The sequence below is a fragment of the Odontesthes bonariensis genome, chromosome 1, assembly GCF_027942865.1.
Source record: "Odontesthes bonariensis isolate fOdoBon6 chromosome 1, fOdoBon6.hap1, whole genome shotgun sequence".
Lineage (NCBI taxonomy): Eukaryota > Metazoa > Chordata > Actinopteri > Atheriniformes > Atherinopsidae > Odontesthes > Odontesthes bonariensis.
Genome location: NC_134506.1, coordinates 42,953,282 through 43,202,527, shown reverse-complemented (window position 1 = coordinate 43,202,527; position 249,246 = coordinate 42,953,282). Strand labels below are relative to the sequence as shown.

General features: G+C 42.1%; 12 protein-coding genes and 1 long non-coding RNA gene across 19 annotated transcripts; 5 read left to right on the top strand and 8 right to left on the bottom strand.

Moving 5' to 3' along the window:
- Window positions 1-19,128: 19,128 nt before the first annotated feature.
- LOC142382028 (uncharacterized) lies at window positions 19,129-34,834 on the bottom strand. The gene is made up of 13 exons (XM_075467466.1): window positions 34,530-34,834; window positions 32,697-32,887; window positions 32,412-32,576; window positions 28,764-28,911; window positions 25,310-26,720; window positions 25,081-25,225; window positions 24,776-24,919; window positions 24,463-24,521; window positions 24,162-24,349; window positions 22,293-22,687; window positions 22,102-22,198; window positions 20,858-21,032; window positions 19,129-19,966 (listed from the first exon to the last, which is right to left on the bottom strand). The coding sequence occupies exons 1-13, from the start codon at window positions 34,662-34,664 to the stop codon at window positions 19,827-19,829; spliced, it is 3,393 nt and encodes a 1,130-aa protein (XP_075323581.1). The 5' UTR covers window positions 34,665-34,834; the 3' UTR covers window positions 19,129-19,826.
- A 94-nt stretch (window positions 34,835-34,928) lies between these two features.
- Window positions 34,929-47,254, bottom strand: LOC142382035 (CUB and zona pellucida-like domain-containing protein 1). 3 transcript variants are annotated; one of them, XM_075467478.1, is made up of 9 exons: window positions 46,947-47,254; window positions 45,181-45,328; window positions 44,897-45,061; window positions 41,256-41,403; window positions 39,868-40,551; window positions 37,957-38,351; window positions 37,770-37,866; window positions 35,785-35,959; window positions 34,929-35,606 (listed from the first exon to the last, which is right to left on the bottom strand). In XM_075467478.1, exons 2-9 carry the CDS (start codon window positions 45,183-45,185, stop codon window positions 35,470-35,472), a joined length of 1,806 nt encoding a protein of 601 aa, XP_075323593.1. In that variant the 5' UTR covers window positions 45,186-45,328; window positions 46,947-47,254; the 3' UTR covers window positions 34,929-35,469. The 3 variants fall into 3 exon arrangements, with proteins under 3 accessions (XP_075323593.1, XP_075323601.1, XP_075323609.1); XM_075467486.1 differs by having other exon boundaries at window positions 44,897-45,031; XM_075467494.1 differs by lacking the exon at window positions 39,868-40,551.
- Window positions 47,255-47,348: 94 nt separating this feature from the next.
- Window positions 47,349-54,087, bottom strand: LOC142383872 (uncharacterized; the record flags this gene model as incomplete). The annotated part of the gene is made up of 9 exons (XM_075469669.1): window positions 47,349-48,029; window positions 48,208-48,382; window positions 49,572-49,668; window positions 49,763-50,157; window positions 51,036-51,223; window positions 51,703-51,761; window positions 52,008-52,151; window positions 52,258-52,402; window positions 52,497-54,087. Coding segments are annotated over 9 exons (2,931 nt in total), but the record flags the coding sequence as incomplete, so codon positions are not given.
- Window positions 54,088-54,965: 878 nt separating this feature from the next.
- On the bottom strand, window positions 54,966-57,867 carry LOC142382054 (uncharacterized). Of its 2 annotated transcripts, XR_012769920.1 has the most exons (5): window positions 57,741-57,867; window positions 56,955-57,144; window positions 56,263-56,385; window positions 55,383-55,524; window positions 54,966-55,117 (listed from the first exon to the last, which is right to left on the bottom strand). It is a non-coding gene; the product is annotated as an uncharacterized LOC142382054 (long non-coding RNA). The 2 variants fall into 2 exon arrangements; XR_012769919.1 differs by lacking the exon at window positions 57,741-57,867 and having other exon boundaries at window positions 56,955-57,237.
- A 12,690-nt stretch (window positions 57,868-70,557) lies between these two features.
- LOC142382021 (uncharacterized) lies at window positions 70,558-88,051 on the bottom strand. Its single transcript, XM_075467453.1, has 13 exons — window positions 87,913-88,051; window positions 86,957-87,168; window positions 82,348-82,488; window positions 81,993-82,110; window positions 79,078-79,264; window positions 77,650-77,791; window positions 77,387-77,542; window positions 77,101-77,156; window positions 75,541-75,716; window positions 75,060-75,460; window positions 74,870-74,966; window positions 72,218-72,437; window positions 70,558-72,133 (listed from the first exon to the last, which is right to left on the bottom strand). The coding sequence occupies exons 1-13, from the start codon at window positions 88,033-88,035 to the stop codon at window positions 71,925-71,927; spliced, it is 2,238 nt and encodes a 745-aa protein (XP_075323568.1). The 5' UTR covers window positions 88,036-88,051; the 3' UTR covers window positions 70,558-71,924.
- Window positions 88,052-90,788: 2,737 nt separating this feature from the next.
- arfgap2 (ADP-ribosylation factor GTPase activating protein 2) lies at window positions 90,789-114,506 on the top strand. Of its 2 annotated transcripts, XM_075467414.1 has the most exons (17): window positions 90,789-90,890; window positions 93,303-93,421; window positions 97,302-97,374; window positions 97,523-97,654; window positions 98,324-98,404; window positions 104,176-104,281; window positions 104,537-104,593; window positions 105,678-105,722; window positions 106,349-106,401; window positions 107,178-107,314; window positions 107,428-107,559; window positions 107,648-107,776; window positions 107,854-108,006; window positions 108,708-108,834; window positions 108,922-109,009; window positions 113,199-113,323; window positions 113,409-114,506. In XM_075467414.1, the coding sequence occupies exons 1-17, from the start codon at window positions 90,819-90,821 to the stop codon at window positions 113,427-113,429; spliced, it is 1,650 nt and encodes a 549-aa protein (XP_075323529.1). In that variant the 5' UTR covers window positions 90,789-90,818; the 3' UTR covers window positions 113,430-114,506. The 2 variants fall into 2 exon arrangements, with proteins under 2 accessions (XP_075323529.1, XP_075323538.1); XM_075467423.1 differs by lacking the exon at window positions 105,678-105,722.
- pex16 (peroxisomal biogenesis factor 16) lies at window positions 114,427-126,739 on the bottom strand. The gene is made up of 11 exons (XM_075467440.1): window positions 126,445-126,739; window positions 126,232-126,267; window positions 123,846-123,922; window positions 123,630-123,763; window positions 123,150-123,250; window positions 121,389-121,469; window positions 120,901-121,050; window positions 118,462-118,534; window positions 117,892-118,011; window positions 117,031-117,095; window positions 114,427-115,016 (listed from the first exon to the last, which is right to left on the bottom strand). The coding sequence occupies exons 1-11, from the start codon at window positions 126,575-126,577 to the stop codon at window positions 114,958-114,960; spliced, it is 1,029 nt and encodes a 342-aa protein (XP_075323555.1). The 5' UTR covers window positions 126,578-126,739; the 3' UTR covers window positions 114,427-114,957.
- A 9-nt stretch (window positions 126,740-126,748) lies between these two features.
- On the top strand, window positions 126,749-151,558 carry cars1 (cysteinyl-tRNA synthetase 1). Of its 3 annotated transcripts, none has more exons than XM_075467387.1 (23): window positions 126,749-126,865; window positions 129,549-129,776; window positions 132,820-132,911; window positions 133,614-133,702; window positions 133,782-133,878; window positions 134,377-134,475; window positions 135,569-135,718; window positions 135,810-135,950; window positions 137,162-137,250; window positions 137,334-137,455; window positions 137,906-138,018; window positions 138,323-138,451; window positions 139,508-139,637; window positions 139,736-139,839; window positions 139,929-140,026; window positions 142,439-142,628; window positions 144,619-144,684; window positions 144,869-144,950; window positions 145,046-145,126; window positions 145,319-145,386; window positions 147,015-147,074; window positions 147,148-147,231; window positions 149,673-151,558. In XM_075467387.1, exons 1-23 carry the CDS (start codon window positions 126,844-126,846, stop codon window positions 149,799-149,801), a joined length of 2,463 nt encoding a protein of 820 aa, XP_075323502.1. In that variant the 5' UTR covers window positions 126,749-126,843; the 3' UTR covers window positions 149,802-151,558. The 3 variants fall into 3 exon arrangements, with proteins under 3 accessions (XP_075323502.1, XP_075323511.1, XP_075323520.1); XM_075467405.1 differs by having other exon boundaries at window positions 126,834-126,865; window positions 129,575-129,776; XM_075467396.1 differs by lacking the exon at window positions 129,549-129,776.
- A 3,219-nt stretch (window positions 151,559-154,777) lies between these two features.
- LOC142383865 (G2/mitotic-specific cyclin-B2-like) lies at window positions 154,778-159,969 on the top strand. The gene is made up of 8 exons (XM_075469657.1): window positions 154,778-154,804; window positions 154,960-155,067; window positions 155,563-155,790; window positions 155,862-156,020; window positions 157,425-157,661; window positions 159,463-159,603; window positions 159,676-159,786; window positions 159,859-159,969. The coding sequence occupies exons 1-8, from the start codon at window positions 154,778-154,780 to the stop codon at window positions 159,967-159,969; spliced, it is 1,122 nt and encodes a 373-aa protein (XP_075325772.1).
- Window positions 159,970-161,836: 1,867 nt separating this feature from the next.
- On the bottom strand, window positions 161,837-168,760 carry crybgx (crystallin beta gamma X). Its single transcript, XM_075472554.1, has 6 exons — window positions 168,717-168,760; window positions 168,229-168,277; window positions 167,124-167,245; window positions 166,005-166,140; window positions 163,244-163,383; window positions 161,837-161,969 (listed from the first exon to the last, which is right to left on the bottom strand). The coding sequence occupies exons 1-6, from the start codon at window positions 168,758-168,760 to the stop codon at window positions 161,837-161,839; spliced, it is 624 nt and encodes a 207-aa protein (XP_075328669.1).
- A 6,743-nt stretch (window positions 168,761-175,503) lies between these two features.
- LOC142385820 (lactase-like protein) lies at window positions 175,504-188,665 on the top strand. Its single transcript, XM_075472542.1, has 13 exons — window positions 175,504-175,630; window positions 176,491-176,651; window positions 177,946-178,033; window positions 179,937-180,046; window positions 180,120-180,248; window positions 180,341-180,436; window positions 181,806-181,860; window positions 181,935-182,096; window positions 182,282-182,556; window positions 184,257-184,383; window positions 185,134-185,333; window positions 185,408-185,471; window positions 188,550-188,665. The coding sequence occupies exons 1-13, from the start codon at window positions 175,504-175,506 to the stop codon at window positions 188,663-188,665; spliced, it is 1,710 nt and encodes a 569-aa protein (XP_075328657.1).
- A 1,498-nt stretch (window positions 188,666-190,163) lies between these two features.
- On the top strand, window positions 190,164-201,398 carry tipin (timeless interacting protein). The gene is made up of 8 exons (XM_075467375.1): window positions 190,164-190,203; window positions 192,756-192,894; window positions 193,003-193,093; window positions 195,280-195,355; window positions 196,128-196,250; window positions 196,334-196,391; window positions 197,561-197,794; window positions 200,297-201,398. The coding sequence occupies exons 2-8, from the start codon at window positions 192,768-192,770 to the stop codon at window positions 200,752-200,754; spliced, it is 1,167 nt and encodes a 388-aa protein (XP_075323490.1). The 5' UTR covers window positions 190,164-190,203; window positions 192,756-192,767; the 3' UTR covers window positions 200,755-201,398.
- dis3l (DIS3 like exosome 3'-5' exoribonuclease) lies at window positions 201,216-225,644 on the bottom strand. Its single transcript, XM_075467362.1, has 18 exons — window positions 225,395-225,644; window positions 223,713-223,863; window positions 220,917-221,045; window positions 219,124-219,259; window positions 217,041-217,208; window positions 214,999-215,077; window positions 214,717-214,896; window positions 213,706-213,875; window positions 213,140-213,301; window positions 212,038-212,288; window positions 210,779-210,871; window positions 210,397-210,685; window positions 206,840-207,075; window positions 206,600-206,754; window positions 204,796-204,974; window positions 204,562-204,707; window positions 203,843-204,014; window positions 201,216-202,021 (listed from the first exon to the last, which is right to left on the bottom strand). Exons 1-18 carry the CDS (start codon window positions 225,522-225,524, stop codon window positions 201,707-201,709), a joined length of 3,141 nt encoding a protein of 1,046 aa, XP_075323477.1. The 5' UTR covers window positions 225,525-225,644; the 3' UTR covers window positions 201,216-201,706.
- Window positions 225,645-249,246: the final 23,602 nt, after the last annotated feature.

The following is a 249,246-nucleotide window of genomic DNA, read 5'->3' as shown; positions in this document are numbered from 1 at the left end:
CTGTGTATATTGTATAGGCTTGTTTAGGTAAGTATGTATAAATATAGACACATAATTCAATAAAACTTTCCGACTGCTTTCATGCAGCTGCATCATTGAAATGGTATCCAACCCAACACACCTTTTCAAAGAACAATGCAGTTGCTTCAGTAGGGCACAAGTATTTACCTTTTAGTTTCTCTTACAATTCTATGCAACGAAACCTGACCTGATCTGAATAAAATTTCGTTTTCTTGTTCTATGTGCACACAAGTGAAAAACTAAAAAACGTTTTTTACATCAGGAAAGATCGTAAAAAAATCATAAAAGAAAAAGAGCAAACGTCAGCGAAAGGTCAATCAAATTCATTGTCGTCACATTTTTTTTGTTCAGGCATAGAACCTTTGTCCTGGTAGTGGTTCTTTTATGTTCTTTTCTGTGCACATTGATGCACATGAATCAAGTAAATACATGCACATACCTACATACGTACCTTTACGCCTCAGCAGAGCAGAAACCATCACCAAGGACAGCTTCCACCCTGGGTTTGATCTGTTTGACCTGTTGCCCTCAGGGAGGCGTTACAGGTGCATCAGAACTAAGAGAAACGGACTCAAGAACAGCTTCTTCCCAAAAGCCATAAGCACTCTGAACTCACACATGCACTGATTTCTCAGCCGAACCCCCTCAACCCCCGGACTTCTTCTACCCACGTACTGTGCAATACTATACAATACCGCCATACAAACTGCATATTTCTCTGCACTGGCAGTTTTTATGTTGCACATATCTTTGCACTACTGATGTTGATATGTTGATTTATATATATTTTTTTAATACATTTTTTGCACTGAATGAGGAGTTGCTTTTAATCTCATTGTACTGTGTAAAGTGACTATAAAGGCTATTCTATTCTAAACATGCATGGAAGTGGAATCTAGCTATTTACTGATTAGATTAGATTAGATTAGATTATACTTTATTCATCCCACAACGGGGAAATTCGCTTGCCACAGTAGCAACACAGCAAGAAACGCAACAACAGATATGAACAAGAAATTAAAAAAAAGAGAAAAGTCCTTAGACATATGCAATAACACTGACATGTGACAAATGACCAACAAACAAGCAACAAACAAATACAATGTCAAGTCCATGGGGTTTTCCCCATGTTTCGAGTTATTAGTTTTGTGTTTTATCATGTTTTAGTTTATTTCATGCCTTAGTTTTCTTAGTTCAGGTCTTTAGTTTTGTCATTGTTTTCCCCACAGTTTCTGTTTTCTCAGTCCCCATGTTCAGGTTATTAGTTCATTCACTTCCCCTTTTTTTTTCTTGTGTCAGGTAAACATGCTCATTCACTCATTCTCAAAACCCTAAAAAGTTCTGTCAGAAGGAAGATTCAAAGGCGCGGATTCTGCATTTAAGAACATATTTAGTTCAGCTTTGTTGGTGTTGTTGTTGCCCATTGGACAGAATCAAATACTTCTTGTAGCCAACATCAAGCTTACCTGGTTGTGGCTCCCGAAACCTAAGTTTAGTCCCCTTTGAATAGTTTTAAAGACATGCCAAACTAATATGATTGTATTATGGCGTAAAAAGTAAATTCATGAGCAAACGTACACATATGTCTGAATATAGCTGTAAGCAATTTTAAAAGAATGCTTTAAATCTTGTTTGTTTGTTATGATAATATGTAAAAGGATATTTGCTTAAATATCAATGCAACATCAGTTAAAATGCTTTTGAATTATCTAATTTGGGCAAAATGTTTTAATCCTGACCCCACATGAACTGAAGAGAAACAAAAAGTAAAAAAATCTCCGTCTGGTTTGGACGGCATCATTGTTCTGTGGGGAGGTATGTGGTTCTTAGAAAAACAGGTGTTGTCCTTAATGCAGCATGAATGCTTTCACTTCTCTGTATTGTTAAAGGTGAGATATAGAAGATACTCGCCTGCTGTTCTACCGAGACACTGACCTAATCTACATAAATTACATAAATTTAGTTTCGTTGGCTTTAAGAGTTAAGGTGGACTGCACTATAAAAGAAGCTTGGTTTAACCAGCAGAGAGCCTGATCAGGTGCAGACACACGTCAGTACACCACACTGTCATCAACATAACTTTAAATGCACATTTTAGACATTTTAATCAATAGTATTTATATATACACCAATTAGCTGTAACATTATGACCATAGATTCGGTGAAAAACACTGATCATCTCATCATAGTGGCACACAGTACTGGGTGGATAGTTGGTCAACATCCTGTCCTTGAAGTTGATGTGTTCAGAGCAGAGAAAATGGACATCTGTGGAGATTCAAAGCTTTTCCACAGCTACAGCCCAACGTGATATAAAAGGAAGGAAAATGTGGCTTATTCATGTGAACGGGGCATAACCGTGTTGTCCCATCCACCCAGAATACATACGGTAGCTAAAACTGCTGAAGAAGCTCATTTTGGTTCACTGCCGAAGGAGCCAAAATGGACCGCAGAACACTGACAGATGGCCGCCTGGTTTAATGAATCACATCGTATTTTACATCACAAAGCTGGTCTCTACTGCTCAGAGAAAATGTCCCAACAGATTAAAGATTCTGGTTAAGATTGACCAGCTTTAGTGGCAACGTGGCCACTTTTTTTAATCAAACTGATGACAGAGAGCAACAGGTAACAGCTCCTGGAGGGATAACTGGTTTTTCTACCAACACGCTGGTCATACCTCTCACATTCTTCTCTTTGTTCACCACAGCAGCCTTCCCTGCTTTCAAAAGACATTTTTCATGTTTGTTGTTTTTATCTAATCTTGCGTGCCACCAACTCGGTTGTTTTCCATCCTGTGTGGCGTGAAGACTTCATTGTTCTCACAGAAGGAGGATGTGTGCTTTCTGCTTTCAGCGAAAGTCAGTCTTACATCGATTCAGATAAATCATTCACATCTTACAAAGAGAGCTACTCCAGCGACTTGTCCAGCGTGCACCCTGACTCTCTCCCAGCGGCAGCCGGGATTGGATCCAGGGCCTGTCGTTTTGTCCCGTCCGTCCATTTTCTATACCCGTTTAATCCAGTTCAAGGTCAAGGGGGGGCTGGAGCCTATCCCAGCCGTCATTGGGGCGAGAGGCAGGGTGCACCCTGTCAGGTTGAGGGTGTGGAAGGGTGGACACGGATGCGGACTTCAAAAATAAGGAAGATTTATTAATTCAAAAACAGAAAAGTCAAAACAAAGCGCGGCTGAGCCGGATTACTAAAACTAAACTGTGACAAGACAAAAACTTGACTATGAAAACCAAAAGACTTAGCTTGACATGACATGGAATAAATACTCAGTTTTTCTGGCTTCGTGGCACATGGATGGAACAAACAACAACAACATGCAACAACAAAGATCCGGCAAAAGTGAAAGGGGAGGCAGGAAACTAAATAGGGAGTGAGAGTGATTGGGGAGTGAGTGCAGCTGAGGGAAAAAACACAGGTGAAGTGAGTGAACTAATAAACAGAGTGCAGGGAAACTGAGGCATGACAAAAAACCTAAACCTGGACTGAAAAACAAACATAACCTAAACATGAAAACTAAAAACAAGAGTCTCTGGGCGTGACACACCCTGGACAGGTTGCCAGTCCATCACAGGACCACACAGAGACAAACGACCACACTCACTCCTAGGCACATTTTAAAGTCACCAATTAACCTGACATGCATGTTTTTGGACAGTGGGAGGAAGCCGGAGTACCCAACAGTGCTAACCCCACACCACCATGCAACCCCCTGTCGTTTTGTCAAGTAAAATAAACTAAAATGAATCTGTCTGGGTCCTATCTGTCTAGGACTGCATTTGAATCCTGGTCTGTGCAGCCATGTGATTGACCTCCTCCGGTTGAATTTAACAAAGTTAACAAAGAAAGATAGCTTTACAAAATGCTTCTTTATCCTCTTTGTGCTCAGGATCATAAAAAAAGAAGATAAATCTGCATATTTTATACCACAACTTAGCTTTGGTGCAACTAACTCGAAATGAACAAAGTTTGCAGTGAGACTGCAGCCAAAGAAAAAGCCTTCTTACGGCTGAGATTTGAAGTTTCTTTGGGGACCGACCGTCACCCATTTAAAACCTGACATGCATGTTTTTGGACAGTGGGAGGAAGCTGGGGTTGTGTTAGATGCATAAGGAAAAAATCTATCTACCCGGAGAGAACCTGGAACCCTCTTGCTGTGAGGCGACAGTGCTAAACCACCATGCAACCCCCTTTTGTCAAGTAAAATAAACTAAAATTAATTTATCATAAAAAAGAAGATAAATCGGCATATTCTATATCCCAACTTGTTCTTTGGTGCAACTAACTTTGAATGAACAAAATTTGCAGTGAGACTGCAGCCCAAGAAAAAGCCTTCTTACTGCTGAGATTTGAAGTTCCTTTGGGGAGGCAGAAGGACTTCAGGATTAAACCAACCATGCATTTATGCTGCACGGATAAGACAGAAGCTTTTCCTCAGTAAAAGGCACATGACAACCAGCAAAGGTTCGCTGGATTTAGGAGACCTCTGCGAAAGACTCAAAAAGAGCGTCTCTGGAGACATTAAATGATCGTGGAGAAATGTTCCCCATCCACCCTGATTGAGCTTGAAAGGTTTTGTGCTTTTGCTTTAATTTTTTTACCCCAAACATTAATTACCGGTAATTCCAAGGATTTAAAGTCTGTGTCTTTGTTGGAACCTGTACAGGAAAGTTCAAGGTGTCAAAACTAATCTTTGACTTGCATCATCGTAAGGCTTATCTCTCTGATCCACAAGGAAGTATTTGCACATGACACATACCACAGAGATGCGAAGGCTGATCAGGTGTCCCTGAGCGTATTGAAAGCTGAAAAAAAACTTCTGTGAATATACGGATAAATGTAGGGCGGATCAGGCGATATCACAGGAGTTATGATATGAGGAAGCTGAGTGATATTAATGAGGAAAAAAATTTGGGTTAGACTAAATTTTAAACCCGGTTGTTGATTCATATGGTTCAATATTGATAACAAAACATTATTTCCTCACAAAGTTCTTTATCTGGTTCAGAAATGTGAGCTGAAGCTGCACCACACCAGGAGGAAGCCATATATCAGCTCTGTGCAGGAGCACGGCCCAGTTCTGTGGACACCAGCTCGTCTCCTGGAGTTTTCTTGAGTTTTCTTGAGTTTTCTTTGAGTTTTCTGGAGTTTTCTGGAGTTTTCTTTGAGTTTTCTTTGAGTTTTCTTTGAGTTTTCTTTGAGTTTCTGGAACACAGCCCAGTTCTCTGGACACCAGCTCGTCTCAGATAGAAAGACAGTGGACACGTGTTCTGTGGGCAGAGGAGTCCACGTTTCAGCTGTTTCCTGGAGTTTTCTTGAGTTTTCTTTGAGTTTTCTTTGAGTTTTCTTGAGTTTTCTTGAGTTTTCTTTGAGTTTTCTTTGAGTTTTCTTTGAGTTTTCTGGAGTTTTCTGGAGTTTTCTTTGAGTTTTCTTTGAGTTTTCTTTGAGTTTCTGGAGTTTTCTTTGAGTTTCTGGAACACGGCCCAGTTCTCTGGACACCAGCTCGTCTCAGATGGACAGAAAGCCAGCGTCTGTGATGGTGTGGGGGGGCATCAGGGTCCATGGCAGGGAGGGCTTCATCTGTGTGAAGGCGCCCCTGATGCAGAGCTGGATGTTGGAGTTCTGGAGAGACAGATGCTGCCATCCAGGTGACGTCTTTTCCCGGGAGCTCCGTGGTTATTTCAGCAGGACGACGCCAGACCTCATTCTGCAGGACTTCCAGCAGCTTCATGCACACAGAGTGTGTGAGCTCCACCGGCCTGCCTGCAGCCCACATCTGACCACATCTGTCCACATCTGTCTCCTGCTGAACATGTACGGAGCATCATGAAGAGGAGAACCAGACAGCAACAACCAGGGACTGCTGAGCAGCTGAAATCTGGGATCAGCAGGAATGGACCCAGATTCCTCTGAAAAACTGCAACAATCAGCCTATCCCAGTGCTTGTGTTCAATAAAAGTTCAAACAAATGAACAAATAGCTTAGTAAAATGTGGGTGGAGGTACATCAGGAGCTGCACTTTCTGGAAGATCTTTCTCAGTAAATGTTTGTAATTTCACGTCTGAACCTTTTTCTTAAAGCATTCCCACAGGATCTGTTTTAGGCCCAGAGCTAAATGCCCTGTGCTTGCTTCCTTTAGGTCATATAATAAGTACATTTAAAGGCGTATCCTTACACTGTTGCACGGATGATATTCAGCTATATGTTTCTTTTAAGCCTCATGACATTTGTAAGATTTCTGTCTTTAGTCAAACCTACTTTTCTTAAACTTTGTGTTTTTATGAGCCAGGATTTCAGCCTTGATCAGTATTTAAACAACCTAGTTCCTTCATGTTTTTATCAGCTTAGGAATATTGCTAAAATCAGGTCTGTTTTATCCTTACGTGCTGCCTGCTGCCGACAGCCGCGCCTGTTACGGTGTTTGCTGCTCGGTCTGCACAGCAGGCAGTGATACGAAGGGAGAGAAAATAGGGCCAAGCGATTGTGAGGTCTGACTTTTTCCTGGAGAACCATTTTGTGATGCAAATGTATTACTCTGTTGAACGCATATTGTTTTGAGAAGCAAAACGCTTTATTTTTTAAACCCCAGCCACCTAGCCGGACTACCTTCATCAACACCAAAACGAGGCTGGAACTCTGCTCACAGGACGCAGCAGGGGGTAAGAAGATGTTCATAAATGATGTTGCTGACATGGGATGTCATACAGCTTCACGTCAAAAGAGGCGAACTATCCCTTTAAGGTGTGTGTGAGCGATGTAGACATTTCTAAAAAGCTTCTTAAAACACATCTATTTAACTTGGCTTTTAATTTAACTGTAATGTATGGTATGCTTTATATTGTGCTTTTATGTCGTACGTAGTTTCTTTATGTTCTTGAAAATTGCTATTTGAATAAAAATGTACTTGTTGAGGTCTTGTTGCTTTTGTAGTTTGGCTCGTAACGCTTCAGAGGTCCTTGGGCCAGTTTTTGTACTTCTCTGCACATTTGCTCTCAAAATGGCAGTTGAAGTACCAAAAAACTCAGGCATCTGTTCTCCGCTGGTTCAGCTCACAGCTTTGAGTTCAGCAAATAAAACGTGTAGTAATTAAAGTCTTGTGTACACAACATTTTGTTCAAGCTTTTGTTCTCCCGTCAGCGCGTCTTCTTTCATCGACTGACAGCCAACTGACTCATTTTGTAAACGTCTGTCTTGGAATGACTGTCGGTACGTCAAATAAAAGAGGAAACATGCAGAATTATAAACAATGCAGCTGTTTTCCATGCAACACTTACAATAATACAGATCTGGACTATAAGTAATCACATCAGGGAGCACATGGGAGAGATCTGAAAGTTTGCCCAGAGTTGGAAATATCAGGACAGCTTTAATGACTCCAAATGCATCGCCATGACCTCGTTCTTGTTGCTGCCTCTGTGTGCGTTTAACAAACAAACTGAATGAATTTCCCAGAACTTAAGACTGATTGTCTTGTTTTCATATCATATTTGTTTTTGTTGGCCTGCATTCTTCTTCTTTGCTTTTGTTTTCTTTTTCGTCGATCGTATCGCCAGTCATCAGTCAGCACATTAGTGTGGAACAGACAGCAGACTTTTTTAATGCCACTCCTTGGATTGTTGAACAGAAGCTGAGTCAAGGACAGACGACATGAAAGTTTGTTTGACACACAACACCAGAGTTGATCTATTATGACAGAATACATGCTGATAAGACTAAGAAGGCCAACAGAATACACAAGAAGAAATGCAGAAAGTTGCAGAAAGAGAAGATGATTATTTAAGAATGAAGGAGAGCTTTCTTCTCTAGGAGTGTGTCCTCTCATTGTTCGAGTTCCTGGAGGTTTGCTTGGGGATGTGGAGGATAAACGTGATTAAAGGGATAGTTCGCCTCTTTTGACATGAAGCTGTATGACATCCCATATCAGCAACATCATTTCTGAACATCTTCTTACCCCCTGCTGCGTCCTGTGAGCAGAGTTCCAGCCTCGTTTTGGTGTTGATGAAGGTAGTCCGGCTAGTTGGCTGGGGTTTAAAAAATAAAGCGTTTTGCTTCTCAAAACAATATGCGTTCAAAAGAGTAATACATTTGCATCACAAAATGGTTCTCCAGGAAAAAGTCAGACCTTACAATCGCTTGGCCCTATTTTCTCTCATAAACAACAAATAACACAATAACATAAAGCCCAGATCATCAGCCCTCCACCACCGTGCTTGACAGTTGGTGTGAGGTGTTTGTGAACACGTCACTGAGCTTTATAGTGTTCTGATGATGAAGCAGGAGAGTATGTAAATACTTCATCATCAGATCCTGCTGATCGGATCTCTGAGTTTTACAACAGGTCTAGTACACATGTTTATGTTCAAATAGCCTAAAACAGTCAATCACTGCTCTTTCGATATTTAGCATAGTTTTCTAATGTTTCATATAGTACACACACACACACATATTAGCCACCTATATATATATATATATATATATAGGTGGCTAACTGAGGCTTCATCTGTAAGAAAAGACATAACAATAAAGTTATTACTTACATTTAAATCTCTGATAAATAACAGGGATAAACACACTGCTGTTGTAATCTTGTTTAATATTCTGTTAGTGTGGCATGCAGAGGCATCGGTGGGTTTATATACCTACATCGTTATTATTTACACGTTTAATTTGATTTCCCATTCAGTACATCTCATGTTCAGAGTGTGGTGAAAATTGTCTGGGTGTTTTCTAATAAGGTAGGAGATTATTTAGGGTTTATTGAGTGAAAAATATCGTGTTATCTATCGGTATGCAGTGTCTGACCCTGACCAGCAGAGGGCGCGTCCGCTAGTTCTCTGAACTTATTCCCGCGGGACAAAGGAAGTCTCGCGGGAATAAGTTCAGAGAACGAGAACACACACGAGTGTGATTTTACGATGTGTGTGGCGAACTGTGATGAATAATATGACATGTTTTTGCTCTTTGCAGGTAAGAAGGGAGAGTTAGAATTGTGTGATTGATGGATGAATATTCTATGTGGTAGTTGATGATCCCGGTTTATGATTCCCTCCCTTGTGGCCCAATGATTTTAAGAGCTGGTAGATGATACCCTGCAGCCTATAGGGCTCGGGCACGTGACGTCACTACGTGAGCGGCGGCCATACTGGAGGCTCAGAACTGCTTTGTTTACATTGTTTTCCACTGCGCGCAGACGTACTCCCGCCTGGTCTCGGAACTTTCTTCGTTGGTTTATCTATTTTACTTATTGTCTTTGCCACTATGGTCGCACGTTGCTGTGTCGTGGGGTGCAATAGCGTAAGCCGTGACAGGAATGGGGGGGAAATCGTAAATGGTTTATCTTTTTACCGGTTTCCTGCTTGGAGGCGCACCCACGGAGCCCAAGTGTCTGAGATAACAAAGCGTCGTCGACTAGCATGGATCGCTGCTGTAAGACGACCAAGCATAACTTTCCACTCAATCCCGGTGTCGATGAGAGTGTGTTCTCTGCATTTTCATTCTGGTAAGTTACAGACTTTTGTGTGCTGAGGTAAAGATCCCCGCCTTCACAAGAGGACACTGTCAGTTGGAAGCAAGGGATGTCTCAATGGGTTAAAAGCGGAGGACAAATTTCGTGTGTATGCATGTATACATGACAATAAATCTGATCTTAATCTTAATTTAATGTGGAAAATACAAGGAAAATTGCCCATCTCCAAATTCACATGGAAAGGGCGATTGGAACTGTCAGAAACACCTTTTTGTCAGCAAAAGTACCTATCAACATAGTTTTGCCATGCGAAGGTGAAGACAAAACATTCTTTGACAAGATTGTGTCTGTATGTTGTACTCTGACCACCATGAGCAGGAGTGTTGTGCAAAGTTAAAGTTGTCTGAAATAAATATGCTTTGAGATACAGCCAAGTGTGTGTGTTTCATTATTTCTTTACAAGTAGAGTAACATGACAAAAGTGTAAAGTGTCATTAGAATTGAAACTGTTGCAAAGTATAAACACTGACACCACATACTATATACGCAATTATGTCCGAAAGGGTGAATTTAGGCAGTAAATCTTCGTCGACACTCCATTCCTTGCTCGTTATTTCATTGGGGTCCAGTCCGTTTATAACGCCAATCTTCTGTATGTACCGATCTCTGGCTTCCTTCTGTAATGTATCCCGGTATATCCCACATCCTTTCTTCGATTTTAACATGCTTTTCTCTCACTTTTCTCTCACTGTTTGGTCCTTGATCTCCGTCTTGCCTCAGGGTTTGTTTACGAGATTGAGCCTCCAATATGGCGACCATATCCCAGAATGCAACGCGTGTGCCCGAGCCCTATAATTAAACTTAAAGGGGAACTCCGGGGGATTTGAAGCGTGTTTCCATTGCTAGAGGTTGTCAAATACTGCTAGTAGGACACAGAGAGGTCCAGATCTGTGCTCCCTGTGTGAAGATCGCTCTGTCCGCACAGCATGTCATGCGAGGCTAATACGTGGTGGCTAAGGGGCAAGCGCTAACCCTTCCAGGTAAAACAACAACTTGCACACTGCAGAAACGTCACACCACTTTATAACCCATCCGACAATAAAGTCACAAGCCTTACCATCAAAACCATATGCATGGTTCTCACATTACTGGCATGGGGACGTTACAAAACAACTTTATAAACAGCATGTCACTCACCGGCTGGTTGTAGGCTCGCGCATGTGAAAGCCCAAAAGAGTCGATGGAGGATACTCCCATATACAAAACAATTATATTCTCTAGAAAAACTACGTTCAAGTATTTAAAACATTACAACAATATTACTGGGCATGTATTGTTGTAATGTTTTAAATACTTGAACGCAGTTTTTCTAGAGAATATAATTGTTTTGTATATGGGAGTATCCCATAGACTCTTTTGGGCTTTCACATGCGCGAGCCTACAACCAGCCGGTGAGTGAATTGCTGTTTATAAAGTTGTTTTGTAACGTCCCCATGCCAGTAATGTGAGAACCATGCATATGGTTTTGATGGTAAGGCTTGTGACTTTATTGTCGGATGGTTTATAAAGTGGTGTGACGTTTCTGCAGTGTGCAAGTTGTTGTTTTACCTGGAAGGGTTAGCGCTTGCCCCTTAGCCACCACGTATTAGCCTCGCATGACAGGGTGTGCGGACAGAGCGATCTCCACACAGGGAGCGCAGATTTGCACCTCTCTGTGTCCTACTGGCAGTATTTGACAACCTCTAGCAATGGAAACACGCTTCAAATGCCCCGGAGTTCCGCTTTAATACTCATCTAATCTTCCTTCTCTGTAGAAATCCCTTCATGTGCATCTGAGTTTCTCCAACAGCAGAAGTCGCCATTTCTTTTGTTTTTCTTTGACAAAACCTTTGATATTAACAGTTTTGAGGAAGACAGAAGAGTATTTAGGAGATTACTAACTCCTGCAGTGGGTATTTAAAAGAAAAAAACATAAATACAGCTTTGTGTATTGGTGGTTTTAATGAAACCATTTTTCTGTTATATTTTGTATTTATGTGACAGCACCTGTTGTTTTTGCATGTGCCGCGTTAATAAAAATAGCTTGAGTTCAGTAATTGTGTGCCACAATAATCTGAGCTGTGTGTGTGTTTACTTTATATGATTTATTTATTTTGATTTATTAAATCACATTAAATATTCAATTTCACAACTTGCAATAAGTCTTAATGTTTATTTTCAACAACGAAATAAACTCAAGTTAAATCTCTTCACAGTGTACACACAATGAACATGGAATCAGGATATATTTTGAATATGCATGGGTGTAAATTATTAACTTATCCAATAGGTAATGCTCAGATTTCGAACTGTTCAACCAGTGATTCAGTTGCAGCAGGGCAGTTCTTTTGCTCTGTGCACGAACAGCAGAGGTAAAACCAAACTGCTGGGCAGACTAACCCAGCATGTGGACATCAGCACCACACAGCCGCCACTGTAATTCAACAGATACGAGTGTTTCTACAGCAAGACCTGCAAACAGAACACCAGCAGAACTCCAAGTATGGCTGTGATGGTGATGAAAAGCTTTCGTTTCTCATTTGTTCTCTGCCTCTGATGAATCAAAACACAGAAAAGAGACGTGCTGCAGAAAGAAATAACCACTGAGGAGATGACCAGCAGGAAGAAATATAGGGACAAAATGAGAAGTTACACCTAGAGCTCCAACCAAACACACCCAACGCTGACGTTTCTGATCCTGACGCCACCTGAGTGTCTTAGTCCCAGGTGGGTGACGGGTGACCAGCAGCCAGGTGGGTGACGGGTGAACAGCAGCCAGGTAGGTGACGGGGGAACAGCAGCCAGGTAGGTGACGGGTGAACAGCAGCCAGGTGGGTGACGGGTGAACAGCAGCCAGGTAGGTGACGGGGGAACAGCAGCCAGGTAGGTGACGGGGGAACAGCAGCCAGGTAGGTGACGGGTGAACCACAGCCAGGTAGGTGACGGGTAAACAGCAGCCAGGTGGGTGACGGGGGAACAGCAGCCAGGTAGGTGACAGGTGAACAGCAGCCAGGTAGGCGACGGGTGAACAGCAGCCAGGTGGGTGACGGGTAAACAGCAGCCAGGTAGGCGACGGGTGAACAGCAGCCAGGTGGGTGACGGGTAAACAGCAGCCAGGTAGGCGACGGGTGAACCACAGCCAGGTAGGTGACGGGGGAACAGCAGCCAGGTAGGTGACGGGTGAACCACAGCCAGGTAGGCGACGGGTGAACCACAGCCAGGTAGGCGACGGGTGAACAGCAGCCAGGTAGGCGACGGGTGAACAGCAGCCAGGTGGGTGACGGGTAAACAGCAGCCAGGTGGGTGACGGGTAAACAGCAGCCAGGTGGGTGACGGGTAAACAGCAGCCAGGTGGGTGACGGGTAAACAGCAGCCAGGTGGGTGACGGGTAAACAGCAGCCAGGTAGGCGACGGGTGAACCACAGCCAGGTAGGTGACGGGGGAACAGCAGCCAGGTAGGTGACGGGTGAACCACAGCCAGGTAGGTGACGGGTAAACAGCAGCCAGGTAGGCGACGGGTGAACAGCAGCCAGGTGGGTGACGGGTGAACAGCAGCCAGGTGGGTGACGGGTGAACAGCAGCCAGGTAGGTGACGGGTGAACCACAGCAGCCAGGTGGGTGATGGGTGAACAGCAGCCAGGTGGGTGACGGGTGAACAGCAGCCAGGTAGGTGACGGGTGAACCACAGCAGCCAGGTAGGTGACGGGTGAACAGCAGCCAGGTAGGCGACGGGGGAACAGCAGCCAGGTAGGCGACGGGTGAACAGCAGCCAGGTAGGCGACGGGTGAACAGCAGCCAGGTAGGCGACGGGTGAACAGCAGCCAGGTGGGTGACGGGTGAACAGCAGCCAGGTAGGTGACGGGTGAACCACAGCAGCCAGGTGGGTGATGGGTGAACAGCAGCCAGGTGGGTGACGGGTGAACAGCAGCCAGGTAGGTGACGGGTGAACCACAGCAGCCAGGTAGGTGACGGGTGAACAGCAGCCAGGTAGGCGACGGGGGAACAGCAGCCAGGTAGGCGACGGGTGAACAGCAGCCAGGTAGGCGACGGGTGAACAGCAGCCAGGTAGGCGACGGGTGAACAGCAGCCAGGTAGGCGACGGGTGAACAGCAGCCAGGTAGGTGACGGGTGAACAGCAGCCAGGTAGGCGACGGGTGAACAGCAGCCAGGTAGGCGACGGGTGAACAGCAGCCAGGTGGGTGACGGGTGAACAGCAGCCAGGTAGGCGACGGGGGAACAGCAGCCAGGTAGGCGACGGGTGAACAGCAGCCAGGTAGGTGACGGGTGAACAGCAGCCAGGTAGGTGACGGGTGAACAGCAGCCAGGTAGGTGACCGGTGAACCACAGCAGCCAGGTAGGTGACGGGTGAACAGCAGCCAGGTGGGTGACGGGTGAACCACAGCAGCCAGGTGGGTGACGGGTGAACCACAGCAGCCAGGTAGGTGACGGGGGAACAGCAGCCAGGTAGGTGACGGGTGAACCACAGCCAGGTAGGTGACGGGGGAACAGCAGCCAGGTGGGTAACGGGGGAACAGCAGCCAGGTAGGCGACGGGTGAACAGCAGCCAGGTAGGTGACGGGTGAACCACAGCAGCCAGGTGGGTGATGGGTGAACAGCAGCCAGGTGGGTGACGGGTGAACAGCAGCCAGGTAGGTGACCGGTGAACCACAGCAGCCAGGTAGGTGACGGGTGAACAGCAGCCAGGTAGGTGACGGGTGAACAGCAGCCAGGTGGGTGACGGGTGAACCACAGCAGCCAGGTGGGTGATGGGTGAACAGCAGCCAGGTGGGTGACGGGTGAACAGCAGCCAGGTAGGTGACCGGTGAACCACAGCAGCCAGGTAGGTGACGGGTGAACAGCAGCCAGGTAGGTGACGGGTGAACAGCAGCCAGGTGGGTGACGGGTGAACCACAGCAGCCAGGTGGGTGACGGGTGAACCACAGCAGCCAGGTAGGCGACGGGTGAACAGCAGCCAGGTAGGTGACGGGGGAACAGCAGCCAGGTGGGTGACGGGTGAACAGCAGCCAGGTAGGCGACGGGTGAACAGCAGCCAGATGGGTGACGGGTAAACAGCAGCCAGGTGGGTGACAGGGGAACAGTAGCCAGGTGGGTGACGGGGGAACAGCAGCCAGGTGGGTGACGGGTGAACCACAGCCAGGTAGGTGACGGGTGAACCGCAGCCAGGTAGGTGACGGGGGAACAGCAGCCAGGTAGGTGACGGGTGAACCACAGCCAGGTAGGTGACGGGTGAACAGCAGCCAGGTAGGCGACGGGTGAACAGCAGCCAGGTAGGCGACGGGTGAACCGCAGCCAGGTAGGTGACGGGTGAACAGCAGCCAGGTAGGCGACGGGTGAACCGCAGCCAGGTAGGTGACGGGGGAACAGCAGCCAGGTAGGTGACGGGTGAACCACAGCCAGGTAGGTGACGGGGGAACAGCAGCCAGGTGGGCGACGGGTGAACAGCAGCCAGGTGGGTGACGGGTGAACCACAGCAGCCAGGTGGGTGATGGGTGAACAGTAGCCAGGTAGGCGACGGGGGAACAGCAGCCAGGTAGGTGACGGGTGAACCACAGCAGCCAGGTGGGTGATGGGTGAACAGTAGCCAGGTAGGCGACGGGGGAACAGCAGCCAGGTAGGTGACGGGTGAACCACAGCAGCCAGGTGGGTGACGGGTGAACCACAGCAGCCAGGTGGGTGACGGGTGAACCACAGCCAGGTAGGTGACGGGTGAACCACAGCCAGGTAGGTGACGGGTGAACAGCAGCCAGGTAGGCGACGGGTGAACAGCAGCCAGATAGGTGACGGGTGAACAGCAGCCAGATAGGTGACGGGTAAACAGCAGCCAGGTGGATGACAGGGGAACAGCAGCCAGGTGGGTGACGGGGGAACAGCAGCCAGGTAGGCGACGGGTGAACAGCAGCCAGGTGGGTGACGGGTGAACCACAGCCAGGTAGGTGACGGGGGAACAGCAGCCAGGTAGGTGACGGGTGAACAGCAGCCAGGTAGGTGACGGGGGAACAGCAGCCATGTGGGCGACGGGTGAACAGCAGCCAGGTGGGTGACGGGGGAACAGCAGCCAGGTAAGCGACGGGGGAACAGCAGCCAGGTAAGCGACGGGGGAACAGCAGCCAGGTAGGCGACGGGTGAACAGCAGCCAGGTAGGTGACGGGTGAACAGCAGCCAGGTAGGTGACGGGTGAACAGCAGCCAGGTAGGTGACGGGTGAACAGCAGCCAGGTGGGTGACGGGTGAACAGCAGCCAGGTAGGTGACGGGTGAACAGCAGCCAGGTAGGTGACGGGGGAACAGCAGCCAGATAGGTGACGGGTGAACCACAGCAGCCAGGTAGGTGACGGGTGAACTGCAGCCAGGTAGGTGACGGGTGAACCACAGCCAGGCAGGCGACGGGTGAACAGCAGCCAGGTAGGTGACGGGGGAACAGCAGCCAGGTGGGTGACGGGTGAACCGCAGCCAGGTAGGTGACGGGTGAACCGCAGCCAGGTAGGTGACGGGGGAACAGCAGCCAGGTAGCCGTCCACACGTCAGGATGGGAATCTCTGCAGGCAAAGTAAGGTTGGTCCTTGGTGGTTTATTATTTTTCCAATAGAATTTGCATGTTATAGACTCCAGTGATTGAAACCAGTTGGTTGTTGGTTGTGGTGGGATCATTGTAAAAAGATCATTGATTTTGGGTAATACTGACATTTTGACTGCAGCTATTCTACCAGTGAGAGTTCATCCAACAGTTGAGGCCATCTACAATTGTTTTGAGTAGTGGGGTGAAATTTACTTTGAACAACTCTGACAGCTTGTAGGAATGTTTATTCCGAAGTATTTAATGTTACCAACAGGTAAGGGAGGGGATGCAGCCATCTAACACCCCCCCACACACACACACTCAATGGGAGGATGGTTAATTTAGATATTGTGATTCTGGCGTATTGCAACTTAATGAATATGGCTAATAGGGATGGAGAGAGTGGGCATCCCTGCCTTGTTCCTCTATGTAAAGCTATTGGTTTTGATATTGTTCCATTATTATTTATATTTACATTATTATTATTATTATTATTACTGTTATTGTTATTGTCATAGACAGGAAACATATCAGGGGTTTCATAAAGGTGTAAAGTGTTGATTATTATTATTATCATTAATAATAATAATAATATTATTATTATTATTATCATAGACAGGAAACATATCAGGGGTTTCATTAAGGTGTAAAGTGTTGATTAGATTAGATTAGATTAGATTAAAAGACAAAATTTAAAAAAAGAAGAGAAAAAGCAAGTACTAAAATGTAAAGTCACCAAAAAGTAAAGTGACCTAGTATAAATAATTTTGCACATTATGAAGTTGACATGGAAAGGCAACAACATGATCAGTGGGTGCATGTGTTGATTTAACACCTCTAATAGAAAACACATAAAAAAAATGAGAAAACGGAAGAGGCGTGAATGAAACTGGCCATCTGATTGCGCAGGTGTGCGCAGCGGGAAGCTATATGAGCTGCGGCCCACTGCTGCTCAGCCTAACTGCGACACAAAGCCGCCGAGCAGAGTTGTGTTCGGCTGCTGAGGACTGGAATCTCATCCCAACAGGTCAGAAATAAGTTTTATTTGGACACGATGTCGCTTCCGGTTTATGTTGATTTTAAAAAAGCCGGTTTTTTTTAGGCTAAAGCTGGATGTTAACAGAACTTTAAAGCTAATGCTAGCCGACAGGTTTGAGGAAGCAGAGGGCTTTAATCCGCCTCTAATGCAATGCGGTTCATAGCAGAACGGCAGCTTTAAGGCCTCAATGTGCGTGAATACGCCTGTTTGTTACGGATAAGCCAATAAAGTATTAGTTTATGGAACTAATTGTTGCAGGTTACAAAGATAAACTTTTTCATTCACAAGGGAACCCGAGCTAAAACCTTTTCCCTCCAAAAACGAGTATTTTCCCGCGTGTTCCCAACAGAGTGTTGCTTGATTTCCAATGAGCTGCCAGGTGTGCCCCATCTTTCACCTATTTTCTCTTATAAGTCCAGTTTACAAGTAAACATTCTTAAAACGGTCATTTAAAAATGCAGCCTTGCCTTCTTAAAGGGACAGTTCGCCTCTTTTGACATGAAGCTGTATGACATCCCATATCAGCAACATCATTTATGAACATTTTCTGAGCAGAGTTCCAGCCTCGTTTTGGCGTTGATGAAGGTAGTCCGGCCAGTTGGCTGGGGTTTAAAAAATAAAGCGTTTTGCTTCTCAAAACAATATGCGTTCAACAGAGTAATACATTTGCATCACAAAATCGTTCTCCAGGAAAAAGTCAGACCTCACAATCTCTTGGTCCTATTTTCTCTCCCTTCGTATCACTGCCTGCTGCCGCCTGCCGACAGCCGTGCCTGTTACGGTGTTTGCTGCTCGGTCTGCACAGCAGGCAGTGATACGAAGGGAGAGAAAATAGGGCCTGACTTTTTTCCTGGAGAACCGAACAGTGGGCAGCCAATCACAGCGCCCAGGGAGCATGGGGGTACGGTGCCTTGCTCAAGGGAAGCTCGGCCATGGCAAGGAGGTGGACTGACACCCCTCCAGCTGTCAGTTCACCTTTCAATCTTTGAGTGGTGAGAAAGACCCAAAGACGCATTCTAACCACTGAGCCACGGCCGCCCAAGTCAACGTAAAAGGTTCAATGCTGCCATTGACCTACAGAAATGACAGGTACTGGTTCTTTTCGGTCTCCGTTTCCACCTTAGAATCTATGAAAATAAGATAAAAAGATTGTATATGTGTGCATGAACTCTGTGATATTGGTAATTTCTATCATTGATCCATGAGTTGTATCTGTTATTATAACAGATAATAAATATATAGGTTTATTTGGTGATAACAGAATTAAAGGTTTTCTCTCCCAAACAGACCAGGAGAAACTCATCCATGCATTCATCTCCAGCAGACTCCATCACTGTAACGCTCTTTTAACTGGACTTCCCAAAAAGAGCATTAAACATCTGCAGCTCATCCAGAACGCTGCTGCTGGAGTTTTAACCCGGACTCAGAGATCTGAACACATCACAGCAGCTTTAAAATCTTTACTCTGGCTTCCAGTCAGTCACAGAATAGATTTTAAAAGCCTGCTGAAGGTTCACAATCTGTGATCTGTTCAGAGAATATAAAGCCAGCAGAGCTCTTAGATCCAAGGACTCAGGTCAGCTGGTCCAGTCCAGAGTCCAGACTAAACATGGAGAAGCAGCATTTAGCTGTTATGCTGCAAACAAGTGGAACAAACTGCCAGTGGAGATTAAACTTTCACCACATGGAGACATTTTTAAATCCAGGTTAAAAACATTTCTGTTCTCATGTGTCTATGCATGAAATATCTTTTAACTTATCTAGACTGTTGCCTGTTTTTAAATTCATTTAAATGATTTTATTTGTTTCTCTTTATATGTATTTTTAATGCTTCTTGCACTCCCTGCTGCAATGCTTTTATTTTATGTAAAGCACTTTGAACTGTTTGTACATGAAATGTGCAACAAATAAATTTGATTTGATAACTAGATATGAATACTGATTTTTCTGAAGTATTTTCATTAAAGAGAGGAACATGCACTATAAAGCTTTATTCTTAAAAACATTTACAATAGTATATTCATTTCCGCACAACTTAGTAAAATCAGTAATACGTGTATCTAAAACATATATATTTTATATGAGGATAACATTCAGAAAATCTGAGAACATTTGGTGACATTACTTCAAATCTTGAAGAAAAATATCTGCAAAATCTTTTTTTGTCCTTCATTGTGAATTGTCTCATTATCAAAGCAGGCGCCTTGATTAATAAGACACAGCTACAGTTTTTAAGAGGCCTCATAATGCCCTTTGGTATCCCTTATCATCAGTGTGTTAGAGAAACGCCTGTAGATTTGCAGAACTCAGTGTCCTCAGCAGAGGGAGTTACTTTCCTGGAAAGAAGTCACTGAAGGGCCTCATTTGTTGCTCAGGCTCTGATTCGTTTACTCAGTGACATCACAAAGAAACACGTTTGTATAATCCCTCCCAGTTGGACAACTTGAGACATCTCAAACAACCAGCTGGCCTATCAGGGAGGCCTTTAAGAGACTGTGACTGTTTCAAACATGTGACAAGAGGTGCTGCAGCAATTTACAGAGAGAGATTACAAATGTGAAGCTATTCTATTAAACCCTTAAAATAAAATTAGGAAAGCACCGAAAGTTGTATAAATCTGTTAAACTAGATAAAGACTCTCCTCCTAATCAACTCAGTGGTTGATCAGAGTAGCTTATGAGTCAGAGGTTGGTAGGCGTTGGTATCCAGCTTTGGTCCTTCTGGATCGATAGATCACCACACCACATACCAGGAGGCAGCCGACCACAAAGATGAGGTTGGTGCCCAGATTCAGATTCAGGCTCGGGCCAGATGCTGAAATAGAGAGAAGACAATAAAAATCTATGTGTTTCACAAGGTGTTTATCCACATATCAGGTCAGAGAATCTAATTATAGTTGGTGACAGATGATCAGATTGTTTTATTATAAAACACACTAAAGCTTAATGAGTTTTAGGAGTTTAGACTATTCAGAATCATCCCCTTACGACACACTGTACACAAGGAAACATTTTACAATGAGCGTTTCTATCACTTTATTCAACCCATTTCTAATCACGAGCTCGTCTAAATAACACAAAGTCTCCGTGAGTCTTGCAAACAAACTACATCATCCAACAAAAACTGAACATTGAAACTCCATAAAGGGAACATCTGTGTCACAACCAATGATAAGGTCATTGGTATGACATCATAAGCCTCGTTTCCACTACGCAGTCCGGTACGGGTCGGGTCGCTTTGGGGTCAGCTTGCGTTCCCACTGTACAAAGGGGACCCTCAGCGGTGGGCGGAGTGCGTGCCGAAGCGTAAATAGCAAATAATAAAAAATAACAAATAACATCCATAATTTGGAACCACCTCCAAGCTTCTTCAGCTTAATGCCACACCGGCTCGCGGTCCGGTTGAAACCACTCTCGGCCATTTTTGCGGAAATCAGCTGTAAAACTTTTCGGTTTGGCACAGCGCCATCGAGCTCCCGCTGCACAGCCTCCTCACCAACACCGGAGAGAAGAGCCTGGAACCGGTCCTGTGTGCTCGGTACCCCAAGCAGAAGGGTTACAGACATGGTAACGGGTTCCATGGTAACGGGTTCCATGGTAACGGGTACCATGGGACCGGTACGCTTTCATGGGAGTGGAAACACTGAAAAAAGCGAACCGTTCCGACCCGAACCGGACTGTATACTGGACACGGGGCTATACTCACCTCTGCTGTCAGAGCTCTTAGCCAGGCGCAAAGGACCCTGGGAAATGGAGTGCCTGCTTGTCTGAGCTGCAGCTTCTCTTTTGCCGCGATGGTTTCCTGAGTCGAGGCATCCCTGAGAGCACCGGGTCCCAGTGACGCCGCTCTCACACAGGATGACGGAGCAGGTGACGTAGACCTGCAGACACATGGAGGCGGAGTCAGGCAGAATCATCACTAAAAATCAGACCTGCTCCTCTGCTTTTACGTTGCTCTGCTCCACTCTTGTGTGTTAGCACGTCTGTGCATCAGTGTTGACTTACAAAGGTGTTAACAGTCGGACCTCTGCCTCTGAAAGTTCTTAGACTGCAGGTATGTCAGATTAAAGATGGAAACGAGTTGACAAACTCTTTGACCACTTCTAAAAACTGTGTGTATTACGATTAACTGACTGAATCACGGAGTATCAGAGCCATCGGTTTGCTTGAGGCTGACCTGAGTAGAAGAAGAAGAAGCCAGCAGGGTGCAGTGTCCATCATTTTACAACATCTGCAGTGTAAACTGACTGAGATGGCAGTGATGCAGAGTCACCCTGGTCAGGTCATCCATGTGTGACTACTCGTCAGGATCAACAAACTGTCAACGGCAGCCTCTGACTGGAGGAAAAGTGGGAACATTTGTGGGATGCGCCTATACTGTCCAACCACGAGGCCCGTCTGCAAAGCCCTGAAAGACTCTGTCTGTTTCTGTTTCTGTTTATGCATTTGGCAGACTATTTTATCCAAAGCGACTTACAGGAAAGCAGGTAGGGTAAGGGGGTCTTGCCTAAGGACCACTGCTGGAGGGGAAGACTGAGTTGCTGTAGTGTCTCAGATGTGAGACAATGAATTGAATTCCAATTGGCTTGAATCGGACTTTATTATTTAAGTGCCTTGAGATGACATTTGTTGTATTTGGCGCTATATAAATAAAAATGAATTGAATTGATTGAATAATTGGGCTGATTGAGTTATCCCCGTGTTGTGGTGTAGGCTGCAACCATATCACTGCTGAACTGAAGTAATAGTCATGCACAGACATGAACAAATGAACTCGGTTGTTCCACCGTTTATCCAGCATTTAAGGAGAGTATCACCATGTCCAATGTCTGTTGCTTCATGAGGAGATGTGTAAGTCCCCTTATTGGTGACGCTCGCTGTAAATGTTTCATAAATATTCTGAGTTTTCTTTGTAAAATTCGGTATTCTTTAAAAAAAAAGTAACTTTACCTCCTCATGAGCTCCGATGAACTCAAAAGCCTCCATTCCAAACCTGAACTGAGACCTGGAGCTGGGGTAGATTTGCACAGTTTTGTCCCTCACACACCTGTACAATAATAGATAAATAAAACAAATGCTTTAGAAACAGATCATTTCTTCATTGTAATCAGTTACAACACAGAGGCATTTTCACTAAGTACCCGTTGTCAATGATGGTGTAGCTGATGCGGGAGTTGGGGTTGTCGTAAGGAGTTGCTTTGCAGGACTCCACAAACAGCTCTGTGTTGGGGATGGACGAGCTTTCCTCGATCTGCATGAAAATCATCTGCTTCAGGTAAACCTCCACTGGGTAGTTGCTGTCATTCACTTGTTTTCTGAAAAGTTGAGTCTCGAAGAACTCAAACTGGAAGGTGAAAGCACCAAAGCCCCTCTCTCTGAAGGCGTAAGGGTTTTTGTGTGTGAATCCCAGCGACAGGTTGGCTCGCTTCGGATAGACGCAGGAAAAGGCGATCTCAACATTATGAACCCTGGAAATGATTTCATTTGGGTCGGCAGATGTGATCACGTTACTGAAGATGATGTTATCGTCGTCCTCCTGATAATGACATGAAATAGAATAATTAAATGAAGCCATTAAGAAAGGAGACAACAGTTGTAATTGGAGAAATTTTGACATAAAAGCAAAAAGTCACTGGGACAAAATATCAAAGAATATTAATGTAAATAAGATGTAAATGTCTTACAAACATGACGCACGGACATTCTGCAACATTTCAAACGTACTGAATGAAATAAATGCTGATTTTTAAGACATTTTGAACCATTTTGAAACATTGCTTTATTGCTTTTTATGTTGCTTTTTATGTTACTGTACTTTATAGCCTGCCATATTACCATGTACCATACGAAATGAATAATTCAGAGGAGTTTGATAAAAGAAGAGAGAAATTGATGAAATCTGGTTCATTTTACTTTGTGTGAATTAATAAAACTGTGACGTAGAGTTATTTGTACTGTTAGGGCTGCACGTCTGCCAAATTTGTTGCAAAAGTAATGAAGCACAGCACATGCTATACCTGTTCTAATCTTAGAAGTACTAAGTAGTCTATTTAGTGGAGGGAATAGGTGAATGAGAGACTTTTCAAACCTTTAAACAATTGTGTTTTTACTTGCAAAATTACTTTGGTAGCATGTGACATTAAATGTTTTGAAACGTTTGAAAATAATGCCTCGTTTTAGATCACTCGTGGCAGCGTTAGAAAGAAAGGAGTAACAGCAACTATCATTAAACTGGTTCAATGTGCCACATTGTGTTTTACAGTAACTGAATGTCAGTGTTTATTGCTCCATAGTCTGGAAAACTGGGTTGTACTTTCTTAAATCTTACTTAAAAGACAGAAACTACTTCATATTTACAGGTAATCACTCATCTAAGTGGACAAAAAAGGCATGTGGAGTTCCTCAGGGTTCAATTCTGGGGCCTCTTTTATTCAACATCTATATGCTCCCACTGGCTCAGATTAGTCAAATAAACAAAACACGATACCACAGATATGCAGACAACACACATGTCTACATCACCACATTACCAAGGGATTATAATCTCTTACAAACACTCATTAAGTGCCTCGAACAAATAAACAACCGGATGATCCAGAATTTTTTCAGCAAAACAAATACCAAGCGCAGATTGTTGTCTTTTGAGCCGCGAAGAACGGTTAAAAATCTGAGCTCAGCTTCAGTCCGTAATGTTAAAAACCACAAACTCAACCAGAAATCTGGTATCAGTTATCAGTTTTATGGGCTCAGCAACCATATCAGGTCAGTTATGAAGTCAGTTGACTATTAACTGATTAAAGGACTAATGTGTCAGAGTGATTTAGCAAAGCTGCTCCATGCATTTATTTTCCGTAAACTTGATGACTGTAACAGTGTATTTCCTGGTCTGTCTAAAAGATTATCAGACGGCTGCAGCTGATTCAGCACGTTGAATCACCTTGTTGTTAAAATGTGCTATAGAAATACATTTGCCCTGATTTGTAGTGCATGCAATGTTTTGTGCGCTGTACCTCGATACGAGTCCCACAGCTGTTCAGCGGCATGACACCAATCAGGTGGGTTTCATTGGAATTTCTGGTCAGGTTGCAGGAAGAATCTGTGAATCTTTTCAGATGCAAACTGTCCTCGTTGCGTCTGATGAGGTAGGTCTTCTCCATCTCAATGGTTATTGTTGTTTCATTGCAGGTCACAGTGGCATCTACATAGTGTGAGATATGTAACAATCACCTCTTTCTTCACTCCAATTATGATGACATCAAATTTGGTATCAGGAATAAAACATGCTAAAATCTTGCTTCTACTTGTACTAACCATGGCGTTGAACATCAACAGTCACACAGCGCAGCTCTGATTGGAATACCTGGTAGGAACTATGGTGCAACAAATGAGTCCCCACAATATGAACAATTTTACAAAGAAATACAATAATTTGAGTAATTATTATTATTTAATTTTTTTTATTATTAATTTTTATAAATGTTATTTTATTAATTAAAATTATTAATAATTTTAATTATTATTATTAAATAAATAAATAATTCAATAATTAATATTTTGAGCTTTTTTAAATAGAATTCAATATGAAAAACATGAAACCCAGCTGGACAGTTTATCTAAAACTCACCTGTCGATTGCTTCAGACACGAAGCAAATAGGAAAATGACCATTTAGCTCAAATTCAGTTGGTGTCCATTTTATGATGTATGATTCTGTGGCGACTTTCTCCTTTGAAACGCCCGCTGGTCCTGTCACAATCAGGTCATCAATCCTAAAGATGAGCAAAGTTTGCAGTTGGGAAAATCGTAATCAGTTCAAAGAAGGAAGGAAAGTCGGTCTTTATTTCAAAACAAAAGAAGGAAAATCTTGATGAAAGTAAAATATGAAAGAAAAAAGGCTGCAGATTGTGATTGTAAAGTTAGATTTCCTTACTCTGCGTACTGAGCTGTGGATCTGACTTTGATTTCGAGGGTCTGGTTGATAAACGCAGGAAGATTTACAGCATTTGCCGGAGTTGGTGACAAAAAAATAGGAAAGTAATCACCGTCGATACATGAAGGGGCATCGTATTGGTCAACTGAAAATTAGATGAGGAGAGACAGACAGTGAGAAATCAATGAAATGCCAATAATTGATTATAATAATATAGATGTTACCATACCAAAAACAGTAAAATCCAATGGAAGGACGCTTAAAGGAGGAATCGATGATCTGTAAAATGGTGTGGGGGTAGTTGGAGGAGCTGTGGGGGTTGTTTGAGGAACTGTGGTGGTTGTCGTAGGAACTGCGGTGGTTGTCGTAGGAGCTGTGGTGGTTGTCGTACTAACTGTGGTGGTTGTCGGGGGAGCTGTGGTTGTCGAGGGAACTGTGGTTGTTGTTGTAGGAGCTGTGGTGGTTGTTGTAGGAGCTGTGGTGGTTGTCGTAGGAGCTGTGGTGGTTGTCGTAGGAGCTGTGGTGGTTGTCGTAGGAGCTGTGGTGGTTGTCGTAGGAGCTGTGGTGGTTGTCGTAGGAGCGTTGGTGGTTGTTGTAGGAGCGTTGGTGGTTGTTATAGGAGCGTTGGTGGTTGTTGTAGGAGCGTTGGTGGTTGTTGTAGGAGCGTTGGTGGTTGTTGTAGGAGCGTTGGTGGTTGTCGTAGGAGCTGTGGTGGTTGTCGTAGGAGCTGTGGTGGTTGTCGTAGGAGCGTTGGTGGTTGTTGTAGGAGCGTTGGTGGTTGTCGTAGGAGCTGTGGTGGTTGTCGTAGGAGCTGTGGTCGTTGTCGTAGGAGCGTTGGTGGTTGTCGTAGGAGCGTTGGTGGTTGTCGTAGGAGCTGTGGTGGTTGTTGTAGGAGTGTTGGTGGTTGTCGTAGGAGCTGTGGTGGTTGTCGTAGGAGCTGTGGTGGTTGTCGTAGGAGCTGTGGTTGTTGTTGTCGTAGGAGCTGTGGTTGTTGTTGTCGTAGGAGCTGTGGTTGTTGTTGTCGTAGGAGCTGTGGTTGTTGTTGTCGTAGGAGCTATGGTGGTTGTTGTTGTAGGAACTGTGGTGGTTGTCGGGGGAGCTGTGGTGGTCGGGGGAGCTGTGGTTGTCGGGGGAACTGTGGTGGTTGTCGGGGGAACTGTGGTGGTTGTCGGGGGAACTGTGGTGGTTGTCGTAGGAGCTGTGGTGGTTGTCGTACTAACTGTGGTGGTTGTCGGGGGAACTGTGGTGGTTGTCGGGGGAACTGTGGTGGTTGTCGTAGGAGCTGTGGTGGTTGTCGTACTAACTGTGGTGGTTGTCGGGGGAGCTGTGGTTGTCGGGGGAACTGTGGTGGTTGTTGTAGGAGCGTTTGTGGTGGTTGTTGTCGTAGGAACTGCGACGGTTGTCGGGGGAACTGCGACGGTTGTCGGAGGAACTGTGCTGGTTGTCGGAGGAACTGTGGCGGTTGTTGGAGGAATTATTATAATCGCACGTTTCTTCCGTTCCACTGACAGGGGTTTCTTTTTTGTGTAGGATCGATCAGAGTAGGATAGAGTGATCTCTTTGTTGGGAAAGTCCTCCATCAGAAGCTCGATGGGATGATGTCCAGAGATGCTGCTGTTTCTATATGTGAGGGTGCAATCCTGACAAAAATTAAGTAGTATGATCAGACAGTGTAAGAAGCTCAGGTGGTGTACATTTAGTTTACCTTTGTTTTAATGCTCACTAAAACACACTTTGACTAAAACTCAGCACATCATTTCCTGCCTTGTACTTAAAATTAAAAACTCTTGAGATGAAATAAAGTTTTAAAAGGAAATCAAACATTTTATACTTAAAGTTCAAATCTCTTTTTTGCGGTATTGTTGAGTCATTGTTGCTAAACTCATGGGGATCCTTTCGAAGTTTATTCAGATAAGTCAGCTATTATTAGCTATCAGTTATTATACTTTTTCAGTTATTAGATCCCTGCAGCTGTAGCACATATATTAACAAATCTATAAAGCTAAGTATTTAGTTCATATGTATATGTATGTGGTTTCTATGTTTATGACAGTGTTATCTCTTTTGTTTACATGAGAAGTTTAGTCTGGTTTGGTATGGCTGGGGCCAGATTTACCTCATTAGAAGCAGTCATACAATACGTGCCGCACTACATCTTTCTGTGTATGTTAGTGTTCACATTTCACCTGAATTGTCCCAGAGCGCAGAAGAATAACTCATTACCAAATGATGAGGAGGCAGAGCCTTCGTTTTCTAGCATCACATCTGTTTACAGATGTTTTACATAGGGCTGGGACTTTAGCGCGTTAAAAAAAATAACGCATTTTAATCGCACACTATAATTTTTTTTTTTTTTTTTTTTAAATACAGACGGATGGAAGCGTCGACAAGAGCATGGTTGTGTGCAGATTATGCAACAAGGAATTCGCGTATCACCGCAGCGCAGGGCTTAATTTGAGCCGGAACACGCCGGAACATGTTCCGGCACCTCTGAAATTGGATCCGGAACCTTTTTTATTGGATCCGCCACCTCCCGTGTCACTATGAAAAATAAATCGCCAAAATGAAAAAAAAAAACGACTGTTTGTGCGGTGTTCAATGTTGTTATATGTCTAGTTAGTCTTTATTCCCCATTGAAGTTCCTCAAAAATCTTGTGTTTGCCTTTTTGATGTGTTTCAATTTTCAGGGTAAGCGGGGGGAGAGGGGGGAGACGAGAGGTGTGACACATACGCTTGCGCTGGTTGAATAACAGTTAGCTTCGTGTCTACGATGTCAAAAAGACAACAAACTTTACTTAACTTTTTCAAAGTCAGTGACCAGTCTGGTCCAAAACGATCAAAAATAGTTTCTGAAAATCATGAGTGTGAAGACCACGGTGGAGAGAGCAGTAGTATGCAGCCTGCCATTGATGCTGCTAATGCACCTCTCGTTAGAGGGGATAGCGACTCACACGGGGAAGGAGATGAAGAGGACGAGACGGATGATGGGCACTTGGAATCTGAGAGAAATAGTGATGGCGATGAAGCAGGTATTGTCAGGGACACTCGCGATGGGCAAATCTGGACGGATGCCCAGTTTACACAGAAAAAAAAAAGTTATCCATGGCTGAGGAATATATTTTTCCATGCTGTGTTTGATTATTGGGTGGTCTATGGTTTAATTTGTCTGCAAATCTATATTGAAATCGAAACTTCGTAGAAATCGTAATTCCCACAAGGCAGTGTATTTTTTTTGTTCCCTTACCTATAACACCCATACTGAGCCGCCGGATCCACCCCCCCCTCTGCGTTCCGGCACCTCCCACTTTACAAATTAAGCACTGCCGCAGCGTATCAAGCCTCAAATATCACCTCAACGCTAAACATGTAGCAGCTAGCGTGGAAGCTAACGGGGGCCCAACGCAGCTTAACATCCAAGATTCTATATACTGTGTTTTCATGCATGCTACATTCAGATTTCAAATAGGGATATGTTCTGTGTTTGTTGAAATATTGTTGAAAATGTTAATTTTCTAAAGGATAAAGTATATGCGATTAAAATGCGATTAATTTCGATTAATTAATTTCAAAGCCTGTGGTTAACGCGATTAAAAATTTTAATCGAGTCACAGCCCTAGTTTTACAGTCTCTGCTCCAGCCTCATTTACGTCTCTATGTAACACCGTTTTTAGACAGTTTCTTACCTCATCCAAAGAGAAATCACTGTCGAGACCACACAGCGAACATCCCGTGTAATGGTTATATCTTCTTCTTTCTACTCTGCATCTCACACGGTCGCCATCAGGGTCAAACTTTGGGATCCTGAATGTTCGAGGGCAGTTCCTCGTCACTCTGCAACATCAGATAAAACTCAGTCGGGCACGCGTCATGTCACATAACACCACAGTGGAAAAATGTTATCGGTTACTTTACATAACACATCATAAGACACAGAACATTAGAAGTAACATGAGTATTTTCTGACAGCAATTGGAAGCCAATTTGAATAAATGAAAAACAAAACATCTGGCTTTAGCCTCCTGATTCCTGAGGAATTTCCCCTGAATCTCATGATCAAACTTTAAATGGCAACAACTGTATTTAAGGCTCATGGACACGAAATGTGCCTTTTTAACTGTGACAGCCTGCATGTATTTCACTGGGAGGTTTGTGTTCCAGTACCATTGGGAAGAACTCATGTCTGGGTAACTGTAACTTTTGGGGGTCTATGTTAAGGCAAATCGTGATGTTTTCTGAACCCAAACTGATTAGTTTTTAAATGTAAATGTATTTTATTTATACAGCCCTTTAGAGACAATCCTTACGATGTACCAAAGTGCTTTACAGCAGGTAATAAATAAAGAGAAGAATAAGTAAAAACAAATAAAAACAATAAAAGAACAGTGAAAGCAATAAAATACAACAAAATCAAATAAGATAAAATAAGATAAAAGTGTCATCGTACTACTGGGTATTAAAAGCCATCCTAAATAAGTAGGTTTTTAGCCTAGATCTGAAGACGGGCAGCAGCGTTCTGCACCAGCTGAAGGCGACTGAGAGAAGACTGGGAGAAGCCGACATAAAGCGCATTGCAATAGTCTGACCTTGAACTTATTAGGGCGTGGATGGCTTTCTCAAGGTCATGACGACTTAAAAACTTTTTAACTTTGACCAGGAGACGCAGCTGGAAAAAAATAGTCCTGACGACATTGTTAATTTGTTTGTCCGACCTCAGATCAAAGGTCAAAGGTCACTCCCAGACTTTGAAGACGAGGTGCCAAAGCCAGCCGTCACAGTGTCCCCAAACACAATGCATTCAGTTTTGTCATCATTTAAATGAAGAAAATTTTGGGCCAATCACTGCTTAATATCAGCAATACAATTAAACAAAGAACATTGTGCACTGTTACTATTCGGCTTCAATGGTAGATAAATTTGTAAGTCGTCTGCATAACACTGGAAAGAAAGGTTGTGCCTGGCTATAATTGACCCAAGTGGTACCATGTATAATGAGAAGAGGGTAGGGCCAAGAATAGATCCTTGAGGGACTCCACAGGAGTGAGGAGCACTGGAAGAGGAAAGGTCACCAACCATAACGGAGAAGGTTCTACTGGACGAGTAAGTCGTAGTCGTAAGTAAATGCCCATACCAATAAAAACGAAAATGATCAACGACTCGGTGGAGAAAAAATGAAGAAGCGATTGTAGCCCCGGGGTGATTGAGTGGAGATAAGCGAGAACGTAGAACAGGGAGACTGAGGATGAATAGGAGTAATGACCAGAAAAAGATTCTAAAGCAGGGGTGGCCAACCAGTCAGAGACTAAGAGCCGCACCATACACATGGGCACACATGAACATCACCAGAGGTGGGTAGTAACGAGTTACATTTACTTGAGTATGTTTTTGAAAAACTTGTACTTCTAGGAGTAGTTTTAAATCCCTATACTTTTTACTTTTACTTGAGTAGATGTGTGCAGCAGAAACTGTCCTCTTACTCCGCTACATTAGGCTACAATGAGCTGGTTACTTTTCTTCTTACCTCTTTGGTATTCTACGCCTCATTATTTTTATCCCCCCGCGTACGCCTCATTTTAATGTTTTATTCTGACAGAGAGAGAGACTTCCGCCAAAGGCTCTACCACCTGACTGTGTTCCACCAATCAGACGCAGCCGTGCGGTCTGCTCACGTGACTGTACTCGATCTCAGCGGCGGGACGGGTTAGCTTTAGCATTAGCAGTCGTAGCAAACAAACAAAGAAACAGATGAAAAATGTCAGAACCAACGGTGGGAAATGAAGACGCAGACGAGGCCTCATACTGAAAGCATGTTTACCTTACAAAGAGTGAGAAACAGCAGCTACATTATGTGTCTTCTGTGTCAACCAAAACAAACGCACATTTCAGCAGAAACTCAACATCTAGCTTGAGGAAACATGTAGCGCTAAGTTTCCTAAATTGTTTTTTTCTTTTCCCATGGATAGATGAATGTTTGTTTTTTAGGTTACATATGGGTTACAGATGTTTTAAACATTTCCTAAGTCTCTTTTATTTTTCATTGAAGAACTTGAATTTACCTGGATTATTTTAATTTAAGCTATTTTGTAATTAATTCATTCATTTTAATTTATTTTATCAATTGTATGAACTCTAATTGGCCTAAAGATGATTATTTAGTATTTTTGTCTGTCTGATTGAATGCTTGTGTTAACAAATAAATCAGACATTACTCAACAGTTACTCAGTACTTGAGTAGCTTTTTCACCGAGCACTTTTTTACTCTTACTCAAGTAATTATTTGGATGACTACTTTTTACTTTTACTTGAGTCATATTATTCTGAAGTAACAGTACTTTTACTTGAGTACAATTTTTGGCTGCTCTACCCACCTCTGAACATCATCCCATCCCTTCCTCTCTCACACACCTCTGCTCAGCCAATTTTTTGTCACTGTAAATAAAAAGAATAAATAACCTACATTATTGCCGTTTTATTTATTATCCGAGTCTGAACAATGTTTTATTTTGAAAAAATGACAGAATTCTCTCCGTTACATCCGTCTGTTCTTGACTCACTCTCGAGGCATCGATGCTGATATTAAACCCATGAACCGAGCAAAATGAGTAAAAAACAGGCGTGTTTGGAAAGCTTCCCTGTGAGGACACAGAAGAAGCGGCTGCGACCACTAAGAAAAAGAAAGCTGCATTTTTGAAGGCACGTTTAAGCGTTACCATAGCGACCAGAGAGCGTTAGGAGGCAGAGAGGACGTTATGTCAAGAGGACGCTGCTAATTAAGTTACATACAAGTACACAGTGGATTCAAGTTTATTATTATATTTACTGAATAACACATGTCTGTGTTGGCCGTATCATTTTATTTTGTTGTATTTATCGGCCACACCTGAAAGGCCGGTCCGTGAAAATATTGTCTTACATTAAACCGGTCCGTGGAGCAAAAAAAGGTTAAAGACCGCTGCCGTATTGAGCTCAAAACAAAGCGAACACCCACATTAAAAAAAACACAAACACACATTTTGATATGAACGTAAGAGCTGCATGAAACCAGACAAAGAGCCAACACAAGGTACAAGTTCAGACAAAATACCAACGAACATAAAACAGAGAGCAACCAAGGAACCAAGAAATAATTATACTATTAAAAAAAGACCAGAAACTCAAAAGTCAAGAGAATCAAAACACACATAAAAAACACGGATCATGACAGAACCATCCTAGAGTTTTTATGACAAGCATCGCCACACTCTGACGTCAAATTAAACTTTCCGCACCTTTGAAGCAACTTATGAACAAGTAAAAGGTTAAGAAACAAAAACCAGACCTTTTTTTTTCAGTACCTGATAACTGGCAGAATAGTAGTGATGGGTGGATGGTTTGGTTCTCCAGTATCAGATCGGGTTCCCAGGTCCACCTGTGTTGACATTATCCATCCAAATGGTGGGAGTTTGGGGTTATTTATCCAGTATCCCATACTGTAGAAGTAATTGCGGTAATTAGGGAATCTGTTTGGAGAAATATTTAAATGATAAAATAAAAATTAGCAAAGCAGATACAGTATATATTTATAAAATGTATCATCAAATCATGATAGAATTTCCAACATTTTTGTATATTTGTCTTACTGCATCGTGATGGGGAGGTTGGTCTGCAGTTGTCTTCTTGTTATGACCTCATATTGGTGCCAGGTGAGATTATTAGAATTACGGGCCACTGTTCTACTGTGGCCCAGGGTCACTGAACCACAGTCAGAATATTCGCAGCGATATGAATTCTCGTGGAAATCATATCCGGTTGGCCTGTAGCGAAGTTCCAACTGGATAGAATTACAATAATGTGATTATATTTACTTTTGATCATTTAGTGGACGCTTTTATCCAAAGTGACTTACAAATGAGGAACAAAATTCAAGCTTCAGAAGAGTTAAAATCATCCGGGCATAAAATAACGAAGGGCTAAAACTATTTAAATAAGCACAAATACAACAACCCCTGAATAAACCAAAGCACAGTTTATCTTAAATTAGCTGTAATTTGAAGGAGAATGCTGAAGATATTTTCTTTGACAGCCAAACTTAAAAAATTTACTGTATTACTGTAATAATATCATGTCTAAGCCTCCCTCGTCGACAGCAATAGGTATATATTAGGGCTGGGCGAGTTAACTCGTTATTATCGCGTTAACTTGTTGATTATTTAACGCCGATAAATATTTTATCGTGCATTAACGCAGGTTTTATTATTCATTTTATTATTGTAAAAGTCTGTTGCTCACATCACCGCTACAGGTGCTCCTCGGTCTCTGTGTGAAGCTCACGGAGCTAACCGGCGCTACTTCCTGTTTTACTTGTTTCAACATAAAAGCACGTATTTCAAAATAAATGTAAAAAAAAAAAAAACTGCATTAACGCAGGTTTTATTATTGTAAAAGTCTGTTGAATGCATCACATTCACACAGTTACAGCAAACACCACGAAGCATGGAGGAATAAAATAAAGATAAACTAGCAGGTAACATCACCGCTTCAGGTCAGGGAGCTAACCGGCGCTACTTCCTGTTTTACTTGTTTCAACATAAAAGCACGTATTTCAAAATAAATTTTAAAAAAAAACTCCTGCATTCACAGCCAAGTTGAATTGTCTTCTCAGCGTAGTAGTTCCAGTCTAAAATATCACTTAAAGGCAAAACACACAACTGATAGCAGCAAGTCATTCAAGGAAACAGACAGTGGAGCGAGGCTTCTACATAAAAACTACAGAAAGATGCTGATGTTAAAAGTGTGTTTGCACAACAAATGTTATGGCACTTTCATTCATATGGCAGCACATTTAAAATAAAGCTAAATGCTAAAGGCTATACGCTACTTTTGGATTCATTTTTGGATTTTGCGTACAAATGCGATTAATCGTGATTAATCAGGGAAATCATGTGATTAATTAGATTAAACATTTTAATCGTTGCCCAGCCCTAAAGATAACATGACTCGGACTCAGACTCGGGGGCAAAAAACCTGATCGGGACATCCCTAATCAACTAAACTATATTCCAGGATTAAATCTTTACTTTTTACTTCTTTGCCTGTATTCAACAGCCGTACACGCATACATACCTTTTCACATCCATGTAATTTCTGTTGAATCGCTATGAGAGGATTTAATTTACCCATATCAGGCCTGTGTAATTTGTACGATTTTAACCTTCAACAAGTACCCTAAAAAGGTTTAACTTGCTGCAAAGAAATTATTGGATAAAAAGAAATAGGCTCCAAAACTTGCATTTTTAGCTTGTGGGTTAATCATTGCTGTTAGCTGAATTATCAAAGACTCAATCAGGGAAATCCTGTGATTAATTAGATTAAAAATTTGAATCGTTGCCCAGCCCTAACATATATATTAACTGAATGCAATTATTGGTCTGTGTACTCTACATTCAGGTTATCCCAAAAGCTGTTGAACTCACCTCATAAGTCCCACTGATAGTCTTGCCTCTCGGGATGAACGTCAGCGATGCACCTAAGTGTCTGTAGGAGGGACGTGATTCAGATACAGCCGTGAGCATAGGCAGATGCAGCAGCAGCAGCGTGAGAGAAGCCATCCTGACGAATCTTCCATCCACAGCGAGATCGGTGCAGCTTAAATACTGTGCTACACGGAAGAAAATATTACTTTATCCCGTTTACTGGATGCATCGCGGGTCAAGGAGAACCTGTTTACCAGCATCCTTTTTCACTGCCAAGCAAAATGTTCCACCTTTGATCTCAGGAATGCCGAACTCAGTTACGAGAACAGTGAACCACAATGACAGACCAGAAATCTATAGTTGAGTTCTTGGGAAAGTACAGACTTGTTTGCAAAAAAAATAAATAAACCAGTTTATTGACTTTGTTTTTTTTTATCCACAAGTCAATTGAATTTGAACCACGATAAAAATGACTTTAAATAATGTTTGTTTGGAGCCCTTTTCATCGTTTAAGTATCAAAACTTGAACATTTTGCACAGCATTTAACCACGTTGGTGAGAAGATTCAAAGATTCAAAGTTTTTTATCAGTAGAAACACGTTTGCCTGTGCATAACATGAACATTTACACCAATAAAAATTTAATTTGCATGTCTCTTAGACCGTTAGTCACCAACATAAAAGTGAGACAACACGCTTTAATACACAAACGCTATGACAGGAAAATACTCAATTAGGTTATTCATTATTTTATCATTTACAAACAAACAATCAAACAAATTGCTACAACCATGACAGAAGCTTGGATTTAAAAAAAAATAAAACTTTAATAAAACTTAATCTCAATGATCACAAAGATTAAAATCAGTAAAAGCAGAAAATGTCGACCACAGCGAGAGCGAGGCTGTCAACTAAAAAAAAAAGAAGCAGTTTATCTGAATTTATTCCGTGTCAGAGGTTGGAAGGCGTTGGTATCCAGCTTTGGTCCTTCCGGATCGATAGATCACCGCTCCACATACCAGGAGGCAGCCGACAATAAAGATGAGGTTGGTGCCCAGATTCAGGCTCGGGCCAGAGGCTGAGATGGAGAAATAAAACACCAAAAAAACTTATTTATAAGGTTATATATGAATGAAGACTGATCAAAGTGTCCAGTTCTAAAAGAAAAAAACCCCATTAGCATCCATATATTCAACTAACTGCATTACATCGACCTTCACGTGCACATTATGACCTGACTCTACGTGCAAACTCACCTCTGCTGTCAGAGCTCTTAGCCAGGTGCAAAGGACCCTGGGAAATGGAGTGCCTGCTTGTCTGAGCTGCAGCTTCTCTTTTGCCGCGATGGTTTCCTGAGTCGAGGCATCCCTGAGAGCACCGGGTCCCAGTGACGCCGCTCTCACACAGCATGACGGAGCAGGTGACGTAGACCTGCAGGCAAACGGAGGCGGAGTCAGGCAGACGTGGAACTTTATTTTCTATTAGGCTGCAGACAAAATCATTCAGTTTCCACGGCTTATTTATAGCTGCTTTGACTTGATATTTTCTCTCCCCCACGACCTGCGTATGCCCCCCGAATCTCCAAAGATTTCTTGTTAAACTGCTGCTTTAGAGCATCAGATGCATTTAAAATGACCCACAACATCTGCATCTATAATCTGTTTCTAATACTCACTTTCAATGGAAACAATGAAACCTGGTTAAAGCCAGCGGGCCGAGGGGAGGGCATTTTTTTTAAATCGTTGCTCTTCTCTGATTGTAAATGTTCCAGAACAAAAGGGTTTTGCACAGTGGTGGGTTATCATGTATTTACACCGAGATGCTGTTCATGAAATTGAATTAGATTTATTTGTTGAAAAGGTTTGTGGTTTACTCATAGTTCACAGTCACAGTCATGTTTCTGCGACTGATTTTTGACTTTTCAGATCAAAGGCACGGAGGCTCAGACATTGGATTCAAAATCTGATTTTGACATAGGCTGTGTATGAAACCACATACTTTTCCTACTACTCATACTAACGTTTTGAGTTAGTATGTGAGTTTGAGTATGCGAGAAGTTCCCAGATGCATACTAGATTCTCCGAAATGTTGGGTATGCATCATGAGGTTACTACTCATACTCAAACTACCCAAGATGCAACGTTACGTGACGTCGCCGATCGTCATTTCCTGTCAAAAATGTCAGTTTCAAGCTAGCTACAACGAGGGTAGGTTCACTTCCTGTTTTCAAAACAAAAGGACCAATTGTATGGTAATGGCTTTCCCTATGATAAAAGGCAACGGGTATTTAATTTTGTGAAAATAACAGAAAGTGCGTTGCTCACTGCGGCTAGCTTTAGTAGCGCCGAATTCGTGGGAACAAAATTGTAAACAGCCGGTATTTTGTCCGGTTTTCAACACGTTGGGGATCTAAACGACTACTTTCTCGCCTGAAATGTTTCAAATGTTGCTAAAGTTTACAGAGTTTAGAGCTTAAGGGAAATCAGCTTCAGGCCGGCTGATTTCTGCTCGGGCAGGAGCGAAATGCATTGTGGGTAAACGCTCTGCATACTGTCTGATCGATGAGTATGCAGTATGGAAGTATGTAGTATGTGGTATGCGGTTTCGAACACAGCCCATGAGTGTGTGACCCTGTGCATGTTCAACAGCTGCCAACCTGGATGGGTTAAGAGCGGAGGAGCAATTTTGTGTATTTCTTGTATCTACATGACAATAAATCTGATCTTAAATCTTAATTAGACCATACTAAATACTTGAATTAGGTGATGATTATCAAGAGAGGTAAGTTTACCCTCGAAAAGTCTGGTTACATTTAAGGCAATTTCTTTGTTTTCTCCTTTACTTGCTCTTCTCTCGTCTAACTTATTGAGATTAAAATCAGATCAGATGTGCTTTGATCTATCAACACGCGTGAGAACATTCTGAGCAGCGAATAAGAATGTCAGGAATGATGCCGACAATCTGATTTACAGGAAGGTGATCTAAACAGGTACAACTGAGACTGTGACAATACAGATTCTAATGATCGCACGTTTGCCAAACATAACTTCATAAACAAGTTCCTGTGGTTGGTTGGCAGCAAACATTTTGCTGGATTTCCCACCATCGGGTCAGTGTGTTTAACACTGCCAGTGTTAACTTGTATTTTCCCTCTTTGTGTTTTACCCTTTTACCCTTTGACCCTGTATGCAGTTTGCAAGTATGTAGTATGCGGTTTCGAACATAGCCATAGTAACTTTACCTCCTCATGAGCTCCGATGAACTCAAAAGCCTCCATTCCAAACCTGAACTGAGACCTGGAGCTGGGGTAGATTTGCACAGTTTTGTCCCTCACACACCTGTACAATGATAGATATATGAAACAAATGCTTTAGAAACAGATCATTTCTCCATAGTAATCAGTTATAACACTCATTTTCACTAAGTACCCCTTGTCAATGATGGTGTAGCTGATGCGGGAGTTGGGGTTGTCGTAAGGAGTTGCTTTGCAGGACTCCACAAACAGCTCTGTGTTGGGGATGGACGAGCTTTCCTCGATCTGCATAAAGATCATCTGCTTCAGGTAAACCTCCACTGGGTAGTTGCTGTCATTCACTTGTTTTCTGAAAAGTTGAGTCTCGAAGAACTCAAACTGGAAGGTGAAAGCACCAAAGCCCCTCTCTCTGAAGGCGTAAGGGTTTTTGTGTGTGAATCCCAGCGACAGGTTGGCTCGCTTCAGATAGACGCAGGAAAAGGCGATCTCAACATTATGAACCCTGGAAATGATTTCATTTGGGTCGGCAGATGTGATCACGTTACTGAAGATGATGTTATCGTCGTCCTCCTGATAATGACATGAAATAGAATAATTAAATGAAGCCATTAAGAAAGGAGACAACAGTTGTAATTGGAGAAAAAAAAAGAAAATTAATGTAAATAAGATGTAAATGTCTTACAAACATGACACAAGGACCTTCTGCAACATTTTAAACGTACTGAATGAAATAAATGCTGATTTTTTAGACCTTTTAAACTATTTTTAACCATTTAAAATGGCTTTATTGCTTTTTATGTTGCTTTTTATGTTGCTGTACTTTATAGCCTGCCATATTACCATGTACCATACGAAATGAATAATTCAAAGGAGTTTGATAAAAGAAGAGAGACATTGATGAAATCTGGTTAATTTTACTTTGTGTGAATTTATAAAACTGTGACGTAGAGTTATTTGTACTGTTAGGTCTGCACATCTGCCAAATTTGTTGCAAAAGTAATGAAGCACAGCACATGCTATACCTGTTCTAATCTTAGAAGTACTAAGTAGTCTATTTAGTGGAGGGAATAGGTGAATGAGAGACTTTTCAAACCTTTAAACAATTGTGTTTTTACTTGCAAAATTACTTTGGTAGCATGTGACATTAAATGTTTTGAAACATTTGAAAATAATGCCTCTTTATAGATCACTCGTGGCAGCGTTAGAAAGAAAGGAGTAACAGCAACTATCATTAAACGGGTTCAATGTGCCACATTGTGTTTTACAGTAACTGAATGTCAGTGTTTATTGCGCCATAGTCTGGAAAACTGGGTTGTACTTTCTTAAATCTTACTTAAAAGACAGAAACTACTTCATATTTACAGGTAATCACTCATCTAAGTGGACAAAAAAGGCATGTGGAGTTCCTCAGGGTTCAATTCTGGGGCCTCTTTTATTCAACATCTATATGCTCCCACTGGCTCAGATTATTCAAATAAACAAAACACGATACCACAGATATGCAGACAACACACACGTCTACATCACCACATTACCAAGGGATTATAATCTCTTACAAACACTCATTAAGTGCCTCGAACAAATAAACAACCGGATGATCCAGAATTTTTTTAAGCAAAACAAATACCAAGCGCAGATCGTTGTCTTTTGAGCCGCAAAGAATGGTTAAAAATCTGAGCTCAGCTTCAGCCCGTAATGTTAAAAACCACAGACTCAACCAGAAATCTGGTATCAGTTATCAGTTTTATGGGCTCAGCAACCATATCAGGTCAGTTATGAAGTCAGTTAACTATTAACTGATTAAAGGACTAATGTGTCAGAGTGATTTAGCAAAGCTGCTCCATGCATTTATTTTCCGTAAACTTGATGACTGTAACAGTGTATTTCCTGGTCTGTCTAAAAGATTATCAGACGGCTGCAGCTGATTCAGCACGTTGAATCACCTTGTTGTTAAAATGTGCTATAGAAATACACTACATTTGCCCAGCTGTGGATCTGACTTTGATTTCGAGGGTCTGGTTGATAAACGCAGGAAGATTTACAGCATTTGCCGGAGTTGGTGACAAAAAAATAGGAAAGTAATCACCGTCGATACATCAAGGGGCATCGTATTGGTCAACTGAAAATGAGATGAGGAGAGACAGACAGTGAGAAATCGATGAAATGCCAATAATTGATTATAATAATATAGATGTTGTGAGCTGTGGTGGTTGTCGTGGGAACTATGGTGGTTGTCGGGGGAGCTGTGGTGGTTGTCGGGGGAACTGTGGTGGTTGTCGGGGGAACTGTGGTGGTTGTTGGGTGAACTGTGGTGGTTGTCGTAGGAACTGTGGTGGTTGTCGTAGGAACTGTGGTGGTTGTCGGGCGAGCTGTGGTGGTTGTCGTTGTATAAAACTGTGGTGGTTGTTGGGTGAACTGTGGTGGTTGTCGGGGGAGCTGTGGTGGTTGTCGTGGGAACTGTGGTGGTTGTCGGGGGAACTGTGGTGGTTGTCGGGGGAGCTGTGGTGGTTGTCGGGCGAGCTGGGGTGGTTGTTGTAGGAGTGGTGGTTGTTGTCGTAGGAACTGCGACGGTTGTCGGAGGAACTGTGCTGGTTGTCGGAGGAATTATTATAATCGCACGTTTCTTCCGTTCCACTGACAGGGGTTTCTTTTTTGTGTAGGATCGATCAGAGTAGGATAGAGTGATCTCTTTGTTGGGAAAGTCCTCCATCAGAAGCTCGATGGGATGATGTCCAGAGATGCTGCTGTTTCTATATTTGAAGGTGCAATCCTGACAAAAATTAAGTAGTATGATCAGACAGTGTAAGAAGCTCAGGTGGTGTACATTTAGTTAACCTTTGTTTTAATGCTCACTAAAACACACTTTGACTAAAACTCAGCACATCATTTCCTGCCTTGTACTTATAATTAAAAACTCTTGAGATGAAATAAAGTTTTAAAGGGAAATCAAACATTTTATACTTAAAGTTCAAATCTCTTTTTTGCGGTATTGTTGAGTCATTGTTGCTAAACTCATGGGGATCCTTTCGAAGTTAATTCAGATAAGTCAGCTATTATTAGCTATCAGTTATTATACTTTTTCAGTTATTAGATCCCTGCAGCCGTAGCACATATATTAACAAATCTATAAAGCTAAGTATTTAGTTCATATGTATATGTATGTGGTTTCTATGTTTATGACAGTGTTATCTCTTTTGTTTACATGAGAAGTTTAGTCTGGTTTGGTATGGCTGGGGCCAGATTTACCTCATTAGAAGCAGTCATACAATACGTGCCGCCCTAAATCTTTCTGTGTATGTTAGTGTTCACATTTCACCTGAATTGTCCCAGAGCGCAGAAGAATAACTCATTACCAAATGATGAGGAGGCAGAGCCTTCGTTTTCTAGCATCACATCTGTTTACAGATGTTTTACAGTCTCTGCTCCAGCCTCATTTGCTTCTCTATGTAACACCGTTTTTAGACAGTTTCTTACCTCATCCAAAGAGAAATCACTGTCGAGACCACACAGCGAACATCCCGTGTAATGGTTATATCTACTTCTTTCTACTCTGCATCTCACACGGTCGCCATCAGGGTCAAACTTTGGGATCCTGAATGTTCGAGGGCAGTTCCTCGTCACTCTGCAACATCAGATAAAACTCAGTCGGGCACGCGTCATGCCACATAACACAACAGTGGAAAAATGTTATCGGTTACTTTACAGAACACATCATGAGGACTGAGGATGAATAGGAGGAATGACCATAAAGAGATTCTAAAGCAGGGGTGGCCAACCAGTCAGAGACTAAGAGCCGCATCATACACATGGGCACACATGAACATCACCAGAGGTGGGTAGTAACGAGTTACATTTACTTGAGTATGTTTTTGAAAAAAATTGTACTTCTAGGAGCAGTTTTAAATCACTATACTTTTTACTTTTACTTGAGTAGATGTGTGCAGCAGAAACTGTCCTCTTACTCCGCTACATTAGGCTACAATGAGCTGGTTACTTTTCTTCTTACCTCTTTGGTATTCTACGCTAGCCTGGGAATTCCCATGCTGCTTTGCGCTCGATTTCATTCTCACTGCAAAGTCAGCCTGGAAACCACCGCCCTTATTTTTGCTAGAGTTTGGGAACCAATCACAGAACGGGGGGGGGGCCAGCAAGACGATGACGACGTCTATGCGCTACACCGAAGCTTGTAGAGCGTTAATCCAACATGACAGCGGACACAACGTTACCGTTCAATGCAGCCTTAGAAAGTGTTTCGGAGTAGATTCAACCTGGGGTCATTTGAACCGTGACATCCAGCCAAGTAGCCCACCCGAAGTTTTTCCGATATTGGCTGAACATCAGCTGAGTTACTGAGTTATCCCGAATAGCTTAGTACAAGCGCTAATGGACCCTGGCAGTATCTCCAAAATGACCACACTAAAATCACATGCCATGACACCAAACTTCTACAATAGTACAAATATGGTCTGTACTCACAAAACGATGCATTTGGAAGTTTGTACATAGTCCAGGAGTTTATTATTATCATCAACACAAGCCTGATAGCTTCTCTGCAGCTAAAGCTGCGTCGACGTCAGTTCTGGGAGCTTCAAAGTAAGATGAGGGTTGAGCTACTACTGTAGACAACAAAGCAAGGCTGCTCAATTTCTCCATTATTAAAATAAATTCACAACTCTACAACATAAAAATTCATGTAGAATATAGCATATAGGCCTACTTTGTTGTCAATTTAAGTAGCTTAGAGCGCAAGTTTACTTTTATTTTCCATTTTTTTTCTTCTTCCTCGTCGAATTTCTGTCGTCATCTGGTATAAGTGATACAATTGGCTATGAATCGCGCGCAAAGCAGCATGGGAAGAACCTGACGTCATTTGATAGACATTCGTAGCGCCCAATAAACGGCTCTAGGCATTCGTAAACCACGCCTCAAATACGAGGAAATGCACACCTAGTTCCCAGACCACCATCTCATCGAGATTGTGGAGGCGTCAACCAGGCTAATTCTACGCCTCATTATTTTTATCCCCCCGCGTACGCCTCATTTTCATGTTTTATTCTGACAGAGAGAGAGACTTCCGCCAAAGGCTCTACCACCTGACTGTGTTCCACCAATCAGACGCAGCCGTGCAGTCTGGTCACGTGACCGTACTCGATCTCAGCGGCGGGACGGGTTAGCTTTAGCATTAGCAGGCGTAGCAAACAAACAAAGAAACAGATGAAAAATGTCAGAACCAACGGTGGGAAATGAAGACGCAGACGAGGCCTCATACTGAAAGCATGTTTACCTTACAAAGAGTGAGAAACAGCAGCTACATTATGTGTCTTCTGTGGCAACCAAAACAAACGCACATTTCAGCAGAAACTCAACATCTAACTTGAGGAAACATGTAGCGCTAAGTTTCCTAAACTCGTTTTTTTCCCCCATGGATAGGTGAATGTTTGTTTTTTAGGTTCCATATGGGTTACATATGTTTTAAACATTTCCTAGTCTCTCTTATTTTTTATTGAAGAACTTGAATTTACCTGGATTATTTTAATTTAAGCTATTTTGTAATTAATTCATTCATTTTAATTTATTTTATCAATAGGATGAACTCTAATTTGCCTAAAGATGATTATTTAGTATTTCTGTCTGTCTGATTGAATGCTTGTGTTAATGAATAAATCAGACGTTAGATTAAGATTAAGATCAGATTTATTGTCATGCATACATGCATACATACACATGAAATTTGTCCTCCGCTTTTAACCCATCCAGGTTGGCACCTGTTTGACACACACATGCACATGCACAGGGTCACACACTCAGAGACAGAAACCAACTTGGTGGGCAGCCATGAAGCACCCGGGGAGCATGGGGGGTACGGTGCCTTGCTCAAGGGCACCTCAGCCGTGACAAGGAGGTGCACTGACACCCTTCCAGCTATCAGTTCCACCAGTCTTTTTTTTTTGAGTGGCGAGAGTGGGACCAACTCTAACCACTGAGCCAACAGTTACTCAGTACTTGAGTAGTTTTTTCACCAAGCACTTTTTTACTCTTACTCAAGTAATTATTTGGATGACTACTTTTCACTTTTACTTGAGTCCTATTATTCTAAAGTGACAGTAATTTTACTTGAGTACAATTTTTGGCTACTCTACCCACCTCTGAACATCACCCCATCCCTTCCTGTCTCTCACACACCTCTGCTCAGCCAATTTTTTGTCAATGTAAACAAAAAGAATAAATAACTTACATTATTACCGTTTTATTTATTATCCGAGTCTGAACAATGTTTTATTTTGAAAAGATTACCCAATTCTCTCCGTTCCATCCGCCTGTTCTTGACTCGCTCTCGTCTCGGTCACACGACGCATCGACACTGATATTAAACCCACAAACCAGGCAAAAATGAGTAAAAAACAGGCGTGTTTGGAAAGCTTCCCTGTGAGGACACAGAAGAAGAGGCTGCGACCACTAAGAAAAAGAAAGCTGCATTTTGAAGGCAAGCGTTACCATAGCGACCAGAGAGCGTTAGGAGGCAGAGAGGATGTTACGTCAGGAGGACGCTGCTAATAAAGTTACATACAAGTACACAGTGGATTCAAGTTTATTATTATATTTACTGAATAACACATGTCTGTGTTGGCCGTATCATTTTATTTTGTAGTATTTATCCGCCACACCTGAAGGGCCGGTCTGTGAAAATATTGTCTTGCATTAAACCGGTCCGTGGAGCAAAAAAAGGTTAAAGACCGCTGCCGTATTGAGCTCAAAACAAAGCGAACACGCACATTAAAAAAAACACAAACACACATTTTGATATGAACGTAAGAGCTGCATGAAACCAGACAAAGAGCCAACACGAGGTACAAGTTCAGACAAAAATACCAACGAACATAAAACAGAGAGCAACCAAGGAACCAAGAAATAATTATACTACCGGTATTAAAAAAAGACCAGAAATAAGAATCAAAACACACAAGAAAAACACGGATCATGACGGAACCATCCTAGAGTTTTTATGACAAGCATCGCCACACTCTGACGTCAAATTAAACTTTCCGCACCTTTGAAGCAACTTATGAACAAGTAAAAGGTTAAGAAACAAAAACCAGACCTTTTTTTTTCAGTACCTGATAACTGGCAGAATAGTAGTGATGGGTGGAAGGTTTGGTTCTCCAGTATCAGATCGGGTTCCCAGGTCCACCTGTGTTGACATTATCCATCCAAATGGTGGGAGTTTGGGGTTATTTATCCAGTATCCCATACTGTAGAAGTAATTGCGGTAATTAGGGAATCTGTGTGGAGAAATATTTAAATGATAAAGAAAAATTAGCAAAGCAGATACAGTATATATTTATAAAATGTATCATCAAATCATGATAGAATTTCCAACATTTTTGTATATTTGTCTTACTGCATCGTGATGGGGAGGTTGGTCTGCAGTTTTCTTCTTGGGCCACTATTCTACTGTGGCCCAGGGTCACTGAACCACAGTCAGAATATACGCAGCGATATGAATTCTCGTGGAAATCATATCCAGTTGGCCTGTATCGAAGTTCCAACTGGATAGAATTACAATAATGTGATTATATTTACTTTTGATCATTTAGTGGACGCTTTTATCCAAAGTGACCTACAAATGAGGAACAAAATTCAAGCTTCAGAAGAGTTAAAATCATCCGGGCATAAAATAACGAAGGGCATAAACTATTTAAATAAGCACAAATACAACAACCCCTGAATAAACCAAAGCACAGTTTATCTTAAATTAGCTGTAATTTGAAGGAGAATGCTGAAGATATTTTCTTTGACAGCCAAACTTAAAAAATTTACTGTATTACTGTAATAATATCATGTCTAAGCCTCCCTCGTCGACAGCAATAGGTATATATTAGGGCTGGGCGAGTTAACTCGTTATTATCGCGTTAACTTGTTGATTATTTAACGCCGATAAATATTTTATCGTGCATTAACGCAGGTTTTATTATTCATTTTATTATTGTAAAAGTCTGTTGCTCACATCACCGCTACAGGTGCTCCTCGGTCTCTGTGTGAAGCTCACGGAGCTAACCGGCGCTACTTCCTGTTTTACTTGTTTCAACATAAAAGCACGTATTTCAAAATAAATGTAAAAAAAAAAAAACTGCATTAACGCAGGTTTTATTATTGTAAAAGTCTGTTGAATACATCACATTCACACAGTTACAGCAAACACCACGAAGCATGGAGGAATAAAATAAAGATAAACTAGCAGGTAACATCACCGCTTCAGGTCAGGGAGCTAACCGGCGCTACTTCCTGTTTTACTTGTTTCAACATAAAAGCACGTATTTCAAAATACATTTTTTTTTAAAACTCCTGCATTTGCAGCCAAGTTGAATTGTCTTCTCAGCGTAGTAGTTCCAGTCTAAAATATCACTTAAAGGCAAAACACACAACTGATAGCAGCAAGTCATTCAAGGAAACAGACAGTGGAGCGAGGCTTCTACATAAAAACTACAGAAAGATGCTGATGTTAAAAGTGTGTTTGCACAACAAATGTTATGGCACTTTCATTCATATGGCAGCACATTTAAAATAAAGCTAAATGCTAAAGGCTATACGCTACTTTTGGATTCATTTTTGGATTTTGCGTACAAATGCGATTAATCGTGATTAATCAGGGAAATCATGTGATTAATTAGATTAAAAATTTTAATCGTTGCCCAGCCCTAAAGATAACATGACTCGGAGTATCGGGACATCCCTAATCAACTAAACTATATTCCAGGATTAAATCTTTACTTTTTACTTCTTTGCCTGTATTCAACAGCCGTACACGCATACATACCTTTTCACATACATGTAATTTCTGTTGAATCGCTATGAGAGGATTTAATTTACCCATATCAGGCCTGTGTAATTTGTACGATTTTAACCTTCAACAAGTACCCTAAAAAGGTTTAACTTGCTGCAAAGAAATTATTGGATAAAAAGAAATAGGCTCCAAAACTTGCATTTTTAGCTTGTGGGTTAATCATTGCTGTTAGCTGAATTATCAAAGACTCAATCAGGGAAATCCTGTGATTAATTAGATTAAAAATTTGAATCGTTGCCCAGCCCTAACATATATATTAACTGAATGCAATTATTGGTCTGTGTACTCTACATTCAGGTTATCCCAAAAGCTGTTGAACTCACCTCATAAGTCCCACTGATAGTCTTGCCTCTCGGGATGAACGTCAGCGATGCACCTAAGTGTCTGTAGGAGGGACGTGATTCAGATACAGCCGTGAGCATAGGCAGATGCAGCAGCAGCAGCGTGAGAGAAGCCATCCTGACGAATCTTCCATCCACAGCGAGATCGGTGCAGCTTAAATACTGTGCTACACGGAAGAAAATATTACTTTATCAGCCCGTTTACTGGATGCATCGCGGGTCAAGGAGAACCTGTTTACCAGCATCCTTTTTCACTGCCAAGCAAAATGTTCCACCTTTGATCTCAGGAATGCCGAACTCAGTTACGAGAACAGTGAACCACAATGACAGACCAGAAATCTATAGTTGAGTTCTTGGGAAAGTACAGACTTGTTTGCAAAAAAAATAAATAAACCAGTTTATTGACTTTGTTTTTTTTTATCCACAAGTCAATTGAATTTGAACCACGATAAAAATGACTTTAAATAATGTTTGTTTGGAGCCCTTTTCATCGTTTAAGTATCAAAACTTGAACATTTTGCACAGCATTTAACCACGTTGGTGAGAAGATTCAAAGATTCAAAGTTTTTTATCAGTAGAAACACGTTTGCCTGTGCATAACATGAACATTTACACCAATAAAAATTTAATTTGCATGTCTCTTAGACCGTTAGTCACCAACATAAAAGTGAGACAACACGCTTTAATACACAAACGCTATGACAGGAAAATACTCAATTAGGTTTAATTATTCATTATTTTATCATTTACAAACAAACAATAGAACAAATTGCTACAACCATGACAGAAGCTTGGATTTAAAAAAAAATAAAACTTTAATAAAACTTAATCTCAATGATCACAAAGATTAAAATCAGTAAAAGCAGAAAATGTCGACCACAGCGAGAGCGAGGCTGTCAACTAAAAAAAAGAAGCAGTTTATCTGAATTTATTCCGTGTCAGAGGTTGGAAGGCGTTGGCATCCAGCTTTGGTCCTTCCGGATCGATAGATCACCGCTCCACATACCAGGAGGCAGCCGACAATAAAGATGAGGTTGGTGCCCAGATTCAGGCTCGGGCCAGAGGCTGAGATGGAGAAATAAAACACCAAAAAAACTTATTTATAAGGTTATATATGAATGAAGACTGATCAAAGTGTCCAGTTCTAAAAGAAAAAAACCCCATTAGCATCCATATATTCAACTAACTGCATTACATCGACCTTCACGTGCACATTATGACCTGACTCTACGTGCAAACTCACCTCTGCTGTCAGAGCTCTTAGCCAGGTGCAAAGGACCCTGGGAAATGGAGTGCCTGCTTGTCTGAGCTGCAGCTTCTCTTTTGCCGCGATGGTTTCCTGAGTCGAGGCATCCCTGAGAGCACCGGGTCCCAGTGACGCCGCTCTCACACAGCATGACGGAGCAGGTGACGTAGACCTGCAGGCAAACGGAGGCGGAGTCAGGCAGACGTGGAACTTTATTTTCTATTAGGCTGCAGACAAAATCATTCAGTTTCCACGGCTTATTTATAGCTGCTTTGACTTGATATTTTCTCTCCCCCACGACCTGCGTATGCCCCCCGAATCTCCAAAGATTTCTTGTTAAACTGCTGCTTTAGAGCATCAGATGCATTTAAAATGACCCACAACATCAGCATCTATAATCTGTTTCTAATACTCACTTTCAATGGAAACAATGAAACCTGGTTAAAGCCAGTGGGCCGAGGGGAGGGCATTTTTTTTAAATCGTTGCTCTTCTCTGATTGTAAATGTTCCAGAACAAAAGGGTTTTGCACAGTGGTGGGTTATCATGTATTTACACCGAGATGCTGTTCATGAAATTGAATTAGATTTATTTGTTGAAAAGGTTTGTGGTTTACTCATAGTTGCAGTTACAGTCATGTTTCTTTGACTGATTTTTAACTTTTCAGATCAAAGGTACAGAGGCTCAGACATTGGATTCAAAATCTGATTTTGACATAAGCTGTGTTCGAAACCGCATACTTCTCCTACTACTCATACTAACGTTTTGAGTTAGTGAGTTTGAGTAAGCGAGAAGTTCCCGGATGCATACTAGATTCTCCGAAATGTTGAGTATGCATCATGAGGTTACTACTCATACTCACAGTACCCAAGATGCAACGTAACGTGACTTTGCCGATCGTCATTTACTGTTTCAAGCTAGCTACAACGAGGGTAGGTTCCCTTCCTGTTTTCAAAACAAAAGCACCAATTGTATCGTAATGGCTTTCCCTATGATAAAAGGCAACGGGTATTTTATTTTGTGAAAATAACCGGAAGTGCGTTGCTCACTGCGGCTAGCTTTAGTAGCGCCGAATTCGTGGGAACAAAATTGTAAACAGCCGGTATTTTGTCAGGTTTTCAACATGTTGGGGATCTAAACGACTACTTTCTCGCCTGAAAATGTTTCCAATGTTGCTAAAGTTTACAGAGTTTAGAGCTTAAGCGAAATCAGCTTCAGGCCGGCTGACTTCGGCTCGGGCAGGAGCGAAATGCATTGTGGGTAAACGCTCTGCATACTGTCTGATCGATGAGTATGGAAGTATGCAGTTTGCAAGTATGTAGTATGTAGTATGCGGTTTCGAACATAGCCATAGTAACTTTACCTCCTCATGAGCTCCGATGAACTCAAAAGCCTCCATTCCAAACCTGAACTGAGACCTGGAGCTGGGGTAGATTTGCACAGTTTTGTCCCTCACACACCTGTACAATAATAGATATATAAAACAAATACTTTAGAAACAGATCATTTCTTCATTGTAATCAGTTACAACACAGTGGCATTTTCACTAAGTACCCGTTGTCAATGATGGTGTAGCTGATGCGGGAGTTGGGGTTGTCGTAAGGAGTTGCTTTGCAGGACTCCACAAACAGCTCTGTGTTGGGGATGGACGAGCTTTCCTCGATCTGCATAAAGATCATCTGCTTCAGGTAAACCTCCACTGGGTAGTTGCTGTCATTCACTTGTTTTCTGAAAAGCTGAGTCTCGAAGAACTCAAACTGGAAGGTGAAAGTACCAAAGCCCCTCTCTCTGAAGGCGTAAGGGTTTTTGTGTGTGAATCCCAGCGACAGGTTGGCTCGCTTCGGATAGACGCAGGAAAAGGCGATCTCAACATCATGAACCCTGGAAATGATTTCATTTGGGTCGGCAGATGTGATCACGTTACTGAAGATGATGTTATCGTCGTCCTCCTGATAATGACATGAAATAGAATAATTAAATGAAGCCATTAAGAAAGGAGACAACAGTTAAAGAGACTGACATTTTTAATCAGTCACAAGACGTAAGACACGGATGTCCAAAGTCGGTCCTTAAGGGGCCTGTATGTTTGAGATGTTTCCCTGATTCAGATTAAAGGGATAGTTTGCCTCTTTTGACATGAAGCTGTAAGACATCCCATGCTAGCAACATCATTTATGAACATTTTCTTACCCCCTGCTGCGTCCTGTGAGCAGAGTTCCAGCCTCGTTTTGGCGTTGACGAAAGTAGTCCGGCTAGTTGGCTGGGGTTTAAAAAATAAAGCGTTTTGCTTCTCAAAACAATATGTGTTCAAAAGAGTAATACATTTGCATCACAAAATCGTTCTCCAGGAAAAAGTCAGACCTTGGCCCTATTTTCTCTCCCTTCGTATCACTGCCTGCTGCCGCCTGCCGACAGCCGTGCCTGTTACGGTGTTTGCTGCTCGGAAGCAGGGGTCTGCACTTCGGTCTGCACGGTCTACACAGCAGGCAGTGATACGAAGGGAGAGAAAATAGGGCCAACTACTTTCGTCAACACCAAAACGAGGCTGGAACTCCCAGTGCACACCAGTAACCACTCCGGTGAGTTGATTATTTTGAAAACGGACGTTTATTGTGCTTTTACGGACCTTTCTAGACATGCACATGACTTGCCATTCTGAAGCAGGTTGAGAAGAATCAAAATTAGGCAAATACCGGAGACAGCAGTAAACATCAAAAAAGCGGTGAGGGGGGTTCTAAAACATTGCAGACGACTCAGAAAAGAGGCTCAATGTTGAAAATATCGCAGTTTTCCTTTAAACTTCTTTTAAATGTTTAGTGTTCTGCACCTCAACACGAGTCCCACAGCAGTTCAGTGACATCACGGCCACCAGGTGGGAAGCGTTGGAACTTCTTGTGAGGTCGCAGGAATAATCCGTGAAATCGTTGAGATGCAAAATGTTCTCGTTGCGTCTGATGAGGTTAGTCTTCTCCACCTCCACAGTTATTGTTGTTTCATTGCAGGATACAGTGGCTTCTGCATAGAGGAAGAAACATTTGATCATCGATCGTTCATTTTTAAATACATTTAATCCTGATATCATGAGGGCACTCACACGGATACAGAGAATGAGATGGCACGCTTCTATCAGAAAGTAGTCCCTGTTTTTTGTTTCACCTGTGATTGCGTTTTTATCCTGTTTAAGCCTTTATCTTATGGTCAGTACTTTATAAAAGTGCTGTAAAAGTGCTGCACATGCACATGTATTATAATTATTTCTATCATTGTTATCATTATTTTAGTAGAATTAGTCATAGTTGTTGTTGTCGTGTCACCTAGTAGAGGTGACCTAAACGGAGCTATGAGGGATGGACATTTTTCAGTATTTCAACTCGGTAGAGGTGGACTGATGCACAAGTTTATCGAGGCCTGTTGAGGCAGCAACCCAATGACTCACTGGGAGACACCACAGGTAATAAAGAACATATTAAGAGGCTCAGTCAGCTTTGACTTACCATAGTACTCAACCTCAACGGTCACACAGCGCAGCTCTGAATGGTAGACTTGGTTGTGTCTGAAATGTAACAATTGCCTTTTAATTGTGATCCAACAGTCAATGGGTGAACATTTAGTGTTACTTAATGGAGTTATTTTCAAGTTTGGTAGCATGAAAAAATCTGCAAAAACGTTGTATTTTCTTACCAATGAAGACATTAAATTTATGTGGCTATATAACGCTCTGTTGTGAGACTGGGTTGAAGGAACACGATAAATGTGGAACAGACACCTGACCCCACTAGATAGTTTATTGAAAACTCACCTATCTCTTGCTTCAGACACAAAGCAAATGGGAAAATAATCATTCAGCTCATTTTCAATTGGTGTCCATTTGATAATGTACGTTCCTGTGGAGACTTTCTGCTTTGAAATGCCCCTTGGTCCTGTCACAATCAAGTCATGAATCCTACAAGATGACGCAAAAAGTTTATCAATTACAAAATAAGACAGAACATGAGTAGAAAGTATCATACGAATGCACATTATAATAACACACACAAATCACTGCTTACGTTGTGTTCCGAGCAGCAGACTTGACTTTGAATTCAAGAGTGTTGTTGACGTATGCGCTGAGATTTGCTCCATTTGCCGGAGTTGGTGACAAGAAAAGAGGAAAGTAATCACCGTCAAGACATGAAGGGGCATAGTGTGAATCCACTGAAAATCACATCAGGGGAGAGACAGACGGTGAGAAATAAAATACTCACCTAAAATACTCGCATGACTATTCGGATAAATGGTATTACCTTACCATAAACAGTGAACTGCAGAGAAAGCTTGCTTAAAGGAGCAATTGATGGCCTATAATACTGTGTGGTGGTTGGGGCAGTCGTTGTTCCGATGGTTGCAGATGTAGTGGAGGCAGTGGTTGGAGCGGCTGTGGTGGTGGTTTTAGATGTTGTGGATGCAGTGGTTGGAAGGAATGTGGTGGTGCTTCTAGATGTTGTGGATGTTGTGGTTGGAGGGGATGTGGTGGTGGTTTTAGATGTTGTGGAGGCAGTGGTTGGAGCAGCTGTCGTGGTGCTTCTAGAGGTTGTGGATGCAGTGGTTGGAGCGGCTGTGGTGGTGGTTTTAGATGTTGTGGAGGCAGTGGTTGGAGCGGCTGTGGTGGTGGTCTTAGATGTTGTGGAGGCAGTGGTTGGAGCAGCTGTCGTGGTGCTTCTAGAGGTTGTGGAGGCAGTGGTTGGAGCAGCTGTCGTGGTGCTTCTAGAGGTTGTGGAGGCAGTGGTTGGAGCGGCTGTGGTGGTGGTTTTAGATGTTGTGGAGGCAGTGGTTGGAGCAGCTGTGGTGGTGCTTCTAGATGTTGTGGAGGCAGTGGTTGGAGCGGCTGTGGTGGTGGTCTTAGATGTTGTGGAGGCAGTGGTTGGAGCGGCTGTGGTGGTGGTCTTAGATGTTGTGGAGGCAGTGGTTGGAGCAGCTGTGGTGGTGCTTCTAGATGTTGTGGAGGCAGTGGTTGGAGCGGCTGTGGTGGTGGTCTTAGATGTTGTGGAGGCAGTGGTTGGAGCAGCTGTGGTGGTGCTTCTAGATGTTGTGGAGGCAGTGGTTGGAGCGGCTGTGGTGGTGGTCTTAGATGTTGTGGAGGCAGTGGTTGGAGCGGCTGTGGTGGTGGTCTTAGATGTTGTGGATGCAGTGGTTGGAGCGGCTGTGGTCTTAGATGTTGTGGAGGCAGTGGTTGGAGCGGCTGTGGTGGTGGTCTTAGATGTTGTGGATGCAGTGGTTGGAGCGGCTGTGGTGGATGTGGTGGTGGTTTTAGATGTTGTGGATGTGGTGGTTGGAGGGGATGTGGTGGTAGTTTTAGATGTTGTGGAGGCAGTGGTTGGAGCGGCTGTGGTGGTGCTTCTAGATGTTGTGGATGCAGTGGTTGGAGCGGCTGTGGTGGTGGTCTTAGATGTTGTGGAGGCAGTGGTTGGAGCAGCTGTGGTGGTGCTTCTAGATGTTGTGGAGGCAGTGGTTGGAGCGGCTGTGGTGGTGGTCTTAGATGTTGTGGAGGCAGTGGTTGGAGCGGCTGTGGTGGTGGTCTTAGATGTTGTGGATGCAGTGGTTGGAGCGGCTGTGGTGGTGCTTCTAGATGTTGTGGAGGCTGTGGTTGGAGCGGCTGTGGTGGTGGTCTTAGATGTTGTGGATGCAGTGGTTGGAGCGGCTGTGGTGGATGTGGTGGTGGTTTTAGATGTTGTGGATGTGGTGGTTGGAGGGGATGTGGTGGTAGTTTTAGATGTTGTGGAGGCAGTGGTTGGAGCGGCTGTGGTGGTGCTTCTAGATGTTGTGGAGGCAGTGGTTGGAGCGGCTGTGGTGGTGGTCTTAGATGTTGTGGAGGCAGTGGTTGGAGCGGCTGTGGTGGTGTCTTAGATGTTGTGGATGCAGTGGTTGGAGCGGCTGTGGTGGATGTGGTGGTGGTTTTAGATGTTGTGGATGCGGTGGTTGGAGCGGCTGTGGTGATGGTTTTAGATGTTCTAGATGTTGTGGATGTAGTGGTTGGAGCGGCTGTGGTGTTGGTTTTAGATGTTGTGGATGTGGTGGTTGGAGCGACTGTGGTGGTGGTTTTAGATGTGATGGTTGGAGCGGCTGTGGTGGTGGTTTTAGATGCTGTGGATGTAGTGGTTGGAGCGGCTGTGGTGGTGGTTTTAGATGTGGTGGTTGGAGTGGATGTGGTGGTGGTTTTAGATGTTGTGGATGTGGTGGTTGGAGCGGCTGTGGTGATGGTTTTAGATGTTCTAGATGTTGTGGATGCGGTGGTTGGAGTGGATGTGGTGGTGGTTTTAGATGTTGTGGATGTGGTGGTTGGAGCGGCTGTGGTGGTGGTTTTAGATGTTGTGGATGCGGTGGTTGGAGCGGCTGTGGTGGTGGTTTTAGATGTGGTGGTTGGAGTGGATGTGGTGGTGGTTTTAGATGTTGTGGATGCGGTGGTTGGAGCGGCTGTGGTGTTGGTTTTAGATGTTGTGGATGTGGTGGTTGGAGCGACTGTGGTGGTGGTTTTAGATGTGGTGGTTGGAGTAGATGTGGTGGTGGTTTTAGATGCGGTGGTTGGAGCGGCTGTGGTGTTGGTTTTAGATGTTGTGGATGTGGTGGTTGGAGCGGCTGTGGTGGTGGTTTTAGATGTGGTGGTTGGAGTGGATGTGGTGGTGGTTTTAGATGTTCTAGATGTTGTGGATGTGGTGGTTGGAGCGGCTGTGGGGATGGTTTTAGATGTTGTGGATGTGGTGGTTGGAGCGGCTGTGGTGGTGGTTTTAGATGTGGTGGTTGGAGTGGATGTGGTGGTGGTTTTAGATGTTGTGGATGTGGTGAGATCTCTCTGTTGGGAAAGTCCTCCACTACCAGCTCAATGGGATGGTATCCAGTGTGTTGACTATATCTAAATGTAAGGGAGCAGGAGTTCTGACAAAAAGGAAATACTTTCATTAGACAAAAGGCTGCACATTACAAGTTCTTGAGCACTCAATATAGATTTGCTGCCCTCTATACAGTAGATGTCAGATTACTAATGAACCAAACCTAATGAATTTCAGTCTAACTTTCATGTTTTATTCTTGAAATGCCTTGTTGTACAATCACGCTGCAATATGAAGTACCTATGAATAAAAAGGCTTTAGATTGGTGGCATTGGTATCGTTTACATTTTAGTCTCTTTGTAGGTTCTCACCTGATCTAAAGAGAAACCATTGACGAGGCCGCACATCCAACCCTCGTATGTAGTTGAGGTGGTTGGAACTCTGCATCTCACACGGTCGCCATCAGGGTCAAACGTTGGGATCTCGAATGTTCGTGGGCAGTTCCTCGTCACTCTGTAACATCAGATGAAACTCAGTCAGAAATTATCTGTGCGGAACACCGCTTGCAATATGACTTTACTGTCTAATAGAGGGAAAAAATGTCAGTTATATCTTCGTAGAATACACCCCTGAGACACGTAACATTAGGAAAAACATATCACTTGAGAACAGTGAGCAAATTTAAACTAAAATAAATCTTCCAACTTTGTGCTTCTGACTCATTTTACAAGCAACCAAGCTTTGTTCTGCACATTCCCGGACCTGAAACTGCCCTGGAGAGGAGGCTCCACCACAACATTTTGCTTTACGGTTGCTTTAGGGTATCTTTGTTGCCTCGTCAATGTGACAAATAATTCAGGTGTACGGCTGTGCACGTGCAGGGTTCTTATATAACAGTGATTTTACATTCCACAGAGGAGGGGGAGCCAAAAGGTTTCTAGTGTTACTCTAAGACTCGTATTTATGGCAGAGATGAACATTCAGGCTAACATTAAGGATGTTTATGTAACTATATCTAAGATCATAACAGTGAATTTAATTCTAAGTGCATCTTATTTGTTTACAACCAAAACAAAACTTGTCATTCGAAGTCCAATTCAAGCTAGTTTTATAAGCCAATTAATTGTAATCAAATTATAATCCAATAAAATCCAACAAAATCAAATGTATTAAAAATCCAAAACTACTGAACACATCACCAACGGGACTGTCCTTCAATTACCAAAATAAAAAAAAAATTGATTTAATCACCTGAGAACCTGCGGTGTGGTAATGACAGGAGATCTGTTTGATTCAGCCGTATCAGATCGGGTTCCCAGATCAATATGAGTCATCATCCTCCATTTCATATGAGAGCCTTTGATGTTTGTCCACCTGCTGTAGGAGAAATGGTGAATGTAAGGGAATCCGTTTGGTGAAATGTTTGAATAATTAGGACAAAGAAGCAAAATAATTATCTTAATCGGCTCTAAACGACTTTTTTTGTGATACTCTTTGTCAATTTTACCCATGTTTTTTTTAAACCTTCCACACTTCAGAGGGTTTTTTTTCTTTCTTTTTTAGAATTTGATGTGATGTATTCAATATGAATGAAGCCACAGGGAAATTTTCTTCTCGATCAATGATTAAGTTAAGCGATGAAAGTTGTCTATAATTGATATAAATTTGTACTTCTCACTAATGTGAATGTGATGATTCAAAGAACAGCTGGGACATTTTTTAAATGTGCTTACTGCTCTGTGGTTTGAATGTGTGGAAGAAACTTGAATAACTCAGTTTTGAACGACTTCATTGGCCCACACACCTTGCAGTCAACCATATATGAATGCACAACTTTAACCGAAGCATGACACAGACGTTTTTAGAGCTCTGAAAATTGAGTCAGCTTGTGGAAAAAGGGCAGAATTTAAATTGTGGGGGATTTTGCTTGAGTCACGTCTCACCTCATCTCGAAGGGGAGTTTGGTTTTGAGTTTTCTTGTCGTTGTCACCTCATACTGCCTCCATGTAAAATTACCAGAACGCTTGGCTGTCGTTACACCAGCATGCTCAGTCTCAGTCCCACAGTTACCATTTAAGCAAACTCCCCGGTAGCGTAGCGTCTGTATCCAGTTTGCCTGTGGCGAAGTTCCACCTGCAAAGACATAGAAGGATTCATCAGCCATGCAGCATCGGGATCTATGAATATGCTCACTTGGATACACTGCCTGCCCTGTTTTCTCTTTGCTTAGCTTTTGAAATACTGGAAAAATTTGGCCTAAAGTCAGGAAGAGGAAGCTGATTCTTACAGTGGTGATCAGCCCTCTACTGCCCTCTACCAGATTAGTCTTTCCCCTCCGGCAGGTCTCCTAGGCTGCAGCTTTTTGGTCACTTTCATTCTCTACCTAAGCTGTGGTAACCTTTTCTCTAGCTTGTGCCAGCTTCTCATTTCAGCTGTTCCTTGTTTAAAGCCGGAAGGTAAGACAGTAAATTTGTCAATCAAAGATATTCTGTTTTGAGGCTGACAGACATCTTTGGTAATTGGGCGTTCCCTATACCCTGTGGAACATACCTTATCTATCTATCTATCCATCTATCTATTAAAGTTAAAAACCTTATTTTTAGTGGCACTTTATACAAAATATAAAGCAGCATTCCTTCAGTGACAGCAGTTAAACATGACATGGCATTTTTACCAGTTTGGATAACTTGGTTTTTGGAATAATTAACAGAACAAGGCAGTATACCCACCTCATAAGCCCCCTCAGAACTCTGTCCTTTTGGGTTGAAAGTCATTGATCCACCATGGAACAGATAGTTCTGGTTCCCTGTGGATGAAGCTGTGGACACGAGCAGCACATGCAGCAGCAGTGCAAGTGAAGCCATCCTGTCACGCACCCCATCCTGAGCCTGAGCGCTGCATCTTAAATACACCTCAACAAGGGAAAAAAAAACTCAACATCATTTACTGAAAAAGACACAAATGGAGCAGGACCTGTTTAGCCAGTCTGTATTTCTCAGTTCTTCACCTAAATTTCATGTTCCTCCTCTGATTTAAAGAATCCCGTGGATTCATTCTGTTGTATGTTTACAAGCAAAGGCAGTGTTAAACTCTCAAATTCACATTCTGGTTACTTGAATCCTTCACCAACAGGTGCATAAATAGAATTTAAAGACTCTTAAATAAGGTGTAACTGAACCCTGATGTTATTGTGCCCATTTAATGCTGGGTGACTCCTGAACTCAGAATGTGTTCTTCATCCAAGCAAAGCCACGTAAGAGCAAACAATAGCTGTTAATCCTTCTTATTTTCACATGCTGATTTACAGTAACTGGATATGTTAACCTTACATCTCGTCAGTAATGTGGGTGACGAGCACTTGTTGCAGACCAGCTTCTTCTTTTGGAGAATTGCTAACGCAACTGAAATAAGTTTCAGTCAAATGATCATTTTTGATGTTGTTTCAAAAGCTTTGTAGAATAGAAAAATACTTTATTCATCCCCCAAATGGGGGAAATTCAAATTAGTCAAGTAGCTCAAAAAATTTATATTTACAATGATTGTATATTAACAACAACAATAATAATACCAATTTGAATAAAATACTTCTATTAACTAATAATAATAATAATAATAAGTTTTATGAAATGCTGTCACAGATTCCTTCTGTGAGAACCTGATTTGAACTCCGGGAAGGCCTCTTCAATGACCATGAGGTGATGAAGTGAAGATGAGAGATTCAAGCTGTAACTCACGAGCAGTAACTGTTTAAATCAGAATCAGAAAATATTTTATCGCCAAGTAATTTTTACATCATGAGGAATTTGGCCTGCTCTGTTTGGTGCAATAAAAAAAAATAAATAATAATAATAATAATAATAAAATAAAGTGATAAAATGTAAAATAATAAGAAAATAAATGTATAAAGTATTAGCAAGTAAATGAACTTTAATTTTCATCATGACAGAAAAGCTACATTTTTAATGTGTCTGACTTGCCGTTGCTGAGTCGTGCATCTCAGCAGCCACATTGGAAGTGTTGCATGTGTGTTGCAGAAGGGCATGATGAGACGAAGTCAGAGATATTAATAATACAGATTACTTGTGATTGATTTTCAATTCATTTTGGCCGGTGAATATGACTGTACTTAAGTTACAGCGGGAAAACTTTTCAGTCATATCAACCATCGATTATACAAAACTCTGTATTTATGGTTATTACCAGAGGCATGCGGCATCAGTCAGTGGGGTCACATGGCACTGAAAGGATCGGATTATTGGTCTAAATCACAATCAGACTGAGTTATTAAGTGCATGTAGACACCTTAATCTAACTAAGAATTGGATCGGATGGGATTCAGACCCCGAGATAACTCAGTTGAAAGTCACTCTAAACCTGCTAGTAGACGCTGAAGCTCGTGGTGAATCAGACTTTGCGTTCTGCGCATGCTCCAGATGTTTTCCCGGGGTCGTGACCCGGAAGTCAAAGGAGACGATATTCCTGTTGTTGTCGCCGTCAGAAAGAAACAAACAACGCGATGGAGAATGCTCCGTTGGGCATCGAGTTTGTGCAACAAGCAGCTCATCACAGAGCAAATGTAGAGGGACGTAGCTTCATCTGGCTCTGCGTTCTCCATCTTTCTCCAATGCCTGAGTTTGTTGTTGTTGTTGGTGGTGAAGAGGTCAACAGGAAGTGGCTCTATTAGCAACAGCTGGAATGGGTACAGCGCCACCTATCATACCGGGGTATGACACGCTTTGTGCCTCTGATCCCATTCATTCACCGCCATATATCCAAGGAGAATTACCCTTGCTCAACTCAGTCTTATTGTAATTTAGCCAATAATCTGATCCTTTCAGGGCCATGTGACCCCACTGAGTGACTCTGCCATCAGACCCTCAAGTGGGACACAGCAGGAAGGTTCCTGGTTTGAATCTAGAGGCTGATTTATGGTCGCCTACGGAGACCCTCCCGAAGACGCTCTCCTATCTTTCCATCGAGGAGACGGAGACTCGCGGAGACCGCAAGGATTGTGATTGGTCGGCTAACAACATCATTTCCTGGAATCACTTTTCCGGTTTAGCTCCTTCCTCTCAGAACAACAACACCGCCATTTCTGAAAGAGTTTACTGTGTGCCGGTCAACATTTGGTCAAATTATTTGCATTTCAACATCAACGAGCTCCAACTCCAACAACAGCCTTTCTCTGTCGGTCACCATCGTTCGCTGTGAGGAGTGGAACGGAGCCGGAAGGTGAACCATCAGTCAACCACTTTCACCATAGACGTCGCCAGATTGAGTCGTCTAACGTAGCGCCGCCTACTGATCGGGAGGTGAACTGCCTTGCGTATCCGACATCCCGACGGAGAACTTCGAAAGATTTAACAGCCTCTGCATGACCACGGAGACAGATTGACGGATACAGTGGCGGTTCTAGGATTTTTCTGAAACAGGGGCCACAATGGGGCCAAATGTAACCTTCAGGGGCCAACAGTGTCACCACCATCTGATATCCAGTGATGACGCTGCTTAAATAAGCATCAATTGGCGACAAGGCAATACACACATTATCCAGCAGGTGGTGAGAAAACATCAAAGTCTTACTCAATTAATTTACCAATCATAGCCTCATGGTAAATAGGCTACCAACCTGATTTGGATATTTTGTTTAGTGTATTGCATACTGTAATACATTATACCTACATATTGCAATTTTTTTTAAACTTGCTTTTCTACAGTATACTGACAGTAAAGAACATCTACTTCTAGTCTACTATCCAAAAACAAAAAGGAATAATTCAGTATCCCTTTTGAAACTGAAATAAAAAAATCATTAATCAGTAACATTTGTAATAATTCTTTTTTTTAAAGCAATACAATGTAACTTCTCAAAAAGCCCACTATGGAGCTCCCCCTACAGGCTTGTAGGTAATGTACGGTTACACTGTCGTAAATACAACACCCTTTTGCTTTCACGTTTCACGTTTGTTGACGAACCGGCGAGGAGTCAGAAGGTGCAAGCTATGTCGACCGAGAAGGTAAGAGTGATCAAATGTACCTGGGAGCTTGAGAGGGGTCTATTTGTGTTTGCGGTAGGTGTGCCAGAAAGCAAGTCGAAGTACTCCGCTCAGCTCCCGGGCCGGTCCAGCAAAGTTACATAGCGCAGTTATTCCAACTCAGACCCCCGAAGGTTCAGGAGACAGGCCAATCGTAATGTTAAAACTCATTCTAGCCGCACAATTTTTTTCAAGCTGTTATTTTAAGGTAGAAATTGTTACATAGTATTGCTTTAATTCAGTGTGCATTAAGGGTACATAAAACACACAAAACATAAAAGCTTTTAACTGTATATACAACAACATATTCAATCTCATTCTCACACACACACACACACACACACCTTACTATATTTGTGAGCACCTTCCATTGACTCCAATGCATTTTACTAGCATTCAAAATTAGTGAATGCTGAACTGTGCCCTGACCAAAACAATCCCTAACCCTAACCTGTCAGTAAGCAAATGTTTTTGCACTTTTAGTACTTTCATTTCAATTTCCTTCATTTGACTTTCTTTTCATGCTGTCCGCTGCTATCTCTGCCAAAATCTTAATATTACACAAAACACAAAATCACATATCTTAATGTTAAGCGTTGAACAAGCAGGTCAAAGCTATTGCTATCCTACCAACAAAATAGCAACTTATGACACAAGTGCAGTGGATAACAACTTTAGAAGCCAACCGTTTTATGTAGTCACAGTTTAGTTTAATATAAACCTAAACTTAACAACAAACAAGAAGATTTGACTCACAAAATAACAAAGTCACCTTCTTAAGCTTCCAGCTCGAATTCAAGTAATGAACACTGAAGTAAAGTGCATCATTTGAGATTTAGTACTTTTCTTCTTCTATTCAGTTGTATTGACACAACCAGCGTACTGCCACCCACAGTTTGGGGGTGGAACTGCAGCAGTGATCATTTAATTCTCCACTTGTTTTTCTCGCCAGGTGATTGACAGGACAGGGGCACTTCAGGGGCCAATCAAATTAGAGGCGGGGCCTCGGCCCTTCTGGCCCCGCCTCTAGATCCGCCCGTGGACGGATAGCAACGGAGAAGCATACTGAGGCCTTAAAGCTGGGCTCTTCCCGCATGGCTTCTCTCCAGGCAGTCCAGCTTCCTCCGACTGGTCAGACACAGAAATGTCAGGTCAACTGGAGACTCTAAATTGGCTGTAGGAGTGTGAGCATGCATGGTTATTTGCAGAGATGGGGACTCAAGTCACTGTTACTTGGACTCGAGTCGACTCGAGTCGCTGTTTTGATGACTTGTGACTTGACTTGACAAAAAAATAAAAGACTCGAGACTCGACTCGGACTTGGAAGTTAAAGACTCGACACTTGACTTGAGACAACGTCACGTTTATAACCCATTCGTTACATTCAACTCTATCTAAATGGCAATTTCACACGTTGCCATGTCTATACTGGCTTATTTTAAACAAAATAAGGTTAAACCAGAGCCGCGTTACACTGGCTGTCATTCAGCTGACCGGGGATGATTCTCAAATCAATTCAGCCTGATTGGCGTGCGTGCCTGAAACATTTGGACATATTTGGGGACTAATGCGTATATTCCTTTTTTTTTTTTTTTTTTTTGGGGCCCCCCCCCCATTCCTGGGCCCGGGACAAAATACCCGTTTGTCCCCCCCTATCGGCGGGCCTGCCCTCTCTACATACCTTACGTGTTTATTGGAGAGAGTAAACTCATATCAGATATGCATCAACGTGTCAGCGGGACCGAGAGTCGTTGTCTTCGGCTTTCGTAATTACCATTTTGACGGCAGAAGACGAACAGCACAGTGCAAGACATGCGGCATCAACATCTCAGACAGCCAGACGACAACAAGATCCATTTTGACCAGTAAGTGCTTGTCAAATTAGCTAATATTCGTCTTCAGGTGCTCAAGGTAACCCCAATCGACCTTTTGCGCAGACGAAACCGGACGCCTCGAGTATGGATTTGGACGTGATAAAGTCGGACATCCTCTCTTCTCTGAGATCGGATATATCCATAGTGATACGACAGGAACTGAAAAACGCATTAGCTGAAGACTTTGACGCACTAAAATGTGAGTTACAAGCGGTAAAATCTGAAATTATGAACAACGCCACCGCCATCCGGACCGAAATGGAGCAGATGAAGGGAAACATCAGAGACATCGAAGGGGGACTCTCAACATGGTCGGATGAAGTTGTTTCTCTTCAAACCACAGTGAGCACTCTTAGAAGTGAAGTGGAAGATCTGAAAGGAAAATGTGAGGACCTAGAGGGGCGGATGAGATGAGGGAATATCCGGATCATGGGAGTCCCAGAACAACCGGGCTCCAGCTCCACCACAGCAGTTTCTAAACTCCTGAGAGAGATACTGCGGATGGACAAAGATATAAAAATTGATCGATCGCATCGCAGTCTTGGGTCTAGAAAGCCGGGAGACAAACCTAGTGCAATTATTGCAAAACTACATTACGACGGAGAGTGCATGGAGATCTTGAGAAGAGCTCGGGACCAGGCTCCGCTGAGGTACAACGGAAATCAGGTGGCCATCTACCCGGATTACACAGCCAGTGTGGCAAGAGCAAGAGCGGCCTTTACGGATGTCCGAAAATTACTCCGAGGACGACAGGGGGTCCGGTACGGTCTGCTTTTTCCTGCCAGATTCCGGATCACGCACAACGGAGAGGAGAAGGAATTTAAGGATGCGGCCGACGCGATGGATTGCGTGAAGAGGAAAATACTCTCAGAGACAGAGACTGACACCTGAGGATAAGAGCATCTCCAATAAGATGGGACTAGATGAACATCGCTGATAAGTATTTGAATGTTTGTTTCGTATTCATATACAGTTCTGATAACTTTATTATACAGGAGAAGTGATATGTTTGTAACTGTACATTGAGAATGTAACTAGAGTGTGTATGTGCAGACGGTTGTGTGTGCGTTGCCGGTGCTGGCGCGCACGTTTGATGAAAGGGTTATGAGCATATTTTATTTACAGTAAGTTGTTTAGGTTACTTCAAATTAAGATCACAGGATTTACTTAACACTTTTACTTTATTTATTTCGGTAAGCCCACAGTGTCCTCAGTTAAAGTCTCATCTTACATCCTGTGAGTCCTTTAGTTAAGATACTGAGAACATGATTGTGTTTTATATGCAGAAAATAGTCTGGGATGTGTATAACCTGTGGTGCCATTGTTATGCCTTACTTTTATCTTGTATTGTGTTTCTGCAGGGGCAGGTGTAGTGAACATCTGATCACCCCTGTCCATATCTGGAGCTGTAAGCACTAGCAGCTACTAACACGTACGGTGGCTTAATAGGTATTGATTGTAGTATAGAGAAGGGCCTACATAGCTGCTTGTTCGCCTGGTGCGACTTGGGACTAGGTCCCAAAGAACTAGCTCAATACCTATGTTCTTGAGTTCAAGAGAGTTTCCCATGGCTCTATTTGTTCTGATCCCAGTGTTCCCCTTGGATCTAGGTATGTTAGGAAAAGTGACAAGAGAAGCAAATCATTCCTAAACACAGACTCACCAATATCACAGTGCTTAGTATTAATATTATGGTTTTATGCTACAGCTGTTGATCACTTAACTACGGTATGTCCTTTTTTTTGTGTGTGTGTGTGTGTGTGTACACACCTCTACTATTTCCCCACTCCCAATGTAACCACACAGAATTTTGAATGGGGTTACTAAAGGTAATAAGTTATAACGTTAAAGGACTTCACAGCCCTCTTTAGAGGAAAAAGATCCTGTGTCAGCTGAAACAATCTCAGTGTCAAATAGCATTTTTACAAGAAACACATTTATCTGACGCGGAGCACGAAAAATTAAAGAAATCATGGGCTGATAAAGTGTACTTCTCTTCTCATCCGTCGGGGAGAAAAAAGGGTGTATCCATCTTGATCCATAAACAAGTCAATTTCAGTTTAGTCTCAGTTCATAAGGATGCAGAGGGGAGATTTATTTTGTTAAATGGTTCCATTGATGGTATAGATGTGTCCTTTATGAATGTATACGCTCCAAATGAAGACAACCCAGATTTCATTAGAAAAGTCTTCAGCGTGATAACACAGCATAGTTCGGGGATCCTGTTGATGGGTGGAGATTTTAATTGCGTTATGTCACAATTCATGGATAAACAACCAGTCTCCACTACTCCGTCCTCCCGAATGAGTAAAACATTAAAGTATCAATCCTCAGAATTGGGACTTGTCGATGTATGGAGAGGCATATACCCCAATTGTAGAGACTTTACATTTTATTCGCATAGACATGCATCCTATTCTAGAATTGACTATTTTTTCACCCCCAGAGCTGAACTGTACAGAATAACTGATTTGAAGATTTTACCAATGACAATCTCGGACCACTCGCCTATTGAACTCTTATGGAACATAGGACATAAGTCCACATCTAAACAATGGCGGTTAAATGCATCTCTCCTTAATGACAAAGAGTTCATCAACCTTATCACAACAGAACTTAAGTTCTACCTGGACACCAACTCCTCCCCAGAAATTTTACCAATTATACTATGGGACTGTGCAAAGGCTTACCTTAGGGGTCGTATTATCTCTTTCGCAAGTGCCAAAAAGAAAAAGAGGGATGCTAGACAACAGGAACTAGAACAAACAATTCTAAAATTGGAACAACAACACAAGCAAAGCTCAAATCCTACACTCCTAACAAATCTTAGAGATGCACGAAGGGAATATAACGGTCTGATTACTGAGAAAATTGAAGGCAATTTAAGGTTCACCAGTCAGAAGTATTATGAACATGGAAATAGAGCTAGTCGACTATTGGCTTTCAGACTGAGAAAACAACGGTCGTCGAATATAGTGCAGAAGCTAAAAAGTAATAACTCGCTTAACCCCATTACAAAGCCAGATAAAATAGCTGAGTGTTTTGCAGGATTTTATAAATCATTGTATGAAAATACTGACACCTGTTCTGATGCTAATACCTTATCATCCTTTCTGGAAAATATAAAATTAACTGAATTATCAGAGACAATGTCAAAAGATATGGATGGACCGATTAAGGAGGGGGAGATTAAAGAGATAATCGCATCCTTGAAAAATAATAAAAGTCCAGGACCAGATGGTTATATTAATGAATTCTATAAAAATTTTAAAGATATGTTGTCACCCCTTCTATTAAAAGCATATCATCATGCTTTACAGTCTGGAACATTGGCACCGTCTTGGAGAGAAGGGACTGTAGTAGTAATACACAAGGAAGGTAAAGACCCCACTGAATGCCAATCATACAGGCCCATTTCTTTATTGAATGGTGATATACGTATTCTGACAGCCATTTTAGCAAAGAGGCTGAATAAACATATTGCACAAATTATAAATCCAGACCAAACAGGTTTTATCACAGGGAGATACTATGGTGACAATCTTCGTAGATTATTAAACATAATGAGCTATTCTAAATCTAAAGGAGAGGAGGCGCTGTTATTATCACTGGACGCTTATAAAGCATTCGACCGGGTGTCCTGGCTGTATCTATTCCAGACCCTCAAGCGGTTCAGATTTGGGTCAGATTTCATAAAATGGATACAAATACTCTATTCATGTCCACTGGCCTCAGTCAAAGTTAATGGTCAGATATCAGCAAGTTTTCCATTGGAGCGGGGTTGCAGACAAGGATGCCCTCTCTCACCTTTGTTATTCAACATCAGTATAGAACCCCTAGCCCAGCTCATCAGGGATGATTGTAATATCAAAGGCATCTCTATTAATGGGGAAGAGCATAAACTATCATTGTATGCCGATGATGTAATGATGTTTTTAACGGAACCGGCTACAACATTACCATGTTTAAAAAATCTTCTCTTCCAGTACGGTTTTTACTCAGGATACAAGGTTAATATGGATAAGACTGAAGCTATGGATGTTAACGGCCAAATCTCTATGTCAGTTAAACTTAACAGTGGGTTTAAATGGACTAAGGATGGATTCAAGTATTTGGGTATTTTTATCCCCATATCTACAGAAAAACTACATGTGACGTGTGATTGTCCCTGTTGCGTTGTGGCGTGGGATTAACATAGCGCAGACAGCGCTTCAAGGCATAAATCAAAAATAACTGCGTCGTGTCTGCGACAAGCTCACTGCGACACACTGCTGCGAAGTATACACGAGCCTTAATGTGTCATCATGTGCTACTGTGTCATCGCCGATGTTAAGGGAAGAGCACGTGTGTCATAAACCTGCACTGATTCATAACTCTTTGAACTCACAATAATCCAGGGTCAAGTTATTGTGTGCTTGTTACTGAGCCTTTTTTGATAGATACGGCAGAAATTGTCTGGCCGCGCATCGCTGGAACAAAGCATAGGAAAAAAACGAGAATCCTAAAGTTGTTCAACAATACACAGAAGAGAAGGATCTTTTTTTAATCAAAACAAATGCATTTTTGATCTTTCAAAAAAAAAAATTCTCCAGAAACAGTCACATTTGTTCTAGTTATACATCAGAAAGTTAAAATTGGACTTCATGTGGCCGAGTGCTCCATGTCCCTACTGAATAACAGTTTATCAGTCAGGTGCTTTTGAAAGCAGAATGAACTAAATGTGCAGAGGAAATAACACCAAAGTCTCCAATACGACCCTAAAAGTAACAGCAGATATTCTGGTACACGGAAACAGCAACAAAACTATTTCTGCTGTAGTTTTCGTTTGTGGGGAACCAGTCAGAGACATTAGAGCTGCACAGAGGCACGCTGTGTTAGAGATTGTGACATCAGAGCAGCGGCTGGGAGTTTCATTCAGATTAAAGATATCCTCAGAACTGTTGATAAATGGCAGGATAGCCAATGTTTGCAGGGCTGTGACAGTTCTCACCCTGTAGCCAGTTTCTGTCCCATCCATGTTTTTAGTTTTGTGTTTTATCATGTGTTAGTTTATGTCATGTCTTAGTTTTTAAGTTCATGTTTAGTTAAGTCTCGCCATGTTTTAGTTTTGCCATTGTTTTTCCCTCAGTCCCCATGTTCGGGTCACTAGTTTCATTCACTTCACCTGTCCATCGTTTCTCAGCTGCACTCATTTACCAATCACCCTGTTCAGTATTTCATTTTTAGCAAAGTGGGCAGAGGTGGGTAGTAACGAGTTACATTTACTTGAGTATGTTCGGAAATGAAGACGCAGACGAGGCCTCATACTGAAAGCATGTTTACCTTACAAAGAGTGAGAAACAGCAGCTACATTATGTGTCTTCTGTGTCAACCAAAACAAACGCACATTTCAGCAGAAACTCAACATCTAACTTGAGGAAACATGTAGCGCTAAGTTTCCTAAACTCGTTTTTTCCCCCATGGATAGGTGAATGTTTGTTTTTTAGGTTACATATGGGTTACATATGTTTTAAACATTTCCTAAGTCTCTTTTAGTTTTTATTGAAGTTCTTGAATTTACCTGGATTATTTTTAATTTAAGCTATTTTGTAATTAATTCATTCATTTTAACTTATTTTAATGATTGGATGAACTCTAATTTGCCTAAAGATGATTATTTAGTATTTTTGTCTGTCTGATTGAATGCTTGTGTTAACAAAAAACTCAGACGTTACTCAACAGTTACTCAGTACTTGAGTAGTTTTTTCACCAAGCACTTTTTTACTCTTACTCAAGTAATTATTTGGATGAATACTTTTTACTTTTACTTGAGCACAATTTTTGGCTGCTCTACCCACCTCTGAAAGTGGGCTTTAAAGGGCGGATTATACTTCTACGTCTATCGTCTTAAAGTGTTGCTTTGCTCTGGTCGCGAACCACTTTTCATCTTATGGTTCTGCAACCTCGGTCTGGAATTTCTCGGGACGCACAGCAGTTTCCCCTCGCGAGAATTTCGGTGGGCGGTGACGAGAACTTTCGGCGGCGCCGGCGGAAGTGTTTATCTTTCAAAAAAAAAAAGTGTATGCAAGATATGGATCTGGAGTTGCTCGACATCGAAGAAGAACAGCTTCTTTTATTGGAGTTGGCGAAAATGCAAAGGAGGAAGCCACACAGACAACCGGAAAGGCACACCGAGGACCAATCACAGCCGCTTTTGTCTGCGCACTTCTGTTGGTGGTCTGCGTGCGTCCGACGTGTAGTCAGGATTTTTCACGACAACGCGCGCAGAGCCTCTGCGTGGGGGAGTGGTCAAGATTTTGACGCTCGCAGAGGCTCTGCGTCCGAGCGTCAGAGGCTTTGTGTCTGAAGCATAAATCAGGCTTTAGATGTTATCATTTGAATTCTCTCTCTCCCTGTTGGGGAGGATGGCGCCCTCTTGTGGCGCAATATGGCAGGAATTTGATCGAGAGCAAGAAGCTGTGCTGCACAGGAACATTTTGATCCATGCATCCATTTTTTATTCTGGAGCTGGAGCCTAGACCTAAAAGAACTTACTGTTCAACTCTCACCTGTTAGCCTCAGTGGTGGAAAATTAGGAATGATCTGATAATATATCTTATTATAATAATAAGGCAGGAAAAGGCTGGAATGCCCTCTCCGGGTCGGGAATGAGATCCTTCCCCAAGTGGAGGAGTTCAAGTATCTCGGGGTCTTGTTCACGAGTGAGGGACGAATGGAGCAGGAGATTGACAGACGGATCGGTGCGGCGTCTGCAGTGATGCGGGCTCTGCACCGGCCCGTCGTGGTGAAGAAGGAGCTGAGCCAGAAGGCGAAGCTCTCGATTTACCGGTCAATCTATGTTCCTACCCTCACCTATGGTCACGAGCTGTGGGTAGAGACCGAAAGAACGAGATCAAGAATACAAGCGGCCGAAATGAGTTTCCTCCGCAGGGTGTCTGGGCTCTCCCTTAGAGATAGGGTGAGAAGCTCGGTCGTCCGGGAGGGGCTCGGAGTAGAACCGCTGCTCCTCCGCATCGAGAGGAGTCAGATGAGGTGGCTCGGGGATCTGGTTAGGATGCCTCCTGGACGCCTCCCCGGTGAGGTGTTCCGGGCCCGTCCCACTGGGAGGAGGCCCCGGGGAAGACCCAGGACACGTTGGAGAGACTATGTCTCTCGGCTGGCCTGGGAACGCCTCGGGGTCCCCCCGGAAGAGCTGAAGGAAGTGGCCGGGGACAGGGACGTCTGGGTCTCTTTGCTCAAGCAGCTGCCCCCGCGACCCGATCCCCGGACCAGCGGAAGATGATGGATGGATGGATAATAATAAGGAACGACTCGCTGTGGCGACCTCTGATAAAGAAGTCAGCAGCCAGGTGACCGACAAAAAGCACAAATGGGGACAAAGGTTTCATCATCTTTGCATTTCGGTGCCCAGATCACCGACTTGTGGCCAGAGTCCGTGCACGCAGAGGAGTTTTAACGTCCCTAAAAAGCAAGTTTCACTTCCAGTTCGGAGACATTTTAAAAGATTATCTGTGAAGATCATCAGTCCAATCAGAGTTGGGATTTCCCTTCCCTCTAAAAGTCCGGTATTATCACTCATATGTTTTATATCTGGTATTGATTTAATTATAAAGTTCAAACAACATGCACACAAAACCTAAAGACAGAGATATTTTTTTATTATCCAAGTAGGACTTAAATACAGTGTGAAAACAGCCCATTTCCCTGTTTATTGTAATGCAAACACGGTGTTTCTTTCTTTGTCTAATTCTTTAAAACATGTGCTTTATATATTTAGAATAAGAGATTATATGACTTCTTAAAAAGCAAGAACCCAAACCAACAAAGTGTAAATATATATATATATATTTTAGTATTTCTTTCTGCACTTCCAAACCTTTAACACCTTCAGATGATTGACGGGAAGTGGATCATTTCTCTCATTTCGCTACATGTTGACACAATGAGGACAGTCACATGAGTAAAATCCAGCAGAACCGGTTTAAATGGAATTTGTTTTTAAAAATGAGCACCTGTTTCAAACTTCAACACGACCTTATTTATTGTAAACCGGTTGGATGAGCCCTTCAAACTTCAGCTTTTGTTCTCGTTAGTTAATTTTCAGAGAAGATTCCATCGGCTTTTTTTCCTTTTCTTACGCTCACAGTGCAGCTACAGCGAACCCCGGGTTAAAAAATATCAACCCGGTGTTTTATGTGATGATGGGAAATAAAAGATATGATGACATGCAGCTCCTGTCAGAAGCAACCCGAGAGTATTCCAGTACCTTAGAGCTGTCAACGCCCAATTCCAAAGACGTCTGCCAGCCTCAGAGCGGAATATCTTTGATTGACAGGTTTACTGTCTGTCTTTTAAACGCTCCTCCTGGGGTTTATTCACTTTAAACTCATTAAGTCCTCCTTCCTCACCTTGTTTCTCCTCTGACACATTCCTTCTCTCACCATCATTAGATTAAATAGCTGCAAAACTTCCATTATCGCCATTTACATAAAGTCCAGTACAATCCAATAAGTATAAATCTTTTTTTTTTTTTTACTTTTTCTTTCACACAGTGCTCAGTTATTCGTGTTTTTTTCTTGTTTTAATGCTGAATGCTGTCACATCAACCATGAGGATGATAAACGTATCCTGTCCCCGAAAAAAAGAAATAATCTGACACCTTCAGGCTGTTTGTGACGGTTGGGAAATGAACTTTACAAGCCTGGACTAACAGAATATTTCAACCCATTAAGCTTGTTATCACGAGATAATGACATAATAAACCCATTGCCACAAAAAAAAAAAACAGCTTTGTAGTCTAAAGACAATGATGGCCATCTTTAAAAGGATAAAAAGGGGATTACAATAACAGTGATGATAGTTACTTTGTTCTAATTTATCTTTCCCCAGCTGTGGATTATGACCGTCTCTTTACCTGAAAGCATATTATGTAGCTCGTATGAAAAAGGAGGAAGGATTAATGAATGCATACAAGCCGGAGGTGAGTATTTGAGATTAACTGGGTTTAGGTCTCGAGGTCTGGTTCTATGAGAACATTGCAATCTTCCATTTTTCTCCTCCTGTTGTAGTGACGAACGATCACGGCCATCAGCACGAGGGACACTATGAAGGCAGAGGCAAAGACCACAGTGGAGATGTTGGATGTTAAGACCTTCTTGAATCTCCATCCGTCTCCGCTCGGTCTGATGTCTGAAGATAGGGGTGGATAATTCACTGAAAGACAGCAAGGAAAAGATTAGTTTTTAGACGGACGGGCGGGCGGGAGGACAGCCAGAGGGGTCGTAGCGAGTAGCTTACCTGCAGCGAGTGTGTCGCCCTTCTTCTCTACGGCATCTTCAACTGCTCTGGGGGCAGCTGGCCCCACAAACCTCAGGGGACCCTGGGTAATGTAGTGGCCACCTGTTTCCATGCTCAGCCCTCGTCTGCGTCTGCGGGACGGATCCTTCAGGCATCCCTGAGCACATCTGGAAAAGGGACTCCCAGGTTCACACAGGATGACTGAGCAAGTGATGTACACCTGCAGGGTGGCACATAAAGAGTGTTTGGAACTGAGGAGTTTTTCACATGACACGTGGCATATGTAACCGTTCTTTTACTCTCATTCTGTAGCAACTTGTTGTGTCAAAGCCACGGAAATGGATGTGAACGGAAGTTGTTAATAACTTTGTAATAACAAGAGAGTCAGGAAAAGAAAGGGATTGGGAGAATGACAACCTTTGGTTTATTTAAGTTCCACCAAAAATCATCTGAGGGCTTTTTATAGAGAAAGAAAACAGGCTCAAGTTCAACTAAATACAGTCCAGTTTAGTCCGACTATATTCCAATTCATGCCATTTCAGTCTATGCTACTATACACTGTCGAGCTCAGAAAACGAAGAAATCATTTTTATTATTAGGGCTGGGCGAGTTAACTCGTTATTATCGCGTTAACTTGTTTATTATTTAACGCCGATAAATATTTTATCGCGCATTAACGCAGGTTTTATTATTGTAAAAGTCTGTTGAATGCATCACATTCACACAGTTACAGCAAACACCACGAAGCATGGAGGAATGAAATAAAGATAAACTAGCAGGTAACATCACCGCTACAGGTGCTCCTCGGTCTCTGTGTGAAGCTAACGGAGCTAACCGGCGCTACTTCCTGTTTTACTTTTTTCAACATAAAAGCACGTATTTCAAAATAATTTTTTTTGAAACTCCTGCATTTACAGCCAAGTTGAATTGTCTTCTCAGCGTAGTAGTTCCAGTCTAAAATATCACTTAAAGGTAGGAGATCCTAGATTTTGAGTCCAGCGAAGCTGCATTTTGAAAATACACCGGTAAAAACGTCCCAACCCTTTTCTTCACTTTCCCCCCAAAGCCACGCCTCTAGAGTACATGAGCGCTGTTCTGACAGCAAGCATCAATCGCTGCCGTATTTAGTATTTAGTATTTAGTATATGCTAACTATACGTTTAATAATGCTAGGTGCTAGCCAAGCTTGCTCTAGTTGAGCTTCCTGCCAAGCTTCTGGACGCGTAATTCGTTCACGGAGCAGGGTACGCGCACAGGGGGAAGGAGGGGAGGGGGGAGCAGATTGCAGTTTGATAGACGGCATCAGAATCCAATCATTGTGAACGGTCCGTTCAGTATGATTGGATACTGTTTTTCCTAGATTGTACGTTCTAGAGGCCACTAAAACTTTTCATATTTGTGTCAAAACTTTTAATTAATTGGTTGCAATGGGGGTGTGAAGAGTATTTCAAGCAATATGTAAAAAAATGCTCCAGAAAAAGATCCCCTACCCCGCCTTTAAAGGCAAAACACACAACTGATAGCAGCAAGTCATTCAAGGAAACAGACAGTGGAGCGAGGCTTCTACATAAAAACTACAGAAAGATGCTGATGTTAAAAGTGTGTTTGCACAACAAATGTTATGGCACTTTCATTCATATGGCAGCACATTTAAAATAAAGCTAAATGCTAAAAGCTATACACTACTTTTGGATTCATTTTTGGATTTTGCGTACAAATGCGATTAATCGTAATGAATCAGGGAAATCATTTGATTAATTAGATTAAACATTTTAATCGTTGCCCAGCCCTATTTATTATTTGATCTCCTATTTTGAGCATGCTCAGGGAGCTGGGTGAGAGTTGAGAGGAAGAGCTCCCTTTGAAAAGAGAGAGACGCCGAAGAAGGGCGGCCATTTGCGGTCCGGTTGGGGGAAAAATGGGCATCTTATGGACGAACCCATCTCAGGTCCTAGATGGCTATATCTTGATTGGAAATGACTGCATGGACTCAAAATAACGGATATCCAGGAAAAAGTCAGACCTCACAATCGCTTGGCCCTATTTTCTCTCCCTTCGTATCACTGCCTGCAGACCGTGCAGACCGAAGTGCAGACTGAGCAGTCCCCTGCTTCCGAGCAGCAAACACCGTAACAGGCGCGGCTGTCAGCAGGCGGCAGCAGGCAGTGATACGAAGGGAGAGAAAATAGGGCCAAGTGATTGTGAGGTCTGACTTTTTCCTGGAGAACCATTTTGTGATGCAAATGTATTACTCTTTTGAACGCATATTGTTTTGAGAAGCAAGACGCTTTATTTTCGGAACCCTAGCAAACTAGCCGGACTACCTTCATCAACACCAAAACGAGGCTGGAACTCTGCTCACAGGATGCAGCAGGGGGTAAGAAGATGTTCAGAAATGATGTTGCTGATATGGGATGTCACACAGCTTCATGTCAAAAGAGGCGAACTATCCCTTTAATTATCTTTGGTTAATCTAGACACGTGACAATGAATGATGTAATGTCTTAATTTATTGATATCTGTAAGGTAAACAACATGTGAGTCTTTGTTGTTTAAAGTAAGTTAATTAACACTTTAAGAAGTTCATATTCTGAGTTGGACTAACTCTCCATCCTCACGTTTTAGCATCAGCTCTCCATGACGCCAGTTTACCTGCTCGTAGTTTCCTGTGAATTTGAAGGCTTGAACTTCAAAGTTGAATGACGTCTGATCGGATGGGTGAATTTTAACTGTTTCATCCTCCAAACACCTGAAATAAAAGGAATGGCACAAGGTACGGTGAATGAAAGATGACGCCGGGCTCCTCAGAAACATTTTTAACAAAGAGAGCGTCACCACTGACCCGTTCTTAATGAGGTCATAAAAGAGGACGTTGTCAGGGTTGTCATCAGGAGTTGCTTTGCATGATTCCACAAACAGAGTCACATTTGGGAGTTCGGAAGTAGCTTGAATGCCCATATAAACCATTTCCAGCAGCTTGACTTGCACCGGGTAGGCGCTGGCCTCCACCTTACTCGTAAACTTCTTATCGCGGAATATCTCAAACGTGTAGCCGAAGCTGCCGAAGCTGGACTCGGTGAAGATGTAGTCGGACTTCTTGAGGTTGTAGTAGCTGGAGATGCTGATGGTTTTGGGAAAATCGCAAGAGAAGTCGATCTGAACCGACTTTCTGCGGATGATGATCTCCTCGGGCATTTCGAAGGAGTTGATTTCGTTCTTGAAGACGATGAAGTCACCTTTATCCTGAATTTGTGACAGATGAATTTGTTAGGAAACTAAGCGGAAGAGAGGAATATTTCCACCCTGATCTATTTTTTCTGTACCTCAAATATGGTGCCGCAGGCGCTGAAGGAGATGGTGCCGATGATGTGAGTGCTGTTGGAGGTGAGCGAGCACGAGGGGTCTCTCAGCTTGAGAAAGTTCTCGTCGATGTCAGGCATGGAAGCTTTCTCCAGAACCACCGTCATCTTGTTTGTTGAGCAGTGAACGGTGGCCTTGCCTGTAAAAGACAACCACAATCATTTTTAAGCTGTAAGATTGTAAAGAACTTTGGTCTTCATGAAGAGGAGAACCAGACAAAAACAACAATCAGGGACTGTTGAGCAGCTGAAATCTGGGATTCAGCAGGAATGGATCCAGATTCCTCTGAAAAACTGGTGTCCTCAGTTCCCAAAGCGTTAAAAACTGTCATAAAAAGGAAGCTGATGGAACACGATGGGAAACATTCAGATTCTACATTTGGTTCTGTTCAAATAAAATCGACAAGTGAATACACGGAGAATCTAATAAATGGGGTTACTTATTTTAATTTAATTTAATTTAATTTAATTTAATTTAATTTAATTTAATTTAATTTAATTTAATTTTATTTTATTTTAATTTTAATTTTAATTTAGTTTAATTTTAATTTAAATTTAAATTTTTTAAGATTTTATTCTTGATTTAGGGCAGTGTGGAAGCCCTGCAGAGAAAAGTGGCGCTTGGTCCAAAGAGGTTTTACGGGGATTGTGTCACAACCAGAGTGTGAAGCGATCTGTGGTGTTACTGCTACCGGGGAACTCCCCGGTGGGCCGCTGGCTTAAGCCTCGTTTCCACTATGCAGTCCGGTACGGGTCGGTTCAGAACGGTACTGGTCGAGTGGCTTTGGTGTCAGCTTACGTTCCCACTGTACAAAGAGGACCCTCAGGGGTGGGCGGACTACTAAAACAAACGGTGGCGCTTATTAAAAACCTAACATTCACAAAATAAAAAAGATGCCTTGTCCCTATTAGTGCCACATGAATTAAATCTCCGTTTGTCTCAGGCATCCAGCAGAAAATAAACGTCAAAGTTCAGCAAAAACAGGCTTGGGGCCTCTCTTTCACAACAGCACCTCGAGGCTTTCATGCTCTTGGCGACTCAGCCGGATGCACTAGATGCTGGAGAGTGATGAGATAATAGATGGTGTAGCAGCAAAGAGTCAGTTACTCATAGAGCAAACAATGTAGGTTCACAAAAGCAGAAGCTTAAAGTTTAAAGGTTACTTTGTTGATGGCAAAACAGTTTGTTATAGTTCACCATTTGGCTATATATCTATAGGCAAGGCAAGTTTATCTGTAAAGCACAATTCAACAACAAGGTGATTCAAAGTGCTTTACAGCTACATTAAAACAGTAGAAATAAAAAGCATGATTTAAATTTTAAACAAAAAAGAAAGAAATAAGAACAATAGATAAAATCAGATAAAATCAGTAGTTAAAATACAATCTATACATGTATGTTGTTGCATTAAATTGCATTGGTCATCTCAGAATAAATATATATGTATTTTTTATTAAATTATTTTATTATTTTCTCCCCAGTCCACCCCCTGCTGAATCCAGAGATAAATGATGATTACAAACCTTGTGTGATAGATGATTGGGTCACCAGGACAACAACACACCGCATCTCCGATTGGCTTTGAGACAAAACATAGAAAAGAAATGTCAGGTAAGCGCAAATGTGCAAAAATAAAGACAACACTGAGATTAACATCAATAAGAGAACCAAACAGTTTGAAGATAAATGCAGAAAAAGCTGTGTGACACATTTTAAAACCTTGGTTTCATGCCGTTTTAGAAAGAACGGTCCATTCTGCCAGCAGGAAATGATAATTCGGACTTGTGTGGGTACATAAAAGTCACTCACGTTTCCTTAGTTTCTGCGGTGAAGCAGACTGGGACGAATCTGTACGTGTCGCTGTGCTGTGGCGTCCAGCTCAGAGTCACCTCTGCCTTCCCAGACTCGCCATCTTTGAACACTTTGGTCATGTTCTGGGGGCCGCTGACTTGGAAGTCTTCGATCCTTCGGGGAAATAAAGGCAGAGATGAATAAACCACCCTGCATTAGCCAGGATGAGTGCGTCCGTATCACGGGGTAAATGTCTGACGGATGTAAAGAGAAGTCAGTACGTGGCGTGGTGGGCCTGTGCTTCTGCGTAGAGCTGGAACATCTGGCCCACAGTGGCGTGAAGAAGGTCCCCGTGTGAGGGCGTCCTGGACAGGAACATGGGCTGCACGTGACCGGCCACACAGTTTGGAATGGGAGGAAGGACTAAAGCACAAACACAGATTCAAATTTGGGGGGGATTTGGCATTTTATTCTTTTTCTTTTATTAATTTTTTTTAACAATATGTTCATTGATATTTGAAATTTTAACCCCTGCCCATATACAATCGGTATAAACAATACTGCAACACAACAGCTTTCACATCCATAATTTTATTTTATTTATTTATTTTAAATATTTTTGGGGGCTTTTTTTGTGCTTTTAATGGATAGGGCAGTTGGAGAGAGACAGGAAGCAGGGGGCAGAGAGAGGGCGAAGACATGCAGCACAGGGCCGTCCGGTGCGGGACTCGAACCGGGGCCAGCTGCAGCGAGGACTGTAGCCTCTGTACATGGGGCGGCTGCATTTTATTTTTTTTAATAACATTTATTTATTTAGTAACTTTTTTTCAGGCTTTTTTTTTTTGTAAAAGTCTGTCGCTCACAGGCTTTTATTTTGTAAAAGTCTGTTGCTCACAGGCTTTTATTTTGTAAAAGTCTGTCGCTCACAGGCTTTTATTTTGTAAAAGTCTGTCGCTCACAGGCTTTTATTTTGTAAAAGTCTGTTGCTCACAGGCTTTTATTTTGTAAAAGTCTGCTGCTGTCTGCTGTGGAACAGGAAAAGAAAGTAATCGGCGGATCCACCAAACATGGAGAAGGGTACGGAACTTTTACTCGGCCATTTTCATTTTAAAGTTCTTCCAGACGGCGGAGTCGACAGAACCAAAGTCATCTGTAAACACTGCCAAGTTGAATTGTCTTCTCAGCGTAGTAGTTCCAGTCTAAAATATCACTTAAAGGCAAAACACACAACTGATAGCAGCAAGTCATTCAAGGAAACAGACAGTGGAGCGAGGCTTCTACATAAAAACTACAGAAAGATGCTGATGTTAAAAGTGTGTTTGCACAACAAATGTTATGGCACTTTCATTCATATGGCAGCACATTTAAAATAAAACTAAATGCTAAAAGCTATACACTACTTTTGGATTCATTCTTGGATTTTGCATACAAATGCGATTAATCGTGATTAATCAGGGAAATCATGTGATTAATTAGATTAAACATTTTAATTGTTGCCCAGCCCTAGTTTAGATCTAATGGTTACAGTGGAAATAAATGCATCCAAACGGTGCACCATGGACCGTTTCAGAGTAGACGAGATGGGAATACTCATCGTAAAACATAAAATGTGATGAGACCATGGCTGTGGCCTCCATGAATGCCTGCTATCGGTCAGACAGTTTGTCTTTTTGAGTCTCTCAGTCTTATCAAACACTGAAATGACTCACCCTCCATTGAGAACTGCAGCTTCACTCCGCAGAGAGGAGGCAAGGTCTGGTTGGAGGCTTCCCGAAACACAGATGTTCCATCTGCGTAGGTCAGCGTGACGTTTTTGGTGGAGTGGTCCTCCAGCATCAGCTCAAACACGTGGACACCGGTTTGGACTGCGCCCGTGCTTTTCAGAGTGCACTCGGTCTGGAAGTGAAACGGAAACCCAGATGAGGAGGACGGACACATTCCTGCTTCCTTTAACACTGATCCTGGGAGAGATCGGCCTAAAGTAAGTCAAGCTCTCTTTTTCTGTTTGTTCTGGCTTACAGTAGGTCCTCAGAAAGTTTGGTAATATCGATAAACATACATTACTATTACGATATTATACTGTATAAAGGCAATCAGAACTATTCTGTGAATTTGCACAATGAAAGAGGAGTGATAAGAGCTTTATAACCAGAATTGCAGGTTCGTTGTTTGAATACTGGATGGTTGTGACAGCGCCATTGGCTCCCTTAATTTCATTGTCATCTTTTTGCAAGAAACCTTGGTGTTATCCTAGAAAGAAACTTTAGGTTCGATAAACATATGGGCTGGGCGAGTTAACTCGTCATTATCGCGTTAAAGGGATAGTTCGCCTCTTTTGACATGAAGCTGTATGACATCCCATATCAGCAACATCATTTATGAACATCTTCTTACCCCCTGCTGCGTCCTGTGAGCAGAATTCCAGCCTCGTTTTGGTGTTGACGATGGTAGTCCGGCTAGTTTGCTAGGGTCCCGAAAATAAAGCGTTTTGCTTCTCAAAACAATATGGGTTCTAAAGAGTAATACATTTGCATCACAAAATGGTTCTCCAGGAAAAAGTCAGACCTCTCTTGGCCCTATTTTCTCTCCCTTTGTATCACTGCCTGCTGTGCAGACCGAGCAGCAAACACCCTAACAGGCGCGGCTATCGCTAGGTGGCTGTACGCATTGATATGAAGGGAGAGAAAATAGGGCCAAGCGATTGTGAGGTCTGACTTTTTCCTGGAGAACCATTTTGTGATGCAAATGTATTACTCTGTTGAACGCATATTGTTTTGAGAAGCAAAACGCTTTATTTTTTAAACCCCAGCCAACTAGCCGGACTACCTTCGTCAACACCAAAACGAGGCTGGAACTCTGCTCACAGGACGCAGCAGGGGGTAAGAAGATGTTCATAAATGATGTTGCTGATATGGGATGTCATACAGCTTCATGTAAAAGTCTGTTGAATGCATCACATTCACACAGTTACAGCAAACACCACGAAGCATGGAGTAATAAAATAAAGATAAACTAGCAGGTAACATCACCGCTACAGGTGCTCCTCGGTCTCTGTGTGAAGCTAACGGAGCTAACCGGCGCTACTTCCTGTTTTACTTGTTTCAACATAAAAGCACGTATTTCAAAATAAATTTTAAAAAAAACTCCTGCATTTACAGCCAAGTTGAATTGTCTTCTCAGCGTAGTAGTTCCAGTCTAAAATATCACTTAAAGGCAAAACACACAACTGATAGCAGCAAGTCATTCAAGGAAACAGACAGTGGAGCGAGGCTTCTACATAAAAACTACAGAAAGATGCTGATGTTAAAAGTGTGTTTGCACAACAAATGTTATGGCACTTTCATTCATATGGCAGCACATTTAAAATAAAGCTAAATGCTAAAAGCTATACACTACTTTTGAATTCATTTTTGGATTTTGCGTACAAATGCGATTAATCGGGATTAATCAGGGAAATCATGTGATTAATTAGATTAAACAGTTTAATCGTTGCCCAGCCCTAATAAACAGATATCCCATATTGTCAAGACACGCTTCTTTCAACTTAGACTGTCGGCAAAAGCGAAAGCTTATCCTCCAAGGAAATGTCCTTGAAAGATTAATTCACACTTTCATTACGTCTGCTGACCACTTGCTGACTGGAAAGAAAAGGCGTGCAGCACATCACCCCCTGTCCTCGCCTCTTTTACACTGGCTGCCGGTTCATTTTAGGATCCAGTTTGGCCCCACCTTATTTATCAGAGCTAGGTCCCTCGGTCCAGGCTCGAGCCTTCTCAGTGGCTCCTAAGCTGTGGAACAGCCCACCTCTCCATGTTAGAGCTGCACAGTCTGCTGGGCATTTTAAAAGAGCATTTTAAAACACTCCTCAAAACGCATCTCTTCTCCTTGGAGTTCACTCCCAGCTGAGCTGGGAATCTTGGCTCTCTGGCCTTCTCTTTATCCCTCTCACTCTCTTTTTATTTTCACTTTTAATCTCAATTTGTTTTATATTGAATGATTAGTATCCCTTGTGTATCTCTAAGTAATTATGTTGGCATCCACAGCACTGCATTGAAGTGGTTTGCGTCTTACTTGTCCAGTAGAACCTCCTCTCTCCTGTGGAGTCCCTCAAGGATCTATTCTTGGCCCTGTCCTCTTCGCATTCTACATGGTACCACTTGGGTCAATTATAGCCAGGCACAACCTTTCTTTCCACTGTTATGCAGACGATTTGCACATTTATCTACCATTGAAGCCAAATAGTAACGGTGCACAACATTCTTTGTTTAATTGTGTTGCTGATATTAAGCAGCGATTGGCCCAAAGTTTTCTTCATTTGAATGATGACAAAACTGAATGCATTGTGTTTGGGGACACTGTGACGGCTGGCTTTGGCACCTCGTCTTCAAAGCTTAGTTCAACCGTCAGAAATCTGGGAGTGACCTTTGACCTTTGATCTGAGGTCGGACAAACAAATTAACAATGTCGTCAGGACTAGCTAAAATGTTTTTAACTCGTCATGACCTTGAGAAGTGCTTCTGTGCAGCACTTTGGTCGACTGAGGTTATTTTAAATGTGCTCTATAAATAAACTATGACTATGGTTACAGCCCCTGCTCTATAGATGCGTATTGATCGTGGATTACCTCATCCAGGTCAACGTTTGGAGGCACCGTGGCATCTGTAGCGAAGCGGCATCTGACTTTATCTCCATCTGGATCGTGAGCCAGAAGACGGACTTGTTTGAAACAGTTCTGAGGAACCCTGTGTGGGAGCACAGCACAGTTTATTATCTCACATCAACACAGCTCGGTAAAAAGTTTGGAGAATCGATAAATATAATCTGCTCAGTGAGTTCTTCCTTCTTTTAAATAATGTTTCAGTCAAAGCTGATACCAGGATCTATTAATTGGATTTTAACAGACAAATAATGTTTATTTCAGAAATGAAGCACAAAGCCAAAATCTTGTGATTTTATGTTGAAAAGGAGCAACTTTGTACCGTAAAGAAGACACTGTTGTGGTCACGGGACATCTGTTGATGGCGTGGGTGTCAGATCGAGTTCCCAGGTCCAGCTTGGCGTGAGTCGTCCAGTCTTTTTTGTTTCCTTCAACGTTAGAGACCCAGCAGCAGCCCGAACCCCTGGAAATAATGCAGGGAAACGTGTTCATGCTCATAAACTGACACCCGGCTGACCCCAGTCATCACCAAATAACTGAGATTATATAGAAGTAATAATAATAATTATTCAAACTCTGATGGATGAAAATACTTCAAACAAAGCAGCTGCTGTTTGGGTGAAGTGTTCCCTCTGAGCTGAGAGCCAGAAACGCATTTTTTTATTTGTGTGATTTATATACAAAGTCATGTTAAAAATCTATAGATAAAATCATATATTATTTATATTTGTGTTATTTATATCTTCTCTTCTGCAAGCAGTACTCTGTTGTTATAAAATGCATTATTATTATCATAATTACTATTATTAATATTATTATTAGGGCTGGGCAACTATTCATTTTTTTAAATCTAATTAATCACATTATTTCCCTGATTAATCACGATTAATTGCATTTGTACGTAAAATCCAAAAATGTCTCTCTGCCCCCTGCTTCCTGTCTCTCTGAACTATCCATTAAAGGCACAAAAGCCCCCCCAAAATAATAAAAAATAAATACATTTAAAAAAAAACTTAGATATTTAATGGCTATAAAATATTTATCACCGTTAAATAATTAACGAGTTAACTTGCCCAGCAAGTTATTAATATTATTGTATCTATATTTGGTGACAGTATTCGTACATTATGATAATAAAAACACTCACATTAATTTTAACAAAATAGAAATAGAATAGAATAAAATAGAAAAATACTTTATTCAAATTAGTCAAGTAGCTCAAAAAATTATTCATATTTACAATGATTGTATATTAACAACAATAATAATACCAATTCTAAAAAAAATACTACTAGTAACTAACAATAATAATAATAATAATAAATGAATAAATAAATAAATTATTATTTTTTTTTTTTAAAGAATGAAAAAAAAAAACAATAAATAACAACTCAAGACCTTTGAGCTTATTTTAGACTTTAGGGAAAGCTACATATTTATATCCGGTTCTAATGATAACAGACGTTAGAAGAAGCTCAAACCGTTCAACTGAAACTACAGAAAGTGGCAGAAAAACTGGAGAAAACTGTCTCCATGTGGATCAAAGATGGCAGCTGATCCTTTCTCAGCCATCTTTTTATTCTGTAAAAATATCCGTGACTGAACGATGAAGTGAAGCTTCATGTGAAAGTCAAATTTCTGCCATTTTCGCCTAAATCAGGTCTTTAGTTCAGGAACAACAAAGCAAATATCTTTACTGTCAGTGAGTTAAAAGAGGATGTTTAAAGGTATTTAAAGAAAGTTGAGTGTCTAACAGCAGAAACATGGAATTATTAAAGGTAGCTTCACCATCTTGATGAGGACAGGCAACAAAAGTTGAGTAAGACTTTCACCTCTCGACTGTTGACTTATCAGAAATATGAGGAAATGATGCGGCGTCGACTCTTATTATTGTCTTCTCGCTTTGTTCTTTTACATTTTTGGTTGTCACGGAGGCCATTAAGGCTTGTTGTAACAAAAACATTCCCACAACACGATCACGGCTGCGTTCTTTCACGGTTGCCAGAGTGTGACGGTAAGCCAGCCTACCAGCATCCTCACACCAGAGCAGCTCCCAGGAGGAATTCACCCGAACACCTGAGGTGGATGTCATATGAGCATGTAAAGAGTTTTATTTAAGATTTGTTTGTCCATCAGAGGATAGACTTTAAAGTTCTGATGCTGGTCTATAAAGCTCTGAATGGTCCAGGACCAGAATGCATCAGGGACCTCCTGACCCAGTATGAACCTTCCAGACCCCTCAGCTCATCTGGATCCGGTCTTCCATCAGTTCCCAGAGTCAGAACCAGACATGGAGGAGCTGCATTCAGCTTCTATGCTCCACATGTCTGGAACAAACTCCCAGAAAGCCTCAGATCAGCTGAAACACTCAGTGTGTTTAAGTCCAGGCTGAAGACACACCTGTTTTCAGCTGAATAAAACTCCAAATCTGAAGCTTGAGTTTCAAAACTTAATCACATTTTAACTCCTGATTTTATCTATTGTTCTTATATCTTTCTTTTTTTGTTCAAAATTTAAATCGTGCTTTTGATTTCTACTGTTTTAATGTCTCTGTAAAGCACTTTGAATCGCCTTGTTGTTCCAATCCAATCCAATTTTATTTATAAAGCACTTTACAAGTGCTGTACAGAAAAATAAAACCAAAAAATTTGAAGAATAAAATACAAGAATAAATTAAAAGACATACAACATCTATATAATTTAAAATTTTAATTGAAAAAATCAATTAAAATAATAATAATAATAATTATACATTCAACATCTCACATTGTTGTTGAAATGTGCTGTACAGGTAAACTTGCCTCGCCTTTGTTTAATAAGCTCAGAAACAGTCTTTAACAAGGACATGAAGTCACATGACAAAGCAAATTGTTTTCTTAAGTATTTGATTGACGGATAAGTTGTTTGACGGATAAAGTGTCCTCAGACTGTTCCGTAAGTATGTGGTCTGGTGGGCCGGTGTCTTTGCCTCCGGAGCTGCAGAGTTCATTTACCCCGAGGCAGAACTCCACCCCGTGTCAGAAATATTCACCATCCAAATTCTGGTTTAAAGAAGGAAAAACGCTCAGCGGCAGCTCTGCTTCTTGTCACTTTTTCACGAGCCAAACTCATCTTCCTTCGTCTATTTGTTCAATTCAAAATAATAATTTGAGAATGCGCGCCTTGTACTGAAGCTGAACGAGCCAATCACTGCTGCCACCGGACAGTTAATAAGGAAAGATCTGCAGCCTGATTTCAGACCATTTCTCTCCTCCTGCTGGGACACTTGTGAGGTCATCACGATCATTTATGTGGCGAACAGACGACGTATTCAGTCTGGAGTAACTTTTTATTTGAGCTGCATTAAAAATGACAGAAAAAAAATGAACTTTGACTCTTGAATAACTTGCTGAGTCGTATATTTTTGTTCTTCTTGCAGGAAGAACATTTTTATTCAGTCATTATTATATCGTTTGTACCGTAAATAACCGTAAAGTGCAGGATGTATGGAGTGTATCTGTTCGAAATCTGTTCTAATGAACATTAAAGTCAGTAATATGCTTCGAGTCCTCCTTTTCTTCTGTATCTGAGAGAAAAGTTGTTAAAACTTTTTTTGCTGGGCCTCTTAAAGAAATCTTATGTCTGCTCAACTCTCCAGACACCAACGCCTGCACTGGAAAAAATGCCCCTCCAAAAATAAGTAAGAAAACAACAAATACAAGACGTTTTTGCTTGAAATAAGCAAAAAAAAATCTGCCAATGGAACTAGTGAAAATTGGCTTGTCAAGATTTCTTGAAATAAGATGTGATATTTAGGACTTTTGAGATAAAAGTGATTTTGAAATTAGCACTCAAATGATTTAAGTAACATTTAATGCTGTAATATCAAGTAACACTCACTTGCCAGTATAAAGTAAATGTTACTTACCATAAAACATCACAGTTTTGAAGATATTAAGTAACATTTACTTAATTACATCTAAGTTTTAAGTTATATTTATTTAAACAAATTAAGTAAAGTCTACTTGTTTTTCATAGGCAGGAACATCATTTTACTCAAAATTTTAAGTAAATTTTATATATAATTCTCTGACGGTTAGATTGAGGAGAACCATCAAGAACATTTAGATCAGGGATGGGCAACTTCCATGATACAGAGGGCCAACATGGAGGGTCACATGACCACGCGCTTCCAATAATTGGATATGAAAGACGCCACAAATGATTCTCAATAAGAACACATTTTATATGAATTTATATCTGTATGTTTATTGCACCAACACACAACTATTTTTTGCATATAAATGCATTTTAACACGTCCTTAATAAGCAACAAAGACAAAACATTTGCTTAAAAAAAAGTGCAAAAAGGAATCTGAACTCCTTCATAACAAAGAACAAAACTGAAGAGGTGCTCTTCTTCCCATTTTGGCTGAAAAATGCGATTTTCTCGGTCCAGTTTTCTCTTTTTGCCACTGCTGGTGGCCATGGCTCTTGGCTTTCCTAGTCGCTGTTGCGGAAAGCAGCCCGGGCCCCGCTATTGTTTGCGTATGGCGCGCCCTCTATCGGTCAACAGTATAATTACAAGTTTTTAGTTTTTTTTTAAATTATTAAATTATTATTGATCTATTTGCGGGCCGTACTGAGTGAGGACGAGGGCCGTGTGCGGTCCCCGGGCCGCCAGTTGCCCATCCCTGATTTAGATAATGTTCGTAGCATTACATTTATTTCAGAAAATCTCAAAACAAACTTTCAGGGAACATTTCTGCAACTAACGAACAAGATTTCTTTTTCTGGGAACCAAACATCTGTTTGTGTTTTCATGAGGCTGCCTCGTGCTGCTCGTTCACCTCCACGCCTTCAGCACTTTGAGGGTCACCTGATCTGCATTTTATTCTTATTTAACCTTTAATTCACCCAGAAAAATTCCACTTCTCGTGTTCTGGACTCACCTCAGACTCAATGTGGTTCTGTTACTCGGGAATGTTGCTGTTGTGCGTCCCTCAGACTGGCACCACTTGTTCTGACCCGTGCCGCCCTCGTCCGTTTGCACAACAGCCGACTCGTCCACGTTTGTGCACACCCCGGCCTCGCATGACAGGGATTGGTTCTGGTTCTGGTTCTTACAAGCATTTCGACCGTTCTGTCTGTGATAGTACGTCACCTGTAGGATTTGGAATATAATCCAAAAATAATCATTAATACGTGCATGATTCCATATTTCAAGCACTTTGAATCGGATTTAAGTTGCAGTGGACGCAGTTTTGATGAAAAGTGTTGGATCTGGATGACACGGATCTACAAAACTGTTTTTTTTTTACATGACAGCGGGTTCTTAGATAGATAGATAGATAAGTACTTTATTCATCCCAATTTGGGAAATTGTTGTTGCAGCAGCATACAGTAAAAGATATGTAAACAATTAAAGTAGAAACAATCAAATAGAATAGAATAAAATAAATAGAATAAAATAAATATAAAATAAAATAAAATAATAGTGAATAAACATTAGCTATATACAATATGAAGTTTTTTTTTTTTTTTTTAGAGCAGGAAAACAATGCCTTGTCTCTGATTCTGCTCACAAACACAATGATTTCACATAAATATAAGAAGTTTAAGCTAAATCCAGGTTATTACACTTAACAAACTGTGAAGTATCCATGTAAATACCTGTGTAATGTAATGTTTCATAAGTTCCTGATAAGTCTAGATCAGAATCAGACTCAGAAAAGATTTTATTGACAAGTAATTTTCCTACATTAGAAGGAATTTGGCCAGGTCTGTATGGTGCAATAGAACAAAAAATATATATAATAATAATGAAACATAATAATAAAAATATGTGTACAAAGTATTAGTATTATTATTACTTTAGATGTTTAAAGAAGGGATTAAGGTACTGTACCGTAAATGTTTCATCTTTTGTCTTTCGTGGAGCCACGAAACTGACGCTATCGCCATAAAAGCTGAGAGCTGAACTCGTCCCCGATAAAGCGAACAGAAGTAGAAGAACTGCACCTGCCTCCATGATGCCTCACTGAATCTGCGCCTGCCAAACCCTGTACAGTCTGTTTTATAGTTGCACTATGAGGAGGCGGTTCCCTTTGAATCTTTACAACAGGTTTAACCAGATCTGGAGTGACGTATAACCATTCATGCTGCATGTTTCAAAGAATATGCAAATATTGGTGACACCTTCAAGCTGAAAACAATTAAAACAGACTGAGAAAAATAGATATGCAACGAGAGACTGTTTATCTGGTTGGTTCCATTTTGTCTTGAGTTTGAGCCACGTTTACCTAACACAGCTCTGTAGAACCACATGAAGGTTTCACAGCTGACAGAACAAGACAAGGGCGTAATAATGGTGTTGACATTGGTGGGGACATAATTTGCCATTCCACCACCACCTAAGGTTGAGGGACACCTCATTTGTGTGGGGGGTCTGGGGGTCCTCCCCCCGAAAATTTGGTATTTCTTAGATGCAATTTCCTGCATTTTAACCAATTCTGGGGTGAAAAATGGCAAATCCCATCTGATTCACAGCCCTCTGATTTTTTTTATGCAAGTCACTCAAGTTTCTGGTGACTTCAACATCATCACAGGCCCAGGCAGACATTGCCACAGTAAGATGTTTTATTATTACATGTGTTTTTGAAATTTCAGCATCTGTAAGTTGATGAGTTTGGTGCATTTTGCATAAAATATTAACTGATGACGTTTTGAAAGTGCACACTGCAAAGATAAGTGTGAAAAATAAAAGTGGAAATGTACAATTTTTGAAAAATGTAGGCGGATAACTGCTTAGCATTACCAACAGGCATTTATTAGCTCTGCACAGTTCCCACACAAATACAACACCAGTAGTCAAAAGATTAAGGTCCAGCAAACATTTATTAAAAATAAAGACATAAACTGTCACATGAAAAAAACGTTTCCACGGCTCACTTTTTCCTGAAAAACTATTAAGTTTGTAGCTTTGAGCCTATTAACTAGCCAAATCTTGTATGAATGAGCCAAATGCATGGCGACGCCGGTCATTGACGGAGACAAACTGCTGGCATATTTATTTAATGCTAATGCTATCCAACCTGTCCTGGTGGTTTTCTTTTCCTGCCCGAGTCAGACATGATGACTCCGAGCCAGTGAACAAAAGACCGGTCACCTCGTCAGCTGTTTTCCCGCTATCACCGCTTAGCAACCAACCTAGCAACAACAAGCCAGGCATAGCCCAGAGTGGTTACTCTATAGCTCTGGCATAGCCCAGAGTGGTGTAAAAATGTATTACTCTTTTGAACGCATATTGTTTTGAGAAGCAAAATGCTTTTTTTTTAAACCCCAGCCAACTACCTTCAGCAACACCAAAACGAGGCTGGATGTCATACAGCTTCATGTCAAAACTCCAAAACTTAGCTGATGATGTCGCACACAGCGGCAGCAGGTAACTCAGGTGAACTCTGTCAGGACACAACATGGACAGAAACTCAGAGATGTTCCTGCTGTGTCTCCAAGCTCGTCCATTTCATCTGCCGGTGATCTCACTCTTCCAATGATGATGAAGGGATGAAATGGTTTAAACTTCCTCCTACTTTTCCTCCATTTTACTCATGCTCTGCATCCTAGACGTCTCCTCTTCAACTCATCTTAATTTGGTGTCTTATTCCAGGCATTACTTGGGCTTTGCAAAGAGAGACACAGTACGTCCGGAACAGGGCCGTGTTATTCGGGGATGGTGCTGCCGTAGTGGCACAACCATATAAGGTAATTCATTTGGAAATATAAAAGAACATTTTTACAGAATAAAGTTACATAACTTTTTTAGGCTTGATATGGAGAAAGGAGGATGTTCAACATGATCTGATTTAGACGAGAGTTCATTAGTAAATGTATCCAAATTTTATCCTCAGTGTAGTGGCGATTGTTTGTCAAACCAAACATCCTAAAAGTTCAAACGAGCCACTAATGAACTGGGGTTGGGTTTCGTACGTAGGCAAAAGAAGTCCAATGTCCAAAACTTGAAGATTGCGTTTGACGGTTTATTTATCCAGCTGGCAAGCAAATAACACAGATCAAACTTTTCTTTGTCCTCTGCTGCTTCTCCTGCTCTGGTAAAAAAAAACAAAAAAAACATAGACCCCACCCCAATCCATACTGGCCCTATACCAGTCCCTCTACCTATAGGAAATGGACCCACAGTTCTTTCTGTCTAACAAAGAAACAAAAAACAAACAATTATTAACCTACAAAAAACCTCTGTAAATAACCCCCCAAAATATAAAGTAAACCAAGAATAAATTTGAACAAAATTCAAAGTAATGAAGATAAGGAATAAATAGCTCCAACAATCAGTTTTAATTAAGAACAACAATCTTCAAATGCACTAAAGCAACACACTTAATCTGCGTCCTATCATGGATTTGATGCTGATTAGTTGGGTGAACAAAGGCGTCAGCCAGTTAAGATCAAGATTAAGATCCGATTTATTGTCATGCATACACACGGAATTTTTTCTGCATTTTAAGTGCATGCAATAACACTTAATTGGATTTTCTTTGTTAGTTAGAAATTATGGAGTGTTGTGTCAGCTGAGAAAGTAAGTAAGTAAGTAAGTAAGTAAGTAAGTAAGTTATTTATTTATTTATTTATTTATTTATTTATTTATTTATTTATTTATTTATTTATTTCCCTGTAAAGTCAGGTTTATGTTTCACTGTGGAGTTTTCCGTAAACAAGAACTCTCGCTTTTGTAAAATTCGGCCCACACGACTTGCCGTAGTGACGTCAGCTTATGGAAATTGTCAGAGTGGCAAGATGGCTTCGGAACCAAATAAGACCGAAATCCTTACCATTTTCAAACGACTACGATCTATTGCTACAAACAAGGTAACCGAATGCGAGGCTGTCTCTGTTTTTGTGTCACCGTATGAGTTCGGTTCGGGCAGTTTGCTTCCCGTTGGCACCGAGCTCGGCCCGGCTCCACGGTCACTCAGCTAACCCGAGCTAACGACTGCTAGCCGCCGGTACAGCTGTAAAGCATAAAGGCCACGTAAACGTTCGTGTTTGACGAGGAAGCTAACCTGTTAGCTATGCCGCTTTCGGGAAATTGAAGTTGAAAGATTTAGCTAATCGCATCGAACCATGAATATATCCAGGATAAGGCACACAAAGCAGATAAAGCATCGCTAACATTCATGAAATTAAATTGATGATCCAAATGTTGTTAGCTAGTATTAGCATTTTCTGTCGTATAATAGCCACAGGTAACCTCTTAGAACCACATTGTCAGCATTTGATTGGACATATTTTACCAAACTGGTTAAATTAAAAACATGTTTTACCATTTTCCCTCAATTGCCTTTATATTTTCCTTCCAAGCAGTCAGACTCTCCTGTAATCTTTTTAAATGATCTTGAGCAACAGTTCTCCAGCTTTCTGAAGGTCTTTCAGAGTTTCTCTTTGGACATTTTCTGCTTTTTCACTCATTTCCAGTCCTTGTACCTGACCATTTTCAGAGGAATGTGTTTATTCTTCATTAAGCCACTTAACTCTGACCTGTGAACCATTCAGGCAGGAAAAAGGCTCCTAACTCAAGGGATGAACCAGTGTTGTGTCCACACACAACAGACAACTTAGCAAAGAAACCATTTTAAACTGGATCTTTAGGCACTTTGTTCCCAGCAGCCTGTCACAGAGACACGTCATTTGTTCCCATTTCTTTAGCTGCATGTGTGAAAAACAGCAAAGATAACACAGTGTGACAGACAGAAAACAGGATTTCTGCAGCAACAAGGTGATTCCCAAAGAGCTGTTAGCTGAAAACTTGGCATATCTCAGCATGGTGTGCAGTGTGTCCTTAAAACATTTGAGGAAACTGGACAAGTGGAGGACAGAAGAAGAAGTGTCAGGCCTAAAGAACTATCTCCAGCAGATGAACAGGATCTGAAAGTGATGTCCTTAAGAAAGAGGAAAACATCCAGCAAAGACCTGACACAGGAGCTGAGAGATGCATCTGGACCTTCAGCTGATCCATCTGCTGTTGGCCCAAGCCTCATCAGAAATGGGCTCCATGGAAGGGTGGCTGTCAAGAAGCCGTTCTTAAGGAAAGGAAGCCTTCTGGTTTCACACTCTTGCTTTCATTAGATACATGTGTAATGTAGTGTAGAGAAACAGAAAATGTGGGAAAGAATATCAGAGGAACGACTTGCTGTAATACTCTGACTCATCAGGCTGTGAGCCACTGACGACCTGTCAAAGGCAGTTCGGCGGTGTAAACGCTGGACTTTCTTCCTTTGTTTTATAGTAAAAATTGAGATTCATAAATTAGATTCAGAGCTACAGTAGAATTCACTGAACTGAACACAAACAAGGCTTAAAGCTGAAATCATCCAGGACTCTGTGTACATTTGCACAACACTCAGTGGGGTCACATGACCCTGAAAGGATCAGATTATTGGCTAAATTACAATAAGAATGAGCTGAGCAAGGGTAATTCTCCTTGGATATATGGCGGTGAATGAATGGGATCAGAGGCACAAAGCGTGTCATACCCCGGTATGATAGGTGGCGCTGTACCCATTCCAGCTGTTGCTAATAGAGCCACTTCCTGTTGACCTCTTCACCACCAACAACAACAACAAACTCAGGCATTGGAGAAAGATGGAGAACGCAGAGCCAGATGAAGCTACGTCCCTCTACATTTGGTCTGTGATGAGCTGCTTGTTGCACAAACTCGATGCCCAACGGAGCGTTCTCCATCGCGTTGTTTGTTTCTTTCTGACGGCGACAACAACAGGAATATCGTCTCCTTTGACTTCCGGGTCACGACCCCGGGAAAACATCTGGAGCATGCGCAGAACGCAAATTCTGATTCACCACGTGCTTCAGCGTCTACAAGCAGGTTTAGAGTGACTTTCAACCCAGTTATCTCGGGGTCTGAATCCGATCCAATTTATAGTCAGATTAAGGTGTCTACATGCACTTAATAACTCAGTCTGATTGTAATTTAGCCAATAATCCGATCCTTTCAGTGCCATGTGACCCCACTGAGCATTAAAGTTTTCTAACTGTGATTAAGATTGTAAGTTTTATCTGATAAATTAAACTGACGATATTCCGGTCAATGTCTTGTGAAACTGTGCTGTTCTCAAATGCATAAAGATGGTTTTACACCTCAACTTAAAGGGATAGTTCGCCTCTTTTGATATGAAGCTGTATGACATCCCATATTAGCAAGTATTAAGCCGTCTCATTCATGTTGCCCCGGTAAAAGTAGGTCAATGTGCCGTTTCCCCGCAGGCTTGTTTTGACTGTGCTGCCAAGAACCCGAGCTGGGCCAGCATTTCGCACGGCGTGTTCCTGTGCATCGACTGCTCCGGCATCCACCGCTCCCTGGGAGTCCATCTCAGCTTCATCAGGTGAGCTTCAACAACGGATCGGAGCTGTCAAATTTTATTATTATCACTTCTTGTTCTTTGACAGTCTAATGAGCTGGTTCAGATTAAGTATGAGGAATGTCACATACTCAGGAGTTCAGAGTGAAGTGGCATCTATGTAACATGCTGAATAGTTTCATTTTGATTACAGGTTGTGGTTCATTGTTGGGTGTTAGTTGTATAAGAAGGTTAAATTCCCTTTTCTTTTCTTTTTTTTAAATAAATTACATTAAGGCACTCTTCTGCCCTCAGCTCTTTATTTTACTAATACTTTGTAGATATATTTTTATTATTTTGTAATTTATTTGCCATTTTATAAGTATATTTCTGACCTGGGCCTCTTCAGATCTAGGCTAAAAACCTGCTTATTTAGGATTGCTTTTAATACCCAGTAGTATGATGACACTTTTATCTTATTTTATCTTATTACCTCCGCCAAGGAGGTTATGTGATCGCCCGAGTTTGTCTGTTGGTTCGTCTGGATGTTCGTCTGTTCGCTGCAATCTTGCGACCTGCCACAAGGTGGCTTGGCTTGGTTGTTTTGTTGTCGTTGAGGGAGGGGTAGGAGGGGGTGTGCAGGGGGAAAGCTTACACTAACTGCGCAGGAGGGAAGGTAAACACAAATGGAAGCCGTCTTTAGGCTGAGTTATACTTCTTTTAATTGCCCTTGCGCTTGGGTCTTGCACTTGTGTTAATGGCTCGAGAGGTTTATGCTTCATTTAGCTTTGTCGGCGCTTGCGTGTGCTGCGTGGCGATTCACCGCCAGGACAGTAGGTGGAGTAGCGGGTTTTTTCAATGACAAGCCTACTACGATGAAAGGAAATTCACCGCCAGGAGCTCTTCGAGTGGATTCATGCTTCTACTTCTTGTAAACAGCCGGTATTTTGTCAGATTTTCAACACCTTGGGGGTCTAAAAGACTACTTTCTCGCCTGAAAATGTTTCAAATGTTGCTAAAGTTATATATTTACAGAGTTTATAGCTTAAGCGAAATCAGCTTTTCAGGCTGGCTGATTTCGGCTCGGGCAGGAGTGAAGTGCACTGTGTGTAAACGCTCTGCATACTGTCAGATCGATGAGTATGCCGTTTGCAAGTAGTAGGCTTGCGTTGGGGTGGGCGATATGGGCAAAAAAAAATATCTCGATATTTTTTAGGATTTTCACGATAAAGATATTTTGACGATATTTAAAAAAAAAATTAAAACTTGCATTAAGATCACAATAAAATGAACACAAGCATGCAAGTCTAAGCACACACGGCCGGTAGGCTACAGTGAAACTGCGAATGGCTCATTAAATCAGTTATGGTTCCTTTGATCGCTCTACCGTTACTTGGATAACTGTGGAAATTCTAGAGCGAATACATGCAAAACGAGCGCTGACCTTCGGGGATGCGTGCATTTATCAGACCAAAAACCCATACGGGGTGCCTCTCGGGGTGCCGCGGCCGCTTTGGTGACTGATAACCTCGAGCCGTTTCTCAGGCTACTTCTCCCTCTGGAGAGGGAGCCTGAGAAACGGCTACCACATCCAAGGAAGGCAGCAGGCGCGCAAATTACCCACTCCCGACTCGGGGAGATAGTGACGAAAAATAACAACACAGGACACTTTAAATCCTTTAACGGGGATCAATTGAAGGGCAAGTCTGGTGCCAGCAGCCGCGGTAATTCCAGCTCCAATAGCGTATCTTAAAGTTGCTGCAGTTAAAAAGCTCGTTGTTGGATCTCGGGATCGAGCTGACGGACCGCCGCGAGGCGAGCTGCCGTCTGTCCCAGCCCCGGCCTCTCGGCGCCCCCTCCATGCTCTTAGATGAGTGTCCCGCGGGGTCCGAAGCGTTTACTTTGAAAAAATTAGAGTGTTCAAAGCAGGGCGTGGCGTGGCACTGTGGTAAGGGCAGAGGACCACTGGCGGCGCACTTTATTGGTTTTTGGCGATTGAAAAAATCGATATTGCAAAATTACTCATCGTCAAAACAACATTCACGATAATTTCGCAAACGATACATATCGCCCACCCCTAGGCTTGCGTCTCTTGCGTGCAGTTTAGAAAATTGAGGTGACGCAACCGCGCAAGGGCTTGCGTTTCTTCTTGCAGCTTGCTTTGCGTCTTGCATTACCAACTATAAACCAGGCTTTTGCCGTTTCTGACAAGTCGCATCTGAAAGATAGCATCTTAACTTTGTAAACCTTTTCAATAGGAACACGAGCCGGCTGAATCTATGCGCAAGTTTAAGCAGACGCATCGCTTTCTCTCGGACGTGGTGGATTACGACGTTAATCGTTTCAGACCATTCACTACAATATATGGGTGGATAATAAAAAAAGCGCTTATAAAACAAAGCTTCATTGGCGGAGGTCTGCACTCTCTGAGTGCATTTCTAGTTTGATTTTGTTGTATTTTATTGCTTTCACTGTTCTTTTATTGTTTTTATTTGTTTTTACTTATTCTTCTCTTTATTAATTACCTGATTTAAAGCACTTTGGTACATCGTAAGGATTGTCTGTAAAGGGCTTTATAAATAAAATAGATTTACATTTATTTAATATTATTATATTTTTTGTTTTATTGCACCAAACAGACCAGGCTAAATTCCTTGTGATGTGAAAATTACTTGGCAATAAGATCTTTTCTGATTCTGATTTTAAATAGGACCAGATTTAAGGCACAGGGTGATTGTAGCTCCTGGTCAGTATGGCCAGAACTGTTGGCGAAGCTGGATTTTTTTCTGTTGGTTGTTGCTTTTAGTGGCGGCAGAAGTTAAATGTGATTGGTTGGTAGGGATAAGTCCTGCAGGACGCTTGGTGCTTTTTGGAGACGGTGCGAGGTGAAGATGCCTTCCGAGGCAGGCAGGCTGGTTTGTTACTTTCTGCGCGGCGTTGATGCCTCTCTGCAGGGCCTTTTATCAGCCGCAGAGCTCTTTCTTCATGTTGTATTTGTAGTTTGTTGTTGTAATCATAGTGAGACATTCAGGATGAGCATGGTTTTTGTGCTGGTTTTTGCCCTTTTTTAATTAAAAACCGATCCATTGTGCCTCCATCTCACGCTGGCTAAAGGAGCTAGCGTGCTCTGCGGTGAAGTGTGACGGTGGTTTAAGCGCGCTGCGTTGCCAGGTTTAACAGAACCCCTTTTAGGAAACACCATTAAGCCTTAAGTAATACTTAATAAAAATACTTAATACTGTGCAGTATTCGCTGTGTGTTATTTGAAAAAAATTATTGTTATTGTTCCCATATTGTTATAAGCTACTATGCGAGTGCGCCAATTAAAGCTTGAGGAGCCGCACATTGAGTATCTCTGTTCTGAACAGAGCAGATGTTGTGACAGGCTGAGCTTCCTGAGAGCTGTCATGAAGTGTAGATGCTGTTTCTGGCCAGGCAGTTTGTGTTTTGTGTCCATGTAAGACACCCTCTCCACAGTCTTCCCATTTGCATCCAGAGGCAGGCAATGATCATCCTTCTTTTTCCTGAAGTGCACAATCATTTCTTTTGTTTCCTGGTGTTTGGGGTCAGCCTCTGAACCTGTTCGCTGATCAGGCCCACCGGTGTTGTGCCATCTGTGGATATGATGATGACGTTGGGGTTGTGGGTAGGCCAGCAGTAGCATGAATAGAGGCAATACAGGAAAGGGCTCAAGACGCAGCCTTGTGGGGCTCCAGTACTAAGAGACAGACGGGAGGAACGGTGGAGCCCGACCTCACAGACTCTGGCCAGTTGGTTAAAAAGCCCATCAGCAGGTGCTGTGATGGAGACCTTGTGCCTGTTAGGGAGTAAGGTGTTAAAATCAGACAAATAACCTGCATATTTTCCTATTTTTCCAGGTGAATATTGGTGTTAACCCCCAACGTGTTTCTCTCCTCTCCCTCAGATCCACCGAGTTAGACTCCAACTGGAACTGGTTTCAGCTCAGATGTATGCAGGTTGGAGGCAACGCCAATGCGGTGAGTTAAGTCATCAGAGGTTTGAAATCCAGACTTTCTAAAGTGAAGTCAGGATTTCTGATCTTTTACCTGAACAAGACGCGTTCTGGGTATTATTTCCATTTGGTTTCTGACTCGATGCCACAACGGTTTCTCCCTCCGCCGGCAGACGGCCTTCTTCCGTCAGCACGGATGCTCGACCAACGACACCAACGCCAAGTATAACAGTCGTGCGGCCCAGATGTACAGAGAGAAGATCCGGCAGCTGGCCAATGCTGCGCTGTCCAAATATGGAACAGACGTGAGTGGCATTCAGTGCAAAATAATGATGATATGAAGGAGTGTAAATCATTCGGAGCAGCCGGCTCCCACTGACTGTGTTGAGAAATCTGAAACTTTGTGGACTTTGTGGAGTATTTGAGTCAAGATAAAAGTTTAATTTAGGCTTCTTTAAACCCAAGTTAGTTCCTAAGTTATGTGACATCCAACTGGCGCTCATTTTAAAGCTAAAAAGATAAAGAACTCGGGCCTAATGACCTCTTACATCATCCTGGAACATTCGGTCCAACGTGTCCACGGTGACGTGGCCTCGCTCAGATCCTCGTGATTTGTTCATATTGATTAACACAAACATTTCAAATGAGTTGTTTTTAACTCGATCAAATCATTTTTGAACTATCAGAGCTTTCAGATGAAGCGATTTCTTCCCGGCTGCTGTGTCCTTATTCTAACTGACAGGAGGAGTAGTTCTGCCTCATTGTTCTGGCTGTGTGACTCGGTTTGTACCTCACAGATGCACCGATCACTCAGTCAAACAGTAAATAAGGACCTTTGGCACGTTATGTAAGACTTTTGAAGGGATTATCAGTGTCTCAGACAGTTCAGAATACACCGGGTGTGTGAAACCAACAGTATCTAATGTTAAATAAAGGCCGGACTGTGAATGTGTCTGTTTCTGTCCTCACTGCAGCTGTGGATCGACTCCTCTGCCGGAGGAACTCCAGCTGCTCCGGAGAAGAAAGAGGCCGACTTCTTTGCAGAACTCACACAGGTTTGTTTTCTCTGCAGGCTGAATAAAAACGGAATTTCATAAAATAACAGATTTGAAAGAAAAAAATTGAGAACATTTCCAGCGTTTGGGTGTTTTTCTACACCGGTTATGAGAATGTCACAGCTAGGCATGGGCCGGTTAGCGGTTTCAAGGTATACCACGGTATGAAAAAGTCAAGGTTTCAAAACAACTAAAACTTTCTGTCATACCGTCCCTGCGGTACGTGCGTTTTTTTTATTTTTATATTTTTTGTTTATGCGACGTCTCGTCAGAGAGAAAGTCCGTCCCCCCCCCCCCGCCGCACCTCTTCTTGCTGTGAGTGACAAGCAGGCAGCTCTGCAGCCTGTATGATGGCTGAACTTTCCCCTCCATCTGTTTTTTGGTTACCGCGGAGTCGACAGAACCAGAGTCATCTGTAAACTCTGCTAAGTTGAATTGTCTTCTCAGCGTAGTAGTTCCAGTCTAAAATATCACTTAAAGGCAAAACACACAACTGATAGCAGCAAGTCATTCAAGGAAACAGACAGTGGAGCGAGGCTTCTACATAAAAACTACAGAAAGATGCTGATGTTAAAAGTGTGTTTGCACAACAAATGTTATGGCCCTTTCATTCATATGGCAGCACATTTAAAATAAAGCTAAATGCTAAAAGCTATACGCTACTTTTGGATTCCGGGGACTAACACCTCACCGGGGAGGCGTCCAGGAGGCATCCTAACCAGATGCCCGAGCCACCTCATCTGACTCCTCTGGATGCGGAGGAGCAGCGGTTCTACTCCGAGCCTCTCCCGGATGACCGAGCTTCTCACCCTATCTCTAAGGGAGAGCCCAGACACCCTGCGGAGGAAACTCATTTCGGCCGCTTGTATTGGTGATCTCGTTCTTTCGGTCACTACCCACAGCTCGTGACCATAGGTGAGGGTAGGAACACAGACTGACCGGTAAATCGAGAGCTTGGCCTTCTGGCTCAGCTCCTTCTTCACCACGACGGGCCGGTGCAGAGCCCCAGTGTTTCCCATACATTGGCCGATTTTATTATTCTTTTCTTTCTTTTTTTTTTTTTTTTGAAACACAGCCATTTCCTCAAACCAACCAATATGACTATACAACAGGTGAATTACTAATTAAACATGTCCTAAAGTGTGCAATGTCAGTTTTGAAGTTTAGTGGCAAAAAAAAGGTTTATGTGTTATTAGTCGCTGTCGGGGCGATTGACACACGTTATAGATTAGTGGGTGCGCGTGCATAAAGATCAGCTGTAATCACCGTCATTTCGTTGACAAACATATTTTTTTGACCTATTTATATTATGAGAAATAATGTGAAATTTGAGCAATGACGAGTACACTAGTATGTTGCTTAAAAAAATAGCAAGCTCAATAGTTTCTGTTTAAAATAAGGTGTTTCATCCGTCCCGCATGTGTGGTTCAACCGTCCCGACTAGGCGGAGCGGGGTGAAGTTGGTTTTATATTCGACATTCGCCTATTTTCCAGCTTTGTAATTGTAATAGCGTCACGAAAACCGCACCAATTAGCCTCAGGATGGTATTAATATTTACAGAAAACTAAGACTAACATACCACAGGCTTTATCAACTCACCAAAGTAAGCAAGTCTGGCGAAAGATCAGAGTAACCGCGCCGAATATACTTCTAAGTGAACTACGGCAGCCGGAGCGCTTAGGGACCGTCGCAAAAGTGCAACGCCTTTTTTTGTTCTCACTGGATATTCAACCAATTAACACCAAACTACTTCTGATGGGTTTGTGAACTCACTATAAAGCCTTCACAGTCTTTTAGTTTCCAGAAAAATCATTTTAGGTAGAACATTTACTCAGTGTGCATAGTTAATTCCATTTTAGATTTTTATTTTGTAATAGCTCTCTTGTTTTTAAAGATATCAAAACCAAACCACTTCTGGTGTGTTCCTGAACTCATTGTGTACTTCCCACACCCTTTGTTATCAAGGAAAACCTTTTCAAGTTTCTCAAAAAGGCATAAGTCCTCACTGTATATGATCCATTCATATTTTTCATGAAGTTTAGTTTTAACCTGTAAATATTTTCTATTCCAATTGTTATCATTGGGTTTTAATGAAAAGATGAGGTTTCCTTATAAGCCCACAAGGGTTTCTGACATCTCCAGCACACATTCCTTTTTTTTAAAAAAATTTGTTGGGTTTTGTGTATTTTTTTATATATATTTGAATGAATGTGTGCAAATCAATCAAATAGAATCAAATCTGCAGTCGCACAAATTTACGCCGCATGAATTTACCCCCCTCCCCCCCATAGTTTCCAAAAATTCTGTGGGAAACACTGAGAGCCCGCATCACTGCAGACGCCGCACCGATCCGCCTGTCAACCTCCCGCTGCATTCGTCCCTCACTCGTGAACAAGACCCCGAGATACTTGAATTTCTCCACTTGGGGAAGGATCTCATTCTTCTTTTGATTGCATTTTTGGATTCTACGTATACATGTGATTAATTCGATTAAACATTTTAATCGTTGCCCAGCCCTAATAAAGACCTACAGAAGGCACCTTTAGGTCCGTTAAAGCTTCCCGGTGTTTCCGTGTCAGTCGCTGCCTGAATGTTGTGTTTACTGATGGAGAAAAACTCAAAATGATTTTGAAGCTTCACAGTTGGATCAATCGCTCAGTCAATTCAATTCAATTCATTTTTATTTATATAGCGCCAAATACAACAAATGTCATCTCAAGGCACTTAGATAGTAAGTCCAATTCAAGCCAATTGGAATTCAATTAATTAATAATAATCATAATTCATAAAATAATCCAATTCGTTCATATAGAGCCAATTCAAAAACAATTTCCTGGCTAAGAAAACCAACAGATTGCACTGAAAACTTTTTGTTTTTCGGTCCAATCTCCCGTCCTGAGCGTGCCTGAGGCGACTGTGGAGAGAAACGACTCCCTTTGAACAGGAAGAAACCTCTGGCAGAACCAGACTCAGGAAGGGTGGCCATCCGCCTCCACCAGCTGGGGTTTGAGAGGACAGAAGGGGGGGGGGGGGCGCGGCCGCGGCGGCACTGTAACACCATTCAAAGGATATCTGTTGGAACAGGGAAACACGAGTTAATGACCACAATAACATCACATATACATAAAGAGAGTAAAGTGAGGAAAGGTGTGACAGATGAGGCCCCCCTGCAGTCTAGGCCTATAGCAGCTTAACTATGGGATGTTTCAGGATCAGTCATGCTGGTATAGCTCACCCTCAGAGTTTGAATAAAGGCATGTGGGCTTTCTTTGTCTTGGTTCTTCGCCTCTCATCCAAAAGACCGTCTATTTCAGGCCTGTCGGCTGCAGCTGGGATGTTCAGGTCGTTCAGGTTGCAAAGTTCATACGAGAGTCATGGAGGTCACCTGCGAGTCGCACACCCACCTGCCCGTTTTTCTGCGTTTATTAATAGGTCATGGAGTTCACCTGTGGGTTGTTCCCAACATGTTTGTCACAGGAATCCAAGGTGTGAAAGCTTGTAGAGCTGCCCGAGGATGCGGCTGCCTCGTAAGAGCAGGGCAGGTGGTTCCAGGGACTCCCTTCACCGTTTCATCATGAACGGGTTCTTTAACTCGGCTCCGTTTCCCCCGATGTTGAGAAGCATTTTCTCCAAACACAATCTGAGAATAAGCCCGTAGCGGTGACAGATGTGCAGATGTTTAAGCTTTAAAGGGGAGTCCACAGTGTGGACGGGCCTGTCCCCAACAGGGGAAGCAACCACCACCCCCCCCTGTACTGTGGACGGTGGTCAGAAAGGGACAAAATAACAGCTGAAACTCTCCATCACTTGGTTTCCTCCATGTCAGAAGGTGGAATATGTTCCAGGCCTGATACCCTGTGATTCACCCTGTCTGTGATAAAGTAAAAGTCTAAATAAGTGTCAGAATTCTTTCCCTTTTTCTGATTTGACTTGTGCCCCACGGTTACCGTAACTTTGTTATGCATAAAGTGCAGCGTGAGCGTGTGAGGAGGCTCTCTGGCATTTTCCCGAGGCGCTTGTTGCTCAACAGATCTTTGTTGCAGCTCCTCTCTGCTGCTGGATTGAAGTTGGTCAACATACCACGGCAGGTGCCGGTTTTATGGTGGCGCTCTTTGAGCTGCTGTCACACACTCGTGTGTATATATAATCACCCGCCCACCTCCGTCTGAGCCCCATTTATTCCCAACATCTAGTTTGATGTTTGACTTCTGTGCTGAAGGTCAAACGGTTTCTTTCCCTGAGGTGGATGTAACCTGGTGCTCAGATCTCCTACGCTGCTTTCAGTCTTCAAACGACACCTTTCTCTTGCATGTGAAGCCTTTCCTGTTGGTTGTTTCAAACTTATTAAAATGACTAAGATCATGTGTGTAAGTGTGCCATGATGCTAAAATATCCACTATGGCTGTGTTCGAAACCACATACTACATACTTCCATTCTGCATACTCATCGATCAGACAGTATGCAGAGCGTTTACCCACAATGCATCTCGCTCCTGCCCGAGCCGAAATCAGCCGGCCTGAAGCTGATTTCTCTTAAGCTCTAAACTCTGTAAACTTGAGCAACATTTGAAACATTTCCAGGTGAGAAAGTAGTCGTTTAGATCCCCAACGTGTTGAAAACCTGACAAAATACCGGCTGTTTACAATTTTGTTCCCACGAATTCGGCGCTACTAAAGCTAGCCGCAGCGAGCAACGTACTTCTGGTTATTTTCACAAAATAAAATACCCGTTGCCTTTTATCATAGGGAAAGCCATTACCATACAATTGGTGCTTTTGTTTTGAAAACAGGAAGTGAACCTACCCTCGTTGTAGCTAGCTTGAAACTGCCGTTTTGACAGGAAATGACGATCGGCGACGTCACGTTACGTTGCATCTTGGGTAGTTTGAGTATGAGTAGTAACCTCATGATGCATACCCAACATTTCGGCGAATCTAGTATGCATCCGGGGAAAAAAAAGTCAGTATGAGTAGCAGGAGAAGTATGCGGTTTCGAACACAGCCGATGTCTTTCAGAATTTTGAGAATAGGCTAAAATTCTATTGAGCTTCTGAGCCTGTTGATCGCCAACTAAGCCTAGCAGTGAAATCATCACAGATCCAATGATTTTGGTTGGATTTTTTTATAATTTTTTTCTGTGGAATGAGTATACTGTTTAGTGAACAAAATGGCATGTTGGCTGATGTCATAATTTGGGGGAATCATTGATTGCCAATGAAGTAAAAATGAAAATATTGGGAAAAAAGTGAAAAAAAACGCCTGATTTCTTTGCATTAAATTGAGTCAAAATCATGTAGAAATGTATTTTTAAGGGTTATAATTTCATTGGATGTTGTCTCCACGTGTGTTCTGTGCATCTGGAATGCATTTATTGACAGCTTACCCAACCCACTGAGGATTTGTGGAAAATTGTAATTTCCCAACATTTTCTATCAAAAGACCACAATTTTTTTTCGCCATGTTTCCGGCAAAGCAGACCCTCTGATTATTGCTTCTTAGGGTCAAAGTGAACATAAAAAAACACAAATAAAAAAGTATGACAGACCATGTCAGGTTCAACCCATTTTATTGAGCTTTTGAGACTTTGGCTCCCCGACTGTGTGTGTTTCCACCATTAACTCTGTGGGAGTTTCCACTTTGGAGTCTCTTCTAATTTAATTTATTTAAAGCTGCCGAGGCCTTAAATACAAAACAAGAAGAGGAAGCAGTTTCATGGTTGTTTTATGGCTTCGCTCATATTATAAAGAACTGTTCTTGCTTCTTCCCTGCAGCCTGCTAACGACTGGAACATGGCGTCGCCGTCCGAGCCGGAGCTGAACGGAGCCGCCGTCACTCCGCAGCTGACAGACCTGATGGTGAAAAGCCAGGACGACAGCCGTGAGTAGAACAAAGCTTCCGCTCGTTTCAAAGAGTTTCACCTTTCACCGAGAAGTAGACATGTGTGTCTGAGGAGAGTATTCTGACAAACCAGTTAAATCCCCCGACTCGATCCATGCAGGTTCACCTGAAAGTTAGGAAAGTTGGGAAAAGACCGACGCTTTAGTCAAAGCTCTGAGTTATCTGACCAGATAAACGGGAGCCCAACGCTTCAGATGTGACAGATTCTGTGTGTTTCTGTCCGGTTGTGTTTAGAGCCAGAGGAAGGACCCAGCATCGATGGTCTGAGCACATCCCCCAAAGCCTCCATGGGTGAGTCAGTCGGCTCCATTCAGCCTCAGAGCAGAGGCCGAAGCATCTTCCTCCTCCCTCATGAGATAATTCTGTGTCTTTGTACCCTCAGAATGGCCCGAAAGTCTCTGTCTTTCTGTTTCTGCCTCCATATATCTCACCCTCATTATCTACATGCCAGCATTTCACTGCACGCAAGTCCAGGGTCGCGATTATCGGCCCAAAGACGACACGAGCATGTTTTGTTTTTTTTTATCATCGACAGCTCTGCTCTTACAGAAGAGCGTCTGATAGGATTAGTTTGAACTTTTATACCATACTGACGTTATTTGAAAGAGTTTTCACACAAATAGAATTGCGTTTGTAGGTTATAATGTATCAGCAGAAGGGATTTAGGTTAGAGCCTGAGGGGATTCTGTTCAAATCCAAAATATGCCTGTTTTCAATGCGTTTTGGTGTCCAGGATCTAAAGATGTACTTTGATATCAAACAGAAAGAACCCGCCGTCGGTTATGTCTTAAAACGGATGTTTAACAGGATTATTTAGTCTTTAAACATGTTTAACACGATTATTTAGTCTTTAAACAGATGTTTAACAGGATTTAGTGTTTAAACGGATGTTTAACAGGAGTTGGTGTTTAAACGGATGTTTAACACGATTATTTAGAGGTTTAACACGATTATTTAGTCTTTAAATGGATGTTTAACAGGATTATTTAGTCTTTAAACAGATGTTTAACACGATTATTTAGTCTTTAAACAGATGTTTAACAGGATTTAGTGTTTAAACGGATGTTTAACACGATTATTTAGAGGTTTAATAGGATTATTTAGTCTTTAAACATGTTTAACACGATTATTTAGTCTTTAAACAGATGTTTAACAGGATTATTTGGTCTTTAAACATCTGTTTAACACGATTATTTAGTCTTTAAACGGATGTTTAACAGGATTATTTGGTCTTTAAACATCTGTTTAACACGATTATAGGAGCATCAGCTGCTTTAGATTCGGATCTGTTGGAAAAAGGATGTTTTTCTCATGTTAAGTCACTTCCTTCTGTGTTTGGATTATGCTCGTGTTGGGTGACGGTCCGGTCCTGTAGAGGACTCCATGCGTTTGGCGTCCCAAGAAGGATGGACGCCTAAAGGTGAAAGCGTGGGCAGCCTTGTGGCTCGGATGCATGGCTGTGCTGCGTGCCTGGCGCTCCTTCAGCCGCCGCCCGTCCTCGCCTCTCCGCTCCTTACGCACTGGAAACAGCTGCCGGCGGAGGCTGCGACGGGCGTGCGCTGTTCCAGGTGTGCACCTGTCGCTCACAAAGACGCCTCCGGGCAAAGTAAAGCCAAATAAAGACTCCGGTCTTCGTGAGGATGTCTTGCATACCTGCCTAATCGGGGGCTGAATGAGTGTTTGTGCCCGCAGCGTTTCAGATGCAGCACAGCAACATTGTGCAAGCAAAACTCACAAAGTAACATCTGAAAAATAGCATCAAAGAATTCCAATAATGGCAGTCGGGCGTCACTGAAAGATGAATAGTTTCCTTAAATAGGTATAATTCTAGCTGTTTGTATGCTCTGTTTTAGTTTTCACATGGTCCAGATGTGCATACGTGTCCCTAACTGAGCATCCTGCTTTCGGCCTTCAGTGATTTGTTCGTTGCTGTTTGAGAATTAACCTTAAAAAGAGCTTTTTCCAACATTACCTGGTGTCTCTGAGCGGGTGTTTTTTTCCTGCTTTGATTTAACATTAAAGGAACTTGTGCCACTTGTGTTGCAGACGTCAAGCCCTCCATCATTGGGAAGAAGAAGCCCACAGCTGCCAGAAAAGGGGTGAGTCCGCCGAAGCTGCTGATTAAAGGGATAGTTCGCCTCTTTTGACATGAAGCTGTATGACATCCCATATCAGCAACATCATTTATGAACATCTTCTTACCCCCTGCTGCGTCCTGTGAGCAGAGTTCCAGCCTCGTTTTGGTGTTGATGAAGGTAGTCCAGCTAGTTGGCTGGGATTTAGAAAATAAAGCGTTTTGCTTCTCAAAACAATATGCGTTCAACAGAGTAATACATTTGCATCACAAAGTCGTTCTCCAGGAAAAATCAAATCAAATTTATTTGTATAGATATCGTGCAGATTTCATGCATAGACAAAAGTCAGACCTCACAATCGCTTGGCACTATTTTCTCTCCCTTCGTATCACTGCCTGCTGTGCAGACCGAGCAGCAAACACCGTAACAGGTGCGGCTGTCGGCAGGCGGCAGCAGGCAGTGATACGAAGGGAGAGAAAATAGGGCCAAGCGATTGTGAGGTCTGACTTTTTCCTGGAGAACGATTTTGTGATGCAAATGTATTATTCTGTTGAACGCATATTGTTTTGAGAAGCAAAACGCTTTATTTTTTAAACCCCAGCCAACTAGCCGGACTACCTTCATCAACACCAAAACGAGGCTGGAACTCTGCTCACAGGACGCAGCAGGGGGTAAGAAGATGTTCAGAAATGATGTTGCTGATATGGGATGTCATACCGCTTCATGTCAAAAGAGGCGAACTGTCCCTTTAACGTCTCTGTTTGTAACTGACTGGAACTAATCCGTCCACGTTGGTGCAGCTCGGAGCAAAGAAAGGCCTCGGTGCCCAGAAGGTGAGCAGCAAGAGTTTCTCGGAGGTGGAGAAGCAAGCACAAGTGGCCGAGAAGCTGAGAGAGGAGCAGGCGGCCGAGTCCAAGAAGCAGGCCGAGGAATCCATGTAAGGACCGGGAACATTCCCGCTTATGTTAGCACAAAGATCATCATGTCGGTTATTATGCTTCTGATAAAGAGTCTGTGACACTGACGTCGCTTCGCTGTCGGCTGTTGCAGTGTGACGTCGATGCGTTTGGCCTACAAGGAGCTGGAGATCGACCGGAAAATGGAGGAAAAGAAGCTCCAGAACCTGAAAGGCAAGAAGAAGGAGCAGGCCGACAGGCTGGGCATGGGCTTCGGCAACAGGAGGTGAGGGTCTGCTGCCGGCCTGGGACCAGGCGGCTAACCGCTAACCCTCAGCAGGTGTGTAAATGCGGCCCGCTGTTTCTCGTTTCAGTGCCGTGTCGCACTCGGTGATGTCAGAGATGCAGGTGATCGAGCAGGAAACGCCCGTCGGAGCCAAGTCGTCCTCTCGCTCCAAACTGGACATGTTCGATGAGCCTGGCTTCACCTCCGGACCCCCAAAGTACACCTCACACCTCGCACTCAAGCTCAGGATATGAAGCAGAGCCGCCTCCTCATCCTCTGTGCTCTGTGTTCCAGATATAAGGACAACCCGTTCACGGTGGGCGACACCTTCGGATCCCGGTGGGACACCGAGGGGGGGACCGCTTCTTTCACCACATCCTGGACTCTGGAGAAAGAGGACCCCAAAGAGGAGGTCACCATCTCTAGTATTCAGCCAATCGGAGAGAGGTATCTGCACACACACACACACTCATTATATCAGAGGCTGTGTTCGAAACCGCATACTACATACTTCCATTCTGCATACTCATCGATCAGACAGTATGCAGAGCGTTTACCCACAATGCATTTCGCTCCTGCCCGAGCCGAAATCAGCCGGCCTGAAGCTGATTTCTCTTAAGCTCTAAACTCTGTAAACTTTAGCAACATTTGAAACATTTTCAGGTGAGAAAGTAGTCGTTTAGATCCCCAACGTGTTGAAAACCTGACAAAATACCGGCTGTTTACAATTTTGTTTCCACGAATTCGGCGCTACTAAAGCTAGCCGCAGTGAGCAACGCACTTCCGGTTATTTTCACAAAATAAAATACCCGTTGCCTTTTATCATAGGGAAAGCCATTACGATACAATTGGTGCTTTTGTTTTGAAAACAGGAAGTGAACCTACCCTCGTTGTAGCTAGCTTGAAACTGCCGTTTTGACAGGAAATGAAGATCTGCAACGTCACGTTATGTTGCATCTTGGGTAGTTTGAGTATGAGTAGTAACCTCATGATGCATAACCAACATTTCAGAGAATCTAGTATGCATCCGGGAACTTCTCGCTTACTCAAACTCAAAAAGTTAGTATGAGAAGTAGGAGAAGTATGCGGTTTGGAACACAGCCAAAGTCTTTGGGCTTTTCTCACCTCTAGTTGTGCTTAAAATCCAGGCTCCCCAGCAGGAGGAAAGCGGAGGTGTCGGCTCCAGTGTCAGAGTCCAGCGAGGCCAGGCAGAAGTTCGCCAACGCCAAGGCCATCTCCTCGGACATGTTCTTTGGTCGGGAGAGCAGCGCCGAGGTGAGGAGCCCTCATCGCCTTCAGCCGGGTCGATGAGTCGTCTGTGAAACTGTGTTTTCCTGCTGCTGACTCTGCTCTGTTTCTCAGTATGAAGCAAAAACCAGGCTGGAGAGCATGTCGGGCAGCACCTCCATCAGTTCAGCCGACCTGTTCGGAGACGGCGGCGATGACAAAGGTAACGCCGGCTTTCATTCGACTTACCGTGAAAAGACCCGAATCATTAAAGTGACGCTGTTAAAGTTAGTCCCAGTCTTCCCCTTTTTATTTACTTATTAAACATTTTCCACTGTGCTCGCAAAAACTGCCAAAACCACGACCATCCAAACTTTCTGGGCACCTCTCTCCGGAACAACATTTTCCATCCGTTAAAACTAATGGTTTCCTTTAGCTCCTTTAGGTTTAAAGGAAGATTTCAGTTCTTTCCAAAGTAAAATGATGTGGAAATTCGTTGCTCTGCAGTTTGTGCACGAAGCTTTCGACTCTTCATGTTTGATTTGGGACTCTGGCCGTGTTCCAAACCGCATACTTCTCCTACTACTCATACTAACATTTTGAGTTAGTATGCGAGTTTGAGTAAGCGAGAAGTTCCCGGATGCATACTAGATTCTCTGAAATGTTGGGTATGCATCATGAGGTTACTACTCATACTCAAACTACCCAAGATGCAACGTAACGTGACGTCGCCGATCGTCATTTCCTGTCAAAAAGGCAGTTTCAAGCTAGCTACAACGAGGGTAGGTTCACATCCTGTTTTCAAAACAAAAGCACCAATTGTATCGTAAGGGCTTTCCCTATGATAAAAGGCAACGGGTATTTTATTTTGTGAAAATAACCGGAAGTGCGTTGCTCACTGCGGCTAGCATTAGTAGCGCCGAAATTGTGAGAACAAAATTGTAAACAGCAGGTATTTTGTCAGGTTTTCATCACGTTGGAGATCTAAACGACTACTTTCTCACCTGAAAATGTTTCAAATGTTGCTAAAGTTTACAGAGTTTAGAGCTTAAAGGAGAATTCCGGCATTTTTACAAACATATCCCATCTGTTGGAGACCAAGGAAAGTTTGCCAAAGGGAAAAACGCGAGAAATTTTCATGCCCGCTGCGCAAAGTTGTCCGATTGTGCTGATTTCCATGAAAGCGGGCTCTATCGGGCAAGCTGTTAACCTTTCCTGAGGCTCTTAACGTGTATCAAAATACTTTTTACCGAATTGGCCGTGGTGTCAGTAGCAATACAATTCAACCCAGGGGCTAACCATACCATTAGCTAGCACAGACATGATACATTTTGAGATTTCAAAAACAGCGCACTTACCTTTCTCAGCTTCCGTGTTCCACAGGCGTGCGCACAAACTAATCGATCGCCGAAGTCATACACTATAGTATTCCAAAGTACTGTCTTCCTCTGTGGTCAGTGCAATACAATGTCCACATCTGCACCACCATGTCTCCCCAATGCGTGACCTAGCAGCAGCTCCCGTATCTGGATCATCGGTTTGAGCCATCCTCGCTGCATCTTGTGCCAACAACTCTTCATCAGTGTATTCTGGTTCAAAAAGATAACCCCGACCATCAAACTCGTCAAACTCTTCCACTCCAACATCAGAACCTGACGAACTATCCATCTCTAAATTGCTTCCAATAAAATCCCGAGGGTTCTTATCTCCCGCAGCTGAATAATGGGCGAAGGTGCGCTCCTTCCAGCAGTCATGTGACACGTCATGACATCACGGCGAATATGGGTGTTGAAACGAGTCAGCTGTTCGATAGGAAACAATAACAAACATGGCAATGTGTAGTTCGGTTCCCGAGGGTCGTTTTTGGTGGACAAAAAGACAATTTTGGAATACTATATATACTATAGTGTATGACTTCGGCGATCGATTAATTTGTGCGCACGCCTGTGGAACACGGAAGCTGAGAGAGGTAGGTGCGCTGTTTTTGAAATCTCAAAATGTATCATGTCTGTGCTAGCTAATGGTATGGTTAGCCCCTGGGTTGAATTGTATTGCTACTGACACCACGGCCAATTCGGTAAAAAGTATTTTGATACACGTTAAGAGCCTCAGAATAGGTTAACAGCTTGCCCGATAGAGCCCGCTTTCATGGAAATCAGCGCAATCGGACAACTTTGCGCAGCGGGCATGAAAATGTCTCGCATTTTTCCCTTTGGCCAACTTTCCTGGGTCTCCAACAGATGGGATATGTTTGTAAAAATGCCGGAATTCTCCTTTAAGAGAAATCAGCTTCAGGACGGCTGATTTTGGCTCGGGCAGGAGCGAAATGCATTGTGGGTAAACGCTCTGCATACTGTCTGATCGATGAGTATGCAGTATGGAAGTATGTAGTAGGCGGTTTTGAACACAGCCTTTGTGTCCTTATTGTTCAGTGGTTTGAAGAACTGCTTCTTAGTTTAATACCTTTGTGTGTTTGGTAATCCTCTCTGAAAGTCTCATTTTACAACCTGCGGTGACATCTGAGCCGCTGCTGGAGAGGGAGACGGTTCCTATTCTGTCCTGATGTCCTCCGTCTGTTCTGTAAACGCCGCTGAAAGTATTCCAGCTGCAGATGTTAACGTCTGACGGTGTTTCTAGGTGTAACTCTGCCAAGTTGAATTGTCTTCTCAGCGTAGTAGTTCCAGTCTAAAATATCACTTAAAGGCAAAACACACAACTGATAGCAGCAAGTCATTCAAGGAAACAGACAGTGGAGCGAGGCTTCTACATAAAAACTACAGAAAGATGCTGATGTTAAAAGTGTGTTTGCACAACAAATGTTATGGCCCTTTCATTCATATGGCAGCACATTGAAAATAAAAAGAGGAAAGTTCCTGGTGGAAACGTGCCGGTGTAGGTGGTCCAACAGGAATGTGGCTCCTCCACCCCTTTGAATGCGGCCTGAGTATCGACACCTCCACGTCTGCCTGGGTCACCCTGGAGGAGACGTTAGTACCAGGTGTGGTCAGAGGTGTTTTCAGACGGCACCTTGGAGTCGAACCTCCTCCCTGTGTTTTATGAATGTTTTTATCTTTTGGTTGCTTTGGGATAACAGTGGCTGCAAAGAATGTCGTCAAACACGAAGCACTTGAGACCAATTTGTTCACAATGCGGGGCTGAAACACTTGAGGGTAAAAGTGACGATGTGCATGTTCATCCCAACTCGTCTGAAAACAAGTCGGAGAAAATTGGTTTAAAGGGACAGTTCGCCTCTTTTGACATGAAGCTGTATGACATCCCATATCAGCAACATCATTTCTGAACATCTTCTTCCCCCCTGCTGCGTCCTGTGAGCAGAGTTCCAGCCTCGTTTTGGTGTTGATGAAGGTAGTCCGGCTAGTTGGCTGGGGTTTAAAAAATAAAGTGTTTTGCTTCTCAGAACAATATGCGTTCAAAAGGCGAGGCATCTTTATTTATACAGCGCATTTCATACCACAGGCAACTCAATGTGCTTTACATAAAGACAAGGCAGTTAAAAGAACAGCATAAAGCAGCATAAAAACGAGCAATTTAACGAGTAAAAAGATCAAAATTAAAACAGTTAAAAGCAATCAAAGAAGAGGGGAAAAAGACAAATATAAACACACGGAAAGAGAAATGTTTTTAACCTGGATTTAAAAGTGCTCCAGTTGGAGCTGATTTCAGTTCTGCTGGTAGTTTGTTCCAGTTGTGTGCAGCATAACAGCTAAAAGCTGCTTCACCGGGTCCAGTACTACATTTGCATCACAAAATGGCTCTCCAGGAAAAAGTCAGAGCTCACAATCGCTTGGCCCTATTTTCTCTCCCTTCGTATCACTGCCTGCTGTGCAGACAGTGCAGTAAACACTGTAACAGGCGCGGCTGTCGGCAGGCGGCTTTATCCTTGATTTCAACTCGTGAATTGCCAGAGTGACCCATACTTAACATGCTGGTGGGTCATGTGACGGGTCATGTGATTTAGTCTTCCCATAATAACATTTCCAAGATGTCTGTGTGCCAGGTTACCACTACGGGCAGAGCTAGCTCAATTTAAATCGCTTGTTTTTGGTTGCTAAAGGAAAGATTCAAACCATTTAACACCCATTGACACATCTTTAACACTAGGGAGTGTTATTTTGAGAAAAATGTCAGGAATGTGTTCTATATAGTTTGTTTTATGTCCCCCATAATTTTCCTTGATGGAGAAATTATCCGGGTTCTTAACGCCCAATGTGACATATATGTCACATTTCAGATCTCGGACAGTGGGGGGTGGTATTTTGAGAAAAAAAATTCAGAAATGTGTTCTATGTGGTCTATTTAGTCTGTGTTACGACCCCCTTAATTTTCATTGAAGTAGAAATGGGTCGGGGTCCTCGTGGGTTAAACCTGAGTGACGGTTCTCCTCTCCTCAGGCAGGGCATCGGGCTTCGACGGCGTGCTTCCCTCCGGACCGGACATCGCACAATTCAAGCAGGGCGTGAAGACCGTGGCCGGAAAGATGGCCGTCCTGGCCAACGGCGTGATGAACACCATCCAGGTGAGACATCAGGGAGTCTAGCTCCACCTCGGTACGGCCTTCAGAAAGGTTCCCTCACAGCTCGGCTCTTCTTTCTCTCCGTCAGGATCGCTACGGCGCCTACTGAGCGGCGGCCCGGAGAAGCGTCGCCTGAGCGAGGCGGGACGGGAAGCAGAAAGATTGCATGGACAAAGGAAGCGTCCCTCCTGCCCGGCCTCCACCACAGACTATTTTTCCAGGAGTGACGCAGTATCCCCCCCCCCCACTTCGCTCGTTCTCATTAGCAGACTCCTGATTTTTATTTTCATAAATGAAAGCATCACGGAGTTAAAAGTCTTTTCTAAAAACCAGACTTTTGTTTTAATTTACTCTTCGGAACCTTTCGGTCTTAGCTTTTCAAAATGAATTCTTTATTTTAATTCTTCAGAGTTTTGATTCATATTATCAGAAAGTGTTTTGTTTGTGACATTAAAACAAGGTGCAGTATCTATTTTTTAGTTAATTTGAGGAAGAATCCATCATGTTTTCTTTCTTCGCTCGCTCTGATTTGGGATCGATGCGTTTCAGTCCAGCTCAAACGGGTTCACATACTTGACGTCTCAGCTGCTGTGGTTATTTACGGTTAAACACGGGGACTCTTACATCAAACACCTCCGGTTCAGTTAAACAAAGGAGTTTAAAGCCCTAACTGGAGAGTCACCTGGCGCCTGATGGGACCTGATGGGTCCCAGCTCGTGACACGAGGACACAGATTTGTCTATGCACCACAAGCTTTACAACCTCCACCCCGGTTTTACTTTGTTCCTGCTGGCTGGATCTCAAGCCTGCCGTCATTTACCTCGACTCTCGCATTAAAGACGTATTCCTGGTGACCCCGAGGCCACATCGTAAGGAGGTCTTTGCTTCTCCGCCATCTAAAACGAAGCATCCACATCCTGTTTGTGTTGCAGTTCATCTTTAAGCCCCGCCCCCTTTTCGCCTTATGTTCCGAGCAGACTTGACGTTCAGCGACCGATCTCTGGAAAGTGTTTTTTTTTTAGTTTTCTTTAAAACAGAGTGACATATTTTCCCCCTCTATGCCTGTGTACACCCCACCCATGAGAGCCTTCAAAAAAACAAACATGTGGACTGAAAGGATGAAAGTATTTATTTGTAGGCTACAAAAAGAAACTTATTCAATATGTTAATAAAGATCAAAACCCTCTGCCGGCTTCTCTTTGACTCCAGCACACACTCAGACTCACGGCTTTTAAAAAATGAGCTAACTTTTAATTGAAACGTGGCGTGTCGTTGTTGCCTTTTAAGTCGTCTCTGCAGCCAGCTGCCGACACAGATGTCGCACCACAAATCATACGAGAAGGGTCATCGTGTGAACGCCACGTAAATCACCGTCAGAAGGAAGTTGTTCGGCATGTCTGATGGGAGGCAAACGTTTCTGCAGCGCTCGAGATTCTTAAAAACAAGTGAAAAAAAAAGGTTACATTTCGCCGTCGGGGGAAAATCATTTTTAAATTGATTTTTTTTTTGGGGGGGGGGGGGGCCGACGAGACGCCGTCTCCGGAGGAGGAGTGCCGACAGCCTGGCGGCTCCGTCCCCACAGCTGCCCCGCGCTGACTTGAAGAAGAAAGTGGAAGATCCGAGCTCCTCCTGCAGGTTTAGCCCCAGTTATAGAAGTAGATCTTCTGCCAGGTGGGGAGGTACTCCATCAGAGGACCTGAAAACGCACAGAAAACAGATGAGTTCCTCTGGCTGCTGGGGATGTTTGAGCCTTAATCACATTCCTTAAAGGGACAGTTCGCCTCTTTTGACATGAAGCTGTGTGACATCTCATATCAGCAACATCATTTCTGAACATCTTCTTCCCCCCTGCTGCGTCCTGTGAGCAGAGTTCCAGCCTCGTTTTGGTGTTGATGAAGGTAGTCCGGCTAGTTTTGCTTCTCAAAACAATATGCGTTCAACAGAGTAATACATTTGCATCACAAAATGGTTCTCCAGGAAAAAGTCAGAGCTCACAATCGCTTGGCCCTATTTTCTCTCCCTTCGTATCACTGCCTGCTGTGCAGACCGAGCAGCAAACACCGTAACAGGCGTTTGAAGGGAGAGAAAATAGGGCCAAGCGATTGTGAGCTCTGACTTTTTCCTGGAGAACCATTTTGTGATGCAAATGTAGTACTGGACCCGGTGAAGCAGCTTTTAGCTGTTATGCTGCTCACAACTGGAACAAACTACCAGCAGAACTGAAATCAGCTCCAACTGGAGCACTTTTAAATCCAGGTTCAAAACATTTCTCTTTCCGTGTGTTTATATTTGTCTTTTTCCCCTCTTCTTTGATTGCTTTTAACTGTTTTAATTTTGATCTTTTTACTCGTTAAATTGCTCGTTTTTATGCTGCTTTATGCTGTTCTTTTAACTGCCTTGTCTTTATGTAAAGCACATTGAGTTGCCTGTGGTATGAAATGCGCTGTATAAATAAAGATGCCTTGCCCTTTGAACGCATATTGTTCTGAGAAGCAAAACGCTTTATTTTTTAAACCCCAGCCAACTAGCCGGACTACCTTCATCAACACCAAAACGAGGCTGGAACTCTGCTCACAGGACGCAGCAGGGGGGAAGAAGATGTTCAGAAATGATGTTGCTGATATGGGATGTCATACAGCTTCATGTCAAAAGAGGCGAACTATCCCTTTAAACCAATTTTCTCCGACTTGTTTTCAGACGAGTTGGGATGAACATGCACATCGTCACTTTTACCCTCAAGTGTTTCAGCCCCGCATTGTGAACAAATTGGTCTCAAGTGCTTCGTGTTTGACGACATTCTTTGCAGCCACTGTTATCCCAAAGCAACCAAAAGATAAAAACATTCATAAAACACAGGGAGGAGGTTCGACTCCAAGGTGCCGTCTGAAAACACCTCTGACCACACCTGGTACTAACGTCTCCTCCAGGGTGACCCAGGCAGACGTGGAGGTGTCGATACTCAGGCCGCATTCAAAGGGGTGGAGGAGCCACATTCCTGTTGGACCACCTACACCGGCACGTTTCCACCAGGAACTTTCCTCTTTTTATTTTCAATGTGCTGCCATATGAATGAAAGGGCCATAACATTTGTTGTGCAAACACACTTTTAACATCAGCATCTTTCTGTAGTTTTTATGTAGAAGCCTCGCTCCACTGTCTGTTTCCTTGAATGACTTGCTGCTATCAGTTGTGTGTTTTGCCTTTAAGTGATATTTTAGACTGGAACTACTACGCTGAGAAGACAATTCAACTTGGCAGTGTTTACAGATGACTTTGGTTCTGTCGACTCCGCCGTCTGGAAGAACTTTAACATGAAAATGGCCGAGTAAAAGTTCCGTACCCTTCTCCATGTTTGGTGGATCCGCCGATTACTTTCTTTTCCTGTTCCACAGCAGACAGCAGCAGACTTTTACAAAATAAAAGCCTGTGAGCGACAGACTTTTACAATAATAAAATAAATAATAAAACCTGCGCTGATGCGCAATAAAATATTTATCGCATTAAATAATTAACGAGTTAACGTGATAATAACGAGTTAACTCGCCCAGCCCTACAAATTTTATACCAAACTTCAAGTCTTGAGTTCCACAGCTGTCCTCTGGGGGGCGTTCGTGTGCACACAGACTGATTAAAGTGCACCTGCGCAGTCCTGTTGGAGCAGCTCGGCTCTTCCAAAGGTTCAAACCAGACAAACACACCGCGGTACTTACGTGCCACGAGTCCGATTCCTGGGACGTGATCCGCCAGAAGTCTGAGCAGGAAGACGATCTTCGCCCTGCGGGTGAAGCGGCGTCGTTAACACGGTGAAAACACAGCTCGGCACCAAGTACACCAACACTCACACAGGGAGCGGTTTTAGTGACCACACCCATGTCTTTGGGCAAGTAAATGACATTGATGTGAACATTTAAAATGGACGCTCTCATCCTGTAGATCTGCTGGGTTATTCCTTCATCAGCAGTGGAAAAAAATTCAACTTGCAATTTCCACTGGATTTTTTTCCATTGAATTTTTTGAAGTTGAATTTTTTTACACTGATTTTTGTTTTTAGAGATTGACTTTTTTTTTTTTTTGCACTGTTGGTTTTTCAAATTCAAAGTCTGATTTTGATGCTGTAAAAATTCAATATTGGAATTTCGTATTCAAACTGATGGCACACAAAAACTTCCGTATGAATGGTGTTCATGGATGTTCTGTTTGTTCCTTATTTTGGTGCAAAGAGCCTTAAAATCAAGCACTCGTGCTTTGTTCTGTCAGCTGTGACAGCGGCTGAGTCGGCTTTTAGTTTAGACCCGACTGCTCTGTTAAAGCCAACTTCGTCCATTTAACATGAACCCGGTTGTTGGTTAGTTAAAGCTGGTAACCAGAGGGATACACCGAGTCTGTTTCCCAGTTTTTCTAACCCAAAGGACCCCATTTCTGAAGGATGGTTTGTTTTCAGCTTGTCAGAAGTGATTTCATGTCTTTGATTTCTCCATAATTGGAGTATTTTGTGGTTTTAGAGGAAAACCGCGATTAAAACAACAACATCGCAGCCATCTTACATCACCTTAGTGTTCACAGATACGTACTCTGAGTATTTGTCATAGAAGGGTGAACGCAGAAGGTAGTAGGACAGAAGAAAGGCCCGCCTCCTCATCTCAGCCCTCTCCCATCGGTTCTGGAATTTGGCGTCCTTGAGGAGAGCGAAGCTGCAGGTAACCAGACAAATAAATGACAAAGAAATGTTTCTCCTCTGATTCACATGTCAGAGCCACACTGATTCAGATGTGGATGCATCTGAAAACCAGTCATTATGAGTGATGCAACAGGTTTAGCCTCAGGTAAATACCTGTCTGAGCTATGCGCTCATAAGTTTTGGAGAGTTTTTTTCCCTCTCTAACTGTTCAAAAAACAGATTTGTTAACACACAGGCAGAAACCTGAAAGAAAATATATTATTTAACTGGAATACTTTTTCTGTTGCTGCTTTTTTAAAGTTTTTTTTCACATAAAGTCACTTCATAATGTCCTCCAGAATCTGATAAACCTTAAACTCCATAAGAAAATACACCTAAAATCCATTTACTGATATGACTGAGAAAACACAGCAAAGATTTGGCACTGAATGATGTGATTTACCATGAATTCGTTTGGATTTACCTCGACAGTTCAAGGACTCCAGAGACGAGCCACGGCTTCCACGACCGCTTCCCACAAAGTCCGAGAGCGAGTACTGCAGTTAGGATGGACCGAGTTAAGAGAGACTGACATTAAAGGTCTCCTGTGGCACTAAACTACAGTAAAAAGTGAAGATGAAACTATAAACAAACACAGTGATTATGTTGTCATAAAGTGATGTGGCAGAACTGATCGCACACAGATCCCTCCACCATGTTTGGAACAGAGTCCCATCTTTCTCTGGTTCTTATTTCAGGGCTCCTTAATGACAGAGTGATGGTGGCTACATTAGAGCAGCCATGTTTGTCTCTTTAAGCTTCTTCTTCAGCACACAGAAGGCCCGCTCAGCTGGATTTAAATCAGCCGACCGGCTCGGCCGTTTCAGCTCTCAGAAACTCTGCTGCTGCCTCAGCAGGATGTTTGGGATCATCATCTTGTTGCAGGATGAAGCTTTGGAGGCTTTTACTGGAACTGGAGCAGATCAGATGTTTCTCTCCAGCTTCATTGTGCAGCTCCATCATCAGTGGATCACTTATTTGTTTCCTAAATTATCTTCCCATTTGTCTCGGTACCTAACTTACTGCACTTACTCTAGCACTAGTTATGCTCTTAATTTATTAACCAGTACTTGGGTGACTTGGGCCGGTCTGTTAAACCGAGCCTCAGAAACCTGGGTGTTGTGTTTGACAAAGACACTGCAAACAGCTGACCAAAAAGACCTTTTTTCAACTGAGGAAAATCTCCAAACTCAGGAAAATGGTGTCACAAAATGATTTGGAGCTGATTATTCATGCATTTGTGTCTTCGCGTTTGGACTATTGTAATAGTCTGTTTTCATGTCTGAACAAGGAGGAGCTGCAGTTAGTGCAAAACTGTGAACTCTCACCCGCTCTAATACTCACTCAACCCCTGTTCTTAAAGCTTTTCATTGGCTGCCAGTTTCCTCTAGGATCAATTTCAAAATGTTGGTTTTAACTCTCAGAGCATTGCCTGGTCAGGCTCCAGCTTACATCAGTGACCTGATCCAGTCTTACACCCCAGCTCGGGATCTGAGGTCTGTGGATCAGAAGCTACTGATGGTGCCACGCACTCGTTTCAGGACCAGAGGAGACCGATCCTTCCAGGCTGTTGCTCCCAGGCTGCTGCTCCCAGGCTTTGGAACGATCTTCCGCTCTCTCTGCGTTCGATGGAGTCTGTCGACGCCTTCAAAAGGCAACTTAAGACCTATTTATTTGTTCAGGTTTTTTTCTTAATCGTCTTAGGGCTGCTATGATTGTCACTGAGTTGCTTTGGCCTTTTAAACTTGTATTTTTATGTACTTCTTAACTGTGTGTTTCTATTGTAACTGTAAAGCGCTTTGTGACTGGTCTGTGAAAGGCGCCGTACAAATAAAGATTATTTACTTACTTACTCTTAACTGTTTGGTTTTTAAAGGAAATGCACTTATGATTTCTTGTGACCTGAAGTTCTTTTGCCTACCGATGTGGAACACACTTATTGTAAGTCGCTTTGGATAAAAGCGTCTGCAGAATGACTGTAATGTAATATATTTCAGCCTCATAACAGCTTCTTCTCCTCGTGTTGAACAGCTACAGAAACAAGCCGAGGTATCTTATCCCTGCACAGATGAAGCAGTGAAACACACCTGTCCCGGACATTATGGAGCCCTGAAATGAGGGAGACTGTGGATACAAAGGGTTGGAATTTCTACATGTTGGAACTGAAATGTAGGAAAATGACTTTAAATTAAAGTGCGAGTTGTTTGATTCAGAGTTTCACTGTGAGGAGCAGAGGGGGAACATCTGTATTTTCAGGAAAATCTCAGCTTTGTTCTCACTGCTGATACAGAACAAACAAAGGCTTCATTCCCATTGCTCACACACAGCCTCAGCCTGCAGCAGTTTGCCATCTAGAGTTCAGTTTCATCAACGCACCCATCGGTCCGAGCAATCCATCCAAAGCTGTGCTGATCCAGGACTCAGTTTACCTGCTAAAAATCTGCTCGAGCTTTTACCAACGCAGAAAACTCCTACTTCAGACTCAGTTTAGCTTCTAAACTTATTCCTGATATTTCCCCATCTGTATACCTGATGGAAACAAACTGCTTGTGCAACAGCTTACACTTCACAGCAATGAGGAAAGCTGCTTCAGATGTTTGCCTTCATGTGTCACCAAATCTGCCGTTCGGCAGCCCAAAAATAAAAGACTGAAGGGATGAATGCAGTCGTTCCATCAGACCGAAGACGTCTGAGGCTGCGCTGGCAACAGCTTTCCAACATTAAACTGTGACGTTACCGTTTTCCTCTACGACGCCACAGGACACGGGAGCAAGCAGCCCTGAGAGGATTATTACAGAACCCGAAGGAAATCACCAGAATCTACAAATCTGCGCAGACTGGACAGACGCTGGGAGAAGGATACGATGCACAAGCGGTCGTCCGATGTATGCGGACTCGGCGAGAGTCCCTTGGAGGCCCAGAGGTGTTGGTTTGCTGCTGAGCTTCTCCTTCAAGCTGCCCCTCCTCTTCCTCTGGCTCGGCGCCCCCCACAGCCGGGTCTGCAGGGAGGAAACTGCCACAAACGGACAGTTATTTGAAAACAGTTGAACCATTTTTTGCCCCTAAAACCTTGAATTGTGTGGACGTAACTTATGTTGTATCTACACTGTTCAAATCTAAGACTCAAGATGTGTAAAAGTTGGACAACTCGGTCACAATAGGTCATTTTTTCTTTAAGCCAAAGACAAAAAGTCGAGGCCGAGCAGCGTTCCAACCTGCCAATCAGCGGCCATTAAGAGCTGTTCCAGCATTTCTGGTCGGAATGCTTTTGTCCCGACACGAACCTGATATTTCTTTGTTTGCCGAGTCGCACAGAAGCTTAAGAAGCTCAAAGGGCTCCACTTTTCTCACCGCTGCCCAGCCCCCTGATGACTCGTCCCGACCTCTGACCCACAAAGCAGGCGTCGTCCTCCGGCTCGCCGCTGCCGTCGTCTGTGGAGGAAAGCACCGTCTCATTCATCACTGCGAATCACTGTCACCTTTTCCACTTCTTAATAACCGACTTATTAACTTTAATAACCGACGGCTTGCAGAGTGTGTGGAACATCATGAAACGTGCATCAGTCCCGCTTTGCTGCATTTATTGCTACAGTTGTGCACTTTCAACCCTTGGTGCAGATAATAATCGGTTTCTGTTTTACTCTCAGTGTGCTGTTGATCCTTTCACTTTCATCCTGAGTTGTGGTCAGATTAAGACAGCGATACTCACTGTTGTTTTCACAAGAGCCACATTGGCAGAGCAAAATCAAGGGAAGAGCCACTTTTACCACAACATACTAAAGTCCCCTTTTGCAAATATGCATTTCTACATATAAAACATCCCACAAAAAAAGAAACAACACAGCCAATACATTTTCAATTCAGACCACATTTACCTTAATACTGGGCTGAGAGGAAGCTGGCGTGCATGTCCTCGACTTTCTTCATGTTGTATTTGTAGTTTGTTGTTGTAATCATAGTGAGACATTCAGGATGAGCATGGTTTTTGTGCTGGTTTTTGCCTTTTTTAATTAAAAACCGATCCATTGCTGGTGGTCGGTAGCTCCGCCCCTTGTCATGTTGTCAGGCTGAAATGTTTCCTCATACGACACGGACACAACCTTGGCGTGTTTAATAAGTTAAACCTCCACGTGGTCTCCTTTGTCTGCGGCGCTCTGCTCTCCTTCCTTCATGAAACCAAGAAGTATGGCCTGCGCTCCATCCTGCGTCTCCTGACTCTCTCTGTGAGCTCTGCCAGCCTCCATGTTAGACGCCCCATGTGATCGTCCATGATTAATATCACCATCATGCAGACCATGAACATGGTGGCCTCCCCGCTCTCCATGTTAGCTTCTTGGTGGTGTTTTCTTCTTCTCTCCTTACTTTTACCGGTTTTGTTTTGTTCTGTTTTGTTGTTGAATGTGGCGCTAAAGTAACACGTCGCTGTCGCAGACGGCTGCGCTGCATCAGTCCCCATCAAGGTCCCGACTCATGTGGGAATGCAAACTGAAACAGTTCCCCTGGAGAAGGGCGGTTATTAGGACGAAACTCGAGGAGGACCGTTCTTAGAACGGCTCTGTCCGAATGCGGCTATTATGTAAGAGGGTTCCCTTCCCCAATCGCTTGTCCAGCCACCTAGCGATAGCCGCACATGTTACGGTGTTTACTGCTCGGAAGCAGGGGACTGCTCGGTCTGCTCTTCGGTCTGCACAGTTTACATTGGATGCATTGATATCAAGGGAGGCAAAAATAGCGCCAAGCGATGTGAGGTCTGATTTTTTTCCTGGACAACGATTTTGTGATGCAAATGTATTACTCTTTTGAACGCATATTGTTTTGAGAAGCAAGACGCTTTATTTTTGTGTCCCCAGCCAACTAGCCGGACTACCTTCATCAACGCCAAAACGAGGCTGGAACTCTGCTCACAGGACGCAGCAGGGGGTAAGAAGATGTTCATAAATGATGTTGCTGATATGGGATGTCATACAGCTTCATGTCAAAAGAGGCGAACTATCCCTTTAAAAAAACAAATCTATGAAAAAATGACCCAACTTGACTCCACTAGATGGAGGAAGAAATTACATAGTGTCCCTTTAAGGTGTTTAAGGCTGTGACTGACGACGGTTTACCGACCTTCACCGACGCATTCCGCACTTCTGTCCAGGGGGATTATGGGAGGTGAAGTCTGGAGGCCAGATTTGTACACCAGAAGAAGAACGAAGCGGAAAACTGCCCTGGAAAAGAAAACGTCAAAGAAAACACACACTTTAGAGCCTTCTATATTACACACGGATTCCAGACTGAATAACCAAAACTTTACGGACAAACGGTGAATAATGAAGCCAGGCTTTTAGTTTAGGTTCCAGTTTGTCGCAAAGCCGCAGCTGGAGCTTCAGCTCAGCTCAGTAAAGCGTCTGTTTCACACCAAACTGGGGAAATGAGTTCCTTATGTAGCTGGCTTTGAGCCTCGGGTGCTGGCTAAAACAATCAGATTCTGTCCACTGGATGATGATGTCCTGACTAATCTGATGACTGCTAAATCAATTGTTACTGTTAAATCTTACTTTTTTTTCACTTTTTATTTTTGAATCCCACTGAAGGAGGAGGGCATACTTAAAAATATGAATGAGTCCGACGACCAGCCAGCGGCCGACTTCCCCCCACAGCTTGCAGGCTCCTATCTCCAGGAAGACCTCCACGTACTCCAGCACCGACAGCCAGGTGAGGAGCCTCTGCTGAGACAGAGACTGAACACACAACGGCACTTTCATCAGCCGTTCAGACACCAACAGAGCAGGAATTCATTTCTGAACGATGCTCGGCGCTCACCTCAGGGAGGGCACATCGCAGCCCTTTGCGCAGGATGCTGTCGTTGAACAGAACCAGGAGGTTGGAGGCGGAGTACACTGAAAAGAAGAGAAACTAAGTCACCAGCAGAGCCATTTACAGTCATGAATAACTAGGGCTGGGCCAGTTAACTCATTATTAACTTGTTAATTATTTAACACATTTAACACAATTAGTTAACACAGTTTTTTGTTTTGTTTGTAATTATTTTTTGGGGCTTTTGTGCCTTTAATGGATAGGAAAGTTCAGAGAGACAGGAAGCAGGGGGCAGAGAGAGGGGGAACGACACGCAGCACAGAGCCGTCCGATGCGGGACTCGAACCGGGGCCAGCTGCAGCGAGGACTACAGCCTCTGTACATGGGGCGGCTGCTCAACCCACTACGCCACGGACCACCCCTGTTTTATTATTTATCTTATTTTGTAAAAGTCTGTTGCTCACAGGCTTTTATTTTGTAAAAGTCTGCTGCTGTCTGCTGTGGAACAGGAAAAGAAAGTAATCGGCGGATCCACCAAACATGGAGAAGGGTACGGAACTTTTACTTCAACCAATGAAAAAGCGTTGAGCACAGCACAGAACTCGTCCCAACAGTTTTGACTTCTTTTTTTTTTTTTTACTTTAACCCAGTTATGTTTAAATTAAAACAAATTCAGAGATCAGAGTCAGATTAGAGCTCCTTTTTGGGGGGGGGGTTGTTCAGTGAAGTGTTATTTAACTGGATTTAACCTTCAAAAGGCAACAGCATGTTAGATAATATCCTGCTTTTAGATTCCTGCTTTTTAATTTAAAACATATTATTCTATCATTAACAAACCTTCAGGCTGACTGAACTCATCTTTTCCACTTCTGTGTTGTTTAACAGTCATTAACTTTAATAACCGACTGCTTGCAGAGTGTGTGGAACATCATAAAACACGAATCAGTCCCGCTTCGCTGCATTTATTGTTACAGTTTTGTATTTTCAATCTCGGGTGGCGATAATAATCCGTTTCTGTTTTACTCTCAGTGTGTTGTTGTTCATTTCACTTTCACTCTGAGTTGTGGTCATTAGTGTGGGGGGAGGGGGCTTAACGATACACAGAAGTCATAGTTTGGTCTGTTTTCAATACAAATGGGCTAAAAAAAAAAGCACAAATTAAATATAATTTAATAAGATTCCAGCTTCATGTGAGTCCTGTGCAACACAATTATTATAAAAAGTCAAACTAAATCATTTATCAAAATGCACCTTTTAGAGAATTAACTGCTATTTAATTCAAATGAGCAGATTTTAGTTTCAATTTTCCAAGTTTTAACAAAGATTCTGTGTTTTTTAATTGATTTGTTTATCAGAAGAATTGATGTGAACATTTTGTGCATGAATCTGTTTGCACTAACAGTGTCCAACTAAGAGCAGAGGAAGCAGATCCAGCCTCCATCTGTTCCACAGCAGCAGCTGAACTCAAGAGACTCAGCTCATATCCTCAGTGTGTTTAAAACAAGCAGGAGACGGGTCTGCTCTCATGTTCAGCTTTTTAACCCGAGTATAATGGTCCCTTCTGCTTTAAAAGTCATTGGGAGGACTCTCCTGTAGGGGGCGTAGTATGTTTCTGTATGATGGCACTCAAACCGAAACTTGCTTTGAGGTTTATGAAGTTCTCCGAGAAATCACATGACTGATGAGAAGTGAAGCCCAGACAAACATCAATGATTACTTTCTTCTTCAAAGCCAATCTGTCACCTATAACCAGTGTTGCATTTAAATATTGACATTGGTTCAAATGACACAGGTGCAAAGAGTATTAACTAAATTAAATAAATTAAATATAAAAGGCTTCTTGAAGGACATCCCAAAGCTCTTCTGGGTGCAGAAGAACGTGCAAACCTAAATATAAACCCAGAATCTGTGGCAGAAAAAGAGTTTGTTCAGTTCTGAGCAGCTTTAAAGTGAATATCTGGTCTGTTCTGTGCATGAAATGCACGGTATATTTGAATTTATCTGGACTGTTGCTTGTTATGCACGAATTTGTGCATAATCCGCGATAGCGATGCCACCACAGGTGTGAATCTGTACATAATACGCGATAGAGAAGACACGACAGGTGTGAATTTGTACAAATCTGCGATAGCGATGCCACCTCAGGTGCACGGTATCTTTTACTGTTGCTTTTTTAAAATTATTTTATTTGTTTCTCTTTATATTCTTTTATGTATTTTTAATGCTTCTTCCACTCCCTGCTGCAATGCTTTTATTTTATGTAAAGCACTTTGAATTTTTTGTACATGAAATGTGCTACAAATAAACTTGACTTTGACTTAAATGTGTTAATGCAGGAAAACACAAGGCCTTGATATTTGTTTTTGATTAGTTTTTTTTTTTTTTTACTTACCCAGTTCAGACAATTCATGGGAATCAGCAAAGCGCCCTGAAAAACAAGAGTTATGACATGTTGTCATGAGCTGCTGCAGGTCATGTTTTGAATTTCCACATTTCTAGGACATTTCAGCTCTGATCTGGGACAAAGTTCTGGGTAGTTAGGAGTGTGCCTGAACTTTCACACGCACACGCACGTCTCTAAGGCTTCAGCCCCGCTGTCACTGACCTGCGATCAGGTAGGAGAGAGTCCGCACAATGCTCTCCAGCTGCGCCGTGGCAGCTGGGTTCCTCCGCACATACTCGGTGTAACGCTCATAAACACGGCTCACTTTGTGCATGTACTCCTTAAAGTGAGACATTTCAGCCTTAAAAGACACGGCCGCTCTTCATTTAGCCTCTCAGTTCAGAATATAACGGCCACGACGAGTTTTTCTCGGCTTCTTACAACTGTTTTTTTCAAAACTTGACATACTTCCGCTTGGATGAACCGACACTCATTAGCGTCCCCTTCGCCCTCAGGTCCAAACACATTGGTTCCGGTTCCTACCGTTAGCATATAGTGCGCAGGTTCTCCTTCCGGGCACGTTATTGTTGCATCAGCATCCAGCCATTCAGCACTGTGGAAATGTCGGGTTCAGGAGAGACAGGTACAGTGTTTATTTATGTCTGTTTCTCGTTTTATTGCGTGTTTATTTGGAGGACAGTAAGACGTTTGACCAGCTGTCACAGTGAATATGCTCAGTTAGCTATGTTAGCTCTCAGACTGTGACCCAGAGGGTGCAAACTGAGCTAAATGGAGCTCTGAATAACATGCCGAACTCCCTTTAAAAATCTGGCAATTTAAGACTAAACCTCCTGAAGCAGCATATCGGCAAAGACACACGAATCAACGAATGGGAGCTTTTTTGAGCTGAAAAAATGGTTTAAAATTCAGTCCACAGAGTCACCCAAACAGTTTTTTAATCAAAGAAATTCAAATGTAAATGTTTAAAGTTTCTCCTTTAGTTGAATAGTGTCACTGGTGCGTCTGCAGCTAAACTAAAATTACGTTCTTGTCTCTCTCATAAGAATAAAAAGCCAAATGTTTTCATTGAGTTCATTAAAACCTGCAGCCTGTGTCGCCCGCTGTGTTTATTTCGATTTCCATGATTTTTTTTTATTAAAAAAATCTGCTGCACATGAACGTGTGTGGTCCTCAACAGCTTATCAAAGCATCCCCGCATCTGTGCAGATGTTTTCCTGACTGCACACATTATTTGGAAATGTTAAGATCTCACTACACAGATTTATTTTTTATCCATTCATAACATAATAAATATGTTGGACTGCATTAATTCAGTTCTCATTTATTTAGTTCACTCTTTCTGTTCTGATTTGCTGTCTGCATCCTCTGTGATTCTAAAAAAGTTTCTTTTTTAATCATTTGAAGTAGTTTTATCCTCTTTACATTAATCATATTAGATTTATTATTACTGTTATTATTGTCCTATGATGGCTAACATTTCCACCTTTTAAATGTTGAATATATCCTCTTAGTTAATGCTGCTTTGAAATAAGTATTTTATTAAGTTGTTCATTTCACTTTCATTCTGAGTTTCTGCCCAAGCACCAAGTGTGTGTGTGTGTGTGTGTGGGGGGGGGGGGGGGGGGCTTAAAGATACACAGAAGTCTGAAGTTTGGTCTGTTTTCAGTACAAATGGGCTAAAAAAAAAAAGCACAAACAGTACATGTAATTTATTTACTGAACAAAGTGTTTCTAAATACTGATGAAAAAGAACAAATTTCTTAAAAGTGAATAAACAGATAAATAAATATCAATTGATGTGTATCAGCCTCCAGCTTCATGTGAGTCCTGTGCAACACAATTCAGCAAATTCAGCTTTTTTCAATGAATTTATTTAGTGCACAAAATGTTACTTTTATGCAGATCTCTTTATGAAATGTAGAACCCAGATGTTCTATACATCTAATTCCTGTAAGCTGTTTCACTGTTGCATCATTTCATTTTACAGTCCCCTTATTTTCTCCCTTTAAGGCTGTTTGTTTGCTTGTCCATTTTGTTTTTCTTTCATTTTCCCTCCTGCATGGGCGGAGACAGTCACAGGTTTCTTTTTGATTCTTTGTGGGTGCTGCTGGAAACTGTTACCGGTTAATTTCACTTTTCTTCTTCGTGGTCGTGATGTGTTCCAGGAGTGTTTGCATAATCTTCTCTGTCTGTGCATGGATAGGAAATCCTTATTTGTGGACAAAAACAAATGCCTGAGTTCACTTTTAGAGTTTGATGAGCATTTTGGATCATTATTTCTTTTTTTGCATTTGACTTTAGTTTGTTTGGTTTCTCTGTTTACATTTGGCTGATGTCGGCATCAGACGTTTCCAGCAGGGGAAGAGACGCCTTAACATCTGTAACTCGACAGCATTCCTCTTCTTTTTGCTGTTAGTCTGAAAGAAAACAAAAAGCCACTTCACTAAGTCCTCGTTAGCATTAATCTGCCCACGGCATGCAACAATATGCTCTTTTCTAAAGTTCTGTTAACATCACGTGTGAAACCAGAGTAACAATCTAACGTTGTTTTGTGAGCGATGGTTTGCTGGACTTGGAATGACAGAAGTGTCGTCAGTACGTGAATCGATCTGTGAAAGAACAAGAAAATAATGAGGAAATATAAAGACGAATTAATCAAAAAGCATTTTCATTGATTTAGTCATTTATATATATTTTTATTTTTAAATAAATCACTTTATTTATTATTTTATTCATAAATGACTCAATTCTTTTTTCCATTTAGCTTTTTTAAATTAATTTCTCATTATTTTCATTGATTTAGTCATTGATATATATTTTTATTTTTAAATAAATCACTTTTTTTATTATTTTATTCATAAATGACTCAATTCTTTTTTCCATTTAGCTTTTTTAAATTAATTTCTCATTATTTTCATTGATTTAGTCATTTATATATATTTTTATTTTTAAATAAATCACTTTATTTATTATTTTATTCATAAATGACTGAATTCTTTTTTCCATTTAGCTTTTTTTAATGAATTTCTCATTGTTTTTTTCTTTGCCTTTGCTTTTTGTTCCACAGATAAAAGATAGATGCATATTTAAATGGACAAAAAGCTTGAAAATAAGATTAAAATAGATTTACTTTGGCTTTTTCTTTCGGTCGTATATCTCCTCGTTTATTTTCCTAATCTTTCACAGACTTCCATCTTTCTGGTTCTGCTGTTCAGAGCAAACCTGCGCTGCTGTTCTTGTTTTTCTCAGGCTGTTGCTGCTCAGTCAGTAACCGTTTGCGAACATTTGCCCTCTTGTTTCTGCAGCCTTTGAGTTTGCCTTCTTGCTACAGATAAATGAGGAGGCCGCGCTGACAGCGGCCTTGAACGACTACCTAACCTCACGCAGCTACCTGGCGGGGTTCGGCCCCTCCCAGGCCGACCTGAAAGCCTTTAAGCTCCTCCGCAGACCCCCTGACCCGCGGCACGTCCACGCTCTGCGCTGGTTCAGACACATATCCGCCCTGCAGCAGGACCTCGCCTCACACAGCAGCAGTGAGTAGGCATGAGCAGGCCACGTGTGATTGTGATCTGGAGGCCGAGGCTTGCGTTGGGTCCCTTTGGTGCCTCTGAGGTCCACGTCTCTGCAGACATGCATGAACCAAAGCTCCCGCGCAGCCATTTGAATGACTCAGTTTAAGCTTTGACTTCAGTCCCAGCAGCTGTTGGCGTGTGAAGCCTGAGCTGAACCAGTTTATCGCTGTTTGAACAGCAGCCGGAACACACGGCGCTTCACTTTTATCCTGCAGGCGCGTTGCTTTGCATCTAAAGAGCACCTCGGGTTTGACAAAGCTCACAAAAGGGTGAACATTGTTGCATGCGCAGCTGCAGTAGGTGTGTGGAAAGACGTGTGAACGTTATGTGCCGTCACCTGCTGCGTGTTTGTGGTCACTGACGGCTGATTTTTACCAAGGTGTTTGATGTTCTGCAGGCCGCGGCATCCTGACGGATGTGAGAGTGGACGTTGAACCCTGAAGCTGACATTTCAGCCCAGATATCACAGTGAAATGGCAGCGATGGAATGAGGCAACATTCCTAATTAGAGGAAATTCTAACGAGCGGAATCATCGAATTAATTTCTTTTCAATTCATTTTTATTTATATAGCGCCAAATACAACAAATGTCATCTCAAGGCACTTAAAGGAATAGTTCGCCTCTTTTGACATGAAGCTGTATGACATCCCATATCAGCAACATCATTTATGAACATCTTCTTATCCCCTGCTGCGTCCTGTGAGCAGAGTTCCAGCCTCGTTTTGGCGTTAATGAAGGTATCACTGCCTGCTGCCGCCTGCCGACAGCCGCGTCTGTTACGGTGTTTGCTGCTCGGTCTGCGCTTCGGTCTGCACAGCAGGCAGTGATACGAAGGGAGAGAAAATAGGGCCAAGCGATTGTGAGGTCTGACTTTTTCCTGGAGAACCATTTTGTGATGCAAATGTATTACTCTGTTGAACGCATATTGTTTTGAGAAGCAAAACGCTTTATTTTTTAAACCCCAGCCAACCAGCCGGACTACCTTCATCAACACCAAAACTCAGCTGGAACTCTGCTCACAGGACGCAGCAGGGGGTAAGAAGATGTTCATAAATGATGTTGCTGATATGGGATGTCATACAGCTTCATGTCAAAAGAGGCGAACTGTCCCTTTAAATAATAAAGTCCAATTCAAGTCAATTGGAATTCAATTCATAGTAATCATAAAAAGAGCAACAAAAATAAAGACGTGAATAAGAATTCAGTTGAATAACATTTTTAAGTTTTATATGCGTATTTTAATGCTAAAATATATTTCTTTTATCCCTTATTTTTCCTTTTCTCAGATGCTTTTGCTGTTCTCATCTTCCACTTGCTTTCATGTTGTTCCTCAGTGTTTGTGCCTTTAGTCACTTTCACCACTCCCTCTAAACCCTTTGGCTGCTTCTACATTTTCCTTCCAAGCAGCCGGACTTTCCTGTTATCTTTTAAAGTGGTCTTGAGCAATAGTTCTCCAGGGTTTTTCTTTTAAATTTGGTCCTCTTACCTGAGCATTTTCAGAGGAATGTGTTTTTTTTCTTTGTTTAAGCCACTTAACTCTGACCTGTGAATCATTCAGGCAGGAAAAAGGCTCCTAACTCAAGGGATGAACCAGTGTTGTGTCCACACAGAACAGACAACTTAGCAAAGAAGCCGTTTTAAACTGGATCTTTAGGCACTTTGTTCCCAGCAGCCTGTCACAGAGACACATCATTTGTTCCCATTTCTTTAGCTGCATCTGTGAAAAACAGCTTCATAGTTTCAACTTTTTTCTACATTTACGTTAAAACTGCTTTCAGTTACCAAAAGAGTCAAATTAATATAAGAAATTCAGTTTAAAAAAAATCCTAATCCCAAAAATATTAATGTTATCACGTCTAAAAGTAGGAAAAAACTGAAAATAATAAGAATTATATGTTAAACAACATCAAGAAAAAGTAAATAAAATTCAATTTAAAGCTTAAAAAAGGAATATAAGATATAATCTAATGACTAATTATGGAACAATTAATATAAATGAAATGATTAAACTGTTTTATGCCAGCAGAAATGAATAATCTAGAAGCTCTTTGTGGGTTTTAGACTGGAATTAAGATTTGTTCCCATTTCTTTAGCTGCATGTGTGAAAAACAGCAAAGATAACACAGTGTGACAGACAGAAAACAGGATTTCTGCAGCAACAAGGTGATTCCCAAAGAGCTGTTAGCTGAAAACTTGGCATATCTCAGCATGGTGTGCAGTGTGTCCTTAAAACATTTGAGGAAACTGGACAAGTGGAGGACAGAAGAAGAAGTGTCAGGCCTAAAGAACTATCTCCAGCAGATGAACAGGATCTGAAAGTGATGTCCTTAAGAAAGAGGAAAACATCCAGGAAAGACCTGACACAGGAGCTGAGAGATGCATCTGGACCTTCAGCTGATCCATCTGCTGTTGGCCCAAGCCTCATCAGAAATAGGCTCCATGGAAGGGTGGCTGTCAGGAAGCCGTTCTTAAGGAAGGGAAACAGGGAGAAAAGGCTGAGCTGTGCCAAAGGACACAAGAAGTGGGCTGAAAATCAGTGGCAGCAGGTCTGATGGAGGGATGAATCCTCCCCAGAGCCCGGAGCTCAACATTACTGAAGCAGTGTGGGATCATGTTGGCAGAGAACGCAACAAAAGGCAGCCCACATCCAAAGAAGAGCTTTGGGATGTCCTTCAAGAAGCCTGGAGAACTGTTCCTGAAGACTCCTTAAAGAAAGGACAGAAAGCTCGTCTGAGAGGGTTCAGGCTGTGCTGGAGGAGAAAGGAGCTCAGAGCAGAAATTCACTTTAAAGCTGCTCAGAACTGAACTAACTCTGGTTCTAACTCAGATTCTGGGTTTAGATTCATGTTTGCATGTTCCAGGAAACATAAATAAATGAGGTTTGGATCAGGACTTTGTACAGGAAATGCATGTTTTTGTTCTAACTGGTCATCTTGACTTGTGCAGTGAGCAGCAGGTCGATCGGCTCGTAAATGAAAAACCTTTTTCTGCGTCTTCTCTCAGTGAAAGGGAAGCGGGTGCAGCCTCCGTGGTCTCCACCAGCAGGAACAAACGTTCCCCAGCTGCGGCTCTACAACAGCCTGACCAGAGCAAAGGTAATCAGAGAGCTCCTCGTTTTCTGTAGGGAAGGAAGTCTTCACCATATTCACAGAGGGGAAATAACTGCTTAGCGTGGTGCAGAACTAACATCCTGAACGCCTGCCGGCCTCGTGCAGCAGGTGGTTTCTGCAGAGGATGTGCAGGATGGGTAAAAAGTGACACTTTGGCTGGAAACTAAGACTCATCCTCGTCTGGAAGTCATGTTTAATAAAGCATATTCAGCAGAAATGATCAGAAAACGCTGAGATAAAAGACTTTGTTTGTCCTGATATTCTGAAACTAAAGAAAGATTTGAGCTAAACACCCACAGAGTTAAATAAATCACTTTATTTATTATTTTATTCATAAATGGCTGAATTATTTTTTTCCATTTAGCTTTTTGAATGAATTTCTCGTCTGAAAAGCTCAGTTTCTGCTTTGGAAGTCATGTTTAATAAAGCATATTCAGCAGAAATGATCAGAAAACGCTGAGATAAAAGACTTTGTTTTGTCCTGATATTCTGAAACTAAAGAACGATTTGAGCTAAACACCCACAGAGTTGTGCTTGTCGTGAACATTTTCCTCTTTTCATCGGTATCTCAGATCCTTTCAGTCGTATTCTGGCTCCACAGCTTTTGTTTGAAAGATTCGATGTATTTCACTTTACTGGGCTGATGTTTGGAAGGTTTATTAAACTCTACACATCGTGGTGTTTCAGGAGCCGTTTGTTCCCCAGAAGGGGAATAAAGTGACCTGGTACAGCTGCGGGCCGACGGTGTACGATGCCTCCCACATGGGCCACGCCCGGTAAACGCATCCCAATAACATAAGTGCAGCCATGGTTGTTTTCTGACTTTGATTCTAATGTGTCAGCATCTGTCTCCAGGTCCTACATTTCCTTTGATATCCTGCGAAGGATACTGAGGGACTACTTCAAGTACGACGTCCTCTACTGCATGAACATCACCGACATCGACGACAAAGTAAGTGGGGTTCGAGACCCTCACACACAGGTACAGAACTGTCTGACAAAATGCAGGCTGCAGTCGGGATTTTAACGGATTCATTTAAAAAAAAATAATAATAATAAAAAAATTAAAACAAATAAAATGATAACTAATAATAAAAATGAAAAATTATAACTAATAATAAAAATATGAATTAATTATTATTAATAATAATAAGTTACTGCACGAAACTAACACGTTACATTACTCGAAAAAAGTAATTACAGTACTCTAACGCGTTACTACCCACAGTCCTAAGTGCAACATCCTGGACCTGCAGAAACCTCATAAAGCTGTTTTCTCTGATCGGTCTTTGCTGATGTCAACACTTAGATTTAGACGAGCTGAGGTGTGAATCAGGCCGATCTGAGCTGTGATCACAGTATTAAGTTGCACTTAATGGGATTCTTTACAGCCGCACGTCTGCTTCTGCAGCTTCGGTTGATTTACGGTCGTGTTTTCTTTGCCTTCCAGATCATTAAGAGGGCCCGGCAGAACCACCTTCTGGACCAGTACAAGGAGAAGCAGCCGCAAGCTGCTCAAATACTGCAGGACGTCCTGAGTGCCAGAGGGGTGAGCGGGGAAACTTCAGCAGAATAACTCCAGTTGATGGACTTTTAAAGACTCGGTCCTGTTACAGGGTCGCTCTGGATCGGGTTTATTTCTGCCAGCAGCTCAGATTAAACAGATTTTATCTCTAATTTCCCTGTTTGGCAGCAGATTACGCTTCATTCTTTCATGCTGTAATTGTTTAAAAGTAGCTGAAAACCTGTTTCCTGCAGGCAGAAATAATCATTTGACCTCTTTTGAGTCTCTGGTGGAGAGACGGGCTACTTTGTGTGAGTTTTATGAAAAACAAGAAGAGGGATTATTACTGTTGATTGGAGAAAAAAATGACTTGAAATCAGGAGCCATGAGAAAAAGGTGCTCAACCTCAAACCAGAATAAGTTCAGGCAGGATGAAAAATGCAAAAGAAAAAAACGACAAAAACATTTTATATTCACTTTATCGGTACAAATTCAGGATAATTCCTGTTTTTTTTCGTTGTCAGCCTCATTTAATTTGTTAATAAACAGAAATTTTATGATGATTTCATGAAAGACTGAGTCAAAAATGGGCAGAGGATCTCCAGTTTGTTAAAGAATGTGGGAGAAGCTCATCGAAGTGTTTAAAAACAATGTTCCCCAAAGAAGGATTTGCATGTTATTATTTTATGTAAAGCACTTTGAACTGTTTGTACATGAAATGTGCTATATAAAGAGATTTGATTTGATTTGATGTTTCTGCCTCTGCAGAGCAGAATATTGGTAAAGTAGGGCCAGTTTAGGACGTTTCTGTTGGAAGAATGGGACTAAATATCTGCAAAAATGGAAGTTTATTATAAAATAATAATAGTTAGAATAAATTAATCTGACTGGATTTGTTATACAGGGTGTCCAAAAAGTCTCTTTACAATTTATAAAAAAAAAAAAAAAAAAAAATGCAAATGAACAGACAAATATGTGGAAATTGTCACAAAATGAGGAGTAGATCTTGCTTTAGGTCAGTGATGTCCCGTTTCTTTGTTCGATACACGATGTGTTTAACATAACCCCACAGAAAGAAGTCCAGGATTTTCCTTTAGCACAAGTTTCTTGTGTTTACCTTAAATCTGCCATTTTTCAGCCCTTTCAGGAACGTTTGGCTGCGACCACGGACGCAGATAAGAAGCAGATGATGGAGCGGCTGGACGCCGCCGTCACCGCCGCCCTGCAGCCTCTGCAGGCAGCGATGGAGCGCAAAGCGGCCGATGAGCTCCTGCTGCCTCTGGCCCAGGTGAGGCTGAACAGGCAGGATGTCTGACCCGACATGTATAAGAAGTTCATCTCTTCAGCATGCCATAAGAACACTGGCGTTTCTTTTCAAGGCTTTGTTGGAGAATTCTAAGGACTTGTTGGCTGACTGGTTGGACAAACAGTTTGGAAGTCAAGTCACAGAGAACTCCATCTTCTCCATCCTCCCCAGCTACTGGGAGGGAGAGTACCACAAAGACATGGAAGCTCTGAACGTAAGGAGAGAAAGTTATCCTCCCGTTCTGTTTTATTCTCATGATAAATCCTAAACATATCTGCCCACTTCAAGAGAAACTAACATGTTTTTAACATGGAGGATTCTAGTAGATCTACATAGGGCTGGGCAACGGTTAAAATGTTTAATCTAATTAATCACATGATTTCCCTGATTAATCACGATTAATCGCATTCGTACGCAAAATCCAAAAATGAATCCAAAAGTAGTGTATAGCTTTTAGCATTTAGTTTTATTTTAAATGTGCTGCCATATGAATGAAAGTGCCATAACATTTGTTGTGCAAACACACTTTTAACATCAGCATCTTTCTGTAGTTTTTATGTAGAAGCCTCGCTCCACTGTCTGTTTCCTTGAATGACTTGCTGCTATCAGTTGTGTGTTTTGCCTTTAAGTGATATTTTAGACTGGAACTACTACGCTGAGAAGACAATTCAACTTGGCTGTAAATGCAGGAGTTTTAAAAAAAAATTATTTTGAAATACGTGCTTTTATGTTGAAACAAGTGAAACAGGAAGTAGCGCCGGTTAGCTCTGTTAGCTTCACACAGAGACCGAGGAGCACCTGTAGCGGTGATGTTACCTGCTAGTTTATCTTTATTTTATTACTCCATGCTTCGTGGTGTTTGCTGTAACTGTGTGAATGTGATGCATTCAACAGACTTTTACAATAATAAAACCTGCGTTAATGCGCCATAAAATATTAACGCAAGTTAATGACAACAATGATGTCACATGGAGAGGAAAGAGAGCAGAGGGAGGAGGAGAAGTGCATCATGGGAGCTCCCCCAGCAGACTGGGCCTATAGCAGCTTAACTATGGGATGTTTCAGGGTCACCTGAGCCATCCCTAACTATAAGCTTTATCAGAAAGGAAAGTTTTAAGCCTGATCTTAAAGGTAGAGAGGGGCCTGATAACTGAAGGCTCTGCCTCCCAAACTGGGCAGCTGGTTCCACAGAGAGGGGCCTGATAACTGAAGGCTCTGCCTCCCAAACTGGGCAGCTGGTCCCACTGTTTTTGACTAACTTTAAAAAGAAAAGTTAACCAAGTAACCATGGTAACAGAGGCCAGCCTCACAGATCTGGAAGCACGCCGTTGGTTAGGAAATATCCCATTCGGTTGTCATGGCATCATTTAAAAGTGCTTTCGGACTTCCTTGTTCCCGTGAATGATCTGTGTTTCTGTCCTTCAGGTTCTTCCTCCTGATATCCTCACCCGAGTAAGCGAATATGTGCCCGAGATCGTGGAGTTCGTGAGGAAGATTGTGGCAAACGGTTACGGGTGAGGAATAAAATCCGGACGGTGGCAGAGTAGCAGCTGCACGGGTTTTATTAAAAAATAATCTGGTGCTCCGATGTCTGCAGGTACGAGTCGAACGGCTCGGCTTACTTCGACACCTCGAAGTTTGATGCCAGCTCGCTGCACTCTTACGCCAAACTGGTCCCAGAGGCAGTGGGAGACCAGAAAGCTCTGCAGGAGGGAGAAGGTACTCGTCACGGGAATATTCCAACTCAGAGAAAAATGCAAACCGGTGTGGTGTTGCTGTGAGCCACTACGAGGCGCCAAAGTCCCATCTCACTTTTATGGCTTAATATTCTGATCATGTAGGACTATTAAAAACTAGGGCTGGGCAACTATTAAAATGTTTAATCTAATTAATCACATGATTTCCCTGATTAATCACGATTAATCGCATTTGTACGCAAAATCCAAGTTCAAATTCAAAGTCTGATTTTGATGCTGTAAAAATTCAATATTAGAAATTCGTATTCAAACTCTGATGACACAGAAAAACTTCCATAGGGTAACGATGTCTAACCCCAACTGCACCCGCTTTAGTGGAAAAAGGTTTCTTTGATTAAGGTTTCTAACCTTTGAAAGTCCCGACGACCTTTTCTTTCTGAACTTTTTCCTCTTTTTTTCCGTGTCTCTGCAGGTGACCTGAGCATCTCGGCTGAAAGGCTGAGTGAGAAAAAGTCCCAGAACGACTTTGCCTTGTGGAAAGCCTCCAAACCCGGGGAGCCGTCATGGGACTCTCCGTGGGGCAAGGTGAGCATCTGGTCTTCCCTGAGTGGTGGGCTGAAGCCTGACGTTACTCTCAGAGACGCGATAATCCCGTTAAATGATGGTGTAGCTTCAGGAAGCAGGGAAGATGGATTGATGGCTGCTCTGTATTGATCGGGCAGATTAAGGTTAGGTTAGCTTTCCTCGGTTTGATCTTTAAAGTACAGATGAGTTTACACAGCGAAAGATGTTACAATTCCTTTTATGGCTTCTGTGTTTGATGGTAAACTTTGGATTGTTAGGCCAGCAAAGGTGACTTGTTTTCTCTACGGTTGGTTTGCTCTAACAGGGTCGGCCTGGGTGGCACATCGAATGTTCAGCCATGGCGGGTTCCATCTTGGGGGAGTCCATGGACATCCATGGCGGGGGGTTTGATCTCCGATTCCCTCATCATGACAACGAGCTGGCTCAGTCTGAGGTCAAATTTCTTCTCCGATCTGTTTATCGATGCAGAGAAACGCATCAAACCTTCACAGGTTAAAACTAGGGCTGGGCAACGATTGAAAATTATTATTATTTTTTTTAAAGACAAAAAAATCATTTAAAATCTTTAAAAAAAAACTTTTGTTAAAGTTTTTTTTTATTAATTTTATACTTTTTATTCTTATTTTTTTAATCTAAAAAAATCTAAACAGAATAACAAAATATAAATATAATGTGTAGATTGTTTTTCATGAAACAATGGTTAATATTTTTAATAGAATTGTTAATAAAAAAAAAGATTATAGTATCAAAAACACTTGTTTTCATTCAAAGTTTTATTCAATTTTTAAACTATTGAAGAAAAAAAACATTTATATAGTAGTATATATATTATAATACAAAATATATATATATTATATTTAGGGCTGGGCAACGATTAAGATGTTTAATCTAATTAATCACATGATTTCCCTGATTAATCACGATTAATCGCATTTGTACGCGAAATCCAAAAATTAATCTAAAAGTAGTGTATAGCATTTAGTTATTAGTAGTAGTAGATTACTTTCTTTTCCGGTTCCGCAGCAGACAGCAACGGACTTTTACACAATAAAAGCCTGTGAGCAACAGACTTACACAATAAAAGCCTGTGAGCAACAGACTTTTACAAAATAAAAGCCTGTGAGCAACAGACTTTTACAAAATAAAAGCCTGTGAGCAACAGACTTACAAAATAAAAGCCTGTGAGCAACAGACTTACACAATAAAAGCCTGTGAGCAACAGACTTACAAAATAAAAGCCTGTGAGCAACAGACTTACACAATAAAAGCCTGTGAGCAACAGACTTTTACAAAATAAAAGCCTGTGAGCAACAGACTTTTACAATAATAAAATAAACAATAAAACCTGCGTTAATGCGCGATTAAAAAAAAAAATAAATAATCGGCGTTAAATAGTTAACTCGATAATTAACGAGTTAACTCGCCCAGCCCTAATTTAAAAGTAATATCCAGTACGGACGAGCCGTTCATTCCTCTTTTCTTCCGACAGGCTTTCTTTGAGAACGATTACTGGGTGCGGTACTTCCTGCACACCGGTCACCTGACCATCGCAGGCTGCAAGATGTCAAAATCTCTCAAGAACTTCATCACCATTAAGGACGCTTTAGCCACGAACACAGGTGAGTCAGCTGCCCGAGGATTTTCCTCCCCGTCTGAACTGAATCGTCCGACTGACGCGGTGCGTCCTGCTCCGTTTATCTCGCATCCTCTCCTGCAGCTCGTCAGCTCCGCCTGGCTTTCCTGATGCATTCCTGGAAAGACACCCTCGACTACTCCCCCAACACGATGGAGTCGGCCGTCCAGTACGAGAAGTTCATGAATGTAGGCGAAAAACGAAGTCAAGCATTGGTCTAAATCCTGACCTCGGCTTCTGTTTCTACTGATCTGCCTTTTTTTTTTTAATCCAACAGGAGTTCTTCCTGACCGTGAAAGACATCCTGCGCGCTCCTGTTGACATCACCGGGCGCTTTGAGAAGTGGGAGGCCGAGGAGGTGGAGCTCAACAACAGGTGAGGCGCCGAAGACTGAAGGGCCGTGTATACTCTCGCAGCAGTGCGTCGCAGACATGACGCAGTTATTTTTGATTTATGCCCAATTTTGAAGCGCGGTCTGCGCTATGTTAATTCCACGCCACAACGCAAGAGGGACAATCACGAACAAGCTAGGATTGTGGGTGTGGTGGGTGGCGTGTTTCTCTTCCGGTTACGGAGGTCATTCAACAACAATGGCGACTGGACGAATGCGCACTTTGATTGAGATGCAGCTGATCGATCTAGAAATAGAAGAAATATTGCTACTACTGGAGCTGGCAGAGAGGCGAAAGAATCGTCACCGTTAGCACGGTTAGCGTCACCGTTAGCCGGTTAGCAAACCGGAAATACGCATAGTGTAGAGCGGATGTAGAGTTGACCAATCAGAGGCCTCCTTTCTCTCCTCCCTGCGGCGATGTCTGCGGTGAGTCACAATTTTGGGGAGGTGCACCAGAGTGTCTGCGGAAGGGGCGGGGGGGCATGTCTGCGTTAACTGCAACACACACACAGACCACCTGGTTTCCGACCATAAAATGCCCTTCAGAAGCAGCAGATTTATCCTCGAAAGTCTTCAAAGAAATTGAACTGAAGTTTTGGTAAAAGAACAGTTGGCTCCAGAAGACGGTTTCATGCATTTTAACCCTAATCCCTGATAGGGGACATTTTTGTCCACTTGGGGTGTACTTTCTCCTCTAATTTCACACTGGACATCATATTTGGTCCAGTTGGGCATTTTTGACTATTTTTTCGATTTTCAAACACACATCTTATACAATGCAATTTTTCATTGTGTAGAAAAAAAACTCCTTAATTTCTGAAAAGGGCCATTTTTGTCCCCTTCTAAAATGATCCCCAAATTACCATATGTTAATATTTTTTCCACTTTTTTTCACAAATCTTTTCTTCCACTTCAGTTCTGATCATAAACACCAAGTTTTAAATTATTTTCAAAAAATTAACCCTTTAAATACTAGTGTATATGAGGTAAACACCAATTTCTGTTAAAAAACACACACAAAAACTGCTGTATTTTCAATGTATGCAATGCAAAGTGAAATATTCTATGGGGGATTATTAGGTCTGGGATATGTCATTGATGAGCTACAACATCAGTTTTTATATCTTTTTAGTTTTTCTGCAATGGCAGATTACAGAAACGGCTCCCATAGACATCCATTATAATGAATACAGCATTATAAAAAGGGTTAATTTTTTGGAAAATAATTGAAAACTTGGTAGTTATGATAGAGGCCAAAGACATAGCTTGCACCTTCTGACTCCTCGCCGGTTCGTCAACAAACGTGAAAGTGAAAGGGTGTTGTATTTACGACAGTGTAACCGTACATTACCTCCAAGCCTGTAGGGGGAGCTCCATAATGTGTTTTTTGTGAAGTTACATAGTATTGCTTTATATATTTACAATGATTGAATTAACAACAGTAAAACTTCTACTAAGTTAAGTGACTTTATTTATACCCGAAGGTAGATTTGTTCTCCGCTTTTAACCCATCCAGGTTGGCACCTGTTGACACACACACACATGCACAGGGTCACACACTCATTGACAGATGCCAACCTGGAGCGGTGGGCAGCCATGAAAGCACCCGGGGAGCATGGGGGTACGGTGCCTTGCTCAAGGGAACCTCAGCCGTGACAAGGAGGTGGACTCACACCCCTCCAGCTATCAGTTCCACCAAGCGAGAGTGGGAATCGAACCGCCAACCGACTCTAACCACTGAGCCACAGCCGTCCCTGAACACTTCATCATAAATGACAAGATTGTTTTTTACTGGCATGATGGAGTTGGCCACAATCTTGCCGCTATAGCCATCTATGGCCACAACGTATGTAACTAACTAAATAATAATAAATGACTAAATGGCAAAATAAACAAATAAATAAAAATCAATCAATCAATTTGAGAAGAACTCAGCAGTCACTGTTATAAAGCCTTATGGCTGTGGGAACAAAGGACCTTCTGAACCTCTGTCCTGCAGCGCAGAGAGATGAGCCTCTCACTGCAGCTGCTCCTCTGTCCTGTCAGGATTATAAAGACTGCTGTAAATCAGTGGTCTCCAACCTTTTTAAGCCCAAGATGTAGTTTTGTTTGAGGGGTTCAGTTTGACCCAATGAATAAATTATACCAGTTAAAATAAATTGTGTGAGTTTATTAAAAGCTGCAGCTTCCTGACTGCAGAGGTGAGTTTGTATCTTTCACTGATGCCCAAACGGGGACAAAAGTCATCAGAAAGAAGTCCAATCCTTATAAAAGGACTCGTATTTGTGTCTTATTACTGTATTTGCACTAATGAGAACACACGCAGGGCATCTAAAGACCTCCGATGACTTCCTGCCAACTCCTCAAACCAACGGTCACTTTTTGTTGTTTAGCTTCTACGACAGGAAGGCGGCCGTCCACGAGGCTCTGTGCGACAACGTGGACACGCGCGCCGCCATGGAGGAGATGAGGGTGCTGGTCGGCCAGAGCAACAGTTACATCGCCGGCAGGAAGGGCGCCAAGCTGAGGCCGAACCGCATGCTGGTGGAAAGCGTGGCCACCTACCTCACCAACATGCTGAAGGTGAGCCGGGTTCCAGGCTCATGCAGCGACAGTTTAAAGCCACTGAAGTTTGATTTCAAAGAGCAGATTTTACATTTCTGTTCAGCCGTCAAAGTTTAAGTTGGTTTTGATTCTTCCAAAACCAAAGAAATAAGAAAACTTTGCTGCTTGCATTGATTGACATCAGGTCAGTATTTGGTCCAGAATGTCAAACAAATGTAAATGTACTTTATTTATACAGTCATTTACAGACAATCCTTACGATGTACCAAAGTGCTTTACAGCAGGTAATAAATAAAGAGAAGAAGAAGTAAAAACAATAAAAGAACAGTGAAAGCAATAAAATATAACAAGAATAAGATAAAATAAGATAACATAAAGCGCATTGCAATAGTCTGACCTTGAACTTATTAGGGCGTGGAGGGCTTTCTCAAGGTCATGACGACTTCAAAACATTTTAACTTTGGCCAGGAGACGCAGCTGGAAAAAACTAGTCCTGACGACATTGTTAATTTGTTTGTCTGACCTTAGATCAAAGGTCAAAGGTCACTCCCAGATTTCTGACCGTTGAACTGAGCTTTGAAGACGAGGTGCCAAAGCCAGCCATCAGTGTCCCCAAACACAATGCATTCAGTTTTATCATCATTTAAATTAAGAAAATTTTGGGCCAACCACTGCTTAATATCAGCAATACAATTAAACAAACATTGTGCACTGTTACTATTTGGCTTCAGTGGTAGATAAATGTGTGAATCGTCTGCATAACAGTGGACAGAAAGGTTGTGTATAAATGTAGTTAAAATGAAGTCAGAGCTCCTCTGAGAGGGTCCTGCGGATCTGAATCCATCCTTAGGTCTCACGTTAAAGCCAACGGTCCCGAACTGAACTACCCGCTTTGCAGACATGTAAATGTGTTTCATGGTGATTTCACTAATTAAAGCTGCAGTCGGCAGGTTTTCAAAATTGCGAGTCTAAAGTCGGAAAATTCGAACTGATACAACTTTCAGGTCCCTCCCCCAACCTCTAACAAGCTCCGAATCGCCCCCCAAACCCCTCCCCCTCTGTGGACGAGGTTGTGCACGTGAGTTCACACCAGTGTGAGCGCACACAAGCTGGGGCAGACTCACGCTCAGCAGCGTGTGCACAAGCTGTGATTGACAGGTAGGATTCCTCCACCCTAACTTGATTGGTTAAAAACAGCCGGGAGCGCTCGGTTTTTGTAAGCATGATTACAGGCTTCAGAGGGAGCTACAGATTTCGTTATTTTTTCCTAAACAGCCTATTTAATATTCTACTTCCAGAATCCCATGACAGTTCAAGCTAATATGACTAAAAAAAAGTTGCCGACCGCAGCTTTAAAGGCAGTAAAGTCGGAACTACAGATGAGGCGTTTCAGGCCACTCAAACAGACTTTTCGTTTGAACAGAAGGCTTTATGAGATAGGAAGTGGCTGCGAGTTCAAAGCTGGAGGGCTCTTTGTTTCCAGGGAGCTTAGATTCATGTTTGTTTGTTTTTATCACTGATTTAAAATGTGACTGTACACTGGAAAAAATCTAAATCTTACCAAGTATATTTTTTTCATTAAGTATCTCATTACACTTAATATAAGACACAATTGCCTAACAAGTACCATTCAGCCAGATATAGGGACTTGTTTGAAGACAATACATCTGGAATATCTTGTTAAATGAAAAAGTCTTGAAAACATCTTGTTTTGAGTCATATTTCACATGAAACAAGCTTCTTTTTTTTCATTTGAAGAGGTTTTTAAGCTAATTTCAAGATCACTTTTAACTCAAAAGTCCCAAATATCACATCTTATTTCAAGAAATCTTGACAAGCCGATTTTCACTAGTTCCATTGGCAGATTTTTTTGCTTATTTCAAGCAAAAACGTCTTTTATTTGTTGCTTTTTTTTTTTTTTACTTATTTTTTTAGGGGCATTTTTTCCAGAGTATATATCTATAGCCTGCATTAAATCCGCTGACATGAGGTTTTTATTGTCGTTTAGATATTCGGTGCAATTGAAGGATCTGACTCCATCGGTTTCCCGGTGGGAGGACGCGATGATATCGATGTAAGTAAACGAGTTTTCTCTGTTTTTATTGGAAAAGTTCATCTTTTTTCTGAGGATTTTACATGTGATGTCACAAACACTCGCAGATTAAATCGGTTCGGTTTAACGGCTCCTGCTTCTGCCTCGCTATTTATCCTTTAGAAGAAGGAAGTTTCATTCCGAATCTTTTCCTCCGTCTCTGCAGCTGGAGAGCACGGTGATGCCGTACCTCGCGGTGCTGTCGGACTTCAGAGCGAACGTCCGGAAAATTGCACGAGAGCAGAAAGGTCAGGATGAAGCGCCCCCTGCAGGTTAAATCGGGTAAAACTTGTGATTATCTGAGCACTGAGTGTAAGTAAAGCTTTTCATCCAACTCCTCCAGTGATGGAGCTGCTGCAGCTCTGTGACGTCATCCGTGATGACACCTTACCGGAGCTGGGGGTCCGACTGGAGGACCACGAAGGTGACGCAGCCTTTGAATATCTGTGTTTTTAAAGAAAAGGAAGTCCGCTTTAAAAAAAGTTCCAGCTCAGTTTTCACAAAACTTTACGTATAAAAGGGTTGTTTCATTCTTCAAAGACATTCGTGTAAAAGGTTAAAGATCTTTCTGATTTGAAAAAGGCGTCGGATGGAAAAACAAACTGATGTTTTGCAGGTCTGCCAACTGTGGTGAAACTGGTGGATAAGGAGACATTGCTGAAGGAGAGGGAGGAGAAGAAGAGGGTAAGGAGGACTGTCCTCAAACTTTGTTAACGATGGGTCGGGTCACACGACACAATTAGGGCCGGGCGAGTTAACTCGTTAATTATTTAACGCCGATAAATATACTTTTTTTCTTCCAAAAGTCTGTTTACCCTAAGTGCTCCCCCTGCTGGGCCCCCAGCTGCTATTACTTCTTTAATCCAAATCTACTGACTGGACTTTACTGCCTCATCTGACACTTCCTTCACTATTTTCCTCACACTCTGTCCACTTACACCCAGCTCCCTCAACAATGAGACAACAGACTTTGCAACAAATCCTCTACTTCCTCCTTCCACTGGACAGATTCTAACTTTCCATCCTCGCTTATATTTTTATTATGATTTTTCATTGATTTAAACATGAACATTATATCCCCATCTGGCAATAATAATAATAATAAAAATAAATAAATAAAATAGAATAAAAATAAATAAACAGATAAACATAGAATGAAAAAAAAAATACTAATGTAGATAAATAATAATTAATAAAACAAAATTACATTCCAATAGCAGTGCACAAATTGCAGAACTTGTACAGTTAATCACAATTCAAGGTTGTGAGTTTCCAAAAAGTCCATATAAGGTCTCCATAAGTGAGCAAAATTATTTTTCTTTTTTACAATATATGTTAGTCTCTCCAAAGCGAGACAGGACATCAGTTCTTTTGTCCACATTCCAATAGAAGGTGTGTCCATACCTTTCCACAATAATGCAATTATCCTCCTGGCTTGTAAGAGTCCAAAGTCAATGACACCACAAAGTTCTCTGAGTATATTCCCAGTAAAAATATTTTGGCTCGCAATGGAACTTCCCTTCCAACTATGAGGCCGATACGATGTAATACATTTTTCCAGAATTGGTGTATCTTTGAACATTCCCACAAGCAATGAATTAACGTACCCTTTTCTTCTCTGCCCCCAACTCCACATACCTAAGCTTTTTCCTTTCATATGCTTCTGCTACTAATTCCTCCTGAGGAACAGTCAGCTCTATGAAATATACTCTCATTCTACTCCTAGACCACAAGACTATATCAGGCCTTAGATTTGTGGAGGCTATCTCCTGGGGAACAACAAGCTTATTTCCTAAATCTACCTGCATCTCCCAATCACAAGCATCCTCCTTATCGTCTTTTTAACTTTCTCCTCCTCTTGAACAAACTGAATTGCCACTCTCTTCAGCTTAGACCCTCCTAAGTTTACCAGCCTTCGTTTATCTTCAATACCTGCAGCTAAGCTTCTTAATACTTGGTCATGTCGCCATGTATACTGGCCTTGTGACAGACTAACCTTACAACCTGACAAAATATGCCTTAGAGTTACAGTACCTGAACATAACGAACATAACGGGTCTCCATTTAAAGGAAGCTGATGGAACACGATGGGAAACACGACTCTGGAACAGCTTTCACTGAGTGTTGATGCTTCAGATTCTACATTTGGTTCTGTTTTTAAATACAAAGAAGCTGGTCAGAGAAGGCTTGTGTTTGATCAATAAAGGCTCGATCTGAGTAACTCCAGGTTCAGCTTTTTGTTGCAACTTTTCTGGAATTGGGCTATTTATCTCTTTCTTTCTGTAAAACGTTGTTTTTTTCCTCTTTCACAGATAGAAGAAGAGAAGAAAAGAAAGAAGGAGGAGGCTGCTCTGAAGAAACAGGAACAAGAGGTCAGTCCAACGTCTTCATTCGTTTGTCTGATCGTGAGCACGTTCCCTCATTTCCTTTTTCTTTCACTCTCAGATGGCTAAAGTCGCCAAAATGAAGATCCCTCCATGCGAGATGTTTCGCTCTGAAACCGACAAGTATTCCAAATTCGACGAAACGGTAAATCGCCCAAGAAATATATTGATCTTTGATAAAGGCGTGATCGCCACCTTCTGACTGTCGTCCTGGTCTTTGAGGCTTTAAAGCAGCGATCCCCAACGTTTGGTACCGGGCTGCACAGAAAGAATAAATAACTTACATTATTTCCGTTTTATTTATTCTCCGAGTCTGAAAAATGTTTTATTTTGAAAAAATTACCGAATTCTATCCTTTACATCCATCTATGACTCACTCTTGACACGTTTCAAGATGCTCGTCTCGATCACACAGAGGTGGGTAGAGCAGCCAAAAATTGTGCTCAAGTAAAAGTAAAAAGTAATCATCCAAATAATTACTTGAGTAAGAGTAAAAAAGTGCTCGGTGAAAAAACTACTCAAGTACTGAGTAACTGTTGAGTAACGTCTGATTTATTTGTTAACACAAGCATTCAATCAGACAGACAAAAATACTAAATAATCATCTTTAGGCAAATTAGAGTTCATCCAATTGATAAAATAAATTAAAATGAATCAATTAATTACAAAATAGCTTAAATTAAAATAATCCAGGTAAATTCAAGTACTTCAATAAAAAATAAAAGAGACTTAGGAAATGTTTAAAACATATGTAACCCATATGTAACCTAAAAAACAAACATTCACCTATCCATGGGGAAAAACGAGTTTAGGAAACTTAGCGCTACATGTTTCCTCAAGTTAGATGTTGAGTTTCTGCTGAAATGTACGTTTGTTTTGGTTGACACAGAAGACACATAATGTAGCTGCTGTTTCTCACTCTTTGTAAGGTAAACATGCTTTCAGTATGAGGCCTCGTCTGCGTCTTCATTTCCCACCGTTGGTTCTGACATTTTTCATCTGTTTCTTTGTTTGTTTGCTACGACTGCTAATGCTAAAGCTAACCCGTCCCGCCGCTGAGATCGAGTACGGTCACGTGACCAGACTGCACGGCTGCGTCTGATTGGTGGAACACAGTCAGGTGGTAGAGCCTTTGGCGGAAGTCTCTCTCTCTGTCAGAATAAAACATTAAAATGAGGCGTACGCGGGGGGATAAAAATAATGAGGCGTAGAATACCAAAGAGGTAAGAAGAGAAGTAACCAGCTCATTGTAGCCTAATGTAGCGGAGTAAGAGGACAGTTTCTGCTGCACACATCTACTCAAGTAAAAGTAAAAAGTATAGAGATTTAAAACTACTCCTAGAAGTAGAATGTTTTCAAAAGCTTACGAATGAGTAAATGTAACTCGTTACTACCCACCTCTGTGGTCACGTGATACATTGTCACTAATATTAAACCCACAAGCTAGCAGAATGAGTAAAAAAACAGACGTCTTTGTAAAGGGGAAAAGGCCCAGTGAGGAGACAGAAGAATAGCCTATGACCACTAAGAATAAGAAAGCTGCATTTAACAGACGATACCAGGAGACCTACTTAAAATATGGTTTTATGGCGGCAGGTGATTCCCACGCAGCCTGCTCTGCATCATATACCGGCTCTCACCTTAACCTTGTAGCACCCAAGCATATGAATAATCATTGGAAAAAATCATTTTGGCTCTTCTTGCATCTTTTTGGGTGGGAATAAACCAATATTTTTGGAATTGGGCTATTTTTGATCATTTTAGGCAATGTTGCATATTTGCAACTGTGGGCTTTCCTGATTACTTTTGTTCACAAAACCAAGTCATTCTCTGCAGATCGTTTGGCAAAAAAGGTATAGTGAAAGTTCACCAGTAACTGCTGCTACCACAATAAAAATGTATATAATAAACCTTTATTGAACATTCTTAATACAAAGTGCGGAACGCAACCATCATAAACTTTCCATTCAACAACAAATCAAACAGATTTCACAGATCTTTGTTGTGAAAAAGTGAAGCACATATAAAATGCAAAAAATGTAATGTAAATAAAAAATGTAATGTAAATAAAAAATGTGCTAATAGAAAAAAAAGCAAAAAAAATAATGATAATAATACAATTTGGAAAGCTGACCTCCCATTAGCGCTGTGAAAGGTCTACAAAGCAGAGCACACCAAACGAGAGCAGAACCAACTAGAACAGACCACCGCAGAGCAGAGTGTAATTCACTGAGCCAAGAAAATGATGCTGTGACACACTGTCGGCACATAAAATGTCATGTAAAAAAATATTACACATGAATGTAAATAATGTATGTAAATTTAAAAATCAAATAATGTAATATAAATAAAAATATAATGTAAATAAATAAAGAGCTTGTTGCATATCTGCAACTGTGGGTGCTACAAGGTTAAAGGCCGGTCCGTGAAAATATTGTCCGACATTAAACTGGTCCGTGGCGCAGAAACGGTTGGGGACCGCTGGTCTAAAGGACAGTCGTGTGATGACCTCATTAATCGCAGTAACTACCGTTTTCAGTAAGATTTGACGTCTGTAACCGGCTCTGTTCCTGTCGCTGTGAGCAGGGTTTCCCCACCCACGACGCTGAAGGGAAGGAGCTCAGCAAAGGACAAGCGAAGAAGCTGCGCAAGCTGTACGAGGCCCAGGAAAAGATGCATAACGAATACCTTCAGAAGAACCAAAGCAGCAACTGAGCGCGCTCACAAACTGTCCGCTCCACAGAAACATCCACAGAGTGAATCCAACAGACGCCGGGTCATCGCTTGTTTCCCATTTATCATGTTTTTTTGGAGTAGAAAACAACACCCAAGTGTTGTTTTTTTTTTTTTTTTATATTTTACTTTTGTCGCCGGTTTTCATAATAAGGATTAAAACTGTGTCATTTTTCAAATTGAGGGGTAGAAGGAGCTCCTGACTGTCTTTCACAGCAGAGGTCTCTGACTCTGTTCAGTCAAACAGTGTAAAACTCATTGAACAATTGAGTTCAATTAGTCTGATTGACAATCAAATTAAATTTAGATTGAAGATCCTGTCCAAAACAGGTGATAAAGGAGCGGGAAACCCAACATGAAGAGTCTCAGAGCAAACCAACTCTCACAGTTCCTGCAGCTAAGGAAGTTTTTCTGTGCCAAAAGTTTTAATACGAATTTCTAATATTGAATTTTTACAGCATCAAAATCAGACTTTGAATTTGAAAAACCAACAGTGTAAAAAAAAAATAATTCTAAATACAAAAACCAGTGGAAAAAAAAAACTTTCCACTGAATTTTTGTTTTTTAGATGTTGAATTTATTTACACTGATTTCTTGTATTTAGAAATTGATTTTTTTTTTTTTTTTTTTTTTTTTAACACTGTTCAAAGTCTGATTTTGATGCTGTAAAAAATCAATATTAGAAATTCGTATTCAAGCTGATGGCACAGAAAAACTTCCATATGCACCTGATATCAGTGATTTTTATCATGCACGAGCTGTAAAAACACCGTTTCTCACGCTGTATATCAGAAACACAGTGTTTCCTTTCATGCTTCACAGATGCAGCCGGTGCTTCTTTTTCATCCCAGAATAATTTAGTCTGACAGTTTCTCACTCTTCAGTTTGAAAAATGTTTCGGTCATTGTTGCAGCTCTATAATAAACCTTTGGGTCAGATTTACTGCTTTTAACTTAACTATGTGGTTGATTTATGGCATTTAACGTGTTCTTTTTCTACAACAGAAGTCACTTAATGTAATATTACGAACGTTTTTTCCAAAGATCACTTCCAGTTCAGATCATTTCAACCCGGTAAACGCACAGCGACCTGCAACAGCTGCTGGAAGTGCATAAAAAACGCAGCTCAGTGCTTCATTAGTTAAGTGTTAGAACTAAGTGTGTCATGATTTGATGACCTCACACTTTGAGCCGTGGTTTCCTGATAAATGTTACGACATGTTCTCCACATCCATCTGTGTTCATTCCGCATTTCAGCAACGTTTTTTGTTGAATTTACTGGGTTGGTGTTTGTTTTTTAAAAGGCTGATACCGTCAGAAACCAACGATGCAGCGGTCCATTTCTAATGACTTCCCTGTTCCATGTCTCTCAGCTCGGAGCCCACTGGCTCCCACAGACCGTCTTATCAGAGGCCCACTTTAAAAAACGCTGTAAAACAGCTGTGGTTTTAAACAAATGTCACCGAAACTAGAGAAAAATGTTGTTTGAGAACGATGCACATTTGGTTTTTTAGTGACAGAGGAGTGGATTTGTTGTAGGAATAATACCGAGTATGAGCAGACCAGTTCTCCTGAGGAAAGTACAACCTGTTAACTTCTCCATAAACGGGTGCTTGTTATCATCAGCCGTCCATCAGGGTTTTGTATTTTTGTACTGTTTTATTGCAAATCAATGATTATGTGATGGTGAGGCTGCAGCAATGCTTTCTGTAAAGATGCTCTAATAAAGAGGAAATGCTACCTGTGAGAGATGTCAGTGGCTGTGTTCGAAACCGCATACTACATACTGCATACTACATACTGCATACTGCATACTACATACTGCATACTACATACAGCACACTGCATACTGCATACTGCATACTACACACTGCATACTACATACTGCATACTACATACAGCACACTGCATACTTCCATACTGCATACTGATCGATCAGACAGTATGCAGAGCGTTTACCCACAATGCATTTCGCTCCTGCCCGAGCCGAAATCAGCCGGCCTGAAGCTGATTTCCCTTAAGCTCTAAACTCTGTAAACTTTAGCAACATTTGAAACATTTTCAGGTGAGAAAGTAGTCGTTTAGATCCCCAACGTGTTGAAAACCTGACAAAATACCGGCTGTTTACAATTTTGTTCCCACGAATTCGGCGCTACTAAAGCTAGCCGCAGTGAGCAACGCACTTCCGGTTATTTTCACAAAATAAAATACCCGTGACCTTTTATCATAGGGAAAGCCATTACCATACAATTGGTGCTTTTGTTTTGAAAACAGGAAGTGAACCTACCCTCGTTTTAGCTAGCTTGAAACTGCCGTTTTGACAGGAAATGACGATCGGCAACGTCACGTTACGTTGCATCTTGGGTAGTTTGAGTATGAGTAGTAACCTCATGATGCATACTCAACATTTCAGAGAATCTAGTATGCATCCGGGAACTTAAAAAAAGTTAAAGTTAGTAGGAGTAGTGCGAGAATTATGCGGTTTCGAGCACAGCCATTATTGGCAAGGCGAGGCATCTTTATTTATACAGCGTATTTCATACCACAGGCAACTCATTGTGCTTTACATAAAGACAAGGCATTTAAAAGAATAGCATAAAGCAGCATTAAAAGCAAGCAATTTAAAGAGAAAAAATATAATAAAAATTAAAAACACAGTTAAAAGCAATCAAAGAAGAGGGGAAAAGAAAGATATAAACTCAACCATAAGCACACGGAAAGAGAAATGTTTTTAACCTGGATTTAAAAGTGCTTACAGTTGGGTCTGATTTCAGTTCTGCTGGTAGTCTGTTCCAGTTGTGTGCAGCATAACAGCTAAAAGCTGATTCGCCGTGTCTAGTTTGAACTCTGGGCTCCACTATCTGACCTGAGTCAGCAGATGAAGCGTCAGAGGAACAAGTCATGCATCTGATTCTGTTACCTCTGGTGTCGAATTCACATGGTGTTGTTTTTTTATTATTATCTTGTGTTACAAACAAAAAAACGAGCTGGTATTTGATTCCCGACAGCATGTTTCAAAATAAAAACTTGGAATCGGAAAAAAACGAATTTTTTTTGATTTTTCAATATTTATTTATGGTCTGTGACTTTTTAGGTCGTGACCCGGAAGCGATTCTGTCCCCACTCATTACGCAGAGCTGTAGAGTAATACAGTAATAGTATTGTAATATGTAGGACTGGGCAAGTTAACTTGTTAATTATTTAACGCTAATGATTGTTTTTCGCGCATTGATGCAGGTTTTATTATTTATTTTATTTTTGTAAAAGTCTGTTGCTCACAGGCTTTTATTTTGTAAAAGTCTGTTGCTGTCTGCTGTGGAACAGGAAAAGAAAGTAATCGGCGGATCCACCAAACATGGAGAAGGGTACGGAACTTTTACTCGGCCATTTTCATTTTAAAGTTCTTCCAGACGGCAGAGTCGACAGAACCAAAGTCATCTGTAAACACTGCCAAGTTGAATTGTCTTCTCAGCGTAGTAGTTCCAGTCTAAAATATCACTTAAAGGCAAAACACACAACTGATAGCAGCAAGTCATTCAAGGAAACAGACAGTGGAGCGAGGCTTCTACATAAAAACTACAGAAAGATGCTGATGTTAAAAGTGTGTTTGCACAACAAATGTTATGGCACTTTCATTCATATGGCAGCACATTTAAAATAAAACTAAATGCTAAAAGCTATACACTACTTTTGAATTCATTTATGAATTTTGCGTACAAATGCGATTAATCGCGATTAATCAGGGAAATCATGTGATTAATTAGATTAAACATTTTAATCGTTGCCCAGCCCTAGTATTTACTCTAAAGCTCTCAGCACATCAATGGAAAGTTGCTCAATCGTGCTGAGGAATGGATGGGGAAAGTTTTGGCAGCGACATGTCAGTACACAATATACAGAATTTTCTGTCTGTCAGTCCCTGCTGAGGGCACCACCTCCCTATATTTCTCCACCTTGGCACTCCAAACTGATGAAATAAAGAGGTGGAAATATCACCACACGTCATCCCATTAGTTCACTTTTCCCTGATAAGACCAGCAATCTTGTGCAACATCATTGTTTTTGCCTAAATGTTTCATCCAAATTAAATTTGCTCGACAGGTAAGTCAAAATTTCTGATTTTCTTGTGTTTTACGGACAGCTTCCGGGTCACGACCAAAAAAAGTCACAGACTGTAAATAAATATTGAAAATCAAAAATTTCCCGAGGGGTCTATATTTTAAATATAAAATATAAAAATATAACGTTTACATTTTTTTTAAAATACGTGCTTCCGGTACACTCGCTTTTATTTTGAAAGGCTTCGAATCAACTTCCGGTCCTCACAGTGCAGGTCTGCAGCCAGACCAGAGAGTCTCTATTATAATATTATTATTATTATAATAAAAAATAAAAAATTAGTTGTTTCTCGTTTCTCCTTTTATTAGTATAGATTTATTAAAGACTCGTAGTCCAGATCACATAGAAAAACAATCAATGATAAAAGAACCTAAAAAAGAACAGTCATAAAAAAATAATAATAAAAAACAGTCCTAATCTTCTAGGAGGCAACCATACCAATGTTTCCAATATATAGATTAATATCTTACTGCATTATATTTAGTATATTTAATGTTAGTTGACAGTAGGATAATAATAATAATATTATTGGAAGGTTTTGTTTTATAAGGAGGATTTTGTTTTTTCAGTATCAAAAGGAAAACAATCGGTTGGCCGTTAAATACACTTAAAGCCGTTAAACCTGAACTTTTGACCTCAGTTTTTCAGCCAATCAATAGCCTTCTTTCCACAGTGGCATCCAATCAGATTCGCCGGAGCGCTATTTGAATGCTGCTGATCTTTGGTGTTTACCACCTGCAGAAGTCGGAGAACTGTGTTGTTGCTGCTGCTGCTGAAGAACTAACTATCTGGTTGTTTTTAAATTATAATTTTATCTTGTTGCCGGTATATACGTTGAAAATGTCGTCTGTGGAGGTTCGTGATGCGGTGAGTAAATGGACTTTCTGCTGTTTTGCTTCGTGCTTAGCATCGTTAGCCCGCAGGCTAACATTAGCTTAGCTTCTGCTGGTTGTCAGGGGTTCTGTTCGAAAAACGTCCCGGTTCTTCAAAAGAGTTCCAATTTGTCTGTTTTATCTTTGCAGCTGCTGCCAGCCGCAGAGAACCCTCTGAAGAAGGGGGAAAGCTGCGCAGCGGGTCCGAGGAGAGGTGTTCTCGGAGAGATTACCAACTTTAAAGCGGCTAACATAAAGGTAGCACAACACACCTGAGTTCTGTTTTTAATCCACTTCTGTTCACTCGGGTTGGTTCTGAACACACAAACTGCTTTTTGCTGTTTATTTATTTTTGTTTTAGTTTACTTTTATCTGTTCATCCATTATTTAAAATAAATATATATATTTTTTTATTATATGCTTATTTATCCCTTTTTTTTTTTTTTTTTTTCCTCATGGGGATCATGTGTGAAGTTTGGTTGTTGGGGTGATGTTGTGTGTGAGTTTATGCATGAATTGATTTGATTTTTTTTTTTAATTATGTAAAGCACTTTGTGCTGCTTTTTAATATAAAAAGTGGTATATAAATAAAGTTTAATTTAATATAGACAAGTTTCTAAAGCTTGATTAGTTGTGTTGAAACACTTAAGTGGTCTCATTCCAACATGACAGCCAGGTGTTGGTCTTCCATCCAGATTTGGACACACGGAGTCATCAAATGGCTCCTAAAATTTATTCTCATGTTTTCCGCAGATATTTGGACAATCGAAGTCGACCAAACCGTCATGTGCCCAAAAGGCTAAACCTGTTCAGGGGGAGGTTCCGGTCCAACTCCAGATCCAAGCAGCCTCCGAGCCGCTGTGCCAGGCATTCTCTGAGATGCTGCTGACGGTGCAGGACGTGGACGAGCAGGACGCAGACCTGCCGCAGCTCTGCTCAGAATACGTCAAAGACATCTACAGCTACCTGCACGTCCTGGAGGTAATCCACCCCCTCAGTCGGCCGCTGCGCTGCCTCCACCTGCTGTTACATCGGTGCTGTGTTCTCCTCAGGTGCAGCAGGCCGTGCGAGCCAAGTACATGCAGGGATATGAGATCAGCGAGCGCATGCGAGCGCTTCTCGTCGACTGGCTGGTCCAGGTTCACTCCAAGTTCCAGCTGCTGCAGGAGACTCTGTTCCTCACAGTCGCCACCATGGATCGTTTCCTCCAGGTGAGACCTGCCCGAACAACCTTTCTTCAGTGTTCGGCTGCATATAAAAACCCTTTAGCTCTGAATCCAGATCTACCGTTACAGATTAGGAGTATTGGTTTGATGGAGTGGGCTTCTAAGGGCTTATCTAACATTCTGGACCTGTTGGACTCCACTCTGTTTAATCATTTGAGCCAGTCAGGGCTGAATTTAATATTCCTCACAAAGATTTTTACAAATATCTTCAAATTCGTCATTTTATAGGGGTCCCATCTGAGGACTGGCAGGATTCACCTGGGATTGTCCAAATTGGAAAACATAATAATTTTGTTTCTCTCCCAAAAGACTCATTTCAAAGATTTGTTTCACTTTTATTTTGATTCTTCAAGCTATGACTCTTTGAAGCTGTTATGGGAACGCCATCTAGAGGTGACGTTTAATCCTGCTGACGGGGACAAGATCTGTAGCGGGGTTTTCCCTAAACGTACCTCAATCTCTATACATGAACAGAACTTTAAATTTGTTTTTTTTAGAACTTATTACACACCCGTTCGCCTCCAGAGAATGTTTCCTGGCATCTCTAACCTTTGTTTTAAATGTAAATTGCATAAAGGGACATTTATTCATTTGTTTTGGTCATGTGACCGTATCCAGTCTTTCTGGAAGGGGGTACACTCCGTAACCCAGGAGATCATTTGTCTCCTCAGTCACACCCCAGACAATCTCTTTGACGCAGATACCAAGTCTTTGTTAAATTCTTTTATTTCTGGCTAAAAAATGTATTTTGCTCAGGTGGTCGACTCCCCGGGTCCCTACCGTCGACATTAACACAGATTTCTGCTCTTATTCCTCTTGAGAAGTTGACTCATGACCTTAACCATAAATCAGACGAGTTTTGGAGGATCTGGAAACCATTGAACTCCTTTTTACAGAAACTAAGGCTGTGTTCGAAACTGCCTATTACTCCTAACTTTAAGTTCCCGGATGCATACTAGATTCTCTGAAATGTTGGGTATGCATCATGAGGTTACTACTCATACTCAAACTACCCAAGATGCAACGTAACGTGACGTCGCCAATCGTCTTTTCCTGTCAAAACGGCAGTTTCAAGCTAGCTACAACGAGGGTAGGTTCACTTCCTGTTTTCAAAACAAAAGCACCAATTGTATGGTAATGGCTTTCCCTATGATAAAAGGCAACGGGTATTTTATTTTGTGAAAATAACCGGAAGTGCGTTGCTCACTGCGGCTAGCTTTAGTAGCGCCGAATACGTGTCATCTTTCTGATGTGTGTATATTGGTGTATGCATGGATATATATGTAGAGATGTATATTGCAACGCTTGTGTTAGTTTGGGGTGGGACTTTTTTTCTAATGTTTGTACACTTACAACTGAAAAAAACAATCCTTTGCTGCTGCCCTGCAGGTCCACCCGGTGCCTCGCAGGAAGCTGCAGCTGGTGGGTGTGACGGCCATGATGGTGGCCTGTAAGTACGAGGAGATCTGCGCTCCGGAGGTGGGCGACTTCGCCTACATCACAGACCACGCCTTCACCAAGTCTCAGATCCTGGAGATGGAGCGGCTGATTCTGAGGAGCCTCAACTTCCAGCTGGGGCGTCCGCTCCCGCTGCACTTCCTCCGGCGAGCCTCCAAGGTGGCAGATGTGAGTTTGTTTGAAAATGCGGAGAAATGTTTGTACAGCAGGATGTGTTCATCAGTTTAATGAAAATGTGCTGCTGACTTACACATTTGGTTTAAAGCTGAGCGTGAAATGCAATCAAAATCACAAAAGGGTCAGGACGCCGTGTGAAATGGAAGAAAAAAAAAAAAGATAAACTAGCAATTATATGAAAGTCTCAAGAGATATATTTTAGTCACAACATAAAGTGACACATTTGACTATCAGGTAAAATATGAACTCATCTGAAACCTGATGGCAGCAACATGTCTCATAAATGTTGGGGCAGGTTTCCCACTGTAGCATCCCCTCTTCTTTTAACATCTGAGGACTGAGACTGAGCTGATAACAGCTGGATGCTCCCTCTCCTCTTTAGTCTGGAGGACGCAGCATCAGGTTCTGATCCATCTGACCACAGAACAGTTTCCCACTCTGCCTCGGTCCATTTTAAACAAGGTTTGGTCCAGAGAGGACGGCAGAGTTCCTGGACCATGTTCACATGTGGCTTCTTCTCTGCCTGATGGAGCTCTAACCTGCCTCTGTGGACGTTACGCTGAGCTGTGCTCAGACGGTGATTTCTGGAGGTGTTTCTGAACCCAGGCAGTGATCTCAGGACAGAATCAGGTCTGTTTTAATGAAGTGATTCAGCATCATGGAGAACGAGTCCCGTTTATCTGTGCAACCAATGGAAACCTGATTAGTTGCAACAACACTGCCTGCTGTGCAGACCGAGCAGTCCCCTGCTTCCGAGCAGCAAACACCGTAACAGGCGCGGCTGTCAGCAGGCGGCAGCAGGCAGTGATACGAAGGGAGAGAAAATAGGGCCAAGCGATTGTGAGGTCTGACTTTTTCCTGGAGAACCATTTTGTGATGCAAATGTATTACTCTGTTGAACGCATATTGTAGGAGCTAAATGTGTTGTGTTAGTGTCCTGAGTCAAGGGTGTAATGTACTCTGTATGTGTGGCGTCGCTGTGCTGTCACCAGGGGGTCTCAGGTGCATATAGGAGTCTCGTGCACTCTTTGTCAGGTGTTTTGACCCGGAAGGGCAAACGGTTTTTGACCGCTGTGGTGCGAGGCGCTCGTTGTGCCATTGTTTTAACATTTACGAAAGAATAAATCCACTGGTGGCAACTTCAAGGAACAGCGTGGAAATTAATTTAGACACGGTATGAGAGCAGCAAGCCAGGACAGGCAGCGCATCAACCAGCCATCCGACGTCAAATGCCTCAGTAGCTCTTGTAATAGACTGAGCTCCTTTAATGCATATTGTTTTGGGAAGCAAAACGCTTTATTTTTTTAAACCCTAGCCGGACTACCTTCATCACCCCCAAAACATTACATTTACATTGCATTACGGTCATTTTGCAGACGCTTTTAACCAAAGCGACTTACAATAAGTGCGTTCAACATCGGTAGGCAAAAGAACTTCAGGTGCATTTCCTTCCAAAACGAGGCTGGAACTCTGCTCACAGGACGCCGCAGGGGGTAAGAAGATGTTCATTAAAAAATGTTGCTGATATGGGATGTCATACAGCTTCATGTCAAAAGAGGCGAACTGTCCCTTTAATATTCAATTTAGACTGAATATCTGATTTTTATAAAGTGACACTAAAACCAAACCTCTGATCCCTGCACATGTGCAGCTATACACAAACGTGTTTAAAAAGCCACAAACTGCCATTTTAAATTTCCTGCGGCGTCCCAACTCTTTTGGAACTGGTTGCAGATTCCTCAGAACACAAAGAGCAGGCGGCTTGTTCAGAGTTGACTTTGGGATGTTTCAGTGTGACTTAAAGAAGCACACGCTGGCCAAGTACCTGATGGAGCTGACCCTGCTGGACTACAGCATGGTGCACCTGCGGCCCTCCGAGGTCGCCGCCGCCTCGCTGTGTCTCTCCCAGCTGCTGCTGGACGGGCTGCCGTGGGTGAGTTGAACCGGCGTCGGCCTCCCTCCGCCGCCCTTTCAGGCGGGTCGTAACCCATCTCCTCTTCCTCAGTCGCCCACGCAGCAGCACTACTCCACCTACGATGCGGCCCACCTGAAGCCCGTGATGCAGCACATCGCCAAGAACGTTGTGCTGGTAAACGACGGGAAAACCAAGTTTCAGGTGAGTCTGCTGGTTTTTAAAAACTTAACTCCTGATATGGCGTCAGTGAACTTTGAACTCTGCCCTCTGCAGGCTGTGAAGAACAAGTACTCGAGCAGCAAGCTGATGAGGATCAGCCTCATCCCGCAGCTGAGGTCCCCCATCACTTACAACATGGCGGCCGCTCCGCTCAGCAGCCCCTGACGCAGAACTCGGGACATCTTTGGGGGGCCTTTCACCTGCACTTTATTTATTAGATCACTTGTGAAGAAACTGTTTTAATGTTTTTAGAGTTTTTCATTCAATCGTTTTTTGTTTTTGTTGTTTTTAAGACGATCCTGCTGAACGTCCGAAGTTTCTTGTTATGCACCTTTAAACGTTTCCTCAAGCCTGAACACTGTTCTGGTTCCAGTCAGTTTGTCTGGAAGCAGCTTCTGAGGAACTTTCTGCACCTCAGTTCTGCTCTGCCTCAGTCTCAAAAGTGCCTTTTTTTTTTTTTTTTTTTTTTTTTTTTTTTTTGAGCTGTTTAACAGTTTTCATCAGGATTTTAGTTTCTTTAACATGTTGTGACCCTCCTGTTTGTTCGTGAATCTGAATAAAAGCTTCGGGAACCCGAATGACTCTAACCTTAAGATATCAACTCTAATCTTGACTTAATGGGGATCATTTTAAAGTGAAATTTCCAGCTGTAATTGCACTGTTATGGTAATAAATTGCTCCCTGACTTTAACTTTTTTTTTTTTTTTTTTTTTTTTCCTTCCTTCCATCCTGAGTTTAAAATGAAGTATTTATTTAATCAAGGTTTTTAAAGCCCACTGTCGGCTGATGTTGATATACTTGTATAGCTGATGGACTCCCTTCCTCAGACTGATGCCACGTCTAAATGGTTTAGGTAATTTCAGTCTTAGATCAGATGGGTTCTGTAGGATGCTGATATTTAAGATTAAAGGGATAGTTCGCCTCTTTTGACATGAAGCTGTATGACATCCCATATCAGCAACATCATTTCTGAACATCTTCTTACCCCCTGCTGCGTCCTGTGAGCAGAGTTCCAGCCTCGTTTTGGTGTTGATGAAGGTAGTCCGGCTAGTTGGCTGGGGTTTAAAAAATAAAGCGTTTTGCTTCTCAACAATATGCGTTCAACAGAGTAATACATTTGCATCACAAAATGGTTCTCCAGGAAAGTCAGACCTCACAATCGCTTGGCCCTATTTTCTCTCCCTTTGTATCACTGCCTGCTGTGTAGACCGAGCAGCAAACACTGTAACAGGCGCGGCTGTTGGCAGGCGCGCCAACTAGCCAGACTACCTTCATCAACACCAAAACGAGGCTGGAACTCTGCTCACAGGACGCAGCAGGGGGTAAGAAGATGTTCAGAAATGATGTTGCTGATATGGGATGTCATACAGCTTCATGTCAAAAGAGGCGAACTATCCCTTTAAGATGAGATTTGTCATGCATACAGTGATAAATGAAATTTCTCCTGTATTTAACCCATCCAGGTTGGCACAGGTTCACACACTCAGACAGATGCCATGCAGCCACTCACAGCACCCAGGGAGCATGGCACGGTGCCTTGCTCAAGAGCACCTCGGCCGTGGCGAGGTAGACCGATTCGTCAATCTTGAGTGTCGAGAGTGGGAATTGAACCCCCAACCTTCCTGTTATTGGACAACCCACTAACTGAAAGCCCCTTGTGTTAAATGCCAACAAAACATTTCATATAGAACAGTGATGATAGTTTGTATCAATGCATTTTATGTAATTTATCATAAGTTTGAAGCTTTGGAAAATCTTAAATAGTTAGAAGGTGCTTGAATTTGACTTTGAGAAAGGTATAAGAACCCTTCTTCTTAAGCCTTATGTCTTGTGACTCAGGATCAGTGTGCAGCTTCTTGTGTAAATCCTCTCGGTTCAACAGTTGTTCATACAGTTCAAAGCGTTAAATCCAACCAAAGAATAAAGATAAAAAAACATCTTCACCAATTTACTACCAAAAATAGGCTTTATTGTGTGTAAAGCTGACAGGTTCCATGAGTTGGGGGTCGTGGCGGCGGATCAGAGGCGGTGCTTAGTTGAAGCGGACTCTGCGGATGGAGCCCACGGTGCTGTTCTGGCTGCCCCAGTCAGAGAAGTTGTTGTAGTCCCGTTTCTCCAGGATATAATGAGGTCCTCTGTAGTTGGGCTCCTGATACACCACCCACCTGCGCAGAGAGGAACAGCCTGAGACTCCACTGAGGTTACAGTATCTGATCTGTGCTGCTGGCTCTGAGCGACACATATGTAGGTTTCGGGGAACTTTGCTTGAGGTCAATTATTGGACCGAAGTCCCAAATGCAGAAGCTTAAAGCCGTAAAAACCACAGATCAAGTTCAGCAGGTAGAATGTAAATTGTTTAGTTTCGAGAGATTATTCAACATTCAACAGTAACCTGATGTATTATTGATGATTTATTACAATCTGTGGCTACAATATGGGCAAAAAGAGGCCTTAAAGGGATTATTTCAGCGTTCATAAACAGCACATAAGGGTACATTAACTCATTATTTGTCTTCTTAGTATGTGGGGCTAAAATGGAGAGAGTACATTCATGATAACTAGGGCTGGGCAAATATTAAAATGTTTAATCTAATTAATTATTTCCCTGATTAATCACGATTAATCACATTTGTACGCAAAATCCAAAAATGAATTCAAAAGTAGCATATAGCTTTTAGCATTTAGCTTTATTTTAAATGTGCTGCCATATGAATGAAAGTGCCATAACATTTGTTGTGCAAACACACTTTTAACATCAGCATCTTTCTGTAGTTTTTATGTAGAAGCCTCGCTCCACTGTCTGTTTCCTTGAATGACTTGCTGCTATCAGTTGTGTGTTTTGCCTTTAAGTGATATTTTAGACTGGAACTACTACGCTGAGAAGACAATTCAACTTGGCAGAGTTTACAGATGACTTTGGTTCTGTCGACTCCGCCGTCTGGAAGAACTTTAAAATGAAAATGGCCGAGTAAAAGTTCCGTACCCTTCTCCATGTTTGGTGGATCCGCCGATTACTTTCTTTTCCTGTTCCACAGCAGACAGCAGCAGACTTTTACAAAATAAAAGCCTGTGAGCAACAGACTTTTACAAAATAAAAGCCTGTGATCAACAGACTTTTACAAAATAAAAGCCTGTGAGAAACAGACTTTTACAAAATAAAAGCCTGTGAGCGACAGACTTTTACAAAATAAAAGCCTGTGAGCAACAGACTTTTACAATAATAAAATAAATAATAAAACCTGCGTTATTGCGCGATTAAAAAAAAAAGATCGGCTTTAAATAATTAACGAGTTAACGCAACAATAACGAGTTAACTCGCCCAGCCCTAATGATAACATGATGATGTTGAACATGATGGTGAGTTAATGCAGTGAGAAGCACGAGAACAACGCGAAAGAGGCCCAGAAGCACCAGACGGCTGAGTGGTGCACAAACTTACGCTCCTCCGAGCACACGGATGGAGGTGATTCTGTTGAGGCTGTAGCGGCTCATCAGGTTGGGGATGTCGTCCTGGAGCTCCATCTTCTTTCCGGAGAAGCCGGCTCGCTCGAACAGCTGAGCTCTGGCGGCGTTGTTGTCCTGAGAATCAGAAACAGGCAGAGCTGCTGTGTGAGGGTGTGTTTCTGGATCAGCTAATCTGACACAGTCCTTCAAACAGATATATGTAATAAAACCTCACAGAATTACAGTACTCTGTTACTTTATGTCACAGTAACTGTGTTCAGTTCCCTGTTTTATTTTGAAAGGCAGCTTCCAGTTCACTTCTTTTAGAGGTCCGCACGTGTTTCCAGTCGCTTGATGATTTTCTGGAGTTTTTGGCCAAGCAAGCAGCTTCGTTTTGTGGGTAAAATAAATCCTCTTTGGTGAACTCACATTCTTACTTAAACTCACTTAAATATCCCAATTTTTTAATTTATTTGAACCTTTAAAAACTAAATATTTGATTTTCTCCACACGTGTGAAACTCATTTACACTCGACATGTTTTAGGTGTATCCGCTCTCGTGTGCTAACGTTACATTATCGGCATGTTTCTGATAAAGATGTCAGAAAAAGGTCTCCGAGTACAATTGTTTAACGAGGTTAATATATACTAAATCAGTGGTTCTCAAACTGTGGTACGCGGAGGTACTGCAGGGGGTACGCGGCGCATGGGGAGTTTTTTTTAATTTTATTTATTTATTAAGGTGTCACACTTTTATGGAGGACTGTTTAAAAAGGAGACTCCAGTTTTGTGATGAATGTTACATGAGTTAGGCCTGTTAATGTATTCTTAAAAAGAGAGAGAAATGAGTTATGTTCATGTATTCTGAAAAAAAAGAGAAATGTTACTGGTTTAAGTTAGATAACAAAGGAAGATTATTTTGATTTAGTATTTATGCTATTTTGGTTAATTATTTATATTTCAAGAAAATATTTTTTATTCTTATGTTGAATTCAACTGAAGTTAAAAAAAGAGAGAGAAAGCCTGAGAATTTTATGTTGAAGTTAAGGATATTAGATAAAATGATTTTCATGTAATAACCACTGTGTTGCTCTACTTTTGGAGAATCATCGCACGTGTTGTATGTGAGGGGGTACTCAGGCCAAAAAGGTTGGGAAACACTGCACTAAATGTTTAATACTAATCTTGTGGATGGCGGCTAAAATGTCTAAAATTATTTTTTTTAATTTAGTCATTTATTATTATTATTATTATTATTATTATTATTTAGTAGTAGTACTTTTATTATAATTTGTATTATTAGTGTTATTGTTAATATACAATCATTGTAAATATTGATAATTTTTTGAGCTACTTGACTAATTTGAATTTCCCCCATTGGGGGATGAATAAAGTATTTTTCTATTTCTATTCTATTCTATTTTTTAAGATAGACAAAGGAAAGGGCCCTTCGAAACACCCGGTCAGATGGTTCTCTGGATAAGACCAAAGTTATGTGTCGTTACTGTCGATGTGACCTGAATTATCCCAATATCGGTCTTGGTCTCGAGTACTACAACACTCAGTGGGGTCACATGGCTCTGAAAGGATCGGATTATTGGCTAAATTACAATAAGAATGAGCTGAGCGAGGGTAATTCTCCTTGGATATATGGCGGTGAATGAATGGGATCAGAGGAACAAAGCGTGACATACCCCGGTATGATAGGTGGCGCTGTACCCATTCCAGCTGTTGCTAATAGAGCCACTTCCTGTTGACCTCTTCACCACCAACAACAACAACAAACTCAGGCATTGGAGAAAGATGGAGAACGCAGAGCAAGATGAAGCTACGTCCCTCTACATTTGGTCTGTGATGAGCTGCTTGTTGCACAAACTCGATGCCCAACGGAGCATTCTCCATCGCGTTGTTTGTTTCTTTCTGACGGCGACAACAACAGGAATATCGTCTCCTTTGACTTCCGGGTCACGACCCCGGGAAAACATCTGGAGCATGCGCAGAACGCAAAGTCTGATTCACCACGTGCTTCAGCGTCTACAAGCAGGTTTAGAGTGACTTTCAACCCAGTTATCTCGGGGTCTGAATCCCATCCGATCCAGTTCTTAGTCAGATTAAGGTGTCTACATGAAATTAACTCTTTCGGTGCCATTGACGTCTATAGACGTCAATTTAAAAAAAAACGTTCACTGCCAAAGACGTCTATAGACGTCAATTGCGTTTTTTAACGGAGCGGGCTGGGGGACAATCTAGCGGAGTTCGTCACTAAATCTTAGGCTTGTAAACACTAAACAGAGAACATACTGGCAAAATTACCCGCAAGGTGGCAGCAGTGCCACTTTGCACAAAAAAAAAGAGCTGGTTTTCTCCATTTTTTGGGTCAAACAGCTGTTTTTGGTGAAACCAACCTATGTTCTACTGTCTATTACTAAAGGACTGAAAATGGTAGAAACAAACTTTTTTTTCCTGATGAAAGAAGAGAGTCTACTCTTTCTTTTGGTAATTTCGGTGTGTACATAGTCATAAGACACACTTTTCTGTGGGTCTTGGAAAATCAGTCAAAATACTGAAAAACACTTGGCAGTATGGGTGTCTCTGCACTGAAAATGGCTGGCAGCCAATGAGTTAATAACTCAGTCTGGTTGTAATTTAGCCAATAATCCGATCCTTTCAGTGCCATGTGACCCCGCTGTGATTCTGAACAGTTCTGAAGGAGTTTCCCTGAACCTGCACAGACTGCGGGCTAACCTGCGTCTCACCTGTTTGACGGAGCGGACAGAGGACACGTGGTCCACCTGAGCGCACCACTTGTCGTAGCAGTTGTACTCCCCCCGCTCAGCCATGTCCCACAGGTACTGACGACCCCGGTAGTTGTCATGCTCGAAGCCGACCCATCTTCATGTGAGGAGAAAATAAAGAGAGAGAATTAGAAAACCACTAAAATCCTACAATTTGACTCGCTGTCTGGTCTAAAAACAGACGAAGCGACTGAGGAAATTCTTTCCGTATCTGCTGATTCTGTTCCTTTCCAGAAAATTAAAAAAAAAAGGTTACGGTCATGGACTCATTCCCAAGTTTAAGTTTGGTGCATGGATTGAATTTGCAGAATTACCAACAGCTCCAAACTTCAAGTTGAAACCCAAATGCTGTCTGAGATCCAAGTGACCCGAGGATTAGTTCCACCAGTATTCAGAGAAGAACTTAAGCAGCTATTTTTTGTTCAAATACAGCTCAAATGGATCCCACACTGGAAAAAATCTGAATCTCACCAAGTATATTTGTCTCATTGAGTATCTCATTACACTTAATATAAGACACAACTGCCTAACAAGCACCATTTCAGAAAGATATAGGGACTTGTTTTAATATAATACATCTTCTAACAAGACTTCTTGTTAAGTGAAAAAGTCTTGAAAACAAATTGTTTTGAGTCACATATCATATGAAATAAGCTTTTTTTTTCATTTGAAGAGGTTTTTAAGCTAATTTCAAGATCACTTTTAACTCAAAAGTCCCAAATATCACATCTTATTTCAAGAAATCTTGACAAGCCGATTTTCACTAGTTCCATTGGCAGATTTTTTTGCTTATTTCAAGCTAAAAACCTTTCGTATTTGTTGTTTTTTTTACTTATTTTTGGAGGGGCATTTTTTCCAGTGCAGACAGCATTAAAAAAAGATTTTCCTTTCGGGATAAGAACCGTCTCTTTGGTCTGGGCTCATCTTTCTGTAAATAACAGGGTGAATATCTGTAAATCCCCCTCTGGACCACCGGGTTTGGGTGTCTTCTCTGATGCCTTTAACACATCTGTAAAAACGGGGGTCTACATAAGGACCGCGGCCTCTCGCAGGCTTCGGACGGACTCGCTGTGAACTTACGCTCCGCTCTCCACCTGCACAGAGTTGCATCTCTCTGGGAAGTTCTTGTCGCTGATCCTCGGGCAGTCGGAGTTCAGGTCCAGCCGCCTGCCAGCGAAGTTTCGCTGCTCGAAAAGGGTCACCTGAAAGCATCAGAGCGGGATGTTACAGCTTCAGCTCTGAGGGGTTTCCCAACAACTTATTTCACAGATATTTATCAAAGTATTTTAGCAGATTTAAATCGGGGTCCAACTTTTCCTGACAGTTTCAGACAAACATGAACTCTATATGTCTTTCATAGTCTTTTCTTCCATTTGTTCAACCTTTTTTTTATCCAAAAAACAGTCATTCTCTCAGATATTAGTGATACAGGAAGTGTGAGTCTCTTAGAATATCTGGCTCATAATAAAACAGATTTAAAGCAGAATTTAGTCACTTTCATTTAAAATAACTTTTGGCCATTTTTGCTGAAACATTTTCTCCAAACTGACGCGAGGAAGACGATCTGTGAACCTCCTTGTTCCTTAAAAGAAAAGATCCATGGTAAACTAAACCTTTCTTATCTAACAGAATCATCCTGAACAAAATACAGGAAACTCATGAATCCACCGTCTTTCTTTGATAAAGTGCAATCCCTTTAATCAGTCACATATCTCCTTTTTTTTAGTCTTTCAGTGTCTAAATCCTGGCGTCTGAGTGTTTAAATGGTATTTTTGGGGTTTGTAATATACTATAAAAAGATGTTATGAATGCTGATAACTCATCCTGCACTCAGGGGGGGGGGGGTGTTATGTTCCTAATTGACGACTATGATGGAGAATTCTGTTGAATTCCTCGAGGAAAAATCATCTGGATTAGGGATCGGCCTCCTGGGATTCTGTTTTTACGACAGCTCTCTGTTAGCAATCACACGATAACTCATCAAACTAAGCGTCTCAATGCACCGAAGCGTGTCTCTAAAAGTCTAATTTGATCAAATCGACAGCAAAAGTCCACGTTAAACTGGATCACATGACACCGCCTTTACGGAAATGTGCGTTTGACTGCGGCTCGGATCACAATTCAACCACAGAAGCAGCTCATTTTCCAACTCGCTCTGAATCTAAACACGTTTGCTTTGACTCACCCTCCCACTGGACCCGTAGAAGGCACGTTGGAGCACAGACCCCAGCTTGCTGCAGATATAGAAGCATTTTTTAGCAAAAAAAACCCCAACAGCAGTCAGTTAAAGTCTCCAGTCTGTAATGATATTAGAAAACTTGTCCCTTTTTATGTCCCCCTTTTTTGTCAACAAACGGCACACTTTTCATTCTGCTCCCAGTTCCCCACAGATCACAGAAGATAATTACAAGGTTTTTGTTTCATTTTAAAATGTGCAGAACGTGTGCGTGTCTCCCACAACAACCACCACCACCATCACTCTACAAGTGATTTCTGGGAAACTGGTGTTGAAGGCGTTAACAGAGCAGAACCCCCAGAAGGAGGCGGGCTGGCTGGCTGGCTGTGGAGGCCCTGGCCCACCCACCTCCACCCACCTCCACCTCTGACCGATGGGAGGGGGGGGTGCGGTCACGCTCCAAGGGCCCTGGTGGGAACGCAGCACTCTGAACATACCTGGTTTGTTGGGCTAATCCTGTGACCTTAGTAAAGATGTTCATGTCAGCTCTGCGAGGCGACAAGAAAGGCCCTTAAATATGTGGAGCTGAGGCGAGCGGAGCGCTGCTAGAACGCTCAGAGTGTTTCTCCAACAGTCACCGGGGCCCTGGGCGCCATTGATATGCTAAACACACAACTCCTGTTCCGCAGCGCACACACCGGTGGCAACAGTGCAACCGCACGCGGGGCAGAAATGTACATACAAACACACACAGGGGGGGCAATTGAAACAGTGGAGTGAATGCTGATACACGGAGTGCACGGAGAGTGCAGCGCCGACAGTTTTGGCTTTGAACATTTCAGCGTTTTCTCTGCAACAAAGCATGTTCTGATAATGGTTGCATTCATGCTGTGAGCGGGGGGGCCGCTGCAGCTCACTGTATTCACTGAGGAGGTCGAGGCCCTGAGCCGAGCTGACAGCAGAGGAAACGGCACGAGAGCTTCAGCCTCTGTGAACCCGCCTGTACAGATTACAGTTTAACCGTCCGATTGTTGTTCAACTCCACGGGATCGCGGAGACGTATTACCACACGAACAACACGTAATGGAGCTTATTAAAAAGGCTTTTTACTGCAGGAGCACAGCTGCTCCAGAGAAATGTGTCAAAGTCAAAAGTCAAATTTATTTGTTGCACATTTCATGTACAAAACAGTTCAAAGTGCTTCACATAAAATAAAAGCATTGCAGCAGGGAGTGGAAGAAGCATTAAAAATACATAAAAGAATATAAAGAGAAACAAATAAAATCATTTAAATGATTAAAAACAGGCAACAGTCTAGATAAGTTCAAAGATAGCGTGCAGATTTCATGCATAGACACATGAGAACAGAAATGTTTTTAACCTGGATTTAAAAATGTCTCCATGTGGTGAAAGTTTAATCTCCACTGGCAGTTTGTTCCACTTGTTTGCAGCATAACAGCTAAATGCTGCTTCTCCATGTTTAGTCTGGACTCTGGACTGGACCAGCTGACCTGAGTCCTTGGATCTAAGAGCTCTGCTGGCTTTATATTCTCTGAACAGATCACAGATGTAAACCATCAGCAGGCTTTTAAAATCTATTCTGTGACTGACTGGAAGCCAGAGTAAAGATTTTAAAGCTGCTGTGATGTGTTCAGATCTCTTAGTCCGGGTTAAAACTCCAGCAGCAGCGTTCTGGATGAGCTGCAGATGTTTAATGATCTTTTTGGGAAGTCCAGTTAAAAGAGCGTTACAGTGATGGAGTCTGCTGGAGATGAATGCATGGATGAGTTTCTCCTGGTCTGTTTGGGAGAGGAAACCTTTAATTCTGTTGATGTTTCTGATGGTAAAAAGCTGCCTTGGTGACAGCTTTGATGTGGCTGCTGAAAGTCAGATCTGAGTCTATCAACACTCCGAGGTTACCAATGGGGTCAGTGATTGTAAGGGCCCGAGTCCCAAGATATTTACCAACGCTGACCCTCTTCTCTTTGCTCCCAAACAGAATGATCTCAGTTTGGTCTTCATTTAATTGTAGAAAATTCTCTCTCATCCAGGTGTTTACTTCCTCCAGACACTGACACAGTACGTCTGCTGGGCTGCAGTCGTCCGGTGACAGAGACACATAAAGTTGTGTATCGTCTGCATAACTGTGATAATTGATGTTAAAATTCTGCAATATCTGCCCCAAAGGGAACATATACAAGTTAAACAGAAGAGGTCCAAGAATTGACCCCTGGGGGACTCCAGTCATGGCCACTCGCTCAGATTCATAGCTGCCAATTGGAACAAAATAACTCTGGCCTTCTAAGTGTTCATCTCTTTTGCCCTAAAACCTACAGACTGAAGGACACATTATATTTGCTGTTCACATTACATTTTAAATGTTGTATTTGTCTTTATTTAAGGATGAATCACCCATTTAAAATATCATCACAATTTTATAATCAGTTACTAGTGAGATGCTCTAATGCACAGATGTTTCTCTCAACCAGAATAAGAATTTAGATCATCCAGTTGCAGCACGTCGTATCAAACCCGATGAAAATAACAGTGTAACTTAAGCTATACTCTTCATGACCATGTTTATTCTTCTTGTAAATGTTGTGGGCTGCAGGCAGGCCGGTGGAGCTCACACACTCTGTGTGCATGAAGCTGCTGGAAGTCCTGCAGAATGAGGGCTGGCGTCGTCCTGCTGAAATAACCACGGAGCTCCCGGGAAAAGACGTCACCTGGATGGCAGCATCTGTCTCTCCAGAACTCCAACATCCAGCTCTGCATCAGGGGCACCTTCACACAGATGAAGCCCTCCCTGCCATGGACCCTGATGCCCCCCCACACCTTCACACAGATGAAGCCCTCCCTGCCATGGACCCTGATGCCCCCCCACACCTTCACACAGATGAAGCCCTCCCTGCCATGGACCCTGATGCCCCCCCACACCTTCACACAGATGAAGCCCTCCCTGCCATGGACCCTGATGCCCCCCCCCACACCTTCACACAGATGAAGCCCTCCCTGCCATGGACCCTGATGCCCCCCCACACCTTCACACAGATGAAGCCCTCCCTGCCATGGACCCTGATGCCCCCCCACACCTTCACACAGATGAAGCCCTCCCTGCCATGGACCCTGATGCCCCCCCACACCTTCACACAGATGAAGCCCTCCCTGCCATGGACCCTGATGCCCCCCCACACCTTCACAGACGCTGGCTTTAAACCTTTCTCTTTCTCAGCAGTTTGTCCCAGAAGCAGCTGAAACGTGGACTCATCTGCCCACAGAACACGTGTCCACTGTCTTTCTGTCCATCTGAGACGAGCTGGTGTCCACAGAACTGGGCCGTGCTCCTGCACAGAGCTGATATATGGCTTCCTCCTGGTGTGGTGCAGCTTCAGCTCACATTTCTGGACCGTGTTGAGTGGAAATGGTTCTCCCAGCTCCTCCTGAGCCCATGTGGCTGTATGGATCATGGTGGCGTGATGACGCTTTCTCCTGCAGTGCTGCCTGAGGGCTCCCAGCTCATCCAGCAGGGCTTTCTGTCCTCGGCCTTTCCACGCTGAGGTTTCCCCAGACTCCCTGAATCTGTCCTCAATATTCTGCTCTGTAGATGCTGAAAGACCAAAGTTCTTTACAGTCTGACTCTGAGGAACATTTGCTGAACTTATTGATGATTCTCTGATGGAGTTTGGCCCAAAGCGGTGAGCCACGACCCGTCCTTGTTGGAGAGACTGAACCTTTGGTGGAAGCTGCTGTTATACCCGATCCTGACACCCTCACCTGTCAGCAGCTAACCTGCTGGTTGGAGAATCTGTTCTATAAACTTTTCTATCTTTATTTGACTCCAGAACAACTTTCATTTGATGTGTTGCAGCATCAGACTCTAGATATGATCAGTTGGTTGGGTTTGTACACAACTCTTAGACTTTGCAGTTTGGAAAAAGTACAAACTGCTGCTAAAGAGAGCAGCCCTGAAACCTAATCAATGCAGCAGACTGGAGCCTCTTTGGTTCATGAAAGACCCTCCAAGATTTGAGTAAAAAGCCCACAGAAACAACTTATCTTTGAAAAGCTTAAATGATTTGAGACTTTAGATAAACTTATACACACTGTTCAGCAATGAGGATGACTCAATAGCAAAGATCCTCTGGCCTGATCAGATGATGCACATGATGGTTTATTTATGGTCCCGCTAAGTGTGGTGAACATCTTGTGGATGGATGGTTTGTTGTATGATTTTATTTACAGGTAGACCAAGATGTGAAATGAGTAAATGCTGTAATTTGATTCTATAGAGGTCCTATCCGTATGATATCAAAGTCTGGAGTAAAAAACCAATTCAGAGAGCAAATGTTTGGATGTTATGCATCCATAACATGACCGCACTGGAAAAAAATCAAAGTCTTACCAAGTATATTTGTCTCATTTCTGGTCAAAATATCTCATTCAGACACAACTGCCTAACAAGTTCTATTTCAGCCAGATATAGGGACTTATTTTAAGACAATACATCTGGAATATCTTGTTAGATGAAAATGTCTTGAAAACAAATTGTTTTGAGTCACATATCATATGAAACAAGCTTTTTTTACATTTGAAGAGGTTTTTAAGCTAATTTCAAGATCACTTTTATCTCAAAAGTCCCAAATATCACATCTGATTTCAAGAAATCTTGACAAGCCGATTTTCACTAGTTCCATTAGCAGATTTTTTTGCTTATTTCAAGCAAAAACGTCTTGTATTTGCTGTTTTTCTTACTTATTTTTGGAGGGGCATTTTTTCCAGTGCGTGTGCAAGTGTGTTCAACAGGTGCCAACCTGGTTGGGTCAAATGCAGAGGCGTAAATTTTAAGATTTAATCTTAAATGTTTGGATGTTGTGCGTCTGTCTAAAGTGGGTCAGAATCTGCCGACTTCTTCCTTTAGTGTGAACCTGTCCTTAGTCTTAAAGGGGTGCGTAATCACAGCCATGAGACACTCAGAGGGGTCACATGGCACTGAAAGGATCGGATTATTGGCCAAATTACAATCAGACTGAGTTATTAAGTGCATGTAGACACCTTAATCTGACTAAGAATTGGATCGGATCCGAGATAACTGGGTTGAAAGTCACTCTAAACCTGCTTGTAGACAGTGCTAATATTGTGTTAAAATACATTAGAATACAGGAAATGGCATCTACTTAATGAAGACCCCCAGACCGCCTAGGGATTTATTTTCTTCCTTTTTTTTCTTTCCGCCCCTGCCCTTCAAAAAGTCTGTGCACGCCACTGCATGTAATATCTCTCAGCAGATTTACTGATGACCTTTTCGTGTGGGCCCACAGTCACTGAAACAGGTGTACGAGTTGCGTATTTGGAGGTTACGTCTGTGATGTTGAGAAAGTCGGTCAAAGTTTGCTGGATGTTCGGGTTTGAGAAAGACACTCAGTGGGGTCACATGGCACTGAAAGGATCGGATTATTGGCTAAATTACAATCAGACTGAGTTATTAAGTGCATGTAGACACCTTAATCTGACTAAGAACTGGATCGGATGGGATTCAGACCCCGAGATAACTGGGTTGAAAGTCACTCTAAACCTGCTTGTAGACGCTGAAGCACGTGGTGAATCAGACTTTGCGTTCTGCGCATGCTCCAGATGTTTTCCCGGGGTCGTGACCCGGAAGTCAAAGGAGACGATATTCCTGTTGTTGTCGCCGTCAGAAAGAAACAAACAACGCGATGGAGAATGCTCCGTTGGGCATCGAGTTTGTGCAACAAGCAGCTCATCACAGAGCAAATGTAGAGGGACGTAGCTTCATCTGGCTCTGCGTTCTCCATCTTTCTCCAATGCCTGAGTTTGTTGTTGTTGTTGGTGGTGCAGAGGTCAACAGGAAGTGGCTCTATTAGCAACAGCTGGAATGGGTACAGCGCCACCTATCATACCGGGGTATGACACACTTTGTGCCTCTGATCCCATTCATTCACCGCCACATATCCAAGGAGAATTACCCTCGCTCAGCTCATTCTTATTGTAATTTAGCCAATAATCCGATCCTTTCAGGGCCATGTGACCCCACTGAGAGACAGATTCTGGAAGTGACGGTTAGTGAGTGTTAAACGAGCCATCGCTCAAGTAAAGCAGGAAAAAAATGAACCTACTTTGGGAAATCCCACGAATATGAATGCTGTGAATGTTTTATTAGTGCATTAAGTAAGTTTGTGATGTTATCACATCACACAGGGTTCACTCTGGGTTTCTTCTTACCCCTTCTGATCCATCTGGGGATATTTTCGGTTCTGTTTCGAAGCTAAATACTGAAAAAAAGTCATCCCAACAGTATGATGAGCTTCAAACGAGCCCCGTTCCCCAACAGAAACTTTGCTTACAGTGTTGAAATCCATCCTTTTTCCAAAAGATCTGTTTGCCCCAGCAAATTCACCCTCACACTTCACTGACTTCCAATGGTGGGCATTCAGTTAGCGTACGGGTGGGGGGGGGTGTTGCTGTATGCGAGCTGATGAATAGCAGAAAATGTCCTGGATGTTTCACTCTGTTTTGTTTTCTGAACATTGGCAGTGAACCAGCTGCGGACGCCGCTGAGCTCCGACCCTCGTCCAGAAGCTTGGAGATTTTTCCTGCATTTTGGAGCAGTTTCCAGCAGAGACAAATGCAGCAGGTCAGACATCTATATGTGGTTCTGAGTGAGGCAGCCGGGGCTGAGACAGAGGCACAGACGGCACAGACGGCAGGGAAAGAAACAGCACAGGCTGTGGCAGAAGGACTCCTCAGGCTTCTTCGCATCTTTCCCCCACTTCTCTTTTTTTAATTGTGGTTTATCTTTGGCCACCGAAGGGGATCCGGCAGCTTGAAATGTCTCTCATCCTGACTGTGCTGGACAAGTTGTCTTACTTTCTGTCTCTGATAGCGTTCTGTGTCAGTGTGTCTCACAGCTGGCTGAAATGAAAGCAGACTCCCTCTGTGATATCATGACGTTTGATAACGACCGGGTGTTTTTTTTTGGTGGATTTTTGAGAAACGATGCTGAGGTTTGGAGGTTTAATTATGATGGTTTTATTGAAAGCTTGTGGACAGCTGACACCTGAGTGTGAGTTTCTGAGTTCGCCCTTTCTGCATATTGTATATCTGTGATGTTTCTAAACCCGTCGAGCTCGGGGTGACCGGCAGGAGATGGAGCCCTGCTGTGATTCTGGATGCCTGATGAATGGCTGCGTGTGCGAGCTTAAAACACCTGACTTACCTGCTCTGTAGGTGTGACTGAAGACGGAGAGCTCTGGGCCGACGATCACGATGCTGCAGTGGGGAATCCTGAGGCCGTACCATTTGCTTGCACTGGTGCTGTGTGTTTCAGCAAGTGAGGACTTTGACTGGACGAAGAATGAGAAAACGTCTTTCTACTACGGCACCTTCCCGATTGGTAGGCTCGTGTAAAGTAATCTGTCGAACAGCCTATTATTTAGAGAAGATAAGCTATTATCTACATTTAAAAAAAAATAAAAAATGTATTTATCAAATGCAAGACAAAAATATGAAGTGTATACAGGAATACAAGTAATTTTCTTTTTTTCTTTTTCCAAACAACTTAAGAACTTGTGTACAACCCACCCTCCCCTCCCCTAGGTCTTTTACATGTTGTAGGATTTCACAGATAAGTAGATAGCTAAATAAAGACAGAAACAACAACAATTAGCAGCACTAAGGATAATTAAAATAAATAAAAAAAATAAAAAAAGAGGTAGACAAATAAATACTATAATAATAATAATAATAATACATAGAAATAATACTAATAATAATAACAAACAAATACAAACGACTAAATAAATGATACAACGTGCTAGTACTGATCTTTTATTATCTACATTTCTTATACATTTCTTTTCTCATGTGTCTATGCATGAAATCTGCACGAAATATCTTTTAATATATCTGGACTGTTGCTTGTTTTTAAATTCATTTAAATGATTTTATTTGTTTCTCTTTATATTCTTTTATGTATTGTTAATGCTTCTTACACTCCCTGCTGCAATGCTTTTATTTTATGTGAAGCACTTTGAACTGTTTGTACATGAAATGTGCTACAAATAAATTTGATTTGATTTTGATGTGATAAGCTAACATCCTTCTGGAGCTTCTGTTCGTGTGACATGATCCGTCTGAGCAGGAAGAGTTTCATCATTTGGTTCACATTCCCATTTTATTTAAAGTTTCCGATCACAAAGTCGTGATTAAAAGTTATTTTTCGCTTAAATGGCTGGAGTTTGTGTTCCTCTGCAGGTTTTTCATGGGGATCCGGCAGCTCTGCCTATCAGACTGAAGGAGCGTGGAACATAGATGGAAAAGGAATGAGCATCTGGGATGCGTTTGCCCACAAAAAGGGGAAAATATACTCAAATGATACGGGCGACTCCTCGTGTGAAAGCTACTACAGATTCAAGGTGAATGAGGAACCCACATTTACAGAGTTTACTCCTCCAGAACTGTGTGCTGATAGGTCCAAAGAGCTCATGCTTACAGCACAACGATGCTGGAGCCTATTTATTTGTGAGTGTTTGTCAGAGTCAAATACTTTTAAAGGGATAGTTCGCCTCTTTTGACATGAAGCTGTATGACATCCCATATCAGCAACATCATTTCTGAACATCTTCTTACCCCCTGCTGTGTCCTGTGAGAATAGTTCCAGCCTCGTTTTGGTGTTGATGAAGGTAGTCCGGCTAGTTGGCTGGGGTTTAAAAAATAAAGCGTTTTGCTTCTCAAAACAGAATGCATTCAACAGAGTAATACATTTGCATCACAAAATCGTTCTCAAGGAAAAAGTCAGACCTCACAATCGCTTGGCCCTATTTTCTCTCCCTTAGCATCACTGCCTGCTGTGTAGACCGTGCAGACCGAAGTGCAGACCGAGCAGCAAACACCGTAACAGGCGTGGGTGTCGGCAGGCGGCAGCAGGCAGTGATACGAAGGGAGAGAAAATAGGGCCAAGAGATTGTGAGGTCTGACTTTTTCCTGGAGAACCATTTTGTGATGCAAATGTATTACTCTTTTGAACGCATATTGTTTTGAGAAGCAAAACGCTTTACTTTTTAAACCCCAGCCAACTAGCCGGACTACCTTCATCAACACCAAAACGAGGCTGGAACTCTGCTCACAGGACGCAGCAGGGGGTAAGAAGATGTTCAGAAATGATGTTGCTGATATGGGATGTTACACAGCTTCATGTCAAAAGAGGCGAACTATCCCTTTAAGATCAATTTTACGCTTTTAAAATGTTAAATTCTGTAACTTTACAATCATATACAAGTCATCTTTTTTAACAGCTGGCAGTCAATTCAGCGTCAGCACATTAATGAGGTATTTATTTATTTAAAGTCTTGTTTTTAAATTTAGATTTTAAAGGTTCAGTCATTCAGGAATGATGGCATCTTTGCATAATCTGATATCGCGCTCATGTCTGTGCAGTAAATGTGAATTTAGCTCAGCATAAAGACTGCCTCCTGGATTTGTGCTGCACAGCATCAGCTCACAATGATCCCCAGAAACTAATGAAACACTCAGTTTAATGAATTGATGGAAAAGACGTGTGACAGCGAAATGCAAACAACTGGTTCTGGGAAACTCTTGATCTGTGCAATAACTTCTACTCTGTTTCACACGTGGAAGCAGCTTTACAATGAGCGAATTGTCTGAAAAAATGCACGATTTTAAAATGTTTTCTGCTTTTTTTTCTTTAAGGATGATATCAACTTGATGAAGGACATGAAGGTGAATCATTATCGATTCTCCATCTCCTGGCCGAGGATTTTACCGAGTGGACTGAGAAGTAAACAAACACCAGATCGCTTTATTTTTCAGTTTTACTGCATGTTAGTGTGAGATGGGAAAAAAGAATTAAAAATTTAGATCTGTAGTTTGTTAATTGATAAAGAAACCTTTATTTAACAGACACAAGTCAAAAGAAATTATTTATGTAAGCAAACAATCAGTAAAAGTTGTTCTGGAGTCGAATAAAGACAGAAAGGTTTATAGAACAGATTCTCCAACCAGCAGGTTAGCTGCTGACAGGTGAGGGTGTCAGGATCGGGTATAATAGCAGCTTCCACCAAAGGTTCAGGCTCTCCAACAAGGACGGGTCGTGGCTCACCGCTTTGGGCCAAACTCCATCAGAGAATCATCAATAAGTTCAGCAAATGTTCCTCAGAGTCAGACTGTAAAGAACTTTGGTCTTTCAGCATCTACAGAGCAGAATATTGAGGACAGATTCAGGGAGTCTGGGGAAACCTCAGCGTGGAAAGGCCGAGGACAGAAAGCCCTGCTGGATGAGCTGGGAGCCCTCAGGCAGCACTGCAGGAGAAAGCGTCATCACGCCACCATGATCCATACAGCCACATGGGCTCAGGAGGAGCTGGGAGAACCATTTCCACTCAACACGGTCCAGAAATGTGAGCTGAAGCTGCACCACACCAGGACGAAGCCATATATCAGCTCTGTGCAGGAGCACGGCCCAGTTCTGTGGACACCAGCTCGTCTCAGACGGACAGAAAGACAGTGGACACGTGTTCTGTGGGCAGATGAGTCCACGTTTCGGCTGCTTCTGGAGTTTTCTTTGACTTTTCTGGAGTTTTCTTTGAGTTTTCTGGAGTTTTCTTTGAGTTTCTGGAGCACGGCCCAGTTCTGTGGGCACCAGCTCGTCTCAGATGGACAGAAAGACAGTGGACACGTGTTCTGTGGGCAGATGAGTCCACGTTTCAGCTGCTTCTGGGAAAAACTGAGAAAGAGCATCCAGGCTGTTGTCAGAGAAAGGTTTAAAGCCAGCGTCTGTGAAGGTGTGGGGGGGCATCAGGGTCCATGGCAGGGAGGGCTTCATCTGTGTGAAGGTGCCCCTGATGCAGAGCTGGATGTTGGAGTTCTGGAGAGACAGATGCTGCCATCCAGGTGACGTCTTTTCCCGGGAGCTCCGTGGTTATTTCAGCAGGACGACGCCAGCCCTCATTCTGCAGGACTTCCAGCAGCTTCATGCACACAGAGTGTGTGAGCTCCACCGGCCTGCCTGCAGCCCACATCTGTCCACATCTGTCCACATCTGTGCACATCTGTCTCCTGCTGAACATGGACGGAGCATCATGAAGAGGAGAACCAGACAGCAACAACCAGGGACTGCTGAGCAGCTGGAATCTGGGATTCAGCAGGAATGGACCCAGATTCCTCTGAAAAACTGCAACAATCAGCGTCCTCAGTTCCCAAAGCGTTACAAAGAGTCGTTAAAGGAAGCTGATGGAACAGGATGGGAAACATGAGACTGGAACAGCTTTCACTGAGTGCTGATGCTTCAGATTCTACTTTTGGTTCTGTTTTTAAATAGTTGGTCAGTGAAGACACTGAAAAGAATTTCCCTCAAAAGTTCAAAGCAATTAACAAATGATAGATTTAAGTTTTTGTTTCATTTTAAAAGATATTCAGTCTTCTCTGGAAAAAAAGTGTGTGTAAAACATTTACAAGAAGAATAAAAATGCTCATGAAGAGTATAGCTTAAGTTACACTGTAACTGTCCTCAGTTCCCAAAGCGTTAAAAAGAGTCGTTAAAGGAAGCTGATGGAACAGGATGGGAAACATGAGTCTGGAACAGCTTTTACTGAGTGCTGATGCTTCAGATTCTATTATTATTAATATTATATTAATATATTCATGATGAGAGTGATGATAATTTCATATTTCCACTCTTCCAGGTGAACACATCAACGAAAAAGGAATCAAATATTACGACGCCCTGATAAACATGCTGCTCGACAATAAGATCACGCCTATAGTTACCCTGTACCACTGGGACCTGCCACAGGTGAGTGCAACATTTCGCTCTGCAGAACGATAGGCTGGCGCAGACACACCCACCACGCAGCTCTCCTCCACAGGTGCTGCAGGATAAATACGGCGGCTGGCAGAACGTCAGCATGGTCAACTACTTCAACGACTTTGCCAACTTGTGCTTCGAAAAATTTGGAAACAGAGTGAAGTACTGGATCACCTTCAACAATCCCTGGGTATGTCAGGCTGAAGAGAAATGGTGCGTTCACTGTCAGCTGTGGCGTCTGATGTGTGTCAGACAGTGAGTGGCGGTGCCTTTGTTTTTCAGTCCATTGCTGTGGAGGGATATGAAACAGGAGAACATGCGCCGGGACTGAAGCTGAAAGGAACAGGAGCTTACAAAGCCGCCCACAACATCATCAAGGTAAGACCGGCTTGCCTTGATGATGGATGAGCCAGTTTGGTGTGGAAGAACCTGACCGGCACGTTCCACATTCTGTGAAACTGTGCGGACAAATTGTTTAATCATTTAAAAATAATGTCTCAAAATGAAATTGCAAAGAATTTATTTAGAAGCATTTATTCTGCAGTGAAATCACTGCATCGACTGAGGAACACTCCAGAAAACCATCATCAGCTCATCACTGCATCCACATGTGAAGTTCAAACTCTATCAGGCAGAAAACATGAAACATGTCAACCAGATCCAGAAACTCGGCTGCCTTCTCTGAGCCGAGCTCACTTAAAGGGATAGTTCGCCTCTTTTGGCATGAAGCTGTATGACATCCCATACTAACAATATTATTTATGAACATCTTCTTACCCCCTGCTGCGTCCTGTGAGCAGAGTTCCAGCCTCGTTTTGGTGTTGATGAAGGTAGTATCACTGCCTGCTGCCGCCTGCCGACAGCCGCGCCTGTTACGGTGTTTGCTGCTCGGTCTGCGCTTCGGTCTGCACGGTCTACACAGCAGGCATTGATACGAAGGGAGAGAAAATAGGACCAAGCCATTGTGAGGTCTGACTTTTTCCTGGAGAACGATTTTGTAATGCAAATGTATTACTCTTTTGAACGCATATTGTTTTGAAAAGCAAAACGCTTTATTCTTTAAGTCCCAGTCAACTAGCCGGACTACCTTCATCAACACCAAAACGAGGCTGGAACTCTGCTCACAGGACGCAGCAGGGGGTAAGAAGATGTTCAGAAATGATGTTGCTGATATGGGATGTCATACAGCTTCATGTCAAAAGAGGCGAACTGTCCCTTTAAGATGAGCTGAGGAGGAAAGTCAGAACCTGAGATTCTGTTTGGAAACTGATGGATTTATGCATATGTGACTCTGTGGAGGTGTATCAGTGCCTGTGGGTAACTTACTCATCTGTGCAGGTTCCACTAATGTCTTCTTTTTCAAGGAAGGCCTAGTTTATTTCAAACAACACACACAAACATTCTGCACGTATTACAGTCGACAGAAAACAATGTATCTTTCTGATATCTGAACTTTAACTTTAAGTATCACAACTTCTTTGTAACATTGAGCCTTCAGAGTCTGAGGTGGAAGGAGCTGGGAGAAGGGAAACTTGGATGCTGGTTGACATGTGACTGACACGTGTGTTCATCTGCGCTCCTCTTACTGAGAAAAATCCAACTTTTAAACCGTTTCCCAAACAGAACGGATCAGTTTTAATGTGACGTCTTTGGCATTTTTTTTTTTTGCGTTTGTGAGAAATTGAACTGAATGAATCAAAGCAAAATAAACAAAAACGACAACACGTCGACTCTCTTTCCTTCTCAGGCACACGCTAAAGTTTGGCACACGTATGACATGAAGTGGAGAAGCAAACAAAAAGGTAACAATTGTGATTTTAGCCTCTGTTGATTTGATTAAACCCATTTCCAGCTTTAAGTGGTTGAATTTGCGCAGGTCTGATCGGGATCTCGCTGACTGCCGACTGGGGCGAACCGGTGGACATCTCCAACCAGAGAGACATCGAAGCAGCAGAGAGATACATCCAGTTCTACATGGGCTGGTTTGCTACGCCCCTCTTCAATGGAGACTACCCCCAAGTTATGAAAGATTACATCGGTACGTTGAGCTCAAATGTTTAGCATCTTTCACTCATTCTCTGCTGTCACTCGGCCCTCTGATGTGTTTGGGATGTGCTGGCTCGCTTAGGTCTGTAGTGCTGATGTGTTTTTAACACAATCTGACCTCAAGTGCATCACCTTCATCAGTGAATCACTGCTGAACTGCTGAACTCCCCCCTGCAGGCAGGAAGAGTGGCCAGCAGGGCCTGGGAGCGTCACGGCTGCCCGTTTTTTCACCCCAGGAGAAGAGCTACATCAGAGGCACGTGCGACTTCCTGGGCCTTGGACATTTCACCACCCGCTACGTCACCCAGAAGAACTACCCATCGGCCCTCGGGGACAGCTACTTTGTGGATCGTGACCTCGCGGAGCTGGTTGACCCTAAATGGCCCGATCCCGGTTCTGAGTGGCTCTATTCAGTTCCGTGGGGCTTCCGGCGCTTGTTGAATTTTGTCAAGGTACACAGCGTGAATCTGACCTATAAAAATCAGAGATTAAACTGTTGTTGTGAGGAAACTGGGACCCGTGTTTCCTGATGTCACTCGATTTGTTGTTTTTCGTTTGTATTTTCAGAGTTTGTGTTTGTTGGTTTTCTGTCTTTTGGTTTCTTAGTATCTGTTCTGGTTTAGTTATTTCTCAGCGTCTCGGTTTAGCTCTTTCTTTTAGCTTTATTCCTTTTATTCTGGTTTGGTTTTCAGTCTTCAGTGTTAGGTTCTGTTGGATTTAATCACCCCTAGATGTCTTGCCCCACACCGGTCACCTGTTGTCACTCCCAGTACTCGTAGCTCTCTGGTCAACCCTGTGGTTTGCCAGATGATGGATGTGGCCGCTGACCTTGTTGTCGGCCTCCTTTTCCTTGTGGTTTCTCTTTTAGTCGGTAGGTTTGTCAGTTAGTCCCTTACCTTGGCATCGCCTTTGGTTCTTTAATTAAAGCGACCACAGTCATCGTCTGTATCCGTTTTGGTCCTAAACCTCCAGTAAGATGAATCAAGATAACCACTTTTTTGGCTTTTTTTGCTTATGTTCCATTTCATTGCAATGTTTTGTTGTGTCTTGTGAAATGTTGTTTTTATTTTGTTGCTGTGTTTTGAACTGTGGGGCCACCGTAAAGATATTCAAGATTTGTTGCAAAGTCTGTTGTCTCATTGTTGAGGGAGCTGGGTGTAAGTGGACAGAATGTGAGGAAAATAGTGAAGGAAGTGTCAGATGAGGCAGTAAAGTCCAGTCAGTGGATTTGGATTAGAAGAAGCAATAGCAGCTGGGGGCCCAGCAGGGGGAGCACTTAGGGTAAACAGACTCTTGGAAGAAGCAAAGAAGAAGTTCAAGATATTTAAATAGGGGGTGTGGCCCATGTGATCTTTTAGAAACCAGGGGGGCATTTTGGGTGAGTTGGCCTGTATGGCTTTGTTTTTGCTGGCATTTTTAGTGATTGTAGGACTGTTTAGGTGAGTTTGTCTGCTGAATCTGCTCGTGTGTCTCTTCCTGCCTCCACCTCTGGCACTCTCTATACTTTCATTACCCCCTACCTGAACCAGGGTTTGTATCCCCACCCCGCTGTGACTGGTGTGCAGTTGGTGAGAGGCTGGGGTAGCTTGAGGAAGAAAAGATTGTTGTTGTGGTGTGAGGAGCAGTGATGGCTGACATTAGGGGAGTGACTCTGGGACGCCAGTGATCACTGTCTAGCCTCCTGGAGGTGTCGTGGGCCCAACTAAACACTGATGAAAGGAGGTTCCCACCTGATGACCCCAATGACATCAGCACTGCTCACTGATCTATATTACAGGGATCAGGAGGTTCTTCATTGGGTACTGAACCAGTATTAGGAGGTAAATTGTTGAATTTAGTGAATTTTCACCACCAAGTTTTTTTTCTTTAGCACAAGTTTCTTGTGTTTACCTTAAATTTTTGCTTTTTTGCTTATGTTCCATTTCATTGCAATATTTAGTTGTGTCTTGTGAAATATTGTTTTTATTATGTCGCTGTGTTTTGGACCGTAGGGCCACCGTACAAACATTCAAAATGAGCATTCAATGTGCAGAAGGGAGAAAATATACGATGCAAAGTAAAAAAAAAAAAAACACAAACCTACTGAGGGGACACGGGTGCTACTCCTCACTTGATGCAACATCCTGACAGTAATGTGTGATCTCATCAACAGTCTCAGTATGGAAACCCCATGATCTACGTGACAGAGAACGGCGTCTCAGAGAAAATGCTCTGCACGGACCTCTGTGATGACTGGAGGATGCAGTATTTTAGAGACTACATCAATGAAATGCTCAAAGGTGACAGGTTTCACTGCGTGGAACATTGTTGTGTGCTGTGTTTTAGCCAGGCGACTTGTTTTTACAAGGCACTGAGTCAATGGCTGTGTTTGAAACAGCATACTTCTCCTCCTACTACTCATACTAACTTTTTGAGTTAGTATGCGAGTTTGAGTAAGCGAGAAGTTCCCGGATGCATACTAGATTCGCCGAAATGTTGGGTATGCATCATGAGGTTACTACTCATACTCAAACTACCCAAGATGCAACGTAACGTGACGTCGCCGATCGTCATTTCCTGTCAAAACGGCAGTTTCAAGCTAGCTAAAACGAGGGTAGGTTCACTTCCTGTTTTCAAAACAAAAGCACCAATCGTATCGTAATGGCTTTCCCTGTGATAAAAGGCAACGGGTATTTTATTTTGTGAAAATAACTGGAAGTGCATTGCTCACTGCGGCTAGCTTTAGTAGCGCCGAATTCGTCAGAAACAAAATTGTAAACAGCCGGTATTTTGTCAGGTTTTCAACACGTTGGGGATCGAAACGACTACTTTCTCACCTGAAAATGTTTAAAATGTTGCTATAGTTTACAGAGTTTAGAGCTTAAGGGAAATCAGCTTCAGGCTGGCTGATTTTGGCTCGGGCAGGAGCGAAATGCATTGTGGGTAAACACTCTGCATACTGTCTGATTGATGAGTATGCAGTTTGCAAGTATGTAGTATGTAGTATGGGGTTTTGAACACAGCCAATGTGTCCCTGTTCAAACTCACAGCGATTAAAGACGGGGTGAACGTGAAGGGCTACACCGCCTGGTCTCTGCTCGACAGCTTTGAGTGGGATGAAGGTTACTCAGAAAGGTTCGGCCTCTACTACGTGGACTTCAGAACCAAAAATAAGCCGCGCTACCCGAAGGCCTCTGTCCAGTTCTACAAACGCATCATCGGCTCTAACGGCTTCCCCAATCTGAGAGAGGTAAACTAGCAACGCGATCGCCGTTAAAGGAGAACAGGCAGTTCGGCTGTGAGACTCTGCTTTGGTCTTTCCAGGTGGAGAGCTGGAAGAGGAAAGCCGTGGAAACCTGCTCCTCCAGTAACCAGCTCCTGGCTGCAGGTCAGTACCATGGACCACTGCAGTAGTTTGTGAGAATGGTGGGGCCAAACAAAGGAAAATTCAGTCTGAAGCTTGTTTTTCTGCTATCTAACAGGGTTTTTCTTTGTTTTGCCCCTCCAGCTAGAAGAAAATCCCAGGGAAATCAGGAACATGCAGGAATGCAAAACACTTGGCCAGTGCATGATGAAGTTTAGGTACACATGCTGTGTCAGATTAACACGATTGTTCCAACACGACTTAAACCTTCAGAAGTGGCACCATTGAAAATGTGTGTTTTCTGTTTACAGATTCAGGCTGATGGCTTTAAGAGTCAGTTTAAATAAACCAGTGTTTGAAGGTTAAACAAGAACATTAGACAATACAAACTGCCAGGTTGGCATTCTGAAGGGAAAAGTCTGTCTGAAGCATTTAAAAACCCCTCGTCACCATAATTCAAAGGAATCTCTGCAAAATCGCTCCAACTTAAACAATCAACATACTCTATGATGAAAAATGACTTAAATGTAATGACTTAATCTATATTATGCTCAGTTAAGTGTCCATAAAGGGGAGTTTGGGTATTTACTGCTGCAGGTTTACAGACTTTAATGGAATGAAACCTTTTAAAAATGTCATTTTCTGTTTTAAACTCCCAGGAAGGTCCAGGGATGCATTCTGCTTTTAAGTTCTTTGTTGATATTAATAGGAAGGAAAGGGTTTTAAAAAAATGGGTAATAACAAAAAAAGGGATTCAGCCAGTTCAGCAGCAGTGTCTGTGGATGAAAATAGTCCCTTTCATTTTTTTTTTTTTTAGCTTTGTGTGACAACACATGAAAAGTTAAACATTTTAAAATGTAAGCTGACAAAAACTGGACTTACATAATGCAATCATATATATTTATATAAAAAAAAAAATCCCTCAAAACTCCCAAAGGAAGAACAGGTGATGACAATCAGCTGAGAGCAGAGGTTTTTAACCTTCCCGACTGAGTGAAATGACCCTGAAAGGATCTGAACAGCAGCCATGATCAGAGCTGCTTGAAAGGAGCTTCAACACTTCCTCAGTGATCTCCTTTAGGAGGCACCGGACCATCTATGAGGAGATAATTCTGTCCCACAAAAGGCCAAAAATGTAACAGCGATGCTAAAGCTTTTATTTTTATGCAGTCGTCCTGTTTCATGTGAGTGTGAGCAGCCTGTCACACTAATATATGCACATTTTTGTTACCTCTAATAAGATATAAATTTAGGGCTGGGCAAGTTAACTCGTTAATTATTTAACACGATAAATATTTTATCGCGCATTAACGCAGGTTTTATTTATTAATTATAATTTTCTTTTTTTAAATTAGAAAAAAAAATGGGGGGGGGGTGTGCCTTTAATGGAAAGGAAAGTTCAGAGAGACAGGAAGCAGGGGGCAGAGAGAGGGGGAACAACACGCAGCACAGGGCCGTCCGATGCGGAACTCGAACCGGGTTTTTATTTTTAAAGTCCGTTGCTCAGAGGCTTTTATTTTGTAAAAGTCTGTTGTTCACAGGCTTTTATTTTGTAAAAGTCTGTTGCTGTCTGCTGTGGAACAGGAAAAGAAAGTAATCGGCGGATCCACCAAACATGGAGAAGGGTACGGAACTTTTACTCGGCCATTTTCATTTTAAAGTTCTTCCAGACGGCGGAGTCGACAGAACCAAAGTCATCTGTAAACTCTAAAACAGTAAAACAGGGCGGCTGTGGCTCAGTGGTTAGAGTTGGTCGTCCAATAACCGGAAGGTTGGCTGTTCGATTCCCACTCTCGCCACTCAAAAAAAGACTGGTGGAACTGACAGCTGGAGGGGTGTCAGTCCACCTCCTTGTCACGGCTGAGGTGCCCTTGAGCAAGGCACTGTACCCCCCATGCTCCCTGGGTGCTTTCATGGCTGCCCACCGCTCCAGGTTGGCATCTGTCTCTGAGTGTGTGACCCTGTGCATGTGTGTGTCAACAGGTGCCAACCTGGATGGGTTAAAAGCAGAGGACAAATTTTGTGTGTATGCATGACAATAAATCTGATCTTAATCTTATAAATTACATCATTTCACGTGACGATGTGATAAGATTGCAAGAGACGAAGGTATCTAAATCCCTTTTTGGAGAATATTCATGGAACACGAGTCATTTTAGAGCTGCAGACCCACATCACAGCTGAGTGTCAGAGTGCTCGAGCTTCGGAAAAGACGATAAGAGGTCGTTTTTTCCACTATTCGACCTGCCTCCAGAGACGAGGTTAACAGGACAGACGTCGTTAAATGATTTCAAAATAAAGGCAGCTGGAAGTGGAACAAAAACAGGTTTTAGAATCAATAAAAACGAAGATGACTGAACAACAGAAGGTTCGAAATTACAGGAAAAAAAGGGCCAAACAAATCCTAAAGATCAGAACAGAAATTTCTTCCTGATAAAAATTTATTTTTGTCATTTACGCAATGAAAATAATTAAATGAAATCATTTAATGAAGTGATTAATCCAGGGATTCAATAAATATATCAAATAAACTGATAAATTAAGTTTATTCCGCCTGCTGATGACTTAATGCAAATTTCAACATATTCATAATGTTAATAGAATAAAATATCTTAAATCTATCAAAAAGAAAAATGAATAGTCAACTAATTAAATCCAAATAAATGAGTTCATTGGGTTCTATTTAATCACGTTTGTGGCTCTGTGACGACAGAATTTCAGTGATAACGTTTGTTGTAAATCCTGTGATAAATAAGTAATAAAGTAAGTGATAAAAAGTGATTTCTACATTTTTATTTGCAAACTGTATGCTTATGATTTACGCCACTGAGGATTGATGATTTTAGTCAATGTTGGTGACATCGTTTGTATTTCTTTTTCTTCCTTTTTGGGTGTAAATTGTGTAATTTTCTGTTGGTAATTTGGCTTTCTTAATTGTTTTGATGAATTGTGTCCCATTCCCACAGTGTCGTGCTTTTTTCTACCCTTTTTTGAAAACATTCAGTGGAATATAAAACACTTAAAGTACGATTTAAAGTAAAAGAATCCGGATTATCGCGGTAACTGCCTGTAGCTGAATGCTGACTTGTTGATGTTTTGCAGATCCGTTGATCGGCCACATGGAGATGGTGACAGAGATCGTGGTTCCCACTGTGTGCACGCTCTGCATCCTCCTCAGCGCAGTCTTCCTCATGTTTCTGCTGCGTAGGCGCCTCTAAGAAACGCACGGTCACATCATCTGTTTTCATCAAATCAGAGCTCAGTGGCCTCAAAGCTGAAGAAGTGAATCAGAGTGACTTTAAAGCTGTAAATCTGTCGAGAGCCTTTTTCGTTGCTCCAACTGTCCTCCTGTTCTGTCTGTACTAGACGAGTCAAAAGAGCCTGAACTTGTTTAAACTCTGGAAGGATTGACTTCATTATGCGACTACATGACTGTTTTTAAATGAGACTAAATGAGTCTTGTGTGGTTTTTTGGTGTAGCTTTAAGTTTAATAGGCTACTGAGACTAGCGGCTGGTTTACTGTTAGCGAGTTTGTAAAAATGATAAAAGAAGACGGAGATACAGTAAAGTGTTGTTCACTCTGTGGATCATTACACTCAAAATAAATGATTTTTTTAAGAGTCAGATGGTGAGTGATTGTTGAGACCACCCATTCACTTTGATCGCCTTTTGTTGACAAAACTGAAGAGAGAGAATGAACCTCAGATCTTTGAATATTACAAATATATTTTTGTATATTATAACATTAACGCTCTGCTGCCACATTTATTTCCCACTTTGATATTAAAAGGAAGGGGTGTGATTATCTCACTGGGTCCAACTGAAGCATATCAACTCTTTATGAATTAACTTTATTTCAAGGTTAATTCTAGAGCTATATTTACAAATTTTTTGGGCTTGTAGAAATTTAGCTCTTATTCGTTGATGTAATATTTTGTAAAATGGGATACCAGGCTTAAGTAGTTCATTTTAAATAAAAAGTGACAATATTAACAGTGAAATGTACAATGTAAAAAGGGTGTATGTTTGTGCACAGATGCACAATAAAAGATAATAGAAAGTATAAATACAAAGCAGATAATTGTAGTAGAAGTATTAGAAATAATAACTATAATAATGTTAAGGATAACTATGATATTTACTTTAAGTTAACATCAGCAATAACAATAATAAAAGCAGCAATAATATTAATTGTTAGTATCATTACTATTCTTAGTAGTAGTAGTAGAAGCTTGATATTATCAGAACTTTAATGCTTTATAATGTTAAATAAATAATTAGATGTTGACTACTCATGGCTTTAACATCCTATCTCACGCTGGTCAGATTAGGGTCAGGTTAGTTGAGTTAGTTTTAAATTCTTATGACACTAATAAATATAAAAACTTCATAAAAATCGTAAAATATATTTTCATCAGACTTTTCCTTACTAATATAAAGAAAGTCATTAACATGAAAGTGAAATCACAGAATTACCAAAGAAATTATATTTATAAAAAAGAGAATAAAATGGCATGAAAAAGATGTGCGTTTGAGGAGATATTTGTTGTTGTTTTTAATGACATGTAACTCTTTAAAATGTGTATTTAAATTAAAATAAGTAGCTACATTTTATTTATCTATAACAATTTTGTGGGCTCTGAATATCCTTCTGCGACACTTTATCTTGAAAATAAATCGCTGTTCGTTACCGGAAGTTATTGTCGCTAGCTTCCGCCTGTCCGTATCTTCGCTCATCGAACAGCTCGTGAAAAGGTACGTTATTAAAGTTTGGTGTTTGGTTTTAAACAGCAGTGTTTTAGTATGACATTGTTGCGACTTGTTTTTAAGGCTTTATTGCTGTGTTTAACAGTTTCTCTGGCGGCTGTTGACTTTATTTGCTAGCTGATTTACTCTGAATGTATCAGCTGCTCGCTGTTAGCTTGGCTTGTTTACAGTTAATTAACGGCAGCCACGAACCTTAAAGTCAGTCACTATTTAAATTAGACTCGGTCAAAAACATGACAGTCCTCTGGGCGAACACTGTTCTGTTTCTGGTAGCCTTTGTGAAAAAGTATGAAGTGTACCTGCGGCTACACTTCTTATTCTTATGCCATGATTTTGGAAGCGCCTGTTTGCATTTTGCCGCCTTCTTCCTCCTCCTCCTTCTTCTGTGGTTTGAAAGGTTCGCCCGTGTTGCTGCCCCCTACAGTTTAGTCAGCGCCATTACAAAGCAGCAGTTTTTTTGCTTTTTCATCTTTTTCATATTTTCCATACAGAAAAACTGAATAAAAAAGACACTCAGAGTTTAATCCTCATACCTGATTTAAAACACAACTTAATTTCTGAAAGGGGACATTTTTGTCCCCTTTTAAAACAACTTAAAAACATCATATGTTAATATTTTTTTCCGGTTTTCTTTTCATATATCTTTTATTCCACTTCAGTTCTGATCATAACTACCAAGTTTTCAATTATTTAAAAAAATTTAACCATTTAAACTGGTTTATATGATGTAAACGCCAATTTCTGTAAAAAAAAAAAATCCACAAAAACTGTTATATTGTAAATATATAAAATGCAAAGTGGAATTGTTGAGCGGGATAATTATGGTCCTGGGATATGTCAATGATCAGCAACAATATTGATTTTTAGGATTTTTTTTTTTTTTTGCTATGTCTGATTTTTTTAAAAAAAAAAACAAAAAAAAACCCCTTAATTTCTGAACATTTGTGTTATTAAATAAATTGATAATAAATAAATTAGAGGAGAAAGTGCACCCCAAGTGGACAAAAATGTCCCCTAACAGGGATTAGGGTTAACTATTTATACATCAAAAAATAGAAGAATAGTTTAAATTGATAAATAGTTGTAAATATGTTATTTCACTTAAATAAATAGCAGAATATGCATTTATTTTTTAAACAAGAGCCATATAAAGTAGACTATAAAACTTTTACAGGTATAAATTTAACCTTTTGAAGAGAAACTTTATATGAAAACACCAAACCAGTAAAGGTGGTCCAATGAAGAATGTAACTAGCAAACAATACAACTTACACCGTGCGTTTTAAGATCCGTGATTCTGATGTGATCAGAAAAAAAAGCAGCTGAGAAAGTATCCTTCGCCCAGAAAGACAACACGTGATGTGTGAACACAAATGTCACAGATTTGCAACATATAAAGTCCAAATGACAAAAAGTTTTGAGTGTAAACTTTTTTTTGTTCTACTGTGTGCAGCAGCTGTCACATCTAATGGGCTTTGAAATCACAATCTAAATGTTTATATAAGCAAATATACAGTTCCCTCTTTAAGGCATGTGTGTAAGGGATGTGTAAAATCCCATACACACATGCTTTAACGTACCCACCATTACTTTGTCCTAGGGCTGGGCGCGTTAACTCGTTATTATCGCGTTAACTTGTTTATTATTTAACGCGATAAATATTTTATCGCACATTAACGCAGGTTTTATTATTGTAAAAGTCTGTTGAATGCATCACATTCACACAGTTACAGCAAACATCACGAAGCATGGAGTAATAAAATAAAAATAAACTAGCAGGTAACATCACCGCTACAGGTGCTCCTCGGTCTCTGTGTGAAGCTAACAGAGCTAACCAGCGCTACTTCCTGTTTTACTTGTTTCAACATAAAAGCACGTATTTCAAAATAAAATTTAAAAAAAACTCCTGCATATACGACCAAGTTGAATTGTCTTCTCAGCGTAGTAGTTCCAGTCTAAAATATCACTTAAAGGCAAAACACACAACTGATAGCAGCAAGTCATTCAAGGAAACAGACAGTGGAGCGAGGCTTCTACATAAAAACTACAGAAAGATGCTGATGTTAAAAGTGTGTTTGCACAACAAATGTTATGGCACTTTCATTCATATGGCAGCACATTTAAAATAAAACCAAATGCTGAAAGCTATACACTACTTTTGGATTCATTTTTGGATTTTGCGTACAAATGCGATTAATCGTGATAAATCAGGGAAATCATGTGATTAATTAGATTAAACATGTTAATCGTTGCCCAGCCCCACTTTGTCCCAAACATTATGGAGCCCTAAAATGAGGGGGACTGTGGATAAAAAGTGTTGGAATTTCTACTGTAAATGACTTTAAATGAATGTGCCCTTTATTCATGTTTGATTTTTAGAGTTTTACACTTAAGTAGCAGAGCGGGAACTTAATGAAAACATGTCCCAAACATCCCGGAGGGCTCTGCATCTTCAGTAGATTCCTTAATACATATTTAGCTTTAACACAAACACTCTTAAAGCTGATTGTGGCTGACTAAAACTGTTGATTTTCCTCCAGGAGTTGGACGTCATGCTCGACCCGCAGGAAGACGGCCCGAGCGACATTCCCGGCTACGACGGCTTAGAGGACGAAGCCTTCCCTCCGCTTCCTCCACCTCGCTCTCCGGGTCAGGAAGAGGGAGATCCGTTCGCTGATGGTGAGATTCTGCTCTCAGAGTCCTTCAGTCTTCCAGTTGAAAATCGTCTCAAACTGTGGAGACAGTGAGGTTCACCTGTCCTGTGGTCATGTGGTGTGTTTGCTGCAGGGGATGAAGGTGATGTGTCCGCGCTGGCTGATGTTCCAGCTACTAAAAGGAAAGGAGTGAGGAGGCCACAACCTAAACTGGACTCTCAGAGGTGCCTCAGACATTCACATCACACAGGAGGAATCAATCCAATCCAAAGATCTTCAGAGATTAGTTTTTACTTCTTATTTTAATTCATTACGTTATATCCACGAGTGGATTATTCAACCAGGTGCAGTTTTTACTGCTGATGGCACAGAGAAGAAATGTCTTTGAGTTGATTCCATGAAATGATCCTGATGGGTCTGTTTTTATTCCTTATTCTGTTTAGCCTTAAAGTTGCCACAGTTACATATACAGTTCAGGTTTTTCTTTACCTTTAGCACATATCTGCAGCCAGAGGTGGGTAGAGCAGCCAAAAATTGTACTAAAGTAAAAGTACTGTTACTTCAGAATAATATGACTCAAGTAAAAGTAAAAAGTAGTCATCCAAATAATTACTTGAGTAAGAGTAACAAAGTGCTTGGTGAAAAAACTACTCAAGTACTGAGTAACTGTTGAGTAACGTCTGATTTATTTGTTAACACAAGCATTCAATCAGACAGACAAAAATACTAAATAATCATCTTTAGGCAAATTAGAGTTCATCCTATCGATAAAATAAATTACAATTAATTAATTAATTAATTACAAAATAGCTTAAATTAAAATAATCCAGGTAAATTCAAGAACTTCAATAAAAACTAAAAGAGACTTAGGAAATGTTTAAAACATATGTAACCCATATGTAACCTAAAAAACAAACATTCACCTATCCATGGGGGGAAAAACGAGTTTAGGAAACTTACCGCTACATGTTTCCTCAAGTTAGATGTTGAGTTTCTGCTGAAATGTGCGTTTGTTTTGGTTGACACAGAAGACACATAATGTAGCTGCTGTTTCTCACTCTTTGTAAGGTAAACATGCTTTCAGTATGAGGCCTCGTCTGCGTCTTCATTTCCCACCGTTGATTCTGACATTTTTCATCTGTTTCTTTCTTTGTTTGCTACGACTGCTAATGCTAAAGCTAACCCGTCCCGCCGCTGAGATCGAGTATGGTCACGTGACCAGACTGCACGGCTGCGTCTGATTGGTGGAACACAGTCAGGTGGTAGAGCCTTTGGTGGAAGTCTCTCTCTCTGTCAGAATAAAACATTAAAATGAGGCGTACGCGGGGGGATAAAAATAATGAGGCGTAGAACACCAAAGAGGTAAGAAGAAAAGTAACCAGCTCATTGTAGCCTAATGTAGCGGAGTAAGAGGACAGTTTCTGCTGCACACATCTACTCAAGTAAAAGTAAAAAGTACATAGAGTTAAAACTACTCCTAGAAGTATAATGTAAATGCCATAAATGTAACTCGTTACCACCCACCTCTGTCTGCAGCACACACTCATTCACACAAACAGATGATCATGTGATCAGGGGGAAGATTTGGGAGCTCATTCAAAAAAGTTCAAAACAAAAACGCCAGCTCTTCGGTGTTTGTTTCAGCAGTTCCTTCGTCTTTTGGCGCTAACAGTTGCAGCTTTATAGCCATCATGATCTAACGTTAGTCTTTCCCTTTCAAACCGGGAGCAGCGCACGTGTTGTATGAACGTTTGGGGCACACAAACTATGACTTTTAAAAAAACGTTGATCATTAAAGCTATGGTAGGTAATCCTAGAGAGCTAGCAAGAGAGCTAGCAAGATTCGAAAGTGTCCCCTCCTCTAAGCTCCACCCCCCCCCCCCATTCCGTCAGTGCTTCATCCAAAGCCGGTGGAACCGCATGCGCACACGGAGCAGGGAGCCGACAGAGGGGGGCGTAGGCAGAAAGCAGAGGCATCTGATTGGTTTTTGTAGGCGCTCCAATCCGAGATCAGCGTCCCGCTGATCTCGGATTGGTCAGCTTTTTCTCAGTCCTGCAGCTGCCACAGAGGTCTGATTATTTTCGTCCCTTTTTCTAAATACATCTTGTATAGATTTCTCTCAGGACAGACGGACCATTTCACCCAGTATTACAAAATGTGTTTCTGAACAGGATTACCAACCATGCCTTTAAGATTAAGGGCCCAGTCATTAATTTCCAATAAAAGTTGAAAGTTTCACTCCGTTCCTTCAGAGGCTGAGAAATAAAATGTTTGCTTTAAGTTTTTAGATGTTTTTTTAAAATGAAGCTTGAGGTCCTAATAGGTGAAACAAAACGAGCATTTAACTCGTGTGAGTTTGACTGAGCTGCTAACATCAGAATCTCTCATGCATATGCTGTTTTTCTTCAGGCTGATTTCAGAAAAAGGACTTCCGGCTCTGCGCACTATGTTCGATGATGTCCGTTTTAAAGGCAAAGGACGCGAGGTAAGAGCTGCTAGCAGATTTTAGACCTGCTAGCAGATGTTACAGCTGCTAGCGGATGTTGGAGCTGCTAGCGTATGTTGGAGCTGCTAGCGGATGTTAGAGCTGCTAGCGGATGTTAGAGCTGCTAGCAGAAGTTAGAGCTGTTAGCAGATGTTAGAGCTGCTAGCAGATGTTAGAGCTGTTAGCACATGTTAAAGCTGTTAGCAGATGTTAAAGTTGTTAGCAGATGTTAGAGCTGCTAGCAGAAGTTAGAGCTGTTAGCGGATGTTAAAGCTGTTAGCAGATGTTAAAGTTGTTAGCAGATGTTAGAGCTGCTAGCAGAAGTTAGAGCTGTTAGCGGATGTTAAAGCTGTTAGCAGATGTTAGAGCTGCTAGCAGAAGTTAGAGCTGTTAGTGGATGTTAGAGCTGCTAGCGGATGTTAGAGCTGCTAGCAGAAGTTAGAGCTCTTAGCAGATGTTACGGCTGCCAGCAGATGTTAAAGCTGTTAGCAGATGTTACGGCTGTCAGCAGATGTTACGGCTGCCAGCAGATGTTAGAGCTGCTTGCATATGTAAGAGCTGCTAGCAGATGTTAGAGCTGCTAGCAGATGTTAGAGCTGCTTGCATATGTAAGAGCTGCTAGCAGATGTTAGAGCTGCTAGCATATGTAAGAGCTGCTAGCATATGTAAGAGCTGCTAGCAGATGTTAGAGCTGCTAGTAGTTGTTAGAGCTGCAGCTTTCCATGTCTGCTGCTTCTAACCAGCACTGCGGGATATTTGTTGGTCCGATCAGGCCGAGGATCTGCGGCTGCTGATGCAGAAGATGGAGAACTGGGCCCACAGGTTGTACCCCAAACTGCAGTTTGAAGATTTTATTGATAAGGTGGAAAAGCTGGGCAGCAAAAAGGAAGTGCAGGTGAGTTGAAGCTGCTGAGTGTTTCCATGAGGTGTGCAGGAACTGTACGGTGTTTGTTTCTAACAGATTTGTATCCTGTGCAGACGTGTCTGAAACGGATCCGGCTGGACATGCCACTAACACACGAAGACTTCATGGACGGTAAGAAATGAAAGTGTTATTTAGCAGTTGTGGTCAGAGCTTTATACACACTCATCATAGGTATGAATGTCCCATCATGCTTTGGGGCTGTTTCTAAATTCTTCAACTTCACCTGAAACCTCATTAATATGTAGCGGCACACTGCTGAAACCTCTGCAGCTTAGTACAGTGGAAACCGCTTATAGTGATCACGTTGGTCCAGAGCCAATTTGAACACTATAAGCGGTTGATTACTAAAACCGAATTTGTATTACAGTACAGGTATTTCACTTATTTTTTTTATGCAGAAAATCATCTAAACGCCATTTGTATCGTTTTTCAATGAGAAAAATTAAACAGATAGCTTCAGCATTTACTGAATTTTATTATCATGCAAGTTTAATTACAGTACTGCGCAGTGCGCAGACATACTGTAGGCTAACTCAAATACAGCACGTAACTTATTCTCTGCTGTGCCGCCGGTGCATTTTTTTTCTTACAAGTCAGAAAATAAAGTTTGAATTCAAACCGCCTTTCAGCACCCCTGCTCGGATCTATGCTCCTCCGTGCCGGTGTTCTGTCGATTTGTGCTACTTGGCGTGAAAACGAAACTTAGAAAATCGGCTCGGCGCATGCGCAAAACCACAAAGTAGCAATTCTCGACAAGTAGGAGAAATCGAATGAACACCGGCCTCCCATCTTACAAGAACCAGCCTGGAGCTTCCAGCGGTCACACGCGCATTCAATCCGCTCTCCAGCACCCATCCTCGGACACATGCTCCTCCATGACTTCCTTTTTCCAGCCATGATTCGCGAGCTTGCTGCCCGGTGTCAGCTCGTTACGTTAGCTAGCGAGGCAGAAGCAGACGTCCAGAAAGGAATCAAGGGAGTAAAAAATAAAGTAGCTACACGTAGTTTTAAAATTATTTTTGCACATGTTTACATTCATAAAATGGCCAAAAATGAACATTATAAGCGGATTTCTTAATCACTATAAACAAATTATTTAAACAGCATTTGTATAGAAATGATTCCGTCCCAAACCTTTTGATCTATATAAGCGGTTGATTACTTATCCGTGACCACTATAAGCGGTTTCCACTGTAACTGTAGCAACAGTAACTATGGCAGTGAGTAGGATTCATATTAGTAAAGAATATTCAACATTGTGTCTAAACTTTTCGGTGTAGGTGTAGAGGAAGCGCCAACCGGACCTCAAGTTATCGGGGATCCTGATCCATTCAGCAGAGTCAGCTTCGATGACCTCCAAGGGCCGGTGCATTCGACTCCGGCCCCCACCGCCACCGCCGCTCCCTCCCCCGTCGCTCCCTCCCTGAGCGAGGAGCAGCGCAGACGCATGGAGCTGAACAGACAGCGAGCCCTGGAGAGGAGGCTTGCACGCCAGCAGCAGCAACAGGAAACAGGTGAGAGGATCTCTGTTAGCTCAAAACTGACGAAGCTGTTGCTGTCAAAGTTTGTGAACCTTAAAACTCTCTGCTCCCGACTCATTTAGAAGTACACCGACTTTTGGGGTGTACATTTCTTGGCCTGAAACTGCCCCAAAGCACCCTGGGAGAAAGAAATGTTTCCAAAAACAAAGCCGGCTGCTTTCCTTACCGCTCTGCCATTTTCTACAGCAGCCCAGGAGGGACATTTTGAACAATGTGCTCCACAGTGGACCTTCTTCCATTTTAGAAGACACCAAAGTTTGAGGGTGGGCAGGAGATCCCTGCAATGGGCAGTTTGTGCCGCTGGTTGACACCTTATCATAAGATTAAAGTATTTTGTGGTTTTATCTCCTACGAACGATGAAGGCAAAGCTCTGAAAGACCCAGAGTTCAGTCAAGTTTTTGTGAGATTTATCATTTGCAGTCGCACGAAAATTAGGATAAGACAGAAAAAAAGAAGGAAGCCTAATGCTGCGTGTACACTCAGAGCGACCTACGCTACCTGAGCGCCGGAAATCATTATTTCTCTATGGAGGGTGAGCTACCTGCGCTACCAGAGCGGATTCTCCAGTGGCGAAGCTTCCTGAGCGACCAGAGCGGATTCGAGCGATTAAACTCAAGCTAACTTTATGGTAATGAGCTATGATGCGTTTCGGCGAAAACCAATGACAATCCACAGATTGTAGGGGTCCGACAATCCGCGGGGTTCACGGAAAACAAACGTGTAAACTTTGGTTCCTATCCAAACAATAGTCGTTTAATCCTGAGACTGTTGCCGTGTCGAGTGCTTCAATACAATAGTGTAGTAACCCCACGCATACCTTTCTCACTGCAATTAAGTTTTATTTCGAATTTATTGCGGATTTTATTTTGAATTTATTTTCTTTTTCACAGCTGCCTCTGCTATTCCTGCTCTTCTCAGGTGTACCTAATGTAGTTTTACATCATTTGTAATGTGATATATATTTTGTATAACAAATTGTAAATTACAACACGTTTCTTTGTGTCCCTGGCCTCACTTTCCTCCTTTTTTTTTTTTTCCGCGGGGGTGCTGCACAGCCGCGGGGCCTTTAAGAATTTAACATTCTAAATGTGACGTCACGAGCTACCAAAGCTACCAAAGCAAATTCTCAAGCGAAGCTTCTCCAGCGACCTCCGCTACCAGGCAGCGTAGGTCGCTCTTGGTGTACACGCAGCATCAGATGTTTTAGCTGATATCATTTTCAGTCCAGTCCTTGTACCTGATGTGTTTATTCTTCATTAAGCCACTTAACTCTGACCTATGAATCATTCAGGCAGGAAAAAGGCTCCTAACTCAAGGGATGAACCAGTGTTGTGTCCACACACAACAGACAACTTAGCAAAGAAGCCGTTTTAAACTGGATCTTTAGGCACTTTGTTACCAGCAGCCTGTCACAGAGACACATCATTTGTTCCCATTTCTTTAGCTGCATGTGTGAAAAACAGCAAAGATAACACAGTGTGACAGACAGAAAACAGGATTTCTGCAGCAACAAGGTGATTCCCAAAGAGCTGTTAGCTGAAAACTTGGCATATCTCAGCATGGTGTGCAGTGTGTCCTTAAAACATTTGAGGAAACTGGACAAGTGGAGGACAGAAGAAGAAGTGTCAGGCCTAAAGAACTATCTCCAGCAGATGAACAGGATCTGAATCTCATGTGAAATGCAACTCCATCATGTTGGTTCATATGTCAACAAAACAGGAAACTTAAAGGGATAGTTCGCCTCTTGACATGAAGCTGTATGACATCCCATATCAGCAACATCATGTATGAACATCTTCTTACCCCCTGCTGCGTCCTGTGAGCAGAGTTCCAGCCTCGTTTTGGTGTTGATGAAGGTAGTCCGGCTAGTTGGCTGGGGTTTAAAAAATAAAGCGTTTTGCTTCTCAAAACAATATGCGTTCAACAGAGTAATACATTTGCATCACAAAATCGTTCTCCAGAAAAAAGGCAGGCCTCACAATCGCTTGGCCCTATTTTCTCTCCCTTCGTATCACTGCCTGCTGTGCAGACCGAGCAGCAAACACCGTAACAGGGGCGGATGTCGGCAGGCGGCAGCAGGCAGTGATACGAAGGGAGAGAAAATAGGGCCAAGCGTTTGTGAGGTCTGACTTTTTCCTGGAGAACCATTTTGTGATGCTAATGTATTACTCTGTTGAACGCATATTGTTTTGAGAAGCAAAACGCTTTATTTTTTAAACCCCAGCCAACTAGCCGGACTACCTTCATCAACGGCAAAACGAGGCTGGAACTCTGCTCACAGGACGCAGCAGGGGGTAAGAAGATGTTCAGAAATGATGTTGCTGATAGGGGATGTCATACAGCTTCATGTCAAAAGAGGCGAACTGTCCCTTTAAGGTTGAAGCTGTCGGTTAATTATACAAAAAAAACCTGTATTGATTGTATTTGCATACTTAATGAATCGCTCCCAGCTGATTTATTATCTTCCCCTCTAGATCCTTCAGACTCCCAAACCGTCGACCCGCCCTCGCCGAGAAACGAACCCACATCTGTTTCTTCAGCAAACCTCCTCAACGACTCCGCTGATCAGGACCAGAAGGGGGAAGATTTGGACCCAGATCCTTCCAGCAGCACCACCCAGCCTCCAGCTGCAGAGTCTGAGCCTCCAGCTGCAGAGTCTGAGCCTCCAGCTGCAGAGTCTGAGCCTCCAGCTGCAGAGTCTGAGCCTCCAGCTGCAGAGTCTGAGCCTCCAGCTGCAGAGTCTGAGCCTCCAGCTGCAGAGTCTGAGCCTCCAGCTGCAGAGTCTGAGCCTCCAGCTGCAGAGTCTGAGCCTCCAGCTGCAGAGTCTGAGCCTCCAGCTGCAGAGTCTGAGCCTCCAGCTGAGACTGGTCAGAGCGAGGAGGGGAGCAGCGCGAGTCCTGGACATCCACTCGGCCGCGAGGAGGAAGAATGACGCTCACGTTCTGCAGGTTGGCAGGAAACGAGTCTTTAAAGGGACAGTTCTGTTGATCGTGGTGTTTATATATAATGAAACACTGATTACACACCTTCCTGGTGAGGTTTGGGATGTAACTCTAAGGGTGAAATGACCAGCCGCAGATTATCCTCGCAGTTCTACAGCAGTTTCCAGCTCAGTGTTTTACCGTTAAATTCAACTAACTCAGAAAAAAACAGAAAATCCTCACATTTAATGAGCCAGAGGTTTGTTTGTTTTTCCTTTAAAAACGACCGGCTCCGCTCATGTTGCTCAGATAATTTTTGATGGAGATTTTTCTGCTCTAAGGTTCTGTGGACGGTTCTGGAGCTTAAACTGAGAACATCTCTGTAAAACTGTGTGAAGTTCATCATCTTTTGTTCTTATAAACCAGAGAACAGTCCAAGTCTTTACAAGTTTTAATATGTATATAAAAAAAGTAATAAAAAGTTCCTTTTAAATGTAACTTTCACAGCATTAATTCTCTACAATCCATTAGTTTTGGAAGATGATCGACCTCCTTAAAGACAGTTTTGTACATGATGTTTGATTCACTCTTCATGCTCATAATTCTTCCACTTTCATCAATTCATTCCATGATTGATTATCAGATATTTCATGTTTCAGCGGGAAATTAAAGTAGTTTTGTCACATTTTACCCAACAACTGGAACATTTCTGGTGTTACTGTAACTTTAAATCATTCTCAGAGCCTCTCCTCATCTTCGGAGCAGCAGAATCATCGGAAACATTTTTTTACACCTCGATGCAAACCTCAACACTCTTAAGACGGCATCTCAGAATCCAGTGAAAAAAAAGCTAAGATTTTCATAAACAGCAGTTATAATTCTGTGTTTTGTCCAGTGATGTGACCTGCAGCTGGAAGTCACCATTTAAAAGAATCCTCAGCCTTTGAGCCTGTCGCAGCTCCTCTACGCTGTTGTGGCGCAGACCCGTGAGGCGGTTTCCAGGTCCATCAGGGCCAGCTCTCGGACCTCCTCCAGCAGAGAGTACAGATTTGGAGCTTTGCTCTGGCGGAACTCTTTTTCCTCTCGGGAGAGTTTGGGTCGCTGCGCCGCCTGCTGCTGCTGCGCCTCCTCGGCCAGCCGCACCACCTCCTGGACCAGCCGGCTGCAGCCCTGGGAGGGAGGCTGCTGGGGCTCCGTGCTGCGGTGGGGTTTGTTTCTGATCACCTCCATGTTCAGAGTGTCGGCGTGGCAACTCGTGGAGTGGACGGAAATACAAACCTGAAAGGGGATAGAACGAAAAACGTCACAAGTGTTTTTTGGTTTTATTGATTCAGGATCTGAACCCAACCTGTTGACAACACACAAACAGCCACTTCCTATCCCTTTTTAAAGGGGTTCCCCAGGGCTCCCTGTTGGGGTTCCTTCTACTTCAATTCAATTTGGTTTTATTTATATAGCGCCAAATACAACAAATGTCATCTCAAGGCACTTAAATAATAAAGTTCAATTCATTGTAATCATAATTATTTATAAAATAATCCAATTCATTCATATAGAGCCAATTCAAAAACAATTTCCTAGCTAAGGAAACCAACAGATTGCACTGAAACTTGTCTTCAGTCCAATCTCCCGTCCTGAGCATGCCTGAGGCGACTGTGGAGAGGAACGACTCCCTTTGAACAGGAAGAAACCTCTGGCAGAACCAGACTCAGGAAGGGTGGCCATCCGCCTCCACCAGCTGGGGTTTGAGAAGGCAGAATCTACTTGCAATCTACACCCCCCTCCTTGGGTCTGGACATCCTTTTTCATGGCTTCTCGTATAATTTCTTTGCAGATGATACCCAGCTGTACCGGTCATTCCCATCAGAAGACCCCTCGGTGCTCATTAATCTCAGCTCCTGTCTCAGATATATCCAGATGGATGAAGAAACTCCACCTTCAACTAAACCCCTCCCTGGCTCGGATGAACTAGCTTTCAATAAGTCCCTTTTCCCCGAGAGAAACCTGGATGTGATGGGCGATGACCAGTTCTCCTCCTCTGATCATGCTGGCTCCGTCTCTTTACAACATCAGTAAAATCAGGTTCTCTGACTGTTTGTTCAGACCATGGTTATCTCACAGCATGCATCACCGGCTGCCTGGATCCAAATCAAGCCTCTTAATGCTGGATTTACAGTTGACGCGTCGCTCAAGGCCTGGCGCTTGCCTTGAAAAGACGGCGCAGCGCGTTGTCGTGCACCAGTTGATTTTTGTAACTCGGCTGCGCCAAGAACGACAAACCGGATGGACCGATGTGAGACCAGGCTCAGTGAGGAGGTGCGTTTGTACAGCAGCTGTACGAAACTGCAGTGAAACAGCACAGGGAGCACGTAAACTCCCCAAACTGGTACACAGAGATGGGCAGAACTTTGGGGAAAGAGGGAGAGTTCTGTAAGAATGTGTGGAAGAAGCTACGGGACAGATACGTGAAGGCAAAGAAGAGGCCAGAGACTCCAAGTGGTGATGCTTCAGACCTTCACCTCTGTTGACTGAATGGTCTTGGCTCACGAACTTCGTGGAACACACGAAGCATTTCATCTCCCAGATACTGCAGCAGCATCATTGGTGAGAGTGTTCCTGCTCTTCATTGTTTTCTGCTCCACTTTCGTGGTTGTAGAGTAGCGCTAACCTTCCCGTAGCAGCGACACCTCTGACGGAGAAGACTGAAACTACTGGCGCATCGATTCGCGCCGCCGTATATAGCCGGCACGCAATCGTGACGTCACCAACACCGCTCGCCGACGCAGCAACCAAGCTAAAGGCTTAACGCTGCCTACGGAGAGACTTCTGGTTCTGCAGCAGCTGTTTGAATCGGTCCTATTTTCTGATGCTCCTGGACCTCGTCTGGTTCTGACATCCCTACAAACACGGCCGTCTCGGTCCAGACTGATGGGACCAGCTACCAAATGCTGTCAGAGCCTCCGAACACCTCTAACTCACCTGCTCTGCTCGCTTCAGATGAAAGTGTCGGCTGAATAGCTCAATTTTATGGTAAAAAAAAAGTTTTAAATCAGAACAGCTTGTAAGAAGACTCTTCTAACATCATTTAGTGAGACTCACGGTGATGTGGTCGAACAGGCTGAAGGTGGAGGTGCCGCAGGCGGAGGTGGTGGTGATGCGGTCGGCGTATCGTTGCACGGAGCCGCTCTGCCACTCGCAGCTTCCGTCCGGCGCCGCTGACACCACCTGGCCCTCTTTGTTCTTCACGTAGACCGGCCCCTTCACGCCGTACCTGGACACAACACACCTGCCGTCAGGCTTCGTTTCCCGTGTTGGTTTTTAAAATGAATATGCTGCAGGCCGCATATCAGCTTCTTTTTTTTTCTTTTAACCTTATATTTATTGGTTTTTCATGTTAATATAACAACATCCAACAATTTAAACACCCAAAACATATGGCAGTAAAGAAAATAATAATTAAATGATTAAAGATACTTTAAACTGCAGTAATTAGACAGCAAATTACTGTGCAATGAATATGAAATAATGAAAATATAAAAATAAATAAGTAAATAAACACATATATAAATAATAATAAATTAAAAAAGTATTTAAAATGTAGGTTACAGCTTGCACTCCCAACAATAAATTAAATCATTTTCATTATCTCATTCTCCTTCCCTCAACAGTTCCAGAAATATCCTCCAAACATCATAAAATTCAGAAGCCCTCTTTCTAACAACATAGGTCAGTTTCTCAAGAGTCAAACTCGATGTTCAGTTATTTAACCAGCGGGTAAAAGAGGGGCAACCAATCTTCCAGGTAGATCGGCTTCTTACTCTGAGACGAACACCAGCACGCCGTTGTCTCTGATGGAGTAGACGACGGCGTCGGCGACGCAGCGTGGATCTGTCCGAGGATCTCTCTCCTTAAAGTAGAGGCACTGAAACAAGCCGGTGGACAGATTCTGGGCTCGCTGAGCTGCCTGGAAGCGTCACACAGAGGACAGAAGATTCATTTCCTTCAGGAAGCAGCGAATCATGGATCCACAGAACAAAAAAACCAGCTCTGACCCTGTTCTTGTTGTTGATGTGCTGAGCCATTTCCTCCACCTCCTTGTTATTGGCCGGTGCTTTGGCTGGACCCGCCCCCCGTTCCACCTCCAGCGCTGCAGTCAGAAGGCGGTGCACCACGATGTCGGCGTACCGACGGATGGGCGAGGTGAAGTGTGTGTAGCGGTCCAGAGCCAGACCTGCGAGACGGAAATCAGCACAATTCCTCCTCTAATAAACCAAAGCTGGAACTCCAGAGGAAAGGCCAATAAAAGTGTCATCTGGTGTTTTCATATAGGATGTATTTTAGAGTGTTAATTTAAAGCAGGCATCATCTGTGATCTGAAGATTGTTTTGTGTGGAGCTTGTGTTGCAGGCATTGCACGTGTTTTTAATAAAACATTTTTTTAATTTAATTTAATTATGTTTTTTAAATTTATTTATTATTATTATTATTATTTATTTAGTAATTTATTATCATATTATTATTACCTGCTGACTCAGGTCAGCTGGTCCAGTCCAGAGTCCAGACTAAACATGGAGAAGCAGCATTTAGCTGTTATGCTGCAAACAAGTGGAACAAACTGCCAGTGGAGATTAAACTTTCACCAAATGGAGACATTTTTAAATCCAGGTTAAAGACATTTCTGTTCTCATGTGTTTATGCATGAAATCTGCACGATATCTTTGAACTCATCTGGACTGTTGCTTGTTTTTAAATTCATTTAAATGATTTTATTTGTTTCTCTTTATATTCTTTTATGTATTTTAATGCTTCTTCCACTCCCTGCTGCAATGCTTTTATTTCATGTGAAGCACTTTGAACTGTTTTGTACATGAAATGTGCTACAAATGAACTTGATTTGATTATTATTATTAGTTAGTAGTAGTATTTTTTATTAGAATTGGTATTAGTTTGCAGTGACAAAACATCCTGCAACCGACCGCTTTCAGCATTCAAAAGTTAAATTAGCGCTCAGCATCTTGTGTGTTTGCGGAGCTTCCACTCTCCCAACTTGACCTTCTCTCTTGCCGTCTCCATACCTACTGTACTTCTGACCGCGTACGTCATCTCTGCGGAAGTTATTCAGCCAATAAAGTGTATTTATTTAATAGAACATTGTGTCCACTGTTTGAATTACAAACGTTTACCACGTTATTTTTTAATGTTCATCTCAAACGACAAAACGACCCGACCGATTGCAACCCGAATATCATTAAAAATATTTTTTTATGACCGCGGATGCCTGCAGGCGCCCGCTGGCTTCGGGTCAGCCCGCGCATCACTGGTAGTATTGTTGTTGTTAATATACAATCATTGTATATATTAATAATTTTTTGAGCTACTTGACTAATTTGAATTTTCCCCCATTGGGGGATGAATAAAGTATTTTTCTATTCTATTCTATGATGTGTGGGGAACATCGGCCGACAGCCGCGCCTGTTACGGTGTTTGCTGCTCGGTCTGCACAGCAGGCAGTGATACGAAGGGAGAGAAAATAGGGCCAAGCGATTGTGAGGTGTGACTTTTTCCTGGAGAACGATTTTGTGATGCAAATGTATTACTCTGTTGAACGCATATTATTTTGAGAAGCAAAACGCTTTATTTTTTAAACCCCAGCCAACTAGCCGGACAACCTTCATCAACACCAAAACGAGGCTGGAACTCTGCTCACAGGACGCAGCAGGGGGTAAGAAGATGTTCAGAAATGATGTTGCTGATATGGGATGTTACACAGCTTCATGTCAAAAGAGGCGTACTGTCCCTTTAACATTTAAAACCCGCACGTGTGACAAAGCTGAAGATGAACCAGGTCTAAATTACCGTAATGGTAGTACTGGTCCTGGGGCTCGGCGCCGGTGGAGAAGTAGAGAGCCTGTGACATGGCTTGGGTGGCCATTATTCGGAGCAGCCTGTTCACCAGCAGGTCCCGTGGATCCACGGCTCGGTCCAGAGAATCAGCCAAAGCCTTGTTGGTCCTGCAGGAGCAGAACAAAGAGCTCAGACATGTTTCTGATGTTTCTGTGCAGCGCAGCAGGACTGAGGAACCGGTTTTATCTGGACCTGGTGTCCACGGTGAACCCGCGGGCCTTGGCCGTGTCCACCAGCTGGCCGAACAGCTCCTGCCGTGGAGGCGGGTGGCGCCTCAGCAGGGCCTGATAAGGGAAGGCTTCTTGGATCTTGCGCGCCACCCAGTGGTTGGCGTAAATCATGCACTCTGCCACGGTCTCGTGGACCTCCAGGGGCTGACGGGGGACCAGGGCCGTGATGTTCCTGTCCTCGTCCAGCTGGGCTCGCACCTGAGGACGGGAAGCAACAAAACACACGACCGGGACACACCTTTAATGCACCGTTCTGCTGCTACAAAGACCCACCAGATCCCCAAAGATGGGTTAATCCGCTGCTGAAAGTAGTCCCCAACGAATTCCTGAGACTTTTTCAGCTAAACTAAAATTAAACTGAATATTTACAAGTTTTTTTTTAAAGTGACCATCCGGGATTTTGGACACAGGACCTCATTTCCGAGTCAGCCAGGGTGTAAGAAATGTGTCCAGAACGTTTTTTTTCCTTGTCCTTGTGAAATCCCATATCCCTGTTGCTAAGCTAGCGAAAGTGAACGGCTATGCTCTAGCCTGTCCCAAAAACAGTCTTATCCAGTTTAAACAACATTCAAAACAAAACCGTAATCATGCCATGCTCCGAATGTAAATGTTTGTCTTCATATAATGAGGTTTGAAATAAAACCGACCTGGCACTGCCTGGATGTTAGAATGTTGAGGGACTATTTTCTCGGGGTCAGCGGAATTTTACCTCGCTGTCTTCAGTTGTGATGTAACCACACTGTCATCAACAGGGAGCCGCAAGAGAGATTGATGGTGATCAAACACAATTGTAAGTTTGGTTAACTTCCTAAACGCCCCCATCAACACATATATTTGCATCGATAACCTGCCATGATAATTGAGTTGCTTTCAGTGTTAAATAAATAGGTTTAGAGTGTTTTCGGGGCAGGCTAGAGCATAGCCGTCCACTTGCGCTAGCTTAGCAACAGGAACACGAGATTTCACAAGGACTGCATGGAATGTAAAAAAACCACCTGGACACATTTCTTACACCCTTGCTGACGTGGAAATGAGGTCCTGTGTCCAAAATCCCGGATGGTCACTTTAAGTTTAAAAACATCAGAAAAAGTTGAACTATGGAAGTTTTTCTGTGCCATCAGAGTTTGAACACGAATTTCTAATATTGAATTTTTACAGCATCAAAATCAGACTTTGAATTTGAAAAACCAACAGTGTAAAAAACAAAAAATCTAAAACAAATTCAGTGGAAAGTTTTTTTCTCTATTAAATGTTTTTACACTGATTTTTGTTTTTAGAAATTGATTTATTTTTTTTTTTTACACTGTTGGTTTTTTAAACTCAAAGTCTGATTTTGATGCTGTAAACATTCAATATTTGAAATTCGTGTTCAAACTCTGATGGCACAGAGAAACTTCCAAATTGAACTTCCAATTTAAAAACATTTTCCCACCACCCAATAAGAAATCCTGCAGCATCATTAATAGCTGATGATGTGATAAAGAGGCCTCTCTCCCGGTAAGTTAAATAAATGTTTTCTTTATGATGACACCTACATTAATACAACACACTGCATCTAAACAAGGATTAAAGATTAAAGATCATCTCTTAGAACAGAGATACTCATTGCGTGGCTCCTCAAGCTCTAATTGGCGGCTCGCACTCGCATAGTAGCTTATAACAATATGGTAACAATAACAATACATTTTTTTCAAATAACATACAGCGAATACTGCACAGTATTGGGTATTTTTATTAATTTTGCGTTTTTGTAAATGTACTTTATTTCTACAGCCCTTTGCAGACAATCCTTACAGTGTACCAAAGTGCTTTACAGCAGGTAATAAATAAAGAGAAGAATAAGTAAAAACAAATAAAAGAACAGTGAAAGCAATAAAATACAACAAAATCAAATAAGATAAAAGTGTCATCATACTACTGGGTATTAAAAGCAATCCTAAATAAGTAGGTTTTTAGCCTAGATTTTTTATTAAGTTTGCGTTTTTGTAGTATTAAGTATTTTTATTAAGTATTAATTAAGGCTTAATGGTGTTTCCTAAAGGGGGCTCTGTTAAACCTGGCAACGCAGCGCGCTTAAACCACCTCACACTTGACCGCAGAGCATGCTAGCTCCTTTAGCCAGCGCGAGATGCAGGCACAATGGATCGGTTTTTAATCAAAAAAGGGCAAAAACCAGCACAAAAACCATGCTCATCCTGAATGTCTCACTATGATTACAACAACAAACTACAAATACAACATGAAGAAAGTCGAGCACATGCACGCCAGCTTCCTCTCATCCCAGTATTAAGGTAAATGTGGTCTGAATTGAAAATGTGTTGGCTGTGTTGTTTCTTTTTTTGTGGGATGTTTTATATGTAGAAATGCATATTTGCTAAAGGGGACTTTAGTATGTTGTGGTAAAAGTGGCTCTTCCCTTGATTTTGCTGCCAATGTGGCTCTTGGAAAAAATAGTGAGTATCACTGCCTTAGAACAACAGCACAAAGAGTTCCAGTCCAGCAGCGGATTGCTCTGTATTCACACAAACTTTATTTAAATATTCCCCCTGAAATCTCCTTCTGATCTGGTGTCAGATAAACGGCTTTCTGCTGAGGAAGAAGCTGTTAAAACGTGGCTCGACTCTGATGCTGCTGCACGGATCTTTCACAGCAAACAGTTTTTAGGGAAAAACCTAAATGGAGCAGGTGGTAAAACCCAAAGTAAAAAACGTTATAATGGTTATAATATAACGTTATCAAGGTTGTATATCATACGTTTCCTTTGCTTGAAGCATGTAAGATGTTGAGGGGGACTCAGACCTGTCTGTTTAAAACGAAGCTTAAGACCCGCCTTTTTAGACTGGCATTCGAACTCTGATTAGGGCCACTATGCATCCATTCTATCCGCTCTTTTTTAAATTATCTTAATTTTATACAAATTTTATTCAATTCATTTTATTGTATTTGTGGAAGGCTTTTAATGCCCTGCAGCACTTTTCCCATTTCTGAATCGTGTTTTATGTATTGTTGTTTTTATCCTGTTGTAAAGCACTTTGAGTACCAGTTGGCTTTTGTAAAGGGCTATGTAAATAAAGTTTGATTGATTGCTTCATCTCGACTCTACCAGATGATTCAGGGAAAAATCTAATTCTCTCGGTGAGTTAATGTGAAAAAAAAAAGCACAACAGCAACGTTGTCATTAAGTTATTATCTGGAAGGTTTTCTGCTTGATGTTCCTGTTATGCAACAATCTCCCTCAGACAGTATTTTTTCTTAATTTTGACCTTTTCTGTCCCTGAATCACATTAATTTCCTTTTATAATTGCATGCTTTGCATTTCTTTTTGCAAAAAGCATATAAAAAAAGAACTATTTCCTCCACTCCTGCCTGGGAAAGTAATTATTTCTGTTTACCTGACTGTTGTGCACCAGTCTCAGGTAAAAAAAAAAGATGCGTGTGTGTCTGTAACAACAGTAACTTTGGGGGTAGTGCTGCCTCGGAAACCGTTTCAACCACAAAAAGAGGAGAAAGCGCCGGTACCTCCACGCCCTCCAGCTCCAGCGCCCCTCCTCGGTCCCGCTGCGCTCGCAGGTGTCGGGCCACGCGCGTCAGCGTCTGCAGCGCCTGGATGAGCCCAGCCAGCTTCCCGTCCCTCTGCTCGGGCTCGAGCTGGGCCAGCTCCGGCACCTCCGCCTCCTCCCCGTCGAGGAGCGCCTGGGCCAGCTCGTAGTGGAGCTGGTAGGAGGAGCGGATCAGCGTGCGGCCGTACCACACCGCGCACACGGCCAGGGTTTCAGCATCCAGCTCCCACATTACGCTCATTGCATACCTGAGTTTAGGAGGACATCACATGCATTCTTCTGTACCGACAGAGCGCTTTGACGTGTGCAGCATGCAGCAGAGACGGGTGGAGTTCACTGACCGGTCGACGCCCCCCAGCAGCGAGCAAAGGTCTGCGCTGAGGACGGCGGGCAGCATGTCGTACCTGCGGTCCGCCAGGTAGTAGGTGGTGGCCCTGAGAGGGGAGTGAGGGAAGAGCAGCCACGTTTTACAAGGATGGACATTAAAATACCTCTCATATATAATTAAAGAGTCTCCTTTAACCTCATGAGCTTAAAGGGACAGTTCGCCTCTTTTGACATGAAGCTGTAAGACATCCCATATCAGCAACATCATCTCTGAACATCTTCTTACCCCCTGCTGCGTCCTGTGAGACGAGTTCCATCCTCGTTTTGGTGTTGATGAAGGTAGTCCGGCTAGTTGGCTGGGGTTTAAAAAATAGGCGTGGCTGTCGGCAGGCGGCAGTGATACGAAGGGAGAGAAAATAGGGCCAAGCGATTGTGAGGTGTGACTTTTTCCTGGAGAACGATTTTGTGATGCAAATGTATTACTCTGTTGAACGCATATTGTTCTGAGAAGCAAAACGCTTTATTTTTTTAAACCCCAGCCAACTAGCCGGACTACCTTCATCAACACCAAAACGAGGCTGGAACTCTGCTCACAGGACGCAGCAGGGGGTAAGAAGATGTTCAGAAATGATGTTGCTGATATGGGATGTCATACAGCTTCATGTCAAAAGAGGCGAACTGTCCCTTTAAGTTACTGCTGGTAACAAAGTGCCTAAAGATCCAGTTTAAAACGGCTTCTTTGCTCAGTTGTCTGTTCTGTGTGGACACAACACTGGTTCATCCCTTTAGTTAGGAGCCTTTTTCCTGCCTGAATGGTTCACAGCTCAGAGTAACAGAAAAAAAAGACATCAGGTACAAAGACTGGGCTGAAAATGGGTGAAAAAGCAGAAAATGTCCAAAGAAAAACTTTTAAAAAACTTTCAGAAAGCTGCAGAACTATTGATCAAAGATTACAGGAACGTCGGAATGTTTCTACGTGGACGAGCAGCGGCTCTACTCCCAGCTCCTCCCTCCGGATGGTGGAGCTCCTCCCCCTATCTCTAAGGATAAGCCCCGCCCCCTCTGAAGGAAACTCATTTCAGCCGCTTGTATCCACGACCTCGTTCTTTGGGTCTCTACCCAGATCTGTGACCACAGGTGAGGGTTGGAGCAAAGATGGAGCAGCAACCTGAAAGCTTCTGGGTTTGTGGTTATGATTCAGCTGGAACTCAGAATCAAACCGTATCCACATGAAATGAAAACGACCTGCGCTCTGATGCCTCCGGCTTCTTACCTCGAACGCGCCTCCAGGTCTGTCAGCGAGCCCTCGGTGACGAAGTGAGTGACGTCGGCGATGTGGACTCCCAGCTCCAGGAGCTTCCCGTCGGCGAGGCTGCGCACCGACAGCGTGTCGTCCACGTCCTCGCAGCCCCGCGGGTCGATGCTGAACACCAGGTGAGTCTCCCTGAGGTCCCGCCGCTCCGCCACCTGGGCCGGCTCCACCTTCCACGGCCTCTCAGGAGAGTTTACCGGCATCTCTCTCAGCTGAGGACGAAACGTCACATCTGATCTGTGCATCTTCCAGAAGATGTGAGACAGGCCTCAACTCTGACAATGTTTAAATCCAGACTGAAAACAGTTCTATTTAGCTGTGCATATGACACCTGAAAGTATTTTATCTGCACTCTTAAATAGATTAATCAATGATTATTTTCAATTCGTTTTTTTTTATTATTATTATTTTTTTTATTATTTATTTATTTATTTTTTAATGATTTTATTGCCTTCTTGTGATTTTATGTAGCTGTACAGCACTTTGAATTACCTTGTGTACGAATTGTGCTCTATAAAATTTTGTGCTGTGATTATTTCACTAAGGTTCACAAAATTAAATAAAATAAATGGAAGGATGGCAAATGTACAAGAAAAATAAAGACGTGAGCTCCGTTTAAGGCTATTCAACGATGTGTTGCACAGCATGCTGAGCAGGAAAAGCTATTTAACCACCTCTGTGTACTCAGAGGTTGCTTATTTTCAGCGTTTGAGGTCTGCAGGACATCCAGGAGCTTAAGAGTCTTTTAAAAGAAGAGTCGCAGGAGGTGAAAATTTTGAATTTATCTGGACTGTTGCTTGTTTTTAAATTCATTTAAATGATTTTATTTGTTTCTCTTTATATCCTTTTATGTATTTTTAATGCTTCTTCCACTCCCTGCTGCAATGCTTTTATTTTATGTGAAGCACTTTGAATTGTTCTGTACATGAAATGTGCTACAAATAAATTTGATTTGATGATTTGATATGAAAAACAACTGACTAACATCTGCCACACAGCAACCTGAGGAGTAAACCGAAAGGTTGTGGGAAGCTGCATTATTTTCCTGTTTGTAACTGCCGACCTGAGCATCTGAGAACGGAGGCACGTGGATGCAGTTTTCCACCAGGACGGTCTGGACCTCCGTCTCAAGCTCTCCGGCTGGACCCAGAACCCGCACGCTGTGGCCGTTGGGATAGAGCGACGTGCTCTCCCACGAGTCGATGCGCACCACCACCCTGTGGTCCTGGGGGGGAGACGGGGGGAGGGACAGAGGAAACACATTTGAGACCAAAAACATTGAACATTTCTACATGTCTGTTTGTTTTGAGACTATTTTAAAGACAAAACCTGGCAAAAAAACTCCTTTTTTAGCATAATATATATGTTCTGAATCACACATGTTCTTACACACATTATATTAATCATGTTTTGAGACTATTTCACAGCCAAAACCTGGCAAAATGCAGAGAAAAGCCTGAACCGATCCTACAGAACTTTGACCAATGATCCCTGCTGTTAACCGCTCATCCTACAGAGAGAAGCTCAACCATAAGACAAGCAGGAAGAACACGTTTATCTGGAGGCGGACTCATTGATCAGTGAGGCTCTGAGCACACCAGCCGGCAGCCAGCAGAGCGTGACTCAGACCTGCAGAGCGTCGGCCTGCTGGGTGCTGATGCGGATCTTGGGGATGCGACGGTCCCACGGTACGGCCAGGATGCGCTGGGAGTTCCTGCTCTGGGACTGAGCCCCGTCCCTGGTGGGGAAAGTCACCACGTAGTCCCTCCAGTTCCTCTGCAGGACCCCCACGACGCGGCCTGTGGGTTTTAACAACACACATTAGAAACACACGTCAGTTTGAACCCCGTTAACATGTCTGCATCTTTGTCCCAACGGGACCTCGGGGTACCTCACAGCTCTGAGCTGGGGCCCCTCTCTTTAGGTGCTTTTGGACCACAGAAATGGTTTCATCCTTCTCGTCACTACTGGAAGCGATCCTCCTCCAAAAATCGTTCTTCCAGAAAAAGTCAGACCTCACAATCGCTTGGCCCTATTTTCTCTCCCTTCGTATCAATGCCTGCTGTGCAGACTGTGCAGACCAAAGTGCAGACCGAGCAGCAAACACCGTAACAGGGGCGGCTGTCGGCAGGCGGCAGCAGGCAGTGATACGAAGGGAGAGAAAATAGGGCCAAGCGATTGTGAGGTCTGACTTTTTCTGGAGAACGATTTTGTGATGCAAATGTATTACTCTGTTGAACGCATATTGTTTTGAGAAGCAAAACGCTTTATTTTTTAAACCCCAGCCAACTAGCTGGACTACTTTCATCAACACCAAAACGAGGCTGGAACTCTGCTCACAGGACGCAGCAGGGGGTAAGAAGATGTTCAGAAATGATGTTGCTAGTATGGGATGTCATACAGCTTCATGCCAAAAGAGGCGAACTGTCCCTTTAACAATAAATTTATCTGCCAACCACATGGCAGCAGCACAGTCAAAGATCTGTTTGAGTATTCCTGAACCTGAACAGTCTGAGACTCGGGCTAAAAGCTCAGCGTAACCGGCCAGATGGAAGAGGAACTCTGCTGACCGGTTGAGGTGACATCAGCCAACAAACCGGACTGAGTGGAGGTAATACTCTATAATGTGGAGGGTCCCACCTGTCGGCATGGCCTTGGTCTCGCCGCCCTCTCCGTTCTTCTCGTCTCCTTGCCCCTCGGTCAGCGCGGTGACCTTCCCTCTCCACTCGCTTTTGGGCAGCAGCTCCACCGCCACCGTGTCGCCGTGCACGGCTCTGTTCCGGTTCTTGCCGCCATACACCAACACCCCCCCACTCAGCTCTGCCGTGAGACAAAGAAACCGGGACAACGGGAGCCGGTGAGTGCCCGAGCGTAACGGTCAACGTGACGACAGGAAGTGTGATGTCACCGCAGATTCTGCACCTGTGCTCTTATTGGTCAAACCCTCGTTCATGATGAAAGCCTCATTCTGTGCTCGGTGCTTACTCACAGTCAGAGTACCCTGAGAAAACAGAGAGAAAGATGCATTATAGTTCAGCCTGATGATCCACTCACCTGTCAGAACCTCAGAACCTTCTGCATGACTGAGCCTGCTCACAGCATCTCTGCCAGGCCGGCTGCTTCCTCATCTCCATCGTCAGATTTATTGAAAGTTTCTTGATGTTTTTAAAACCAGAAACATTTCTAATAGCGCTGGGCGCGTTAACTCGTTATTATCGCGTTAACTCGTTAATTATTTAACGCCGATAAATATTTTATCGCGCATTAACGCAGGTTTTATTATTGTAAAAGTCTGTTGAATGCATCACATTCACACAGTTACAGCAAACACCACGAAGCATGGAGGAATAAAATAAAGATAAACTAGCAGGTAACATCACCGCTACAGGTGTGAAGCTAACGGAGCTAACTGGCGCTACTTCCTGTTTCACTTGTTTCAACATAAAAGCACGTATTTCAAAATAAATTTTAAAAAACTCCTGCATTTAAAGCCAAGTTGAATTGTCTTGGCCGCAGTTTCAGACGGAACTCAAAGGTAACCACCCTCAGTCAGCCCAAAGCAGAAGTATCTAACTTTCTGGAGACTTTTTACTCTATTGTCATTAGGGCTGGGCACGTTAACTCGTTAATTATTTAACGCAGTTTTTTTAATTATTATTTTTTGGGGCTTTTGTGCCTTTAATGGATAGGAATGTTCAAAGAGACAGGAAGCAGGGGGCAGAGAGAGGGGGAAAAACATGCAGCACAGGGCCGTCCAATGCGGGACTCGAACCCGGGGCCAGCTGCAGTGAGGACTATAGCCTCTGTACATGGGGCAGCTGCTCAACCCACTACGCCACGCACCACCCCTGTTTTATTATTTATCTTATTATTGTAAAAGTCTGTTGCTCACAGGCTTTTATTTTGTAAAAGTCTGTTGCTCACAGGCTTTTATTCTGTAAAAGTCTGCTGCTATCTGCTGTGGAACAGGAAAAGAAAGTAATCGGCGGATCCACCAAACATGGAGAAGGGTACGGAACTTTTACTCGGCCATTTTCATTTTAACGTTCTTCCAGACGGCGGAGTCGACAGAACCAAAGTCATCTGTAAACACTGCCAAGTTGAATTGTCTTCTCAGCGTAGTAGTTCCAGTCTAAAATATCACTTAAAGGCAAAACACACAACTGATAGCAGCAAGTCATTCAAGGAAACAGACAGTGGAGCGAGGCTTCTACATAAAAACTACAGAAAGATGCTGATGTTAAAAGTGTGTTTGCACAACAAATGTTATGGCACTTTCATTCATATGGCAGCACATTTAAAATAAAGCTAAATGCTAAAAGCTATACGCTACTTTTGGATTCATTTTTGGATTCTGCGTACAAATGTGATTAATCGTGATTAATCAGGGAAATCATGTGATTAATTAGATTAAACATTTTAATCGTTGCACAGCCCTACTATTCATACAAATATTTATTTGTCTTTTATGTCATTTTTTTCTTTTGTCCCAACAAAATTCTGATGGTGCCGCTGAAAAAGATAATCGTCTATAAATGCTAAAACATCTATGATAACGAATATTTAATTCTCTGCGCAGTACTGCTGCACCTTCATCCGCGGGATCGTTGTCAAAAGGACATGTTGGTGAAAAAAGTCGCCTCCTACTGAGCCTAATGGACTTCTACAAGTAGCAGAACTCGAAATCAAATGGCGTGTGTGGCTGAAAGAGGGAAACTCGAGGTTTCTTGAGTAAAACCTGGTCCCGACCAGGTTAGGTTCAGAGAGTCTGTTACTACGGTAACTGACCGAAAGCTTAAGTTTCCTCCCTTTATGAAACTGGCTAGAGTTACCCCTCTTTCTCGGGGTTGAGTTACCTCCCTTTGTGAAACGGAAAACTCAAGAGTTTCCCTCATTTCAGGGTTAATCTACTCAGAGTTTTCACTAAACCTGCTTTGTGAAACGGTCCCCTGGCGGATTTGTACCTGAATGTAGCGCCCAGACTTGATGCCGGCCTCCAGGACTTCGGCAGGCAGATGCTCAGCGAACTCTCTCTGCGTGTCCTCGCCCTCCTTCTCCTGCAGCGTCTGAGAAATGGAGCTGTAGAGCTCGTGAGCTGCCTGCAGCTCCGGCCAGAAGTTCTTCAGATAATCCTGGTGAATAAGGACAAAATACACGGAAATAACAGCTTTTTCACCAGGATATTTGGTCACTTTGCACATAAAATAAGTTGAGTCAACAATGAATTAAAAAGGAGAGTACCATGCGTGACTTTCAAGTCTGATTTTTTAACTTTATGGTGGTGTTCCACCATCGTTAAAGTCCTTTATGAGTGCCAGGATTGTGCAGAAATCCCAGGTCCAATTACTGCACTTCTGGCTACCGCAAAGGGGGCAAATACAGCCATCTGCACATAAATCTTCCCACTCATATCAGACTGCATAAAAGCTCACATCTTTGTCACTGCTCCTGGTTTTATAAATGTCACCACAGTCAAAACCAGAACTTAATAAACTTGTGTATTATGGAGAAAGTAATTTTCTTTACATTCTCCTTTATTAACCATTTTCTCGTTAGAGCTTTTTTTTTTTTACCAGCTGCCAACAAGATATTATTAAAGTACCGATTACTGGAAGTAACTTTGGGGGGAATTCATGTTTTGGCTTAAAAAAAACATCACTGAGTTCCACCGAACAGTTCCTGTAGATGTGAAAAAGATTCGGCTCCACAGTCTCTCCAACAGCTTTTAACGGCCCTTATACCCTTTGGATTCAGATAAAAATCAGAATTCCTTCCAGTGACCTGAAGTCAAGGTATTATCCAATCCTCCTCTGATACACTTGTTTTAATTAGGGCTGGGCGAGTTAACCCGTTATTATCGTGTTAACTCGCTAATTATGTAACGCTGATAATATTTCATCGGGCATTAACGCAGGTTTTATTATTTATTTTATTATTGTTAAAGTCTGTCGCTCGCAGGCTTTTATTTTGTAAAAGTCTGTTGCTGTCTGCTGTGGAACCGGAAAAGAAAGTAATCGGCGGATCCACCAAACATGGAGAAGGGTACGGAACTTTTACTCGGCCATTTTCATGTTAAAGTTCTTCCAGACGGCGGAGTCGACAGAACCAAAGTCATCTGTAAACACTGCCAAGTTGAATTGTCTTCTCAGCGTAGTAGTTCCAGTCTAAAATATCACTTAAAGGCAAAACACACAACTGATAGCAGCAAGTCATTCAAGGAAACAGACAGTGGAGCGAGGCTTCTACATAAAAACTACAGAAAGATGCTGATGTTAAAAGTGTGTTTGCACAACAAATGTTATGGCACTTTCATTCATATGGCAGCACATTTAAAATAAAGCTAAATGCTGAAAGCTATACACTACTTTTGGATTCATTTTTGGGAATTGCGTACAAATGCAATTAATCGTGATTAATCAGGGAAATCATGTGATTAATTAGATTAAACATTTTAATCGTTGCCCGTTAAATGTAACAAAATTAAGTTATTTTGCTTTATTCTTGAAGATTTGACAATAATTCGACTGTAATTTCCCAAATCAAAAATTAAAGATGATACTAATGTGCTTTTTGGGGCCTAAACATCACTTTGTTTCATTTGGTAATTTATTGGACACCAAATAAAGAGGAAAATTCCTGGTGGAAAGGAAACGTGCAGGTGGTCCTTCAACAGCCCTAGTTTTAATAAATCCTGTCGATAACAGATAAATTTAGGACTTTAACGTAGATACGATCACGTTACCTTCGCTTTCTTTATGAGCCTTCAGAAAGGTTGCAGCTGTGAATCCAGATCTCATTCCAGTAAAGAATCGAGATATGTACACATATGATATGTTGATATAGGAAAATCGAAAGATTAAACATGTCGATTTCATTCATGTTACAGAAAACAAAGCAACGTGTGAACTGCAGGATTCTGTCCGTTGGTTTCAGCTCTGAGTGGCTTTGAGTTAAAGAGCCGACTTCCATCTTTTCAATGTGCAGGACCACCACAGGGACCCGGCCTCGGGTTAAAGATGTCTGATTGGAGTTAAACACCAAACATACCTGGACGGTGATGACATAGACTCCAGAGTTGAGGCTGCTGAATCCCGCCACGGCATCCTCATCGTCCGTGATCATCACCACGTTCATCATACCTGCCAGGTGGTTATAGTACCATACCGCAGCAGAATACACACACCTGCACACGCAGAAAAAGTTCTCACTGTAAAAATGTGGATCTGTAGCACATATTGAGTTTCAACAGCATCTGTCTGTAAACTTAGCTGGTTCTGAATCTTCCACTGCTCCTCTACTTTATGGGGTTCCACAGGGCTCAATCCTCGGCCCCCTGCTTTTTTCTCTTTATTTGCTTGAAAGCATGGGATCTCCTTTCATTGCTATGCTGATGACAGTCAAATATATATGCCACTAAAAAAAAGAGGCCTTGTCTTGAAGACATTAAAGGCTTTAAATTACCTAAATTTTAACGACCAGAAAACAGAAGTGATGGTGTTTTGTCCCAGCAGCCTCTGTGAAACATCCCTTATTGATCTGGGCCCCTTGACGTCTTATTTGAAGCACAACATTTCTAATTTGGGTTTTTATAATAGACGGTGATCTTAAATTAGATCGCCAGGTTGGAGCAGTGATTCAAGTCCTGTTTCTATCATCTCAGGCAGCCGGCAAAGATTAAGCAAGATTTTTGAAACTTTAATTCGTGCCTTCATTAGCTGATCAGCTGCTCCTGGAGGTACCGAGGTCTAAACTAAAGCTCAGAGGAGACGGAGCTTTTAGTGTTGCCGTTACATATTAGAAGTGTCCCTTTATTGTCCACTTTTAAAACTCATCTTTAGACACATTTTTATTCTTTGGCCTTTAACACATGTTGAGACTTTTGCTCTTACTTTCTGTTATCGTGTTTTATTGTTTCTGTTTGTCTTTTCCATATTTATTGATTTTCGACTGTACAGCTACTGTTGTTTTAAAGTGCTTTATAAATAAAGAAGAAGTAGTAGAAGCATGAAGAACACACTCGCTTGTGTTGTTTAGGTTTATCACGTCAGGAACCTTTTTACATGCAAATACTTTAAATCCAGAACTCAGTATTTCCCCAAAATCTCATTCTTATCCTTTTGATCAAACATTTATGTGAAATAGCCGCAGAAACACTGAGATTTCTCTATTTTCTGAGACTTTTTGCAGCCATCTGAGTTCCTCCATTAAAACCTCAGACGGCATCAAACACAAACATGTCGCTACGTAGCGCTCCAACCTCCATGGGACGTGTGCTCCACTGTGAAAAACATTTAAGCACACTTAATGGAGAAAATGGGGATAATCATTGGGGTTTATAATCACATCTGAGCTGTCAGTCTCAGGTCTGCCTGCTTTCTTTGTGGCTCATACACCCGACGGAGAGGAAAATGGCTCCGTCAGCTCTGGCCGAGGCCGTTGCTCTGAACGTTTGATTGACATCTGAGCCGGTAAAGTGCCCAAAGCACCGTGTGGCTCTGCACCTTTGGCTAATTGTGCAGGCTAAAGTGAAGTTGAAATGCTGCTGAACGACACTCAGGGACAGAGTTTTGTGCTTCGAGCTGTCACTTCACACAAACCTGCCGTGGTTCAAAAGTTTTAGAAAGTTACGTCCACTTTGTATCCAGGAGTTCCTGCAGTGTGCATGTGTTCGTTCAGGCTAAGACTTCAACATCTACTGCTGGAAGGCAAACAAGCATCACAAACGAATGTGAGACTTTAAAGGGATAGTTCGCCTCTTTTGACATGAAGCTGTATGCAGACATCCCAAGCTTATCGAGAAGTGGATCTGAGCTGCTTCTGGTCGTTCAGGGAGCACTGACCTGGTCTGCCACTTTTCCTGGCTCTCGCCTTTCTCCCGCGGACAGTAGGAATACTCCTGAAACTCATTGGCAAACAGCACGCAGTCGTGTCGAGGGTCTTTGACCAAGCTTCGGAGACGGTTGTAGTACCTGCAGACCCGACAGAACAAAAAGACTGAAACACTCCCAGAGAACATGTGAACAGAGGAGAGATGAAGCTGAGCAGAAACGGTGAGTGTGCTTTCATCCGAAGGTCACATGGTCTGGTAACCAGAGCCCTAAAAAGGTGTGACAGACATACCTGCAGGAGGTTCAACGCACAGTTTATCTTCTGTTTCACTGGTTTAACAGACCACAAACGATTTTATAACAGGAAAAACTAACTTTCATGTTATTCAATTCAATTCAATTCTTTATTTCAGACCCAGGGGGATCCATATCACACATAAAAAACATCAAAAATAGTTAAAAACAGAAGAACAATAAAAAAGAAAGAAAATAAAACACAGAGATATTGCATAGCTCACTATCTCACATACAGGCATGTTCGCCAGTGACTCCATAAACTTGACTGCAGTCTTACAGAGCTACGTCCAGGGCTAGCCAACACAGCAATCACATCGTTATGTGACTCAGATACCCTGCACATAAATCCATACATCAATTTACGCAGCACAGCTGCGCAAGTAGGTACCCCAGCACTGACAAACATGTGACTTGCGCTGGACCTTCTTGGGATTCTCAGCAGCATCCTCATACTGTCATTGTAAGCCACCATAAGTTTCCTAAGGCTGCCTTGTTTGTAGTGGCACCACAAGTGTGCAGTGTACATTGGTGTGCAGTACGCTTTGAAGAGTGAGATCTTGACTGTCACAGAGCACATACTAAATTTACGGCACAGCATGTTTGCTTGCACATACAATTTCTGCCGTTGCCTATAGATATCTCCATCATCTGACAGGTCATTAGCAATAATGTGGCCAAGATATTTGATATCACTGCACTCAGTGAGTGCAGTGCCAGCCAGATAGAAGGCAGGGAACGGTGATCGTTTATCTTCTCTGCTTCTTATGATCATGATCTTACTCTTATCCGCATTATATTTTATGTCACACTCCTCTCCATACTGTGAGCATATTCTTAGTAACTGTTGCAAACCAGCAGTACATGGACTAAGGATGACTAAGTCATCTGCATACATGATGTGATTGACTATTATGTCACCAACCCTACAGCCAGTTCCACACATATTTAGAGACAATGACAAATCATTCATATACATATTAAAAAGAAAAGGAGATAAAATTCCACCCTGTCGAACACCATTGGTGACAAGGAAGGGAGCAGAGGTCACATTACCCCATTTCACCCTAATTGTCTGACGTGAGTACCAATAAACCAGTATTCTAATTTTAAAAACCAGGGACCCCACTGTTGGACAGTTTTAAAAATAATTTCTCATGACTGATGCGATCAAAAGCCTTAGAGGCATCTATGAAACACGTGAATATTGTCGTATTTTGTGTATTATATCGATGCAAAATTCCTTTAAGGCATAGATGCACAAATCAATACCAAGCTTTTGTTTAAAACCAAATTGGTTGTCCGTAATAGAAACATACCTTTGTAATCTACACAATAGCACAGTTTCCAGTACTCCAGTGTTAAACTTCTACGAGCTGTTTAAATACGATTCAGACCGAAAGCTGCTTTAAATGTTCTTTTCACCAAGTAAAGAACAAATATTCCTGCAAATGTTCCTTTTCTCAGGTGATAAAATGTGAATAAAATGTGAATAAAATGTGAAATAATCTTTTTTTTTCTCAGGTGATAAAATGTGAATAAAATGTGAAATAATCTTTGATGAAGATGAAGTAAATGTGTGTTTTTTTCCTGCTGTTCAGAATGTCTAACGTACAGTTAAACAGAAAAGTGGAATTACAGCAAACACTCCAACGACTACTTCTGCCCAACTTTATCAAAAGTGACGCTTCGACACATTAACGATGCAACACTTTAAAGCGGCCGCGTCAGCAGAAACCGAGAACAGAGCAGAGGTGGAGCGGGACTCCTCATTCACAGTATTCATCAGGTTTGTCAGAAGGAAGTTCGACGCTCAGACTCAGGATCTGCTTCGGCTTCGTCAGCAGAGCTCTGATATAATGAGGCCGACCCCTGCTCACCTGGGCAGGTTCAGACGCAACTCAAAGGTAACCACCTTCAGTCAGCCCAAAGCAGAACTTTCCAAGAGACTTTTTACTCTTTTGCCATTAGGTCTGGGCGAGTTAACTCGTTATTATCGCGTTAACTCGTTAATTATTTAACGCCGATAAATATTTTATTGTGTATTAATGCAGTTTTTTTTTTTTATTATTATTATTTGGGGCTTTTGTGCCTTTAATGGAAAGTTCAGAGAGACAGGAAGCAGGGGGCAGAGAGAGGGGGAACAACATGCAGTACAGGGCCGTCCGATGCGGGACTCGAGCCGGGGCCAGCTGCAGCGAGGACTATAGCCTCTGTACATGGGGCGCCTGCTCAACCCACTACGCCACGGACCACCCCTGTTTTATTATCTATTTTATTTTGTAAAAGTCTGTTGCTCACAGGCTTTTATTTTGTAAAAGTCTAACAAAGTCTGAGGCCTTGTTTGTCCTAATATTCGGTGCAGTTTTACAGATTAAATGTTTAATAACCTCTAAATGTGGTGCATGAAGAGGATAAACCTGGAGCCCTTTAGTTTCCAGTGACAGAGAGAGAAGCTGCGCTGGTCCAGAAGAAGATGAAAAAAGTTTTTTTACGTGCGTTAGTTTGAAATACCTCCGTCCTTTGCTGTGCAAAGCCTGGCAGGCGGTCTGAGTGAAGACGACGCCTTGCAGCTCCCTGAACTCCAGGATCTCCAGGTAGCCGACCACCACCTGGGCATCAGGCACCACGTAGTGGGTCAGATCTCCGGGCAACACCTTTCCATCTGTTCAGAGCAGGGGTGGAGCAGTGATTTTAAATGTGGGGGTGTTCCAGGGGTGGCACATGAGCATCACATCCTGTTTCCCTCGCCCAAACGAATGCTCCCTGACAGTGTTCAGAGGCTCTTCCAACATAGTCAGTCATTATGAACATGCATATCTATAAAAACTAATTTAATCTGTGATCCACCTCTCCTGCACAATGTTTAATTTAATTATTTTTTAATTATTTTAAACTGAAAATAATACTACATCACCCGTCAAAAAACAACAACAATTATGGGTGAAAATCTCAAACTATTAACACAGAATTTAGTTGACAAAAACTGCCCACATTACCTAACCAAAAAAACCCAAAAGTGTTCTTCCTGCTTTCTCTGCGGGACACAAACTCTCTGGCCGTTAATATCCCAGATACTTGCATTAAATGTAAGCAACAAAAAGGTTCTTTATTCCGTTGCATGTGGAATAAAACCCTCTGATGCTCTCTTTTTGGGAAAAAGTGTTGAACCTGGCCAGTGGAATCATTGAAAAAGAAGTACCTCTCAAACCAAAGTTTACTAAATAAACTTTGTGACCTATAAAAATGAAAAATCCTTAATCAGCATTTGTTTTCTGGAAGCTAAAAGATGTACAGCCTGTTCATGGAAAAGGGATAAACCTTGTACTACTTTGCAGTGGCTAACAGGGATGTACACCACAAAAATAATCTTGACAAGTTTTGGACAATCTGGAAGGTTTTCTGTCATTTCCTTGAGAAAAATTCCGCAGCTCCGTGTGACGCTGACACCTCCTTCTTGCTTCACTTTAGGACACATTTAGTCTCATGTTGAGGAGTAAACCCCCCCCCCCCCCCCTCTTTAGTTTCACCTGTGCTGTTATAGACATATTTATCACGGGAGAGAAGACAGAAGTTTACAGACACAGTCTGGCTGTCCAGTTTCTCAACTTACGAACAAACACAGAAGGCAGGTCGGCTTATTTTTTTTTTTATAATATTATCTCTACAATTAGTAGTCCCAGTTTGGGGGCTTGTTTCTGAACCATAGCTGTTTATATCTCGTGACCAATCCTGTTCCCTTCACCACATTTAAAACAAACAGGCGTGCATGTGAACACCATGTGAACGGATTCAGTCTCAGAGAAACAGCAGAAGGCAGAAAACTTCATGTTTTTTCTCCCTTTATTCCACTGAGTGTCCATTGTGGAGCAAACTGATTATCTTCTGAAATGGGCCTTTAAACCACATGAGTCTATTTCAGCTCATTTAAAGCCTATTTAAGTCTTCATGTTTGTACATCTTTCTACTCCAGCAGGATTTTGAATGATGCTGCTGTTCTGTAATGTTGGAGTTTTGCTTATGGACCATAATCCTTCTGCTTGTTTCTCTCACACGATCTGGCAACCCTGCTCGTCGTCTCTTTTGTGTATTACATGCCACCCGGTGGCCTCATCCTGAACAGAAGCGGCAGTGAGTGTGGGAGCTGTGGCGGTGAATAAAGCGTTTTGTTTTGGGTTTGTTTCCCCCCGACTCACCGTTGGCACAGTCCGCCTGACACAGGCAGCTGAAGCAGGGGACCCGCTCCCTCAGATAATGCTCCCGGACCACCCGAACCTTCCGGCCCCGGCAGCTCTTCAAATGCAGGATTTTCTCCGTCTTAATCATCCCGAACAGTCGGCACCGACCCACGGAAGCCGACCCACTGCCTTTAACCAGCTTCTTAACCACGGCGGTGGAGGATTTCGCATGTAAACAACAGGGAAGAACCGAAGGGGAAGCGTGTACGTTGACGTAATGACGTCAGAGCTAGCTAGTTTTTGACAACAGGGAAGAACCAGAGTTGGGAAGAACCAATGGGGAAGCGTGTACGTTGACGTAATGACGTCAGAGCTAGTTTCTGGTTGTTGTTTTTTTTGCCGCTGTCAAACGAAAAAGTCAGATTTTTCCGGACTGACGCTCATAAAAACGTTTCTATTTGCACGTCAGTAGAGTAAAACACATGTACTTCGTCTTCCCAACACCTCTCCCTGGACTTATTTACAAAATGGAAAGAAAAGACGAGGAATTACCACCGCATCGAACCCTGCCGCGCTTTACGTGCTGCATTCAACTGCATCAGAAAACTCGGAATTTCTGATGTTTGGCTAATTAAAAATCACGTAACCCCTTTGTGCGGTCTTAAAATTGTGTTTACTCCCCTTGTCCTATGGGTCAAAAATGACCCGCCCTACGAAAGCCCCAAAATAAAGCAACTTAATTGAATTTTAAATCCAAAATCTATTTTGTATGATGAAACCACCTGTTATTTATCTATTCAACTCAATTCAATACATTTTTTATCATACCCAGGGGGCAAAGCGAAAAAACAGACACGGAGCGTTGTAAAAGGTTTGACACCAGAAATGATATTTAGGACCTTCAAGGATCACAACCTGGGTGGACAACCCTGTCAACTAGCTGCTGGAAAGCTACAGGGGGCCAAAGACCCTCTTTTTGGGACATATTCCTGGCGGAATTATGTAAATGCATATATATAGGTACTACAATGGCATAAATAGTCACACACCTATAAAATTTGGCAGAGAGTATCCTGACACATAGGGGGAAACAGGAAAAAAAGATTCTGGGGCTTGCTGCCACTCCATTTTAAGATATCACCCTCAACATCCCAAAAAAGACAAAAAAAGTACTGTTCGTCTGACAAATTCTCATGAAAGTTAATATTTTTCAGCGCTTTATGGTGAATATCCAGTGGCGGAACTAGGCTTTTTTTCTTGGGGTAGCAATGGGGTGGCCAAGTGTTTTTCAGGGGGTCAATGGTTTACACCACACACAAATAAGTCTATGCGCTAACAGTGATGTGGCACCAGAAGAACATCAAACCATCTGTTAGTAATTGAGTAATGTATATCTGTTTATTATTATTGTATTATTATTATTTATTCCTATATGGACTTACGCATGTTGTTTTCTTGTCTTGTGTTCTTCTTTGATATGTCATGACTTGTGATAATTTTTGTCTTATACTACATATATATACATATACACACACACACACACAATTTCCAGGGACTACAGATGAAAGATGTGAAGTGATTATTTCTGGTGCCTTTACAAGTTAATTAATGTGTATTGATCTTTCTTATATAAACCTATAAACAGTAATTTCAATTTGCAATAATGTTTAAGTAGCCACGTGTTAAGCAGACAGAAGATGCCATTTTGAGTGCAAGTTTTAGTTTATTTATGTACAAAATGAATATGGTGCATTTACCAACACCCTGATACCATTGACAGAAACTAAAATGCACATAATAACTGAGTCACACAGTTACTCAGACACTGGGTCTGTTACACAGTTACTCTCACACACAGGTAGTCAGTTGTTCACACAGTCAGCAGTCCCTTAATTGTCAGCAAAAAAACAAACAAAAAACCCAAAACAAAAACAAAAAAGTAAACTGCCAACAATTTGACATGACATACAAAGACTGACAAGGTTTTAACTAAGCAAAACACACTACACAGGTAAGTAGGACACAGTGCAGAGCATGGCCATAACCAGAGACAAACAATACCCATCTTAGCTTCAACAAAGCATAGATCTTCTACCTTCTAGGGCAGGGGTATTCGACTAAAATTTAAAGAGGTCCAGTTAGAGACAATTTCTCGAAGCAAAGGTCCGGAAGATCATAATGTCTAACTATTTAGTGTGATATATATTTAAGTAGCCAAGTAGTTGTATCAACATCTGCATGTAATCAATACCTGACGGTTAAATCAAATGAATTCAGTACAATTCAAAAACTTTTTGACAATATTTATTGTCACATAACATAGAACTGAACATGTATGTATGACTACAGATAAGTATAATGTTCTCGGTCATAGCAGGGGCTCCATCTGTGGTTATTGAAACCACTTGTTTTGGCTCTATTCCTCTCTTTGTTAACATCTCCTTTATGGCCAGGTAGAGGTCTTCTCCTCTTGTACTGGTCTGAAGGGGAGTGACACCTAACAGGTCTTCACAGAACGCTTTCTGGACTGGTCATATTGGGCTCTGAGACCACTTATTTTCTGTGATCTCACTTCAGATTTGACTGGGTATGTTTGTTCAAAACCTTTATGTTTTGTCTCATAATTGCGTTTCACATTGGCACCTTTTATAAGTGCCACAGTCTCTGAACATATGAGACACACTGTTTTAATGCTCCCAGTGGGAAGTATGAACAGAAACGAGTCTGTCCATTCCGGATTAAATGCTCTATTTTCGCTGTCCACTTTTCTTTTTTTGGAGAGTGCCATTTGTTCTTTAATTTTCTATACCTTTCTCTGGCTCCGTCGTCCGTTCCTCTCCCTTTGTCCGTCTCACTCCTGTTTCTCAACTTTCTTCAAGTCAGTCGTCTGTATATCTCCCTTTGTTTTCTCTAACTGTATGCTATATTGTCTTTTCATGTGTGACTTGACTCAATCTCTTTTCTGTCTGCACTGTAGATTCGCAATGTTTACCGCCTGTAATGCACAGACTTGATTGGCTGAGTAGTATCACGTGGGATTGGTCTGTGCGTTTCCATAGCAGCTAAACTGCTACCGTATAGACTGCAAAAGCTGCGCCGGTGAAAATGGAAGCGCTCCGTCAGGTTTTATCGCTGCAGCTGAACTGCTACCGTAAAGACTGCAAAAGCTGCGCCGGTTAAAATGGAAGCGCTCCGTCAGGTTTATCATAACCTTCAGTGCGGTAACATGTCAATCATCTGGGGGGCACTTGGGGTAGCCAATCAGATTTCAAGGGGGTCAAATGCCCCCGTAGCCACCCCTGTAGCTCCGCCCCTGTGAATATCTATGCTTAATATGTATATAGAACACTTCCCTAATTCATAAGCTTCCATTTGAGTCCAAGATAGCCTTTCTATCTCAGATTGCACTTGCTGTTGCCAAAAGTCTTCTCTATATCCCAAATCGAGAATTGTACTGAAACTGAATTTACAGTCAGTGTTCTACCAAATGGGGTTCAGTGCTATTTCTTAATTTCTTCTTCTATCATTCGTGCAAATCAATGCCTCAGTGTTTATGAAAAATATCCTATTTTGATAATGAAAGAAACAAAATTCTTGGCAGCAAAACATTTATTTTCATTTAAATTTTCATAAATTGAACATAAAATAACCATCTTCTTGGCCAGAACTAGAAAATAGGATTGTGATTAAAATAAATAAAAGTAACCTGACATATACATGTCCAAATTACAGCAGGTAGAACAGGTTTTAGTATGAGTATCTAGCTCTCTGATTCACTGCTGCTGTCACTGAACTCCAATGTGGCAGTGTTTAATCTGTTGCATCTGGTTGCCAGTCCCTGGCAACGGCACCCTGTGTAGCATGGAACTCCCTTCTTTGCACAGAAACAGTTCTTCTGGCAGCCTTTGACACATCCACATGAGATTGTCTTGTTCATTGACACAGGCCAGGCTGGCTTTGTAGAAAGGATGGGAACTGCTTTTCCATTATCCATAGACCATCCAAATTCTGTGCATAAGGGAATTTCTGTGTGCGCTCTTTTCAATGAGAGTCGCTAGAGCAGCCTTTTGCAGGTGCAGGAGAAATGCCTCTTCTGTTGGGGGTAGTACCTTTAAGAGTGTTGATCTGTTGTTCAGGAACTTGTATGCTCTCAGTTTGCCCAGATCTGAATCCTCAAAGTGATCTGCTGTGGCTGTATACACAGATATGGTGAGGTCTCGTGCCTGGTTAAGGAGGTCATCTGTTATGACATTGGTTGTATTTTTTGTTATACAATACAAAAAGACAATCACCAGTTTTCAGGATTACACTTTTATAATTCAAAAAAATGACCCATAAGACAATCTTTGTACCCTAGTGGTGTACAGCCCACATGGAAACATAAACAAAATAAAGTATGACTTTTTCTAATGATGGGGTCCCTTTAGGAAAAGTCATAACATTTCAAGTTGGAAAAAGATAGTTTAAGGTATTTTTTCTACAGCTAAACATGGTGGTGGCTCACTTTTGACCCGCAGGACAACAGGAGGGTTAACCCTTTGATGCGCAACATGGGTCAACAATGGCTGGCTGAGTTTCTCTTTGTTCTATCCTTTAAAATCAATTTATTTTATGATAGAATATTCCAAGTATTCTTTAAATATCTTGTTTTTGATTACCACTGATCATTATTTTAAGTTTTACTTTCATACTTTATAAGCAAAAGTATTTTTTATATTACTACATCAAAAAAATATTTTTATTCAAAAAGTAAGACAGGGAATAATAAAATAAGGATGCATGGTAATTAAAAACAAGTTAATTGAATACTTTAAATATTGAATGATTAAGTTAATATTATGCAAAGATATGGAAAATGAAAACTCAGCCGGGTCACTTTTGAAAATGACTCAAATGAAAGTCCTTTTTGGACTACAAAAAGGGCCTGTTGTGTGTTTTCATGCTGATCTTAAAAAATAAAACCTTGAACAAAGCAGGAATATGCTGCTGCATTCACATGGTTTGGTCCATTAGTTTGCTTCCAAGGAGCCAAAGTGTTCCTGATCCATAGTTCTCCAGCTTTCTGAAGGTCTTTCAAAGTTTTTCTTTGGACATTTTCTGCTTTTTCAGGCATTTTCAGCCCAGTTCTTGCAACTGAGCATTTGTTGCATGTGTTTTTATCTTTGTTTAAGCCACTTAACTCTGACCAATGAATCATTCAGGCAGGAAAAAGGCTCCTAACTCAAGGGATGAACCAGTGTTGTGTCCACACAGAACAGACAACTTAGCAAAGAAGCCATTTTAAACTGGATCTTTAGGCACTTTGTTCCCAGCAGCCTGTCACAGAGACACATGATTTTGTTAGCTCTATTCTTTCATTGGAAGCTCAAGAATTTAACCTCAAGTTAAATAAAGTATTTATTGGTGGTCACACGTGAAGTGTAGCAGCGCTGGGCTCGGTGGAACAGAGCTCCCGCAGGAAATCCGTCAGACCGAGCCCTGATTTCCCGGTACATTTCGTATTTATATGACTCATTATTTCTCATAAGTTGGACTTACACTCGACCGAGTATGATTGGACATGAGCAGGTTCAACACCGTCTTTGTCATGTTCTCTGGATCAGCCAAACAATGTGTGTGTGTGAATCTTGCACCTGCTTTCCCAGGCTAATTGTTTTGTCTCACTGTGCTTGGATCATTTAAAGGCGGAGTAGGGGATCTTTTTCTGGAACATTTTTTTACATATTGCTTGAAATACTCTTCACACCCCCATTGCAACCAATTAATTAAAAGCTTTGACACAAATATGAAAAGTTTTAGTGGCCTCTAGAACGTACAATCTAGGAAAAACACTGTCCAATCATACTGAACGGATCGTTAACGATGATTGGATTCTGATGCCGTCTATCAAACTGCAACCTGCTCCTCCCTCCCCCTCCTTCCCCCTGTGCACGTACCCTGCTCCGTGAACGAATTACGCGTCCAGAAGCTTGGCAGGAAGCTAAACTAGAGCCAGCTTGGCTAGCACCTAGCATTATTAAACGTATAGTTATCATATACTAAATACTAAATACTAAATACGACAACGATCGATGCTTGCTGTCAGAACAGCGCTCGTGCACCTTCGTGCTCGTGCGCGTTCATGTACTCTAGAGGCGTGCCTTCGGGGGGAAAGTGAAGAAAAGGGTTGGGACTTTTTACCTGTGTATTTTCAAAATGCAGCTTCGCTGGACTCAAAATCCAGGATCTCCTACCCTACCTTTAAGGTCATATATCATGTGCATAGTGGAAAAGTACAGAGACTGTTTAATATGCATTTATAATGTCTAAGAACAAAGCCAATTTTAACAATTTGTTCCCATTTCTTTAGCTGCATGTGTGAAAAACAGCAAAGATAACACAGTGTGACAGACAGAAAACAGGATTTCTGCAGCAACAAGGTGATTCCCAAAGAGCTGTTAGCTGAAAACTTGGCATATCTCAGCATGGTGTGCAGTGTGTCCTTAAAACATTTGAGGAAACTGGACAAGTGGAGGACAAAAGAAGAAGTGTCAGGCCTAAAGAACTATCTACAGCAGATGAACAGGATCTGAAAGTGATGTCCTTAAGAAAGAGGAAAACATCCAGCAAAGACCTGACACAGGAGCTGAGAGATGCAAATTTCTGCTTAAATTCAGCTTGTTTCTGGGTGTGTTTCTGCAACAACTTCTCAAGTTGTGTGCAAGTAAGCTTGTGTTCACAAGCTTACTTGCAGTTGTAGTTTTTTTAGGGACGAACAAAACTGAATTTTAATCAGTTTACCCTGTTTCTTACCCAATGACATTTGGGTTGGCCCCCTGCAACCCTGAAGTGGATAAAGCTGGTATAGAAAATGGATGGATGGATGAATAACTTGAGGCAAAATGGCTCATGATGTTATAAATGAATAAATGCTGCAAGAAAACAGCATTTCTGATGCCTGTACACAGCTGCTACTATCAGGGAAACAAAGCAACCTTGAAATGAAGAATCATGCACAATACTTTGTTTATCTCCTGTCCGTGCTGCCTTCACCAGAGTTCATGTGGAAGCGGACCTTTTCAGGTGTCCTTCTACCTTTGTTCTCACCAAGGTTTGCATGACAGACTCCACAGTTCTTTAAACGACAGCCCAACAGAGTTTGCCTGAATCAGATAAATCTGTGTTTAACACGGCCTAAAAATCTTCCATGCAGAGGAAGCCCCAAAAAGATGGATGGAAAAGGGATCCCTTTACCCTGAACAATCCATCTGAGGGACAGATTTGGGTCCTAAATGCAGCAAAAGTTGTGAAAGTTGAGCCAAAAATCAGTACCAGTCAGTCTTGTACAGCATGTCTGTTGTAGCTTATTTCTGTAAAGTTGCCTCTTTATAATTTGTTTAACTTTCTACTTTGAGCTTGTAATACTAACACAACTATCATGAGGGCAATGTTGTCAAACAAGTGGAGTATGCACCAACCTAAACCAGTTATGGTCATTCAGATTTATTTGCTTATTTTTCATACAGTCGTCAATAAAAACTCCAAACTCAGAAAGAGAAATGTACTATTAATATATTCTGTCAATGATTCAATAATAATTTACCAACAAAGCAACAAATGTACTTCTATTAAAACAATTCATTTTAAATATGGTTTTGCACCAGTAATATTTGTGAGCAGGAAATGATAAATATACATATAAAATATATGCTGCTGGGTTCCTATGTGTAGCGCTTATGCTACATGCTAATCAACTTCATAGGCTACATAACAAGTAGGTTTGTTTTGGTTTTTGCCCAAAACAACGTAACTTTCAAATGTAAAAAAAAAAAAAAATTCATACACATAAATTAACGCTGACGTTATTTACAAAGCTGTATGTGAAGATATAACTGTGAAACTTTGAATATGTGTCATAAATTACAGCCACGAAGGTTAAAGGGATAGTTCGCTTCTTTTGAGATGAAGCTGTGTGACATCCCATATCAGCAACATCATGTATGAACATCTTCTTACCCCCTGCTGCGTCCTGTCAGCAGAGTTCCAGCCTCGTTTTGGTGTTGATGAAGCTAGTCATCAACGCCAAAACGTGTAGACCGAGCAGCAAACACCGTAACAGGCGCGGCTGTCGGCAGGCGGCAGCAGGCAGTGATACGAAGGGAGAGAAAATAGGGCCAAGAGATTGTGAGGTCTGACTTTTTCCTGGAGAACGATTTTGTGATGCAAATGTATTACTCTTTTGAACGCATATTGTTTTGAGAAGCAAAACGCTTTATTTTTTAAACCCCAGCCAACTAGCCGGGACTACCTTCATCAACACCAAAACGAGGCTGGAACTCTGCTCACAGGACGCAGCAGGGGGTAAGAAGATGTTCATAAATGATGTTGCTGATATGGGATGTCATACAGCTTCATGTCAAAAGAGGCGAACTATCCCTTTAAGCTAGCATCGTCAGCGCTTCTCGTTGGAGCGACTTGGGCGGTGGGGCGGTGGGGCGGGGGGTAACTCTCTCGCCGCCTCCGCCGCTCTTTGGCTCCGCTGTGGACTGAAGCTGCAGCAGACGGAGCTCCAGCAGCAGCAGAGACTCAGTTCAAGTTGGCACCTGCAGCGAAGCGGATGATGAGGACTTTACCCATGTGTCCATGTGTTTCCAGAGCGACATCTTTTTAACAGACTCTTTGAAAATATTTTAGCTCACGCTGCTCCTTCAGGAGCACGTTTCACAGCCACGCGGTCAATCAGAATAAACTTTATTCAGGACGCATCTCTGCTGCAGGTAAGCTCTCATTCTGACCCTGTTATGGTTTTATTTGTGCTCGTTTAATCGCATTTTTACTCAATACAAGGATGCATCGAAAAATGGCAATATGTTGAGGCAAGAAATGTGAAAATAATCTGAAGAATTAGCCTGATTATTGTTATCAGATCTGATGGAGTGGATGCTGTGGTCGCTTTGAATAACACGCAGGTACTAAAGGTTGCACGAGGGCCGCAGTTTCCGACACTAATTAATTAACTTTTCATTGATCTTTTGATAAATAAGTTGTTCTTTTCCTCAGTCAGACTCGCTGTTTTTGTTTTTATTACATCTAAATGTGTTTGAGGCATCCGTTTGACTTCCATAAAAAAAAAGTTTCTTTATTTATTAATGTTCATGAAACGCTTTTCCGATGCAGCCCACATTCACATTTTTGGTTCATTTGCTCCACTGTGCGGGTCAGCCGCTTTTTTTTTTTTTTTTAATTCCAGCAGCCTGATCAGGACGCAGTTGACATCAGTTTAATTAACTGTCATCAAGCAGCTGGTCGGACAGGAGAAAGTGTTCAATGAGAAAGCGCAACGCGTAAAAGCGCAGCGCTGAGGAGGAGCGGGGTCGCAGTTCCCGGAGTCCGGGCTCTGCTGGGCTGTTTTCACATTAATGATCTCGGTCAGGATGATCATTGCTGTTGAAGTGTTTCCACTGATTTCCCCCTGAGGCGTCACAGCAGGCAGGTTCACACAGATCCCGCCAGTGTTGCCGCCAGGTGGCGATCTTGAGCAGGGCTCGTGTGTGTGCGTGCCTGCAGCTGACCGCGTGCACGTGAGGAATAAACGCGCACCGGTCTCAGGTTGAGTCTCTGAAGGTTGTGGCCAGCGGTTGAAATAAATGGAATATTTGGCTTCATTGACCCGAGTATGAAAAGCCGGCGGAGTGATATGAAACAATAAGGGGAGAGAGGTGCCATTCAATCTCTGTTTTGTGTTTTCAAGTAGCTCCATTTAGTGCAACCGAGCCATGTGTCAGCGGGACATTTGTCACCAAATGTGGCCTTGCAATAAAAGTAATGCAGGTTTCGATGACTCCTGAGCTTTTACTTTAATTAAAAGTGTTTCTTTTTGAGACGATGCGGAGCTGCTGCTGCTGCTGGGTCAACAGTTCAGTGGCGGAAGCATCACAGGAGGCTCGCAGGAGTGTGTGCAGGGCAGACAGGGGCAGCCGGTCCTGCCCCACAGGAGAGGAGGGGCAACTGGGTAAGGAATGCAAATTCAAGAGGGTGAGAATAAACCCGAGTCTCAGGAACGCTGTTCTGTTTTGAAGTGAATCCCAATAGAATAGGCAAAAGAATAGGAAGACGTGATCTCGGAGTACTGTTTTCCAGTGTTCTTAAAAGTGCAATGATTGGAATAATAAATGCTCTTAAAGCTGAGGTGGAAAGACGAGTAAAAGTGGATTAGATTATACTTTATTTATCCCACAACGGGGAAATTCACTTGCCACAGCAGCAACAACAGACATGAACAAGAAATTAAAAAAGAGAAAAAGCAAGTACTAAAAAGTAAAGTGAATAAATAATATTGCACATTATGAAGTTGAAATAAAGTACACTGAAAAAAACAACTCATAAGATTTACTTAAAAAAGCCTTTGTAAGTATTTGCTCTCAAATGATTTAAGTAAGATTTAATGCTGCAATATCAAGTAAATGTTACTTACCATAAAACATAACAGTTTTGAAGATATTAAGTAACATTTACTTAATTACATCTAAGTTTTAAGTTATATTTAGTTAAACAAATGAAGTAAAGTCTACTTGTTTTTCATAGGCACGAACATCATTTTACTCAAAATTTTAAGTAAATGTTATATATCTGTAGTATTTGCTGTTATGAAGTAACTTAGTAGATTTTAACGATACACTTTCAGAGTAAAGTTTATGTAGTATTTCTAGGTTTATGTACATACAACTATTAAACATTTAAATTGTAAGAGGAAACCTAAATAAAACTTACTCTTCCCCCATAATTCATGTATTACGTTAATAAAATGTTTAATTTTACTTAAGAAGCTCGAGTTCTTACTGGATCTTAAAACATACAAGGTAGAAATTATGACAGTTACTCTAATAGAGTTTACTTTTATAAAAGTCACTTTTTTCAGTGCAGCAGCAACAACAGACATGAACAAGAAATTAAAAAAAGAGAAATTTGAAAAAAAAGGGAAAAACAAGTAGTAAAAAATAAAGTGACCAAAAAGTAAAGTGACCTAGTATAAATAATATTGCACCTTATGAAGTTGAAATGAATAAAGTATAAAATAAATACGGATAAAGGACTTAAAGTACATTTAAGACAGATTTAAATCACCTTCAGATCGGCATTGTTGGCACCAAACAGTCAAGAAAAAGTGACTTTTACTAAGATGAGACGTGCGAATAGTGGAGAAAACTCCGACTGGAAATCCAAACGTTAACTCGTTCTTTTCCAAAAGGAGTTTATCTGCTTGTTTGTGACATTAGGAATCGATTCCCAAACAGGAAACGCATCCCTCATCGTCCTCGGCTCACACACTTTGTGAGGAAGCCTTCACTGTGAGCATAAATCCGGCTTAAAGAATAAGCGTGTCGCAAACAGAAAATAGTTCCTCCGGGCCAGCAGCCCTCCCGTGCATACAAAGCAAAGAGTCTGCTGCTCTTTGCAAACACAAATCCATTAAACATCTGATCGGGAGAACAGGGGGGATGTTAAAGAAGGCAGAGCGCTGTCCCCCCGGGCTTCAGCGGGTTTTTTTTGTTTTGTTTTTTGTCCCTGAAATTCAGTGATGAGGCAAATGCAGAAGGTGGAAAGCAGTGTTTGTCAGTCTACCGGCACATTAAACCACCAGACTTTCCATTTCCATTCCTATTTCAGTCCTTTTTCATATTCATGCTCATTTCCAGAGAGAAGGAATTCGGCCCGGAGCGCCGCGGACCATTTATGAAAATGATAAACGACACCAAAAGCTGCTCAATTTTTTATTTTTTTTACCCAGAAATGTTTCGGGAGGATTCAGACCTTAATTTTCTTTAAGGAATTTCAGAAAAAGATGCTTAAGACGTGCGTTATGACTTGTTTGTGAGTCTTACAGCTGCTTTTTCCAGCCTGCTGAAGCTTTCAACAGGGAATCCTCCTTGTTCTGACGGATCAATACGTGTGATCACCGTTTGATAAACGGGCAAACGCTGGCTGCTGCTTCCCAAGGGCACGTTCTGTCCGAGTTCTTCTGCCTTTTTGATGCTTTTTTCTGCTGCTTTCTCACCTTTAACTCTTGTATGGTCTTCACTTTTGGGACCCTTTGGTGTCCCTCGGGTCAAATTGACCCGGGACATATTTGGGGCTTTAAAAACAATTCTAACATAAAATTTTACTTCATAAACCATTAAAATATATTGTCTTTATCACAATTCCAAACAACTGAAATAATATATATGTTTAATGAATACAATCAGTCTCTACTAGAACACAATTAACAATGGAAGTGTGAGAACAAACAGCTTCTGTGAGCTTTGATGATAATAATGTAACATTGTGTGTCTGTGTATGCGGGTCAAAATGACCCGAAGACCATATGAAGGTTGGAAATGTGTGGGCTATGGGAGCATGTGTGCTCAAAAACTTTTTTTTTTTTTGTACATGTTTATCACAGAAAATAAGCTATAGGGCCGCTGAGTTTCAGGCAGAAAAAATGTATACTTGTACCATTTTTCTTCTTTAAAAAAATTTGAAACGGCTTATTTTGACCCGAATACCAGAAGCGGTGTTAGAGTGCAGGGTGGGGGGGCGTATTTGTGAATTATGGAGGGGAGTTTGAGCTGCGTGCTCTCGGTATGAAGCAGTGACAAAACATCGTCCATGAAATTCAAATGGCTCTTAAGGTGGAGGTAAAAGGGAACAGACCATTAAGGCCAGCAGCCCGCCGGCTCGCAGCTTCTTATTCATCCTGCAACAAAAGCACGACCAGAGGAAAAGCAACATGAAAGACCTTTAAGTGGTTCTGCCTTGTGGGCGCTTTGGAGTGGACGAGGGGGAGGATGATGAAGATGACCATTACAAAACCCCACGAACTCCCTCCTCAGGACACGAGTGACACGTTACACACCAACAGACGGGGCTGGAGGCTCAGAGCGGAGCCGGGTGGGACGGCTTCGTGGGCTCAGTGTCCCGCTGGCTGCTCTGGGTTACTGAGGGTCTGAGACGGGGGGGCCAGCTGATGACTTCATAAGTTTACCCACGCACTTGTTTTTTTTTTTTTTTTTCATATAACGAAGCATATCCAGAGTGACATGAATCATTTCTGATCAGTCATCGTTCAGGGCAGATTATTATGCAGCCAGACTATCCAAATTATTTACAACTTCTTTGAATTGTGTTATCAAGATTTAAGTTTTTTTTCTCCTCTCCAAACTCACTCAGCCTGCAAACTTTACACCACAATCAGTTTTCTCAGCGTATTTGTGGCAGAATGTGGGTCACAGCTGCAGATGATGGTTTCAGCGTCATCATAAACGCATCCAAATGACTCGAGGTTGAGTCGGTGGTCTATGCCTTTCACCAGGTAACTAGGTAACCAGGTAACTGACTACCAGGACACACAAACTGCAGCCTTTAAAGCTGACAGTTTATCTTCATCTTAATCTTAATCTGTGGAAGTAACAGATTATGATTAAAGTGATGGAAACACATCAGTTATATATATATATATATAAAAAGATAAAGTATCAACTAATGGAATTCATTTTATTAATTTATATCTGATTTAAAGGGACAGTTCGCCTCTTTTGACATGAAGCTGTATGACATCCCATATCAGCAACATCATTTATGAACATCTTCTTACCCCCTGCTGCGTCCTGTGAGCAGAGTTCCAGCCTCGTTTTGGCGTTAATGAAGGCTAGTTGGCCGGACTACCTTTTTATTTAAAAAATAAAGAGCGTTTTGCTTCTCAAAACAATATGCGTTCAACAGAGTAATACATTTGCATCACAAAATCGTTCTCCAGGAAAAAGTCAGACCTCACAATCTCTTGGCCCTATTTTCTCTCCCTTCGTATCACTGCCTGCTGCCGCCTGCCGACAGCCGCGCCTGTTACGCTGTTTGCTGCTCGGTCTGGACAAAGAATCTGCGTTTAAAGGCTGTAAATCTATGAAAATGTGTAAAACATCCCAGAAGTCTGTCAGCCTGAGGTGACATTTGTGTTTTCTGACGATACAATAAAGCAGACAAACTGTACGTCTTTATTTTCCACTTCTGACCAGACTTTGACCTGTTTCAGATGGATTTAAGACACAATGGAAGTGTCGAGAGAGAAAATAGGGCCAAGCGATTGTGAGGTCTGACTTTTTCCTGGAGAACGATTTTTGTGATGCAAATGTATTACTCTGTTGAACGCATATTGTTTTGAGAAGCAAAACGCTTTATTTTTTAAACCCCAGCCAACTAGCCGGACTACCTTCATCAACACCAAAACGAGGCTGGAACTCTGCTCACAGGACGCACCAGGGGGTAAGAAGATGTTCAGAAATGATGTTGCTGATATGGGATGTCATACAGCTTCAAAAGAGGCGAACTATCCCTTTAATCTTAATCTGTGGAAGTAACAGATTATGATTAAATTGATGGAAACACATCAGTTATATATAAAAAAAAGATCATTTATCATCTAATTAAATTAAATTGATCTTTTTAGATCTGATTAAAACAGATAGTATCATGTCAGGCTGATTAAATTAACTCATTAAATTGAATGTATTCATTTATATTTGATTTAAACAGATGTATTTATCATGTCAGGCCAGTGGCAGCAATAACTTTCACTTTAACGACACCTGAAAATTAGAGATGAAGTTTCTGAGTTTCCTGAGTCAGCTGATTCTTCTTTGGATGAACCTCGGGAACCAAACTGTAGTTTGAGAAATGCTGAAAGTGAAAGACAAACGCAGACGGAGACGTAAAGATGTTGCTTAACGTGACGTTATGGTACGAGGCGATGAAAGCCCAAAATCCCTTTATACAGTGTGTAAAAAGTCTTAAATCTTTTCTGCTGAGGTGGAGAGGAGAGGCGGAAACGCAAGAAAAAGATATCTGAGACGGTGTGGGCGGGGCCTAAAGTTGACTTTTGATTGTGAGGGAAGAAGAAGGCTGAGTTGAGGAGGGGTTCATGCCATCTGTGGGGATGAAAGACCTCACAGGCTGCAGATGTCTGTGCCCATGGGACCAGGAAGCCATCCTTTGGCAGCGTTGGCCGGCTGGTTAAACAGGTTTTATTTTCTGAGCATCTCCTGCACCCACGCCCCATCTTTCTCAGGCAGGAAGTCGCAACAAACTCCATTTTACAGTGATTTAAATGACTTTAACCCATGATATATGGCTCAGTTTTCATTATATCACAGCTGTTTTAATCAAACTGGCTTTGAATTAATCAAGTTGCTTGATCATTTATCATTTTCCTGTAGATTTACATCTACTTTCTGAGCTCTATTCTTCTGATTTGCACGCATTTAGATTAATTTCTTTCATTTAATTTGGCTACTTTCCCCTCATACACTACAGTCACCAGTTGTTGGCGATCGAGGTTAGAAGGAAAGTTGTTATTCCTGGCAGGAGTTTGGGGGTTTTGTGAGGCCAGTTGGCATAAATAAAGGTTCTGTTGAACATGCTTGGTGCTTGAAAACCTGTTTCTCACACACGACAGTCGTCACGGAGCTTCCATGAGCTTCCATGAGCGGGTCGAATTGGTGCAGATGCTCACCTTCAGCGGCAGGAACAAAGAAGTTGGTTTAAGCTGCCGAAGTTTCTTCTCGTTTCACTTTGTGCGCCTTTAGCTCTTCTGTTGGTGGGCAGCGATGTAACAGGATAATGTTTGCAGCCCGGTTTGTTACTGCCAGCCACTCGGTGATGATAAAGCAGCATTTCAGTGAGGCTTTACTGATTTGGTCCGTCCAGGTTTACGGGAATCAGAGAAGAATGCTTATAGAATACATTTCAGTCATGAAAGCTACCAATGTTTTTTTTTCCCAAATGTCTTTATTGCAATTTTACAAGTTTATACAAACAGCTCAAACATTTTGTAACACATGTCAACAGTGGGAGTGTAAGACGTTGCGTTTAAGCTTAAAATTAGGGCTGAGCAACAATTAAAATGTTTAATCTAATTAATCACATGATTTCCCTGATTAATCACGATTAATCGCATTTGTACGCAAAATCCCAAAAATGAATCCAAAAGTAGCGTATAGCTTTTAGCATTTAGCTTTATTTTAAATGTGCTGCCATATGAATGAAAGTGCCATAACATTTGTTGTGCAAACACACTTTTAACATCAGCATCTTTCTGTAGTTTTTATGTAGAAGCCTCGCTCCACTGTCTGTTTCCTTGAATGACTTGCTGCTATCAGTTGTGTGTTTTGCCTTTAAGTGATATTTTAGACTGGAACTACTACGCTGAGAAGACAATTCAACTTGGCAGTGTTTACAGATGACTTTGGTTCTGTCGACTCCGCCGTCTGGAAGAACTTTAAAATGAAAATGGCCGAGTAAAAGTTCCGTACCCTTCTCCAGGTTTGGTGGATCCGCCGATTACTTTCTTTTCCTGTTCCACAGCAGACAGCAGCAGACTTTTACAAAATAAAAGCCTGTGAGCAACAGACTTTTACAAAATAAAAGCCTGAGAGCAACAGACTTTTACAATATTAAAGCCTGAGAGCAACAGACTTTTACAATATTAAAACAGGGGTGGTTTGTGTCGTAGTGGGTTGAGCAGGCGCCCCATGTACAGAGGCTATAGTCCTCGCTGCAGCTGGCCCCGGTTCAAGTCCTGCATCGGACGGCCCTGTGCTGCATGTTGTTCCCCCTCTCTCTGCCCAATTTTTTTTTTTTAATTAAAAAAATAATAATATATATATATATATATATATATATATATATATATATATATATATATATATATTTAAAAATGTTAAAAAATAAATAAATAAAACCTGCGTTAATGCGAGATAAAATATTTATCGGCGTTAAATAATTAACGAGTTAACGCGATAATAACGAGTTAACTTGCCCAGCCCTACTTAAAACATAACCCAAACCTAAACAACTTTGTGGCTTTCTCAATCCTAATCGTAATACAACACCATGCAAAGTCTATACATCATCTCCATTTCGAAATATATCAAATTTAACTGTTTATAAAGCACAAGACAATTGTCATTGAGAACTGCAGTGGATATCCTCCGTCATGTTCAGATCTTTAAAATATATAATAAAGATTCAAGATTCATTCAAACAAGTCCTGTTTGCCCTTCAAGACGTGTAATCTTTTCCAAAGGGAGCGTAAATGACATCTGTCGAATCCATTGGTTGATGTTCGGTCTTCCAAAACAACGATGTACATCTTTTTGCATTGAGCAAACATAAGTTTATAAATTGTTCATTTTTAGTGTATTTATGTTTTTGTGGATACAAAAAGTTTTGTGTTTTTTCGAGAAAACCATCATTGTTTTCATGGTTTTTCACTTTTTCCCCCCAGTCCGCCCCTGTTTATATGTGTTTATATGTGTTTATATGTATTTCTGGCAAAGGTTTTTACCCATCTTTACCCCCTTTCATTGAAAACTGAATAAAGTCGCCTATGAATCAAACATGGAATGTGGAGCGTTTGTGAAAATGCACAAAGCAAATCCTGCTGGTGTGACGAGCATTTCGTTTTCACGAGATAACGAGTTATTTATCTCGTTATCTCCAGAAAACGATAACGGCACCTTTCGTGCATCATTCGGTAACCATGGAGACGGCCTGGTCCCCTCGGCTGGTCACTGATGAAGTCGACTACATCAGCAGGATCACTCAGGTGTAAACGCCTGTTGAGCTGCAGGTGAGCCGGCCGTCTCCGGCTACTTTGTTCTTTTATTAATTACTTTTATTTATTACTTTGTTTTTTTTATTATATTTAAATGTTCTTTTATTGTTTTTATTTGTTTTTGTTTTTACTTATTCTTCTCTTTATTTTTTACCTGCTGTAAAGCACCCGTACATCGTAATAATTGTTTGTAAAGGGCTGTATAAATAAAACACATTTACATTTACTTTATTCAGTTTTCAATAAAAGGGGGGTAAAAATGGGTAAAAACCTTTGCCAGAAATACATATAAACACATATAAACAGGGGTGGACTGGGGAGAAAAAGTGGCCTCAAAAACCATCGGTAAATTAACTCGTTATCTCGAGAAAATGATAAAAAAAAAGTTTATATGTACCACGTCCGCTCTGGGCTTCCGTACTTTACCTCCTTCCAAAACAACAAAATGTTCTCACAGAACCACATGCAGTGAACCAAAGTACCTTTCTCTTCTGTACATTTAGGACATATATCAGGTTTTATAACTGTTGAAGCTCACTGGTGTTATGTAAACCCGCATTAACCATTTGTATCGGATCATTCTGTGTTGATGACCTGTGTTGATGGAGCTAGTGTGAGCCGATGCTCTTCTTCTGATAATTCTAGTGATAAATCTTCCTTCCAAGCATTAAGTCTATCGTGGGATCTTTCAGAAGTATGTGACATCATTAAGTGATAAAACTCTGATATAATACCTTTCCTCAGACTAAGCCACCAATATTTACTTTTATTTTGACACGTCGGGCGTTTCCTGACTGCGTTCTTGGGTGATCGCACGTCCTGAAATGATGCCAGCTGGGACTCTGTGACATTTATCTTTTTCATTAAAGAAAAAAAACGTTCAGAATCATAATGTCTCTCATAATAAAAGCTAACCTGGCCCGCTCTGGGATGAACCAGAGGTCACCCTGCAGCTCTGCCGGACCTCTGGGACCGAAGCACTGGCGGAGGAGAGCAGTCGATGCTGCGGATGCAACCGGGCTTTGAGTAATTGAGAGAGAAACGGGCTGAATAACCTCTCCTTCTCCGTGTTAAGTTACTTTCCCTCCGGATGAAGTTGTCTGCTTCACGCTAACCGGCTTTGACAGCCTCCCTCACGGAGGAGCCGGGGCAGCTGGAAGCATTTCAGTGGATTATACAAAGTCCAACAGAGCACAGCCAGACCGGCTCTTTGTAAAGTGATCCGTCTTCTTTTCTGACGCTCAACGCTCTGTTAGAGGCTCTTCTGGGATTAGTTGCCAAACCTAACGACAGACACAAACTCACAACTTCCAGGACGGATGATTAAATTTGGGTTTAATCGTGGATGCAAGAAGATATTCCAACAAAACGTGCCTATAAACCAGGACTATTTTTTAAGCAGATTTAAAATATGAATAGAGAACATTTTAATGGAAAAAAACGTGCATTTTTATTTGTTTTTGAGGCACATCAGGATGAATGGAAACAACTCTGTGAATATAAAATGAATAATACTTCACTCGAGTTACCGGTTCGCCTTACAGGAAGTGGTCACACGTCGGCGGCCGAGGCTTCAGCTGCACATCCCAAACCCAAACTATCCTGTTTAATTTGGCTTTTGCAATGGAAAAAATCAGTCTTACCAAGTATATTTGTCACATTTCTAGACAAAATATCTCATTACACTTAATATCAGACACAACTGCCTAACAAGTACTATTTCAGCCAGATATAGGGACTTGTTTTAATACAATACATCTTGAATATCTTGTTAAGTGAAAAAGTCTTGAAAACAAATTGTTTTGAGTCACATATCACATGAAACAAGCTTTTTTTTCATTTGAAGAGGTTTTTAAGCTAATTTCAAGATCACTTTTATCTCAAAAGTCCCAAATATCACATCTTATTTCAAGAAATCTTGACAAGCCGGTTTCCACTAGTTCCATTGGCAGATTTTTTTGCTTATTTCAAACAAAAACATCTTGTATTTGTTGTTTTTTTACTTCTTTTTGGAGGGGCATTTTTTCCAGTGTGTTCTTCCTTTAGGTCTCACCTCTTAGTTTCTCTGTCAGCTCACCACCTTCAGTTATTAAAAAGAAGCTCATAAAGATATAGATTTACCCCAAAGTGACCCTGAACCATCGGGGGCTGCAGGGGAGACGCCGCCTGCTCCACCTGGAAGTTTGACTGGGAAATCAAAGCGTCCCTTTATCAGTAGATTTTAAAGCTTTTTCAACAGAATCATTTCTTTTTTCTAACCCAAAAAAACTGCTGTTGCTGCACCTCACTTCAGCATGTTCTCAGCTAAAATATTTCCATATGAGCTAAGATACCAGAGATGACCTTCAGTCTGCTAATGAAGGCAAACGCTGATTGCTGTGTGCAGCTGCGCATCGGAAAAACCTCCATGCGCTCCGACGTGAATTCTAAAGCGAATATCTGAAGGAACTTTGGAGATAAATTCGCTTTCTTTTGCTTTAATGTTAGCAGCGGCGCCTCAACAACATACTAATTATGACTGACAATCCTTGAGGGGTTTTAAATGCTTGTGGATTTGGATGTGCAGGAAAAGTGCAAGCGTTTTACTATTGGAGGGGTAATGAAGCCCGATTAGCATGAAATGGTTTGCTCAGACTGTAAGTTGACAAATAACATACCCACGCTTACAGTAAAAAGGTCATTTGATGCAACCGGTATATTTGATTTGTAAAAAGGAATCATGAAAGTAGTGGTTTAAGTGTCATCCGGCATCTGCAAATGATCTTAAATGTGGAAAAGTTGAGGCACAAACACGAGAGAAACGAAGAAAACGCGTTAAAAAAGCTGTTTCTCGTGCTGGTTTGGTCTTCAGAGGAGTTTCTGTTGACATTAAGAGCACATTAATAATGAAAGTGACCTGCAGGCATCGCACAGTAAAGTCAAGTGGTGCAGGTTTCTCTGGCAAATGTGAACACTCTGAGGGAGGAAAGAAATACTCCACTCATCATCATTTCACTCCAGCTCGAGCTGCTTGGACGTGCAGATGTTTGGTTGTTGTGCACAAATGAACACGATGACTGTGAACCTTTAATCTGTTCTCACCCCACAGACCACACATGCATGCTTTTCTCACACTTTTACACATTCTTCAGGCCTCGTGTTCAGATGTTTTTTCAGCCAATCTAAGCTTGATGAGTGTGAATGACAGAATTTAGCATAAAACTCAATTTCACTTGGATACATGTTAATTTTTCCTGATTTTTGAATTTTTTTGGTGCTATTAGTTCTGGGTGATATGGGGGAAAAAGTCGATATATATCGGGTCCATAACTGTTAGCATCCACTTGAACCCCTTATTTTCCACTGTGCTTATTGGTATCCTGTTTTTTGCAGTATAATAAGCTGCATTTGTAATATCAGGGTGTCTCTGAAGGCTAATTTATGGTCGTCTATGAGACCCTCCCGGAGGGTTGTGATTGGTCGGCTAACAACATAATTTCCGGAATCACTTTTCCGGTTTAGCTCCTTCCTCTCAGAACAACAACACCGCCATTTCTGAAAGAGTTTACTGTGTGCCGGTCAACATTTGGTCAAAATTATTTGCATTTCAATTTCAATAAGCTCCAACTCCAACAACAGTCTTTCTCTGTCGGTCGACATCGTTCGCTGTGAGGAGTGGAACGGAGCCGGAAGGTGAACCATCAATCACTTTCACCATAGACGTCGCCAGATTGGGTCGTTTAACGTAACGACGCCTGCTGACCGGGAGGTGAACTGCCTTAGGTATCAGACATCCCGACGGAGAACTTCGAAAGGTTTAAAGCTTCTTCGTGACTAGGGGTGGGTTTTGGCAAAGAAGTCACGATTCGATTTGAATCACGATTCACATGCCACGATGCGATACTATCACAATGCATCACGATACTTGAATTATTGCGATGCATCGCGATGCGATATTTTCACTGAACATACTTGAAAAAAGATACAGCCATTACCAGTGGCTGACTGGCTGCGTATGATCTGGATAGTGTCTTCAATTGATACATAACTCAAAGCAAATCAATTCATAACTGTATTTATTGAAACAACTTTTGGAGGCATTGCCATTAAAACAAATATTACTATTACTGGACACACTCATCACAAAAAGTGCGTAGGATTTATAAAACTTACAATAAAAAAATAGGGATGATCAGTACAGACAAAAAAAAGTGCATAGGCTTTATAAAACTATAAAAAAATAAAATAAATATTGCAAACATCCCTTGCAGCGAAATGCATCAATTGCATGTGTCCTATCATTAAAGGCATAAAAAGCCCAAAAATAAAAATAAATAAATAAATAAAAAATCGATACTTGGCGTCAAGAATCAGTAGATCGCAAAAATTTGAATCGCGATGCATCGTCACGACGATTATTTTGCACACCCCTATCCGTGACCACGGAGTCGGGTTGCCGGATAGCGACGGAGAAGCATACCGAGGCCTTTAGATTTTGTGTCATACGGCGCTGGATAAATCAGATTCTGTGGTCTGCTGTTGCTGCTGCACAGGCGTTGTTATCGGACTCCATCAGGGCTGCCCCTCGTCTCCGACCCCGTTTGTGGGTTTCTTGGACAGGATCTGGAGGTGTAGTCGTCTTTTTGCAGATGATGTGGTTCTGTTGGCTTCTTCAGGCCATGACTTGACTTCAGCTGCTCTGGAGTTGTTCACAGCTGAGTGTGAAGCAGCCGGGATGAAGGTCGGCTCTTCCAGATTCGAGGCCATGGAATCTGGAAAGGGGATCTGGATTTGGGAGTCGTTCCTCTCCACAGTCGCCTCAGGCTCATGACGGGAGATTGGACTGAAGACGAGTTTCGGTGCAATCTGTTGGTTTCCTTAGCCAGGAAATTGTTTTTGAATTGGCTCTATATAAATGAATTGGATTATTTTGAAAATAATTATGATTACAATGAATTGAATTTCAATTGGCTTGAATTGGACTTTATTTTTTAAATGCCTTGAGATGACATTTGTTGTATTCGGCGCCACATAAATAAAACTGAATTGAATTGAATCTGGGTCAGGGAAGGGTTTTTACCTCAAGCGGAGGAGTTTAAGTATCTCTGGATCTTTTGTGAGTGATTGTAGGACGGAGTGAGAGGTGGACACACGGATTGCAATAGGCAGCCCTTCTCCCCATCTTCTTTTTTTTTTTGTAAATATGTTTTATTGATTTTCTGGAAATTTTTACCCCACAAGAATACAGCACATGTACATGTTATTTCAATTTACACAGTCATCTCCAAAACACAGGGTACAATGTTCATCAGTCATCAGTTACATTGGCCAATTGACCCCCCCCCCCCCCCCCCCCCCCCCCCAATAATCAAGAAAGGGCCTCCATACCTTGAGAAATGATTGGGAGGATCCTTTAAGTGTGTACTTGATTTTTTTTCTTCTAACTTTAAGAAGTACATGATATCTTTGACCCAGTGAGAAAAGGATGGAGGTGTGCAGTTGCTTCCATTTGAAAAGGATCAAGTGTCTCACAAGGAGTGTAAGTGAAAGCTATGACAACATAGGCTTTAGTCGGTCGGGCAGCTCGAGATTCCTCAGATGTTACACCAAAGAGGGCACAAATTGGGTCGGCATCTAATCGGGTTCCAAACATCTCACTGAGAGCTTTAAAAATACTTGTCCAATACTTGTCCAAAAGGTAGAACGGCTCGGACATAGCCAGAACATGTGTATTAAATCTGCAGGTTGACCCCTACATCAGGGGCATAATGGGTCAAGGTTCGGATAAATCTTCTCTAACCTAGCCTTGGTAAAGTGAACTCTGTGTACGACTTTCAGTTGGATTAGGCCGTGTTTAGCAGATGTAGATGATGTATGTATCACATCTCTGAAAACTACTCCAAGGTCAGAATCCCAGGCCTTCCTTAAGTTTTTCCGTTGAGTGTGGGTTCCCCATCTTCTTTTAATCAAGAGGTTAGATTATTGGATGCCATCATCCCTGTACTTTTGCTCTTTTTAAATGTTTTTATATTTCCGGAGTTTGTTGGGAGATTAATTGGTTTTGTCCCCAGATTCAGCAGCTTCAGGCAACACAAATGAGGAACAAACAAGTTTTTTTTTTTTTTTTTTCACAACTAGAAATTAAACCTTTGAAAATGACCAAGTTCTGAAACTGAGATACCGAACTGAAAATCCTGCAGCTACTCTGAGAGTAAGTAGAGATAAGCGTTATTATGCAGAGAGTGGATTTCCATTAAAGAAGTCT

Excerpts from the sequence above, each read along its gene's own strand:
- dis3l (XM_075467362.1), bottom strand. The coding sequence starts at position 225,524 with ATGATTAAGACGGAGAAAATCCTGCATTTGAAGAGCTGCCGGGGCCGG. Across the intron at positions 223,864-225,394 it reads TCAGGCGGACTGTGCCAACG|ATGGAAAGGTGTTGCCCGGA; the intron begins GTGAGTCGGGGG and ends TGCTCTGAACAG. Across the intron at positions 213,876-214,716 it reads GACCAAGGCCATGCCGACAG|GCCGCGTCGTGGGGGTCCTG; the intron begins GTGGGACCCTCC and ends TAAAACCCACAG.
- LOC142382035 (XM_075467478.1), bottom strand. Across the intron at positions 40,552-41,255 it reads GTGATTTCTCTTTGGATGAG|GATTGCACCTTCAAATATAG; the intron begins GTAAGAAACTGT and ends AATTTTTGTCAG. Across the intron at positions 35,607-35,784 it reads TAAGAGCTCTGACAGCAGAG|CCTCTGGCCCGAGCCTGAAT; the intron begins GTGAGTTTGCAC and ends TCTCCATCTCAG.
- pex16 (XM_075467440.1), bottom strand. The coding sequence starts at position 126,577 with ATGTCTCACTTTAAGGAGTACATGCACAAAGTGAGCCGTGTTTATGAG. Across the intron at positions 117,096-117,891 it reads TTCTATGACAAATACTCAGA|GGCGAAGATCGTCTTCCTGC; the intron begins GTACGTATCTGT and ends CTTCACCCGCAG. Across the intron at positions 115,017-117,030 it reads AGGAATCGGACTCGTGGCAC|GTCCTCTGATGGAGTACCTC; the intron begins GTAAGTACCGCG and ends GTGCGTTTTCAG.
- LOC142382028 (XM_075467466.1), bottom strand. The coding sequence starts at position 34,664 with ATGGCTTCTCTCACGCTGCTGCTGCTGCATCTGCCTATGCTCACGGCT. Across the intron at positions 32,577-32,696 it reads AACCTCCCCATCACGATGCA|ATTCCCTAATTACCGCAATT; the intron begins GTAAGACAAATA and ends TTCTCCAAACAG. Across the intron at positions 22,688-24,161 it reads GCTGTGGGACTCGTATCGAG|GAGGACGACGATAACATCAT; the intron begins GTACAGCGCACA and ends TGTCATTATCAG.
- tipin (XM_075467375.1), top strand. The coding sequence starts at position 192,768 with ATGCTCGACCCGCAGGAAGACGGCCCGAGCGACATTCCCGGCTACGAC. Across the intron at positions 193,094-195,279 it reads CCTAAACTGGACTCTCAGAG|GCTGATTTCAGAAAAAGGAC; the intron begins GTGCCTCAGACA and ends GTTTTTCTTCAG. Across the intron at positions 196,392-197,560 it reads ACACGAAGACTTCATGGACG|GTGTAGAGGAAGCGCCAACC; the intron begins GTAAGAAATGAA and ends TTTTCGGTGTAG.
- LOC142382021 (XM_075467453.1), bottom strand. The coding sequence starts at position 88,035 with ATGGAGGCAGGTGCAGTTCTTCTACTTCTGTTCGCTTTATCGGGGACG. Across the intron at positions 77,157-77,386 it reads ACCGCAGAAACTAAGGAAAC|CCAATCGGAGATGCGGTGTG; the intron begins GTGAGTGACTTT and ends TTTGTCTCAAAG. Across the intron at positions 74,967-75,059 it reads TATGACCTCATTAAGAACGG|GTGTTTGGAGGATGAAACAG; the intron begins GTCAGTGGTGAC and ends CTTTTATTTCAG.
- crybgx (XM_075472554.1), bottom strand. The coding sequence starts at position 168,760 with ATGAACATCTTTACTAAGGTCACAGGATTAGCCCAACAAACCAG. Across the intron at positions 167,246-168,228 it reads TCTACGGGTCCAGTGGGAGG|GTGACCCTTTTCGAGCAGCG; the intron begins GTGAGTCAAAGC and ends TGATGCTTTCAG. Across the intron at positions 163,384-166,004 it reads CTGTCCGCTCCGTCAAACAG|GACAACAACGCCGCCAGAGC; the intron begins GTGAGACGCAGG and ends TCTGATTCTCAG.
- cars1 (XM_075467387.1), top strand. The coding sequence starts at position 126,844 with ATGTCGGGTTCAGGAGAGACAG. Across the intron at positions 126,866-129,548 it reads GTCGGGTTCAGGAGAGACAG|CCTTTGAGTTTGCCTTCTTG; the intron begins GTACAGTGTTTA and ends TTGTTTCTGCAG. Across the intron at positions 138,019-138,322 it reads GGGACTCTCCGTGGGGCAAG|GGTCGGCCTGGGTGGCACAT; the intron begins GTGAGCATCTGG and ends TTGCTCTAACAG.
- LOC142383865 (XM_075469657.1), top strand. The coding sequence starts at position 154,778 with ATGTCGTCTGTGGAGGTTCGTGATGCG. Across the intron at positions 154,805-154,959 it reads CTGTGGAGGTTCGTGATGCG|CTGCTGCCAGCCGCAGAGAA; the intron begins GTGAGTAAATGG and ends TTATCTTTGCAG. Across the intron at positions 155,068-155,562 it reads TTAAAGCGGCTAACATAAAG|ATATTTGGACAATCGAAGTC; the intron begins GTAGCACAACAC and ends TGTTTTCCGCAG.
- arfgap2 (XM_075467414.1), top strand. The coding sequence starts at position 90,819 with ATGGCTTCGGAACCAAATAAGACCGAAATCCTTACCATTTTCAAACGA. Across the intron at positions 93,422-97,301 it reads GTCCATCTCAGCTTCATCAG|ATCCACCGAGTTAGACTCCA; the intron begins GTGAGCTTCAAC and ends CCTCTCCCTCAG. Across the intron at positions 105,723-106,348 it reads AGAAGGATGGACGCCTAAAG|ACGTCAAGCCCTCCATCATT; the intron begins GTGAAAGCGTGG and ends CTTGTGTTGCAG.
- LOC142385820 (XM_075472542.1), top strand. The coding sequence starts at position 175,504 with ATGCTGCAGTGGGGAATCCTGAGGCCGTACCATTTGCTTGCACTGGTG. Across the intron at positions 185,334-185,407 it reads GCTTCCCCAATCTGAGAGAG|GTGGAGAGCTGGAAGAGGAA; the intron begins GTAAACTAGCAA and ends TGGTCTTTCCAG. Across the intron at positions 185,472-188,549 it reads TAACCAGCTCCTGGCTGCAG|ATCCGTTGATCGGCCACATG; the intron begins GTCAGTACCATG and ends GATGTTTTGCAG.